The following is a 288,358-nucleotide window of genomic DNA, read 5'->3' on the forward strand; positions in this document are numbered from 1 at the left end:
CTTTATTTTTTTTTTAGCTGAAATTATAAAAATGCTGATATTGCGCCAAAATAGCAAAATTTTGCCGATAAGCGCGTTTTCTTACAATGCAATATCAAAGCAAAATTTTTTGCAAGAATATATAAAAAAGTGCTAAAACCATTTGACAAAATTAAAAGCTAACCAAATTCAAACAATTGTTGAATTATTTTCAATTGTTAGAAATTTTTCTCAAAGCTAAAAAGGGCATTTCAAGGCCATTGAAAGCTGGCATGGTAATAGGCGACCATACAAAATAGCAAATGTCGCTAAAAATATGCAAACATTTTTCCTAACTTCCATACCCACCTTCGCTTCATCTTCAAGCACAAAAGTCAAACCAGAGACAAAATCTTAAAATTTGATTTTGTGTCGATTCTTATTACCAACACATTCAAACATTTCGTCCGGCCTCGTACATATAGTCCAAAACTAACACAACCTTAGATTTTGGCGAGGAAATCATCAACAAAATCACAAACATAAGAAGAAGAACAAAAAATCGAAGTCAGACAATATTTTTATGATTTTTTAACAATCGGGGATTGCCCATATTGCTTTTTTAAATGTATGAAAACATTTATTTGAAGCAATTTTTTTTTAATTTTATAATTTATTTAATAATTTGGGAAAAATTTAAACAACGTGACATCAGGACGGACAAGGCGACAGCTGTTTCGATTATACCTTGTAAATCTCTTCAAAGCCTTTTCTCCCGGGAGTGGGAGTCGAACTCGCACCCCTACGATAGTTGAAATGGTTGTAAACGCATTCAGCTACGTCATGCCTGTTGTGAAGTCTTTCCCAATTGCCTTCTTTATGCATATTTTAATCTTTTACACATTGCATACTTCGTATGCAATTATGTGTTAAAGCTATGCTTGGTACGGCGGTTTTCAAAGAAACTTTGGTTTTTGTTGCTGTTTTCGTTCTATTTATAGAACTACAACGAATTAACCAATTTTGTCTGTTTGTATGATTTTTTAACAATCGGGGATTGCCCATATTGCTTTTTTAAATGTATGAAAACATTTATTTGAAGCAATTTTTTTTTTTTAATTTTATAATTTATTTAATAATTTGGGAAAAATTTAAACAACGTGACATCAGGACGGACAAGGCGACAGCTGTTTCGATTATACCTTGTAAATCTCTTCAAAGCCTTTTCTCCCGGGAGTGGGAGTCGAACTCGCACCCCTACGATAGTTGAAATGGTTGTAAACGCATTCAGCTACGTCATGCCTGTTGTGAAGTCTTTCCCAATTGCCTTCTTTATGCATATTTTAATATTTTACACATTGCATACTTCGTATGCAATTATGTGTTAAAGCTATGCTTGGTACGGCGGTTTTCAAAGAAACTTTGGTTTTTGTTGCTGTTTTCGTTCTATTTATAGAACTACAACGAATTAACCAATTTTGTCTGTTTGTATGATTTTTTAACAATCGGGGATTGCCCATATTGCTTTTTTAAATGTATGAAAACATTTATTTGAAGCAATTTTTTTTTAATTTTATAATTTATTTAATAATTTGGGAAAAATTTAAACAACGTGACATCAGGACGGACAAGGCGACAGCTGTTTCGATTATACCTTGTAAATCTCTTCAAAGCCTTTTCTCCCGGGAGTGGGAGTCGAACTCGCACCCCTACGATAGTTGAAATGGTTGTAAACGCATTCAGCTACGTCATGCCTGTTGTGAAGTCTTTCCCAATTGCCTTCTTTATGCATATTTTAATCTTTTACACATTGCATACTTCGTATGCAATTATGTGTTAAAGCTATGCTTGGTACGGCGGTTTTCAAAGAAACTTTGGTTTTTGTTGCTGTTTTCGTTCTATTTATAGAACTACAACGAATTAACCAATTTTGTCTGTTTGTATGATTTTTTAACAATCGGGGATTGCCCATATTGCTTTTTTAAATGTATGAAAACATTTATTTGAAGCAATTTTTTTTTTTAATTTTATAATTTATTTAATAATTTGGGAAAAATTTAAACAACGTGACATCAGGACGGACAAGGCGACAGCTGTTTCGATTATACCTTGTAAATCTCTTCAAAGCCTTTTCTCCCGGGAGTGGGAGTCGAACTCGCACCCCTACGATAGTTGAAATGGTTGTAAACGCATTCAGCTACGTCATGCCTGTTGTGAAGTCTTTCCCAATTGCCTTCTTTATGCATATTTTAATCTTTTACACATTGCATACTTCGTATGCAATTATGTGTTAAAGCTATGCTTGGTACGGCGGTTTTCAAAGAAACTTTGGTTTTTGTTGCTGTTTTCGTTCTATTTATAGAACTACAACGAATTAACCAATTTTGTCTGTTTGTATGATTTTTTAAAAATCGGGGATTGCCCATATTGCTTTTTTAAATGTATGAAAACATTTATTTGAAGCAATTTTTTTTTTTTTAATTTTATAATTTATTTAATAATTTGGGAAAAATTTAAACAACGTGACATCAGGACGGACAAGGCGACAGCTGTTTCGATTATACCTTGTAAATCTCTTCAAAGCCTTTTCTCCCGGGAGTGGGAGTCGAACTCGCACCCCTACGATAGTTGAAATGGTTGTAAACGCATTCAGCTACGTCATGCCTGTTGTGAAGTCTTTCCCAATTGCCTTCTTTATGCATATTTTAATCTTTTACACATTGCATACTTCGTATGCAATTATGTGTTAAAGCTATGCTTGGTACGGCGGTTTTCAAAGAAACTTTGGTTTTTGTTGCTGTTTTCGTTCTATTTATAGAACTACAACGAATTAACCAATTTTGTCTGTTTGTATGATTTTTTAACAATCGGGGATTGCCCATATTGCTTTTTTAAATGTATGAAAACATTTATTTGAAGCAATTTTTTTTTTTAATTTTATAATTTATTTAATAATTTGGGAAAAATTTAAACAACGTGACATCAGGACGGACAAGGCGACAGCTGTTTCGATTATACCTTGTAAATCTCTTCAAAGCCTTTTCTCCCGGGAGTGGGAGTCGAACTCGCACCCCTACGATAGTTGAAATGGTTGTAAACGCATTCAGCTACGTCATGCCTGTTGTGAAGTCTTTCCCAATTGCCTTCTTTATGCATATTTTAATCTTTTACACATTGCATACTTCGTATGCAATTATGTGTTAAAGCTATGCTTGGTACGGCGGTTTTCAAAGAAACTTTGGTTTTTGTTGCTGTTTTCGTTCTATTTATAGAACTACAACGAATTAACCAATTTTGTCTGTTTGTATGATTTTTTAACAATCGGGGATTGCCCATATTGCTTTTTTAAATGTATGAAAACATTTATTTGAAGCAATTTTTTTTTTTAATTTTATAATTTATTTAATAATTTGGGAAAAATTTAAACAACGTGACATCAGGACGGACAAGGCGACAGCTGTTTCGATTATACCTTGTAAATCTCTTCAAAGCCTTTTCTCCCGGGAGTGGGAGTCGAACTCGCACCCCTACGATAGTTGAAATGGTTGTAAACGCATTCAGCTACGTCATGCCTGTTGTGAAGTCTTTCCCAATTGCCTTCTTTATGCATATTTTAATCTTTTACACATTGCATACTTCGTATGCAATTATGTGTTAAAGCTATGCTTGGTACGGCGGTTTTCAAAGAAACTTTGGTTTTTGTTGCTGTTTTCGTTCTATTTATAGAACTACAACGAATTAACCAATTTTGTCTGTTTGTATGATTTTTTAAAAATCGGGGATTGCCCATATTGCTTTTTTAAATGTATGAAAACATTTATTTGAAGCAATTTTTTTTTTTTTAATTTTATAATTTATTTAATAATTTGGGAAAAATTTAAACAACGTGACATCAGGACGGACAAGGCGACAGCTGTTTCGATTATACCTTGTAAATCTCTTCAAAGCCTTTTCTCCCGGGAGTGGGAGTCGAACTCGCACCCCTACGATAGTTGAAATGGTTGTAAACGCATTCAGCTACGTCATGCCTGTTGTGAAGTCTTTCCCAATTGCCTTCTTTATGCATATTTTAATCTTTTACACATTGCATACTTCGTATGCAATTATGTGTTAAAGCTATGCTTGGTACGGCGGTTTTCAAAGAAACTTTGGTTTTTGTTGCTGTTTTCGTTCTATTTATAGAACTACAACGAATTAACCAATTTTGTCTGTTTGTATGATTTTTTAACAATCGGGGATTGCCCATATTGCTTTTTTAAATGTATGAAAACATTTATTTGAAGCAATTTTTTTTTTTATTTAATTTTATAATTTATTTAATAATTTGGGAAAAATTTAAACAACGTGACATCAGGACGGACAAGGCGACAGCTGTTTCGATTATACCTTGTAAATCTCTTCAAAGCCTTTTCTCCCGGGAGTGGGAGTCGAACTCGCACCCCTACGATAGTTGAAATGGTTGTAAACGCATTCAGCTACGTCATGCCTGTTGTGAAGTCTTTCCCAATTGCCTTCTTTATGCATATTTTAATCTTTTACACATTGCATACTTCGTATGCAATTATGTGTTAAAGCTATGCTTGGTACGGTGGTTTTCAAAGAAACTTTGGTTTTTGTTGCTGTTTTCGTTCTATTTATAGAACTACAACGAATTAACCAATTTTGTCTGTTTGTATGATTTTTTAACAATCGGGGATTGCCCATATTGCTTTTTTAAATGTATGAAAACATTTATTTGAAGCAATTTTTTTTTTTAATTTTATAATTTATTTAATAATTTGGGAAAAATTTAAACAACGTGACATCAGGACGGACAAGGCGACAGCTGTTTCGATTATACCTTGTAAATCTCTTCAAAGCCTTTTCTCCCGGGAGTGGGAGTCGAACTCGCACCCCTACGATAGTTGAAATGGTTGTAAACGCATTCAGCTACGTCATGCCTGTTGTGAAGTCTTTCCCAATTGCCTTCTTTATGCATATTTTAATCTTTTACACATTGCATACTTCGTATGCAATTATGTGTTAAAGCTATGCTTGGTACGGCGGTTTTCAAAGAAACTTTGGTTTTTGTTGCTGTTTTCGTTCTATTTATAGAACTACAACGAATTAACCAATTTTGTCTGTTTGTATGATTTTTTAAAAATCGGGGATTGCCCATATTGCTTTTTTAAATGTATGAAAACATTTATTTGAAGCAATTTTTTTTTTTTTAATTTTATAATTTATTTAATAATTTGGGAAAAATTTAAACAACGTGACATCAGGACGGACAAGGCGACAGCTGTTTCGATTATACCTTGTAAATCTCTTCAACCGCCGTACCAAGCATAGCTTTAACACATAATTGCATACTTCGTATGCAATGTGTAAAAGATTAAAATATGCATAAAGAAGGCAATTGGGAAAGACTTCACAACAGGCATGACGTAGCTGAATGCGTTTACAACCATTTCAACTATCGTAGGGGTGCGAGTTCGACTCCCACTCCCGGGAGAAAAGGCTTTGAAGAGATTTACAAGGTATAATCGAAACAGCTGTCGCCTTGTCCGTCCTGATGTCACGTTGTTTAAATTTTTCCCAAATTATTAAATAAATTATAAAATTAAAAAAAAAAATTGCTTCAAATAAATGTTTTCATACATTTAAAAAAGCAATATGGGCAATCCCCGATTGTTAAAAAATCATACAAACAGACAAAATTGGTTAATTCGTTGTAGTTCTATAAATAGAACGAAAACAGCAACAAAAACCAAAGTTTCTTTGAAAACCGCCGTACCAAGCATAGCTTTAACACATAATTGCATACGAAGTATGCAATGTGTAAAAGATTAAAATATGCATAAAGAAGGCAATTGGGAAAGACTTCACAACAGGCATGACGTAGCTGAATGCGTTTACAACCATTTCAACTATCGTAGGGGTGCGAGTTCGACTCCCACTCCCGGGAGAAAAGGCTTTGAAGAGATTTACAAGGTATAATCGAAACAGCTGTCGCCTTGTCCGTCCTGATGTCACGTTGTTTAAATTTTTCCCAAATTATTAAATAAATTATAAAATTAAAAAAAAAAAAATTGCTTCAAATAAATGTTTTCATACATTTAAAAAAGCAATATGGGCAATCCCCGATTTTTAAAAAATCATACAAACAGACAAAATTGGTTAATTCGTTGTAGTTCTATAAATAGAACGAAAACAGCAACAAAAACCAAAGTTTCTTTGAAAACCGCCGTACCAAGCATAGCTTTAACACATAATTGCATACGAAGTATGCAATGTGTAAAAGATTAAAATATGCATAAAGAAGGCAATTGGGAAAGACTTCACAACAGGCATGACGTAGCTGAATGCGTTTACAACCATTTCAACTATCGTAGGGGTGCGAGTTCGACTCCCACTCCCGGGAGAAAAGGCTTTGAAGAGATTTACAAGGTATAATCGAAACAGCTGTCGCCTTGTCCGTCCTGATGTCACGTTGTTTAAATTTTTCCCAAATTATTAAATAAATTATAAAATTAAAAAAAAAAATTGCTTCAAATAAATGTTTTCATACATTTAAAAAAGCAATATGGGCAATCCCCGATTGTTAAAAAATCATACAAACAGACAAAATTGGTTAATTCGTTGTAGTTCTATAAATAGAACGAAAACAGCAACAAAAACCAAAGTTTCTTTGAAAACCGCCGTACCAAGCATAGCTTTAACACATAATTGCATACGAAGTATGCAATGTGTAAAAGATTAAAATATGCATAAAGAAGGCAATTGGGAAAGACTTCACAACAGGCATGACGTAGCTGAATGCGTTTACAACCATTTCAACTATCGTAGGGGTGCGAGTTCGACTCCCACTCCCGGGAGAAAAGGCTTTGAAGAGATTTACAAGGTATAATCGAAACAGCTGTCGCCTTGTCCGTCCTGATGTCACGTTGTTTAAATTTTTCCCAAATTATTAAATAAATTATAAAATTAAAAAAAAAATTGCTTCAAATAAATGTTTTCATACATTTAAAAAAGCAATATGGGCAATCCCCGATTGTTAAAAAATCATACAAACAGACAAAATTGGTTAATTCGTTGTAGTTCTATAAATAGAACGAAAACAGCAACAAAAACCAAAGTTTCTTTGAAAACCGCCGTACCAAGCATAGCTTTAACACATAATTGCATACGAAGTATGCAATGTGTAAAAGATTAAAATATGCATAAAGAAGGCAATTGGGAAAGACTTCACAACAGGCATGACGTAGCTGAATGCGTTTACAACCATTTCAACTATCGTAGGGGTGCGAGTTCGACTCCCACTCCCGGGAGAAAAGGCTTTGAAGAGATTTACAAGGTATAATCGAAACAGCTGTCGCCTTGTCCGTCCTGATGTCACGTTGTTTAAATTTTTCCCAAATTATTAAAGACAATATTTTTATTTCGACTTGATTCCGCTTACTAACACATTCAAAGTTTCTGTCTGGCCTCGTACATATAGGCCAAAACTACTACAACCCAAGACGAAAACTTCCATTCCCGCCTACTACACCTTGTCCAAAAGCAAACTTATAGAATTTATTTTTTCAAAGACATTGTGAAAAAATCCAATCTTCCTTCCTTGTCTTCAAAGTGTAAATCATTGGGCAAGAAACATTTTTATATTACCAGGCACTCATAAAAATTGGCGCGTGTGTGAAATGTATGAAAATAGTATTTTGGCTTTCGTACGCACATATGCCATTCCCTTTACGCATGAGGCTATACCATACAAAACTTCATATTTCCATTTCTTTTCTGATATTTCGAAGTTTCGAATGAGGAGAAAAAAATCTTTTTCCTCGCCGCCTTCACCTTTCCAATAAACAAAATAGCAAAAGCGAAATATTTTTGAGGTCGTTCGCACTTGCAAGCGCAATGTATAGAGTTGGGTCGTTTCGTTCTTTCTGAACTTGTTCAATTGACCGGGTCTCTCAGCTGAACAAGTGAACTAGATCTTCGATTTCGGTTCTATTTGTTCTTTTAGTTCGTTTTACCTAATGTTATTCTTTCTCTCTTCTCGTTCACGAACATTGTAAATTCATACATACATACGTAAAAATTCACAGTGAGCACGAATGTCGATGATGCCACTTATGCGATATGTGTGTATATATTTATGAAAAACATCTTTTGTAAGAAACTAATTATTACATTTATGTTCATATTTACAATTTGTGCCTGTACTCTTTCAACTTCCTCGATCTTCCGAAATTTGTAACTTTTTTTGAAGTTAATTATACATATGTATATATATTAACTTATTTATTCATAACACATTTAAATATACCTACACAAAGCATTGCTGCATACACACCCCCCTCTATACTTGTTGACTTTTTTCGTGGGTCTGAGCGGCAGTGAACAAATTTGCTTGAAAAAAAAGGAACAGATGAACAAAAAGAACCAAAGAACCGAATCTCTGAAATGACCGAAAAAGCGCACCTCTAGCAATGTATATATGGTCAGTTGATAAGGTCAGAATAAAGAAATCAAAGATTTGAAACGCAAAATAGTCAAAAACGGAAAAAATTGCCAAAAATCGGAGGAATTTTCTATGAACTTGACATTTGCACTTTGTTAGGGTAGAATTAAAAGGGCTATAAAACTGTATACTTGAAATATTATTTCAAATTACAGAAAAAATTATATAATTAACAAATATAATAAGCAAAATGACATCGACTTTTCGGCTTTTGCCTACCGAAAATTCATAATTCGATATTTTAATGGGATTTTCCATCAAAAAAAAAAAAAAAAACAAAAGAAGCTTTATTTAGGCTCGAACCTGAAGTACTTGCAGCCTTAAACGAGTGCCTAACAGGTGCCCCAAACCTACTATAATTTTCGTGTTGTCTTATATGCTACTTAGACCGTATATACGAATTTGCAACGCCACAAGGCAAATTTCAACCCTCCATTTACCATTGAAATTAAGCTTTTTTTTAACTTTTTTATTATTTCTAAATTATATTAATTAAATTCAAATTCATATTGAATCATAAAACATGCAAATATATTGCTACAAATAATAAAATTTAAATATAATTAATCCTACTAAATACCTATATTCCCACAAAGAAATCATCTTAAGAGAAAAACCAGAGAATTTATACACCAGCTGAAATTGTTCACAGAGAATTTTCTGCTGTTAACTGGTTAACATTGAAATTGGATTGTGTGTGGTGAAGTGCAAGACGTGTTCACATGCAAAAAAGTTGGAATCTAGCAAAAACTCCTTCTCATTGTGTATAAATTCTCTGGTACAAATCACTGTTTGGCATCGGCTTAGAGATGGCAATACCCCTTAGTGTTGCTAATATTCGTAACACTGCTCTCCACCTAACTCTGATCGTCCCGATCAGACAACTCTCCCGATCTAAACGCCGCTAGCATCTCCAAATGTACCACTCTTCTACTCCGTGGTTTCCCAATGGTTTGTATGCGGTAGATGGTGTCACTGATCTTCTTCACAACTTTGTACGGGCCTTCCCAACTGCACCAACATTTGGATGCAACACCTTCCCGCCGGTGAGGGTTGTATAACAGTACCAAATCTCCCTCCCGGAAACCTTCCGAGTTATTGTTCTTTTCGTACCTGTATTTCATCTTACTACTCATTACCCTGGGCCGTTCCCTCACACTCTGTTGTTTGGCCAATGAACTACTTCGTAGAGCTTGCGATTGAAGGATTAAAAAAATAAATGTAAGGCGCGATAACCTCCGAAGAGATCTAAGGCCGAGCTTCTCTCTTCCAATTTGCGTCGTGCTCTTGATTTTCCCTACAAATTGGCCGGACGGCACCTACATGATTTTATGCCGACTCCGAACGGCATCTGCAAGGCAGATGAGTTTTCACTGAGAGCTTTTCATGGCAGAAATACACCCGGAGCGCTTGCCAAACACTGCCGAGGGGCGACCCCGCTTAGAAAAATTTTCTTCTAATTGAAATCCTTATTTCTAAAATTTTTGATGTTGCTTTGCCCGGGGTTTGAACCCAGGGCATCCGATGTGGTAGGCGGAGCACGCTACCATCACACCACGGTGGCCGCCGACGGATCGGCTTCGCATAATCAGTATCGTTCCTTCAGTAGTGGGCTTCACAACAGTAGTGCGCCCCGGCTTGAAACTACCCTCGCATTCTTTCTGGGAAATTCGTTCCTTCGTTTTTGTACGTCCATTAGGGTTTGTCAATGCCAGTGTTTCCCTCGCAGGTTCTTTTGATTTCGCTTTATTTGGCCCATTCGATCCATCAACCTTTACCTTTGACTTTCGTGGTCTTTGTCGAGTCTTCTCTACCAGTACCCGATTACTGCTGAACCCTTTATCCAAACTAAAGTTAAGTGGTATATCCTGGTTCTTAAAGCGCATAATCTTTCTCCGCATATCGATCCTGATGTCATGGTCAACTAAGAAGTCCACTCCCAATATGACTTCATCAACAATCTCCGCCACAATGAATTTGTGTAGAATCATGACCTTTCCAATTACTACCTCACATACCACTTCTCCTTGGACTTTGTTATACTCGCCTGTGACCGTACGCAACCTTGCTCCAGGTAATGGCTTTACTCTCCTGTTGACCAAATCAGATCGGATCAAGGAATGAGATGCGCCCGTATCGACAGTCAGTACACGTTCTTTGCCATCCACATTTCCTCTGACGTTAAGACTACTCGATTTTCTTCCAATTTGCGAGACAGATATCACAGGACATTCAACAGCTGGAGCTAGCTCTCAATTTTTACATCTGGCACGCTGTTGCTCATCTCCTCCCGTTCTGCGTTTACGACCACGCACATTGTTGGAACTGTTAGGGTTGGTGTTGCCATAACGCGCAATATGCCCTGGATTTTCTCACTTAAAGCATTTGACTGCATCATTATTCTTCTGCTGCGTACCCTTCAATGCTTCCAAAATTGCGTCTACCCAGTCTGGCCTTTCCACTTCCACGCGATGAGCTTTGTACGCTGGCTTACTCAAAAGTGAGGCTGTTTCCTGAGTCAGTGCATGCGATACCGTTTCAGCAAATGTTAGTTTTGGATTCGCATATGTAGCCCGCTTCGTTTCCACATCTCGTATGCCATTTATGAAGCTCTGGATTTTTACCCTTTCAGTGTATTCCACGGGTGCGTCCGTATTCGCAAGATGAGCCAATCTTTCAATATCTGAAGCAAACTCCTGCAATGTCTCATTTGCTTTTTGGTAGCAGTTTTGCAACTCTATTTGGTGTATCTGCTTCCTGTGTTCGTTTCCGTACCGCCTCTATAGAGCGCTCATCAATGTTTCGTAGTTGTTCCGCTCTCCCTCAGGAACAGTCTGTAGGATTTCAGCAGCAGATCCTTTCAATGCCACGAATAGTGCAGCAACTTTATCTTCAGCACTCCAGTTGTTCACTGCTGCGGTCTTCTCAAACTGAAACTTAAACACCTGGAAAGGAATAGAACCGTCAAAGGATGGTGTTTTTACCTTTGGATTACTCGCTGAAACAGCTGGGCGATTTAGTTGTAACTGCTCCATACGACCCTTCAAATCATCGACTTCTGCCTGAAATTGAGCGATTTTTGCATCCTGCGCTTCCAGCTTTGATGTTACCCTTGCTTCCTGTGCTTCTAACTGCGAAGACATTTGTGCCATCTGCAATGATAAGCGCTCCTCTTGTTCTTCCATCTTGGATGTTATGCGTGTCTCCTGCGATTCCAGTTGGGATGCCATATATGTCTTCTGCTCTTCCAGTTGTGATGACATATTTGTGGATATTTGTGACGCCATTTCTGAAATGCGCGTTTCTTGTATCTCTAATTGTGATGCCATATATGTATGTTTTCTGTTCTTCCAGTTGGGATGCAATTTTCGAAGACATTGATGCTACTGTCGATGTTTGACCGGGTCTCTCAGCTGAACAAGTGAACTAGATCTTCGATTTCGGTTCTATTTGTTCTTTTAGTTCGTTTTACCTAATGTTATTCTTTCTCTCTTCTCGTTCACGAACATTGTAAATTCATACATACATACGTAAAAATTCACAGTGAGCACGAATGTCGATGATGCCACTTATGCGATATGTGTATATATTTATGAAAAACATCTTTTGTAAGAAACTAATTATTACATTTATGTTCATATTTACAATTTGTGCCTGTACTCTTTCAACTTCCTCGATCTTCCGAAATTTGTAACTTTTTTTGAAGTTAATTATACATATGTATATATATTAACTTATTTATTCATAACACATTTAAATATACCTACACAAAGCATTGCTGCATACACGCCCCCCTCTATACTTGTTGACTTTTTTCGTGGGTCTGAGCGGCAGTGAACAAATTTGCTTGAAAAAAAAGGAACAGATGAACAAAAAGAACCAAAGAACCGAATCTCTGAAATGACCGAAAAAGCGCACCTCTAGCAATGTATATATGGTCAGTTGATAAGGTCAGAATAAAGTAATCAAAGATTTGAAACGCAAAATAGTCAAAAACGGAAAAAATTGCCAAAAATCGGAGGAATTTTCTATGAACTTGACATTTGCACTTTGTTAGGGTATAATTAAAAGGGCTATAAAACTGTATACTTGAAATATTATTTCAAATTACAGAAAAAATTATATAATTAACAAATATAATAAGCAAAATGACATCGACTTTTCGGCTTTTGCCTACCGAAAATTCATAATTCGATATTTTAATGGGATTTTCCATCAAAAAAAACAAAAGAAGCTTTATTTAGGCTCGAACCTGAAGTACTTGCAGCCTTAAACGAGTGCCTATTAGGTGCGCCAAACCTACTATAATTTTCGTGTTGTCTTATATGCTACTTAGACCGTATATACGAATTTGCAACGCCACAAGGCAATTTTCAACCCTCCATTTACCATTGAAATTAAGCTTTTTTTAACTTTTTTATAATTTCTAAATTATATTAATTAAATTCAAATTCATATTGAATCATAAAACATGCAAATATATTGCTACAAATAATAAAATTTAAATATAATTAATCCTACTAAATACCTATATTCCCACAAAGAAATCATCTTAAGAGAAAAACCAGAGAATTTATGCACCAGCTGAAATTGTTCACAGAGAATTTTCTGCTGTTAACTGGTTAACATTGAAATTGGATTGTGTGTGGTGAAGTGCAAGACGTGTTCACATGCAAAAAAGTTGGTATCTAGCAAAAACTCCTTCTCATTGTGTATAAATTCTCTGGTACAAATCACTGTTTAGCATCGGCTTAGAGATGGCAATACCCCTTAGTGTTGCTAATATTCGTAACACTGCTCTCCACCTAACTCTGATCGTCCCGATCAGACAAATCTCCCGACCTAAACGCCGCTAGCATCTCCAAATGTACCACTCTTCTACTCCGTGGTTTCCCAATGGTTTGTATGCGGTAGATGGTATCACTGATCTTCTTCACAACTTTGTACGGGCCTTCCCAACTGCACCAACATTTGGATGCAACACCTTCCCGCCGGTGAGGGTTGTATAACAGTACCAAATCTCCCTCCCGGAAACCTTCCGAGTTATTGTTCTTTTCGTACCTGTATTTCATCTTACTACTCATTACCCTGGGCCGTTCCCTCACACTCTGTTGTTTGGCCAATGAACTACTTCGTAGAGCTTGCGATTGACGGATTAAAAAAATAAATGTAAGGCGCGATAACCTCCGAAGAGATCTAAGGCCGAGCTTCTCTCTTCCAATTTGCGTCGTGCTCTTGATTTTCCCTACAAATTGGCCGGACGGGACCTACATGATTTTATGCCGACTCCGAACGGCATCTGCAAGGCAGATGAGTTTTCACTGAGAGCTTTTCATGGCAGAAATACACCCGGAGCGCTTGCCAAACACTGCCGAGGGGCGACCCCGCTTAGAAAAATTTTCTTCTAATTGAAATCCTTATTTCCAAAATTTTTGATGTTGCTTTGCCCGGGGTTTGAACCCAGGGCATCCGGTGTGGTAGGCGGAGCACGCTACCATCACACCACGGTGGCCGCCGACGGATCGGCTTCGCATAATCAGTATCGTTCCTTCAGTAATGCGCTTCACAACAGTAGTGCGCCCCGGCTTGAAACTACCCTCGCATTCTTTCTGGAAAATTCGTTCCTTCGTTTTTGTGCGTCCATTAGGGTTTGTCAATGCCAGTGTTTCCCTCGCAGGTTCTTTTGATTTCGCTTTATTTGGCCCATTCGATCCATCAACCTTTACCTTTGACTTTCGTGGTCTTTGTCGAGTCTTCTCCACCAGTACCCGATTACTGCTGAACCCTTTATCCAAACTAAAGTTAAGTGGTATATCCTGGTTCTTAAAGCGCATAATCTTTCTCCGCATATCGATCCTGATGTCATGGTCAACTAAGAAGTCCACTCCCAATATGACTTCATCAACAATCTCCGCCACAATGAATTTGTGTAGAACCATGACCTTTCCAATTACTACCTCACATACCACTTCTCCTTGGACTTTGTTATACTCGCCTGTGACCGTACGAAACCTTGCTCCAGGTAATGGCTTTACTCTCCTGTTGACCAAATCAGATCGGATCAAGGAATGAGATGCGCCCGTATCGACAGTCAGTACACGTTCTTTGCCATCCGCATTTCCTCTGACGTTAAGACTACTCGATTTTCTTCCAATTTGCGAGACAGATATCACAGGACATTCAACAGCTGGAGCTAGCTCTCAATTTTTACATCTGGCACGCTGTTGCTCATCTCCTCCCGTTCTGCGTTTACGACCACGCACATTGTTGGAACTGTTAGGGTTGGTGTTGCCATAACGCGCAATATGCCCTGGATTTTCTCACTTAAAGCATTTGACTGCATCATTATTCTTCTGCTGCCTACCCTTCAATGCTTCCAAAATTGCGTCTACCCAGTCTGGCCTTTCCACTTCCACGCGATGAGCTTTGTACGCTGGCTTACTCAAAAGTGAGGCTGTTTCCTGAGTCAGTGCATGCGATACCGTTTCAGCAAATGTTAGTTTTGGATTCGCATATGTAGCCCGCTTCGTTTCCACATCTCGTATGCCATTTATGAAGCTCTGGATTTTTACCCTTTCAGTGTATTCCACGGGTGCGTCCGTATTCGCAAGATGAGCCAATCTTTCAATATCTGAAGCAAACTCCTGCAATGTCTCATTTGCTTTTTGGTAGCAGTTTTGCAACTCTATTTGGTGTATCTGCTTCCTGTGTTCGCTTCCGTACCGCCTCTATAGAGCGCTCATCAATGTTTCGTAGTTGGTCCGCTCTCCCTCAGGAACAGTCTGTAGGATTTCAGCAGCAGATCCTTTCAATGCCACGAATAGTGCAGCAACTTTATCTTCAGCACTCCAGTTGTTCACTGCTGCGGTCTTCTCAAACTGAATCTTAAACACCTGGAAAGGAACAGAACCGTCAAAGGATGGTGTTTTTTCCTTTGGATTACTCGCTGAAACAGCTGGGCGATTTAGTTGTAACTGCTCCATACGACCCTTCAAATCATCGACTTCTGCCTGAAATTGAGCGATTTTTGCATCCTGCGCTTCCAGCTTTGATGTTACCCTTGCTTCCTGTGCTTCTAACTGCGAAGACATTTGTGCCATCTGCAATGATAAGCGCTCCTCTTGTTCTTCCATCTTGGATGTTATGCGTGTCTTCTGCTCTTCCAGTTGTGATGTCATATTTGTGGATATTTGTGACGCCATTTCTGAAATGCGCGTTTCTTGTATCTCCAATTGTGATGCCATATATGTATGTTTTCTGTTCTTCCAGTTGGGATGCAATTTTCGACGACATTGATGTTACTGTCGATGTTTGTGCAGATATTGCAGCCAATATCATGTTGAAGTCTGTGCTGGTAACTGTCTGCGATGTTTCTTGTTTCCTCGCCATCAAGATGAAAGTCATACTCTTCCACGTCAATTCCTTCTGTTGTTGTTGTTGTTGTTGTAGCAATGCTCGTCCCACCTAATAGCCGCGACCGATCACAAATTGTCATCAATATCCTCTAACGGGAGTCCAAGGAAACTTGCCGTTTCAACAGGGGTGGACCATAAGGAAAGGGGTGTTAGAGGCGTTGGTTCCACATTACAATTAAAGAGATGGTTGGTGTCATGTGGGGACACATTGCAAGCGGGGCATACATTTTGTATGTCGGGGTTGATTCTGAATAGGTAAGAGTTTAACCTGTTACAGTATCCAGAACGAAGTTGAGCAAGAGTGACACGCGTTTCCCTGGGGAGTATGCGTTCCTCTTCCGCGAGTTCTGGATATTTTTCTTCAAGTACTGGATTCACCGGGCAATTCCCGACATAAAGGTCCGACGGCTGTCTATGGAGTTCACCAAGGACCTGCTTGTGTTTTTTCGCTTCATACGGCTGGGTTCTCAGGTGCCGTATTTCCTCAAAATGCTTACGGAGATGACTCCTTAGGCCCCTAGGCGGTTCTGGTTCGTCAATCAGATGTCTGTTGGGATGCCCAGGTTTCTGGGTATTCAACAGAAACTTTTTGGTCAGCATCTCATTTCTCTCCCTGATGGGGAGTATTCTCGCCTCATTATGCAGATGGTGTTCTGGGGACATAAGAAGACAGCCCGTGGCGATTCTGAGAGCAGTATTTTGGCAGGCCTGTAGTTTCTTCCAGTGGGTAGTTTTTAGGCTTGGCGACCATATGGGTGACGCGTAGCACGTAATCGGCTGGTTAATTGCTTTGTATGTGGTCATGAGCGTTTCTTTATCTTTTCCCCAGGTACTGCCAGCAAGGGATTTGAGGATTTTATTACGGCTCTGAATTCTCGGAACAATTGCGGTTGCGTGCGCACCAAAATGTAGATCCTGATCAAACGTCACACCCAAGATCTTGGGGTGTAGGACAGTCGGTAGCGTAGTGCCATCGACGTGGATGTTCAATATGGTCGACATTTGGGGCGTCCATGTTGTAAATAAGGTCGCGGAAGATTTAGTCGGTGACAATGCCAGGTTTCGCGAGGCGAAAAAACTGGAGAGATCAGGGAGATAGCCGTTTATTTTATTGCATAGCTCATCGATCTCTGGGCCTGGGCCTGTGGCCATTATTGTGCAGTCATCGGCGTAGGAAACGATTGTGACTCCTTCCGGTGGTGAAGGTAGCTTAGATATGTAGAAATTAAACAAAAGTGGGGATAGGACACCACCCTGTGGCACCCCTTGTTTAATTCTCCTTGGTTTTGATGTTTCGTTTCTGAATTGGACCGATGCCTGCCGACCACCCAGATAATTTGCGGTCCACCTTTTAAGACATGGGGGAAGGGTAGACCCTTCCAGGTCTTGCAGTAATGAGCCATGGTTGACCGTATCAAAGGCTTTTGATAGGTCTAGCGCTACGGGTACTGTTCTATGGTGGGGGTATTGATTCAAACCGCAATTTATCTGGGTGCTAATGACATTTAGCGCGGAGGTAGTGCTATAAAGTTTTCTGAAGCCATGCTGATGAGGGGCTAGCTGCAAATGTGCTTGGAAATAAGGGAGCAAAATGGCTTCAAGCGTCTTTGCCAATGGCGATAGGAGAGATATCGGACGATATGACTCACCTACGTTAGCTGGTTTCCCAGGCTTTAGTAGCGGGACCACCTTGGCCATTTTCCATTTCTCGGGTATGGCAAAGGTGGAGAGAGACAGGTTGAAGACATGCGCTAAATATTTGAAACCCTCTTTCCCTAGGTTTTTAAGCATCGGCATGGCTATGCCGTCTGGGCCCACTGCTTTGGATGGTTTAGCGCGACCAATGGCGTCCTCAACCTCTCTAGCGGTGATGGTGATTGGTGACGCGCTGAATTTGTGTTTATGTGCGTGTCTATTGGCTCTCCGTCTATCTTTGTCGACCGTAGGATGCATTAGATATTGTCGGCAGAAAGCGCTCGCGCATTTTTCCGCATCTGACAGCACCTTATCGCCAAAGGCGATGGAAACTTTGTCTTTGTGCTTAGTCGGATTCGATAGGGACTTTACGGTGGACCAAAGTTTACCTACACCGGTAGAGAGGTTACAACCTCTTAGGTGCTCTTCCCATTTCGCCCGCTTGTATTCGTCCACAAGCAATCTGATGCGTTGGTTTATATCCCTTATTTGGGGGTCGCCTAGATCAAGCTGTCTTATAAGGTCGCGTTCCCTCGCTAAGCTCGCGGCCTCCGCCGGGAAGTGGGGCCGGATTTCGGGAATTCTCCCGGCGGGAATGAAATGTGCCGAGGCGGATTCCTCTAATTCCTTCTAATTCCATTGCCTGTCGTAGTCGTTCCTGAAGTTCTAGTTTAATGCCGGTTGTATTCAATCTACGGCTCTCCAACTCCTTCAGTTGCTGGATCTTCAATTCACTTAACTTTGGCATATCCAAGTTGTATTCGAAGTCTTCGGAATTTATTCAACAATTCCTCTTCTGAAACCAATTGTAACGAATTTACTGCAATTCCCCTTATTTGCAATCTTCTGCTAACGTTCGTATCGCTAAACTGTTGAATAAATAACTCCAATATTGAATAATGGAAAAATGGCCTTTATTAAAGTACTTCACAATAACACTTATACTTTGCAACTAGCTTGCTTAATAACCAAACTGACTGATAGCTTAAATGAAACTGATATATTGCCCGACAGATAGCGTGCTTAACTGAAACTGCTTACTGCGCCTCTACCGTTGGTGCTTTTATACTCTGTGATTTCCTCGTTGCATTTTCTAGGCGCTTCCAGAATTTACTTAGCTACTGCCATATAATTATAAATACAGATGCACGTGTATAGCTTCTCAGATGCGCGTGTATTTAGGAGCGACACTTCCACAATTACAATTGCATACTTTTGGGAGCATCTCAGATAAGATATCTGCATGTGTTTGTGCATCTCTTCTCCGCTGCGTGTACGTACATATGTGTGGCTTAGAGATGGCAATACCCCTTAGTGTTGCTAATATTCGTAACAATATTAATGTTAGAACGCAAAAATATATGGTAATTCTATTCGACAGCATGACAGCGGTAATACGCGTCCAAGAGAGAGGTGTCAAAAGACTCGTATTGACCTCGACAACAATAATCCGCAGGCGGAAAATAAAAATTTTAGATCGTTCAAAAGATATTAACGAAATACCGAAAAATGACCCCGGAGTGCTCTGAAACCGAGGGTGGAATCCATAGTATTTTTGCGCAGCACACCTTGCATTGGCGGCCTTTGGCCGCGCTTATAAAAAATTACATTGGGTTGTTGCAACACCGGTTTGGAGATCAAAACTATATAGCGAAAAACACTTATGTTCACAATTTTTTTTGTGGGTACCACAAAGTCATCACAATTACAAAAACCACGTGAAAAATTTTCAAAATTTCTTTTGCAAATATCTCTTGACAGATCCAATATTTTTTACCTCCGCTTTCGGATTCGCGATCCTGGATCTCTCTTGATATTTTTGGACGTGTATTAAGAGTGTCATGCTGTCGTATAGGATTGCCAAATATATTACAGTTTGTTATATTTTTGTTATGAAAACAACACCAAAATAAGAAAATAAAAATGTGAGAGCAGTGAGAATTTAGACATTTTTTTAAATATCATTTCGGTTCTGACCGGTTTTACGTTGTCATATTTATACCCATGATACAAAAAATGGAGGTAGTTCCATTTAGTGTGACGTTAGCCACTTGACTTTTGCGGGGACAATGACACCAAAAACAAGCTACCAGATTGAAAAATGTTACGAATTTTTCTTATTTTGATGGATCTCATATTAACGAATACGACAAATTACTTTCATAGTTATTTTAAATAAAAAAGAAAAAAATGTGCCCCATGTCTTGGAAATATTGTAATACGAAATATAGGCCTAGAAAAGGAGGTTTTTAATAAGTTTTTCGAGCTCTCGAAAATTGTTTTGGTGGAAGAAACATGGATCGAAGTATGCAAATCAAGGGAAGAAGTAGCCTTGTTGTTGTTGTTGTAGCGATTAGGTTACTCCCCGAAGGCTTTGGGGAGTATTATCGATGTGATGGTCCTTTGTCGGATACAGATCCGATACGCTCCGGTAACAGCACCATTAAGGTGCTGGTCCGACCATCTCGGGAACGATTTATATGGCCAAATTGAACCTTCAGGCCATCTCTCCCTCCCCACCCCCAAGTTCCATGAGGAGCTTGGGGTCGCCAGAGCCTCGTCTGTTAATGAAACGGGATTCGCCGCTCGAAGGTGAGGTCGACAATTGGGTTGGAGAAGCTATATATTGCGCTACACAACCCCTTGAATCCCGAAGAAGTAGCCTTCTTAAGTGTCCGTACGTTTGTTTAGAACATTTTGACAAAACATACACGTTCGTCAATTGCTTGCTCAAAGGAAGTCCTTATAAACCGACCCTGCAATTTCTTGATAAATTGGCTACAAGTCCACATTTTTTATTTTTTTATTTATTGTATAATTCAATCGTTGCACTTTAGGAGGGAATTGTTAAATAATTTTTTAGGGAGAACATTACCCTGTAGCTCTGCAGGTTAGCCACTAGTTATTGCTCGTTGTACCAGGGGTCACCTTGGGGTAGCCCCGCCTATCTATACACATTATGTGCCCTTTTAGCATTGACATAGATGTGCAGACTTTGGAGGTACACTTTTTCTGAACATGCCTTGAGAAATATCTACTGTAGGGGCATGATAATAGGGCCATGCTAGAACAACAGGATTTTTCGTGTATTTTATTTTCTGTCTAGGGGTCAAGCTGCCATAAAGATATTAGTCATTAACCAATGTATGAGTCATTATCCACTATTTTTCAATGAAATTGCATGTTTTACTGTATTCTCAATCGATATATATGCACATAAATTGTGCTAAAGCATATTATTATTGTCTCAGATGACCATTGCGTTTTCATCCTAAAGGAAATTTCCATCTCGAAAAATCACAATTTCGCCACGCTTCTGGCAAAACAACAAACGTTATGAAACTTCAAAAATCCCCAAATACGTCAAAAAATTTTGAGTGGAACTTAAGTATGTACCTTCTTTTTTGTATCATGATTTATACCATGCTTGAGCTTATACTGAAGTTTGGAAACAAAAACACAGATCCATTTTTCGGAACAAACATATAGTGCAGCTCGTATAGTTTATTTTTGATTTGCATTTAAATGCCTTTCGACACAGGGTGTCCCTCGATCATGTGTGAAAAGTTTAGTTTTGGTTCGAAAGGAATATTGGCCCTTATAAAATAACAATGAATTGAAAAACTACTTTTTAAAGAGAAACAACCGTTGTTTAATTTTTTTGCCAGCTATATTGATGAAATACTTGATGTACCTATATTGCAACGAAATGATATCACATCATGCACCATATTTAATCATAACTTATTACGCTGTTTTACGGCGGGGGGCCTGAAGGTTTAATGTGGCCATATAAATCGTTCCCGAGATGGTCGGGCCAACACCTTAATGGTGCTGTGTTACCGGAGCGTATCGGATCTGTATCCGACAAAGGACCATCACATCGATAACACTCCCCAAAGCCTTCGGGGAGTAACTAATCGCTACAACAACAACAACAACAACACGGCGTGTTGCTCCATATCATTCCTATTTCATCATATATTATACTAGCAGACCCGGCAGACATTGTTCTGCCCTAAATTGGTTTATCTGCATACATTTTAATACGCTTTTTCCATCTAACTCTGCCCTCCCCCTCTTCACTTTTTCTTAATCCTTTTATTCACTCTTCCCTCCGTCTTTTTCGCTTCATCTATCTCTATCTTCCTCTCACTCTATCTCTTCCTCAGTCTCCTCCTCCTTCCCTCTTTTCTCTTATCTCAAATTCTTCTCATTCTTCTTCATCATTTATTGCCAGTCCAAGAGGGTGGTATCTATTTTGTTTCAGTCCCATTCCGAGTCCCAGCCCCACTCCGAGTTTCAGTCCCAGTCCGTCTCTAGTCTACTTCCCGGAAAAAAGGATCGTAAGTACTAATATAGGCAAATTTATATACCAAATTTCAGGCAAATCGAATAGTACGTATGTAAATAGGTATGTGGGTATTATTATTAAGTCATGTCTTTATTTCGGCTTCGCATGCATATTTATCAGTATTGCCAGGTTGATGCGACTAAATCGAATATCACAATGAAAATTACTTTAAAGCTCTCAGCAACAGCTTTCATTTGATATCCAAATTACACACACATTCTAGGGGTATCCGGGTCCACGTTTTGGCATATATATCGAGACAATAATCACCAGTAGGTATGAAAACTACCCTGTACTAAAGCACACATCAACAGCTTCAATTTGATACCCATAATGTAAAAACACATCCTAGTGTTACCCTGATCCAAGTTTTGGCATATATCTCGAGACCCTAGTAACAAATAGGTATGAAACTTACCCTGTACTAAAGCACTCATCAACAGCTTTCATTTGTTATCCATATTGTATAAACTCTGTCTAGGGGTACACGGGCCCACGTTTTGGCCTATATCTGGAGACCCCAGTAACCCAGGGGTATGCAAATTACCCTCTACTAAAACACACATCAACAGCTTCAATTTGATACCCATAATGTAAAAACACATCCTAGTGTTACCCTGATCCAAGTTTTGGCATATATCTCGAGACCCTAGTAACAAATAGGTATGAAACTTACCCTGTACTAAAGCACTCATCAACAGCTTTCATTTGTTATACATATTGTATAAACACATTCTAGGGGTACCCGGGTTCACGTTTTGGCATATATTTCGAGACCATAGTAACAATTAGGTATTAAACTTACCCTGTACTAAAGCACTCATCAACAGCTTTCATTTGATATCCATATCAGGGGTACACGGGCCCACGTTTTGGCCAATATCTCGAGACCCTAGTAACAAATAGGTATGAAACTTACCCTGTACTAAAGCACTCATCAACAGCTTTCATTTGTTATCCATATTGTATAAACACATTCTAGGGATACCCGGGTTCACGTTTTGGCCTATATCTCGAGACCCTAGTCACCAATATGTATGAAAACTACCCTTTACTAAAGCACTCATCAACAGCTTTCATTTGATATCCATATTGTATAAACTCTGTCTAGGGGTACACGGGCCCACGTTTTGGCCTATATCTGGAGACCCCAGTAACCCAGGGGTATGCAAATTACCCTCTACTAAAACACTCATCAACAGCTTTCATTTGTTATCCATATTGTATAAACTCATTCTAGGGGTACCAGCGTCCACGTTTTCGCTTATATCTCGAGACCCTAGTCACCCGCGGGTACGAAAAATACCCCGTATCAAAGTACTCATAAACAGCTTCCATTTGATACCCATATTGTACAAACATATCCCAGGATTACCCACGTCCACGTTTTGATCTCAAGACCCTATCCAGAACGGGATAAAAATTAGCCTATGCCTGTCTCCTGGTTCTAAGCTACCCCTCCACCAATTTTCAGCCAAATATGTTCATCCGTTACTTCCTCTTCAATCACTCTTTATCTATTAAAAAAAAGCGCATCAAAATCCGTTGCGTATTTTTAAAGGTTTACGCATTCAAAGGGACATAGGGACAGAAAAAGCGACTTTGTTTTATACTATATAGTTATGTACATCCATACATACCTATAAACCTACGCCCGAAGTTAAATAACGCAGCGAATGCTATATATGTACGTATGTATGTGTCGCATCAAGCCTCACTCAAAAGCAATTAGCGCGGACAGTTCACAGCGAACAAACACACATACGCATTTTTTGATAAAAATGTTACCTTTGTTTAAACAATTTGGCTGATATAAGAAAGGAATCAAGTATTTTTTTTATGCAGATCGAAGGTAAATATTTCAAAGTTTTAATGAAAAGTAGAATTTTTGAAATCCATCCATCCGTTTATGAGTTATAGCTGTGTAAACACAAATTTTATGATTTTTTGCTACATTTTGGCAATTTTCCACGCCGCTATAATATATATCTTCAAATTATATTAACTGTACCATCTCACGTAGCTAAGCTTTCAAATGCAAAAAACCGTTTTAAAATCGGAGTATTCTGTGTGAAGTTATGTGCATACATGGCATTTAGCGACTTTATTTTATAAGATTTAGATATAGATGGCAATATGAATTAAGACATGCCTTATGCCCTTCCATATTATTCCATATTATATCGTACCATGGCATATGATATCTAATCATATCCCACCCTAAACCAAAAAGAATCAACTTACGGTCCAACTAGCCTTATCTTTAATGCTAATTTATAGCATAAAAATAACTATATTTTTACAAAAACAGGCATGCCGATAGTTTTTTTATTGACGGTGATAATCATCGAGAAGAAAATTTTTGGAAATTGATTTTTGGATTATACAGTTTTTGTTTCTATGTGTGCCATATCAAAAGAAATCGTGCCCTAAGTCATACTGTAACAGCAAATCATACTATCATCATATCATATCGACTGCTGACTGGAATATCACCCTGTTTCGACTGTCGTTTCGAAAACGCCTTATCTCAGAGAAAGTTTAAATAACACACTATTTTAGAGCTTTTTTCAAAAGCACTCTAATTGTTTTAAAAACGCCCAGTCTGAGTTTGAACTCAATACAATTTGACATTAGCTGGGACGTTGATGAAAAAATTACTGAGATAAGGCGTTTTCAACCGAATTGCGTTTTCGAACTGGCAGCCGAAACAGGGTGATATTCCACTCAGCCGTCGATATTTTGTAAGTTAAGCTATTCTACTGTATGGCTTTGGTGTGAAAGAGTTTTCTTTGAGATTTTTGATGAGTTTGAAAATGTAGAATGAAAATTTTTGAAATTTGCCTGCAGTATAAAATTGTTATTGAACAAGAAAAGATCGTTTTCTAAAGTTTTATATAAAATTATTATTTGGCGCCCAACGTGGGGATGTCTTAAAGTTTGCTTTTCAAAGGATTATAAAACCCTAGATGTGAAGCCCCGTTGATTCCGCTTTGTGAAAAATAAAATAGTGACCAATAAAAGGATCATACAATCTTAAATATTTCTATTGAAACTCTTTAAAAAGTGAAATAAAATAACTCCATTAATTTTGAACGTGCAAAAGGATCATAAGATCCTATACGCCGCATCATTCATAATCCCTAAACAACAAGCAATTCTTAACGGAGATAAAAGTAAGGCAGCGCTCGAATCCTGAAAAACATTTGCCGATTCTTACAGGGAAAGGAAAATATATTCCAGACAGGTTAGTCTTTAACGGTAGGAAAAGAAAATAATACAATCAACTTACATCATCAATTTATATCCTTCAATCCAATAATCTTTTAATCGATCAAGTACCTATATTTAAAAATAAAATATAAACTGCAAGTAGATATCAAAATTGATGTGGCTAATTGGTTTAAATATTTGAATTTATTACGAGGGCATAAAAAGTCCTATCGTTGAAAAGAAGATACTATCCTTTTATTTATATACGATTTTGAATGATTTTTTTTTGTTAAAACCATTCTAGAGTACTGCGCACATATTAAAATTGTTTTTATAGTTTTTTTTTTAAAGGATTACGTAGCTCTAGGTATACTTAGAAATAAAATTATTGGTTGCGCCAACATGACGTTGTCATCTTTCAATACTGTTTTAAATTTTGAAGCGATCATTGAAAGGCTGGATCAGACGTACGCAGTTAAAAGACCGACATATGTTCTAGAAAATGAAAGGAGTATCCTTAGGCAGGGTAGTCTATCTATAGCAGAGTATTATGATAATGTTGCGGAGCATTTAATTCTGATAATTAACAAGCATATAATGACTTACAGTGACAATAAAGAAGTAATAGATGCGCTAAATGAAAAAGCCAGAGAAAACGCGCTACGTGTTTTCATCTGTGGGCTCCGTCGTCCTTTATGTGATATCCTTTTTTCATCAAGGCCAAAGGACCTCCCTACTGCATTAGCCATTGCTAAGGAATTAGAATCGAATCATAAACGGTACGACTTGGCAAACACTTTTTCTATAGGTAATATTATGATAAAAACTAACAATTTCCGTCCATCTGTAACTCCGAGTAAACGTAGTCCGTTATCAGGTTCAAATTTTAAAAATAAACCGCAGCAAATGGAAGTGGGTCCAGGGTCATCATTTTATAAGCAAAGGACATCAGGAAATGGTTTTATGACTCCAAGTCGGAATATTAATTTTGCTCATCCTGAGCAATTGCCGAATCGATTAGTACAATTTAAACGCCCTAGGGAACTATCTGGCTCTTTTGAGGCCTTTGGAAAAAACTAAACGTTTAAATTATATCCCTGACAAAACTGATCAGTTTTTTTTTTTGAAATTTGCCTGCAGAATAAAATTTTTATTGAAAAAGAAAAGATCGTTTTCTAAAGTTTTATATAAAATTATAATTTTGTACAAAGAAAACACTTATAAAATAATAAGTTATTCATAATCCGTAGCATTCTTTTGCTAATGCACACATTTCGAACGCTAAAATCCCAAAGTTTGTCTTAATTTGAACGCAATTTAACATTAATATAATTCATTATTTTGAAAAATATTAAAATTTTAAAAAATTATGACGCCCGGTTTTGTATTTGTATTTGTATTTATTTGAAAATTTGTTCCTAGCACAACAATTTGACAAATTATTTAACAGTGCTAGTCATGAATAGTGATGAAAAACGATTTGTTTAAACGCAGTGAATGAATTTTATTGACTGAAAAAATCTTATTAATTTTGTACAAAAGTCATTCAGGAAAAACATTGCTTACTAAGATGTAATTATAGTATTGTAATTCAAGTACGAAAGTACAAAGTATATATGTAGGTACATTTTTTAACACCCTTCCTCAAAACAATAATTATTTTAAATTTAATAATTGTACAAATTGTAAATGTTTTCCTTTTGACAAATTTTTTGTGAAAATATCTGCTAACATAGAATGAGTCGAAAGATAGTTCAAACAAACATCGCCTTTCTTTATGATTTCTCTAATGAAATGATATCTGATATTTATGTGCTTGCTACGTGCGTGATGTACTGGATTCTTTGCTAGTTGCTGAGCGCTAAGATTATCATTCAAAATTGTTGTTGGTGTACTTTCTTCGCCACATCCGATTTCTATGATTAATCTCCTCAAATGAATCGCTTCTTTGACTGCTGATGATAGCGCCATATACTCCGCTTCCGTGCTACTAAGAGCTACACTGTGCTGCTTTTCTGACTTCCATGAAATTGGGCCATTTGCTAAACAAAAAACGTAACCCGTATATGACTTGCGATCAGACTGATCACCACCCCAGTCAGCATCCACATAACCTATCAAAGCCTTTCCAGTAGCTTCATAGGTTAACTTTTTGTCGATTGTTGTGGCCAAATATCTCAAAACATGTTTCACTCCTGCCATATGCTCAATATGTGGATTTGTACAACGCTGTGCAAGCTTCGCAACTGAATGCAAAATATCAGGTCTTGTTGTAAGTCCTAGCCACATCAACGCACCCACCGAAGATTGATAAGTCTTTAAATATACCTTCTTACATGTATCGTTATTGCACACAACTTGATATCCAGCGTCAAGCGGTGTCGCTGCAGATCTACAGCTCTCAATACCATGCTCTTTTAACAGTTCCTTTATATATGTCTGGCTTACCGCTATATTACCACGCTCACCTTCACGTTGAATGTCCATTCCCAAAAACGAATTTAGAGGACCACCGTCTACGCTTTTGAATCTCTCGGTAATATTTTTTTTAATATGTAACAAGTCTTTTTTCGTTTGACTTGCGATGATAATGTCATCTACATAAACCAAAATTAGATTCAAATTTTGATTTCCGTGTTGTCGATATAAACACGGCTCATTGTTGCAAGGAATAAAGCCGATCTCACGCAGAGTGGTGTCCAGTTTCAACACATTACGAGGATTATCGCCGCAAACAAAACCTTCCGGTTGTTTGATAAAAACAGTATCTCGTAAGTCGCTATTAAAATACGCCGTGGTCACATCAATTTGATGCATATATAATTTTAGCTCTACAGCGATAGCAAAAATCAATCGAATGGTTTCAAATCTACATACACGCGCAAATGTTTCATTATAATTTACACCCCATATTTGAGAACATCCTTTGGCTACCAATCGCGCCTTATATCTTACAATATTGCCGTCCTTATCTCGGTTAATGGTGTAAACCCATTTAGAACCAATTACTGACTCACCTGGTGGCAATTCAACTTGTGTCCATGTTCCATTTTTTTCAAGTGCCGTTAATTCAACTTGCATTGCTTGCTTCCATTCTTCACATTTTGTGCTCGAAATAGCCTCTGCGTAGGTCTGTGGAATATCTTCATTTACTGCACTACTCAGAATATTATACTGTTTCTATTACCACGAATAAGTCTTGGTCTACCTGGACCAATTTTTGGAGTACCACTACCTTCCTCACTTTCTTCGTCTTCTTCCTCTGTGTCAAAATTTTCTTCTTGGACATTTTCACACTCACTTTCAACACCATCAGAAATACCTTCACCTTGGCTCTCTTCTTTTTGATTCGGACTTTGAAATTCGGCGGTCTCAATATAAAATTGGAAACTGTCATTAGCTGCCTCTTTTTGCATATTCTCATTAAATAGAACATCTCGACTCTCAATTACCTTCTGCGTTTTAGCATTATACAGTCGATACGCTTTAGATACCATGGAAAAACCCACCATTAACAAATTCTCACCTTTAGCATCAAATTTTCCCTTATGGACTTTGTTCAAAGCAACAGCCTTTGAGCCAAATATGCGCAAATGACCAACATAAGGTTTTCTTGCGTTCCAAATTTCATACGGGGTTTTGTTACCAATAGCTTTTGATGGACACCTGTTTCTAATGCATGCTGCAGTCGCAACTGCTTCCACCTACAACTTCGAGCTGAGGCCAGCATGAAACAGCATTGAACGCGCTATTTCAAACAAAGTGCGATTTGCACGTTCGGCGACACCATTTTGTTGCGGTGTATATGGAACCGACAACTCCCGACGAATACCGTGTTGCTGCAAATAATCTGTAAACTCTCCATTCACATATTCGCGGCCATTATCACTGCGTAACACCTTAATGTTACGTCCAGTTTGTCGTTCCACCTGTTGCTTGAAAACCTTGAACTTGTCAAAAACTTCTGACTTAGCCTTCAAAAAATATACAAATATCTGCCTTGAATTATCATCGATAAAAGTAAGGAAATATCTGGAGCCACCTAGTGAGCTTACATTGATAGGGCCGCATACGTCGCTATGAATCAGATCCAATAACTCTGTAGCACGACTCTCAGAACTTGAGAATGGCAAAGTATGTATTTTGCTTACCATGCATGTTCGCTGCTTTTAATTGATGGCATTCCACGAACCATATCATGCTGAACTAACTGACTTAAACTTTGATAGTTTAAATGACCGTATCTGTTATGCCATATTTCTCGCTCACCCGTAATGGTGAACAAACGCTCTGTTTCACTTGAGATCACAAACAAATTTTCTTGTCTCATAGCTTTGAGTATAACCGCATTTGCTGCATTCTTCAGGACTACATGATCGGACGAAAAAATTACTATCAAACCATGCTGAACCGCTTTACTCACCGATGTGAAATTCGCCTTGAGCTTTGGTGAATAAAGAACATTTTTCAAAACTATCTCTCTTTGCTTGTAAAACAATTTTACTTCGCCTTTGTCCTGAGTCTCTATGTACGCATCCCCTGCTAGCATTATTTTCTCCTTATGATCTGTTAACTTAGAAAATAAGGTTTTGTTATTGCACATATGAGATGTGGCACCACTATCAAGATACCATGATGTCTTATCAAGAGCTTTTGTTTCTGCAACACCAACCATAGAAAATGAGGATTGTTCCCCTTTCTTACCTTTCTCACATTTGTTCGCATAGTGGCCTTTTTTTCCACACTTACCAGTAAAATGGGACTTTTCTTTCGCCGATTTCTGATGTTTCTTTGCTGCATTGCTAGTACCAAAGCCCTGCTGACTATTTTCAACTTGAATATCAGCATGTTGACCTCTTCTTTCCGCTTCTTCCAAAAGTTTAACCTTAAGCACGTTATACTTAGGAAGTTCATCGCGCGTTTCGATGGCAATTGCAAAATTTTCAAACTCCCTTGGTAGACTAGCTAGCAAAATGATCGTTTGAAGCTCTTCTTGTTAGTCAATACCAGTTTCGGACAATTTCCCTGTAACCTCCGCAAACGAATTCAAATAACTTGACATACCTTCGCCTTCCCGCATACGTAGGTTCAGCAACTGCTTATATAATGCCACCTTTTGTACTGGCCCTCTAGGTTTATACACATTATGAAGCTGTTCCCACGCCTGCGCCGATGTCTTCGCTTCTTTTAAATGTAGCAACTGATTAGATTTCACGCTTAAAACAATTGTTGCCAATGCTTTCTCGTCCAGCAACTCCCACGCCGTTTTCTCATCAGCCGTCATTGAATCTTCTAATTTGGTCTGTCCATTGACCACTCTCCAAAAACCGCCATGTACCAAAACGCTGCGCATTTGAACGCACCAGGAGTCATAATTCGAGTCATCCAATTTGTCGATCGAATAAAGTGACGAAGCCATTATAAAAATGCGCGATTTTATTTGCAACTGGAACTGGAACTGGTCTGGGCCCATAACCTGATGAAAAACGATTTGTTTAAACGCAGTGAATGAATTTTATTGACTGAAAAATCTTATTAATTTTGTACAAAAGTCATTCAGGAAAAACATTGCTTACTAAGATGTAATTATAGTATTGTAATTCAAGTACGAAAGTACAAAGTATATAGGTACATTTTTTAACAAATAGCATGAGCTATAAAAATTTAACATTAAGAATAATAAATTAAATTAAATATAACAAATAATAAGTAAATATGTATGTAATTGTATAACAAGTAAGGAAGGCTAAGTTCGAGTGTAACGGAACATTACATACTCAGCTGAGAGCTTTGGAGACAAAATAAGGGAAAATCACCATTTAGCAAAATGAACCTAGGGAAACCCTGGAACGTGTTTCTATGACATAGGTTTCAAATGGAAGGTACTAAAGAGTATTTTAAAAGGGCGTGCGCCATAGTTCTATAGGTGGACACAATTTCAGGATATCGCCATAAAGGTGGACCAGGGGTGACTGTAGAATGTGTGTTGTACGATATGAGTACCAAATGAAAGGTGTTAATGATTATTTAAAACGTAGTGGGCCTTAGTTCTATAGGTGGACGCCTTTTCGAGATATTGCAATAAGGGTGGACCAGGGGTGACTCTGGAATGTGTTTGTACGATATGGGCATCAAGTTAAAGGTATTAATGAGGGTTTTAAAAGGGAGTGGCCCTTAGTTGTATATGTGAAGACGTTTTCGAGATATCGACCAAAATGTTGACCAGGGTAACCTAGAACATCATCTCTCGGGTACCGCTAATTTATTTATATATGTCATACCACGAACAGTATTCCTGCCAAGATTCCAAGGGCTTTTGAATTCGCCCTGCATAACTTTTTCATTTTCTTCTAATTAATATGGTAGGTGTCACACCCATTTTACAAAGTTTTTTCTAAAGTTATATTTTGCGTCAATAAACCAATACAATTACCATGTTTCATCTCTTTTTTCATATTTGGTACAGAATTATGGCATTTTTTTCATTTTTCGTAATTTTCGATATCGAAAAAGTGGGCGAGGTCATGGTCGGATTTCGGCCATTTTTTATACCAAGATAAAGTGAGTTCAGATAAGTACGTGAACTAAGTTTAGTAAAGATATATCGATTTCTGTTCAAGTTATCGTGTTAACGGCCGAGCGGAAGGACAGACGGTCGACTGTGTATAAAAACTGGGCGTGGCTTCAACCGATTTCGCCCATTTTCACAGAAAACAGTTATCGTCATAGAATCTATGCACCTACCAAATTTCACAAGGATTGATAAATATTTGTTCGACCTATGGCCTTAAAAGTATTATAGACAAATTAAATGAAAAAGGGCGGAGCCACGCCCATTTTGAAATCTTCTTTTATTTTTGTATTTTTTTGCACCATATCATTACTGGAGTTGAATGTTGACATAATTTACTTGTATACTGTAAAGATATTAAATTTTTTGTTAAAATTTGACTTTAAAAAACTTTTTTTTTTTAAGTTGGCGTGTTCGTCATCCGATTTTGCACAGGAATAGTAATAGGAGTAATGTGCCTGCCAAATTTCATCATGATATCTACAACGACTGCGAAGTTACAGCTTGCGAAACTTTTAAATTACCTTCTTTTAAAAGTGGGCGGTGCCACGCCCATTGTCCAAAATTTTACTAATTGTCTATTTTGCGTCATAAGGTCAACGCACCTACCAAGTTTCATCGCTTTATCCGTCTTTGGTAATGAATTATCGCACTTTTTCAGTTGAGTATTATAAATAACAGTTAGAGATTATGCATATACTACATTGTTAAGTAAGTGACGTACAATTTTTATTATACCTTTCATGAAAATGAAATGGTATATTAATTTCGTCACGAAACCCAAAATTGTAAGTCCTTAAAGGAAAATAGATAGACCCACCATTAAGTATACCGAAATAATCAGGTTGAAGAGCTGAGTTGATTTAGCCATGTCCGTCGGTCCGTCTGTCCGTCTGTCTGTTTGTATGCAAACTAGTCCCTCAATTTTTGAGATATCTTGATAAAATTTGGTGAGCAGGTGTATTTGGGCGTCCGATTAGACATTTGTCGGAACCGGCCGGATCGGACCACTATAGCATATATCCTCCATACAACCGATTTTTCAGAAAAAGAGGATTTTTGTAATATCTTACTCAATTTAACAGATTGAAGCTTCAAACTTTACCATATACCTTCGTATATTGCACATACTGTTGCCTGAAAAAATTTATGAGATCGGTCATATATATAGTATATATCCCCCACAACCGATTGTTCAGATAAGAAACGTTTCGCAATTTCTACCCCATTTTAACAGCTATAAGCTTCAAATTTCACCGATTGCTTACGTATATAGTATATATTGTTGTGTCAAAAAATCATAGAGATCGGTGATATATATAATATATATATGATGGTATATATATTATATATATATAGTATATATATAAATTTTTTTTTGCGATTTTAGCCCATTTTAACAGCTAGAAGCTTCAAATTTCACCAAATGCTTACGTGTATAGCATATATTGATGTCTGAAAAAATCATTGAGATCGGTGGTATATATAGTATATATCTCATACAACCGATTGTTCAGATAAGAAACTTTGCGCAATTTCTGCCCCGTTTTAACAGCTAGAAGCTTCAAATTTCACCAAATGCTTACGTATATAGCATATATTGTTGTCTGAAAAAATCATAGAGATCGGTGGTATATATATTATATACTTCATATAAACTGTCATTTTTGCCCCTTTTTTACGGCTAGAAGCTTCAAAATTCATAACATTTCATCAAATAGTTACGTTTACGTCATATATTGTTGAAATACGTGATTCGTAGTCATAGTTTTTACACGCAGACCACAAAAAACCTGAAACTTTGCATCCTCACACAAAGTACCTACCTATTTTTTATTTTATATTTATCTTAAAAATCGTTTAGGTATGTAGATCTGTTCACTAGATATTTCTTATTTTATACATCCGATTATTCGGAGATTACGAACGGGATAAGATTATTGTTCAGCCCCATTCATGAAAGGTATGAAGTCTTCGGCATAGCCGAAGACAGTCCCGTCCTTACTTGTTTTTATTTGTTTTTGTTAAGATAGGATAGGACAGTTTTCTATATGGTAAAAAGTGAATCCGTTATATCAAATGAACTAGAATGAGTGTTAATATCATGAGACAAACACCGAAAAGGTTCATTTAATTCGAAATTAGTTCTTTACTGCCTCAAAAGAAGAGGTTTGTAATGTCTTGACACTCGAACGAAGTAAACGTTTAAGAGAATTGGGCTAGAAATCAATCCATTCAATAATTTAGCCATAAATATTACGCCTAGCATTTCTCCACGATTTGCAAGAGTTGGAAGATTGATAAGCTTCAACCGACTAGTGTAAGGGGGAAGATTGTACGCAGAGTCCCACTGAAAATCTGAAAATTTCTTAAAGGGAAAAGTAGAAATTGCTTTTGGACTGATTCAAGTCTATTTGCATGAACTCGATATTAAGGATTCCAGACTATTGATCCGTATTCTAGTATCGGTCTAACTAAAGTGGTGAAAAGTGTAATATGTATTTAATTAAAACTTTTCTTCTTTTTAGAAAAACAAACCGTTTGGAAGAATCGAAAAACATATTCGACACAATCGTTAACAATAATACGTTTAAGGGTATATCTATAATATTATTTCTAAATAAAACTGACTTGCTTGAACAAAAAGTACGCAATCCAGAGACTGATATCCGTTGGTATTACCCACAATTCAGCGGGAACCCACATTCATTGCTCGATGTGCAAAATTTCACTTTGCAATTATTTATGAGTGTGCACAAAAGTCCACAAAGCCGCATATATCACCATTTCACCACTGCCATAGACACTCGAAATATAAAAGTTGTGTTTCATTCAGTCAAAGACACCATACTACAAAGAAACTTGAATGCTTTGATGTTACAATGAAAAAGAACAAAACAGAATAAATATAGGCAGCTACCTGACGGACAATAGTTCTACCGATTCCTTGTACGTTATCGGCATCTTTATATGTGAGCCGGTCTATGAAAAGGTGGCTTATGACTCAAAAAAGAAATTGCGAGAAGCAGCTGTTCACAGCTGGTTTTTTTGAGTCATAAGCCACCTTTTCATAGACCGGGTCACATATATTTATAGTATTTACATCATAATTAGGGAAGTATTGTTATAGTGATGAAACAAAAAAAAAAAAGCAAATAGAACCCTATTGAAATATGTAAATGATTTTGTAATTAAAAGTGCATACACACATATGTACATACATTTTACGAAAAGTGTTTATTGTTATGTTAAACCTAATATAAATATATGTATGTAGTATGTATGTATGCATTTGTATATCAATATAAAGCTTTTAATGTATATAACATGTTCTGAATATTTATACGTTTATATACTTATCTCGTATATATGCATACATACATAAGAATCAAATTTATTCATACTCTTTTTATAAATATAATGTATTTATATATTATTTAAATTATAGTTTTACCTAATGTATAAAGAATATCATATTTGTTAACATTAAAGTGGACGTTAAATTTGAAGGCATTACAAAAATTACCAAATGTCAATATAAGAAATGTATGTGAGTAATCAACGATGAGTGTAAGCAATTAATATCGCAGTATAAACATGCATACATAAACATATACATTTATAAAAATATATACTTAATATATTTAACGTAATCGATTTTTACATTTTTGCTACTAACATTTACAAATGAAAAATAATATATACATACATATTTTTTTTTATAAATTTTTAACAGCAGATGTTCATTCTATATCCACTCCTCTCTAACAAAAGTAACTAATTACTATACCCACACATATGCAAGTTTTATTGTGATTTATATATTTATCGCTTTACGAATCGAACAAATTAATTGTCCCTTGAATATTTAAAAAGTAAATAAAATAAAAAATAAGGTATCACAAAATATATAGATGTGCATTTTTATTTTCTTTTCGAAATTTCTGTCGACATTTCAGATATATGTACGTGCCTCTTGCGCTTCCAGTTGAGATGACATATATCAGGTGTATGCATATCAAACCGGTATTGGCATCTAGCGGTCAGTAGGCGCAATTGTAGGAACAGTCAAAACTTACCATTGGCGCTAGTTGGCGTCTTATCATCTGTCAACAATATCCAATACATTGTTTATTATATAGTTTGGCAACTTAAATAGAGGTTATGTTGCGAATAGGGTCGAAGGCAGCGGACTAGGCAGTCGAATGTCATATAATGAAGGAATGGTGTTCGGAGTTTTTTCGAAGTTAAATAAAAAAATTATAAAAGCTTTAATATAAATAAAACTATTGTTTAATAACAACAAAAACGCCTTATATATTCTATATACATAAATTCGTAAGGATTATCTCACATTAAAATTTGAGTTAAATAATCTAAAGTTTTTTTTTGAAACGTGAGTCGAGAACTGTGCGTGTAAATGTGCGAATTTTCACCGATCAGCTGTTAGTTGCGCAACTTGGTAAAATTTACAATGATCCAATACCAAACATTTCAAGTTTCATACAACATCGTGTTTTTTTTCGCTCTTGAAAATGTCGAAATACGTGCCTTCAAACAATGATTTGCGGGGAGCATTAATTTTCTACTTCCATTTGGGTAAATCGGCGATAGACTCTCATCGAATGCTTTTCGAAGCTTACGGAGAGCACGCTCTTGGTCGTACGCAGTATAATGAGTGGTTCAACAAGTTGTTCGAGGACGTCGAATTACAGGCTTTGCTGGATGAAGACGATAGTCAAACGTAAAAACAGCTCACAGAACAACTAAATGTGTCCCAGACAACAATTTCCAGACGTTTTAAATCCATGGGAAAGATTATGAAAACCGGAAGATGGGTGCCACATGAGCTCAACAACAGACAGCAGGAAAACCGGAAAACAACATGTGAAATGCTGCTCCCCAGACAAAAAAGAAAGTCGTTTTTGCATCGGATCGTTACTGGCGATGAAAAGTGGATTTATTTCGTGAATCCCAAATGCAATAAATCGTATATGGACCCTGGCCAACCAGCACAATCGTCCCCAAGACCAAATCGCTTCGGAAAAAAGACAATGCTCTGTGTTTTCTGGGATCAGCGTGGTTTAATATGGTATGAGCTTCTAAAACCAGGTGAAACTGTTAATGGTCAACGCTACCAATAACAATTGGCCAACTTAAGCCGTGCCCTGCGCCAAAAACGCCCAGAATATGAAATTAGGCATGACAAAGTGATTTTTCTCAATGATTATGCACCATCACACCGAACAAAACAGACTCGGGAATTGGTTGAGTCGTACAGCTGGCAACTCCTACCCTACCCCGCTTACTCACCAGACTCGGCTCCATCCGACTTTCACTTATTTGCATCGATCACGCACTTAGCGAACAGCGCTTCACTTCTTACGAAAATATTGGAAAATGGCTCGATGACTGGTTTGCTTCAAAAACGAAGACTTTTTTCGGCGATGTATCCATAAATTGCATGAGAGGTGGTCAAAATGTGTAGCTAGCGAGGGCGCTTATTTTGAATAAAATATTCGTTACCATTCTCTTGAAATAAATGTGTTTTTTTTTTTTATAGAAAATACCGGTTTCATATGCATACACCTGATATGTCTTCTGTTCTTCCAATTGAGACGACATTTCTGAAATACGTGCCTCCTGTGACTCCATCTGAGATGTCATTGTCGATTTTTGTGCAGATATTGCAGCTACGGCTGGGACAATCCGCATATTCGAATATCCGGATATCCGTTGAGACGGATAAAATCCGGACGGCATGGATATCCGGTTAATAATCATTTGTGAAACCATCCGGATATCCGGATTTATTTTATTTATCGGCTGATATTCTGGCGCAGATTCAGAGAGAAAAGCTGCGTCCATACGATTCTCTTGAAGATGGAAAAACCGATAGTGGCTCCATAGACTTGATGTCGATCCTTTGTTTTGTAGCGTTCTTTACCAATATAAACAAATGGCACTGTTATTTTCACTTTTTTGGAAATTATCCCAAATCTTGCTGACCATTTTAGCACTCATTAATAGTTTAAATCGACGCTTTGTAAAATTGTTGATGTTTGTAAAATTGTAGCTGTTTAAGCGACTTAAACTATGAGTTTTTTCTTTCGTTTGTTTCATTAGCCATTGAGTGTGCTTGTAATTCTCAACTTATTAGTGAAATATTCTAAAGACAAATTTTAAATTTTTTATCCCAAAGCGGGGTTTTTCAAAGCAAAACAAGGTGGCTCATCCCGCAGCCAATACCTTGGAGCCCCCAGTGTTCGCCCCCAATGAATAAATACAAGGCGTAATAGGTGGTTTTTCAAAGCAAAACAAGGTGGCTCATCCCGCAGCCAATACCTTGGGGCCCCCAGTGCTCGCCCCCAATGAATAAATACAAGGTGTAATGGGGGTCTTTCAAAGCAAAACAAGGTGGCTCATCCCGCAGCCAATACCTTGGAGCCCCAGTGCTCGCTCCCAATGAATAAATACAAGGTGTAAAAAGGGTTTTTCAAAGCAAAACAAGGTGGCCCATCCCGCAGTCAATACCTTGGAGCCCCCAGTGCTCGCCCCCAATGAATAAATACAAGGTGTAACAGGTACATAGTGACCTCTCTCTAAGTAAAATAACATACAGTCCATTAAAATAATAATTTATAAAATAAAAAAAGATAATAAATTAAAAAAAAATGCTTGCTTGCAGTGGGCTTTGAACCCGCAACCCCAAACGTGTGAGTCGGGTACGTCATCCACTGTGCCACGACTCATACGCCTACAAGCGCATCAAATTACTCCCTTATAACTCATATTAAACTTCTCGCCCTCAACTGCCCCACGCTTAGCTAGTAGCTTTTTAATTTTTGACATTCATTTAATAATCTACAAACACATTTTGTGAATAATTTGTCGATGTTTGCTTCGCTCAATTCTGATGTACAGATATTCAACTTATATTCCAGTATTCGGACATACGGATATCCGGATTTTCCATTTACGAATCCGGATAGCGGGATTTTTTGCTTAGCTATCCGGTTTTTCGAATATCTGGTTTATCCGGATAGTTGAAAAATCCAAATGCAGTTCACAGCCCTAATTGCAGCCAATATCATGTTAAAGTCTGTGCTCGCCACTGTCTGCGGTGTTTCGTTTTTTTCTTCCATTTTTGTTGTTGTCTTGCCGCTACCAGAATGAACAGAATGACATACTCTTCAGCAGGGCCGTAGAGAGAAAACGGGACTAAACAATTTACAGGCCCCCTATAAAAAATCCACTAATACATTTCTTTAATTTGAATTAATGACGTGTCATTCATGAATCATTATTTTATGGATTACATAAACAAAATGTTTGCCACATCAACTAAATGATTTTTGGACTAAGAGCTGAAAATAAAATTGAGAAGCAGAATATTTACTATTTATACCATGGTATAAATATTACAAGGTAAAACCGGTGAAAGCCAAATGACGTTTAAAAACATTTTAAAATTCTCACTGCTCTCACATTTTTATTTTTTTATTTTGGTGTTGTTTTCATAACAAAAATATAACAAACTGTAATATATTTGGTACTTCTATACGACAGCATGACACTCTTAATACACGTCCAAAAATATCAATGTGGAAAGGTGTTCTACGCAAAAATACTATGGATCCTACCCTCGGTTTCGGAACACTCCGCGGTCATTTTTCGAGTTTTCGTTACTATCTTTTGAACGATCTAAAATTTTCATTTTCCGCATTCGGATTATTGTTGTCGAGGTCAATACGAGTCTTTTGACACCTCTCTCGGTATTTTTAGACACGTATTACCAGTTTCATGCTGTCGTATAGAATTACCATATATTTTTGCGTTCTAACGTTAATATTATGATATTTTATCCAAAACCGAATTTATTATTGGTGGAAATAACCAGAAAATAAGAAATCTCAACGGTCACCCACATCAGGCCACGATCCTCTTCTGAGGAATTTCCTTCAACAAATTGTTTAAAAATGTATCGGTCTTCGCGACGAGAAGAAAAACCCGACTTACCGCCAAGGTATACAGAAGAGATACATATCTACTAATAATAACAATTTGGTGTGATATATATCTGAGGAGATTAAGGTCTAGCTTTCCATCCAATTCGAAGGCTACGTATCGTGTATTCGTTTTTCTACGAACGGGCTCACCTAAATACATGTTTTGTGCCGACCCAAAAATTTATCTGCTAATTCGGGCGAACTTTTGGGTGCCAAGGTAATGCCGAGGGACAATCAATACCATTTATACAAATTTTCTTAAATAGTTTTGATGGCTAGGCCAACACACTAGCTCTACACCATGGCGACAGACTTTGACCGTTCAGCCGGTAAATTCAGCATCCACGAATTATCATACTCCAACTGGACGACGAAGCTATAAAGAGCTACAGCGTTTTTGCTGGCGTGGGCAAGTTATGGGAAGATCTCCACTGGGTTCGGAGAAGCAGGTGGGGAAGACATTGATCGCTCTTGGTGCCCCCTGTTGGCGTCAGTTATCGCGAAACAGAGTTAGCTGGAGTGACTTGTTACGCAACGACCAGCATCTCCTAAACTGTTAAGCGCCAATTAAAAAATTAATTGATCTTCCAACCGAGAGGAAAGGGACCAAAACAAACCAAAGAATACCTCAAAGATCATTTTTTCCACAGTAGCGAGGACACTTGAGACTGGCGTGAAGTTACAGCATATTTAAGGGTTAAAGACGTATCAACCACGTGAAGAAGGATGAATGAAAAATAAATAGGGGTGGTCTCCAACATTCGCTTCTTAATTAGACGAGGTTAAGAAGTAAGGCCTTTTCTTTTGTCCCTTTGGAAAAATAGCACGTGTTGAGGCATCCATTATACTGGTAACTAATTTTTTTGCCATATACATAAAAACCGATTTCAAAACTTTTCGAAATATTTTTTCACTGATGTCATAAGCCACGTTGGCAGCTTTTCTTTCTAATCCGCCATCTTGAACTCCCACTCTTAAAGTCAATTTGCCTCTTTGCTGAATTACTTTTTCATTCAGAAGAAAGATTGTAGAAAGAACCATGAAAATTAATTTTCCTGGAAAAGTATGCAACGGCATCACTTTTTTCTCCAACTCTATTTTGTGTTGACTTTTCTTTCATTCAAATTGGTGACAATTTTCATAAAAATAATTTTGTTTATTTAACAAAATTAGAGAAATTTTAATATTATCCACACAATGTGAAGGTAATTTCTTTAAAATAATAATCATAATGTACATCTAAATTCTTTTACCCTTTCCAGGTACTTTTTTCCTGGTTTTTGCCGCTCCGAGTGTGGTCCAAACGCATTTCTTCCGCCCGTCGCGACATGGTCGACGTGGTTGGGTCGAAAGACAGGATATGTAATGACTTTGCCAATGTTTCGGGAGTTGGGAAAATTGATTAGGCTCTATTAGGTGAGATAGCGTGCTAGGGGCTATATATTCATTGGGACCAGTTACACTCTTGTTAACCCTTGCCAAAGTTGCCAAGCATCACTTATATTATGGCAGAGGTGGCACTCGTATGTGCATTGCAATGCGATGTATTGAAATACCCTAGATTCGGCATCAAATCAAAGCTTTTCTAGAGTTAACCATATTTCTATCGCATCTCTTTGTGGCTGTTTTGTTTTCTTGTGTGCGTTGTTTTATATGGCAAGTGCCAATTCTAGCGCTTATCTCGGTCTGCAGGCAATAGTGTTTGATTACACATTGTAAAGCAGTTTTTCATCAGAAAACCTTCAACTACAAACAAATTAGGACCGAGTGATCCTTCCTGGTTTTAGCCTTAAACACATCACTATACTGATAGTCAGTGTACCCGTAGGCAATTCTATGGTGAATGACGTTTAGGAAGCTTCATACTTGTGTGCATTCTTTGTTACTTCATCCTTCTGTAATTTTTAGCCCTGCATATTATCTCACCTCTGCGGTGCTGACGAGTGAATCTCGGATCGGGTTGTAAAACGTGCGCCATAAAATGCGGCAGTCACACGATTCGATGTTCTCGCCAAAACAACAATACCTGACACGGCAAACTCTCACGTTGTTACTGGAGCCAGCTGCCGGAATAATGTGGTTAATGCCTGGAAACCGCATAATAGGATAGCCGGGTATTATCTGACCTTTGTTTGTACTCTGCAGTAATTCATGTCCCGATCATGAAAACGGCTTTAAGCAATTTTTCCACACCACATTGCTCACATATTTGGTGTGATCTTCGGGCATAGGGATTTTCGGATACTCGAGTAATATCAGGGTAACCGGATTCCCGCTACCTGAGTACCCGGGTATCTCATTACTCAGGTAAAATCACCAGCCCTACCTCTCATCAGGCTTTTAAAAAACTTTAAGGGCACACTGGAATTTCAATCATCAGGGCATGCTTATTCAACTGTGTTAAGTGGCTACCGATCCACACTTCCATCGAACCTTTTTCCTCCCCCTGCATATACATATAAAACGAGCTCTCGTGCTCTTAAAAAACGCCCGAGGTAGCGAAAGTAATTTCAGCAGGGTAGCTGCTTTTTCTACACCTGGCTAATTATATCAAATATAATAACAGATATTATCACTTATTACCTCATAGGCTGCAGCCTTGGGGAGATAGTGTGGCCCCTTAATTCAGAATTCCAGATCCTCATTCAGAATCCGTATCTCAAGGTATCTGCTAAGGCTGATAAGTTTTGAAGTTTTTCTACATTATCCCGTTGATTGGTTTCCCTGGACTTGATTAAGCACTCTCGATATAAAAGGCCAACACCACTACTCTATACCTGCTTTTCTCTGTCTTGACTTGCGTATATTAACATGAGTAATATTTTTTTAAACAATTTAACTCAACACCCAATTTCGTCACCAAAATAGTATTTTATTTAATACTATTTTACAAAACGGCCTCTTCTATTCCTCCCCTTTTTCTCATCATTCGTATTGTATGGGAGTTTTCAAAATTAGCTGTCACTACATAGACCACCTTGTCGTTATTACATCATGGTCATAAGCATTTTATTTTTTTGGCATAAAACAAAAATAAAAATGTCAAACCAGCAATTTGTTTGTGTTTACTTTGGTTTGGCATTTCCACAAAGTTTAAGAGAGTGATTTTAAAATTTTTTTAAAAATCAAAAAACCATTATGGCCGCCAAGAAGAGTAAATGGTTTTACCTGGTAATATTTATACCATGATTTATACTGTTTTATTGTAACGTAGAAATAAAATTCTCTTTTAACAGCCACATGTTGTTTCAAATAATCTTTTCTAGTTATTTGTTAACATTTTAATACATTTCTGATAAATTTAATGATGATTATAAATTTTAATTATTCAATATAGAATGTTCGGATATCCAAGAGCGGCTTTTCTTGCTTTTTTCGCAGCAAAGTTTTTTATAATAATATCAAAATTTAACTGTCTTGCCAAAACGGATTCAACACAAAGAATGACAAGTCCTAAAACTCGCTCTTAAGATGAACAGGATCTATGAAAGCTTTTTATTCTTGAAAGGACGCTGAAGGAACGTTCAGCACTAGCTACAGTGACAGGTATAGTGCAAAAGATACGTAAACCAACACAAATGTTGGGGAAATCGTATACAGATTTTGAACAAATGTAGATGGCATTTAGCAATTCCAATGGTGACAGACCTTTATCAAAAATTGGTTCGTAAATGTGTTTCAAGCAGGGTTGTGCCTGTAAACTCTGTACATTGTTTACAGCAATTGCTTACATGTAAACAATGTAATTGTTTATGTAAACAATTCAGTTTTGTAAATAATTGTAAACAATTCATTTTTTTGCTTTTTTTTATGAGTCAGAAACAATCTACTACTAATTAAGCATACTCACCATATATGTAATACTCCTATATTGCTAATAGAAAATGCTCGCGATGTGTTTTGAAGTCGAAATCAAAACAAAACAGCCTATAAAATTTTTGTGATTGTAGCAATATAAGTGTGACAAGAAAAAAATTTAATTTAGGTACATTCGATTATTGAATACAAAAACAAAAATGTTTAAACAGCTTTTGTAGCATATATGATTTTCACTATTTGTATTACATATATGATTTTCACTATTTTTCAAACAGTTTTCCAAGTTTGTAAAAAAAAAAATAATAAAAAACACGCTTTAATATTTAGTATTTTAATATTTTTTATTCATTTTCACTGTCCGATTCTTCATTGTTTTGGTAAATTTTCATTTTATAATAAATAAAAAAGTAACTTTTTGGACCTTTCAAATCGATCTGTTTGACTTGACAGTTTGCAATATGAGTTGAAAGGACATATGCTGGTAAATGTTTACAATGAAAGTGTCTCGCTCAAATTTCTCATAGCTGCAAATCGTTCAGTAATGCCAGTGAATACCGAATCAACGATCACAAAGAATGTATTGTTTCTAAAATCAGACTCTGAATCATCTCATTTAAATTATCTTCAGAACGTCTTTTCGGTTTTCTCTTTCGAATGTCCGGAAACTTTGACGCGATGTTCAATTGAATAGCAACTATTTTTTGTTTCCCATTGGTTCCTGATCAACTTCAAATCAGCTAATAAGGCATCTATATGTCGGACCTCAACATCTATGGTGGCGTCTCTAGCTTGGAGGACCACGTTTCTTTCATTAATGGTAGTCAGTATTTTGTACCAAATTGAGGACAACAAGATACATTCGAACTTGTTGATGTACTTGAGAATTCCGGTTTTTTTTTTTTGAGGATGTCCCATCGTTGTGGACTGCTGCTGAAAATAGTAAAACATGTTTGTACAACTCCGAAGAAAGTAATTGCAGCCGTACAGCATTCTGCAGCATCAACACCACATAAATTGAGACTGTGGGTTGCACAAGACGAGTAATCAGCATTCAAGTTTTTGTCGAGAATGTAAGCTTCTTTCATATTGGCGCAGTTATCGTACGTATTGTGCACGACAATCTTCAATCAAGTATGGCAAATTAAATCAGCGATTTCCTGACCAGTTTTTTGGTTACAATCCACGAAAGCCAAAAACCGTTCTTGAATTGTAAAATTTGTTGCTTTCGAATTGAAATGGAGTTAGCGCTAGTCACGTTGACTACGTTCATTTTGCCAAAAAACTGGTCAGAAAATCGCTGATCTAATTTGCCATACTCTTCGTAAACATGAAATCCCATTAAAATATTGTCGTGCACAAGGGTACGATAACGGCGCCAATATGAAAGGAGCTTACAACGGAGCACTACGTCATATTTTCGACAAAAACTCGAATGCTGATTACTCGCCTTGTACAACCCACAGTCTCAATTTATGTGGTGTTGATGCTGCAGAATGGTGTACGGCTGCAATTACTTTCTTCGGAGTTGTACAAAAATGTTTTACTATTTTCAACAGCAGTCCACAACGATGGGATATCCTCAAAAAAAATGTACCGAGCTCTCTCATAGTCTTTCATACAAAAGCCAAATTTGACTGCGCAAGCATACGGAGATGTTACCGGCATTCTCAAGTACATCAACAAGTGCGAATGTATCTTGCTGTCCTCAATTTGGTTAAAATACTGACTACCATTAATGAAAGAAACGTGGTCCTGCAAGCTAGAGACGCCACCATAGATGTTGAGGTCCGACATCTTGATGCCTTATTAGCTGATTTGAAGTTGATCAGGAACCAATGGGAAACAATTTTAAACGAATGCAAAGCAGTTTCTATTCAATTGAACATCTCGCCAAAGTTTCCGGACATTCGAAAGAGAAAACCCAAAAGACGTTCTGAAGATAATTTAAATGAGATGATTACAGATGATTCATAGTCTGATTTTATAAAAAATACATTCCTGGTGATCGTTGATTCGGAAATTACAGGCATTACTGAACGATTTGCAGCTATGAGAAATTTGAGCGAGACGTTTTCCTTGTTGTGGCAATTTGAAGACGTGGATGAAACTACGGTTCGGGCGGCGCAGCAAAATTTGTCGAAAAATACAAGTCGAACATTTCTCAAAGCTTAGAATGTGAAATAATTCACTTGAAACACATTTACGAAGCAAATTTTGATAAAGGTCTGTCACCATTGGAATTGCTAAATGCCGTCTATGTTTAAAATGTGTATACAATTTTCCACAACATTTGGGTTGCTTTACGTATCTTTTGCACTATACCTGTCACTGTAGCTAGTGCAGAAAGTTCTTTTTTTTAGTTTTAGGACTTGCCACGCTTTGTGTTGAATCCGTTTTGGCAAGACAGTTAAATTTTGATATTATCAGGCATGCTTAACCAACGAACCGATATCATTTCGTTACGATAATTAACGTTAATAAACGAAACAAAGTCATTTCGTTTCGTTTATTAACGTTAAAAACGTCAAATTAGCGAAATGATTTCGTTTCGTTTTCTGCCATATCAAAACGAAATCAAATCGTTTATGTTGATTATTAATTTAAAACTATGCTGGCAAAGCTGATTGATGGCGGAGTCATTAAAGGTGAAAGCATTCGCCAAGCTGATTGCAACTTTTCTCATGAATTTTGACAGTACGAACATTTCTCAGAGTATTTTTGACATTACCACCAACGAATTACACAAACAAATTACATGGAGTTTGTGTGTGTATGTGCCCTCGTTGTTACCACCTTACGGCTTCACCATGGCTATAGCATTGCCAGCACAATTCAAACATAAAGTATAACGTTTTTGTTAACGTTTTTAACGTAAACGAAAGCTTTTCGTTTCGGTTAAAAACGAGATACAATTTATCTTGATAATTTCTTTATCGATAATATTTCGAAGTGTTTCAACGGAAACGGTGGAAATTTTTTGATAAACGATTAGCTTAACGTTAAGGTGCATCCCTGGATATTATTATATAAAATTTTGCAGCGAAAAAAGCAAGAAAGGCCACTCTTTGATATCCGAACCACCTATATTGAATAATTAAAATTTATAATCATCATTAAGTTTATCAGAAATGTATTAAAATGTTATTTTCAGCTCTTAGTCCAAAAATCATTTAGTTGATGTGGCAAAAATTTTTTTTGATATAATCCATCAATACCCACTCAGCATTTAGATGATTAAATTTTCAATTTCCCTACATATAAATACAATTTGATTACTCTTTCTGACTAAATAATGAGTTATCATACAATTGAACAAAATAAATAATCAAATATGAATACTTTTGATGATGAAAAACTAAAAAGCATTTTTCGATCACTTTTTGGAATCATTTTTGAAGTCCTTTAATGACTAAATTTTAATATTTCATAAAAACCAACAAAAAGAATAATCAAATATGCTTACCTTTGATGATCAAAAACTGAATATAGTTTTTCAATCACATTTTGGAATCATATTTGAATCAAATGTGTTTACTTTAGATGATCAAAAATTTATAATCATTTTTCATTCAGCTTTCTGAATCTTTTATGAATATATTTGTCGACTGAATAATGGATTTTATACTTGTTGAAATTTTTCTTTTAATTAAAAATCTTATTTTTTTCACATACACATATTTTTTCAATCATGAAGCTAAGAAAAAATATATAAAAATTTTATAATTTATGCAAAAGATATTCTTCAAGACAAAAATAATGTAATGCTGCTCGTGCCCGAAGATTTCCCCAACCATTTCTCCACCTTCGGCTTCCCAGAAAATACGTAATAGGTGGACAATACAAACTTTGTGAGCTATTTGACCAGGTAAGTGAAACTCTCTTGACATATGTACCTGGATATGTCTTCAACATCCCGTGCCGTATCGTATTTTAAGATATTGACGATCATATCTGATGCTGGATGTTGTAGTCGCAGGTGTATATACGTCAAGTTTGTTTGCGAGTGACCTGTGGTTCAAATAGCTCACTTCCGCATGATTTCTTCCCCTGACGAAATAAGATTATTATGTAGTATCTATTTGGAATGAGATATGAAGAATAAATGCATCATAATCGCATTCAAAAATGATTCAAAAATCTCAACCAAAACGATTGAAATATGTTCACGAATATGATCAGAAAATTACTCTGAAAAGTAGTCAAATATTACTCTAAAACAATTAAAGCTCAATTTTACAATGATATCAAATATGAATAAAAAGCGTTTCGAAATATGAATCACAAATGATTATTCAAGAATAATCACATTTATGGTACATTTTTCTCCCGACGATACGTTAATTTTCGAACAGAAAATGCTTTTAAATTTGAACGTTTTTAATCATCTTGGGGTATGGTATTTGAATATTTTTTGATCAAAATTTTCAAAAAATGCTGGCTGGGTAATGATTCATGAATGAGACGTCATTAATTCAAATTAATCAAATGTATTAGTGGATTTTTTATAGGGAGCCCGTAAATTCTTTAGTCCCGGGCCCGGATTTTCTCTCTACGGCCCTGGCTGGCAGTTTATCGTATAGCTTCTTCCACACCTGCAATTTCGAATATCCGCCAGGACAACAAATTTTAGGTCGATTTAAAGTATTGGTGCTTTACATACGACATAGTAGGCAATAAAAAGCATTGCTACTGGCACTCCACACTAACCAGTAACGCTCCACTTTCTCTCCATTTTGCAAGATTCTGTTTAACAACGAGGTAGGATATGCCTCGTCATGACAATCACGTGGAAAAATAACAGGACAATTGATGACCTCGAATAATTATTTCCAATCTCCAATCCCACCCCCTCTTGACGGGCCTGCTCTCAGCATTGATTCCTTCAAATACCATAGCTACCCTTAGTCGTGTTTGTAGCTCGGATTTATTGCCAGTAGTATCCAATCCATGGGCTTCCAACTCCTTCTTCAGTTGTTGGATCTGCAATTCTCTTAACTTTGCCATGTCCAAGTTGTATTCAAAATCTTCAGAATTTATTCAACAATTTCTCTTCTGACACCAATTGTAACGAAATTTGGGAAATTCCGCTTATTCCAAACCTTCTGCTAACGTTCGAATCGCTAAACTGTTGAATAAATCACTCCAATATTCAGTATTGCAATATGGTCTTTATTTAGTCTACTTGGAAATAGTACAATTATACTTCAATATCACGTACTTCACAACAGCGTGTTTAAATCAAACTGATCACTGAATGTTCAGCTTGCGCTGCTTTTATACTCTCCGTTGCTTCGCTCGCATATTTCTCCAAAGGTCTAGACGTTTCACCTGATAGAACTCTTGTATCTCCTGCTTGGTATTTAGTTATATGAGTACATGCATATTTGTATATTATTGCCAAATGCGCGTGTATGTGTGAGTAACTACTTTGGCTGGTGACCACATCTGTGTGTGTGTGAGATAGCTCTTCGTCGCCTTCTTCATAACTGTTGCTAGCTTTAATGTGTACATGTACATAATAGTGGCTGCTTCATGTTTTTGTTGTTGTGTGATTATTTACTAACGGCTTAGTGGTGCTTATATTCGTCACAATATTTTATGGTGCGATTTTCTTTTGAGAAACTTTTCTTCCCGGGAAATACGACCCGTGGCCGACCTATTCTACGAAATTGTAATTATAATGCGATTTGCTAGAAATCTAACATAGGGATACCTCCTTGACTGGCATGTTCCTAAAAAACTTTTCTTGTGGGCCAAGTAGTGTTTGCGATTTGCTTGAAATTTGATACAGGGGTACCTCGGTCACTAACATTTGATTTGCTGAAGATAACCTGGTGGTTAAGAGGAAGAGCGAAAGATAGGGTTATACAAAAGGCCGTTGACAGAAATAAAGAAGAAGGTAAATAAGAGATAGGTGTGGGAATGGGAGACGGAGAGAAAGAGAAGGGGGAGAGGAGGAGAAATAGCGAGAGGTTGAGGGAGAGGAAAAAAAGTTGGATTAGAAAACGACGAAACTGCGAGGGGAAAACACGAAAGAGAAGAGAAGGAGATGAGAAAAGGAGGGAGAGGAATATACTGATCAAACAGGCAAAAATTTAGAAAATAATTTTTTTTTTGCAGAAGCTACAGTATGATAAATGCCTCTGTTTGCCCAGAAAGTGAATACATCACAGAGAGGAAATCGGCCGGTGAGGTGAGGCAGATATTCCATATTTGGTATAGAGATTCCATATATAGAGAAATTTTGGTGAAAGATGTAGAAGGAGTGGGACTGGAACTAGCAGTGAAAGTGATAGTAGGAGTGAGTGTGTTAGTAGGATTGGGAGTGGAAGTAAGAAAGGAAGTGGGATTGGGAGCGGTAGTTGGAGTGGAAAGGGGTTTGGGAGGAATATGCATGTAGTAAAGTAGTAAGGTATGGACAAGAATTAGAAGAAAGATGATAAAAAGACAAAGTAGAAGATAATGGGATAGAGAGTTAAGAGAGGTAGCAAGGCTCAGTTTTTCGAGTAAAACAAAGTATACCGAGTGCTCTAGCCCCCTTTTATATAAGAGTTGCAGAGAACTTAAATTGTAAATTGCGTCCTACTACTTACTCTGGCTCACAGGCAGCAAAAATAACTATAAGTGCCCCATTTATTTAAAAGAAAAGGTGATCGATCATTTGAAGCAGGCGTTGGTAACGGTGTTAAGCTCCAATTAAGGAAGGAAGGTTGGTATTAGCTGTGTTTTTTTATACTCAGCTGAGCAGAGCTCACAGAGTATATTAACTTTGTTCGCATAACGGTAATCTGTAACGGCATAAACTAATCGAGAAAGATATAGACTTCTATATATCAAAATGATCTGGGTGAGAAAAGAAATTCATTTAGCCATGTCCGTCCGTCTGTAAACACGATAACATGAGTAAATTTTGAGGTATCTTGATGAAATTTGGTATGTAGGTTTCTGGGCGCTCATCTCAGATCTCTATTTAAAATGAACGAAATCGGACTACAACCACGCCCACTTTTTCGATATCGAAAATTTCGAAAAACCGAAAAAGTGCGATAATTCATTACCAAAGGCAGATAAAGCGATGAAACTTGGTAGGTGCGTTGACCTTATGACGCAAAATAGAAAATTAGAAAAATTTTGGACAATGGGCGTGGCACCGCCCACTTTTAAAAGGAGGTAATTTAAAAGTTTTGCAATCTGTAATTTGGCAGTCGTTGAAGATATCATGATGAAATTTGGTAGGCACGTTACTCCTATTACTATATGTGTGCTAAATAAAAATTAGCGAAATCGAACACGCCCACTTTTAAAAAAATTTTTTTTTAAAGTCAAATTTTAACAAAAAATGTAATATCTTTACAGTATAAAAGTAAATTATGTCAACATTCGACTCCAGTAATGATATGGTGCAACAAAATACAAAGATAAAAGAAAATTTCAAAATGGGCGTAACTCCGCCCTTTTTCATTTAATTCGTCTATAATACTTTTAATGCCATAAGTCGAACAAAAATTTACCAATCCTTGTGAAATTTGGTAGGGACGTAGATTCTATAACGATAACTGTTTTCCGTGAAAATGGGCGAAATCGGTTGAAGCCACCCCAGTTTTTATACGCAGTCGACCGTCTATCCTTCCGCTCGGCCGTTAACACGATAACTTGCGCAAAAAACGATATACATATCTTAACTAAACTTAGTTCACGTACTTATCTGAAGTCACTTTATCTTGGTATAAAATGTGGCCGAAATCAGACTATGACCACGCCCATTTTTCCGATATCGAAAATTACGAAAAATGAAAAAAATCCATAATTCTGTACCAAATATGAAAAAAGAGATGAAACATGGTAATTGGATTGGTTTATTGACGCAAAATATAACTTTAGAAAAAACTTTGTAAAATGGGTGTGACACCTACCATATTAAGTAGAAGAAAATGAAAAAGTTCTGCAGGGCGAAATCAAAAGCCCTTGAAATCTTGGCAGGAATACTGTTCGTGGTATGACATATATAAATAAATTAGCGGTACCCGACAGAAGATGTTTTGGGTCACCCTGGTCCACATTTTGGTCGATATCTCTAAAACGCCTTCACATATACAACTAAGGGCTACTCCCTTTTAAAACCCTCATTAATACCTTTAATTTGATACCCATATCGTACAAACACATTCTAGAGTCACCCCTGGTCCACCCTTATTGCGATATCTCGAAAAGGCGTCCACCTATAGAACTAAGGCCCACTACGTTTTAAATAATCATTAACACCTTTCATTTGATACACATGTCATACAAACACATTCCAGGGTTACCCTAGGTTCATTTTGCTAAATGGTGATTTTTCCTTATTTTGTCTCCAAAGCTCTCAGCTGAGTATGTAATGTTCGGTAACACCCGAACTTAGCCTTCCTTATTTGTTCACTTCTATATACGTTTACGCTTAAACTTTATATGGACTGCTAAGCGACACACTTTAAATACACCTCTGAAATTGCTGCGCATAAAATTTGCCCTACTAAATTTATATATGTTATACCCTATGGCGATCAGAGGGTTGTGTCTCCGCTTTCGGTACACCCTGTGCTGTAGCTGTAGTTATTTAACCATTGCCGCTAGATGGGTCTCCTAAGCATTATCTAAGCGAGGATAGGGGTTTTTTTCACACGCAAACGTAAACGTATATGCGTGTGAAAAAAAACACGGCTATTATTGTATAAAGAATATATCTGCTAAAGTTTTTGTTCGATTGGTCAATTATTATCGGACTTAGAGCTTCCAAATTGTGGTGGAAAACTGAGTATTGAAAGTATGAAAGAAAGCAATATTGGTTTTAAAGGTAGTATGTACTTTTATTTCGTTATTCATAATTTTTGAGTACATCTATATTTAATTGATATTTTTGTAAGGATTGTTCCGAAAAGAAAGTGCAGCTTATTTTCCTTGTAAGTCGACAAGTTTGCATTTTTATACTCAGCGTACTTTGCAGACAGAGTATTGTAACGAATTTGCTTGCAAATCCTCTTATTTGCAATCCTCTGCTAAGTTCGAATCACTAAACTGTTGAATAAATAACTCCAATATTGAATAATGGAAAAATGGCCTTTATTAAAGTACTTCACAATACACTTATACTTTGCTACTCGCTGGCTTAATAACCAAACTGATTGATAACTCAAATTAAACTCTACTATTGGCCGCCAGATCGCGTGCTTAATCAATAACTCATTGATTGCTCAACTCAAACTGAACTACTTCTTACTCGCCTGCCACGCTTTTATAGTTTACGCTGCATACTTCTAGGCTCTTCCATTTCCAGAACTTACCAACTATATTCGTGTGTGTATAGTTCTCATATAGTTTCTACTTGTTTACAATTGTCTACTTTTTAGCGCTTCTCAGATGTACATATGTGAGTTTGTAGTTTACAGTCTCCCGCACACACATAAGCGTATGTAAATTCATCTGTGTGTGACATCTCATCTCTCGCTGCCTTGTATGTAAATGTTGCTCGTCGGAATGTGTACATATGTGTAGACGCAATTATTGATTCGTTTATGTAGATACATAATGATTGAATTATTGATGTGAATTCACGTCACTGCTTAGCATCGGCCTGGAGATGGCAGCACTCCTCAGTTTTGCTAATATTCGTAACACTGCCCTCCACCTAAGTCTGATCGTCCCGATCAGACAAATCTCCCAATCTAAACGCCGCTAGCATCTCCAAATGTACCACCCTTCTAATCCGTGGTTTCCCAGTGGTTTGTATGCGGTAGATGGTATCACTGATCTTTTTCACAACTTTGTACGGGCCTTCCCAACTGCACCGAAATTTGGCTGGAAAACCTTTCCGCCGGTGAGGGTTGTTTAACAGTACCAAATCTCCCTCCAAGGACCCTTCCGAATTATTGTTCTCATTGTACCTGCGTTTGATCTTACTACTCATTATCCTTAGTCGTTCCCTCGCACTCTGTTGTTTGACCAATGGACTACTTCGCAGAGCTTGCGCTTGACGGAATTGGCTTGACAGTATCGTTCCGCCGTTTCCCAACAGAAGTGCGCGATGGCTTGAAACCACCCTTGCATGCTTCCTGCAAAATTCTTGCAGTCGTTTTAGTGCGTCCATTTGGGTTTGTCAATGCCGGTGTTTTTGTCGCAGGTACTTTTGATTTCGCTTTGTTTGGCCCATTCGTTTCATCAACCTTTACCTTTGACTTTCGTGGCCTTTGTCGACTTTTCTCCACCAGTACTCGATTACTGCTGAAACCTTTTTCCAAACTGAAGTTAATTGGCACATCCTGGTTCTTATAATGCATCACCCTTTTCTGCATATCGATCTTGATGTCATGGTCAACCAAGAAGTCCACTCCCAATATGACTTCATCAACGATCTCCGCCACAACGAATTTGTGTAAAACCATGACCTTCCCAATCAGTACTTCACATATCACTTCTCCCTGGACTTGGTTATACTCGCCTGTGACCGTACGCAACCTTGCTCCAGGTAACGGTTTAACTCTCCTGTTGACTAATTCAGATCGAATCAAGGAATGAGATGCGCCCGTATCTACAGTCAGTACACGCTCCTTGCCATCGACATTGCCTCTGACGGTAAGACTGCTCGATTTTCTACCAATTTGCAACACAGATATCACAGGGCATTCAATAGCTGGATCTAGCTCTCGATCTCTACCTCTTACTCGCTTTTGCTCATCTCCTCCAGCTTTGCGTTTACGCCCACCCACATTGTTGGAACTATTAAGGCCAAGATCGCAATGACGTGCAATGTGACCGGTCTTCCCGCATTTGAAGCATTTGATAACTTTTTCACTCCGCTTTTGCGATCCTTTCAGCGCCTCCAATATTGCGTCTACCCACTCCGGCCTTTCTACTTCCACACGGCGTGCTTTGAAAACTGGCTTACACAGAAGCGACGCTGTTTCCTGAATCAGAGCTTGTGACACCGTTTCTGCGAATGTTGGCTTTGGGTTTGCGTATGTAGCCCGCTTCGTTTCCACATCTCGTATGCCATTTATGAAGCTCTGGATTTTCACCCTTTCAGTGTATTCCACGGGTGCGTCCGCATTCGCTAAATGTGCTAGCCTTTCAATATCCGACGCAAACTCTTGCAATGTTTCACCAGGCCTCTGGAAGCGGTTCAGCAACTCCATTTGGTATATCTGTCTCCTATGCTCATTTCCGTATCGTCTCTCTAGAGCGCCCATCAATGCTTCATAACAGTTCCGTTCGCCCTCTGGAATGGTTTGTAAAATCTCAGCTGCAGGCCCTTTCAACGCCATGAACAGTGCAGCAACTTTATCTTCAGCATTCCAATTGTTCACTGTTGCGGTCTTCTCAAATTGTAGCTTAAAGACCTGGAAAGGAACAGAACCGTCAAAGGATGGTGTTTTTACCTTTGGATTACTCGTTGAAACTGCTGGGCGATTTAGTTGCAACTGCTCGATACGTCCTCTCAAAGCATCCACCTCGGCCTCGAATTTTTCTTCAAACTGCATTATTTTTTCGTCCATGCGCGCTTCGAGTTTTGATGATATACGCGCCTCTTGTGCTTCTAGTTGTACTGTTATGCGTGTCTCTTGTTCTTTCAGTTGGGTTGCCATATATGTCTTTTGTTCTTCCAGCTGTGATGACATATTTGTGGATATTTGTGATGACATTTCTGTTATACGTGTTTCTTGTGCTTCAATCTTCGATGTTATTTCTGACGACATTTCTGCAATATGTGTCTTCTGTTCTTCCAATTGTGATGACATGTTGGTAGATATTTGTGATGACATTTCGGACATTTGTGCCGATATTGCAGCCAATATCATGTTCAGGTCTGTGTTCGCCATTGTCTGCGGTGTTTCATTTTTCTCTTCAATTTTTGTTGTCTCCTCGCCATCAAGATGAAAGACATGCTCTTCCACATCAATTCCTTCTGCTTCCATTGCTTCTCGTAGCCGTGCCTGAAGTTCGAGTTTAACGCCGCTTGTATTCAATCCACGGCTCTCCAACTACTTCTTCAGTTGCGGGATCTTCAATTCACTTAACTTTGCCATGTTCCTCTAGAATTTATTCAACAATTCCTCTTCTGACACCAATTGTAACGAATTTGCTTGCAAATCCTCTTATTTGCAATCCTCTGCTAAGCTCGAATCACTAAACTGTTGAATAAATAACTCCAATATTGAATAATGGAAAAATGGCCTTTATTAAAGTACTTCACAATACACTTATACTTTGCTACTCGCTGGCTTAATAACCAAACTGATTGATAACTCAAATTAAACTCTACTATTGGCCGCCAGATCGCGTGCTTAATCAATAACTCATTGATTGCTCAACTCAAACTGAACTACTTCTTACTCGCCTGCCACGCTTTTATAGTTTACGCTGCATACTTCTAGGCTCTTCCATTTCCAGAACTTACCAACTATATTCGTGTGTGTATAGTTCTCATATAGTTTCTAATTGTTTACAATTGTCTACTTTTTAGCGCTTCTCAGATGTACATATGTGAGTTTGTAGTTTACAGTCTCCCGCACACACATAAGCGTATGTAAATTCATCTGTGTGTGACATCTCATCTCTCGCTGCCTTGTATGTAAATGTTGCTCGTCGGAATGTGTACATATGTGTAGACGCAATTATTGATTCGTTTATGTAGATACATAATGATTGAATTATTGATGTGAATTCACGTCACTGCTTAGCATCGGCCTGGAGATGGCAGCACTCCTCAGTTTTGCTAATATTCGTAACAGTATATTAACTTTGATTGGATAACGGTTGGCTGTACAGGTATAAAGGAATCGAGATAGATATAGACTTCCATATATCAAAATCATCAGTATCGAAAAAAAATTTGATTGAGCCATGTCCGTCCGTCTGTCCGTCCGCCCGTTAGCACGATAACTTCAGTAAATATTGAGATATATTCACGAAATTTGGTACACTAGCTTATCTGGACCCAGAATAGATTGGTATTGAAAATGAGCGGATGATAACCACGCCCACTTTTTATATATATAAAATTTTGGAAAACACAAAAAACCTGATAATGTAGTAAATAATACACCTAGAATGTTGAAATTTGACATGTGGACTGATATTGAGACTCTTGATAAATTTTTTTTTAAATGGGCGGGGCACCGCCCACTTGTGATAAAATCAATTTTACAAATATTATTAATCATAAATCAAAAATCGTTAAACCTATCGTAACACAATTCGGCAGAGAGGTTACCTTTACTATAAGGAATGCTTTGAAGAAAAATTAACGAAATCGGTTAAGGACCACGCCCACTTTTATATAAAAGATAAGGGTCGTGGACGAATAAAATAAGCTATATCTTTGCAAAAAAGAGCTTTATATCAATGGTATTTCATTTCCCAAGTGGATTTATAACAATAAATACGAAAAACTTCAAATTTAAAAAAAAATGGGCGGTGCCCTTTTATGACTAGGCAATTTTCTATGTTTCGGGAGCCATAACTCGAAGAAAAATTAACGGATCGTAATAAAATTGGGTACACAAAGTTTCCCTATAGCAGGAAATATTTCTAGGAAAAAATGGACGAGATCGGTTAAAGACCACGCCCACTTTTATATAAAAGATTTTTAAAAGGGTCGTAGATGGAAATAATATGCTATATCGTAGCGAAAAAGAGCTTTGTGTCAATAGAATTTTACTTCTAAATTGAATTATAACATTAAATTGGAAAATACAAAAATTTTTGAAAATGGGTGTGGCACCGCCCCTTTTATGTCTAAGCAATTTTCAATGTTTCGGGAGCCATAACTGGAAGAAAAATTTACATATCGTAATGAAATTGTGTACACATATTTTCTTTATAGCAGAAAATATTTCTAGTAATTGACGGGGATCGGTTAAAGACCACGGCAACTTAGATATAAAACAAGTTTAAAAGGGTCGTAGACTAGAAAAATAAGCTATAACTTAGCAAAAAATTGTTTTGAATCAATGATATTTCACTTATCAAGTTTTATTGTAACGCGCGGTGCCGCCTGTTATGTAGAAAAGTAATTTATCTGAAATGAAATGTACAATTGAAGCTCACGCTGAGTATATAATGTTCGGTTACAGCTGAACTTATACACCTTTACTTCTTTTCTCATAATTTTTTTTCTAATAGAAACTAGCACATTTATGGCCGGTTTCTTATTTGAACTTAAAAATTTATCAGCGCTATAAACACAAATCGTGTTCACAAAATGTTATAGTTCATTTGAGAAATCGGCATTTGAGAAACGGCTTTTAAGCTAATTGATCATTAAAAGAAGGAAGCAAAAAATTGTTCTCAATTTTCGCAGTTTTGGTTTTACCAGTTTTGATTAACTCCTGTGCACTTTGTTCGAGAAAAGTAAAGTTCGATTTTCATGTCTTGTGACGGCATGGACTAGTCAAGCATTTTGTGCATGTCATTAACCCAATACCGTTCAACTGCAGCAATTCTGGGATATGTGTGGATTCTCCTCTTTTTAATTAACTGTTCAAGCTTTTTTATATACAAATCTGAAAACCATTTCCATCATCAGGCAATTTCGTAATGTTATCAAAGCTTTCATCGAGATTCGAACCGCGAATCACACGGTGAAATTGCAGTTGCCTTAACCACTAGGCTATCCTGCTTGTATTTGTTTCCTTGCTTAATGCAGTTTATCTCATTTCCACACTAACAACATAATTGAGACATTATATGCCGCTTTTGTTGCAAAACTGGAAATAGAAAACATTTTTACATCCATTTTAGCTAGCTTTAACTTTCCGTTCTTATTAAATATTTTTTTTTTTTTTAAGAATTTTAAGTGATGTTATTGATAACCTTATTATCATTGTGCCAGTGATTCTCAATATTTCGCTTCACGTTTCTTTCAGTTTCTTTGGAAATCTTACGTTCACAGGTCATTCGCCGCTTCTGCAAACACTTTGTGCAATTGTGCAATTTAGCGGCTTTTAAACAAAAATATTTATTTTTACTAAAGTAACTGTACACATTTTTTTTTGCTGTTGTTTTTTAACTCCCGGTGCAGCGAAAACTATGAAAACCCTACCGGCGAATAATTAGTTAGTAACTTCAGAATAGACCACACTTTTTAACAGCGCTTTACACGTAATCCTCGGACACATAAACTTCGAGAACAATAAATTAAAACTGTGCACGGTAACCTTTGCCGATTTGTATGTATACTGTTGTAAAAACGTTGGCGATACAGTTTAAAAAAAAATTTTTGGGTTTTGGCGAGTGTTTTGGTCGAAAAATTTACCCTTTCGCCATTTTGTTATTGTTTTTATCGGCCTATTGATAAATGATTCAAGGCTCGATTCGAGCTCAAGGGCAGAACAATATTTTTTTTTTTTCTTTCAAATGATAATTATTGTTATTTTTTAATTTTTCTAAATTTGAAAAATTGTATTTTGTTTTTGGAATAGTAAGTAATAGAAAAAATACAAATCCAGCATTATCAGTGATTTGCAACAGATGGCGCAACACTGAATAAATATAGTTGGTAAGAAGGAATAGAAATAGCAATTTGTCAGTCAAACAAACCACCGCTGTATAGCTGAATGGTTAGCGCAGCGCGCCTAAAGCGTACTGATGATGAAGGCTTAGCACCCTTCGAAATAGATCTATCTGCGCAGCTATGGCAGGTTGTCTGAAAAATTTTCTACTTACTATTCCAAAAACAATATACAATTTTTCAAATTTAGAAAAATTAAAAGATATCAATAATTATCATTTGAAAAAAAAAAAAAAAATTATTGTTTTGGCCGAATCGAACCTTGAATCTTGCGCCATTTTTTATTTTTTTTTTTGCAGGCTCGAAAATTATATTTTTGGGTATGCGTAGTGGAACTTTTTTTCCTGAGCCCAAATCCTATCGAAAAATCGATGGTGCGATATCGGTTAATAAATCGACCCACGTTCTTTTCGGAACACTCCTTAGTACGAGATTTTTTTGTAATCTATTATATAATAATTGCAGATTATTTTATATATATTTTTTTTTTAAATGTAAATTTACATACGAGTTTGTTGATAAAACATACATAAGACCTCTAATTTAAAATGTTTTAGTACGTAAGTGCTCAAAATAAATATATAATAAAATAAAAAAATAAATAAAATAAAATAAAATTTAATTACAAATAGATACTGTTTTACTAAAACTATTATAAAGTGGCAATATATATTATTAAACTATGAACACATTTAAGTGAAAGCAAAATGTTGTTTCCAAATCTTTCGGCTAGCAAAAATTTTAGTTTTGGTCATGTCGAATTCGCACTCTAAAGGGTTGTACCCGATTTTATGTTACTATGGTGTGAATATCACCATGTTTGTAACACAAATAGGGTCTTTCAAACGATTTCTGGACAGTTTGAAACATTATTACTTTAATTTTAAGGTCACCAGACACCCCACCCTATCTACTAACATAGGGTTTTAAATAATATATTACAGCTAATTTACCCAAACGAAAGATTTTAAAAACTTAATTATGTATATGTCGTGTACTCATATTTTTTAGACAGCTGCTTAAGAATAGCGTATGCATATATTATTGATTTTATTAATTCTTAAGCAGGTCGAGAAATTTTTTTTTGTAATCTAGACGTATTTTAATTCAAATAACGAAATTAATTACTAAACCCAAATGTTTTGCAGCTATATTCAAAAATGTTGTATTTGTTAACCAAACTCTGAAATATGACGTTTTAAACTGCTGCTTCAGATATATCGGTTTCGAACTAACAGCCAATTTAAGGATACCTTAACCGTCGACGTGAATATGTTGTATCATTCACTTAAGAACAGATTTGAATGTGCTGAACTGATGTCTGAAGGACGGACACTTGTATTACACTTTCAGTGTAAATTTAAATATACAATTCAAATTAGGTATAAAATAGTGTTGATTATCTTAATACGTAATTAAAATCTGTAAAAATGAGATGCATTTATTTTAAAATAATATTCATCTTTGTGCGTTTGTACCTACATACTTCGATACATACATATGTAAATACATATTTGAATGACAGCTTCAGTAAAGTAGTGGGAGTTAAGGGGGTGAAAAAAACATTAAGATGATACGGACAAAAACTTCAACTTGCTATTATTTAACTAGACGTTTTTCGAAATATCAAACAATTGGTTGAAAATGAGACTAGCTAAATCAAAATAGTTGCGTATGGATGAAATCATCATCTCACCTCTTCTATAAATAAATGTGCTTCTAGCAATAAACTAAGCAACCTATTATCGGATTTCCGAATTTACCGAACTAGCCACATCAATATTCTGTGTGCACTTACATATGTATATGTATATACCTGCGTATATTCATACAAACATATATTTTTATACGTGTTTATATGATTTAAATCTTAATCTCGTAAAATGTGTTAAATATATAATTACTGCTCCATTTTATATAATCGCCAAAGCCACTCGCATCTAAGTATTATTCCTACTAACACTATTTTCGCTTGTTGTTTGTTGACAAGAAGTACTACTAAAGCTACTACAACAGCTATTTTGTGTTCCCTTGGCGCCAAAATTGCCAAGACCAATTGAGTCCACTGTAGTTTTACTCAAGTTTGTGCCATCCTTACTTCGCGCCTGATCAATAAGTTCAGCTGCTATTTCATAAAATAAACGTTCAACATTCTCTGCTTCTTTAGCTGAAGTTTCTAAAAAATACATATCATGCTGTTTTGCAAATTCTTCACCAATTTGTGTTGGTATTTCACGATCATCACGATCGGTTTTATTGCCAACAAGAATTTTTAAAACTTTAGAATTCGCATACTCCTGTATCTCACGTAACCAGTCTGGTAAACAATCGAATGTTGGCTGACAACTTATATCATAGACAAGTATAAGCGCATGTGCAGATCGGTAATAACTTTGTGTAATCGAACGAAATCGCTCTTGACCTGCTGTGTCCCATATTTGAAGCTGAGTCAAAAAGAAGAAAATATGTAAATCAATAATACTTATGTTATATATACTTGGACATAATACCTTGATCTTTTCACCTTCAACTTCCACTGTTTTGATCATAAAATCTACTCCTATGGTTGCTCCTTGGCCGGGAGGAAATAATCCCTGTGTGAAACGGCGTACCAGACATGTTTTGCCGACACCTGCATTCCCAACAAGTACAATTTTGAATAGAAATTTGTAGTCCTCCATCAGTTTATAGCTGTCTAAAAAATGTGGACTTTATTGAATGCGCTGAAGAAAAATTTATTAATCATAATAACCCTTATCTCATCTTTATACCTCGTTGGTACGTCCTATTCTTGAGTATTAGTGTTTAGTCTCCGAGTTAGTAAAATCATATTTATTCTTTATTTATTTATATACATATAAATCGGATTGAGTGTGTTCAGAACCAATGTTTAATTTTTGCATTGCAAGATCTCAACTTGGAATAGTCTTTATCTCCCACCTTATAGGAATAAGAAAAAGGGAAAGTTTGAGTAAAGGTAGGATTACGAGGCTAACAAGCAGAGTAAGAGGAAATGGGGCATATTGACGCAAAAATGTAATTGATAGGAAAATTTAGAAGGTCAAATGCTGTAGACCACAACACTTTCAATGGTTGCCAGACCAAGTTAAAGCTTTTCCAACCCATTTGTCAACTTCATCTAGCCGTGGCGAATCCTGTTTATTTATCAAGCAACGCTCTGTCGACCACAAGCTCCTAATATAAAGGGGGGGTAGGATAACCTAGAAGGTTGAACGTAGTCATATCAAATCATAATGATGCTCTTTTCAGGGTCTGTATAAAAGCGGATCCCCTAGGATTCCACAACCAGTTTTTATTCATATTTTTTGCTTATGCATGTAAATGTGTGCATATGTGTTTGTACGTTTGTATAATATATTAATCTTTTTATTAGCCCAGTAAATTCAGTTACTATACACAACTAACCGATATCATACTTTCTGACATCATACCTTGTTTAAAATTTGCATGCACAGATATACATACCTCGCGAAATTTCAGTAGGATTAAATGATCAATATTAAGTAAGACCCAGTGGGTCCCACCCGTGCGATGATATGTATTATAGTAATATATGTAGCTGAAACCATGAAAATTTCGGCAACTTCTTTTGCGTCACTCACCTGCCTCTATGTAAATGTTGAAGGTGGTGACTCAACTATTTTTTGCTTCACTCCCAGATCTTTGCTTAATTCCAATACTTTTAACTAAATTTTTAACTTTTTCTAATAATGTACTCAATAATAATGCATAGTATTAAGCTAAATTTTCACAAAATTAGTTAACACGAAAAAACACCTTTTCAAGTTCGTAGATGTAAACAAACACAATGAGGCCTGCGTAAATAAACAGTTCCACTACGTATATGTAAGCGTACTCGAATATACATTTATATGTACGTGTGCTACATAGAGCTATTTACAAGAAAAGTTTAGCAACAATGTAGTGTTTTAGTTAAAGCATGATTGATTTTAATAGTATTTAGTATTGCAAATCAATCAATTGCACCTTTGGGTTTCGGTAACAAAATAGTAATACGTATAGTGGTGTGCGAAATTATTTCAGATTGTTCATTAAAACACCCACGGTTCCATTTGTGCTCACGGTTATATATATATTCCGTTCCTCAAGAAACGGTCAGGAATAATTGGGATGTATATCCCGTACTCGGTGATCGGAAAGATAATACACAGCATTAAGGTTCATGCACATTATACGACGCGACATGTAGCGACACTTTCCGAGAAAATATTCGCGGCATTTTTGCCAATTGGAACTTGGTCGTGTCGTGTCGTACGACTGTCGCTAAATATGCATGACTCCGTAAGAATACATTCAAAGAATATTTTGTCGCTACATGTCGCGTCGTATAATGTGAATGCACCTTTAGATGCATTTACTAACAAAATGTATTAAAGCGATGTGAAACTATTTTTCAATAAAACAAATAAAGATGTTTATGTACGGGTGTAACCGGACATTATATACTAAGCGTGAGCTTCAATTGAACATTTCATTTCAGATAAATTACTTTTCTACATAACACGAGAAGGAATGTCGAAAACACAATAGGTAAGAGCGAGAAAGCGAGTCACACGTACACTATTTTGAGAGAGCGCATGCTTTACCTTTTTCACGACAGCAATGTAAAAGTCTTTAAGACGATAATTGGTGACCAAGTTATTGGTAACGATTAAGTAATCGATTAGGTAACGGGTACCTGTCTTGTAGGGACGTGGCACCGCCCGTTTAAAAAAAAATTTCTCCCCATTTCCTCTTACAATAAAACTTGATAAGTGAAATATCATTGGTTCAAAACTATTTTTTGCTATGTTATAGATTATTATTCTAGTCTACGACCCTTTTAAACTTGCTTTATATCTAAGTTGCCGTGGTCTTTCACCGATCCCATTTTTACTAGAAATATTTCCTGATATAGGGAAACTTTGTGTACCAAATTTTATTACGATCCGTTAATTTTTCTTCGAGTTATGACTCCCAAAACATAGAAAATTGCTTAGTCATAAAAGGGGCGGTGCCACGCCCATTTTTTTAAATTTGAAGTTTTTCCTATTTATTCTTATAAATCCACTTGGGAAATGAAATACCATTGATATAAAGCTCTTATTTGCAAAGATATCCGCGACCCTTTTAAAAATCTTTTATATAAAAGTGGGCATGGTCCTTAACCGATTAACGATAGGTTTACCGATTTTTGATTTATGATTAATTATATTTGTAAAATTGACTTTATCACAAGTGGACGGTGCTACGCCCATTTAAAAAAATGTTTGTTAATTTTTGATCAAGAGTCCAAGAGTTGATCAGTCCACACGTCAAATTTCAACATTCTACGTGTATTATTTACTAAATAATCAGGTTTTTTGTGTTTTCGAAAATCTTATATATATAAAAAGTGGTTATCATTCGATTTCGCTCATTTTCAATACCAATCTATTCTGGGTCCCGATACGCTCGTGTACCAAATTTGGTGAAGATATCTCAATATTTACTCAAGTTATCGTGTAACTGACAGACGGACGGACGTACGGACATGGCCCAGTCAAATTTTTTTCGATACTGATGATTTTCATATATAGAAGTCTATATCTATCTCGATTCTTTTATACCTGTACAGCCAACCGTTACCCAACCAAAATTAATATACCCTGTGTACGAAGCACTCTGAGTATAAAAATTGATCACCACGACGGTAAATAATTGTCAATTCACATAAAAAATTTCGCGAAGCATGTTGTAAACATTCTAACTATACAAGAAATAAACAAATGCAATATTTAGTTGAGAAAAATGTTAGAAAAGTACCAACAAGTGGAAAAAATAATTACACTGATACACTGATAAAGTCTGAAAGCACTGCTAGCCAAAAAACAATGACAAATTCGTCTTATGATTTTCTTGAAACAAAAGTTGGAAGTTGGCTACTTTCGCATGTCAGATGGCGCTGGTGATCAGCTGTTTGTCCCTCCCCATTTAAATATATGCAGTCAACCCATCTGCAAGCGCATGATGCTGCAAGAAAAGTGTTATGTGTCGCGCCTATTACAATAGATGTGTCCACATTTTCAACTGAAGGTAAAAGTCTACTTGAGCGGTCGACTGCTAATACGCTACAAAAAATATCGAGAGAGGTGTCAAACGACGCGTCTTGACCTCGACAACAATCCGGAGATATTTGCATTTGAAGCTGGCGAATTTCATTTGGTTGTTGTAATGTTGAAGTACCCACAAAAAAAATGTGAACATAAGTGTTTTGCGCGGATATAGTCTCCAAGTTGGACCCACCGAGGGTAATTTTTTATAAGCGCGGTCGAAGCCCGCCAATGCAGAAAGGTGTTCTGCGAAAAAAATACTATGGATTCCACCCCCCGTTTCGGAGGGACCCGCGGGTCATTTTTCGGGTTTTCGTTAATATTTTTTGAACGAGTTAAAAGTTTTATTTTCCGCCTTCAGATTAATACTGATGTCAAGACGCGTCGTTTGACACTTCTCGCGTATTAGCAGTCGACCCCTCAACTAGACTTTTACCTAACTGAATATAGTACGGTATGGACAGCATGCTATGCGGTAACACATTTTATTACCAAAATTGTTGAACACATCATACGAGCTATCGAGTATCGTATCGATTTCGCTCGTGTGTTCTTCGTTCAAATTCTTCATTTGCTGAGCAAAATATAATTTTCTTTTACGCTATTCGGTTTTGTAATTGAGATTTTGCAATTTTTCAACTTTTAAAAGGTTATAAAAGTATATATATGCGTGAACCTAAAATAAATATTAACAAGCTAAAGACATAATCACCGTTTCTTACGAATTAGGAGGAAGAAAATAATCAACTTGACGAGTTAAAAAGAGCGATCAAAAACATGGCCGACGATTTTGACGTAGAAGCAATGCTGGAAGCGCCATACATGAAAAATGTAAGTTTTTAGGAAAAAAATATAGCTTTTGGAACTTACCTCAGATCAGCAATGAGCGCATGATTAATAAGGGAACACAACGGTTTACTGTGAAAATATTGCCTAATATACATATTTATATATATATACCTAAATATGTAATTTTTTAAGACGTGCACAGATCCCAGTAATGGTAAGGGTTAAATGGCAAATGGTAAATTTTGTGGGGATTTCGAGCAAAATATAATAATCTCCGCAAAGAAAGCATGCTCTCAATATTTGTGATGCTTTCTCTCATTTCCACCTTAAGATTGAGGAAAGAAGGTCTTAAATACAAGGCGCAATATCCTCCGAAGAGATTTTAGGCTCCTCTTCCAATTTGCGTCCGTGCTACTTTTTAATTTTTCCTACAAAAATGGCGTGAGGGGACATACATGTTCTACGCCGATTCTGAACGGCATCTGCAAGGCAGACGTGTTTTCACTGAGAAACTTTTCATGGCAGAAATACACTGAAGAGTGTTTGCCAAATCACTGCCAAGGGCGATTCCAGGAAAAAAATGTTTTCTTTTTTTTAATCCCCTGGAGAAAAGTGCATGACAGCAAAATATTGTAACCTTTGTTCGTACGCAGAGGGGTGCTAGTTTTATCGTACATCGTTTTTGTGGTTTCTCAGAAAATTAATACTTAGGCTCTGAAACCGAAGATGCCGGCTTTTCCCCCCACCCCCTCAGCGCGTTGTGGCTTATAATGTGCCCGCGGTGACTAAAATACCAAATTGATTCAAGGGGTTGTGTAGCGTTACCCGTTAGGGAGTTGACAGCTCAATTTATAGCTTCTCCAATCAAATTGCTAACCTCACCTACCGTGGAGACTCTTGTTTCTTTAGCAACCCACACTCCTCGTGGAGGTGGGAGAGCGGTATGGCCTAGATGGTTTCATGTGGTAAATCGTTCCTGAGATGGTCGGGCTAGTACCTTAATGGTGCTTGTTACCAGAGCGTAACGGATCTTTATCCGGCAAAGGACCATCAACATCGATAATACTCCCCAAAACTTTCGGGGAGCGTCCTTATCGCTACAACAACAACACTATACGCATCACCCCTGGTCTGCAGACATATAAAACACGTTATCGAAGCTATGTTTTGTGTCGATATCTTTCTTTTGGTACAGAACACTACATCCAACTCATCATCAAAGGGTCATCAAAGTCTTCTAACGGAAGTCCAAGGAAACTGGCAGTTTCAACAGGGGCGGACCATAGGGAGATTGATGTTAGAGGCGTAGGTTCCATATTACAATTGTTTGGTGTTATGTGGGACACACCGCATGCAGGACAAACATTACGTATGTATGTCGGTATTGATACTGAACAAATAAGAGAGTTTAACCTATTATAGTGTCCAGGACAAAATTGGGCCAGGTTGATTAATGTCTCCTTTGGTATAGTTCTTCTGCAAGGGTAGGATATTAGGTCCCCAGCGGGTTGGGGGGTCAGAATATACCCGCGGTAGGTATGCCTGTCGTAAGAGGCGACTAAAATACCAGATTCAAGGGGTTGTGTAGCGCAACCCTTTCAGGTTGCCAGCGCAATATATAGCTTCTCCAAACCCAATTGTCAACCTCGACTATCCGCGGCGAATCCTGTTTCATTAACAGCCTAGGCTCTGGCGACCCCGAACTTCTCATGGATGCAGGGGGTGGGAGGGCGGGATGGCCAAGAAGGTCGGAAATAAATAAATAAAAATAAAAAATCAACATCGATAACACGCCCCAAGGCCTTCGGGGAGTGTCATCACTACAACAACAACAACAACAAGTAGGATTATGTATATTGATAACAGGGTTCACCGGGCGCGTCCTGGCAACGGCGTTTACCGATTCTGTTTGGATTTTGCCTAGGGAATCCTTATGGATCAAACATCTGTGTTGGTAGGTGTCGGATCTCTTGGAGGCGGAGGCCAGATCAAGTAGTTGTTTGCTAGGGTGTCCCTGTTTGTGACAATTGAACAGAAACTGCTTGTTCAGCATTTCGTTGTGATCTTTAATGTTGAGCTTTTTGGCCTCACAATGTAGATGATGTTCAGAGATCATAAGGAGACATCCCGTCATATTTCTGATTGCAGAATTTTGACAGGTCTGCAGCCGTAACAATTTCATGTTTTGTAACCATCCGTAGAATGTTTATAGTTTGCAGCTAACTAAATTTTTTAGCTGCGCTTGCTGCTACCGAAACACTACTCGTGCACAGGCAGAGAGTAGTTTCGGTAGACTCTGTTTAAGTCGCCACTAATATCCTTTAATCATGCAATGAATTATACATTGATAATTGGAAAAAAGTATATTGTATGGTTACGTTATCGTTGTTGTTGTTGGGCGTGAACAGCAAGGAGCCACAAAAGATTTATAAAAGTTACGTGGACGTCGGGTTTTGGGATCAAGCCCAGAACAACCTGTCCGATGCAACCATCCCTTACACGAGACACACTGAACAGAGTATGACCGTCCTAAAAAGATTCTTTTCCGGCAGATGCAGCAAAACCATTTCTCAGGACCGAGGTCAGGAGACGGACCCGGATTGGATTCGATACCTTCCCGGAGCAAGAGAATATGGAGCAGTCCTGCTGCAAGGAGCTGCTGGGAGGATGACAATTTGTGGGAGGGACGAAACAAATTAAATGGGGTTACACTGAAATGACAGTCCTTGGTCGGGAAAAATCCCGAGTCGCTCCGGTACATAGAACCGACTGCCTTGGGAAGCGGTTACGTTATCGTATTTATCTTTTCTTTTTAAGATTTTATACACGGTTGACATTTGATTATGATGAAGAGGTCATTTAGATGGTGTGAAAAGAACATTTCATAATGTATTTTGTATTTTATTTTCTTTCATTTGATTCATTTAATGATAACATTTTTAGTGCGACATTTTATTAACTTATTTGAACTTTCACTAAAATATTGTCACATATGCCCCTATTACCGTTTACAACTCAACTCTGGTTGAGTTGAAATTTCGCAATTTGGTATTACAGATTACAACTCAACCTGTCAAAAAAATTTCGGTTGAGTTGTCTAGTCTTACAACTTTTTGTGGCATTGCCGTTTACAACCTTGTGTTGGTGTAGTTGTCAAAGACGTCAAAATCTTACAACTGCTTACTAGCAGTTGTCTCATGCAATTTTGCAGTTATTTTGAAAAAATGTTACGTTTTAGAAGACGGTTCACCGCCTAATTTTTAACAAAGATGTTCAAAGTTGATATCAAAAGACACGTTTCGACCTCCGATTTAAGAATCCGAAAACAAAAATTGTAATTCTTTGCGACAGCATGGCACTGCTAATACGCGTCCAAAAATATCGAGACGCGTATTAATCTCGAGAACAATAATCCGAAGGCGGAAAAGAAACATTGTATCTCTTGTCCGGAGATATTTGTAGTTGAAGTTGGCGATTTTATTTATTTATTTATTTATTTGTTAGTCTACAAATTTTACAATCAATCAGACTAAATATGAATTAATGAATGAACATAAATGCGGATTACAGTGTAAAATTAACAAGTATACATAGTGAGCAAAATTATATTATAAAATATGTATATACATATATTATTGAATCAGTTGTCGGGATGGACTGTGATGCCGAGCAACGGAATTGATTATCAGTGCTGTCGGAATGGACGTGATTTCGAGCAGCTGATGTATATTAACACACAATGAGTAGGGCAGTGATGTGTGGGAGGTTGGAAAGGACGTGATTCCAAGCCACCCGCCCAAAGTAACTATTGATTATTAGTGCTGTCGGAATGGACGTGATTTCCAGCAGCTGATGTATATTAACACACAATGAGTAGGGCAGTGATGTGTGGGAGGTTGGAAAGGACGTGAATCCAAGCCACCCGCCCAAAGTAACTATTGATTATTAGTGCTGTCGGAATGGACGGATTTCGAGCAGCTGATGTATATTTAACACACAATGAGTAGGGCTGCGATGTGTGGGAAGTTGGAAAGGACGTGATTCCAAGCCACCCGCCCAAAGTAACTGGAGCAGGTAACCGATTTAGTTTAACATGTGATTTTGAAACAGTTATGAGTTCAAGGCAGTGAGTATATATTTTTTTATACTGTAAAGTGTGTCGCAAGTATCAATACTATTGCAGTGATTATTGAAATCTTGACACAGACAACGAAGAGGTTCATGCATTTGAAAATTCGATCTACATGTATTTAAATATAGCGGTTGGAAATACCGAGAGGGCCTAAAAGGGACATTAAACATCACCTCGCCAAGCAGAAATGGACTGTTTATCATCCCCCTTAATAGTTTTACCATAAATAAAACGCCAAGCATCTCCCTACGGCTCTGTAGTGAAGGCAGCTGTAAAAGTTTTAACCGGCTGCAATAGGGCGGTATGTTCCTTGATGGATCCCAGGGCAAATGATTTAAAGCAAAGAGCAAAAACTGCTTCTGGGCCGATTCCAATTTGTCGCTATGAACCTGATAACGAAGGTTCCAGATAATGGAAGCATATTCCAATATAGGTCTTACTAACGATAAAAAAAGAGTTTTAGTGACATAGGGGTCATTGAATTCCTTTGACCACCTTTTTACGAAAGCCAAAGTGCCTCTAGCCCTATTCACACACGATTCGATATGTAATTTGAAGTCCAGTTTAGGGTCCATTATAACGCCAAGATCAGTAAAGTTTGTGACTTGTTTAATGATATAATCGCCTATCATGTACTGATAGGTTTTAAAAGATTTCCTCGTAAAACACATAAACTTGCACTTCGGTAAATTTAGTGACATGACGTTCACGTCACACCACTCAACCAGATTATTCAGATCCAATTGAAGAAGTGCCCTATCTTCAGGTGAGCGAATGGGCATAACCAGTTTGACGTCGTCAGCGTACATCAGCGGTATGCAGCGCTTCAAAACATTTGGGAGGTCATTAATGAAGAGCAGAAACAACACTGGACCAAGGTGACTGCCCTGTGGAACTCCAGAAGATACATTGATGAATTCAGACAAACAATTGTTAAACACAACGGTTTGCTTTCTACCTACCAAGTACGAAGAGACCCAATAATATATAATAATAATTTATTTATTTACGGTCTTTAAGACCTAGTTCAAGGTAAAAAAAAAAATATATATATATATAAATAAATTGTATACATTACATGCTTAATGACTTACAGTATAAAAATAATTTTGCTTTAAACTTATTAATATTTTCACAGTCTTTTATCGCATTTGGTAATTCATTGTACATTTTATAACCTATATATTCTAAAGTCTTCTTCGCGAACTCCGTTCTTACTCTAGGCAGTCTTATATTTCCGCTGCTTCTAGTTCCATAGTTATGTATTTCATGATTAAAATGTATTCTCCCGTTGAGATAATTCGGTGTTATTCCTAATTTCATATGATGTATAAATTTCAATGTGAAATAATATATCGACTGTTTTACAATGAGCCAGTTTAACATATTTAGCATTGTTGTTTTTGGTGTTCTAAGCGAACATTTTAAAATTAATCGCATTGCCTTGTTTTGTTGTATCTGCAGTTTTTTTATTTGTGTGTCATTTGCTAATAGCAGGATTGTTGGACAATAGATAAAGTACGGTTCAATAATTGATCGATACACTAATAATTTGTGTCGTTGACTAATATATTTACAAGTTCTGTACATAAAACCAATTTTTTTTGCAATTTTGTTTTCTAAATAACTTATGTGTTCTCCAAATCTAAGGTTTTTGTCGATCCAGACTCCTAGGTATTTGATCTTGTCTACTTGCTGAATTTCAACATTTCTTATCTTCAGAGTAATATTGCTAAGGTTATTGGCACCCATAATGCTTTGATTTTTGCAAAATATCATACTTTTGGTTTTATCCACGTTCACTTTCAACTTTCTATGGCATAGCCATTTGTAGAGGGAGTCTAAGTCTTCTTGCATTTTCGATACCGCAAAGCCCGCACTTCTTTCACTAATGGTTATCAATGCATCATCCGCAAATAGTCGAATATTGCAATATTTCAAGCATTCTTTAATATCGTTAATATATATTGTAAACAATAGCGGTGCCAATACTGAACCTTGCGGTAGCCCAATATGTACATCAGCAACCGGTGAAACTGCACTTCCAATTATCGTCTTCTCTTTTCTATTACTCAAATAGCTTCTGAACCATTCCAAGGATTTTCCTCTTATCCTATTATTAAACATAACATTCAGCAGTTCCTCTCTATCCACAGTTTCAAAAGCACGTTTTAAGTCTAAAAAGACTGAGATCACAACTTTCTTATCAGTTATATCCTCTTTCCATTCCGCAATAACCATATTCAGTGCGGTTTCGCAAGAATGGCTTTTCCTAAACCCAGATTGTTCAGGTATAATAATTTGGTATTTATCTAGATATGCCACTAATTGATTTTTAACCACCGTTTCCATAATTTTTTCATCTGCGGGTAGCGTATTAATTGGGCGCAGTTCCTCTGGCCTTACTGTATTTTTGACTTTTTCCGCAGGTACTATAGTTGATACTTTCCAGCAATTTGGAACAATGCTACTGTTTATTGATTCATTTATTATATCTTTGTAGAAGTGAGCAATGTAAATCATGGCATCTTTAAATACCCCCTCCGACAAAAGCTTTTTTCCACCATATTTGTTTCTAAAAGATTTAGTAATGTTCATTATATCATCTAACTCTACGTCGGTGAATTGAAAAGTTTCAATTGCATTATTTACACTTGTTTCTGCCGCAATTGGAATTATTTCAATGCTATCATTAATTTCAGCTATGCTCTGTACAAAAAATGTATTTAGGGCATTGGCTATATCGTATTCCTTCTCGAGGCATTCACCGTTAATTACTATTTTGCTAACGACCTTTCTGTCATCGGTGAGCTCAGCAAGATGTTTTAAAGACTTCCACATCCGCTTCATGTCTCCTGCACTATCGAGCACTTTATCTTCCATATATTTCTTCTTTTTATACATAACAGTTTTTTTTATATATTTTTTTTATGCCATTATAATCCACCCAGTTGCCAGTATTTCTAGCAGTATTATAGAATTCAAATTTTCTTTTGTGCAGTTCCTTTAGCTCACGGTCATACCACTTATTCCTCAGTTGTATTTGGATCCTCTTCTCATACGTCAATGCTTGCATAGCTTCAGTTAAAATATTGTTCAGGATCTCAGTTCTACGTTCTATGCCTACATGAGACACAGAGCTAAAGTCGCACGTTCGCAGCAGATTTAAAAGATTTTCTGCGCTATAGTACTCCCAGTTGGTGACAGTAGCAACTTTTCTCATTTTGCAATATTTAGCTGTTGGTACTTTGAAATGAATTGTTTCATGATCGGAAATTTTATATCCACTTACATGTTCAGTTTTAACTTGCTCATTATTGCTGAAGAGTAAGTCTATTTTCGTAGAGGAGTGCTCAGTTATTCTTGTGTTGAAATTTATTCTTTGTACCATAGCCATTTGTGCAAATAAACTTATAAGCTGGTTTGAGTATGTTGATGATATATTCATATTAATGTTAAAATCTCCAACTATTATAATGTTGTCAGATTCCCTGAGGTGTTCATTGATGACATTGTTTAAGTATGTCATGAAGTCAGCATCACTGCTATTTGGTGAGTGATAGAGTACACCAATTTGCCATTTTAACGCATATTTTTTAAGTTTTATGACAATGCACCACACATTCCTGTCAATAGCTTTATTACACACTATGCTATATTGTAAATTTTCATGTACATACATTAGAACACCACCTGTATGTCTACTGTGAGAATCGCAGCGGATGAATTTATATGTGGAAATGCATAGCTCAGAATCCATGATTTTATCTGTTGTACATGTTTCCGCGCATAAAACAATGCTGGGTTTTTTTATTTCTATAAGATGTTCCAGCTCTAGCTTATTTGCTGTAATACTATTAATATTAAGATATATACAGTCCAAGTTGAGCTCTTTGTTACGCAGGTTTGTTTTAGTTTTTGACTTGTGCTTTGTGGTTACAGATTCCCTCGTTGGTTGCTAATAGCCAATCTTCCCCTTCCTTGCTATGAGCTTTTGTTGATACACAGGACACATTCTGTCCATGGAATCGTGATTTTCGTCCAGTCCCAAATTTAATTCTTTATTTGCCCTGATGCAGTTGATGCATTTATTTATTGCTTCTTTATTGCATACCACATATTTATGCTCACCCAAGCATTTTGTGCATACTTCTTTTTCTTTGCAGTCACTGGCTTTGTGATTGAAGCCTTTGCATTTGAAACAACATAGTACTTGCACTTCATCATATACTCTGCACCGCTCCCAGCCTACATTGAGCCTTTCTCCGGCTAGTATATTCATAAAAGCTTCAACCTCCACTTCAATTACGGCATTATAGTAAATTTTCTCATTTTTTTTAACTTCATACTGCTTGACAATTTTTATATCTGTTTCGGATAGACAATTATTCTGACGTTTAATTCTCTGGGTAAGCTCATCATTATCATACTTGAAATTTATACCAGTTACAATAACGGTTGGTTTCACTTTTATAGGAATCTTCACATTGTAGTTATTTCCGAGGCTGTTCTCAATAGCATTTTTTATTTTCTCACGATCATGGTCATTTGCACTCTCTACAATCACTACACCGCTTTGTCTTGCTACTATATTTGTAATTTGTAGCTCCTTTGGATCGACATTCAAGTTTAGATCATTTTTGTTTTTTTCAGCACCTTGCTTTGTATTTGGTTTAACTATTAAGGGAACAACTTTTCTAATCTCTGGCAACGCTTTTGTTACAGCTGCATACGATGCCTTGGCTTCAACATTGCCGTTTCTCTTTATTTCTGTGCATATTTTTTTATTTTCATTACTAATTGTTTCAATCATTTTCTTATTGTCATTTTTATTGCTTTTTAACTCTTCGCATACTTGCTCACTGCTTCGCTTGAACCCTTCTGCTATTTCACGGATTTTGTTTACTTCTTTCACACTTCTTTCGCAAGACTCTTGAGCTTTTTGCATTGCTTTGATTCTTTCACTAAATGCAACTTCCACTGCTTTAAGTACTTGTTTAATCTCTCGCTCATTTTTCTTTAGTGAATTATCAAACTCACTTCTATACTCTGCTAATTGTTGTCCATTCTGCTTTACCACCATTTGCATATCTTTAAGGATGTCATCAACGTTATGTACATACTGCACACAGTCAGTACACATAAACCTAAGCATCTCACATTCTTCAAGTTTGGTGACGCTGTATTGATCCAAGCCTGAGCATTTTGTTGTTAGGTGGTAATATTTACCACACACCCCTTCACACCGAATTTTTGACGCTTTTCCTCGTATATTACTTTTGCATTTGTCACATTTTTTCTCCATTCTTCTTTACACATATACAAAATTTATTATAAAAGTAGTTTACAATGTTTTTGCATCAAATAACTGCAGAACATTTATGTCCGCTAATTGTAGTTGAATTTTAGAGTTTTTATGTATATTTTTCACAAATATTTAGTGCGTATAACTAATTTAAAAAGATTTTAGAATAGGCGCATATTTTTCACCGCTTTCTTTCACCGCTTTCTTTTAGAGAGAAGCCGTGATGGAAAACCCAATCGATCGAGTTTTAGTAGGAGTAAGGAATGGGAAACTTTGTCAAACGCCTTACTGAAATCAGTGTAAATGACATCAACTTCGCAGTTCGTCCTTAAGTTATTGGATACGAGGGTTGTGAACTCCAGCAAGTTAGACACAATGGACTTACCCCTGCAAAAGCCATGTTGAGACAGGTCCACTGCCGAAGATACTGCAAAAGCCAGTTGATTTGTGACAACTGATTCAAATAGTTTTGGAATAGCACAAAGTTTGGCTATTCCTCTATAGTTTGTGACACAAGATCTACTCCCACTTTTATAAAGTGGTATTATAAACGACTCCTTCCACTTCTTAGGGAATATCCCTTGCCTCAAAGAGGCATTAAATAAGCAGGTAAGGGGTTGACAAAGAAATTGAGCGCAAATTCTGAGCACAACAGTTGGTATTTCATCAGGTCCACTGGAGTAGGAAATTTTCAGACTTTCCAGATGCCTTAGTACCTCATCTGTATGAATATATGGGATACCTACTGAGTTAAGCGAAGGTAACATGTATTGATAATCCACCGGAGGGGAGTCAGGGATAGTCGAGTAATTAGATTTAAAAAAGTCAGCAAACATATTTGCAATCTCAGAATCAATACTGGAAATCCGATCGTTATACTTCATTACAGAAGGAAACCCTTTAATTTTTCTTTTGGAGTTGACGAAGGAATAAAATGTTTTTGGATTGGAAGAGATCCGATGCTTAATCTTCATCAGATAATTCTTATAGCATCTTATCTGTAGCCTGTTGTACTTAAGGCGCAAGATGGAGTATGCAGCATAGTCACTATTAGAGCCAGATAATTTGAAACGCTTGAAGAAGCGTGTTTTTTTGTTTTTTAGATAATTAAGTTCTCTAGAGCTCCAAGCAGTAGCTGGAGATGCTGAGGAGGTTTTGGAAAAAGGCACACATTTGAGGAATATCGCATGTAAAACGTTGGTGAAATGGACGGAGCTCGCTTCAATATCTCCGTCGTACACAGGCCACTTTATTTTAGAGACTTCGTCGATTAGTAAAGACCAATTGGCCTTTCTAAACAGAAACCGGCGGGAAGACGCATTCGGATCGGTAGTATACCGCACGGGTAAGCTAAGACAATCCAGGTAAATTAAAAGTGCTGGATGGTAAACATCCTCAGGCAATACCACTGGATCACATCTAGTAACAGAACAATTCGATGTGTCGTCTGAAAAAATCAAATCAAGATATTTGCCAAATTTATTATGAAATCTGTTAAGTTGATAAAGACCAATGTCTGCAAGGTCATTTAGAAACTCGTAGAATACAACATTACAAGCAGTGGGAACTAGCATTCCGTCAATAAAATTCCAAGACACAAAGGGCAGATTAAAGTCGCCAGCCACTAAGACAGAATCAACAGACCTTGACATAGCAAATATAAATTTCAATAGGGAAGAATGTTTTAAGTATATAGAAATATCTGACTGGGGCGGAATATAAGACGCAACAAAATATTTATAAGTAGATAAAAGTTTAACTCGCACGCAGAGGATTTCAACATCAGAAGAATCATCGAAGTACACTTCCTCGGCAGAGAACCTGGTGTGTACGGCGATTAACACGCCTCCACCAACTCTGTTTCGTCGGTCATTCCTAAAGATCTCATAAGAATCAGCCAATATCTCAGAGTTAAACACAGTTGGTTTCAACCATGTCTCAGTAAAAACCAAAACGTCATAACAGAGTTCATGACTACGGAGAAAAAGATCAACTAGTTTAGTATTTAGACCCCTAACATTCTGATAATAGACGTTGAGGCCATTATGAAAGGTGTCAGACAAATCTATGACTCCGCGGGAATTTCTACATCTTTTCGAAAAAAACGGAAGGGCTTAATGTAAACATTACTGGGCTAAAGAGAAGCATTGAAAAGTTTGCTATATTCACTTTCAATCACTCGAACTTTAAAAGCGACTCTCACTAAAGTGTTAATGTGGACATCTCTCTTTACTAACTTAACACAAGCGACATTAGAAGCAGCAATGCCAAAGTGATCAGAGATGTATTTAGCAATACTCTCCTCAGTGACCGATGGCTTAAATGAGGACAAATGAATCCATTTATACCGCACAAATACATCCAACTCAGCATTGTCATTGCTACCACTAACAACACGCGATTTTTGCGTAATTTCTTTTGATGCACTCTTTCGTTGTCTGTCAGAAACATCAACAGATGGCACATTTGCATTAACTGCGCTAGCTGCAGCATCTGCATACGATACAGTGTCAGCAGAGCGCGACACGGCACTAGTATTTGTCACATTGTTGACAACCATTTGAGCATCAGACTTATTGGAATTATCAGAAGGCACATTTGAATTATTTTTATGATTGTTAGCTTTAGTTGATTTAGATGTGGATGCAGTAGATTTATTTTTAGATGTAGAATTGGAACTAATTGATGTTGATGTATTTCCAGATGTAGATGTAGTTTTAGACGAAATAGAGACTTTAGAAGATGAGGCGTTTTTAGATGTAGTTGTAGATGTAGATGCAGGCGAAGTAGAAGTTGTCTTTGTAGTAGCACTAGTAGAGAGAATATTCGATGTTTGCGGCTGAGTAATAATAGCAGCAGGTATAGATGTAAGAGTAGTAGTAGGTGCAGGTGATGAAGCATTAGCTCTCAGATTATCGATAGGGGAATTAGAGAACTCCGTGCCAAGCGGGGTAGCGGGAAAATCCATTAGATTGCTTTGCATTAAGTTGTTGTTATTGGATGCCATGGGGAGAGCAGAAATAAATAGCGCACTATTTCTGACATTCGGACAACCATATGACTCAGCAACATTTAAATTGTTGTTGGATGACTTCAAAGAGTCCATTATATGATTTTTTAAATCATCGAATTTTTTAGACACAGCATTAGAAATTATATCGAAACCTTGTTTTTGAGCCACAAGAATAGCGTTCAAAATATTAGATAGCTTGTCCGGCATGTTCACACACTTTTCACACAAGTAAAGCAAATGAGGGTTAGCATAGTCCGATATACCCTCACTACAGGCTCTGTGGAAAATCCTCTTGCAGAACCCATTACACGGCACTAGACTATTGTCACCAGTTCTAGAAAATTGTTTATTACACTTTCCACAAAATTCATCCATTTTGGCAATTTAAAGTAAAGGAAAATATAAGAATACGTGAAAATATGAGAGCGAATAAAAACACGACCGTACGCAGCGAGAGAATGAACATGTGCATTGTTGTATTGTTGTTGTCTTTTTTCGGTTTTTGTTTAATATCTTTTGAAGGAATTAAAATTTTTATTTTCCGCCTTCGGATTATTAATACTGATGCCAAGACGCATCGTTTAATACCTCTCTCGATATTTTTGGACACGTATTAGCAGTGTCATGCTGTCGTAAAGAATTACCACAAAAATTAAAAATTTTATTTCTAATAAAATCTAATTTCATGTGGTTGTATTTTGCCAGATTTTTTGTACACAGCTATGCAGAAAGGTGTTGGACCCAACCAGAGTTATTTTTACGAATCGCGGCCAAAGGCCGTCAACGCAGAACGATGTTCTGTGCAAAAAAAACTGTGGAACGGGCCTCATATTTCGTACCCTCTCGGGCCATTTTGTGGGTCTTTGTAAATATCTTTCAAAAGAAATAAAATTTGTAATTTCCGCTCTCGAATCCTAAAAACGGAGATGGAAACCCGTCTTTTGATACCACCTTTGATAAGAGTTAGATGGTGCACGGGCTTATAAAACGTTACCAAAAAAAAAGCAAAACATTTAAAGCCGGTAGTTAAACCTTTTTTAATCAAACAATAATCAACAATTTTGTACACATTTCTAGAAAAAACAACGTTTAAACGAATTACATTGAATAACTTTTTGACTTTAGTTGGACGAGGCTGGCCGCAGTTCGGATGCAGCCGAAATAGGTGAAATAATTATGCGAGTCCCATTGATACTTATCACTACTCCTGGGAATCCTATTTGAGTAAAATACAGTTTTTTCTTCGCACAAATATTCTCCTCAATAATATCTAAAACCAGTCCAACACCAAAATCATTTCCACATCATATTTGATAGCTGCCGTCAGCAAGGAATCGGAGTATGGCGCATAATTTTAAAATACGAACGCGTATGCGGAAATGGTCCTTAATTTTGTTTAGTACTGAGTAAAATGCTTCCTTTCAAATCTGCAAAATAACTTCATATGAAACTCATTATTTGTTTGTCACTTAAACATTTTCTTACTTGGTGCTTGGTAGTTCTAAGGGATTGGAATGATCACGCGAATGTTTTCCGTATTCGCGAAATGTCAATCACCAACATTTTTGTCATTATAAAATAGATTTCATATAATAATAAAAAAAAAACACATTTGAAAATGCTTAAATTTCTGCCACAAATTGATCAGCTGTTTATTTATCTGTCAAATCATCACTTTGTGAAGTTGGCAACTCAATTCAATTTCAACTGAAATAAGTTGTAATTCGTAATACCAAACAGGAGTTGAGTTGTCTTAAAGTTGAGTTGTTTTAATTACAACCCAACTAAGTTGAGTTGTAAACGGTAATAGGGGCATTAGATGTTACTAGTTCGGTTTCAAGGAATTTCAACGTTATATCAAAGCTGCATAATAATGATATTTGCATCAAAAAACAAAAAAAAATTTTTGTTTTTGTTCCGTTATATTCCGTTATATTTTCAAACGAACAAATTTCGTTTTGTTGATATTAATGAACAATTTCAAAAAATTTTCGTTTTCGAGTTTGAGGGCGCAATTAATTGACTATATATTGATAAGTTGACTGCTTTTCTGTGAACTTTCCAATCCAAGTAATGTGCGCTCCACTTTTATATTTTCATTTCTCATAAATATTTTTACCATGATTTTTACAATTTCTATGTCAAAATTTTAAATTCAAAGTCCAGCAATAATATGTCTACATTTGTCATTTTATATAAAGAAAATGTTTAACATTTTTTTTTTATATTTGCCCCTATTACCGTTTACAACTCAACTTAGTTGGGTTGTAATTAAAACAACTCAACTCCTGTTTGGTATTACGAATTACAACTTATTTCAGTTAAAATTGAATTGAGTTGCCAACTTCAGAAAGTGATGATTTGACAGATAAATAAACAGCTGATCAATTTGTTGCAGAAATTTAAGCATTTTCAAATGTGTTTTTTTTTATTAATATTATATGAAATCTATTTTATAATGACAAAAATGTTGGTGATTGACATTTCGCGAATACGGAAAACATTCGCGTGATCATTCCAATCCCTTGGAACTACCAAGCACCAAGTAAGAAAAGTGATAAATAATGAGTTTCATATGAAGTTATTTTGCAGATTTGAAAGGAAGCATTTTACTCAGTACTAAACAAAATTAAGGACCATTTCCGCATACGCGTTCGTATTTTAAAATTATGCGCCATACTCCGATTCCTTGCTGACGGCAGCTATCAAATATGATGTGGAAATGATTTTGGTGTTGGACTGGTTTTAGATATTATTGAGGAGAATATTTGTGCGAAGTAGATTAAAACCCAAACAGAAAAAACTGTATTTTACTCAAATAGGATTCCCAGGAGTAGTGATAAGTATCAAGGGGACTCGCATAATTATTTCACCTATTTTGGCTGCATCCGAACTGCGGCCAGCCTCGTCCAACTAAAGTCAAAAAGTTGTTCAATGTAATTCGTTTAAATGTTGTTTTTTCTAGAAATGTGTACAAAATTGTTGATTATCGTTTGATTAAAAAAGGTTTAACTACCGGCTTTAAATGTTTTGCTTTTTTTTTTTTTGGTAACGTTTTATAAGCCCGTGCACCATCTAACTCTTATCAAAGGTGGTATCAAAAGACGGGTTTCCATCTCCGTTTTTAGGATTCGAGAGCGGAAACTAAAAATTTTATTTCTTTTGAAAGATATTTACAAAGACCCACAAAATGGCCCGAGAGGGTACGAAATATGAGGCCCGTTCCACAGTTTTTTTTGCACAGAACATCGTTCTGCGTTGACTGCCTTTGGCCGCGATTCGTAAAAATAACTCTGGTTGGGTCCAACACCTTTCTGCATAGCTGTGTACAAAAAATCTGGCAAAATACAAGAACCACATGAAATTAGATTTTATTAGAAATAAAATTTTTAATTTTTGTGGTAATTCTTTACGACAGCATGACACTGCAAATACGTGTCCAAAAATATCGAGAGAGGTATTAAACGATGCGTCTTGGCATCAGTATTAATAATCCGAAGGCGGAAAATAAAAATTTTAACTCCTTGAAAAGATATTAAACAAAAACCGAAAAAAGACAACAACATTACAACAACCACATGAAAATCGCCAACTTCAACTACAAATATCTCCGGACAAGAGATAAAATGTTTCTTTTCCGCCTTCGGATTATTGTTCTCGAGATTAATACGCGTCTCGATATTTTTGGACGCGTATTAGCAGTGCCATGCTGTCGCAAAGAATTACAATTTTTGTTTTCCGATTCTTAAATCGGAGGTCGAAACGTGTCTTTTGATATCAACTTTGAACATCTTTGTTAAAAATTAGGCGGTGAACCGTCTTCTAAAACGTAACATTTTTTCAAAATAACTGCAAAATTGCATGAGACAACTGCTAGTAAGCAGTTGTAAGATTTTGACGTCTTTGACAACTACACCAACACAAGGTTGTAAACGGCAATGCCACAAAAAGTTGTAAGACTAGACAACTCAACCGAAATTTTTTTTGACAGGTTGAGTTGTAATCTGTAATACCAAATTGCGAAATTTCAACTCAACCATAGTTGAGTTGTAAACGGTAATAGGGGCAATTATTTTAAATAATTTTGTGAGAATTTGTTTCCATTTAATGTGCTTCATTTCCTGAACTTTAATAAGAACGTTGTTGCTGTGCATGGTTCAAACATATATTTCGTTGCAAATATTAAAAAATTTGAGTAAAACCAGCATTTTTCTGTACTCTATAATTTCGCAAACACATTCTTTCGCACTCTTATTTGTGGGACACGAATTCATTCGGATCTTTGTGGAACTCGACTTCCCAGTGGCGCTTCCTGTTGACCCAGTTTTGGCAAGGCACTGGCGACTGTTATTCTCTCTGCCTCAGAAACAGCTGATTTATTTACTTCTTTTTGTTTTCGTTGTGGTTTTTTGTTATTTATGTATGTTTATTGAAATATTATTACTGTAGTTTCTGTATGGGTTGATCTTGTTTTAAATAGTTAAATAAGTTCCGGACGAATACAAAAAACTATTCATACGAGGGTTCCAGATGAATATTCACCACGTTTCTAAAAACTTGTTTCAATTTTCTTTCTAGGAGCTCTTTCGAATGCTTGTATGAACGGTCAGTGGTAAAAAGGGAATTTGTATCAGAGTGAATAAAAGCGAAACTTATAAACATACACGTAAAAGATAAAAGGCGCAGTAAAAACGGGGCTTATCGTTTTTTCCCATTCAGTTCAATACAATAAAGTAGGGACTCATGGTTTTTTTTTTAAGGAAAACTTCAAAATCATTTTGAGACAATTTTGGGATAATTTTGGATCACTTGAGATTATTTTAGGTATCATTGCGGCAAAACTCCTGAATCATTTCGAGACTTTCAAAATTATTTTAGGATCATAATCATGACTTTCGAAACGGTTGCCTGAGATTCTGAAATTTGTCGGGCAGTAATTTCGAAATTATTCCGAAAATAATCCAGAACCAAACCCCCAAAATTTCTACGAAATTTCACGGAAATACTTCGAAATTATCACGAAACAGTCCTTAAGTAACCGAGTTGGTCAAAAGTCCTTCAATCCGTTACATATGGACAAAAGTCGCACACAGATGATATGCACACACATCCTTCCACTCCTTTACGGAAAATAATAGTGTCCATCTTTACTGGTATGCCTTCTTGTGGAACAAAACGATGAGTCCCTGTTTTCATGTATGAATCGATGTGCCCTATTTTCTGTGGAAAAAAACGACAAGTTCCGTTTTACTGCCCTTTTTTCCTTTATCGCACTTTTACTCTGGGGTTTGAAACACTGATTTTTCTTAAGAACCTTTTAAACGATTCAATGGTCGATTTTTTACGCATGAAACCCCAATGGGTGGTTGAATGTAAAAAATCGACTTTTTAATTCGTTTTCAAGTTATATATTTTTCAGAAAACTTTCATTTTAGGCTTTGGAATCTTAATGATTACACAGTATACAGACTTTATCATCGGTATATGGCTCACGTTTCACTATCCGCATGGAATGCTAGCACAGTTCGTTGTTTGGGTGGAATACTACCACAGTTAATTATATCCGTTGAAAACATATTTCGCCGGTTTGCGACAAAAACGCCGATCTTACATGCAAACGAATTAATTTCAGCATAAATTATGAGCTCTGCTAGTCTTCCAAGAAAGTAACGAACTTTGACGTAAAAAATGAATATTTTTCTTTCAATGTCAAAGAATAGAAACAATTTCTAATAAATATTGCTTAACTCACAAATTTATATTCAAATCTCAAGTAGTTAGAGCAAATCTTTCCATTTGATTTTTTTATTTGAATTGCATTTCCCTGGGGATTGTAAACTCTTTCGGCTTGAAGCTTTGCCTTCGTTCAAAATTACACATTAAGGAGTCGGCATCTTATCATGACATCCCCATATTACCTCATTGGTGATAGTTTGAAAGCTAGATTTCGAAAAAGCGTTTTGTAATTGTCCTTTATTTGTTATTGTGGGTTACTATTCGAAGAAGTTGGGGTAAAATCGCCCGCTGTTTCTTTATAAATAGACACTAGGTTAAGAGGGTTTGGGAAACATTTTTTTTTTTAATTAACAATTTTTGTTGTTATATCGGCCTACTGATTTGTAAGATCGCGGGTTCGAATCGAGCTCAAGGACTAACAATAGCAAATGATAGCTGAATGATTATACCAGCGGCGCTTAAACGTTGCCGATGAAGGAACTTAGTAGTTCCCGAAATGGATCGGACGAGCTTTGGCAGTTGTCTAACTTTTTTCTTTGTTGTTGTTGTTGTTGTTGTAGCGATAAGGTTGCTCCCCGAAGGCTTTGGGGAGTGTTATCGATGTGATGGTCCTTTGCCGGATACAAATCCGGTACGCTCCGGTACCACAGCACCATTAAGGTGCTAGCCCGACCATCTCGGGAACGATTTATGTGGCCACATTAAACCTTCAGGCCATTCCCTCCCTCCCTACCCCCAATTTCCATGAGGAACTTGGGGTCGCCAGAGCCTCGTCTGTTAGTGAAACAGGATTCGCCGCGGATAGGTGAGGTTGACAATTGGGTTTGGAGAAGCTATATATTGCGCTGGCAACCTAAAAGGTTGCGCTACACAGCCCTTTGAATCTGGTATTTTAGTCGCCTCTTACGACAGGCATACCTACCGCGGGTATATTCTGATCCCCTAACCCGCTGGGGTAACTTTTTTCTTTCTTCTATTCTAATTTAAAATTTTTTTAATTAAGAAAAAATTTGTCGTAATAATAATGAAAAAATAATTATTGTTAGGACTTGAACTCGATTCGAACCCCCGATTTTTTAAAATTTATTTTTGATCCTTCGAAACACATCCGAAACTGTTTTTTTTTTTTATTATAACTCGGTTTTTTGACATTCGATTTTTTAAATTGATACGTAATTTTTTTGGTCTTGCAAATCTGCATATTTGCTTTTCATGCCCTTTCGAGCTATAAAGTATTTTTCATGATAACGTCACCTAATTAAGTTCTAAAATTTTCCGAAACCCTCTCAACATAATAATAAAACCCAATTGATTATTACCCTCCAAAGCCCGCCCAACCGACACGAGGGCCGCATCCCCATGACGCACGGGTTTTGTTTTTGCCGAGACATAAGCATCAAATCTAGGAGCGGACTTTTACAACTTATTTTTGTCACCCGATCTAATAGCCACTTCGTACAAAAATCGGGAGAGAAGAACAAAAACGAGAACATGGAAGAAAAAGTTTGAGAAAAAAAATTTTGAGAAATACCTCTTCCGTTGGGTGTTTCAAATTTTCTTCCATAAGCGCGGTATCAACATCATAATGCTCAAGGAAAATTTCGTATATATTTCTTGTGTGAAAAATAGCAACACCCAAGTGGTTTTGACATTTCCTTTATCTCTCTGTTCTCTATGAAGCAACGTCAATTCCATGCAATACACGAACGTTAGATTCAGCAGTGCAAAATGCAAATTCTGGAAGTTCTAAATAAAAAAATCGACATTTTCATGCAAAGTTTTGAAACTTCTCAAATTTTCTAATTTTTTTTATAAACATTTTTGAAATTGGTTTGCATAGCTTTAGTTATAAAACACAGCGGCAACATCTGCCTATCACAACGACCTCTGCAGAGCATTCCCGTGAGAATTGAGCATAATACGGAGCTAGAAAACTCAAAACTCACTGGATGTTGGCTAATGTGACAACACTTTTGCGTAAAAGATATTAAAAGTAATGTTTAGAAATGTGGAAAGGAAAGGGATGTCATGAACTTCTTTAACATGTATGTTTTTGTTTTCTGTCTATTTTGAGCAGGGCTACATCTACTGGGTTTGTTAAAAAATTATCATAACAAAGTTTTTTCGCTGAAAACTTCTAACCGACCAATTACGATTTTACAAAAGCCACATACATAAAATAAGAGTATATGATTTTCGGTTTCACTTCAAAACCCTAACTTTTTTTATCGCTAGTTCGTTCAAAACTAATATGGTTGCTTGTGTCTACTCTATGTACCGTCATCAGCCACTCAAGATTATCCCCTTTTTTATAGACACCAAACTAAAAAAGACTCATTCCTAACTCAAAAAAAAAAACATGAAATAATTCTCAAGGGTGAAATGTCTTTGCAGAAAACCTAAAAGCTCAATTTGTTGCTAGTGATTGTTTTGGTCATTCTAACGATTAAAGCCGGATACCATTTGGTAAGTTTGAATGCGCCAGAGAAAAAATTAATTCGTCTTAAAAAAATTTAAAGTATAACATTATACTAAGAAATTTTGTATCCATGCATTTGTATGTCAAGCAAAGAAAAAAAAAACATATCTTATCTTGAAAAGTTTTAAATTATCAAATGAACTGAACGTGAACTAAATTTCAGATAAACTCGTACAAATTTGCGTCTGTGTGGCAGCACTTGTCTTAAACAAACAGGATTTTGAAGGGCAAAAACCAATTCACATATCCACCACCTACTTACTTCACCCAAAAAAAAAAAAAAAAAATTAAATGAAATAAAACAAAACGAAAATAACAGATAAAATAACCACTCAACTTGAACGAATGCTTGAGCATGAGAATATTCGCTGACGAGCGAAGGTTCCACTGAATATTCTAAAGCATGAGTGTCTATAACAGCAATAAAACTGAAGTGAATGAACTATCCAAATTAAAAGAAATAATAATATAACAGGACATGAAAGTTAAAATGTAAAAATACTGAGAAACAATGGACGATTGAATGGTGGAAAACTATGTAGCCATCAAATAAGTCTATTGCTGAATAAATAAACAAATAATGATTTCTTGTTTTCACAGCACAAAGAACTAACTAATTCCTTTGATTTGCTTTCTCTCATTCGCCCAACTTCGATACTAAAAAATCGTACCAATTTCGATTGACGGCAAACCGCAAATTGCACGTCAATTGCGTGTCCCACCACACACTTCCTTCTTCTATAAATATCTGTAAAATAGAATGCCAGTAAAAGTGATCACGATCAGCACCATCATGATAGCAGCAGTAGCCGTAATAAATCACCAGATGGCAAAGATCATGAGGATGGTGGCAAAGGCGGCAGCAGATCATTATCATCCGCACATTTGAATGGACGTAAACACTATTCAAGGTGAGTTACAACATTACTTGCTAAGTACACTTTTTATGAGAATTGAGATTTGAATGCAGTTAGGCAGAAAAACTAAAAAACAAATCATTTTAGAAAACGAATTTTCTATAATGCCATTTTTACATATTAATATGCAGTGTAATGCAATGCGGACTTAACACGTTTGCGCAAGAAGCCATCGATATGTAATACTTCTTTATTGCTACTACAGAATGGGTACAGTCGCAAACATCAGAGTGCCGATATATTGCTGTTAGGGGGTTACTGCACAACTCGATACAGGGCTGTTCCCCCCAGCGGGTTAGGGGATCAGAATATACCCGCGGTAGGTATGCCTGTCGAATCCTGTTTCACTAACAGACAAGGCTCTGGCGACCCCAAGCTCCTCATGGAAATTGGGGGTAGGGAGGGAGGGAATGGCATGATGGTTTAATGTGGCCACATAAATCGTTCCCGAGATGGTCGGGCTAGCACCTTAATGGTGCTATGGTACCGGAGCGTGCCGGATTTGTATCCGGCAAAGGACCATCACATCGATGACACTCTCCAAAGCCTTCGGGGAGCAACCTTATCGCTACAACAACAACAAAAACATACAGGGCATTAATAGCCATCTCGAAAGATAACCTAAAAATCCTAACAGCTATTCTTACAGGACACTGTAGACAACAGCCACATGCAAAAGCTGGGTATAATATCGAACAACACATGCCGATTTTGTGATCGATCAGCGAAGACGGCGGACCATATAATATCGAACAACACATGTCGATTGTGATCGATCAGCGGAGACGGCGAACCATATGCTCCTGGATTGTGATGCAATCTCAAGACGTACGGCTAAGTTTATGGGTTCACCATAGCCAGAGCATTCTCACATCAAATCCCTTAAGCCAGGTGAACTGCTGGGGTTTATCAGAGATGTCGGCATGGATGAGTGTTGTGAAGCAGTTGAGGCACAATAGACCAATGGTCGCAGTGCGATTCTCAATCAATTATCTATCTATCTATCTATTGCTATTTAAATGTTGTTTTTGTCTTCAACAACCGTGTGAACTTAAATTTTATTTTTTTTTGCTACAATCAAAAAAAATTGGCTGTTTTTCGAATTCAAAACTCATTGCGAGCATATTGTATTAGCATTGGATATATCTTTATATCCATTTATTTCACACCTATATATATTTTAAAAACTACATGGTAAGCCAAAGTCAGGGCCGGAACACATAAAATTTTCGATGCAGACTAGTGCGTTGACAGAAGAGTTACAACATGCAAACATGCATTGGGAGTGACAAAGAGGTTATTTGGCGCTCCCCATACAAACACAAGCAATGCCTAAGATTGCGTTAAACACATCTATATGAAAAGCTGCTTATGTGACGGGACTTTTGGTATTTCAGCTTTTCTAAAGACTAACATTCTATAGAGAGCAGACCTGTAAAAAGTAAATACAAGTCTCAGTACCTCTTACTTACTTACTCACTCAGCGACGTACCAGTCACTTTTTTGCTGTTGGCGCCAATTTGTAACACCAAGGAAATCCAAATCGTTTTCCACTTGGTCTTTCCGCCTCATTTGATGTTACCATGGCCCATGCTTCTGCTTCATATATCAGGACGAGTACGATTAGTGACTTGTAGAGTATGATTTTGGTTTGCCGAGAGATAACTTTACAATTCAATTGCCTACCTAGTATAAAGTAGCATTTATTGGCAAGAGTGATTCTACGCTGGATTTCAAAGCTGATGTTTTGTTTGTGTTAGTGCTGGTTTCCAAATAAATGAAGTTTTACTATCTCGAAAGTATCAGTACCTCAAGTATATTCATCTGTAACACGATTCGAAGAGAACTTTTTAGGACAGAAATGTGAATCGAAAGCTGTCGCATAAATAGTTTATCAAATCTGAAAGAAACTTCTTTCGAATCAAGTTACATTATAAGGCCTCGTTACAACAAAAGGAAATATGTACAAGTATAACCTTCGCATTACATTTACTGAAAGTAGGTACAAGTTAGAGCTGGGATAACGATATCATTTTGATAACTTACGTTGAATTGTCAAGGAAAGCGTTCCATTTGGAATAATCATTGCTTTGATTTTATTTCATTTCATTGTAATAGTTTTTGTTATTCCCGAATAATGAATTCAAATTGTTAAGTCATTATTTTGAAAAAGGAATAATTACTAATTTATTTTTTTATTCACTGGATCGCACTCTTTGGATTGAAACACTGAAAGGAAAGCATTCCGCAATCTTTTGCATCCTTTTTATGATTAAAACTACACTAATCTGTCCCACTTTACTACAACTTCTGCACATTCGGTATTTTTAGTTCACCGTAAATTCACCGTATCACGAACATTTTATAAGATTTCTTTATATGTAAGCCTTGATCCTTTCAATAACAATACAACAAAAATTTGATAATTAATTTAATTTAGAATGTTCATATTGGGTTAAATGGCCAAGTGGGAGGGTAAAGCTAAGTTCACTCTGACTGTAGCTAAAGGCCGAGTATAGCTCGTTGCCCAGGCAAGCAAATTACCATCTTTGCTGTAGAGTCATAGCTCGGCCCCAATAACAGTAACCTATTGTATCCATAACACTATATTCCGCTTGAGACCCCATTTTTTACCAAGCATCGATTGTTAAATACTTGGAATTATGTAAATATATGACAAGCTGTTCTCCGTTTAGTCTTAGCCAATTCCCTCATGAAATCTTGAAAATTCGAGCAGTATAGCGATACGACCTATTTCGATTTGTGCCAACTCTTGCCAAATGTTTGCCTGTCTTCCAAAATTACTCAGAATAAAATCTTATAATAATGCCTTATAATATCTTATATTACTTTCTCTTATTGTTTTAAATTTCAATAGGAGCCGTTCTAGATCACCGCATGCTTCAGATGACCGAAAAAATCGCAAATCAAAGGATCGCTATCGTAGTGGTAGAGATGAAAGTCGTCGCTCAAAGGATAGAGACCGTACACGTGATAAGGATCGCACCCGAGACCGTGATCGTGATAATGGTGATCGGCGACGACGTTATGGATCACTTGATCGTGATCGTGACCGTGACCGCAATCGTGATCGCGATGCAGACAAACGTCGTAGCCGTTCTAAGGATAAACGACGTAGCAGTCGTTCGCGTGAACGTGATCGTCGTTCGAGAGAAAGGCGTGCAAGTCGACTTTCAGAACGGCGACATAGCCGCTCACCTGTGCGCGATTGGCGTTCCAAAGATAGGAAGTTAAGTCCCGTAAGGGAATTCAAACCACGTCCAGGCTTTGCATCAAGGGAAAGGAGGTAAGAATTGTTGAAATTATATGCAAAGAATAAATAGTCATATTTAATAAAAATTGTAAGGCATAAAAGTAGTGTAGTAAAAATTACCATCAAAGCACGCTTTAAATCCGTTTGAACACGAAAAGAGGCCTTATTTCTAGTTTTGATCGTGGATGATTTCATTTGAAGTTTTTGTCTAGGGTTTCGAAGTCAGCCATTATAAAATGGTAAAATACTTGCTTCTTAATTATATGAAGGGGAGTTTTTGGCCCCATGTCTATATTTTGAGCATCTATTCCAAATGATACAGATGTTATCTGTTTCATTAGGTCTTCAATATACAAACATATCGTTAGCTTAATTCTTAAAGGTTTAAATTTTTGCAGGAAAGCAAAACTATTTTTTCACATTAATTACGTACAGAAATTACTTTTTTAGATTGGTTTAAGTAGTGAAAGTGTATTTTAATATAACATACCAAAATTTGTGCTGTTTCCAAAATTTGGTTTGGGCCTTTGTGAATGAAGCTAACGGGTATGCATATGAAGGTCGCAAAAACTATGTTAATTTCCTTGTCTAGCCATCTGTTCCGGGTTTTTCTAGTAACCGTATTGAAAATATTCAATTCGTTCATGGCTACTTGAATTGAAGCCGGAAGTTTTATTAATCGGATAAAATCAGAGCAGCTGTTATGATCGAATTTGAGAAATTTTTCCGAAACCTGGCATGGCTTAACGTGTTTGTAATTTCTGTTAATGCTACTAATGACTTTCAATTTATATAAAATTTGTTTCAGCAGCAGGCGTCGTAGTAATTCGCCCCGACCCTTCCGTCGCGGCAGAACACCACCCAATGGTCTCGGTGATCGATCTCCTCGCGCTGATCTTAGCCCAGAGGAACGCGATGCGCGTACTGTATTTTGTATGCAATTGTCACAACGCATACGAGCGCGTGATCTGGAAGAATTCTTTTCAAGTGTTGGAAAAGTACGAGATGTTCGCTTGATAACATGCAATAAAACTAAACGATTCAAGGGTATAGCATATATTGAATTCAAGGATCCAGAATCAGTTGCACTAGCCCTTGGATTGTCGGGTCAGAGATTATTAGGTATTCCGATATCTGTACAACATACACAGGCCGAGAAAAATCGCATTGCAAATGCTGCACCCGTATTTACTCCACCCAAAAATCACACAGGCCCTATGCGCCTCTATGTAGGATCACTGCATTTTAATATTACCGAGGATATGCTTCGTGGAATATTCGAACCGTTCGGAAAAATTGACACCATACAACTCATTATGGATACAGAGACTGGTCGCTCAAAAGGTTATGGATTTATAACGGTAAGTAACTTTCTCATGTGCCAGCATTAACATATCAATGTACTCTTCATGACAAAGAATGGTATACCTTATGCCCGCTGGCAAACGTGAAGAATATGCAGAGATAGATCCGGCAAAACCCCACATTGATTGATTGTTTGGTTTATTTCTGTAATAATGATATTACTGTAAATTACAAATATTTATGTAGGCTAAATTGAGTCTCGTAAATACTGAATGCATTCCTTTTTAAGTAACCACATTTGCATTGAAAATTAGCGAAATCGGACGATAACCATGCCCACCTGTTCTATATCGAAAATGTATAAAAATGGAAATGCTAATGAAATGAAAGTAGTGATGTGGTTGAACTAAGAACAAAAACAAATTTTGAAAATGGGCGTGACCTGCCCTTTTTTGTTACTCTTTCCAAAATACTTTCAATGCCATTATTCGAACAAAAATCTCCCAATCCGAACGAAATTTGGCATAAACATTTAATGCCATCCAATAGGTATAACCGATCACAAATTGTCATCAATATCCTCTAACGAGAGTCCAAGGAAACTTGCTGTTTCAACAGGGGTGGACCATAATGAGAGTGGTGTTAGAGGCATTAGTTCCACAATACAGTTAAAGAGATGGTTGGTGTCATGTGGGGACACATTACACGCAGGACATCTGTTTTGATAAGCGCTTCCCAAGGCAGCCGGTTCTATGTACCGGAGTTACTCATAATTTTTCCCGACCAAGGGCTGTCATTTCAGTGTAACCCCATTAGTAGTAGCCTCTGTATCTATTTTGCTTCTTTTGAACGAAAATCAGTTTGGAATGGTCCCAGCCTTATACAACTATTAACCACACGAAGCAAACAACAACAGCATTTCAAGTGCACAGCTGGACAGCTGGGTATGTAATGTTAAGTTTCACCCGAACTTAGACGTTCTTACTTGTTATATTATATATTTTACCCGCCAGCAGCATATTAAGAACAAGAACATTTATTTGTTTTAATATTTTCCTAGCACAACAACTTGGTAAATTATTTTACAGTGCTAGTCAGGAATTGTAAATAGTTAAATTTAAAATGAATTAATATGACAATAGAATTAACAACAAGTAATAAACAATACAACAATAATATTAGTAAAGATAAAAATAATACTTATACAAATATGATTATTAGACAATAGAGAAAAAGAAAAAAGGAAACAAGATGACGAGATAATACAATTTCATTAGCAAAAATACAAAAATAGTTTCGGCATACAAATCATTGTAAAAAGTGGTTAGCTCATTTTTGAAGTGCCGATCATTTCCTATTTGTCGTAAGTCTTGCGGGAAGAGCGTTCCAAAGGCGTATGGAAGTAACAAAGAACTACCGTCCAGAGGTTAGAAAACGGTATCTTATTTGCGTGAGAAGAAGCACAGGTCTTGATGAATTGAGAAACGTAAGCCTCCGATATAAATAATCAGTTCCTTTGTATATATAATTTTGTGAAGGATAGGCAGTGTTTTAACTTTGAAAAGATTGTGAAAAGAAATATTTAGCAACCTTTCAGCGTGATGTGAAACGTGGTCAAGTCTTTTCAACCCAAAAACATATCTAGCAATGTTATTGTAAGCAACAATTAAGTTTATTCATACACACATAGTCACAATTTAAGTAAATCTCACATCCATAAAGGAGTGTAGGTATTAGATACGTTCTCGCTAGAAGTAGTCTAATATGTAGGGGAGTGAAGTATTGAGTTAGCCACAGTGTACGAAGCATTCCATACACTTTTCCTACCGTAATAAAAATGTGGTCTTTCCATGTTAAGGTCTTATTAAAAACTACTCCTAGGTTTTTTGCAGCGTCAACGTATTCGATGACAGAATTGTCAATAACTATGTTGTCCAAAGCATGAGTAGAGAATGACTTTCTATTAATAACAATGCATTTCGACTTTTTGGGGTTAAGACATAGGCCGTTCTTAGAATCCCACACACCAATTTGATTCAAATCATAATTCAAATTGTTTACTCACAAAGCGGTACCATCACGGGGACAACATGTGTACAATTGCACATCATCAGCATAAATATGGACGTTACTAAACTTAAGCACATTTGGCAAGTCATTGATGTACAGAACAAATAGCAGAGGGCCCACAATAAAGCCTTGTGGGACGCCTCTGAAAACATGTAGGAAGTCAGACTTACTACTGTCTAAAATCGCCTGAGTCCTGTCGCCAAGATACGATCTAATAAGTGAAGTTGCATAACTCGAAAAATTAAATAAACTTTTCAGCTTCTTACAGAGTAGGGTGTGGTCGACAGAGTCAAAGGCTTTAGAGTGGTCAAGAAGGGTCAGAAAAATAATATGATTATCATCAACTCGCTCTCGAATGTCTTCTATCACAGATAGAAGTGCCGATGTACAGCTTCTCTTTGACTGGAAACCGGACTGGCAGTCAGTAATGAGCTTATTGTCATGAACATACCTCGTAATCTGCCCATGCAAAATTCGTTCAACGACCTTTGAAAGAAAAGGGAGTATGGCTATAGGCCGATACTCTTTATTTTGCTTACTTACTTAATTGGCGCTTAACCGCCTAAACGGTTATTGCCGTCCAACAAGGCGCGCCAGTCGCTCCTTCGCTCCGCCAAAGGGCGCCAATTAGTCACACCAAGGGAGTTTAAATCGTTTTCCACCTGGTCCTTCCAACGGAGTGGGGGCTGCCCTCTACCTCTGCTTCCATAGGCGGGTTCCGATAGAAACACTTTCTTGGCCGGAGCATCATCTTTCATTCGCATAACATTGCCTAGCCAATACAGCCGCTGCGTTTTAATTCGCTGGACTATGTTGATGTCTGCGTATAGCTCGGTACAGCTCATCATTAAATCTTCTTCGGTACTCGCCATCGGCAACGCGTGGAGGTCCATAAATCTTTCGAAGAACTTTTCTCCTGAACACTCCCAAAGCCGATTCATCTGGTGATGTCATTGTCCATGCTTCTGCCCCATATAGCAGGACGGGTACGATAAGTGACTTGTAGAGTATGATTTTCGTTCGCCGAGAGAGGACTTTACTTTTCAATTGCCTACCTAGTCCAAAGTAGCATTTATTGGCAAGATTGATTCTTCGCTGGATTTCAATGCTGATGTGTTGCTAGTGTTGATGCTGGTTCCCAAATTTTGCTTGCGAATTGGGATAACCTTAGCAGCTTTCCAGAATTTAGGAAAAATACCAGTGGTCAAGATAGAGTTGGCCAAATACGTTAAATGGGGAAGGATTATGGGAAGAATGATCTGTAAGAATTTTGGATTTATACCATCAAACCCCATGACATTCGACTTCAGAGAAAGTAGAGCTTGCAGTACATCACAGTCATCGACACACATAAACGCAAAGGGACTGGAATCTATATTAGCACACTCAGGGTAGCTATCTGTACAGATATTAGCGGCTGAAGTTGGTAATCTAACGAAGCTAGCATTAAGTTCGTTAATGTTAACGTCAGCAAGATCAAAAAGTTCTCCTTTGGACTTAACGATCCCGATTTTCTTGATGTGGCTCCATGTTTCTCTGGTACTCAAGGCAGCACTGAACTTATACGTATAATAATTTGCCTTAGCCGACCTTATAGCTTTGTTGACAGTAAGGCGAGTTGTTTTGAAGAAGGTAAGCGTTTCTGCAGTTCTGTACCTTTTCCAGCGAGAGTAGGCATGGTTTCGTTAGTTTATTAGATGTTTTAGGGTGGCATTAAACCAGGGTCTACTTTTATGTTTGCATACTTTCAGTTTTACTGGAACATGGTCATCAAATAGCCTTTTTATGTTGTCTTGGAGGAACTCTGTCTGATCATCAACCGATGTCAAGGTACGAATCGTGTCCCACTCGACCGACTGAATTGATTCGACAAGGGAACAATAATCAATGTTTCTAAAACCCCGATAAGTAAACGAACATGGTTTGCTTGACGTTTGAAAGTCGTATATTAAGAATATTAAGTCGTGTTTAGAAAAGCTAGAGGCGGATAGTTGGGTGTAGTGAAGCACTCTCTGAAGATCATTCACGAAGAATAAATCTAAGAGCGAGAGTTCCTCGAGCTTGTAAAATGCGTTGGTAGAGTACAGTTGGTGGGAAAGAGTCCCGGAGACTCCATACTCAGTTTCAAACTGGCATCCACTAGCAAATTACTATTAAAATCACCAGCAATGATAATATTTTTATAATTCATTAGTAACAGTTGAAGAAAATCAGGGAACGGAAAAGTTTACTTGGCGATTTGGTCTGCATACGCAGCCGATAAGAACCTTGTTGTTATTCTTGGAAGATGATTTACTTTTTTCTATCTGGGTTTGAGAAAAGTTCTAATGTGTTTCAAAAAAGATGTACATTGTGGCTAGACCGCTAAAATATCATTAATGCGTAGGCGCCATTGCCTCCGAAAAGATTTAGGCTTAGCTTATCAAATATGCGTGCACTTTGAATAGGATGATGATAAATGAATTTCACAGAGGGCAAAACAATCATGCACCATCTCATAATATACTGAAAGCATTTTTCTGAAGTACATTTACTCTTTTCTGAAATATATTTGCACTATCTGATTTTGATTTGTATTTGTATTTTTGTATTTTTTTTTGATTTGCACTTTCTTTAAATACATCAAGCCTCTCTAAATTTCATTCGTGGGTAAACTATACATACCTGTTTAATAATGATTAATAATTGTAATTATTACTGGTTTGATTATTTTCTTGAGAAGGCATTTACCGAGACCCACTGAAAGAAGCGTGGGAGATGTATGTCTTTTCAAATAACAGAGCAATAAGAATTTAAGTTTGCTGAGATATTTACCTATTAAACATTCAATAAGATCATAGTTATATTACATTCATGAAAGGTATAAGTCCTTCGGTAAGCCGGAGATGGTCGTGTCTTTACTTGTTGGATTATTTTCAGATTTTTCGTTTTTTACTAATTATACTTGTTTATTTCAGTATCACAATGCGGAAGATGCTAAGAAAGCGCTAGAACAATTAAATGGATTCGAGTTGGCCGGTCGACCAATGAAGGTCGGAAATGTGACTGAACGTTTAGATATGAATACATCATCTTTAGACACTGATGAAATGGATCGCAGTGGCATAGATTTAGGTGCTACTGGTAGGTTGCAACTGATGTTCAAGTTAGCTGAGGGCGCTGGTTTAGCCGTACCACAAGCTGCTGCTAATGCATTACTAGCTACTGCTCCACAACCTGCACCAATTCAAATACAGGCACAAACTCCCGCCATTGCTACGCAATGTTTTATGTTATCGAATATGTTTGATCCGCGTACTGAAACAAATCCCTCATGGGATAGCGAAATACGTGATGATGTAATTGATGAATGCTCAAAACATGGTGGCGTTCTGCACATATTTGTTGATAAAGCATCACCAACAGGAAATGTTTATGTTAAGTGTCCGAGCATAACTACAGCGGTTTTGGCGGTGAATGCTCTTCATGGACGTTGGTTTGCTGGTCGCGTTATTACTGCTGCATATGTACCGCTATTGAATTACCACTCACTATTTCCGGACGCGATAACAGCGGTAAACTTATTAACATCTACACGAAAGTCAGGCGAATGATCAGATATGATTGATATATAAACCAACATGTCATGATGCTACATAAAACTAGCTTTCACATTTTATAAAAATACATATACATACACTAAAACCGATTGGTCATTTCGCTATTAGGTCATGTTCTAAGTTTACCATGCATTCCTGCTCCTTTCGGGCCTACAAAACTTACATATGAGATCCACTTTTAAATTGCTTCATTTTGATATAAATATACACCTACATGTATACATATATGGAGATTCAATAAAATAAAAAAAAAAAGATTCAATACCCTTTTGCAAATTTGATCGCATGGGATTTTATTAAATGTATCCACGTAATTATAATCTACTCGTTCTATTGATCTGCTTTTCTTTACATTTTAGTATAAACTTCAAATATGTATTAATGAAAACATATTTGTAAAAATAACATCATTTATGTATTTGAACAAATTGAAACGAATAAAAATATATAAAATTTTTATTGGTATAACATGTAAAACGATATTTTGTTCCCAGTTTAATAGTGCAAGTAAGGCAGTGCGTGTCCAAGCTGCAGCTAAGTTGACCTTAGTTTAGTCCTAGCACTTTGGCCGTACTGAATTGTAAATATAATGGCACTGGAAATTAAGGTCTATTTTTTCTCAAGATTTATAGGAAACTGTCACATTTGCTTCCACTTTATCTCAAAATAGTGTTTCAAAAACCGAAAACATATTCCGGATGAGTTTTTTCTTTCATATTACGAATTTATAGACTTTGCATTCGACACATTATCTTTGAATCGAGTAAAATGAGCATGATATCATCTTAGATTTTTTTTTTTTTTGGAGATCCATCAATCCACGATATACAGAATACATTTACATATCGGCAGCTGAATGGAATATCACCCCCAGCGTGTTAGGGGGTCAGAATATACCCGCGGTAGGTATGCCTGTCCTAAGACTTAAATACCAGATTCAAAGGGCTTTTTATCGCAACCCTTCAGGTTGCCAGCGCAATATACAGCTTCTCCAAACCCAATTGTCAACCTCACCTATCCGCGGCGAATCCTGTTTCTCTAACAGACGGGGCTCTGGCGACCCCATGCTCCGCATGGAACTTGGGAGTGGGGAGATAGGGATGGCCTGAAGGTTTAATGTGGCCATATAAATCGGTCCCGAAATGGTCAGGCTAGCACCTTAATGGTGCTGTGTTACCGGAGCGTACCGGATCTGTATCCGGCAAAGGACCATCACATCGATAACACTCCCCAAAGCCTTCGTGGAGCAACCTTATCGCTACAACAACAAGAGTGTAATATCACCCAATTTCGGCTGCCAGTTTTCAAATTGTGAGAGGAATTTTTTGAATAACAGTCTGAAGTAGGCGTTCTTCAAACAAAATCTGAAATAGGTTGTTTTTCAGAATTTTTGAGAAAAGGACACAGGGTCGTTCGCAAGGGGGGTTCAACCTCCTCCCCCATGGGCTTAAAACGACTGAATTTTTCTCATAAGAAGTGGTAGATGGAAGAGTGCATTTGTTGACTGATAGCCAATAAATATGGTAAATGTTTTTTTTACTCCCGTTTCTATTAATATTTATTGCAAAACTAGTCTTGACAACGGATGCTTACTATGAGCTTCCATATGTTCAAAACCCCCATAGACAATTCCTGCGGACGCTCCTGATAGGACATATGAAGCTAACACACTTTAACAAGCACTAACAGTTTTGAGTTTAATGGGAAGGTTCAAAACCTGTAGATCTCACAAGGTTTCATTTGACCTGAAAAAAGTTGCATTTGACCTGAAAATGCTGTATATGACCGTTGTAAAGTGGGCAAACTACAAAATACATTTGGTAATCATTTTTGTTAATATTCAGTAAAGTATATATCAATAGTTAGTAGAAGCTTTTTGACAGATAACTTGTAGAAAATTATGTCAAAAACATGCAACTAGCTTTAAACCCCATTTTAGTTTGACTGATCCTACGCCCATGAGTTAAAATCTAACGGTTAATAATGCCATTGGACATTAAACATATGCTAGTTCGAAAAACAGCCTATCCAAGGTTTGTTTTAAAAACGGCTTAGAAGGCGGTTGAAGAATGCCCCATCTCAGCAGGTAATGTATTGAATTTATGTTGAAATAACCCGTTCGTGGAAAAAAGTTTCGGGTCAGAGCATTCTTAAATAGTAGCTGAGTAAGAAGATAAAGGGAGTGAAATTATCTTATTCGGAACTGTGTCTTGATGGTAGGCGAATTGAATGGAGGCAAAACAAAAAAAATGCAAGTCTTGTGTGTTTTGAGAAAAATAATGTGCTAAATTAGATCATTCACGAAGAGAACGACTTAAAGCGTTACGAAACTACTAGAGCTGGGACTATCCGCATATTCGAATATCCGGATATCCATACGGATATCCGTTGACACGGATAAAATTCGGACGGTACGGATATCCGGTTAAAATTCGCTTGTGAAACTATCCGGATTTATGAAGATCTGGTTAATAACCGTACTTTTGGATATCGCGTGAAAGCAACAAATTTATGTACCATATATGTTTATTTAACATTAATAACAATTAATTCGTGGGGCATTTAAATCAATTAACAGTGAATACAAAAAATGTTCGTATTGAGAAATATGTAATGTGATGTTAAACTATTTTTTAATAATAATTTAATAATCTACAAACATATTTTGTGCATAATTTTTCGATGCATGCTTCGTTCAATTCTGATATGCAGATATTCAACTTTCATATTCCAGTATCCGGATATCCGGATTTTCCATTTACGAATCCGAATATCCGGGTAGCCGGATTTTTTTCTTAGCTATCCCGTTGGTCGAATATCCGGTTTATCCAGATAGTTGAAAAATCCGGCCGCAGTTCACAGCCCTAGAAACTACCTTTTTTCCACCGCAGGCAGTAAATAAATGTCAATGTGTTGGTTTCATTTTGCGTTTATTTCCTTTTGCAATGATCCTCTCGTCCCAGAAAACTAGATCTGTAAAATTTTTCTATTTTACTTTGCCGCCGCCGTGGTGTGGTGGTAGCGTGCTCCGCCTACCACTCCAAGGCTCATGGGTTCAACTCCCGAGCAAAGTAACATCAAAAAGTTGAAAAAAAATTATTATATTATTTATTTTTTAAATATATATAGTGATAACAAAATAGTAGACCAAGCAAGAAAAATTAAGAATTAGTAAAAATCCGTTTTGTGATATATATATATAGTATATATAGTTCATTACAGTCAATATTTACTCTGTACATGTTGAAAAAAATAAAATCATAAAACAAGACGATGTTGTCCTATTTCCGGAAAACTTTATTTATTTAGCTTCTAGCCTCAATTTCAAACTACAATGAAATTCTGCACACTTTTGGATAAATTAATATTTTAAGAGAAATTAAAATATTTTTTAATTCGAAATATCTCATAATTTTTCACAGTCGAAAATAATGAAAATACGTGCTACAAAGCTCTAGGGGGACCGGCGGGGGAATTTCCTCCAGTTCAACCGCGTCCTGGAACCGCGCATGCTATAACCATAACCAGATTAAACAGCTGATCGAACCTACCTTATGGAGATCAATGTAATCGATTAATGGTGTCATACCATAATGCCATAACCATACCATAGCCAACCAATTGATATTTGGTTTCTCGCCATATCCACAACCTAAAAATTTTTGAGTTGATGAATTAATACCTTTTCGTACATTTTATTCATTGTTTTGGATACGTTATGACTAAGAGACTTATTTTTTGTGGAATATGTTTGTAATTTTTTGCGTTTTCTTTATTTTTATGAAATTTCACGTTTTTTAGGTTAAGGCACTATTAATCGATCACATTGGAGATGGTTATGGATATGGGTATGGTTACGACTATCGAGTTAGGGTTAAGAAAGTCTAATTAGTCCTTAATATGTCTTTGGAGGTTATCGCGCCCCTGCAAAAACGCTCGCGTCAATCCACGTCATTTGACTAGTCATTTTACAGTCAAGGGTTATATTCAGAGTCACATTTGCATGGGCGTGGGTAAGTTTTGTGACCAAATTTTTTGTAGGGGCCTTGCAGTTATTTATTTTATTTCGTGTTCCATCTAGGGACGACACATTAGAGATGGTTTGACGAACGGAGAGAGGGACTAGAAATGAGAAGCTGCATATACGTTTACGTTTGCGCGTAAAAACGCTTATCCTCGCTTAGATAATGCTTAGGAGACCCATCTAGCAGCAGTGGTTAAATGACTAGCTACAGAACAGGGTGTACCTAAAATTGGAGACACAGCCCTCTGGTGGCCATAATGTATAACATATAGCTGAATCAGCTGCGATGAATAGTGGACACGCATAGAATACATAGAATTAGGACAGAGGGTGAAACATATACACATATTTCAGTTACATCTGAGTATAATGCGTATTGAAATTTAGTAGTACAAATTTTATGCGCAGCAATTTCAGATTTGTATTAAAAGTTTGACGCTTAGCAGTCCATATAAAGTTTAAGGCTAAAGCTGGAGACATTGATGCTTTTTCGGTAACCTTATAACAGCTGATTCGACCAACCTTATGGGAATCAATGCAATCGATTATTGGTGCCGCTAAGGTCGTAACGGTTCCGTAGCCAACCAATTGGTTTTTGGTTACCGTCTTAACGATAAACAGCTGATTACGTTAGGGATACGACTACAGCGATACGACAAACGGATGTAAAAAAAAACACGCCTTATTTAAAAGCGGTTTTTGGAACACAACAGGAGAATTGGTTGCTAAAATGATTTATATTTCAAAACGTTTGCATCACTGCAGCTGCAGGCCAAATAAACACACCCAACCAATAACAAATGTCAAAACCAGTCACAAATCGCTAACAAGATTGCGCATTGCTGCAGAAACAAAACATCAGCTGTTTTTTATAGGCAATTTTTACGTAATTTTCCTTTAGCTCTTGTTTATTTCTTTCATACGCTCAAGCAGTCAACTGTGACGTATTGCACAGAACGAATCAATTTTGAACTCGTGAATGTGTAATCTAGTATTAATTTGTGAAAACCAGTTAATTTTTTTAACAAGTAACATCTCTACTGTATATTAAACAAAGCTATGTCGTATTTTCTTGTCCAGTGTCATTTTCGGGCATTCCTTTTTTAGTTTCGCACAATTAAATCATCAAATATCTAAGAAAAGAAAATATATATAACATGGTTTAACTCGGTGCGAATAGATAGCAATTAGACAATATATTTTATTTTAAGAAAGTTGACTTCTTTATGCAGTAATTTGTGCGATAGCGAAATGTAGTTGGAGAAAATGTAGAAATACAAAAAATGCGTGCGTAATCGTATTCAATGTGTGCTTTGGGAAAAAACGCGAAACTCTAATACATATAAAAGTGAATAAAGTAATTGCAATAATAATAAAAAGACGGACGCACATCCAGTGTGAAAAATGAAGATTTCGATTTTTCTAATGCAACTAAAATAGCACAACAACAATAAATTTATAATTGTGGCACTCAAAAACAAAAAAAAAACCACCGCTGCAGGACGAGGGTTCTTATTATCTGAATCAACCAAACAGACAATGGTAATAAAATTAGTTTATATTTTGTAAAGCTATTATTTATTTTCGATTTAGTTAAATGTTGTGAATTTATAATCGTTAGATGATACACGCCTACACTCAAATACTCTTTTTGTGTGGTTTGATGTATGGATGTCCATATATGTTATAAAAAAACCGTTTAAAAAAGGAATGATTTACTTTCGCTTATATAATAATCGTGTATCCTATATTTGCAGAAAGTTTAAAAATTCTAAATAATCAGTTATTGTCAACATTTGCTTTGTACTTTACTTGACATTATTTACTAAAACAATTTGTTAAGCTGCTAAACATAGCCCATTATTAGTAAGAATGTATTTATGTAGTCTATACATACGATAACAATGAGGCATTAGTTTTTACGTGATTGCAAAGTGTATGTACATATATATATACATCACAGAAAATTATTGAATTTTTGGCTAAAACTTGATTTTAATGAGGATTTGGCGTATATATGCAAGTGCATATATAAATATATACATGTTTGTAAAATAATCTCCTAAACATATACCGGTAATTTGTAAACTCGAAAAAGTTGCTGGGTTATGCAATGGGTATGACAATCCAATGAATTACTAAAATATGGGAAAAGGCATAGGTTTATATTGAGATATGAACATGCATATATCTCTGTTGTTGTTTTTGTTGTAGCGATATGGACACTTCCCGAAGATCTTGGACAGTGCTATCGATGTCGATCGTACGTTCCGGTAACAAGCACCATCAAGGTACTGTCCCGACCATATCGGCAGCGATTTAGTAAACCACATGAAACCTTCAAGGCCATCAAGCGCTCCAAACCCCTATATCCATGAGGAACTTGGGATCGCCAGAGCCTCGGCTGTTTAAGAAACAGGATTCGCCACGGATAGGTGAGGTTGACAATTGGGTTGGAGAAGCTATATATTGCATTGACAACCCCTTGAAAGGGTTGCGCTACACGACCCCTTGAATCAATTTGGAACAACTCCATATTCTCCTGCTCCGGGAAGGTGTTGAACCCAATCCGAGTCCAGAAACTAATCCCGGTCTGAGAAATGTTTTTGCTGCGTGTGCCAGAAACGAAGCTTTTTAGGAGGGTCACATTCGTGGCATCGCACAGGGTGCTCTGGGCTATATCCCAATACTCGTTGTTGTTGTTTTAGCAGTGCTTCGCCCCACCTAATAGTTGCGCCCGATCATAAATTGTCGTTAATATCCTCAAACGGGAGTCCCAGGAAACTTGCTGTTTCAACAGGGGTGGACCATAATGAAAGGGGTGTTAGAGGCGTTGGTTCCATATTACAATTAAAGAGATGGTTGGTGTCATGTGGGGATACATTGCAAGCGGGGCATACATTTTGCATGTCGGGGTTGATTCTAGATAGGTAAGAGTTTAACCTGTTACAGTATCCAGAACGAAGTTGCGCTAGAGTGACTCGCGTTTCCCTGGGGAGTATGCGTTCCTCTAACCGCAAGTTTTGGGTACTGTTGTTTGAGTACTGGATTCACCGGGTAATTCCTGGCATAAAGGTCCGACGCCTGTTTGTTCACCAAGGAACTGCTTGTGTTTTTTGCTTCATACGGCTGAGTTTTCAGGTGCTGTATTTCCTCAAAATGCTTACGGAGATGTCTCCTTATACGCCTAGGCGGCGTTGGCTATCATTCAGATGTCTGTTGGGATGCCCAGGTTTCTGGTATTCAACAGGAACTATTTGGTTAGCATCTCATTTCTCTCCCTGATGGGGAGTATTCTCGCCTCTGGGGACATAAGAAGACAGCCCGTGGCGATTCTGAGAGCAGTATTTTGGCAGGCCTGTAGCTTCTTCCAGTGGGTAGTTTTTAGGCTTGGCGACCATATAGGGGACGCGTAGCATGCAATCGGCTGGCCATTGCTTTGTATGTGGTAATGAGCGTTTATTTGACTTTTCCCAAGTACTGCTAGCAAGGGATTTGAGGATTTTCTTACGGCTCTGGATTTTCGGTACAATTGCGGCTGCGTGCTCACCAAAATGTAGATCATGATCAAACGTCAGCCTGGGGCGGGGTAGTTCAAACAGCTACAGGACCAAGATACCTTCTCCCTATTCTACAGTCCTAACAAGAAATATTATCTGACCGCAAATTATATGGGTGGTCGGCAGACATCGGTGCAATTTAGAAATGAAACATGAAAACCAAGATGAATTAAACAAGGGATGCCACAGGGTGGTGTCCTATCCCCACTTTTAATTTCTACATATCTAAGCTACCTTCACCACCGGAAGGAGTCACAATCGTTTCCTACGCCGATGACTGCACACTGCTATGCAATAAAATAAACGGCTACCTCCCTGATCTCTCCAGTTTTTCCGCCTCGCGAAACCTGGCATTATCACCGACTAAATCTTCCGCGACCTTATTTACAACATGGACGTCCCAAATGTCGACCATTTTGAACATCCACGTCGATGGCACTACGCTACCGACTGTCCTACACCCCAAAATCTTGGGTGTGACGTTTGATCAGGATCTACATTTTGGTGAGCACGCAGCCGCAATTGTTCCGAGAATTCAGAGCCGTAACAAAATCCTCAAATCCCTCGCTGGCAGTACCTGGGGAAAAGATAAAGAAACGCTCATGACTACATACAAAGCAATTAGCCAGCCGATTACGCGCTACGCGTCACCCATATGGTCGCCAAGCCTAAAAATTATCCACTGGAAGAAGCTACAGGCCTGCAAAAATACTGCTCTCAGAATTGCCACGGGCTGTCTTCTTATGTCCCCAGAACACCATCTGCATAATGAGGCGAGAATACTCCCCATCAGGGAGAGAAATGAGATGCTGACCAAACAGTTCCTGTTGAATACCCAGAAACCTGAGCATCCCAACAGACATCTGATTGATGAACCAGCACCGCCTAGGGGCTTAAGGAGTCATCTCCGTAAGCATTTTGAGGAAATACGGCACCTGAGAACCCAGCCGTATGAAGCGAAAAAACATAAACTCCATAAACAGGCGTCGGACCTTTATGCCGGGAATTGCCCGGTGAATCCAGTACTTAAAGAAAAGTATCCAAAATTCGCGGAGGAGGAACGCATACTCCCCAGGGAAACGCGTGTCACTCTTGCTCAACTTCGTTCTGGATACTGTAACAGGTTAAACTCTTACCTATCCAGAATCAACCCCGACATACAAAATGCATGCCCCGCTTGCAATGTGTCCCCACATGAAATCAAACATCTCTTTAATTGTAATGTGGAACCAACGCCTCTAACACCCCTTTCCTTATGGTCCACCCTTGTTGAAACGGCAAGTTTCCTTGGACTCCCGTTAGAGGATATTGATGACAATTTGTGATCTGTCGCTGCTGTTAGGTGGGGCGAAGCATTGCTACAACAACAACAACAACAATTTGCGGTCCACCTTTTAAGACATGGGGGAAGGGTAGACCCTTCCAGATCTTGCAGGAACGTGCCATGGTTGACCGTATCAAAGGATTTTGATAGGTCTAGCGCAACGAGTAGTGTTCTATCGTGGTGGTTTTGATTTAAACCGCAATTTATCTGGGTGCTGATGGCATTTAGCGCGGTGGTGGTGCTATGGAGTTTTCTGAAGCCATGTTGATGACAGGCGAACATCTTGGAAATTGGCATCGTCCATGCAGGAGCTCGGGAAAATCCCGAGACGCTCCAGTACATAGAACCGACGGCCGCTGCTGCTCGCGCCCCACGGCGCAAGGTGGGCTGGATTTGACTATCAGTGGACTTAGGGAAATGAAAAAAATGTTAGTTAATAACACAAAAACTTTGATGGGGATAGATTTTAAGTCTCATTACATGACGTTTTTATATATGAGTATTTTTTTATAAAGTCTTAAACAAAAAAGTTATAGCAAATAAAAAAAATTTATGTATGGGAAAAATCACATTTTTACCGTTAACTAATTTTCCTCACATTTCCTCAAAACTTCATTAATGTATTTATATAGTTATATACTATGCAATGTACTCGGTTTTTTTTTATTTTAGTATTGCGAATCACTTTTAAATTTTGGGTAGAATTTAAAAACAAAAATATTTTTTTTTTGTTTTTTTTTTCGTTTTTTTTTAATGTTAGTATTGCGAATCACTTTTTAATTCTGGGTAATATTTAAAAACAAAAATATTTGATAATTCATATTATTTTATTTTTTTATTTATTACGGTCTTTAAGACCTAGTTGATGCATTTAATTTTTTTATATTGAATTTGCATTTAACAATCCAAAAAAGGTTCAAATCAAAAATTTAGCTTTTCCAGCTTGTTCGTTAATTTTATTTTTTTTTAATGATGTTTACTATTCCAGCTTCTTCGTTAGTACCAAAAGACTAATTAAAAGCAAAAATTATTCGATCGATTCCATGAAATCTTCAAATATACATATAGGTATATGACAAAAAAAAAAAAAAAAAAAAAAACCCCAGCGGGTTAGGGGATCAGAATATACCCGCGGTAGGTATGCCTGTCGTAAGAGGCGACTAAAATACCAGATTCAAAGGGCTGTGTAGCGCAACCTTTTAGGTTGCCAGCGCAATATATAGCTTCTCCAAACCCAATTGTCAACCTCACCTGTCCGCGGCGAATCCTGTTTCACTAACAAACGAGGCTCTGGCGACCCCAAGCTCCTCATGGAACTTGGGGGTAGGGAGGGAGGGAATGGCCTGAAGGTTTAATGTGGCCACATAAATCGTTCCCGAGATGGTCGGGCTAGCACCTTAATGGTGCTGTGGTACCGGAGCGTACCGGATTTGTATCCGGCAAAGGACCATCACATCGATAACACTCCCCAAAGCCTTCGGGGAGCAACCTTATCGCTACAACAACAACAACAACAACAAAAAAAAAAAAAATAAAAAAAAAACATTTTTATTATTTTAAGTAAATGTTGCGTTTCATATGTAGTATGTATATTCGTACCCAATTAAAATTGAGAAACTAAAATATTTAGTTTTCTGAATCATAGTCGAGGTTTTGCGGTAGGAGTAGTAGAAATTTCACTTCTTCGAATATTTTCTCATGCTTACTAGGTAATTTCGATCTCCTCGATGAAATAAATGGGTCAGAACTAACTAACAAATTATTTAAATTGTCCTCATTTGTGGCTTTGCGGCTAATTTTTCTTGTATGGTCTCGACGATGTGCTTTAAAATCTTTATTTCTGGATTCAGCTGCTTTTTCGGACAACTTTCCGATAGGAATGGAACCAAAATCCTCTATTATTGAAGCTCCGTGTACTAAAATTGTATGTACATATAGTTCGTATAGTTCGACGTAAACTCGAATGGTTTCTCTGGCGTACATGTTGAACTTTTGTACATTTATTGGACATCCACATGAAAGTGCCCCTAATATTATAGAGAATCTTTGAATGAGATTTTCACTAACACCAGTTATGGAGGCGGTAATTTTAATATCAGCGAAAAATCGTCTAGCGGTATTTCCATCATTCGTTGTACCATGCCCTTGCTTTACCACGTCTACCAATAAACCAGTCTGAATAGGGTAGGATTGAGAACACGTCCTTCCAACCTCCCAATGATATGACTCCAAGACTCGCCCGTTGGGACCACCAGTTCCCGGGATCTCATGCATTTCGACACCCCAAACGCTAGAAATCCTATTATTATTAAAATGTATTTATAATTTGTAATAATCTAAGTTTTAGGCTTAAAACGCCGTAATAATAAATAAATAATAATAATAATAATAGTGAAAATTATTTTAGTGAAGCCAAAAATGCTGGATGTCGATATGAAACCCGGTTTCTAAAAGTGTCATAACTTTTTTAAATTAGGTTTTACGAAAAAATGTTATATAACAAAAAATAATGGAAAAAGGTCACAGAATACGAAAATGTACATTTTAAGTCCTAAGTCCCAAATTTTCAATTTCGTTCCACTGTGCGGCGCCAACAACTCATGCGGATGCTCCCACTCATACCTACAATCTCCGTAGTAGAGTCGGAAGCAATGCCTGCCCCCGTTTCTTCTTGCATTGACCATCCTCACTCTCCCATACTCGATGCAAGAACCGGATATCAATTCTAAACTGTTCCACTGTGCCCTACATGACTTCGAAATGGGACTCTCTGATGACATCTCCTCTCTATTTGGTCTTTCGTTTCGTTCGAGCCCTTGCATAGCATGTGACAGATCAGTATCTTCTAGCTGACACTTCCCTAGTTGTTCCTTGTCCCATTCATCCGTACATGTTATAGTCATTAGCCGGACAGCTATAATGTCTTCTTTACTCAAGGCCTTTGAACAGTGCTTGCATTCCAAACTACATGGTCTTAGTGACATTGCATCAGCATATCCATTGGTACTACCTTTTCGATGCTCAATGGAAAAGTCATAGCTTTGTAGTCGCTCGATCCACCGTGCCAATTGTCCTTCCGGATTACGAAACTGCAGAAGCCATTTCAACGCTGCGTGATCTGTCCTGACGCGGAATCGCTGGCCGTAGAGGTATTTGTGAAAATGTTCAATGCACTGTACCAATACCAACCGCTCTCTCCGTGTAACGCAGTAGTTCCTCTCTGGTTTTCCTATTGAACGGCTGTAATATGAAACTACCTTCTCCTGTCTATCGACCAGTTGTTATAAAACGCCTCCTATATCATATCCACTCGCATCTGTATCTAGAATGAATGTTGCTCCTGGAATCGGATATGCCAACATTGGGGCAGTGCACAAACGCTCCTTCAATGTTTGGAAAGCCACCTCTTGCTCCTTCTTCCATTCAAAAGCTTTATTTTTTCTTGTAAGCTCATGGAGCCTATGGACTACGCTGGAAAAGTTTGGTACAAATCGGCGGTAATATGTGCATAGCCCAAGAAAACTTCTCAATTCATGCAGGTTCAGTGGTCTTGGTCCTTTACTGCCTCTATCTTTTCATTCGCAATACATATGCCTTCTGTCGTTACCTTGTGACCCAAATAATTTATTTCTTTTTAAACAGCGAATACTTTTTGGGACTTATTTTCAGACCAGCGCCAGCTATTCTCTGGAAAACTTCCTCTAAGTTTTTAAGATGTTCATCAAAGTTCTTGCCAAAAACGATGATGACGTCCAGGTACATCAAGCATGTTTTCCAATGTAGTCCTTTCAATACCTGATCCATGAGTCTCTCGAAAGTAGCTGATGCATTACATAGTCCAAAGGGCATTACTCTAAATTGCCAAAGACCATCACCGACACTGAAGGCTGTTTTCTCTTTGTCTTCCTCCTTTACTTCCACTTACCAGTAGCCGCTTTTTAAGTCCAGTGTGGAAGACCATTTCGTACCAGATAGCGAGTCCAGTGTGTCGTCAATTCTTGGCAATGGGTAGCTATCCTTTTTAGTAACGTCGTTCAACTTTCGATAGTCCACGCAAAACCTCACTTTTCCATCTTTCTTCTCCACAAGTAGCGAAGGTGAGCTCCATGGACTAGCTGATGGTTCGATGACGCCGCTGTCGCTTATTTCTTGTACGATTTGACTCACAACTTCCTGCTTCGCCAGTGGAACACTACGAGGAGCTTGACGGATCGGCCTCGTATCTCCAGTGTCAATTTGATGTTATACAACGTTGGTGCGGCCTGGTTTAGAGCCATCTTGGTCAAATATGTTCGCGTACTTGAGGAGCAGTAGTTTTGCCTTACTCTGATAGGCTTCCTCTAGTCCCTCTGTCCATGCCGTGATGCCATTTGAAAGATCAGTATTACTAGATGAAACGCTGTTCACAGTTAATAACTACTTCAGCCTCTTGGCATCTTAGTTATCATGATTTCTCAACAGCTTACCATCATGAAATTGTTGGTTCTGTTGAAAGAAATCATAGAGTCCTTAACGAATATTTACGTATGTACATATCTAAATTTCAGATTGGGATACATATTTGAAATATTTCACGTTTCTACATAATACTGCAAGTAGTTCGGTTTTTGACAATAAATTTACGCCTTTCGAATTAATATTTGGCAGAAAATCTACAATGCCACAAGAGTTACAAAAGGAACAAATTGATCCGATTTATAACGTTGACAATTATGCAAAAGATCTAAAATATAGAATGCAAAAGTCTCATAAGGTGGCAAGAAATTTGATTAATAAACATAAAATTAGAAATAAAGAATTATACGATAAAATGGCTAGGCCATTAGAAATTAATGTTAATGATAGAGTTTTAGTAGAAACAGAATCTAGAAATAAACATAGAAATATATATGAACGTCTCTACATTGTAAAGAATATTGACAGACCAAATGTAACGATTTTCGATGAAATTAATGAAATTGATAAAATTGTACACAAAAATCGTATCCAAAAAATTAATTAAATCCATAGGTGAAAATAATCTATACTGTAACGAATTTACTTGCAAATCCTCTTATTTGCAATCCTCTGCTGAGTTCGTATCACTAAACTGTTGAATAAATAACTCCAATATTGAATAATGGAAAAATGACCTTTATTAAATTACTTCACAATAACACTTATACTTTGCTACTCGCTGGCTTAATAACCAAACTGATTGATAACTCAAATGAAACTCTACTATTGGCCGCCAGATCGCGTGCTTAATCAATAACTGATTGATTGCTCAACTCAAACTGAATTACAGCGCCTCTACATCTGTTGCCTTTTATACTCTTTGGTTTCCTCGTTCGCATTTTTCTAGAATCTACTAGCAATGTCCATGAGCTCTCAGCTATAACTAAAATTGCACAATTTTATACATCTTTTAGGCGCTTCCAGTATCTACTAGTCCAGTAGCTCTCAAACTTCTCAGATATATGCATGTGTTAGTGCATTGACTCTCCGCTGCTCGTATTCGTACATGGTACATATGTGTAGACGCAATTATTTGTTCGTTTATTTAGATACATAATGATTGAATTATTGATGTGAATGTTTGTAGTTTACAGTCTCTCGCGCACACATAGGCGTATAAGTAAATGCATCTGTGTGTGACATCTCTCGGCTGCCCTATATATGTGTATACATGATTTGATTATTGACGTAAATATCGCTTAGCATGCCTTAGCATCGCTTTAGTGATGGTATAGCTTAGTGATGCTAATATCCGTGACAATACTATAATAAATCTCTAGAAAATCGATAATCTCGGAAACTAACGAATAGATTTTTATGAGACTTTCACAGATGGATAGCCTGTAATCCAGAATGAATCTAGAACTTATTTCATTAAAATCGCGTAAGAAACAAAAAAGATATAGTTGTTTAAGCTATAATTAAGCTACTTTTAAGGATTTTTTTTTTGAAAAACGAAGGAAAATGCACTTAGTTTCCAAACAAATATCAAAGAATGCCTTTGCAAAGTTTTTGTTCAATTTCATATAAATTAAGAATCAAATTCATGAATAGATACAGTGGCGTACCAAAAAAAAATTATTTCACGCTGCCATATTACGATAATCGGTTAAAATGAGGTTACCTAAAACCTCTAAATATGCGTACAATATGGGCATCAAACAATAGAGGAAGATCACAGGTTTCATTTGAATTTTGTGATATTTAGATAAATTAATCGATAACTGAGTTATCGGTCAAAATGTATTTGCTCCAAAATCTATAAATTTACCAACAATCTATCTATCTATCTTCTATCTATCTATCTATCTATACTATAATAAATCTCTAGAAAATCGTGTCTGTACATCCAAGATTTCTAAAAAAAAATTAGTGCACTTGACGTTTGGAATGTCGTAGAATCCATCGGCACCACTCTTTTCTGTTTGTCTGTTTGTCTGTATGATATCGATAATCTCGGAAACTAACGAATGGATTTTTATGAGACTTTCACAGATGCATAGCTTGTAATCCAGAAGGGAATCTAGAACTTATTTCATTAAAATCGCGTGAGAAACAAAAAAGATATAGTTGTTTAAGCTATAATTAAGCTACTTTTAAGGATTTTTTTTTTGAAAAACGAAGGAAAATGCACTTCGTTTCCAAACAAATATCAAAGAATGAATTGCAAAGTTTTTTTTCAATTTCATATAAATTAAAAATCAAATTCATGAATAGATACAGTGGCGTACCAAAAAAAATTATTTCACGCTGCCATATTACGATAATCGGTTAAAATGAGGTTACCTAAAACCTCTAACTATGCGTACAATATAGCATCATACAATAGAGGAAGGTCACAGGTTTCATTTGAATTTTGTGATATTGCGATAAATTAATCGATAACTGAGTTATCGGTCAAAAAATCTATGAATTTACCTACAAAAACGCGTTAATCAGGGACTCAAAGCTTTTGGTGCAATTCGATTTATCTATTCGCTGACAGGTGGCGCAAAGTTTTCGTGTTTGGTAGGTGTGCGATTGGTTGTCGTACACATACACTAAATAAAATTTTCGTAAATGCTGTAATGCCAAATGTCGGAAAGGTTATTTATTATGTTCCCATTTAGTTTTCATTGCATTATTTTTAGAAACACTATGCCCAAAAAGCGTTCAAATTTATCTAAACGCACTAAATCTGCTAAGAGGTTAAGACTAATGCGATCACAAGAATCAAGTGAAAATTATGAAACGAGGCTTTCGGAAAATAGAGAACGTATAGCATTTATCAGGTCTATGGAAACTCCTTCCGAAGATGATGCGCGCCGACATATTGATAGGGAACGCCATGCTTTGTCGCGCGAATTGGAAGCACCCCACGAAAGAGAAATTCGTCTTAGTTTGCAGCAAGTTAGGACTAATTTAAATCGATTTTTTGAAAGCAGTGAAGGTCGACATACACGACTCAGCATTGACCGAGAGCACCATGTATTGTCTCGAAGTTCTGAACCTGTTGTCGAGAGAGAGTCCCGGCTAAATGATCAGCGTATCCGCTCCGCAAACTTAAGGTCACAGGAAACAAGTTACCAAAGGGGCAATAGGCAGATGGCTGATCGTGAAAGTCACGCGCTGTCTCGCGAATTAGAAACCTCCCCTGAGAGAGAAATTCGTTTAAGTACGCAGAAAGTTAGGACAAATTTAAATCGCTTCTTTGAAAATGACGAGGAACAACTTATACGACTCAGCAATGACCGAGAGCGCCACATATTGTCTCGAGGTTCTGAACCTGTTGTCGAAAGAGAATGCGGTTTAAATGATCAACGCATCCGCTCAGCAAACTTAAGGTCGCAGGAAACAAGTGACCAAAGGGCCAATAGGCAGATGGCTGATCGTGAACGTAATGCGCTGTCGCGCGAATTAGAAACCTCCCCCGAGAGAGAAATTCGTTTAAGTACGCAGCAAATTAGGACAAATTTAAATCGCTTCTTTGAAAATGAAGAAGAACAACATATACGAATCAGCAATGACCGAGAGCGCCACATATTGTCTCGAGGTTCTGAACCTGTTGTCGAAAGGAAGTCCCGGTTAAATGAGCAGCACATCCGCTCAGCATGTCCAAGGTTATGCCAAACAAGTAATGAAAGGGTCGATATGTTGAACGCCGATTGTGAGCATAGGACATTCGAAACGTTTTCGCATCGTGAGGAACGTTTGATAAATGATCGACATCGCCATAACATTACTAGAATGCTGGAAAGTAGCAACCAACAACGCAGCAGTATAGTTATGACTGCAGAAAATTACGAACGCCTACGTGAAGATCAAGAAACATACAGGGCCAACGAGAGGGAAAGAATACGTGGAATACGGCAGTTGGAGGCAGAGGAAAATCGCCAAGTTTGACTGCATATTGACCGCGTGCGACATACACTAAATAGGGAACAAAATGACTCTGAAGAGCTTCCCCCAAGTATTGATGTAAGTAACGGCTTACTCTCCTGGATTACTAAGACAAAAAGTGCTTTTGCATATAACCCTTTAGTAGATTATGCTAAATACTCATTAATTGGCGAAATGAGTTTGAAATGCAGATTTTGTGAAGCCCTTAAACTCCAAAAAGAAGCGGTTGGAATGTGTTGTTCCAATGGAAAGGTCAGTTACGAAATTTTCCTAACTCCGCCTGAAGTTTTGAAAGCTCTGCTCAACGGTGATCACTCGCAGTCAAAGCACTTTTTAGAAAACATTCATACAGTGCATTTCAAATGACATCTTTTGGAGCAAAACAAGTGACGGAAGGACCTTTTATGCCCACCTTCAAAGTCCAAGGGCAGGTTTATCACCTTATTGGTTCATTGTTACCCGAGAATGAGCCAAAGTTCCTGCAAATATATTTCGTAGCGAATTATGAAGATCAAGCGGCTATTAGAAACGAAAACTTTCCACAACTTAATCGAAGTCTGATATCTATTCTGCAAAATATGCTACATGATGTAAATCCATACGTTCGCGATTTTAAAAATGCCCTTGATTTCATTCCCGAAGATCAAAATAATAATTATAAATTTGTAATATGTGCTGATAAAAGGCCCGCAACAGAACATCCAAGAAGGTAGAATCCTCCTACTACAAATGAAGTTGCAGTTGTTTTAGTCGACCAAGAGTGTGAAAGGCGCGATATTGTTTTGCGCACTCATGACGATCGTCTTCATCGTATATACGAGACACATCGATCATACGATGCGCTTCAATACCCATTAATTTTTTGTCACGGGGAAGATGGATATAACTTTGAATTACATCAAATAAACCCTACTACTAGATTGCCAAACCCACATAAAAAGTTGTCATCACAACAATTTTATGCATACATGCTACAGATAAGAGCAAACATTTTTGTATACTTGCAAAGATTGCACGTGAGGAGTATGTGCACTTACGCGATGCTATGCAACAAGATGGAGGTACAGAAAATTTGAGCAAATTAGTAATACTTCCGTCCAGTTTTACGGGAGGTCCACGATACATGCACGAACATACACAGGATGCTTTTTGCTACGTTAGAAAATATGGAAAGCCTGATCTCTTTATAACGATGACAACAAATCCGAAGTGGGCTGAAATTACACAGCAACTTCGCAGCATACGATCGGCACGACATAATAGCTAGAGTGTTCCACTTAAAACTTAAAGCTCTAATACGCCTAATTACAAAGGAGAATCTGTTTGGGTCAGCTTTGTGCTTTATATACAGCGTTGAGTGGCAAAAACGAGGTCTACTACATGCACATGTACTTCTCTGGTTGGAAGACAAAATACGCCCTAACGATATTGATAATGTGATAAGTGCCGAATTTCCAGACAGCAACACAGATGCCACACTATTTGACATAGTAAGAACACACATGGTCCATGGTCCTTGCGGGATATTAAATAGCAATTCTCCATGCATACAGGACGGCCGATGCTCGAAAGATTATCCGCGGGCACTTATAGAACGGGAGAGGATGGATATCCCTCTTGTCGGCGACGGTCCTCAGAAAAAGGTGGGTTTACTGCCACTTTAAGATTACGTGGTGAAGATATAATTTTGGACAATAGATTGGTCGTACCATATTCATCTGTATTCTCCAAAACGTTTCAGGCCCACATTAACGTGGAAGTGTGCACTAGTTTATCATCCATTAAATATATATGCAAGTATATAAATAAGGGCAGTGATCAGGCAACGTTTGCGTTAAGGAATGAGAATGACGAAATAACTAGATTTCAATCAGGGCGTTATATAAGCTCTTCAGAGGCCGTTTGGAGAATATTAAGCTTTCCCATTCATGAGCGATATCCCCCTGTAGTGCATTTGGAGGTTCATCTAGAAGGAGGGCAAAGGATATACTTCAATTGCGGAAACGTGACAGATCGAGTAAAAAACCCGAGGCAAACCAATTTACTGGCATACTTTCGGCTTTGCGAAAGAGACAGGTTTGCGAGGACATTAATATATGAGGAGGTTCCCTCTTATTACACGTATGATAAGCAAAGAGGTGTTTTTAACCGCAGGAAACGGGGCAGATCTGTAGATGGGGAGCCCGGAATTTTTAAAGAACATGTCATTGGACGTGTATATATGGTTCAACCGAACATTGCCGAGTGTTTTTACTTGCGGTTGTTGTTGAATACAGTACGAGGACCTACTTCCTTTTCGGACCTTCGCACTTTTTTGAGAGTTGAATATCCCACTTTCCGCGATGCTTGCCGAGAACGCCACTTGCTTGACGATGACAAGCATTGGGATTATGCTATATCCGAAGCAAGCATTAGTGACAGTCCAAGCCGGTTGCGACATTTGGTTTGCGTTTTAGTGGTATTTTGTTCTCTATCGAATCATATGGCTCTGTGGGTAAAACACAAGGATAAGCTGTCAGAAGACTATCTCAGAAGCATGCGACGCCATACTGAAGGGGAAACTAACAACGTAATGCGGGACAGAGCTGTTAATCAATGCTTAATCGAACTTCAGAATACAGTTTTGTCAATGGGGGGGAACTTACTATCCAAATACGGCTTACCCGAACCATCTATAGACGGTGAACGCGTGAACAGGGAATACGCAAGCGAAATTTCGTATAATCCTACTATACTTCAAGGTATAACAGATGAGCAAAGAGGAGTATTCGAACGCGTTTGTTATAGTGTCGATAATGAAGTAGGTGAGGTTTTGTTTTTAGATGCCCCTGGTGGGATAGGAAAAACTTTCCTAACTAAAATTGTTTTGGCAAAGGTGCGAGCTCAAGGCAAAATAGCTCTGGCAGTGGCTTCATCTGGTATAGCTGCAACTTTATTACCTGGTGGTAAAACTGCCCATTCCATGTTCAAAATCCCCATACACTTAGATATCAATGAATATCCAATGTGCAACATAGCAAGAAATTGCGAAAAAGCCAGCGTTATTCGTGACTGTGTGTTGGTAATATGGGATGAATGCACCATGGCGAACCGGACAGCCGTAGAAGCTGTGGACAGAACGCTGAGGGATATTTAATGTATGCAACAATTAAAAATTAGAAAGTCGTAAAAAGCTATCAAAATGAGTTCTTTTAAAATTATTCACTCAACAAAAAAGTATTATTTTTTCCAACCTAATTTGTAAAAACTAACAATTTTAAAAATGTGTACGTAGTTTTTTTTGTCTAACTCAACGATTTTGCAAGCGAAATAAGCATGTATGTACCCATATATAAAAAAAACTTTCTTTTATTCTCTGGTATATCAACAGCATCTGTAAGTATTTTCTGTTTTATATTTTGAATGTGTATGTATATCCATATATGTATGTAAGTTACGGCTTATAACTTTTCACCGATTGAAGCAATATTTACTGATTTTATTGCATGCTTTAGCGGTAAGCTTAGACAAAAGAACTGAAAATAAGATATGGTAATAGAAATGTGGGGGAAGAGTGAAGAAAATACCGAAAAGAGGTGAGCGCGAGATAAGAAGAATGTGATCGCCAGAAAAAGGCACAGAGTAAAGTAAGTGGGATGGACCAAGCAATAAAAGGGGAGGAGGGATAATGTGGGAAAATAAATATTGTTTTATATAAACGGAGCCTGCACATTGTTTTGTGATTTAGGTTAGCAGAAATGTTTTAAAATTTGTTAAGTTAAAGACCCAAGATATCGATATTAAAAAAAATAAGGGCCACTTTAATATAAATACGCATCCCGAACAACGTCGGGTACCCTGCTAGTCTTTAAATATAAATATATTTTAAGAGCACAGAAATGAAGTAAAAAAAATGTAGTGTTAATTTTTGATATAACAAAAAAAAAATATATATATGTTACCAGAAATGCTTAATAGATTAAATTTACTTACGTTAAGCGTATACATATAAGTAAATTACAATAAGCATACTTAAAACAAAAAAAAAATATTTTTTTTAAAACGGCTCACTTCAAACAGACTCATCAAGATCTGAAAAAACTAACTTTTCAAACATTTCACTCATTTCAAACAAAAATCATATAAATTACTAGCACACCCGGCAGACGTTGCTCTGCCCTAAATTTGGTCTATCTGCATACATTTTATAAGCTTTTTCCGTCTAACTCTGCCCTCGCCCCTCTACACTTTTTCCTAATCTTTGTATTCACTCCTCCCTTCGTATTTTTCGCTTCATCTATCTCCATCTTCGTCTCATTCTATCTCTTTCTCAGTCTCTTTCTCTCTTTTCTCTTCTCTCAAGTTCTTCTCATTCTTCTTCATATCTTAATGCCAGTCCCAGAGGGTGGTATGTATTTTGTTCCAGTCCCATTCCGAGTCTCAGTCTCAGTCCCAGTCCTAGTCCTAATCCCAGTCCCAGTCCGTGTCTGGTCTACTTCCCGGAAAGAAGAATCGTAAATACTAATATAGGCAAATTTATATACCAAATTTCAGGCAAATCAAATAGAACGTATGTAAATAGGTATGCCATTGTACCGTTATGCGAAAAAGTGCTGACATGGTTTTTGGCATGGTATAAATATTACCAGGTAAAACCATTTACTCTTCATGGAGGCCATAATGGTTTTTTGATTTTTAAAAAAATTTTCAAATCACTCTCTTAAACTTTGTGTAAGAGGTAGGGAGGATGGGATAAAGCGCGATGAGGTGAAGCGAGGCTCATTTATTAAATTTATTACGGTAGTAAATGATTAATAAATATAACTTAAAAAAGTCTATATTTGTATGTACAAACATATGCATGTATATTTAAATTCTCCCCATTTTCTTACTTTATTTAACAGGATCCTGGTATTTATTTGCTTTCAACACCATTACGGTCGTCTGCACCCCTCAGTCCGTCAGCACAAGCTACACTAAACAAACATTTACCCAAATTATCAACGAAGCGCCTTACACAACATCAAAATGTTAAGCCAACAGTGCAAATGGTCGATGCTAGTTGTATTACAGGTATGTATATATGTAGGTACAGTGGCGAGGAAAAAAAGCGCCTACGTTTAAAAAGACAGGCCGACAAAATTTAACCACCATTCAGACCCTGAAACCAGACTATATATTTTCGAAGGTTTATGATGCACTGAATCCAAATCAGAATTGCTCTATCGGCTATGGTTTTTAAGATATCCTAACCTAAAAGTCAAAAAAACACCGTTTTTGCCCATATTTGAGGTTATGTAACCGTGCAGATGTTTTCTTTCACCAAAACTAAAGGATGGCGTCTTTAAATATACGTCTTCTTCTTTCAAATGGCGTTGAGTTTGCTCAAAATCATTTTTTTTTGCTGAGATATCGCATTTTGAAATTTTCATGTTTCTAAATTTTCCTACACCTGAAAATCGATTCAGATAACATAGACATGATACAGTCGATTATTAATTTTCTTGAATTGAGTCTTATTTTTATTAAAATTTTGTCTCACCATAAGTGTGCTAAGTCACCACACCCGTACACTATCTAACCCTCGGGTACCAAGACACACACACAGCCCTAATCCCCAGAAACCACCCCTATCATACCCCAAGCAAGTTAACCCACTTAAACCTGGGGACAGCATTTACTCGCATATTTTTCTTAAAATAAGTCTTATTTATCTAGATAGCGCACACCACAAGTGGGCTAACCAACTTCACTGTTCACCTATCAACTCCCGTATCCCCTAACCCCTAGAAACCACCCCTACATCCCCTACATGAAAATTTCAAAATGCGATATCTGCGAAAAAAATTATATTTGAGCAAACTCAACGCCATTTGAAAGAAGACTTGTATTTAAAGACAACATCCTTTAGTTTAGTCAAAATGAACAAAAACGGTGTTTTTTGCACTTTTAGGTTAGAATATCTCGAAAACAGAGCTGATAGAGCAATTTTGAGGCCAGATTTCGATTCATCGCATCAAAATCCTTCGAAAATATATAGTCCGGTTTCTGGGTCTGAGATGCTGACGGCCTGTGTTATGATTGTTTATTTATTTTTAACACGCGTTTATTAGCTTTACTTGTATGTGTGAATTTAATTTTTTTTTGCAGAATTGTGCAGTAGTGAAAATTTACCAGAGGTTGAGATATTTTCCCTTCTGGAGGAACAAATACCAAAATATAAAGTGCGTTCGGATTTTTTAACAGATTTTTCTGGATATTCTAATCAAGATTGGTATGTTCCGACACCAGCATTAGCAATACCGACGGAAGGTCTAGGATTATCTAAAGAGCAAACACGCGAAACTCTTAACTATTTTCGTAAGTGTTTTTTATAATTCTTATTTTTAATATGTATAACTTATTAGCAAAGTAAATAATAGCTGTTTTTGTTTTTACATGTATATACATATGCACTTAAACTTTGTATGGACTGCTAAGTGCTTAACTTTATTTACACTTGTGAAATTGTTGCGTTTAAAATAAGTATTAAAAAGTGAGTGTCTCCACATTCAATTTTGATATGCGTTATGCGTCACAATGATAGGAAAGGTTTGTGTGTCCACTATTTTTCCATACATTACTACTATGTGTATCTGTCGATGAGCTGGTTTTTCTTTGTAGTCGCAAATGTAGATGATTATACATGTAAAAAAACACGGCTAATATAATTTAAAGATGTATGTTAGGTTGGGTTGATTAATTAACCGATATCGCGCCATCGATAGGATTTGGGCTCAGGAAAAAAAGTTCCACTACGCATAGCCAAAACAATAATTTTCGGACCTGCGAAATTAAATTTTGTTGAATTTTTTGGACTTTGATTTTGGGGTTTTTTCATGACCTACTAAAAAAATTTTCATTTACATCGAAAAACAATCAAAAAATAAAATTTCGCAGGTTCGAAAATTATTTTTTTTTTGGTATGCGTAGTGGAATTTTTTTCCTGAGCCCAAATCGTATCGAAAAATCGATGGCGCGATATCGGTTAACTTTCGTCCATACAAATCGTTCCAGCCTACTATGTATATTGCCATAGTTATAGAACGTAAAAAACATTACAGCGTATCACCATAGTACATTAGAAAAAAATAACTTAAAATACCCCCTTGTTTGAATATACTTACGTTAAGAAATGATGGAAAAAACTTTTGGGTTTTTGTAATATTACGTTATATCATATATATTATTTCTAATTGGCGAGCTTTGGGCAATTTTGGTCGTAGTGCTTTTGTTTAGCTTTATTTTATTAAAATAATTTGTTAAAAATAAACGATTGTGAGCACACAAAGAAATCTATCTGTACTATGGCACTATTGTGAATATTTTCACTGCATTACCGGCAGTTGCTACCATACCCCAGATGGCAGCGCAAGCAAGCAATATTTCTGCTGTACGTGTATTTGTGACTGAACTTCTCCTAACGTGTGTTTGTGTTCAAGTGGTTTGGGGATGCTTTAGATTCGCAATTAGCTCCGGGAAGTTAACCAGCGACCGACATATTCCAAAAAATCTAATTTATGGTGCGATTCATTTGAAATTCGGTACAGTTTACCCCTTTGACCAAGATAATATTTGAGAAACTTTCCTTCCGGGAGGCGGACCAGTGGCCGGCTTATTCGAAAAAACTATATTTATGGTGCGATTTTCTTGAAATTTGATTCCTCTTCGACAAGCTTAATATTTGGGATCTTTTCTCTTTGCAAGAAGACCAATGGCCTGCCTTGGTAAAAAACGTATTTATGGTGCGATTTGCTTGACGGTGACTACCTTTTTATTTGAGAAACATACCTTTCCGAAAAGTTGAAAGGGCAGCCCTCCAAATAGGCTAATCGGATAACCCCATTTAAAAAATTGTAGCTGTGGTGGGTGTGGAAGAGGGTGAGGGAATGGGTTTGGGTGTGGAAAGGAGATAAATGGGAGACAAAGGCTGGAGAAAAATAGAATTAAAGTAGAAGAGAATGGCATAGAGAGTGATGAGAGGAAGCTAACTAACTTTTTAAAAGTAGGCAAACCAATTCACAGACAGAACAAAGCTGCCGGGGACTCTAGTTTCTCTATAATATTTTCAATTTTCATCTTTGCACTTGTCATTTATTATTATTAACCCAGATACACATCAAAATCAATTCTAAGTTCATTCTTATTTTTTTAAAGGCTTGGATAAAGGGTGTCGGCGGATAAAGGCTGAACGGCCAGATAGGTAAATAACTCCGAACGAAATGCACCCTGACTGAATACCTTTACAATAACTCATTTAAATCTAGGATTAAATATATAAGTTATAGGGGAAAAACCAACAGGGTGTCGAAAATTTTTATGGCCATTTTTTAAATCTTTACAACTCTATCGTGTTTATTGAAGCTATTTAATGATGATTCAATTACTAGAGGTTTTTTTCCTATGATGGCAGAGCTTTAACACTCCCAAATTTAAAAACCTGGACGGGTTGCTATTATGACGTAAGGAAATCGGGAGGAAATAAGCTTCTGCGAAAATTGTAGTAGAAAGGTACCTTTAGTAGTATGTTAGTAGTGATAATAAATTTGTAAATGCCAACAGGTTTGGGGGGAAATAATTTATTTTCTACTAAATATTTCGTGAATTGATAAAGTTATGTTGGTTTGGTTATTCTTTCTTAGAATTTTATTCAAAAATACACTATCTCAGAATTTGTTTCAAGAACACACCATCTGAGCATAAGTTCAATGCATTTTGACATAAGAGGGAGTTAATGAAAAGCATTCTGAGGCGTTCTTCAATCTAATTCTAATATATGACGTTTTTGTGACAAATCTTGAAATGGAAAGTTTTTGGTTTTTTTTTTTTGAAATAGAACGATTTTGTAAAGGCAGCCGACATGAACTGACAAAAAATAAATAAAAGAAAATGGCTTATTGTCTTAGAACTTTATATTTCGGTCTTGACTTTGACAGAAGAGTTTAGATTTTATGCGGTCCTGACGCAGGGAGCATTCACCTTTTTATTTTGAAATTTCGGAAAGCTCTTTTCCGTTAAGTATTCATGGAAGTGTGTCGGATAAACGATTAATTTAAAATATTCGGAACACGTTCATTTGATACTTCCTCACGAGGTATAATATAATATTCCAAAATTAATCCGATTCCACAAATTCTTAAATAGAGATGAATGTTCCGTACATACGGAATGAATAAGGTGACATGCTCCAAGAGTAGATTTCGTTATGACATCTTCATTACTTACTGATGACATTTTGACGTGAATTTTTATTTGGTGTAGGTTATTCATAGGTTTACGAAAGTGCACGATTTCTTGATGTCCGTACTTTTCATAAAAATACCTATCTTCAGCAACTCTAATAGATCATTAAGGCATAGTTACCAAATTCATCATAAAATAAAAAAAAATTTTCTAAGGAATTATGCAGTTCAGTACTTATCGGGTATTTTTGATTTTTTTTTTTGTAATGGCTTCCTATTTCTATCACAAATATTTTTCGAAAAATCGCAAAGAAACGGCACAGTTAACGGATGTCAATTCGATTTGGGAGCAAAATGGCTGTCAAAAAATTTGTCAGCCGAGCAAACCTCTTGTGAAATGAATATTCAGGTGTTCTCATCCCGTTGACGTTTTCCCTTATTCTGACGAGTTCGGCATGCATAATTTAGAGGGTTGTCTATTATACAGAACTGCCTTTGAGTTCTACTACGATCGTAGTAGATTTTACTATACTTTAGAAATATTATAACTATATAAGCCGTTACTAGTATTGTTTAGCCAAAAAGATTTACGTTACTTACGTAGTCCCTAACAGAATATAGACAAAATTTTGCTGAAAACTAATTTATTTGAAGATTCTGTACGAAAAATTTAGCAATCCAAATTTATTACTTTTGAAATACACGTAAATACTGACATTTAGAGCTGCCGAAAAAAGTGAGGTTATTATGTTGACATCACCTTTATTATTACATCATGGTGATTGAAACATGCTATCTAATATAATTTCGATAGAACTGTGACGTGAGCAGGGATCGCGTGATACTAGAAAAATTCCGTATCTTAATCGACAAGGCGACGTTGCAACAGAAAAATGCTGGTCTAATTATTTCTTGCAAAAACGGAAAATTCAATTCATAGAGTGACAGGGAAACGCGTGTCACTCTAGCTCAACTTCGATCTGGATACTGTACCAGGTTAAACTCTTACCTATCCAGAATCAACCACGACATACAAAACATATGTCCTGCTTGTAGCGTGTCCCCACATGACACCAACCATCTCTTCAACTGTATTGTGGAACCAGCGCCTCTAACACCCCTGTTTCCTTGGACTCCCGTTAGAGGATATTGATGACAATTTGTGATCGGTCTCACCTATTGGATGGGGCGAAGCACTGCTGCAACAACAACAACAGCAATGTCTAGTAAGATATGTATACTATATGTATATGTGACCTACCATCTGGTAAAAATTCAAAGCCTCTAGCTATTTAAATCAGGAGGAAATTACGAAAAACCTCTAGTTAATCGGACGCCCAAACATACCTGCTCACCAAATTTCCAGAAAAAAAAATCGAGAGACTGATTGCGTTCAAACAGACTGGCTAAATCAAGTCAGCCCGTAATTCTGATCATTTCGGTGTACTTATTGGTGGGTAAATCTCATTACAATTTAATTTTCATGAAGGGCATAAAAACAGTTGTCCGGTTCAGAAACGGCGCACGTCTCTGGTTAACATGCATGTAGTGTAATACTGTATTATAAAACACTTTGAAATATTGTATAAAAGTTTTGGAATTTAGACACAGAAAGCTTGGTATATCTTGGGGGTTTCTTTTCAATTTGTTTGGAAAAAAGCTAGACGTTTTTAATAAAGAATAAAAATATATAATTGGATCTGATTGTCATCTTTACAATTCAGAAGTTGGATTTGATACATTTTCACGCCCTTTACCATAATTTGTAATTGTCTTTATTTGATTAACGCGAAATAAAAATGCCTTTACGATCGGAGACACGCCATGAAATGGTGAAGGAGTTGCTGAATGCCGGCGTTGAGCCTCCGGAGAGTGCTTCTATATCTCAGATACGTACATTGTATGAGAACACGTTTGGCCAAACGGGACAGTCGAACGAAGAACCAGTTGAAAATTCTTCGGAGACCTCGTCATACAACGTATATTACAAAAATATTTCTGCCACCGCTGATGTAAACGAAAGCGTTAATTCAACATGTGCTGATGTGCCGGCTGTTAACAACAACGTTATTTTGATGATAATGTTACAATCATGACCGCTCCAGCACCTAGTAAGCCTGATGCTATTACCACTGCTGTTGCTTCCAACACTACTGTTCATAAATTACTCAACTTCTGTTATGCCCGCTGCTAACACTAGTTGTTTAACCGCTGCTGAAAACACTGCTGCTACTTTTGTCTATAACCCCACTGCTGTCAATTCTTCATCAGGTACTTCTAATGTAAGTTGCCTGACAATGGAAGCTATGTTAGCGGAAAGCGATCGTTTAAAAATGCAACGAGAGCTGCTTTTATTGAGAAAAGAGGTGAAGTCACTTCAGACCGACAGGGAGTTCTGCCTATTGACGCTATGGCGGTCAAATATACCGGAGATGAGGGTTTTGATGTTTATAAGTGGTTTAGTGATTTAGAGGAAGTTAGTTTGCACACGACGTTTATTGGATGGCACTGTTAAACTTTTTGCGCGTACCATCACCGCCACCACGTATGTAGTTTTGAAGAGGGCATTATGTGATGAATTCGGGCAAAAACATACTCTATTTGAAGTTTACGAGCAGTTGAGGAACCGGAAACGTAAACCAAATGAGAGTGCTCAGGGATATTTTATTGAAATGAGGGTAATCGCTAGTAAGGCAAACATACCGGAACGCGATTTGGTGGATGCTATCATATCTGGATTGAATGAAAGAAATTCTTTAATATCTATTTTATATCAAACAACTACTGCGGATCAATTGAAAATACAATTTGAACGTTATGACAAACTTAGAGACAAATCGCAGCCGAACATAGTCAAACCGCAGACGGCGATTCGTCGAGAAAAATAATTCTTCTGATGAAGTTATACAGTGCTTTAATGTACAAAACCTCTACGTAAGCCAGGTTCGTGTTTTAAGTGTGGTGAACTTGGTCATTTTCACCAAACTTGTTCTAAGAAGAAAGTGGTAGTTGCTGAGGCGGTTGATGCAATGCAAATGGTAAGTGTCACTTTGCTAGGAAAACAAAGCGAACGCATTGTTCATATTCTTTCTCTTCTTGATTCTGGTAGTCCGAGGAGTTTTATTAAACGTTCAATCGTACCTTTCAACATGGGCAACAAATTAAAGCCAACTGAGTATCGAGGTGTTGGTGATAGGCAACTTTATACGTACGGAGAAGTTTTATGCAAACTTAAGTTAAAGGGACAGGAAATAGCCATAAAAAATGAAATAAAATTTAACCATACATATTGTTCAAAGAAGAGTGCGCTTGATTTGTTTTGCCTCAGGAGAAATTGTATTGCATGCTTGGTGTATCCGATTGAGGGTTTGGTGTCTTCCACGGACGATTCGATTCAACCAAGTCATCTAATAGATTTGAAAAGAGGAAGTATTTTAACGGAATACACAATGCAGATTTGTGGAGTGGAAGTAAACAAAAAAAAACGTTTTGTTTGCGAAATTTTTAGAGATTTATTACAGTCCGGAAAAATAGTAATTTTTATGGATGATATTCTCGTTGCTACATCTGATTTTGAAACTCATGTAAAAATTTTAAGTTGTGTGTTAAGTCGGTTATATATGAGAGGTCTTGAGTTGAATATGAAAAAATGTAAATTTGGCTATTCAGAAGTAAATTTATTAGGATATCATGTGAGCAGTGAAGGTATCCGTCCGAATGAAACACATATTGAGAAAATAAAGAATTTTCCAAAGCCACGAAATTTTAAAACACTTCAGCAATGTCTGGGTTTTTTTTTCTTATTTTATAAAATTTGTTCCTTCTTTTTCATCAATTGCAAAGCCTTTAACCAATTTACTTAAAAAGAATGTTTCTTTTAATTTTTGTGAGCAGTGTGATAGAGCTTTTGAATCTCTTAAGAGTTGTTTGATGTCAGCCCCGGTACTTGCTATTTATAATCACAGTAAAGAAACAGAGTTGCACACCGGTGCTAGTAAGATAGGGTTCGGGGCTGTGCTTATGCAAAAGCAAGATGATGTAAAATTTCATCCCGTGTCTTACTTTTCCAAAACAGCGTCCGAGTCTGAATCAAAATTGCATAGTTTTGAGCTAGAAACGTTAGCCATTGTTTACTCGCTCGAAAGATTTAAGACCGAATTGAAGGGTATTGCTTTTGTCATAGTCACTGATTGTAGTGCTCTTGCTCAGGCAATGGACAAAAAACAAATAAATCAGCGCATAGCGAGATGGGTGTTCAATTTTGAAAAATTTAATTTTAAAATAAGGCACCGTAGCGGTTGTTCTATGGGCCATGTTGATGCTTTAAGCCGTTGTCATTTAATAAGCTCTGAGGAGATCAATAGTATAGATTTAAATATTCAAATAACTCAAAATAGAGATATTGGTATAAAAACTTTAAGAGGAAAATTTGAGGAGGGCCCTGTACAGCATTACGAGCTTAAAGATGGTCTTGTTTTCAAATCCGATCCAAAGTCATCTCACCTTCAGTTGTATGTGCCTATGGAAATGGAAACTAATATCATCAGGATAATGCATGAAAAAATTGGACATATGAGTGTCGACAAAACAATAGATCAGATAAAAAAGAATTATTGGTTTCCAAAACTTAGAAAGAAGGTTGAACATTATATCAGAAACTGTATTAAATGTATAGTATACTCACCTGCTGCACGTTCAAATGAACATAATTTATATAACATTCCTAGGACACCAGTCCCTTTTGATACCGTACACATAGACCACGTCGGTCCACTTCCTTCAATTCGCACGATTAGAAAACACATTTTAGTGGTTATAGACAGTTTCACGAAGTTTACTAAGTTGTATGCAGTAAAAACCACTAGCACCAAAGAGGTATGTGCATCTCTGCAAAAATACTTTGACAGTTATAGTCGACCCTGTCGTATTATAAGTGATCGGGGACCATGCTTCACTTCAAATGACTTCTTGGAATTCCTTAAAAGTAACAATGTCCAGCAAGTAAAGATTGCCCTCGCTTCTCCGCAGGCAAACGGACAGGTAGAAAGGGTGAACAGAGTTTTAAAGGTTATGCTAGCAAAGCTTACAGAACCAATCGGTCATTCAGATTGGTTGGGCAAACTTATCCAAATAGAGTACGCAATAAATAACTGTTCACGCCTCGACTCAGGAATCACCGAGTAAATTATTGTTTGGAGTGGAACAGAAAGGGCGAATCGTCGATGAGTTGACTGAATATTTACAAGAAAAGGCGGGTGTAGTTGAATTACCGAATTTAGAGAAAATTCGAACAAAAGCATTGAATTATATCGAACTGTGTCAGGAATATAATAAGAAGTATTTTTTAAAACATAGTGTTCCAGCAAAGGTTTTTAATGAAGGGGATTATGTAGTGATGAAAAATGTTGACACTACTGTTGGGACTAATAAAAAATTTATCGCTAAGTACAAAGGCTCTTATGAGATTTCCAAAAAATTGCCAAATGATCGGTATGTTTTGAAGGACATCGAAAATTTTCAGGTAACGCAAATACCATATAATGGTGTAGTTGAATCGAATCGATTACGTATGTGGATAACACCAGATATTGCATCGGATCCTTTGGCTGCGAACAAGCACAGTGACACGAAGAATGTGACGGAAGTTGTCCCGATCGAGTCGATCTCGTCAGGAAGGCCGAGTTGTAATACTGTATTGTAAAACACTTTGAAATATTGTATACAAGTTTTGGAATTTAGACACAGAAAGCTTGGTATATCTTGGGGGTTTCTTTTCAATTTGTTTGGAAAACAGCTAGACGTTTTTAATAAAGAATAAAAATATATAATTGGATCTGATTGTCATCTTTACAATTGAAAGTTTTCTTTCATAATGTCACGGATATTAGCATCACTAAGTTATCCCATCACTAAGGCGATGTTAAGGCCATGCCAAGCAGTATTTACGTTAATAATCAAATCAAGTATGCACATATATAAGGCAGCCCAGAGAGATGTCACACACAGATGCATTTACTTATACGCCTATGTGCGCGCGAGAGACTGTAAACTACAAACATTCACATCAATAATTCAATCTTTATGTATCTACATAAACGAATAAATAATTGCGTCTACACATATGTACCATGTACGAATACGAGCAGCGGAGAGTCAATGCGCAAACACATGCATATATCTGAGAAGTTTGAGAGCTACTGGACTAGTAGATTCTGGAAGCGCCTAAATGATGTAAAAAATGGTGCAATTTTAGTTATAGCTGAGAAGTTTGAGAGCTCATGGACAATGCTAGTACATTCTGGAAAAATGCGAACGAGGAAACCAAAGGGTATACAAGGCAACAGATGAAGAAGCGCTGTAATTCAGTTTGAATTGATCTATCAATCAGGTTTGATTAAGCACGCGATCTGGCGGCCAATAGTAGAGTTTCATTTGAGTTATCAGTCAGTTTGGTTATTAAGCCAGCGAGTAGCAAAGTATAAGTGTTTTTGTGAAGTACTTTAATAAAGGCCATTTTTCCATTATTCAATATTGGAGTTATTTATTCAACAGTTTAGTGATTCGAACTTTGCAGAGGATTGCAAATAAGGGGATTTGCAAGAAAATTCGTTACAATTGGTATCAGAAGAGGAATTGTTGAATAAATTCCAGAGGACTACAAGGACATGGCAAAGTTCAGTGAATTGAAGATCCAGCAACTGAAGAAGGAGTTGGAGAGCCGTGGATTGAATACAACCGGCAATAAGATCGAACTTCAAGCACGGCTACGAGAGGTAATGGAGTTGGAAGGAATTGATGTGGACGAGTATGTCTTTTATCCCGATGTGGAAGAGCCAGCGACTAAATTGGAAGAGAAGATAGAGACTCCGAATCCATTGGCGAGTGTAGACACTAACGCGATACTAGCAGTGCTGAAGCAAATGTCGTCACAAATATCAACCGATGTGTCAACACAGCTCGAAGTGCAAAAGACAGATATAACATCTCAACTGAAATCACAGGAGAACCGTATAACATCGAAGATTGAGGCACAAGAAACGCGTATGTCAGAAATGTCGACACAGATAAAATCTAAGATGGAAACACAATTGGAAGAACAGAAGACATATTTGGCATCTCAACTGGAAGCGCAAGAGGCACGTATATATGAAATGTCGGCACAAATTTCGGAACAGGTATCATCGCAGCTCTTTGTGAAACTGGAAGAGCAGGATGCAAAAATTTTACAACTCGAGGACAAAATTGATGCCGAAATAGAAGCGTTAAAAGGTCGTATGGAGCAGTTACAACTAAACCGCCCAGCTGTTTCAGCGAGTAGTCCAAAGGTAAAGACACCATCCTTTGACCGTTCTGTTCCTTTTCAGGTCTTTAAGCTACAGTTTGAGAAGACCGCAGCAGTGAACCAATGGAATGCTGAAGATAAAGTTGCAGCTCTGTTCGTGGCACTGAAGGGGCCTCCCGCGGAAATCTTACAGACCATCCCAGAGTACGAGCGGAACCACTACGAAACATTGATGAGCGCTTTAGACGTTACGGAAGCGAGCATAGGAAACAGATATTCCAAATTGAGTTGCAAAACCGCTACCAAAAAGCAAATGAGACATTGCAGGAGTTTGCTTCAGATATTGAAAGATTGGCTCATCTTGCAAATGCAGACGCACCCGTGGAATACACTGAAAGGGTAAAAATCCAGAGCTTCATAAATGGCATACGAGATGTGCAAACGAAGCGAGCTACATATGCGAATCCAAAACTAACGTTTGCTGAAACGGTACCGCATGCACTGACTCAGGAAACAGCCTCACTTTTGAGTAAGCCAGCGTACAAAGCTCATCGCGTGGAAGTGGAAAAGCCAGACTGGGTAGACGCAATTTTGGAAGCATTGAAGGGTACGCAGCAGAAGAATAATGATGCAGTCAAATGCTTTAAGTGTGGAAAGCCAGGGCATATTGCGCGTTATTGCAACACCAACCCTAACAGTTCCAACAATGTGGGTGGTCGTAAACGCATGGCAGAAGGAGATGAGCAAATCTCCAAGACAAATCAATCGTTAAACTAAAGCGAGTCAGCAGCAAGGGGCGACAGCTGACTCCCTCAATTGAATGCCCCATAATCTCTATCTCACAAATTGAGAGAAGGTCGAGCAATCTTACTGTCGGAGGACATGTGGATGGAAAAGAACGTTTACTGACTGTAGATACGGGTGCATCTCATTCCATCATTCGAGCGGATTTAGTCAACAAGAAGATAAGACCATTGCATGGAGCAATATTGCGTACAGCCACTGGAGAAGACACCCAGGTAGTTGGAGAAGTAGAATGTGAAGTAGCAATTGGGAACGTCACGGTACTACACAATTTTATAGTGGCAGGTATTGTTGATGAAATCATAATTGGAGTGGACTTCTTAATCAACCAAGGCATCAAAATCGATATGCAAAGCAAGACGATGCGATATAAGAACATGGATGTGCCACTTAATTTCGGCTACGAGAGAGGCTACAGTAGTAAACGAGTGCTGGTGGAAGAGAGTCAGCAAATACCACCAAAATCAGAAGCAGTCATCTGGGCAAAGTTTGATGGAGATGGTGGGACAAACAAATTGTGGGTTGTCGAAGCAGCAAATAAATCAGCACTGAACATACTTGTAGGAAAAACCCTGGCTATGACAAAACAAGATGGACGTATTCCGGTAAGAGTACTAAATGAGTTCAAGTCACCATTCAATTTGACCAAAGGAGCTATTTTGGGAAGATGCCAAGAGGCCGAAGTAGTTATTAACTGTGAACAGCTCCAGGAACACGTTTCATCTAGTAATACTGATCTTTCAAATGATATCACGGCATGGACGCATGGGCTAGAGGAAGCCTATCAGAGTAAGGCAAAACAACTGCTCATAAAATACGCGAACATATTTGACCAGGATGGTTCCAAACCAGGCCGCACCAATGTTGTGAAACATCAAATTGACACTGGAGATGCGAGGCCGATCCGTCAAGCTCCACGTAGTGTTCCACTAGCGAAGCGGGAAGTTGTGAGTCAAATCATACAAGAAAGTGACAGCGGCGTCATCGAACCATCAGCTAGTCCATGGAGCTCACCGGTAGTACTTGTAAAGAAGAAGGATGGAAAAATGAGGTTTTGCGTGGACTACCGGAAGTTGAATGACGTTACGAAAAAGGATAGCTACCCGTTGCCAAGAATTGACGACACTCTGGACTCGCTATCTGGTACGAAATGGTTTTCCACACTGGACTTGAAAAGCGGCTACTGGCAAGTTGAGGTAAAGGAGGAAGATAAAGAGAAAACAGCCTTCAGTGTCGGTGATGGTCTTTGGCAATTTACAGTGATGCCTTTTGGACTTTGTAATGCACCAGCTACTTTTGAGACCAGGTACTGAAAGGACTACATTGGAAAACATCCTTGGTGTACCTGGACGACATCGTCGTATTGGGCAAGACTTTTGATGAACATCTTAAGAACTTGGGGAAGTTTTCCAGAGAATAGCTGGCGCTGGTCTGAAGTTAAGTCCCAAAAAGTGTACGCTGTTTAAAAAGGAAGTAAATTATTTGGGCCACAAGGTAACTACAGAAGGTGTCTGTACAGCGAATGAAAAGATAGAGGCAGTAAAGGATTGGCCAAGACCACAGAACCTACATGAATTGAGAAGTTTTCTTGGGCTGTGCACATATTACCGCCGATTTGTACCAAATTTTTCCAGCGTAGCCCATAGCCTCCATGTGCTTACAAGAAAAAACAAAGCTTTTGAATGGAAGAAGGAGCAAGAAGTGGCTTTCCAAACATCGAAGGAGCGTTTATGCACTGCCCCAATGTTAGCATATCCGATTCCAGGAGCAACATTTATTCTAGATACAGATGCGAGTGGATATGCTATAGGAGGCGTTTTATCACAACTGGTCGATGGACAGGAGAAGGTAGTTGCATATTACAGCCGTTCGATTGGAAAACCAGAGAGGAACTACTGTGTTACGCGGAGAGAGCTGTTGGCATTGGTAGAGTGCATTAAACATTTTCACAAATACCTCTACGGCCAGCGATTCCGTGTCAGGACAGATCACGCAGCGTTGAAATGGCTTCTGCAGTTCCGTAATCCGGAAGGACAATTGGCACGGTGGATCGAGCGACTACAAAGCTACGACTTTTCCATTGAGCATAGAAAAGGTAGTACCCATGGAAATGCTGATGCAATGTCACGAAGACCATGTAGTTTGGAATGCAAGCACTGTTCAAAAGCCGAGGCTAAAGAAGACTATAGATGTCCGGCTAATGAATATAACATGTACAGATGAATGGGACAAGGAACAGCTAAGAAAGTGCCAGCTAGAAGATGCAGATCTGTCACGCGTTATGCAAGGGCTCGAACGAAATGAAAGACCAAACAGAGAAGAGATGTCAGCAGAGAGTCACATTGCGAAGTCATATTGGGCACAGTGGAACAGTTTAGAATTGATATCCGGTTGCCTTCATCGAGTATGGGAGAGTGAGGATGGTAAATACAAGAATAAACTGATAGTTGTTCCCAGAAAGAGGATTCCTGACGTGCTCAGCGAGCTGCATAATGGTCCAAGCGGAGGTCATCTTGGAATCACGAAGACGCTCGAGAAGATTAAACAGAGATTCTATTGGGTTGGTTGCCGTCAGTCGGTCACTGAGTGGATTGCGAACTGCGAGGTTTGCAGCAGAGCGAAAGGGCCCAGAACACGAAGTCATGGCCAGATGAAGCAATATAACTCAGGAGCGCCATTTGAAAGGATCGCCATGGATGTCGCAGGTCCATTTCCTACTAGCAACCGCGGAAACAAATAAGTACTGGTGGTTATGGATTATTTCAGTAAATGGCCAGAGGTATACCCAATCCCAAACCAAGAAGCAGAAACAGTAGCAGAAGTGGTTAAAAACGAATGGGTTTCAAGGTATGGTGTACCAATGGAGTTACATTCTGACCAAGGCAGGAATTTCGAATCAGCTGTGTTCCAGGAAATGTGTAAGTCATTGGGCATTCGAAAAACACGGACAACTGCATTGCATCCTCAATCCGATGGTATGGTAGAACGATTCAATAGAACATTGGAGGAGCACTTAAGGAAAGTAGTAGACAAGTACCATAAAGAATGGAATACCTGCATACCATTATTCTTGATGGCTTACCGATCAGCAGTGCATGAGACAACGGGCCAAACCCCTGCAAAAGTAATTTTTGGCAATGACCTTAGACTGCCAGCTGATTTGAAGTTTGGGATAGATGCCAATGCGGAGAGAAATGTCAGGAAATCCACTAGTGATTTGGAAGAAGAGCTAAGAGAAATACATGATCTGATAAGGCAACGAACAAAGATTATGAGTGACAAGATGAAAGCCAGATATGATAAAGCAATTAATTCAGAAGGTTTTCAGGAAGGAGATTTGGTGCTGTTATACAACCCACAACGTAAAAAAGGTTTGTCCCCGAAATTGCAGTGTAATTGGGAAGGCCCATACAAAGTTGTAAAACGGATCAACGATGTAGTGTACCGCATACAAACCATCGGTAAACCACGAACCAAAATGAAAGTGGTCCATTTGGAAAGGCTGGCAACGTTTAGATCGAGAGATTTGTCTGATCGGGACGATCAGACTTAGGTGGAGGGCAGTGTCACGGATATTAGCATCACTAATGCTATGTTCAAACAGAAAAATAAATTGAGGCAATATCAATTCAAATTGAGTGGTGTTCATACAACTCAATTTAGCTTACACAATAGTAATTTGATGGCCGGTTGGCTCATCTCTACAGCAACAACATACCTGTGTTCAGAATGTCAAAATGTGCGTGTTGGAATTAGGTGAATGGAATGGAATGAAAACATAAAACTTTAAAATTTTTGTGTGTTGTAAGATAATGTGTTCAACGTTTTGGTTTCATTTTGAGTTTGCCATCCTCTTTTGACAATTCCTACTCCAGTGAAATGAAAAAAATAATATCAGCTGATGAGATGAGCCAACCATATAGTTGAGCCATGCGCAGCTGACGTTTAAATCTACTCAATAAACACACTTTACAAGGTTGTATTTACAGTTTGAAACAATTTATTACGCAATTTTTTTTAAATTGGCAATTTGTTATTACAATTTATTATATGATAAATTGCGTAATAAATTGCCCAAATGGTATAAATTGCCAATATGGCGTGTGTTTGTACCTAGTATAAGTTATCCCATCACTAAGGCGATGCTAAGGCCATGCCAAGCAGTATTTACGTTAATAATCAAATCAAGTATACACATATATAAGGCAGCCCAGAGAGATGTCGCACACAGATGCATTTACTTATACGCCTATGTGCGCGCGAGAGACTGTAAACTACAAACATTCACATCAATAATTCAATCTTTATGTATCTACACAAACGAATAAATAATTGCGTCTACACATATGTACCATGTACGAATACGAGCAGCGGAGAGTCAATGCGCAAACACATGCATATATCTGAGAAGTTTGAGAGCTACTGGACTAGTAGATTCTGGAAGCGCCTAAAAGATGTATAAAATTGTGCAATTTTAGTTATAGCTGAGAAGTTTTTGAGCTCATGGACAATGCTAGTACATTCTGGAAAAATGCGAACGAGGAAACCAAAGGGTATAAAAGGCAACAGATGAAGAGGCGCTGTAATTCAGTTTGAGTTGAGCTACCAATCAGTTTGATTAAGCACGCGATCTGGCGGCCAATAGTAGAGTTTCATTTGAGTTATCAGTCAGTTTGGTTATTACGCCAGCGAGTAGCAAAGTATAAGTGTTTTTGTGAAGTACTTTAATAAAGGCCATTTTTCCATTATTCAATATTGGAGTTATTTATTCAACAGTTTAGTGATTCGAACTTAGCAGAGGATTGCAAATAAGAGGATTTGCAAGAAAATTCGTTACAATAATTTGTAAACAGTAAACAAGATGTTTAGCATTTGTTGATTGGAAGTCCAACTCAGATGAGGTCTCCTCTCTCCTCTGCTTCCAAATACGGTGGTCGATTTTAATACTTTTTTGCCGAAGCGTGATTTTTGTTCGTCGAGGGAGGACTTTATTTCTCTATTGCCTACTTAATACATAGTAGCACTTGTTGCCAAGAGTTATTGTGCGTTTGATTTCTAGGATGATCACTAATTTTGGTTGTTGGGCAGTTCCCTAACATTTCGAAATTGTTTTATGAATTGAATTTTCCGTTTTTGCAAGAAATAATTAGACCAGCATTTTCCTGTTGCAACGTCGCCTTGTCGATTAAGATACGGAATTTTTCTAGTATCAGGCGATCCCTGCTCACGTCACAGTTCTATCGAAATTATATTGGATAGCATGATTCAATCATCATGATGTAATAATAAAGGTGATGTCAACAACATAATCTCATTTTTTTCGGCAGCTCTAAATGTCAGTATTTACGTGTATTTCAAAAGTAATAAATTTTGATTGTTTAATTTTTCGTACAGAATCTTCAAATAAATTAGTTTTCAGCATGGTACAATAACCAGGTAAAAGCATCAGAGTTGCATATTACATGTTTTTTCATTCGAAAGTGGTCATAAAATGTCAAACTTAGTTTATGTTTACATTTTCTGTTTATTTACTTTTGATGTGAAAATTTATTAGGTAATTCTTTACTTTAGCTCACAACTACTAAAACTCGGCCAAAAATATCGGGAGAGGTGTCAAAAGACGCGCTTTGGACCCAGGACCACGAATCCGAAAACTGAAATTGAAAATTTTATTTCTTTCCAGATATATTTACAAAGTTGAAAATTTTCATGTGGCTATTATAATTTTGATGGTGTTGTGTACCCACAAAAAAAACTGTGGGTAAAAGTGTTTTGCGTGGATATAGATTAGGTCTCCCATGGTAATTTTTCATAAACGCGGTCGAAGGCCGCCAACGCAGAAAGGTGTTCTGCGTAAAATTACTATAAATCCCACCCCCCGCTTTCGGAGGTACCCGCGGGTCTTTTTTTGGTTTTTCGTTAATATCTTTTGAACGAATATTTTCCGCCTTCGGATTATTAATACTGATGTCAAGACGCGTCGTTTGACACCTCTCTCGATATTTTTGGTAGCGTATTAGCAGTCTACCCCTCAACTAGACTATTACCTGCGAAAAAATACTATGGATTCCACCCCCGGGTTCGGAGCGCTCCGGTGCCATTTTTCAGTTTTTTGGGAATATTTTTTGACAGAAATGAAATTTTTAATTTTCGCTTTCGGATTCGTCGTCCTGAGTCTAAAACGCATTTTTTTGACACCTCCCGATATTTTTGCACGAGTTTTTGCAGTTGTGAGCTAAAGTAAAGAATTACCCCGCAAGATCAAGGAGAAGGAAAAATTGGGAAAAAGCTTGTGGCGTTAGCTTCCCTAAAATGGCTAAACTTTTTCGCTCCATTTTCGGGCCTGTGACCTTATTGTGGGAGCTCAGAGAGTAAATTTGATGCCGAACTCCACCCCATCGCTATATTTACCGTCTTTGATGTAAATATTGTTTCCCGAATGTTGTAAGATAAAAAATATAATATAATTTTATGTGACTTAGCAGTGTTAATCAAGAGTCATCGTCCCCAACGGTCATTCCTACAGTTATCCACCAAAATATCGGACAATACTTTCGCCACTACAACGTGAAGGAAGGACGAAGTATAAATAATAAAGTCCCTTCTACATGTTGGCTTTTTTTTAAGTGACACCGTTGGAGCCAAATGTCAATACTTCGCACGGAACAGCTGCAGCACACAAACGGATATGCATGATGTACCACGAATAAGCCGTTAAACCCAGACGCAGTAACCTCCCCTAGTTTCAGGGTCACCATTAGTTTGGAAAGAGCGAAAATATGCTATACAAGTATACGCAAAACTGCTGTTATCAGGGCCACCACTAGTCAACAAAGAGAAAAAAATGCTAAACAAATATACCTACGAAAAGCTGCCCTTATCAGGGCCACAAACAGTTTGCGAAGAGAAAATATTGCTAGACAATTATGTTTTACATGCTATAGATTTACTTTTGGATTATTTATATCATCCATATGACAAGAAAAAAACTGGAGTATAACCGATACTGGAGTTGAAAAGGGAAATCTTCCAAGCCGAACTTTTACCGTAGCAGGTACCGATACCAGAGGCCCTATTCAGTAACTATGAGTTTTGAAATGTACATTTTTCTTTCATACAAATTATATGAAGAAAAAGTGTACATTTTAAAACTCACAGTTACTGAATAGGGCCCCAGATCCAACCTAAAGCCGAAATTGCTACACAAGCCTCCTGGCTAGAGCCAGAAGGAAAACCCGGAACCGTAATTGAAGTCAGTACTACAACCGAACTAGTATTCAACACAACCGTGCTTTTTTTAATTAAAAAAGAGTACATATTCTTCAAAGAAATCTGCACCTCAAATACCGACACGACGAGTTTCCAACATTAAACGTTATTATGTATATATGTATCTTCGATATTTATTAGGTTACTAAATTACTTAATTTTTACTTTACAAAATACATGAAATTATAAAATAAATCAGTACTTATTCATGAACATACTATTAACTCAGCATTTTATATACAATCTCATCCCAAATTTTCAACATCTCTTGGAGACAGTAACGTTAGCACTCATACATACATGTATTGAAAATAAGGTCCACTACAAAAACCATTTAGCAATAGCATTTCCCAATATAATTCTAATACTACAAAATAACGACCTTAGGCAGATAAAGTAGGAACAATATAATTCCAAAAAAGTTGTATCTCACTTTACATTAAACTGCTTTGGAATATAAATACATACACTAAAAGATGCATACCATACAAATGGTCCCTTATTTATATATCATAAACAAAATTAATGTTGCGACCATTGGATATTTTTCAAATCAATTGGTTCTAGCACAATCTCCCATAATGGAGACATTTCACGTAAACGTTCGACATGTTTGATGCAGGTATCGGTAATATAATCAACCTCTTCAATGGTGGTAAAACAACCAATACCAAATCTATAAAAATTTAACAATAAATTACTTTCAAATTAACTAAACAATTCAGTACGGTAAACTCGTATACCTTATTGAACTATGTGCCAAATCCTTATCAGTTCCAATCGCACGTAGGTTCCAGTGATGCAGAAGTACATGCTGAGGCACTAGACAACGCCACATCTTTTAAGGCCATAAGTAATGATAAATTTAATAAACCACTATACCTTTGCTCTGGATCACCATTACATATACCATGTGATAATCTTGAAGTGATGCGATCATATAAACGTTTCGACAGAAAATCTATAAATTTCTTATCATATTCCATTTCTTTGAGTGCAAGATAACATGCAGCACCAAATCCAATAACAATAATCCGAAGGCGGAAAAGAAAAATTTTAGCTCGTTCAAAAGATATTCCCAAAAAACCGAAAAATGACACCGGAGTGCTTCGAGACCGGGGTGAGATCCATAGTATTTTTGCGCTGGCGGCCTTCGGCCGCGCTTATAAAAAGTTAATCTGGGTGGGTCCAACACCGGTTTGGAGACCAAAACTATATCTGCGCAAAACACTTATGTCCACAATTTTTTTTGTGGGTACAAATATCATCAACATTACAACGCGCACATGAAAATTTTCAATTGAAAATTTTCAACTTCTTTTGCAAATATCTCTTGTCCAACACAAAATATTTTACCTCCGCCTTCTGATTATTGTTGTCGAGGTCAATGCGCGTCTTTTAACACCTCTCTCGATATTTATGGACGCATATTATCAGTGTCATGCTGTCATATAGAATTACCAAGAGTTGATGCGCTGGAAACGTTGAAGAAGTGATTCAGCTGCTATATGTAAATAAATAATAACAATAAATTAAATAAATATCATTTAAAAAACAGCTAATTACCTTTATTTTCTATTTAAAATGCCTTTTTCCTCCAGCTTCATCAGCAAACCAACTTTTTTATTTTTTTTGTTTTGGCTTTGTTGACGAAAATCACATGTGACGTTTTCTTCTTCCATCACTTTTGACAGAAGAAACTGAAAGAACGATTGACAGTGTATGTACAATCGGCAACAACAAAATACACGGGAGGGTTGCATTTTCGCTAATGCTTCTACCTGGTAATTGTACCATGGTTTTCAGCAAAATTTTGTCTATATTCTGTTAGGGAATACAAAGTTACGTTAATCTTTTTGGCTAAACAATACTAGTAACGGCTTATATAGTTATAATATTTCTAAACGTATAGTAAAATCTACTACGATCATAGTAGAACTCAAAGGCAGTTCTGTATAATAGACTACCCTCTAAATTATGCATGCCGAACTCGTCAGAATAAGGGAAACGTCAACGGGATGAGAACACCTAAATATTCATTTCACAAGAGGTTTGCTCGGCTGACAAGTTTTGGGTATTGTTCTTTGAGTAAAGGATTCACCGGGCAATTCCTGACATAGAGGTCCGATGCCTGTTTATGGAGTTCACCAAGGACCTGCTTATGTTTTTTAGCTTCATAGAGCTGTGTTCTCAGGTGCCTTATTTCCTCATAATGTTTACGGAGATGACTCATTAAGCCCCTGGGCGGTGTTGGCTCATCAATCAGATGTCTGTTGGGATGCCCAGGTTTCTGGGTATTAAACAGGAACTGTGTGGTTAGCATTTCATTTCTCTCCCTAATGGGGAGTATTCTCGCCTCATTAAGTAGATGGTGTTCTGGGGACATAAGAAGACAACCCATGGCTGTTCTGAGGGCAGTATTTTGGCAGGCCTGTAGCTTCTTCCAGTGAGTAGTCTTTAGGATTGGCGACCATATCGGGGACGCATAGCATGCAATCGGCTGGCCAATTGCTTTGCAAGTAGTAATGAGCTTTTCTTTATCTTTACCCCAAGTACTACCAGCAAGGATTTGAGGATTTTATTGTGGCTCTAGATTTTCGGTACGATTGCGGAGAGATTGCTCTGTCCTATGTTTGGTATTAAAAGTTATGCAGCTAAAGTTGTTTGGTCTATCTGCATAACTTTTAAGAATTATTTTACCTCTTACTCTCCCTCCCTCTTTTCTTTATCCTTTTATTCACTCCCCTCTCTGAGATGCATCTCCATCTCCGTCTTTTTCGTCCCTTCTTTTCTCCCTAGCTCAATCCTCCCTTCCCCACCATCTATCTCAATCTTCATCTAATTCTATCTCTTTCTCAGTCTCACCTTCCCTCGAAAATTCTGTTCAAAGATCCAAAAAACCGCTGTAACGAACCAATCCAAAGTTCAAAAACGGTCCGCACCGCTGAACCAAACTGATCACATGTTTCATCCGTCCCTGATATTAATTATACATATAACTACGCGATTTTACTTTTAGATCTCGATCTTTTTTATTCATACATTTCTAATTTACTTGTATACAATTGTCCGTATGTATATATAGCAGGTATAAAGATAAAGTACTTTTGGCACAAGTGCAGATCACAAACTCACCATCTCTAAAAGAATAAAAAATTGCTTACCTCTGATTTCAAGGGCATAAACTTTTTTTTGGAAGTACTTTAGTGGGGATTTACATACATCATGTACGGGTCCCTTTTTCGCTCTTATTTGGAATCCAAATCTATAAATCGTTTATTTATAATTTCCAAATATTTGGAGATATCTCAAACGACGCATATTGACCTCCACACCTCCACAACAATCATATGAAAGCGGTAAGGAAAAATTTTAACACTGTCCGGAGATATTTGCTGCTGAAGTTGACAATTTTCACATGACTTGCAATTTTCTTGTAGACAGTAAAATATTTTGTGTACAAAGGGACTTTGCACGGATTTTTCACACCATTGGTGTACCGGCCAGGAAAATTTTTTATAAGTCCTGCCGAAGGCAACCAATACAGAAAGGTGTTCCCAAAAATACTAAGTATCCCGCCCCCGGTTTCGGAGGGGCCCGGGGTCATTTTTCGGCTTTTCGTTAATATATTTTGAACGACTCGAACATTTTTTAAATAGTGAGGTCTATACGCGTCATTTGACACCTCCAGATATTTTTGGACGTGTACTAGCAATTGTTATTGTTGAAGCGATAAAGACACTCCTCCAAGGTTTAAGGGAGTGTTATCGATGTTGGTGGTCCTTTGTCGGACAAAGATCCGGTACGTTCTGGAAACAAGAACCATTAGGGTACAAGCCCGTTGTTGTTGTTGTAACAATGCTTCGCCCCACCTAACAGCCGCGACCGATCACAAATTGTTATCAATATCCTCTAACGGGAGTCCAAGGAAACTTGCCGTTTCAACAGGGGTTGACCATAAGGAAAGGGGTGTTAGAGGCGTTGGTTCCACATTACAATTAAAGAGATGGTTGGTGTCATGTGGAGACACATTGCAAGCGGGGTATACATTTTGTATGTCGGGGTTGATTCTGGATAGGTAAGAGTTTAACCTGTTACAGTATCCAGAACGAAGTTGAGCAAGAGTGACACGCGTTTCCCTGGGGAGTATGCGTTCCTCTTCCGCGAGTTTTGGATATTTTTCTTTAAGTACTGAATTCACCGGGCAATTCCCGGCATAAAAGTCCGACGCCTGTTTATGGAGATCACCGATCACCAAGGACCTGCTTGTGTTTTTTCGCTTCATACGGCTGGGTTCTCAGGTGCCGTATTTCCTCAAAATGCTTACGGAGATGACTCCTTAAGCCCCTAGGCGGTGCTGGTTCATCAATCAGATGTCTGTTGGGATGCTCAGGTTTCTGGGTATTCAACAGGAACTGTTTGGTCAGCATCTCATTTCTCTCCCTGATGGGGAGTATTCTCGCCTCATTATGCAGATGGTGTTCTGGGGACATAAGAAGACAGCCCGTCCCTGGCAGGCCTGTAGTTTCTTCCAGTGGGTAATTTTTAGGCTTGGCGACCATATGGGTGACGCGTAACACGTAATCGGCTGGCTTATTGCTTTGTATGTAGTGGTACAAGTCCGTCCACCTTGGAAACGATTTTATATGATCACATTAATCCTTCTAGGCCATTCCGCTCCCCACCCCCTAGTTCCATGGAGCTTGGGGTCGTCAGAGCCTCGGCTGCTAAAGAAAAAGGATTCGCCACGGGTAGGTGAGGTTAAAAATTAGGTGTTTCAGTCGCCTCTTACCACAGGCATACCTGCCGCGGGTATATTCTAAGCCCCCTAACCCGCTGGGGGGACGTATAAGAAGTCGACTCCTGTTGTAAATTATTACCCAGCCAACTCTGCTGTCAGTTTCCTCGTTTCCGCAAGTAAGTGATGTTCTGTTGGAAATAAAAATGCAAGCTTTCGAAGCAATCTTATGCTTGGTGAGCATGCACGTGCACGTATTTTTACGTGCGAACGGCAGATCGAGCCACACTAGTGCCATCTGACGTACAAAAGTTGGCAATCTTCAACTTTTGCTACATATAAAGCAAAGAATTCGACATTTGCTTTGGCTGTGGTACTTTCACGCTTTGCAAGCGAAATTATTTGTCCCACTCTCTGGTACTTTTCCAATGTTTTTCCAATTAAAAAATGCATTTTAACAAAAGAATAGGAGACAAAATATGTTACCAAGTATTTTTGTTGTTTAGTGCGAATGTTTATTCGCGAAATTTTCTATGTGAATGGAAAAATAGAATGTGGCGATGTTTGCCATAGATGAATGGATTTGCAACTCTTTGTTTCGAGAGAGCGCTGTCAAAATGCACATTTTTTATAACATTTATCAATGATGCCACTCCAAACAAAAATGAGTAGATCTGAAAATGGGGATTTTTGACTTACATTTCGGCGATTATAGTTTCAATCATTTAATAAATGATAGTCGTAAAATATTTATTTCCTTAAAGTTATTTTACAATAATACGACTATTTAGAGTTAAATATAAACAAATGTAAGTAAAATTTACATTTCGATTAAATTAATTAGTCAAATATTGTAACGCATTTAACTCGCAGTGAAAACCATATATTCTTTTGAAATTTCAGTAAATCGGACCTATGATATAATAGTAAACATTATTTAATGGATAGGGCTTATCCTACATGTCTGGCGTTCCAGGTTCTGTGATCAAAATGGACTGGTTGCACCGGAGTTCATATTTACAAAACCTATTTTTAGTGATAACTTTTGAATGGGAAATAATTTTTACCCTCCGCCTTCGAACTAATAATACTTACACTAAAACAAGCATTTTTATCCTTTTCCCATAATTTTTGAACGCTATTCTACAGTTGTAGGTCAAACTAAAGTTTACCAAAATTGTTGGCACGTTTTTCGTTTTGGCTGGCACATTTTTTTTTCTGGCACCCGCTTCAGCTGGCGCGAGGGATTTATCTGTGATTGTTGCCAGCAACAACTAGAAGATAAATCCCTCGTGAGAGCGAAAATATGAGAGCGTAAGCAAAAGATTCCTATCAATCTATGATGTTTGCTTTGAACACACATATGTATATGAAAAAGTTCATTGTGGGCGGCCATCAGTTACACTTTAAAACAACCCTGCTCTATATTCATTCGGGTTTGACATTTCTCCGTTTGTTTCACTTTTGTTAAAAAATTTATTACGCAAATTTTTTTCATTCCACTGTTCATGTTCATTTCGGAACGTAGATTACTTATTCGGTATATTTTTTTTTGTTTAAATAATTTGAATGTGGTGCGGCTCTTGTGATTGTAAATGAAATTATAATAAAAAGTGAATGACAAAAGTATTGGTGTAAAACCAAGGGATATACGGGGTGTGATGGAATATTGTGTTAATCAAACTTGGAGTTAAATTATAAAAAGTTTTCCAAGTCGTGTGACTGACCATTACAAAAAAAGACTCAAGTTCATGGGAAGGGTGGTGGGCTGAACGGATAGTGCTTGCAGAACTCTAGTAGGCGATGAAAATCGTTGAATAAAAAATTTCACCCATTGACTGCTGCCGCGTGTTGGCTATTTTAGGCGGTATTGCTTTAACGAAAGATACTTATTAATATACTACATGATATTTTTAAATTTTCGTTCTTTAGTGTTACATAAAAGCATGCCAACGCAAAAATATCCATAATTGTATTTATATACGTATCGTCTTGTAATGTGCGTGACTTTGATGTGCGCATACGTAATTATATTAATAAAATAAATAAATGTAAGGCGCGATAACCGCCGAAGAGCGTTTAGCCAGAGCTTCTCCAATTTGTGTCGTGCTCCTTTTAATTTTTCCTACAAATTGGCGGGGCGGGACCTACATGTTTTAGGCCAATTCCGAACGGCATGTGTTTTAATTGAGAAGCTTTTCATGGCCGAAATAAACTCGTAAGTGCTTGCCAAATAACTGCCGAAGGGCGACCGGGTTCTTTTATCGAAAATAATTGGTTATAAAACTTTGATTTTGCTTTGCCCTGGGCCTGAACGCAGGATATTCGGTGTTACAGGCGGAGCACGCTACCACCACACCACGACGGCCGTTTTATAATTTCGATCAGTCTCAGATAGCAACTATACTGATGAAAACAATAACAACATTTAAAACCCATGATTTTTCAATCCAAAATATGTAAAGTGTGTTTAACCAAATAAAGCTTGTTTGGGAGACTGCTTTCAACTGATAATTTACTTTCTATGAAAACATAACATTTTACTGCTCATCTTACTTGAAGTATCTTATGAAGCGCCGTTAGAGCGTAGTTTTATCCATCGTTTTTCTGTACAAGTTCAACTCAGTTTGTCAGTTAAACTACGTCTAAACTTATTCTGCAGTTTTTCAGTCTACTTTAACTGAAGTTTAAGCTGAGCTTAAGTGGTCGATCTGACTGGATTAAATTCTAGTTAACCTATCAGTTATTTGCGTTCGTACGAAATGGCGTCGAATATACCCAACAAGCACTTGGGCTTGAGTACCATTAGAGCTCAAGTTGATAACTAGGCATACTTCTAAAATCTCAAGAGTTGTTTCAAAACAGTGGTTCAGCTCAAGAATCATAGCGTACTCAGCAAAAGAGGGAATATTTTATAAAGCAAAATATGCTATAACTTAAGTTGAAAGAATGTAATTAACAACTTGGTTATCTAACTGCACTCAAATGTAAGATTGCATGGTGTTGATGTTGGATCTTCGGTGGCGTAGGCGGAGAACGCTACCATCACACCAAGGCGGCCGCTTAAATAATTTATTTTTGATTAATTACGCTTCATAACTGCTATCAACCAGATGTTTATTTCTCACAATAAACTGCTGTTGGTTTTGGAGATTTTTTTTCAACTCCACCTCAACTCGATATATAATGTAAGATATCAACTGGAGAAATGGTTTGAATATTCATTTGAGAACTGTACATTTCTCAAAATCTCTTGAAATTTGAATAATGATTGGAAAATATAAATGACGTTGGAGATCAACTGGAAAACTTTTAGTTTTACAAAATTTCTCAAAAGTTGGATAGTGACTGGAGAATGAAGTTGGATATCCACTCGATAACTATCTGGTTTAAGAATAATTATATAATGATATTGGATATCACTTGTGGAACTAGTTATATATTTCGCCGGAGAATTTTTTTCGCATGTTTGTTGGGTAAACAAAAGCCATAATCCGGTGACAAAGATCTTGAGCCAGATAAATAATTTTGCATGTAAATGCAACAACGATTTGAGCCAGATAAATCCAGATAAAAGTCTGGTTCTATGTGGGAGCCAGATAATTTGTTAATTACTTGTCTTTAGTTTGGCAACGCTGCCTTTAATAAATATACTTTTTCAAAAATAGATGTCGCTGTTTAGCCTTTCTCACATTTCACGTGTGCGAAAATATCACGACCTCTGCTTCTCAAGTCTGAATGATCCAGAGCATTCCCGTGAGAATTGAGCGTGATCCGGAGCTGTAAAACTCACTGGATGACGGCAAAAATCCAGCTGTTGCCGTATCTACAAATTATATAGATAATAAAAAAACCAATGCTGCCGCACAAAACAACATACCCCGAAGGCGTCCTTAAACTGTATCTGAAAAACTGCTCAGTAGTTTAACTGGAGTTTAAATTTGACTAGAGTTTAAGCAAACTTAATTTAAGCTTAGCTTAACCAACTTCTGATAAACCGGTCCTTATACTGCTTATTCAACCAACCTTAGACCACGTTTACACCACTGATGATCAGTGGTTTACACTCCACAATTTTTAATCAAATAAATCCAAATGGATGTTTGGTTCAGTTTGTGAGCCAGATAATTTGTTTAGTTGCTGAAGTCTCTCAATTATCCAGAGCATTCCCGTGAGAATTAAGCGTGATAGGCAGCTACAAACCACACCGAATGATGACTATTTCGTGCTTCCATTTATAGATGACACCCTAGAGATGGTTCTAGGACTAGGAAAAAAATCGCTATCTCCAAATTTTGTTCATAATTGCTGATTATCGAAGGGAAACATTTATATGGGAAATTTAGTTATTTAATCATATAGGTAAACTAGGTCTCATGGAACTCAGTGGGCCCTTTCGGTGAGCACATTTTTTTCAGATACGTTGTAAACATGGTTTCGTCAGTTGAGCGATAGGAAATGTGGTCCAAAAATACTCAAATGCGCATTAGCGCTTAATGATTGATCAATGATCAATTGTACATATCATAGCCAACGATCCGCTGTTCGGCTATCCGGATACGTAAACGGAAAATCCGGATATTCGTATGTCCGGATACTGGAATATAAAAGTTGAATATCTGCATATCAGAATTTAACAAAGCAAACATCGAAAAATTATTCACGAAATATGTTTGTAGATTATTAAATTAACGTCAAATATTAAAACGCTACAATTTTACAAACAAGTGAAATTAAGACCAGTGCCATTTGTTTATTATTGTAAAAAAACGCTGTTAATTGAATTTATTGTTATTAATGTTAGATAAACATACATATATGGTACATCAATTTATTGCTTTCACTGGATATCCAGAAATACGGTTATTAACCGGATCTTCATAAATCCGGATATCCGGATAGTTTCACAAAGGACTATTAACCGGATATCCGTGCCGTCCAGATTTTATCTGTGTCAACGGATATCCGTATGGATATTCGAATATGCGGATAGTCCCAGCCCTAGTATTAATAAATAAATATACTTAAGTTACTTACAATACGCACTATAAAGCGTTTTAATTGTTTGCGTGTAATTTCTTGTGATTTAACAATCCGTGCACCATTTACAAGACTAAGCCACTCCCCTTATTAAACGCCAACAGATGCAGATTTGTTAAAATTTTGCACTTGTTGTCCACATTCGTCAAACACATTTCATACACAATTGCGTCAAAAATATCTTTTGAGCCTAGAGTCATATCCCGTAAGTGAATCTATGTAAATCTGCCTTTAGGTGTATTCTTTCTACATTTCCTTTGGAACCGAACTACTGAATAAGGCATATAGCCATCTCGAATTCGAAACGAGTTTACTACACTCCATCAATCACCATAACGTTCAGTCCAATTCAAATGAACAATAATTGACATTTAGATTATTTAGATCCATCCAAATTTATTTCTAAATTGTGCCAAAATAATAAATTTATACAACGATGAAAAACTTTCTAATCATACCAAGCTACAAATTAATATGAACAAAAAACAAAAAAAAAAAAACAATGAACATGTCTAATCAAAGAGAACCTTATGTGCCACAAAGCAATATAATTGCACCAAGAGAATTCAAATACGGCGATGCGGACATTTGTTCAAAACGTCGGAAGAATGATGTTAGCAACATTGATGTTGCCAGGGATCATGGAAGTTGTGCGGATTTTTCTAAAATTTCTGATCAATCAAATGAGCCTTTGTTGGATTTGTCTTTAGATGATATTAGCGCAGATTTTAAAGGTGGTTTACTTGATTCAACTGGTGTTTCCTGTACGCCGTCAAAATCGTCATTGCTTTCCATACCATCGTCGTCATCACTCTCTACGAAACTTGAAACGAGCTTCGAAAATCCACTTTTTATAACTACAAAACCATCACAAACAAGTAAAGGTTTTGAAAATACATTCAAATTACTAAAAACTCAAGTAGAGTGTAATGCTAAAAAAGCCGTAACTGTTATGCAATCTCTCAATATGGATAGCATATCATCATTAAGTAGTGGTTGCAGTTCATTTGTTTCAATATCGGAGTCTAGAGAGCAGCCAACACGTTTCGAACTCGAGATAGAGGCATTGCAACGGGTTCGAATTTTGGCAACACATAATAAGATATGTCAGGATACATCACCACGTTTTGTTTCACTTTTATGTGATTTCGTTTCGAAAGGTCAGTGCAAAGGAGCATTGAATGACGAAAATGATATACGACGCAATGGGGCACAAATGAGTCATACAGATCTGCTGTATCATGCAGCAAGAAATTCTGATGGGGAAAATTGTTTAAAAGTTGTAAGGACGTTATATACAAAAGAAGGTATGTATGTGATTTATAAATTTGAGAATAGGGAAGGAATTTAGATTCAGATGGATGGAATTAGTATATTCGATGTTGGAATTTGGCAAAATATGCTCTTGGGCCTTTATATTGGCTTTATTCGCTTTTGCGTTTAACCTTCCCTGCAAGACTGAACTACGAGGACACCAACCCATCGCAAGCAAATGCACTGAAGTAATTGATTAAACAATAGTACGATAAAAAAATACAAAGCAATTTATGGTAGAATTGTCAGTTTGACTTTAAAAACTTGTGTAACATGCCAACCTAATAAAAACGCACTGCGGTTTTTCAACGAACGCACTTAAACGGCTTTTTTTGCCCTAACCGAAATAAGCATGCGTTGCGACAATATAAAATATGTATGCAAACATCAAACCGAAATGTCACGCAGATCAAAAATTGGAAATCGAGTTAGCTTTTTACGCAGTAAATTCAATTTCGGTCGCTCTCATACAATTTATATGTGCATGAGACATTTTTAACAGAAAACTGCCGCAGTGCGTTTTTAAAAATTATAAATACAAGAATGTAGTAACGACAAAGTCTGGCAACGAAATTTGTGTTTTACAACACTACGTCATTGATAAAAATTTTGACATTGATGATTCGTTCCACAATTCATTTACTAATAATAAAAGCAGTGAACGTATTTGCGAAGTGGTCGGAATTTGTGTTTGGGAAAAATAATTAGCTATCAAAAGTTTTAGGCTGGGCTTGAAAGTGTAATTGTCTATTTTAAATTAAAATAAAGGGTCTTGTGAAAAATTGTTTAAACGTAGACCATCATATTTTATTAGAATTTTTCTTTTTGAAGCAATAGCAAATTTGTGGTTAATTTTTCTAAGGCTGTATTTTGTTATGAGAGAAAACTGCCTCACGAGATTGGGTCTTCATCAAATTTATGATTACTGGACCGAATGTGGTTTCGTGTTTTCCGTGTACCTGGTGTACGTAACGGAATATAATTGTGAAAATTAGTATAACAAAAGGTTAAGAACATTAATGCATTATTAAATACTGAAATTTCTACTTATTTGAAGTGAGTATAATAAAGAGTTTAAAACAGTATTGATACAGCTGTATATATGTAAATGGTTGATAAGATGAAAATGCATTAATATATATTTATGTCTCTCTAATATACAAAATTTGCACCCCTAAGGGTGACGAAAATATATATGGGTTGCTAATCACAGGCGTAGCCAGTGTTTTACCGATGGTGGGACAGATATTTATAAGAACATGAATGTTTTTGATAAGATTTAAGGGCCCATTACTCATACTTAGCATAGATTTGACTTGACTTGAGAACTGTCACTTACGGTTCTGTTAAATGAACATTGCATGTTACTGATTACTCAAAACTTGGCAACACTTGACTTAGAAGTCTGTTGAATTTTGATTTTCTATGTAAGTTCTAAGTGACGTTTACATTTTGAGATGCCATTTGTTTGTTTCCATTTCATTTTCACATTTTGTCATACAAATTGACATTAATTAAAAAGTAAATTTCAAAGCTGATTATGATGCCAGATTGTATGCGCTAAGTGGAGTATAATCGTGGCTAAGTTGACAAGTTTACGCCCAGTCAACTCAAGTCTATGCTAAGTATCAGTAAAGGGCCCTTTAGTATCGTTTTCTTTAACATAAAAAACACTACCCGAACTTCCCTTGTGTATTATCGATAAAGACACTGCAAATTAAACGCCCTACATATCATAGTGAATGAAACTAAGTGTGATATCTTATCTGTCAACCTCCTGACAGGATGTTCAACATGGCTACTTTTTAGCTTTTTGACAGGGTGCTCAATATGGCGGCACCTATCTTCATCGGGTGATAGAAAGAGATACAGAATGAGAGAGCGATAGTCAATTACAAATCAGGTGATCCAATCACTTTGGAATTTTGACGTCTATGCAGAAGATATCACACTTAGTTTCATTCACAATGCTACATATTTTTCACTAACGACATAGTAGACTGAATAAATTATTTTTGAATTGTGTTTCAAGCATGGCGGAACGATACAAGGTGGCAGCATGGGACAGCTGACTATAATTTTTTTTTTTGATTTGATACATCAACTTCCGAAGGCGGAAAAGAAAAATTTTAAGCCGTTCAAACGATATTAACGAAAAAAGAATTAATCTTGTTCTTTAATTGACTCACCTCTCCTTCTTCAACTGACTCTCTTTACTGATCTTCTATCCGTTTTTCTTGCCACCTCCTATTTCCTCAAAGGATAGAACCTAATATTATTACTGTACTACCTACCCTTGCAATGTCCCCTTTATTCTTATTTCTGTTCTGTGTCCCTAGGCTAAGCTCTTTAAAATTTATTGTAACCATTAAGTCTTATTTTACAAATTATCTATTGTTTATTCTAAGTTATTGAAACATTTTTTGAATTTTCGCCTTTGTTCTGTCACTGTTCTGACTAGCACTATAAAATAATTTTGTCAAATTGTTGTGTTAGGAAAAAAATTAATAAAATACAAAATACAAATACAAATGTCCCGTGGGTCCCTCCGAGAACGGGGGTGGGAGCCATATTATTTTTCCACGGAACACCTTTCTGCGTTGGCGGCCTTCGGCCGCGCTTAAAAAAATTACCCTGGGTGGGTCCAACACCGGTTTGGAGACCAAAACTATATCCGCACAAAACACTTATGTTCACAATTTTTTTTGTGGGTACGACAACTTTACAACAACCACATGAATATAGACTTCAACTGCAAATATTTCCGGTAATTCTTTACTTTAGCTCACAACTACTAAAACTTGTCCAAAAATATCGAGAGAAGTGTCAAAAGACGCGTTTTGATCCCAGAACCACAAATCCGAAAGCGGAAATTGGAAATTTCATTTCTTTTCGGAGATATTTGCAAACTAATTCGAAAATTTGCAAGTGGTTGTTGTAATTTTGATGATTTTGTAGTACCCACAAGAAATTGCAGGTAAAAGTGTTTTGCGCGGATATAGCTTTGGTCTCCAAACCGGCTTTGCACCCACCCAGGGTAATTTTTTATAAGCGCGGCCGAAGGCCGCCAATGCAGAAAGGTGTTCTGCGCAAAAATACTATGGATCCCACCCCCGGTTCCGGGGCCCTCCGGGGCCATTTTTCGGTTTTTTGGAAATATCTTTTCACAGAAATAAAATTTTTAATTTCCGCTTTCGGATTCGTGGATCAAAACGCGTCGTTGACAGCTCTCCCGATATCGTTGGACGAGTTTTAGCAGTTGTGAGCTAAAGTAAAATATTTCCGGACAGAGATAAAATTTTTATTTTCCGCTTTCGGATTATTGTTCTCGAGATTAATACGCGTCTTTTGACACCTCTCGATATTTTTGGTAGTGTATTAGCAGTCGACCCCTCAACTAGACTTTTACCATTAATACTAACGAAGAGTTACGTAAATGTAAAATTTGGAAGTTCGATCCCAACGTTATTTACCAAATGTTCGGAAAATTCAAAGGATCGTCTTAGGTTAGAAAGCATTTCTCTTGCACGTAAGCTCTATGAAACCAGACTGGTAAACAAACAATTTTATTGGCTTATGGACGACAAAAAGAACTTGAAAATTTACCTAAGAACGTTGCCAGGTATCCAGCTGTACTGCTTGCAGTTTGGAGAGGATTTTCCAAATTCTGGAAAAACCATGTATAATTAAAAATTTGGCGAAAAAGTTATTAGTGTATTCGGGCATGAGTCGCCGCGCAGATTTTTACGATGGGAACCATCAAAAGAGAAATTTTTGTGAACGAGTGTCTTCATAAACGTCACTTGCCATTCCTACGTCGTTATAAAGATTCAACTATATTTTTCCCCGACTTGGAAAAACGCTTGTCACATCCAAATTGGTTCGAAGATAACAATGTACCTGCAATGTGTTTGCAAAACTTTTAATCGACCCAAAGGGCCTAAGTTGCGGCTAAATGAGCTAAATTGGGCTCCGATGAAGCAAAACTTTAGAAATAGAGTAACACAACAAAAACCATTGCTGAAGTAAAAAAAGGGGCGATCAGTATAGCTCAAAGTGGACAAAACCGTTGTGCAAAACTTGATGACCTGTCACTCATATAAATATGTATTTCCGTACGAATAAAAACAAAATAACTCACCAATTTATGTGCATTTTTTAATTTGCAGAATTTTTTGTACCAGTCCTAATTATTGCGCTTAAGCAAACAATATTCCACATCGTCTACTGGGTCGAAGTTTTTGGGTGCAACATTTCACAGAATGTTCTATTTAACGAATTCTTGTTGTGGTTGTAGCGATAAGGTTACTCCCCGAAGGCTTTGGGGAGTGTTATCGATGTGATGGTCCTTTGCCCGATACAGATCCGGTACGCTCCGGATCTTACGACAGGCATATCTACCGCTGCTATATTGTAACCCCCTAACCCGCTGGAGAAATTCGTTGGTGGCAGTGGCGTAGTCCTAGATATAATAGAATATTAATATTTTAAAAATAAATATAAAACAGTAAACATACACAGTAGTAGTAGGTACAGCATTATCGTCCTGTTTATTTAGCAAAGTCCTCACGGAAGGAGGGGGTAGGATGATCAACAAATTGAATCGTAGTCATATCAATCGTTCGCTCGATGGTTGGGCTAAAACCTTAATGGTGCTTTCTGTCACATTACATCGTTCCCGAGATGGTCGGATCTATATCCTGCAAGGAACGATCAACATCGATGACACTCCGCGAAACTTTCGGGGGTATCTTTACGCTACAACAATAACCTGAGTTGTATCAAAGGATGCATAGGTGCCAATTGTAGTAAGTGGCGGGAGACTCATCGCACCATGCACACACCGTACTTATAGTGAGGTTGCAGGCTCACTTGTCATCCCCTGCACCGTATACGCCCATGTCCTCAGCGCAGGCGCAAAGGCAAATATTTTCTCTTTCTATTTTCCGGCAGTAAGTTCCATTTTGCACACCCTCTTATGTGTTTGAAAAACTTTAATTTGCGCAATAGAATGTGTCATATTTTAAAAAGTCGTAACTTATTTCACAATTTGCTTAAATAGACATTTAAAAAAATGGTTGCGACAAACAATAAACATTTAAGTATTAGCTAGCCACGAAGTTACTATACAAAGTGCACTTACTTAAACTAAAATTGTCAACGTTAATATTTAATTATGCTATCAGCGCATAGTAAATAAAAGAAAATCATCACGCAACATTGTTCTTATATAACAATTTTTCTGTGCGTTATCAAGAGTAAATTCTAAAGCTACCTAACGCCAATATTTGTGTGCAAGCCTTAATTCTTTACATACATATGATGGAGTACAACTAAACAATGGAAAATGTTGCTACCAGTGCCAATGTTGACAATACTTATGCTGGCGATGGCCGCCATTTACAAGCATTTTCTTCAAAAAATCAATATACCAGTTCAATGAGCGGCGATATTATAGAAAGTAGCTTAGTCGCTGTTAATACAAATATTCAAGTTATTGCCACAAATTGCGATGGTATTGGCGACGTCAATGAGACTTCTGATGATTATTTGAAATGGTTTGAAAGTTTCAATGATGACGATGAATACCTTGAAGATGATGATGCTGCACAATTGGAGTATGAAGATGAAATATTAAATTTATCGTCTACTTTTACGACAAGCAACATATTAAGCGCATATTCAAATCATGTAGAAAATACTATTGATTTTCCTGAAATACAATCTACAAATAATCCAACATTAATTGAAAATGAACAATTACTTTTTGAAGGTAGTTAATTGCTATTCGTTTGCATAATGTGAAAGTAAAGTTTTGTATTTTTTGGGAATTCTAAAATTAATTCATTTATTACTTCTATATTTGGCATTGAGGGGTTAACAAGGGAGTGGGTTGTATTGTGGAATGTCTGGTTTCTAGAATGATGAAAGGATGGGCATTCGAGGAAGATATGTTTTATTATTAGTGGGGTGTTGTTTTTACAGTAAGTACATGTGTTCGGAATGTTGTTTTTGAGTAATTTTTGATGTAAGATCTTTGTGTGCCTGCGTGGTTGTTGTAGGTTTTAGGCAGTGCTTTCCATGTTGCTGGTCCTTTGCGGGATATAGATCCGGTACGTTGCGGTAACAAGACACTATTAAGGTACTAGCCCGACCATCTTGGGAACAATAAATATGGCCACATTAAACCTGCTAGGCTATACCGCCCCCTCACCCCCTAGTTCCATGAGGAAATTTGGATCGCCAGAGCCTTGTCTGCTAAATATGTGTATGAATCTATAAAGCTTTGTAATGCGCTAACCAACCTCTAGAATCCCCTATATGTCCGAGTTGTTGTTCTTGTAGCAGTGCTTCGCCCCACCTAATAGCTGCGACCGATCACAAATTGTCATCAATATCCTCTAACGGGAGTCCAAGGAAACTTGCTGTTTCAACAGGGGTGGACCATAATGAAAGGGGTGTTAGAGGCGTTGGTTCCACACTCCAATTAAAGAGATGGTTGGTGTCATGTGGGGACACATTGCAAGACCTCTCTGAACTTGGCAAGACAACTTTTACGTGGAAAAAAATTACCTATTGGGAAAATTGCCGTGAATTTGCCGTAATTTATCCGTGAAGTAAAAAAATTTGCCGTGGCCATATTTTAGAAAATACAGGGTGGCACGCCAACTTCACGTGAAGTTGGCGGTGCACCATAAAAAAAATTTGAATTTTTTTTTTTCGAATTTATAAAATATGCCACTTATCTACGGCAAATTTATGGCAAATTCGTGTGCAAGAATTGTTTTCCTAGCTCCTCTAAGGTGGTTTTCTGAGGGTGGCACGCTAACTTCACGTGAAGTTGGCGGTGCACCACCTTAGAGGCCTGCTAGGAAAATAATTCTTGCACACGAATTTGCCGTAGATAAGTGACATATTTTATAAATTCGAAAAAAAAAAAAAAATTTTCAATTTTTTTTATGGTGCACCGCCAACTTCACGTGAAGTTAGCGTGCCACCCTCAGAAAACCACCTTAGAGGCCAGCTAGGAAAACAATTCTTGCACACGAATTTGCCGCAAATTTGCCGTAGATAAGTGGCATATTTTATAAATTCGAAAAAAAAATTTCAAATTTTTTTTATGGTGCACCCCCAACTTCACGTGAAGTTAGCGTGCCACCCTCAGAAAACCACCTTAGTGGCCAGCTAGGAAAATAATTCTTGCACACGAATTTGCCGTAAATTTGCCGTAGATAACTGGCATATTTTATAAATTCGAAAAAAAAATTTCAAATTTTTTTTATGGTGCACCGCCAACTTCACGTGCGGCGTGACGGATGCAGCAGCTTAACGGCGGTAGGACGGTGAACGACCAACGGTCGTCGTAGCAGCGCCGGGACGGATGCAGCGGCTTTACGGCGGTAGGATGGCAGACGGCCAACGGTCGTCGTAGCAGCGGCGTGACGGATTCAGCGGCTTAACGGCGGTAGGATGGCAAACGGCCAACGGTCGTCGTAGCAGCGGCGTGAGGGATGCAGCAGCTTAACGGCGGTAGGACGGCGAACGACCAACGGTCGTCATAGCAGCGGCGGGACGGATGCAGCGGCTTAACGGCGGTAGGATGGCAGACGGCCAACGGTCGTCGTAGCAGCGGCGTGACGGTTGCAGCGGCTTAACGGCGGTAGGACGGCGAACGACCTACGGTCGTCGTAGCAGCGGCGTAACGTATGCAGCAGCTTAACGGCGGTAGGACAGCGAACGACCAACGGTCGTCGTAGCAGCGGCTTAACGGCGGTAGGATGGCAAACGGCCAACGGTCGGCGTAGCAGCGGCGACGGCAGCGGCGGTGGGCTACGGAGCGTGTACCAGGGCCGTGGTGAGAGGGGAAGTAGGCTGGCGATGGGGTTTACCTGGACAGCGGCGGCTCGTTCCAGGCGGGGTCGGTTGACGGTATCGGCAGTCTTCGGCAGAATCGATAGTAGGCCGGTCGGTCACCTGGGGAAGAGACTGTGAAGACTCGTTAGTGCTGGTTTCACCGCTGGACACCCCCGCCTCCCTACTTGCACACTAGTAGAAGGTGCGTAAGGGGGGCGGAGTTGTACCAGCCAGGGCACCGTGGATCGACCCGTGGGCGGAGGGGAAGTGCACCTTAACGGCACAGCGGTAGCCCCTGTGCGCACGCATCGGCTCACGGCTGAAACCAGAGCTATGGAGAGGGGTCGTGCGGTCGTTCGGGCAGCGGGTCATTCCTTACCGGACCAGGGCGACGGAGGGAAAAGTAGCCCGAAGACACCACTCGCGTCGTCCAGCCCTGGTGAAGGGTGCCCCGCGCCATGACGGCGCCCCTGCCGCGCAGCCCGAGCTGAGGGGGGAAGGGGGTATGTGGTCATTGAGGCAGCGGGCCGCTCAAGCACCAAGGTGGGCGACGGAGGGAAAAGTAGTCCGAAGACACCACTCGCGTCGTCCAGCCCTGGTGGAGGGTGACCCGCGCCATGACAGCGCCCCTTCCACTCAGCTCGCTAGCCGAAGTGGTTATTTTGTCTTTAAAAAGACAACCACTCCCGCTGGCTCACCTGTGAGGACTGAATTGCAAAAATGCAAATTTGATGTTTATGTGGGTGGTGCCGCAAACTGGTTGGGAAGTCAACACACCATTATTGTGATTTTCATTGATTTGCTATCAGTGGATGTTGACATGCTATAAAAGAATAAGTACAAGTGTTTGTTGGTTATGCTATATAAAAATAAGTACAGGGAGGTTCAGTTTGGCAAGAAAACATCCCTTCTATTATATACTGAGACAATAGTTTAATAATTTTATGTTACTTAGATTTTTCAAAAAATTATGAATCCTTCTAAAACAGAAAGTTTTAAAAGATGATTTCAGACATCTTGTGGTTTACACACAAAATTTTCATATCTCGAGATTTTATGATACCTAAATAAACGGCTGATGAGATTATGAGAACGTATAAAGTATACTTAAAGAGACAAAAATGATCGCCATCGCTGTCGCCAGGCTTATTTTTATAATAAAACTATGGGAAAATAAAACTTCGTTTGCGTTTTCCCACAAAATTAAAGCTTTGGACTACTTCTGTTCTGAACAAGCAGAGTAGCAACATCGGATGAGGCTATTATTTGCGCATTTGCGAAAAAGTATTTTGCAAACAAACGCTCATGCGCAGAATGTTTTCATGGTTTAATGTTAACAATTTATTTTGTTTAAATAATAAAGTAGTATTTGTATGGCATATTTACGAATTAATTTTTGTGTGTTAACAAACATTCGTGCATATGTTCTACCTCATTGATTTTTCATCAACAACTAAACCACTACCAATAAGATGATTTTAGTTTTACTCACACAGCCACAGTTTTCATTTTGGTGACCACTGTACTAATACAACCACAAACATTTCAACAACATAACCCAGGCGGCGCGCCGCGGCGTCGGCGTCTGTTTTTATGGTCTTAATACTTGCATCAAAGGCTGTTCAGCTCTTATCAACTGCGTGGGAATTACCACACATTCCAAGGACTCTGTACGAAGCATATGCATATACATAACATAACAGACAGACGTTTGTAGAATTAGATGGGGTCACACTGAAATGATAGTCCTTGGTCGTCCCAAATGTCGACCATTTTGAACATCCACGTCGATGGCACTACGCTACCGACTGTCCTACACCCCAAAATCCTGGGTGTGACGTTTGATCAGGATCTACATTTTGGTGAGCACGCAGCCGCAATTGTTCCGAGAATTCAGAGCCGTAACAAAATCCTCAAATCCCTCGCTGGCAGTACTTGGGGAAAAGATAAAGAAACGCTCATGACTACATACAAAGCAATTAGCCAGCCGATTACGTGCTATGCGTCACCCATATGGTCGCCAAGCCTAAAAATCACCCACTGGAACAAACTACAGGCCTGCCAAAATACTGCTCTCAGAATCGCCACGGGCTGTATTCTTATGTCCCCAGAACACCATCTGCATAATGAGGCGAGAATGCTCCCCATCAGGGAGAGAAATGAGATGCTGACCAAACAGTTTCTGTTGAATACCCAGAAACCTGGGCATCCCAACAGACAGGCGTCGGACCTTTATGCCGGGAATTGCCCGGTGAATCCAGTACTTAACGAAAATTATCCAAAACTCGCGGAAGAGGAACGCATACCCCCCAGGGAAACGCGTGTCACTCTTGCTCAACTTCGTTCTGGATTTTGTAACAGGTTAAACTCTTACCTATCCAGAATCAACCCCGACATACAAAATGTATGCCCCGCTTGCAATGTGTCCCCACATGACACCAACCATCTCTTCATTTGTAATGTGGAACCAACGCCTCTAACACCCCTTTCCTTATGGTACACCCCTGTTGAAACGGCAAGTTTCTTTGGACTCCCGTTAGAGGATATTGATGACAATTTGTGATCGGTAGCGGCTATTAGGTGGGGCGAGCATTGCTACGACAACAACAACAACGTTTGTAGAATACAGACAGACGGCGCCATAATGGCTATTCCACTATGTTCGCTACCGCAGGCGTTTTTTGTGTCTGTTTAATATTTGTACAAATGTACAATACTAGACATTGGCATCAGCGTTTTTTACCCTTAACTGTTGCATCAAAAGATGAGAAGGATCGCTACTGTTTTTTTATCTATTTATCTTTGCGTATGGGTGTTTCCCGCGTTACGGATGCTCCAGCCTGACACACTCTTTTCAGCATAGAAACCATAGCAGGCATAATGCAGAAAATTTGCATAGCTTTCTACCTAACTCAAATACAAAAATCTTTCGTAAGTGATGCACAGGTCATCATAAAGTTGCTGCTCAGATGTACATATGTAACTCATATTTTAAGCGGCATTATTGGAATGGTTTATGAAGGAACATGCAAAGACTATGGCGCATAGTCATAGTCAAAATAAAATAGATTTTATATTTTGCTGCAGATTTTTTGACAGATAGCTCATAGAAAATTATATCAAAAAGCTGTAACTAAATTTAAAACCTATTTTATTTTGACTATGCGCCTATATATTTTTATAAAATACTAGAAGACCCGGCAGACGTTGTGCTGCCCTAAATTTGGCCAATCTGCATACATTTTAATAAGCTTTTTCCGTCTGACCACATTTTGGCCTATATCCCGAGACCATAGTCACCCAGGGGTATGAAAATTACCCTCTAATAAAGCACTCATCAACAGCTTACATTTGATATCCACATTTTATAAACACATTTTAGGGGTACCCGGGTCCTCGTTTTCGCCTATATCTCGAGACCCTAGTCACCCAGGGGTATGAAAATTACCCTCTACTAAAGCTCTCATCAACAGCTTTCATTTGATATCAATATTCTATAAACACATTCTAGGTGTACCCGGGTCCACTTTTTGGCATATAGCTCGAGACCCTAGTCACCCAAGGGTATGAAAATTACCCTCTACTAAAGCACTCATCAACAGCTTTAATCTGATATCAATATTCTATAAATAGATTCTAGGGGTACCCGGGTCCACTTTTTGGCCTATATCTCGAGACCCTAGTCACCCAGGGATATGAAAATTACCCTCTAATAAAGCACTCATCAACAGCTTTCATTTGATATCCACATTCTATAAACACATTCTAGGGGTACCGGGGTCCACGTTTTGGCCTATATCTCGAGACCCTAGTTACCCAGGGGTACGAGAATTACCCTCTACTAAAGCACTCATCAACAGCTTTAATCTGATATCAATATTCTATAAACAGATTCTAGGGGTACCTGGGTCCACTTTTTGGCCTATAGCTCGAGACCCTAGTCACCCAGGGGTATGAAAATTACCCCCTACTAAAGCACTCGTCAACAGCTTTCATCTGATAGCCACCAACAGCTTTTATTTGATATCCATATTCTATAAACACACCCTAGGGGTACCCGGGTCCACGCTTTGGCCTATATCTCGAGACCCTAGTCACCCAGGGGTATGAAAATTACCCTCTACTAAAGCACTCATCAACAGCTTTCATATGATATCCATATTCTATAAACACACTCTAGGGGTACCCGGGTCCACGTTTTGGCCTATATCTCGAGACCCTAGTCACCCAGGGGTATGAAAATTACCCTCTACTAAAGCACTCATCAACAGCTTTCATATGATATCCATATTCTATAAACACACTCTAGGGGTACCCGGGTCCACGTTTTGGCCTATATCTCGAGACCCTAGTCACCCAGGGGTATGAAAATTACCCTCTACTAAAGCACTCATCAACAGCTTTCATATGATATCCATATTCTATAAACACACTCTAGGGGTACCCGGGTCCACGTTTGGGCCTATATCTCGAGGAAATATGCTGTTTTGAGTATTTTCCCGGCAAGTATTAGAATTTTTCTCACCTTTTAGACCTTGCCTAGACCTCCACGAATAATTCAAGACCAAGATAAGATAAATCCGTTCAGCCATTCTCGAGTTTTAGCGAGACTAACGAACAGCAATTCATTTTTATATATATATATGCCACTTACCATACGGTGCACCATAAAAAAATTGGAAAATTTTTTTTTTCGAATTTATAAAATATGCCACTTATCTACGGCAAATTCTTGTGCAAGAATTATTTTCCTAGCAGGCCTCTAAGGTGGTTTTCTGAGGGTGGCACGCTAACTTCACGTGAAGGGTGGCACGCTAACTGCCACTGTATTTTCTAAAATATGGCCACGGCAAATTTTTTTGTTTCACGGATAAATTACGGCAAATTCACGGCAATTTTCCCAATAGGTAATTTTTTTCCACGTAAAAGTTGTCTTGCCAACTTCAGAGAGGTCATTGCAAGCGGGGAATACATTTTGTTTGTCGGGGTTGATTCTGGATAGGTAAGAGTTTAACCTGTTACAGTATCCAGAACGAAGTTGAGCTAGAGTGACTCGCGTTTCCCTGGGGAGTATGCGTTCCTCTTCCGCAAGTTTTGGTTACTGTTCTTTGAGTACTGGATTCACCGGGCAATTCCTGGCATAAAGGTCCGACGCCTGTTTGTGGAGTTCACCAAGGACCTGCTTGTGTTTTTTTGCTTCATACGGCTGAGTTCTCAGGTGCCGTATTTCCTCAAAATGCTTACGTAGATGACTTCTTAAGCTGGGTATTCAACAGAAACTGTTTGGTTAGGGAAAAATCCTGAGTCGCTCCTGTACATAGAACCGACTACCTTGGGAAGCGTGTAACCCTATATATGTCCGAGTAGTAGTCTTGTGTATTTGGTGAGGTCTATTCGGGATAGGTTTTCATGGTTATTTGTGTTTGGGAACTATGTTACATTAATTCTGTTTATATTATTCAATTTATGCCATGTTGATGTTCGGTACCAGATTTGTTGTTCTTTTGGTTAAAGTAATTTTCTTGGAATTTATTCACTTCGTTTTGGTTAAGGTTTTTTTATTGTATGTACTGCTGAAGTTGTAGCTAGTTAGGCGACTTCGCCTGCATGTTCGTTACCAGGTATATTTGTGTGTCCAGGGACCCAAATTACAACTATTTATGAGTGTACTTATAATCAGTTTGAGGTAGGATTCGTTGTTGTTTTGTGAGGGGGAGTCTGAGAATATGGCGTATTCCCCTCTTGTTTTTGGTGTAATTCGTGGCTGATAAAATTGCAAGTATTTCCGCAATGTATACTGTTGCGTATGCTGCACAGTGAGCTTTTATTATTGTGGAGCTTTCTGCGTTGACAATTAGCCCTATGTTATTCTGCGACTGAGACGCGTTGGTATATATAATGTTATCTATTAATTCGCTTTTTAGTTGTAGGAAGGCTTTTCTGAATATTTCTCTTGTCGTAGTTGTCTTGTTATGTTTGGATAAGGTGTTTATCATTCCCGTTTGGATATTCCAAGGTGGGAATTTAGTTTTTAAATGTTTTACCGATTTAAACGGTAGGTCTTTAGGTCGGTAGGTTTTTTATATCTTATAATAGCCGTGTTTTTTACACGTATATACGTCTACGTTTGCGCGTAAGAAAAACGCTTATCGACACTAAGATAATGCTTACGAGACCCATCTAGTGGCAACTAGCTACAGAACATGTTGTACCGAAAAGCACCGACACAAACCTCTGGTGTCCATAGTGTATAACATATAGCTGAATGGGTTGCGATGAATAGTGGACACACTATTTTTAATAGAATTAGTGTAGAGGTGAAACAGAGACACATATTTCAGTTGCATCTGAGTATAATGCGTATTGAAATTTAGTAGTACAAATTTTATGCGCAGCAATTTCGGAAGAGTAGATAAAGTTTGAAGCTTAGCAGTCCATATAAAGTTTAAGCGTAAACGTCTATAGATGTAAAAAAAAGACACAGCTAATATCAAAGAGTATATATTTGTTAAGAGGCGTCACTCGATACTTTTGTTGTTGCCAAAGCAACGAATTCATGCCGAATGTTTTCTGAAGGAAGTTTTGTTTAGTTTTCTTTAACTGCATCCTATCAGCCCAATTCTAAACGAAAATTCCGTGCGAGTTTTTTCCCTTCTCCCATTCCTCGTATTCTAAATAAAAATTCCTTGTGAGTTTTTTCACTTCTTCCTTTCCTCCTATTCTGAACAATGTTCGAAAAAGCGGAAACCTGTTATGGGAGAAAAGTAGGTATTATGAATGTGAGGGAGAGGGAGATTTCTCTGCCATTTCATAGGAGTTTTTTCACTAGTTAAATTAAAGGGAATGTATCAAAATAGTTAAAGGAAAATGGTTATTTTAAGAAAGAACACTTATTTGTACAAATTTGTGCTAAAATATGTAATTACATTCTACCACAATATTCTTACTGTTAATACAACAACAACAATATTCTTTATTTTAAGTCGAAAAATATATCATAAGCAACGGAAGAGCTCTTCGCATATTTGATGCAGCCAACCAGAAATTGCGCAAGGATTTTTTAAGAAGGCTTAAATAGATTTAGGCATATGGCGAAAGGCGAACTCAACTCGACTTGGCCGCCAGAAAATTGCTTTGCAGAATGAATGCAGGCAACCCCGGCGGATTTGTGTTATCCCACCGGTCTTCTACTTATGCTCCTCTGTTGATGTTGCTGTGGCACCAATTCATTACTCATTTCAGTGAATACCACATTAAATGCAATAATGTGCATTGTTTATACCTTATTTCTTAATTTCAAACAAATTGGCAACAATATTTAAACTTTACAATTTTTTAAACAAAATAAGAAATGCGCAACGAAATTTCAATTGACAAAACAGCTGACTTCGAAAATTCGAAATTCCTATTCCCCAATTATTCTTCTCCCTAGGGGAAAAGAATTGGAGGAATTTTTCCGCGGGAATAAAAAATCCGCGAGAACAAAATTCCGCGAGAATATTTAGATTTGGTCTGTATATCTTTATGCGGTGAAGTGACTTTGCATATTTACAATTTTTGGAAAGAGAATTAATTAATGAATTTAATGCAATTATTTAATTAAACACAAATACCCCATGAAAATGTATAGAAGGCGTTTTTATAAATACATCTGACAAAAAAAAAACCAACGACTACCTTGAGAAAACATCTAGTAATTTGCCAAAGTATGCGTTCTGACGTCGCTTATTAATATTGTAACAAATATTAGCAACACCAAGGGATACTATCATCTCTAAGCCACTACTAAGCATTGACTTGTATGCACATCAATAAATCAATCAATATGTCTATACATATGTCCATACAAGCAGCGGAGAGCAACTCACAAACACATGGATATATCTGAGATACTCCCAAAAGTAGGCAAAATTTGTGCAAGTATCACTCACATATACACGCGCATATGAGAAGCTATAAACGTAGTTATATTCTAGAAATAGATGCGCCTAGAAATGTGCAACGAGGAAACCAAACAGTATAAAAGCAGCAACAGTTGAGGCACGAAAAGTCAGTTTGATTTAAGCACGCTATCTGTCGAGAAGTAGTAGTGTTATTGTGAAGACTTGAATAAAGGCAATTTTGCATTATTGAATAGTGGAGTTATTTATTCAACAGTTTAGTGATTCGAACGTTAGTAGAAGGTTGCAAATAAGAGGAATTGCACTAAATTCGTTACAATATATACTCTTTGCTAATATTTGAAATAGTTAAGTTTTTGTGTTTTTTTAGCCTTATAGTTTTTTACGGTTTTGTGTAGGAGTGAGTTGTAACTATTAATTGGATTTTTTGTTAGTTAATTTGTTATTAGTATTTTTCTTTTACCAATTGAGAATATGCCTGCCCCGTATGCTCCAAGGGCAGTATTGTGCATACTTCTTTAGACTTTGATATAAAATGTTCATTATAATTGAATTTAAATTATGTGAAACTTTTTAGTAGTGTTACCATCGAATTCAGGTATTTGCATTCTTATCCACATCTGGAGCTGTATTTAGTAAGTGTGAGTTTTGAAATGTAAATTTTTTTCATACAAATTATATGTAGAAAAAGTTAACATTTAAAAACTCACAGTTACTTAGTCTACCACTTGTAGTGGAGATAACTTGATCTCATCAAAGGCGAGAATGCCTTTAAAACGTTGTTTTTGTAACCGAGAAAAACACTACCTTAGGAAATGCTACTGATATGGCAGTCCTTTCGGATGGTACTAGTCCGACTGTTTCGAGGATCGAGCGTATTTTGTTATTTATTGTCTAAAAAAACGCCAATTGTAACAAAGTCAATGGTTTAATTTATCAAATAACCAAGATTAAAAAAACTAAAATATATTTTATTATTTAACCCTCCGATTAGCGGTGAATAAATTCAACACATCTTAGCGTTGTCGTCTGGCCAGACGAAATTTTACACTTTGAACTTTATCCACAAATATTTTAATTTTTATTTAAATTTTGAAGAAAACTCGTCGCACATTGTGATAAATTTGAATTTTTATTGATAAATTTTGAAATGAATTCGATATATGACGTTTTATAGGCTTAAAAATATGTTCGTCTAGCCAGACGACAACGCTAAAAACTGACATAATCAACTTTGGTACAAAAAAAAACAGATAAAATAAAAAGAAAAAAATATTGATTTCGGAACTATTATAAAGACCGCCTCTAAACTTAAAAAGTCACTAAATGTGTTCATGATCGGGTGGGTAGCAGTAAAGTTATTCACGAAAATAAAGCGTTCTCGTCTGGCCAGACGCCACAATCTATCGGAGGTTAAGAATTTCATGAGCTTAACACCGGCTTAAAAATAATTGAATATTCAATTTTTATGTTTTCTAGGAGAAACTGAAAAGAATGAACCAACACACCATTAAACAAACAAACAGACATAAAATATATTTTGTCAACCAGGTCGTTGTTCGAGGTCGGATAGAGCTTCTTACATATGTACGCCTATACGTTTGCCAAAATTATATTTAATTGTGCTATTAAAAATTATAGTATTACTTATAATAATTTAATAATGATTTTATCAGCATTTATCAACGCTGTTTTTTCATTCAACTTTTTGTCATTATTTCAGTTTTATGTGGAAATCGTGTAAGCCAAATGACTCGTGCATATGATGACATAGAAGCTGTGACTCGCTTGCTGGAGGAGAAAGAGAAAGACTTGGAATTAACAGTACAAATCGGCAAGGAGCTCTTGACACAAAACAACACACTTGAAAATAGAATAACTGAGTTAGAAGCAGATTTAAAATCATCGAACGAAGATCGTGCACAATTAGTGCATGAATTACATAAGAAAAATGAACTGATCGCAGTACTAACAAATGATTCTGATGAAGGGAGTGAAACTGGTAAGAAAATGCTTAGCATACATATCAGGGAGTAAACCGGATTTGATACGATTGAATACTTTTTTTTATACTCAGAGTGCTTTGCACACAGAGGAGTATATTAACTTTGATTGGGTAACGGTTGGTTGTACAGGCATAAAGGAATCAAGATAGATATTTACTTCCATATATCAAAATCATCAGTATCGAAAAAAATTTGATTGACCCATGTCCGTCCGTCCGTCCGTCTATCCGTTGACACTATATCTTAGTAAATATTGAGATATCTTCACCAAATTTAGTACACGAGCTTATCTGGATCTAGAATAGATTGGTATTGAAAATGAACCAAATTGGATGATAACCACGCCCACTTTTTATATATATAACATTTTGGAAAACACAAAAAACCTGATTACTTAGTGAATAATACACCTAGAATGTTGAAATTTGACGTGTGCACTGATATTGAGACTCTGGATAAAAATTAGAAAAAAAATTTTTTTAAATGGGCGTGGCACCGCCCACTTGTGGTAAAATCAATTTTACAAATATTATTAAACATAAATCAAAAAACGGTAAACCTATCGTAACAAAATTCGGCAGAGAGGTTGCCTTACTATAAGGAAAGAAAAATTAACGAAATCGGTTAAAGACCACGCCCACTTTTATATAGAAGATTTTTAAAAGGGTCGTGGACGAATAAAATAAGCTATATCTTTGCAAAAAAAGAGCTTTATATCAATGGTATTTCATTTCCGAAGTGTATTTATAACAATAAATAGGAACAACTTCAAATTTTAAAAAATGGGCGTGGCACCGCTCCTTCTATGACTAAGCAATTTTCTATGTTTCGGGAGCCATAACTTGAAGAAAAATTAACGGATCGTGATAAAATTTGGTACACGAATTTTCCCTATAGCAGAAAATATTTCTAGTAAAAATGGACGAGATCGGTTAAAGACCACGCCCACTTTTATATAAAAGATTTTTAAAAGGGTCGTAGACGAAAATAATAAGCTATATCTTAGCGAAAAAAAGCTTTGTATCAATAGAATTTTACTTTCTAAATTGAATTATAACATTGAATTGGAAAATACTAAAAATTTTGAAAATGGGCGTGGCACCGCCCCTTTTATGACTAAGCAATTTTATATGTTTCGGGAGCTATAACTCGAAGAAAAATTAACGGATCGTAATAAAATTTGTTACAATTGAAGGTCACGCTGAGTATATAATGTTCGGTAACACACGAACTTAGACACCTTTACTTGTTTAAATATCGGTGTTTGTTTATACACTATTCGAATATTCGAATCTGTGACTAATCGAATTCAAGTAACTAGTCGATTATGATAGTCGATTTTTTTAATAAACAACTATCTAAACGACTAATCGATTATTCGAATAGTAGATTATCAAGAGCTCTAATACCAGGGCATATACATATTAAGAAATAAATGAAAGGCGCGATAACCTCCGAAGAGCTTTTAAGCCGCAGTGCTTGCCGCTTTTAAAAACTTTGAGACGGCTGATCATTCTGACATATTAGAAACTGAACATTTTCGGGCCTGAAACCATTGTTAACACGATCTATTGCACCCGTATTCAAATGGTCAAACTAAATGTTTAGTTAAAGCCACTTAATTTTATAAACACGTGTATATTTGTTGTACTATAAAAGATCATAGATCTTACTGTACTAATGTTGTTGTCAATAAATGAAATGAAATGTGATCGAATTACATGTCACCCAAATCTATCATTCCTTTTGGATTATGACCATTTCCTGCGCATTTGACACTTCTCCACTAGGAAATACATGAAAAAGTACCAAGTGCTTTAGTAAATTAGTATGTTAGTAAGCAATTTTTATTGTTTTTTACTTCATATGAGACTCATCACAAAATTTGACATTTAAAAACAACTTCGCTAATTCATATTTTCTGTGCTTAAGTTTATCACTTTTCCCAATGAGTCATGCTTGATTACATTACAACGTTAAAATAAACTGATATTTATATTGACATTCATATATACATCATATATTTTAAGTAATAAATACTAGTTACTAATATGTGCTGTCGAATTGGAATGGGACGCTATCTAACGCTTAAGTGGCTGGGTAGATTAAGGATTACTTCGAAAAGGAAATAGTAATTAATGATGCGAGCTTAACTACAGTGCGGTCGAGGGTGACTGCATTTGGTTTTGGGATCAAAATAAATTGAGTCTGAACTGCTGCACTCATATCGGATGTGTATATTTGCAGGCGCTTCTGAATAGGTGCGCCTCTAGCTGGTTAAGTTAGCGTTGGGTTGACATCACCTCTTACAATGCCTCGAGCTCCCTCCCAGCACTAAGCCGAACTTTTAAGCCTTAGTAAGGTGATATGCGTGCTAATAGGGGTAAACACCTCGGTATATAAGTCGGATACATACAGTGTCGACGTCTGCTTTATCCTGTGTGATCTTTATGTATCACAACTTAACACAATTGCTAGGAAGTATGGTGACCCCTTAATGTAACGAACATATTCTCTGAAAAAGTAACAAAAAGAGATAGCGACGGGAAATATAAACCACAATTTAAATCGTCTTCTTCTGGGCCAGTAGACTAAGAGATAGAAAGTGCTGACATTTTTCCAGAAACCTTGAGCTGAGTGAGCAAATTAGTGATGTGAAGGGAAATGCTTCTGAGGGTATTCCTCGCCAAGATGTTTTAAGTTCAGTTAGCTTGTTATATTTATTCATTACGATCTAAGAGAGTATTTAAAGACCAAGAGAATATTACATATATCAAATTAAGTATAAATGTTTTAAGTTAAATAATATTTTTAATTCTCTAGTACTATTTAAGGCCCGGTATCTTGAGACTACCAGGTTTCAGCAATAAGACTTTCCTACTACATATACTCCTTAAATGAGAATGTAACCTGATCTGAGGATGGCCGGCTCTGGAATTTTTTTTCTTTATTGACAACGAACTTTGTTTGATATTGTATATTTATTTAGTTGATCCAATAAGCATATACCTTAGACCTTCATTTCAAAATAACCATTATTTTTGCTCTTTTAATTTTAGATACACCCACATTTTCTAAATCAATAACATTGGATTTATTACAAAAGAAAATAGCTTCTCTGCAAGATGAAAATAAATCGCTGAAAATCGAAGCGGCTCAACTTGCCTCTCAAACAGACGACGTAGAGGCTCAAGAACGCCAACTAATGGAGGACATCACTTCGCAATTAAACGAAGCCAATGGCCGATATGATAACATCAATCTAGAACTGGAGCGCCAACGTGAAGAAAATCGTTTACAGCATGAACAAATCATCAGTTTAACAGCCAGGCTATCGGAGGCCGAAATGAGGTTGCATCAGTTGACGCACGACAATGACGAACACATTACACTTTTGAATATAACTAAAGAGAACCAAAATTCGTTAGCAATGGAATTGTTAGAATTTAAACAACGGTATCAAGAAGTTTTAGCTTTGTTAGAAGAGGCACAAGAACAATTGCGTAATCAGCGAAAGAAAACAATGCCTCAAGCACGCAGCTCTTTCCTATCGACCTCTGGTCTGCTACAGCCAGAATCTTTGCAATGCGAATTAATGGAATATTCAATGTATTCAGAAAACAGCCTTGATTCTGGTATTTCCGGTGATACGCAACGTGGCGCCGAACGCATGGGTCGTTTATTGTCACAGTTGCCTGGTATATATGGTGGTGGTGTTAGTACAGCGGGTACAGCTTACGGTATGCCGGGTATTGGTGCTATTCCACCATATAAACGTGTCTTCGAAACAGTACGTTGTGCAAGCAAAGCTGGTAATTACATGGATAGTGGTAATTCTTCGATGACTCAATTGGGTGCTATGGCTATGAGTGGTTCGGTTGGTCCGCGGATGTCGGCTATACCGTATCGTGCTGCCGCCTTCGACGATAATGCTATGGGTCTAAAAACATTATCGTGCGAAAGTTTGGCATCACAATCGGATGACGGTTATCCAGCGGCACCAGCTGGTGTACCTGGTGCGCCAGGTGCTAAAGACTTAGAAGCGGCATTAAAACGACTAACACCGGCTGAGGTGTTGGCACGACGTGCTATGCTGTCGTATGCACCAGTGGGCACGTATAACTATGATGAGCAACCAACGACCACGAATTCACTTCCCCATGGCATACGAACGCCAGATAGTATTATGTCGACAGGCTCCTCGGGTATTTCGTGTACGAATATGTCGGCATCAATGCAACAATGGCGTTTACCCGAAAAACTACAAATTGTGAAACCAATTGAAGGTTCTCAAACTCTACATCATTGGTCACGATTGGCAACACCTACACTTAGTGGATTACTAGAGGAGCGGCCAGGTGTAACTATTCGTGGTGGGCGTGGCTTAGACGATTTGGGTATGCAAGTATATACACTATCCGATGTTGAAGAGGATGTGAGTGAGGAACTACCTGTCAAACAATTTGAAATCGCTGGCTGTACATATACATATACAACGAGCATGGTAATGCATCCGGATGACGGTCTCAATGATTTATCATTCTTGTCGCAATCGCAATTGTCATCGCGTATGGCTTCGGCGTCAACATCACGACAGCCCAGTTGCCCACCCACACCGCATGGTGGGCTGTCGCGTAAAAATTCATGCTCGACGTTTTCGGTTAATTTGGGATTGGCTTCAATGTTGAATGAGCGCGGTATCAAAGCCGTGACGCCAAGTGCTTTGAATACACCTGCTGGACCAAACTTTTCACCAACTGTTACACCTTGCAATAGTCCCGGTAAGTGGAATTTTAATACATACACTTTTTTGTTTTCAAATATTATATTTAGTTCTATAGATAGGAAGAAATTTTCCACGCGAATATGAAAAAAGTGGTTCATCTGAAATTTTCATGATTTACTTTGTATTTAAAGATATTATATTTTCTTGAGCTCAAAGAGTTGAAATGTTTTTATTTCAACTTTATTAATTTCGATATTTCGACTTCAGTCTGAAGTCATCTTCAAGACTGAAAAAAAATACATAAAGCAAAACAATAAGTAAACCAAAAACACATCATCAACAAAAATATTCACATCATCAACAAAAATACTCACATCCTAAATTTTTTTTTTTAAAACAACCCAACAAGCAAAGTAAACGTAATGTAAGGTTTTAATAAGTTTTCTCAAAAAAACATTAAGCTTACAAAACCTTGATTTTTATACTCAGCGTGCTTTGCACACAGTATATTAACTTTGATTGGATAACGGTTGGTTGTACAGGTATAAAGGAATCGAGATAGATATAGACTTCCATATATCAAAATCATCAGTATCGAAAAAAAATTTGATTGAGCCATGTCCGTCCGTCCGTCCGTTAACACGATAACTATCGAGATATCTTCACCAAATTTGGTACACGAGCTTATCTGTACCCAGAATAGATTGGTATTGAAAATGAGCGAAATCGGATGATAACCACGCCCACTTTTTATATATATAAAATTTTGGAAAACACAAAAAACCTGATTATTTAGTAAATAATACACCTAGAACGTTAAAATGTGACATGTGGGCTGATATTGAGACTCTTGATAAAAATTAAACTTTTTTTTTTTAAATGGACGTGGGCACCGCCCACTTGTGATAAAATCAATTTTACAAATATTATTAATAATAAATCAAAAATCGTTCAACCTATCGTAACAAAATTCTGTAGAGAGAAAAATTAACGAAGTCGGTTAAGGACCAGGCCCACTTTTATATAAAAGATTTTTAAAAGGGTCGTGGACGAATAAAATAAGCGATATATTTGCAAAAACGAGCTTTATATCAATGGTATATCTTTTACCAAGTGGATTTATAACAAAAATAGAAAAAACTTCAAATTTAAAAAAATGGGTGTGGCACCGCCCCTTTTATGACTAAGCAACTTTCTATATTTCGGGAGCCATAACTCGAAGAAAAATTAACGGATCGTAATAAAATTGGGTACACAAATTTTCCTTATAGCAGATAATATTTCTAGTAAAAATGGACGGGATCGGTTAAAGACCACGGCAACTTAGAGATAAAACAAGTTTAAAAGAGTCGTAGACTAGAGTAATAAGCTATAACTTTGAATCAATGATATTTCACTTATCAAGTTTTATTCTAAGAGCAAATGTGGAGACATTTTTTTTTAACGGGCGGTGCCACGTGTTATGTAGAAAAGTAATTTAACTGAAATGAAATGTACAATTGAAGCTCACGCTGAGTATATAATGTTCGGTTACACCCGAACTTAGACAGCTTTACTTGTTCTGATTTATAATTGCATACGGTGTTGTCACCTAGGTCAAACCTACCTTTTTACATCATTCATTATATCAAAATTAGCCGAATTTTGTGCTAAAATTTTTGAGTGGTGTGCTATTAGATGCAATTCTTCTAAAAGTACTTCATCCACACCATTCGTATTATATGGTATACAATTTTTATTTTGATGTTCATCAAATATAGATGTTATCGATTTATCCAGCAAATTTTCGATAACACCAGTCAATTCTTCGTCCAATATATTCATAGTGGGTAAAATGCGAATTAAATTTTTCTCAGAAAGATGCATTTTTAATTCGGCATATACTTTGGTAATACGTCTTAAAACTTCAGCATACAATTGCGAAGCATTTTCTTGAAGTTTTGCATATTGTCCACCAGTTTGTATCCAAATACAACGTTTAGCATGCTCTTGACTTATAAGTATTGTATTATTCATTTTTTGTTCAACTACCGTTGTTAAATATGAGTCTTTTAAGTCATCGGAAAATAGACGAAGTAATACTTCTAATAAATTTTCAATTGACCATCAACTTCTGTTGAATATGTATCGATTTGTTGTGTATACAAACGATGACACATTGGTTGATATGAATTATCGATTGTATACCATTTTTCCAGTAAAATCTTTTCCTCTTCACTAGCCACATTTAAAACTGATTGATATCTTGACTTTCTATAGTCAACGGCAACATGGGAGTACCGAGGGAAGAGCCCATAAATAATACCGGTATAATGTAAGCGGTGGATGTGTGTCTAGATATTTCCGATAAGCAATTAGCAGTGCGTCCAGCGCTTGACCTCAAGTAATTTACTAAAGTCTTTTTTTGTTCCAACATCATTTTCATGCACATCCGAGATTAAGAAATCAAATCCTCTACTTTGACATTTACCAATAAACTGTTTGTAGAGACCGTGCACCACACGTTTGTGTTTTTTATATTCTGCACTATTATTTGCTAGAATGTAAATAACGATTTTTTTTATGCCTTTCGATTTTGCGCCCGGGCGGAGGTTTGCCCTGAAGTATGGATAAGTTATTGAGTGTAGATTTTTGATTTGAAATTTCACACGGTGCGTTGAGAGTCTGCGGTGTAGTTGTTTCTGATTCTGGAAAAAATTAAATTAATATTTATTAACGTGTTGTTTACCGGAAATTACACAGAACTACAGCACATGTGTTTTTTATAAATCAAATAAACGAATGTCTCTAGTCTAACCACTTCATATGATAGTACCAGGGTAAAAAAATATCTCAATTATATATTAGTCTCGGTTAGAGGCGGTGTAAGGATGTCGCACAGCGGTCAAACTTACGACTTTACTGTGGAGATAAGGAACTTAAACTATTTTTTCATATATAAAACCCAAAGCCGATAATTATATAGTAGATGATGTCATACATAAGTTTTAGACCGCGGCCATCAAATTACCCTATCACCCTAATATACATACATACTGTGACGAATATTACCATCTCTAAGATGTTACTCAGTAAATGCACAACGACAAAAACATTAAAGCAAGCTACATACACGCATTAATAATTTACCCAAATACATACAAGGCAACGAAGAGATAACTCACACACAGATGTAGTCATCAGTCGAAGTAGTACTCACATATACACACGCGAATGGCTATGCGAGAGACTATAAACTGAAAATACACACGCATATAGCTGATAACCAAGTAGAAGATTCTAGAGGGAGACACGTCTGGACATTTGGGACAGAAAGTATAAAAGCAGCACAAGCTGAGTAGTCACTAATTAGTTTGATTTAAGCACGCTATTGGTTGTGAAATTAAGTGCTATTATGAAGCACTTTCACAGTAGTCTAATAAAGACCATTTTTGCATTATTGAATATTGGAGTTATTTGTTCAACGTTTAGTGATTCGAACGTTAGCAGAAGATTTGGAATAAGCGGAATTTCGCTAAATTCGTTACAATATGCACATCTCAACGCCTCTAAATAATACCAGATAAACAAATTTAGGTGGCTCGAGTATTCGAGAAGTCAAACAAATCGCTCTCGTAGAAACCGGGTTCGTACCGGATTATTTTTAAACTAACACGTACCATCGCTTAAATGCTGTTAAAATCTAGAACGGATGAGACAATCCAATAAAAATTAGAAGAAAAAATATCCTTCAAGAAATGCAGGAACGTTAGTTGATTGTAAATTTACAGACCCTTTCCTGAAAAACTCACTGTAAACCCGCTGAAGCAACTCCCTTAGGTTGATAATCTTGGATTGTAAAAAACCACTCCCTATCGAAACTATCGACCATCGACAGAAAAAAATCGATGGTTTTTCAAAAACTGAAATACCGTTAGTGCCATCGATAATTTTGCAGCTGTAGAAGAGGGATGAAGAAATGCACATCAAAATGGTGTCAGAAGAGAAATTGGAGACTACGCGTGCCTATGAAAGTGGAGAACCTCAATGAGGGTGAGTACGTTTTAAATTTTGATGTGGAAGAGGGTATTTAACTTTTCCGACATATTTATTTTCCCAAAGTGGTTCTCAAATTTAAGAAAATGCAGTAATTAACATAAGTTTGGAGACTTAAAAATTTCACTAAATATATGAAAATAAGAGGAATATGGCGACCCCGTGAGTTGAAAAGGGAAGCGATACGCCTTTACAGGAAGAAAAATGCAGACAGAAAGGCGTGAGTGAGAGGAGCTTGAGCTTCTAACCACCAGGAATAACGCTCGCAAATTTTACCAAACTCCTTTAAGAACGAAAACGGCGACCTTGTAACCGATGTCCAAAAAATTACCAGAATATGGAGGGAACAATTCGCTGCTCCCCTAAATGGAGACAGCGATGTACCCGACAGGGATGATGAACCCGATCCTGCAATCGATGATGATGGAATTAATGTGCCTCCACCCGATTATGACGAAGTCAGAATACCAATAACCAGATTAAAAACAGCAAGGCCGCGGGTGCTGATGGATTGCCTGCGGGGCTATTCAAATACGACGGCGAAGAGTTGTTAAGGCGCATGCATCAACTTCTTTGCAAAATATGGTCGGACGGGTGCATGCCCGACGGTTGGAATCTAAGTGTTCTTTGCCCAGTTCACAAGAAAGGGGATTCTGCAAACTGCGCCAACTGTCGCGGAATCAGCCTTCTTAATATCGCATCAAGTGTATTGAGCTAAATATTGAAGCCCACTGTAAATCGGCTGATTATGGGAGTAGATGGAAATGAAAAGGAAGATGAGCCAGCTAAGGGGATGCAAAGTGTTGAAGATAACGCGCAGTTCTTACAACCTTAGACTTACAAAGTTATTCTTATCATTGAAAAGAGAGGCTCATGAAGAGTATTCTGACTAGACACTCCCTTTCTGCCGTCACATGCTTTTAAATTAGGTATTGTCAGTGATAGCAGATGTAGGAAGTGTGGGTTGGAGGAGTAAACGACCGAGAACGTTTTGCTGTCGTGCTCTTGTGAGCGCAGCTAAAGGCTAAAACTCCAGTTATAAGGAGTGACCCATCTATCATATCTATAAGCAGCATGTGAGGTCCTCATAGACCAGCCAGTTCAACTTAACCTAACCTTTGCTAAATCGCGCCCGGTTTACTCCGTTATCAATTTACACTATCCAACCGTTGCATAAGAAAGCAGAAAAGAGACACGAGGCACCCTGGCTCACCTTCGTTCTGAATGTTGAAACAGGTTAAACTCTTACATGTCCAGAACCAACCCCGTGTCCACACAAGGCACCGACCATCTTTTCAACTGAAATGTGAAACCTCTTACACCAACATTCAATGGTCCACCCTGTTTAAACTGTAGCTTTTCTTTGACTCCCGTTAGAGGACTTTGATGGCAATTTGTGAGTGGTCGCACCTATTGAATGGGGCGAAGCACTGTTAACACAACAACAACAACATCTTTCTTCTTCCTTGTTACCTATGGAATCCATCCTTTCCTTTTTTTATAATTTTGTTTTTCCCATTTTTTTCTACATTCCTTTTACCTTTTCCCTTCCCCATTTCATTTCCTTTCGTTTTCCTCAAATAAACTGGAGGCAAGCGCTAGCCAGAGATGATGGCTAGTTTCCCTGCAAGTATACTTACACACTAACAACTTATACATAGGTACATACATATACACACATGCAAGTAAGTTAATTTTAGCATACCCTTCTCCACGCCTTGATTTCCCTTGAGTGCATCTTTATTGGCTTCATTGGGTGTTTGTTGTGCTTCACTCTGTGCGGTTGTTGTTAACGACACATCTGGTGGCACTGGTTCTGGATCGGCCAATGGTGCAAGCTTTTCACTATTATTCCCAACTGATGTTAATGGAATTTCTTTTTTATTGGCTTCTTGATACGGCGAGGAGCTGTAAAATGATTGATGTTATGTTATTTTGTATTCTCAATGAATAACTGTAACGTCGCTAAATTGCAACAAGCCTATCATAATCAACAATCAAACAGGATACGACCAAGGGTGGGATTGAAGATTGTATCATGCCTATAGCAGCCGAAATTAGGTACAGCAATGAATCTGGTTCTACGCAACTAATCGCCGTACTTATACTAGAATTTAATGGATTGTAGTTCAGAGTAAGCAGCTAATGCTGTTCGACCACGTCTAGTCCAGACTGTTGTGCTATCATTCGCTCATACTCGGCCACGCGGTAACTAAATAATACGAAGCAATGACTCTCGTCAGAACGAGAGCAGCTTTAGCGCTTCACAGTGACTTTTTTGGTTAAGAGCCTTACCGAAACAGACAGGAGTTGCTGTTACCAGCTCTCGCCTGCCTTACGACAAGTCCTGTTATATTTGTGAGTAAAGGTTTGGCACTGGGACCATTCTTCTGACGCCCCGGCAAGCGTACGGAGGACGTGTGCCTCTGGATTGGTGGAACCATTAATTATGAAGCTGCCATGCTCGGCTTGTTGATGTCTTCGTGATGTCTACAAAGCATGGAGGATACTTTGTGCAAATTTTTTTCGGATAAAGATTTGGTACGCACATGTATCATAGAAGCCATCGGAAGGGGGCGAAGCACCGTTAACACAACAACTACATTACCAGCTTCACTTCAGGCTGACTGTGGAGTAAACTATTTATTTGCGCTCTCTAAGCTTAGGAGTCCTATCATATTGCTTATCTTTTATCCATAATATATTTGGAGCAAACAGAAAAAAAGTTATCAATAGTGCCAGGTTACATGATAAAAAACTTTCAAACTACCTGATCAGCTTCTAGTTAAAAAACGCGAAGCCAAGAAAACATTCAACGACACAAAATCCTCAGCGATTTACATTGACGAACATCTTGGCAAGATATGCACACGTTGACGTGCAGGGAGAAAGGATAGGATCGTAAGGAAAGATCCTCGACCTACAAATGTAGCCACGCACGGAGAGCATTTTTTTCTTGCTCTACGTACATTACGCTGAGGACAACAAAGCTTTCTAGAGCTCTCGGTAGATAAGAGCTTGGTGAGCTCGATGGTTTTAGCAACTCGAAGGCATCCGGCCAGAAGGATCTCGCCTCCCTTTAAGAGGTAATGTTTACCCATCCTTTGCTTAGCTCACTCGAAGCCCATATCTGCATAGAAGCATGCCATATGTGGCCAGGCTGACTCCAAGTTTCCTGCAGGCATTTATACCCGGTTCAGTTATATCTATGCAAACTAAGAGATATGTGTAGCAGTTGCCCGGGACCTAGAATAGTCCGCACTATTTGAGATATAAATAAAGAAATAACCAGCTCCACAGACACCAAATGTAGTGCTGCCTCGGAAGCAAAGTACTTTGCTCATAGAGCAATGTACCTCACGGTTACAATGCGTAATGACGTAAGGTAAACCATAGACGGATGCAAACGTCCTTTGAAAAAAAGTAATATACCGAAAGTATACACGCTTACATACAGCAAAACATAATTGTTTATATTGTAATTGGTCAGTAACTGTTTGCAACCAAAAGAACTGTTCTTTTACTAAGCCAAGGTAGCCCGCGGTTGCCCTAAACATTTATTTTGGCATAGAAAAGGACACAAAAACGGATTTTTTTTCGACAGCGGGTAACCTGGGATTGACAAAAATTAAATGTATTTCTACTTACTCATCTGATTTCTCTGATATGCTGTCTTTCTTTCGTTAATCTCCAGAGCTGCACACGTTGCCCATTTTTATTATTATTATGTTTGTTTTTATTCAATTTTTATTATTACTATGTTTGTTTTTATTCAATTAAGTCTTCTACACTGCTTTAGTTTTTCTAAAGCTACAAATTAATCAAAATTTTAATACTATGAATATTAGACCGTTTCAGAAATAATATTTCCAGTTTCCAGGCGAACTCATGAATATAATACTAAGGGTGTCTGCGCGTACAGTTCTTGTCAGCGGACTGCTGGCTTCCAACATCTCAGTGTTTCACACATATTCTGTTGTCGTTCTCGTAAGCACTAGAGCTGCAAAAATGTCGATATTCGGCTTACTCGATATTTTCGATATTTAAGAGGGAGGGTATCGATATATCATGATATATATCGAATTTTTTTTATAGTCAAACGCGCTTACTCAATTTAAATGCAATATGAGGTATATATCAGACATTTATGTAAATACAATATATACATGTATATATATATATTGTAACGAATTTACTGCAAATCCTCTTATTTGCAACCTTCTGCTAAGTTCGAATCACTAAACTGTTGAATAAATAACTCCAATATTTAATAATGCAAAATGGCCTTTATTCCAGGTACTTTCAAAATAACACTTCTATTGCTCGACAGATAGCGTGCTTAATCAAAACTGATTCTCGCGCCTCTACTGTTTTCGCCTTTTATACTGTTTGGTTTACTCGTTGACATTTCTAGGCGGTTCTGTTTTAGAATCTAATAGTTGGTTATCTGCTATAAGTTTCTCAGCTATAACTACAGATGCACAATTTTTATAGCTTCTCTTACAGCTCATTTGCGTGTGTTTGTGAGCGACACTTCCACAATTATAATTGCATATCTCAGATAAGATATCTGCATAACAATATGTAATATTGTCTTCATAACTTCGAAACGATTATAAAACACATTCTGCAAAGTTGCCCGCGATGGTAGCTTATACAGCGAAACGAGGGTATATACAAAGTTACCACACCCTTTGTAATCCACTATTGGAAAAGGTCGAACGTCTGCGGTGACTAAACCCTAGTAGGGTGCTGTCAAAAGCATTTTTACGTGATGATGGATCTTCATATGTTTTTTTTATATAAAAATCAATCTTATTTGGCGAGCTATGTGAATCTAAATTTGCAGTTGTATGCGATCGTTCTAGATGGGTAAACAAATTGGACGTACTACCACTAGTTTTATAACATTTTTTCCAGTAGTGGCATATTGCAAAAGTATTACTGATTTTGTCAAAATGGATCCAAATGCATGAAATTCGTATTTGTCGTCCTTGGATTGCGACTCAGTCCTCCTCTTTACATCGTCTTATTACAATCAGGTAATGAGTCGTTCATCTTGGTCGTACGACCACCTGCCCGACAAGGCGGGCTCAACGGTCCAGTATTATATACGGGGAAAGAACCGTACGCCACAGCAACGCCCCTTACTGTGGTAAGGCCATAAATACTTCCCGATGTGGCCCGGGTATCGGGAAGGCTCCGTTCGAATACAGCCGAATTTATCCCCTGGCTGCAAATCGTCCAATAGGCACGGTCCGCATAACACCCTGGATTAGGTGTTGGCAGTTCTTGGTCACCGACATCCCGCCGCCCTCCTATGAGGCAAAACGGCGTAGATGTCAGTCCTAAACAGCTCCGCCTCATAGTCGGGCGCTATGGAGTTCACCTAAGCCCTCATACCAACGACAAGGTGCCTACCCTAGTAAGGGTCATCATTAACTCAAACAACATTGTTAGCAAATAAAACAATACCCAAATTTGATCATTTAAAGGTTTTAAAATTAATTCATTAAATAATTCATTAATAACATTTTCCAATTAAAATTTACCTAAGATTGCTTTTATGAATCTTTTTCCCATCAATTAACACTGTTGTGCCAAGATCCCTTTCAACAACCTTCTCAAGAAAAATTGTATCAAACTTATTCCCAAGTCGCTTGTTTCTTTTAACAAAACAATATCTCCAGGTGTATAGCTTTTCATCTTCCTATTGCAATTAACCCTTTTTAAGTTTATTTCCTGAGCCTTTAACAACCGTTCTCGAACCGTACTCAGTTCTTCGTCTAAGCTGTTATGAAGTATTTGAATTGGTTTAGCATTTACTGTAGAATGAATACTATTGTTGTATTTATTAGTCGCAAGCAATATGATATCAACAGTATCAGTCAATTTTTGTTGTTCCTTGACACATCGCGATATTTCCATTAGTGTTGAATGAAATCTCTCAACTTCACCGTTAGATTCACTATGCAAAGTAGGAATAAAAAATTGATCTACTGAAAAATTATCTCTCAATAAATTTTTAATTACATTCGACTGAAATGACTTTTCATTGTTCGAAACAATTGTTTTTGTACCGTCAAATACCAATAACATTTTTAACAAAGCATTTTTTACATCCAATATAGATCGGGATGCAATCGGTTTAACCAGGGCAAACTTTGAAAATTTATCTATACATGTTAGAAAATACTGCCTATTTGTCATGAAAATATCAAGATGTAAAAAATTTTTATATTTTTAACACCATAAAGGTAATGACGAAGCGTAGCTAAGTGCCCAGACAATCGCTAACATTTCACGCTCATTCGTTGCATAATTTTGTTCCGTAGACGAAAGTGTTCGAGATATCATTGTTATAGGTCGATTATTTTATAACAAAACAGCTTCCAGAGCGTTCGATGATGCGTCAGTTGTCAGCTCAAATGGTTTGCTGAAATTTGGATACTGTAGAAGAACGTCCTCGGATGCCATTTTTTTTTTATTTTTTCAAAGGCAGACGTAGCTTCAAAATCCAATTTCAATTTAATATTCTTGGATCTTAGGCATCAACATGTCCATTTTCTCCCGTCAAAAATTTCGTTAATGGCTTAACAATTTCAGCATAGTCTCTAACAAATCTATTAAAACCCGCTAAGCCGAGAAACGAACGCAAGCCACGTAATGTTTCTGGAACTTTATAATTTAGATTATCGCGCACTTTATCTGGGCAGGTCTGAATACCATGTTGTGAAACTAAAAACCCTAAGAACTCAACATTTGTTTAAAGAAAACAGGATTTTTCTATCGAGATTCTCATGACACTATTTCCAAACATTTTAAGTATTTTCTCAATATCTTTTATATGGGAATCTTCATCTTTTGAACAAACTATTATATCGTCAATGTAAACGTGACAAGTTTTTCCTATCTCCTCCCGCAAAACATCATCCATAGCACGCCCAAAAATACTTGGAGAATTTTTTAAGCCAAAAGGCACCGACAAAATTCGTAATTTCCATTATTGACACTAAAAGCCTTTTTTTCTCTATCCTTTTCTCGCAAAATTATTTGATGAAAGCCGGATTTTAAATCAAGTGTTCTAAAGAAGCGTGATTTTCCCAAATTAGCTAAAATTACCGAAATATCAGGTATCGGATATCTATCAGCTATTGTTTTCTCATTTAGTTTTCGAAAATCAATAACCATCCTAAGCTTCTGCTTCCCTTCTTCATCGACACCTTTTTTTTGTCACAACATGAATTGGTGAATTACATGGAGAGCACGATTTCTTTATAATGCCATCCTTTAAAAGATCACTTATTTCCTGATTAATAAATCTTGCAGCTGAAATTGGGTAAGGATAACTTCGACTAAATTAGGTTCATCAGTAGAACTATGTATTGTAGCTTCCACACTCGTATTGTAAGGCACGGCCCGATTTGGATGTGCAAAAGCATTTAAATTATTATTTAAAATTTCACGAAATTGACTACATAAATTAAAAGGCAGGGATGTAAATGGATTTTTTCATTTTGTACCAAACGAGGAAAAAAATGTACCAAATCATCCAAAAATGTACCAAATCATCCAAAAATGTACCAAAAGTCTTCTAATGTGGATTTTAACCAAACTAGAGTTATGTTCTGCTTCTTTATCGAAAAACTGGTTTTAGTCAGGATATAAACTGTGTGAGAACTATTTATTTATTAAAATAGCCGAACCTAAGGTTTGTAGTCTGACAACATGTAAAATGATTTTTCTCCAATTTCCTTTATTGACTACAAAATAAGTTTGTCAAATAAAAAACACACTGATACACTAACAACATATATTTTTTATTTGGCACAACAAATGCATTTCGGACAGACCTGCTGTCCATCATCAGCGACGCGCTACTAAAACAAAGGAGTCAAGAATATAAACAAAATAGAAAATATTAGCAATATTATAGCAATTACAAAACAACGTACATATGTATGTATTAAAAATAAAATAAATGTAAGGCGCGATAACCTCCGAAGAGATCTAAGGCCGAGCTTCTCTTCCAATTTGCGTCGTGCTCCTCTTGATTTTCCCTACAAATTGGCCGGACGGGACCTACATGTTTTATGCCGACTCCGAACGGCATCTGCAAGGCAGATGAGTTTTCACTGAGAGCTTTTCATGGCAGAAATACACCCGGAGCGCTTGCCAAACACTGCCGAGGGGCGACCCCGCTTAGAAAAATTTTCTTCTAATTGAAAAACCTTATTTCTAAAATTTTGATGTTGCTTTGCCCGGGAGTTGAACCCGAGGCATACGGTGTGATAGGCGGAGCACGCTACCATCACACCACGGTCGGCCTGTATGTATTAAACTAAAGAAAAAAGAGGGGAATTTATGTTCCCGTTGTCAGCATTCATGGCAATCTTGGTTTTTGTGATGTAGAGAGATTCGTAAGCGTCTAACTTTCTGTTGTTGTGCACCGCTTTTATTAAATGAAGACTCTCTTCTACAGTGCCGATGCTGTGCTTTGTTGAGCTGTCGTCATTTGTCGTGTGAATGTGCGCTGCTAACTACTTTCTAACACAAATAAAAAATGGTATAACAAGGAAATATTATTTATGAAGAAATATTTTCCAGTAAAAATATTAAAACAAGTTTATCGATTAAATCGTACAAGTATGTACATATATAAATACATTTCTTTATTGAGTACCACTAAGGAACCTAAAATTAATATTTAAACAAGTAAGGAAGGCTAAGTTCGGGTGTAACCGAACATTACATCCTCAGTTGAGAGCTATGGAGACAAAATAAGGGTAAATCACCATGTAGGAAATGAACCTAGGGTAACCCTGGAATGTGTTTGTATGACATGTGTGTCAAATGGACGGTATAAAAGAGTATTTTAAGAGGGAGTTGGCCATAGTTCTATGGTGGACGCCATTTAGGGATATCGCCATAAAGGTGGACCAGGGGTGACTCTAGAATTTGTTTGTACGATATGGGTATCAAATGAAAGGTGTTAATGAGTATTTTAAAAGGGAGTGGGCCTTAGTTCTATTTATTTATATATGTAATACCCCGTTCAGTATTCCTGCCAAGATTCCAAAGGCTTTTGATTTCGCCCTGCAGAACTTTTTCATTTTCTTCTACTTAACATGGTAGGTGTCACGCCCATTTTACAAAGTTTTTTTCTAAAGTTATATTTTGCGTCAATAAACCAATCCAATTACCATGTTTCATTCCTTTTTTCGTATTTGATAACCAATACAAAGAGAGTTCAGATTAGTACGTGAACTAAGTTTAATAAAGATATATCGATTTTTGCTCAAGCTATCGTGTTAACAGCCGAGCGGAAGGACAGACGGTCGACTGTGTATAAAAACTGGGCGTGGCTTCAACCGATTTCCCCCATTTTCACAGAAAACAGTTATCGTCCTATAATCTAAGCCCCTACCAAATTTGACAAGGATGGGTAAATTTTTGTTCGATTTATGGCATTAAAAGTATCTTAGAGAAATTAAATGAAAAAGGGCGGAGCCACGCCCATTTTTAAATTTTCTTTTATTTTTGTATTTTATTGCACCATATCATTACTGGAGTTGAATGTTGACATAATTTACTTAAATACTGTAAAGATATTAACTTTTCTTTTAAAATTTGACTTAAAAAAAAAATTTTTTTTAAGTGGGTGTGTTCGTTCTCCGATTTTGCTAATTTTTATTAAGCATACATATAGTAATAGGAGTAACGTTTCTGCCAAATTTCATCATGATATCTTCAACGACTGCCAAATTACAGCTTGCAAAACTTCTAAATTCATCATCATCATCATCATCCTCCTCAACTCCTATTGGAGCATAGGGCCTCGACCACCGACTTAAATCTTATTCTGTTAGGTGCAGTTCTTGTGATGTCATTCCACGTATATCCTGCGTCTTCGAGTTCTTTATCCACAGTTCTGCGCCAAGTTTTCGCAGGTGCACCAGGTCGTCGGCTTCCTTGTGGATTCCATCGCAATACTTGTCTGGCTATATTTACTGGAGGTCTTCTGAGAGTGTGACCAATCCACGACCATTTACGCTTGGTTATTTCTGTGGTAGCCTTAGGTTGATTTGTTCTAGACCATAAGTCGTCATTTGAAATTCTTTCCGGCCATCGAATTTTCAGGATTCGGCGCAGACATTTATTAATAAAAACTTGTAGACGTTTCTGAATTGAAGTTGAGCTTTTCCACGTCTCGCAAGCATAAAACAGTACTGATTTAACATTCGAATTAAACAGTCGAAGCTTCGTTTTTAAAGATATTTGGCTGGACCTCCACACGTTTGCCAGTTGCCCAAAAACCATTCTTGCTTTGTTTATGCGAGACTGAACGTCCTCATCTGCACCGCTCTTATTTGAGACAATACTACCAAGATAAACAACGGACTCTACACCTTCGATTTCATTTTCGTCAACCGTAAGCGTCAATGGCCGTGATGAAATACTATAGCCGCATCTTATGACTTTGGTTTTCGCTGTATTGATGCTTAGTCCGGCCTCCTTTGCATGTGTGTTGACAGCTTCTAAATTGTGTTGAAGGTCAGTACTTCTGTGGCTTAGCAGACAGACATCGTCTGCATATTCTAAATCCCCTAGCTGAGTGAAAGGCGTCCACTGTACACCGTGTCCACCATTTTCTGCGTTCCTCATAATCTCGTCTAATGCCAAGATAAACAAGAGCGGCGAGAGTATGCATCCCTGTCGCACCCCGCTTTTAATTTCGAAGGGTTCTGAGAGGCGCCCATCGTGACTGACCCGGCACTTAAATTCGGCATACATTGCCTTTATAATGTTGATTATTTTATTGGGCATCCCTCGTTTTCGTAGTATTTCCCAAATATATTTCCTGTCGAGACTATCAAAAGCCTTTTTAAAGTCGATAAAAAGTAAATAAGCTGATGTTCTGTATTCACAGCATTGTTCAACAATGATTCGGACGGTATTTATTAGATCAGCACAGGATCGGTTTTGTCTAAAGCCAAACTGATTTTCTCTTAGAGTTCCATACACCGCATCTTGAATTCGGGACAGTGGGCGGTGCCACGCCCATTGTCCAAAATTTTACTAATTTTCTATTCTGCGTCATGAGTTCAACTCACCTACCAAGTTTCATCGCTTTATCCGTCTTTGGTAATGAATTATCGCACTTTTTCGAAATTTTCGATATCGAAAAAGTGCCCAGAAACCCACATACCAAATTTCATCAAGATACCTCAAAATTTACTCTAGTTATGGTGTTAACGGACGGACGGACGGACGGACATGGCTCAATCAAATTTTTTTTCGATACTGATGATTTTGATATATGGAAGTCTATATCTATCTCGATTCCTTTATACCTGTACAACCAACCGTTATCCAATCAAAGTTAATATACTCTGTGAGCTCTGCTCAACTGAGTATAAAAAAATATAACAACTGCATTCAATGCAAAAACATTTCATAAAAACATTTTAGGTACAAAAGGTTTAGATTCAGATATAAAGGTTGACGAATCGTCGCCTATATCTATACTAATAACTGTGTTTTAGTTACTACGTTAACAGCTTCTCTTCTTTAAATTCTTTTAACACCTCAGTTGACATAAAGCTCTTTTTCGTATCTATATTATGACAATTACTGTAAGTTTATTTCATCAAGTCTTTAATTTTTATTAAATTCGAAACTGTGTTTATTTTAAGTCTATTTCTACACTACATTTTAATTAAATTTTGTATAGAAAATATCCTTTTTACGTTTGCGGATGAATGTGGAATCGACAATATGCCTTGAACTATTCTATAAATCTTGGAAAACAATAGCGCATTAATAAATTTTTAACTGATCTTATTTCTTCTCAAAAGTTGCCTATATTTAAATTCTTGAATTTTTTAAGACTTATGCTCTGCTAAAGCTCTAAATTCAGAATCAAATTTCTTTATTTTATTAAATTTAGAATAACTATCATTTCTGTACCGAAAAATTTGTCTGGCAAATTGTGCTCGGCAATAAAACAACTTTACCTCAAAGCCCTTTGTGGCTTGGCTTACTGAATTGCTTGATTTATTGTCAACGTACTCCACAATTTTCGGTGTAGTTTTGGCTAAATTTCAGCTCGAATATGGGCTTCAGAGCACGCATTTCGTTTGATATGAGCAAGTCCGCCTAGAAATGAAGAATTGCACAAAATACATTTTTTCCCCTGAGTAGATTTTTCCTCTTCCAACCATGGATACATTTCATTCCACTGCTGCCTCAGCGAAATTTTATACTTTCCGCAACTTCTTTCATCCACACTATGTACACGTACAAAAGCAATTGCGTTTTCTTAATTGGTTACATACTGGTTTGCATATTTATACACTTACGCTGCTGTCTCCATCTTCTTGTTGGTGAGAATTTTTTGATTTAAGTGATCTGTATGTACATAAATTCGTTTACATACAAATGTGTAAGCGTATGTACGTATTTCACGGCTTGCTATTTCGCTAAAGTACATTTTATAATATAAATAGCACGAATTTAAGAAAGTTTTGTGAGGTAAAAGAGACGGATATATTTTTTTAGAAAAATTTAAAAATTTTTTGTACACTCAATATGCTTTGCAAAGGACTTGAAGTGTAGTGCTGTATTTTACAAAAATGTACCAAATATGTCAATGTAGTACCAACGTACTTTCGGGAAGCGAAATGTACCAAAAAAAGTACAAATGTACCATGATTATCATCACTGTTAAAGGGAACAGATTCATCCGCAAGAGAAATAAGATTAACTTGATGGCAATGTAGATGCTGAAGCTCTATTTTACCACTTCTGTAGTATAAATATCCAGGTTCTATATCGACTCTTGCATCTATTTCTTTTAAAAAATCATAACCAATAATACCATCAAACGTGGTTAGACTTCCAAGCAAATAAAATATCGAAGTATGGTTTAGAACATTAATTAAACATTTCTTATTTATTAAATTACATCCATTAATTGATTTTAATTTAAAAGGCTTTTCCAAAACTTGAATTCCTTTAAGGTAAGGAAGGTCTTTTACATAATTTTTTGATGTACCAGTATCAATTAAAAAACGTAGCTCCTGACCATTTACCTTTTTTTTGTAATAAATGGCAGGAGCGACTTCAGTTTAAAAATGTATTTATATTTATTTCCTCATTAAATTTCCCTTCTTCATTATCATCATAAAATCCATCTTCAGTTTCATAATCGTCACAACTTGACTCCTCATAAACGTTATCATTTTCTACTGGCATACAATTAATTCTTTGATTTTTAGGTTGTGGTCTATGAAATGAGCTAGATGAATCTCTATGTCGCTTAGTAGCTTCCGGTGGATAAGACAACTGTGGGCTTGTTAGACTCATTTTTATTAAAATGATTACTATTGTTTTGTTTGGGTCTAGAACTGCTAAATGAAGTCTGACGACGGTAAATTGATGATCCAGGATCAACTTCCATTGGAATGGGTTTACTAATAACATTGGACTTTAACGATTTGTTTAGAAAATTTTTATATGGAGCTTCCACTATCCGAGATCTATTTGTTTTAACCATGGCAAAAGTATGAGCAAAATCATAATGCTTATACTTTATCTCTAGTTCTTGTGCAACAGCTAATGCTGTTGGAAGGTCCTTTGGTCGCGAAGAAAAAAGAATGTCAGAAAGTGGTCGCCTAAGCCCAGAAATGAAAACACGTAAAGCGTTTTCCCTAGCACGCTCATTTAACGTATCTATAACTTCATCACCACTATATGTCATAATTTGCTTATTAATTATGAGTGTCAAATGCTTCTCAACTTTATCATAATAATCTTTAATTTGTAAATCACTTTGCCTAAGTATACTCAACTCATTTTCTAACACGTAAGTTTAACGTTTATCAGCATAAGTCTGCCCAAGCCTGGCAATAATTGCTTTAAAATTTAAAACAGTGTTAAAGGAAGAAAGGGTCGAATTTGCAGAGCCTGTAATTTTGTTTCTTATAATACCCATGGCAACGTAATATTTTTCAGAACCCTCATTGTAGTATTTTATAGCAAAATTTGAAGAAGAGCGCCATGCTGGATCTTGATAAGAGGAAGGATCACCATTAAACTCTGGCAAGAACTTTATTAAATCCATACTACAACTTCCAGAGTCTATTAAAGGGTCTATTGCAACGGGTAAAAAAGATTCAAAATTTGAAAGTTCTAAACGACCTAAAGCAGACGTTAAACTATTTACTTGAATTTCAAATTCTCTTCTAGCTTGATCGCTTGCTTCTAATTGTGCAGCGAACTCCTGCCTATTTCTCTCATAAATTGATTGGATAATTTCCAAAACCTGTTCTCTCGAGACCCTCATTTTATCAACTGTTAAACAAACCACTTGAGACAAAATTAATAAAATTTGTTATAAATATAATCCGACAAAAGATTATTAAAATGGACCACAGACAAATACTTCCCACTCAGCATTTAGGTGATTCAATTTTGAATTTCCCTACATATCAATTCAATTTGATTACTCTTTCTGACTAAATAATGAGTTATCATACAATTGAACAAAAGAAATAATCAAATATGAATACTTTTGATGATGAAAAACTAAAAAGCATTTTTCGATCACTTTTTGGAATCATTTTTGAAGTCCTTTAATAACTAAATTTTAATATTTCATAAAAACCAACAAAAAGAATAATCAAATATGCTTACCTTTGATGATCAAAAACTGAATATAGTTTTTCAATCACATTTTGGAATCATATTTGAATCAAATGTGTTTACTTTAGATGATCAAAAATTTATAATCATTTTTCATTCAGCTTTCTGAATCTTTTATGAATATATTTGTCGACTGAATAATGGATTTTATACTTGTTGAAATTTTTCTTTTAATTAAAAATCTTATTTTTTTCACATACACATATTTTTTTCAATCATGAAGCTAAGAAAAAATATATAAAAATTTTATTATTTATGCAAAAGATATTCTTCAAGACAAAAATAATGTAATGCTGCTCGTGAACGAAGATTTCCCCAACCATTTCTCCCCTTCAGCTTCCCAGAAAATACATAATGATTGGACAATACATAGGTTGTGAGCTATTTGAACCCCAGGTAAGTGAAACTATCTTGACATACCTGGATACGGCTTCAACATCCCGTATCGTATCCGTATTTTAAGATGCAGACGATAATGCTGATGTTGGATGTTGTAGTCGCAGGTGTATATCGGTCAAGTTTGTTTGCGAGTTAGCTGTGGTTCGAATAGCTCACTTTCGCATGCTTTCTTCCCCTGATGAAATAAGATTATTATGTAGTATCCTATTTTGAATGAGATATGAAGAATAAATGCATTATAATGGCATTCAAAAATCTCAACCAAAACGATTGAAATATATTCACGAATATGATCAGAAAATGACTGTGAAAGCAGTCAAATATTACTCTAAAATTATTAAAGCTCAATTTTACAATGATATCAAATATGAATAAAAAGCGTTTCGAAATAGGAATCATAAATGATTATTCAAGAATAATCAAATTTATGGTACATTTTTCTCCCGACGATACGTTAATTTTCGAACAGAAAATGCTTTTAAATTTGAACGTTTTTAATCATCTTGGGGTATGATATTTAAATATTTTTGGCTGGGTTCCAAAAATTAACGCAATAAATTCACTTGCAATATTTCGCAGTTGTATAATAAACTTAAAAAAAATCAATCAATTTTGATTACTTGCAGTTTACTGGTTTTTTACTAACTAATAAAATTGGATGTAATTGGAAAGCATGATTCTTAACGATCTTCAAAATATTTCGACCAATGGAACATATTTATGATGTTGAATTTTTTGACCCTCTATATCAAAATTTTTTGATTATTAACGACAAACGTTCATTGGTGAATGTTAAAATTTTTGACCCCCTTTGTTAGTGATTTGATTGCAGAAGAAATGATTCGTGAAATATTGATAAATGAAAATTAGAATGTAGAAAATTTTTGTCTTCTTTATTAATGGTTAGACTGATTGTTGAAAAAACAAAAAAAGAAATAAAATTTTTGAAACCAGATGATGTAAATTGATGTTAATAAATTTCTTTTTTTTAATAAATTTTAATTTTTGAACGATGAAGACAAATAACGTTTGGATTGATGTTTTTTTTTTTTGATTGTTGAAAAATTTAATATTTTCGATGATCTGATCTGATGATTTCAAAATTTTTAATTTATGTTGAAAAAATTTCTTCTCCTTATGGGAATCCTTTATTGAGCTGATTTGTTTTAGTTGATAAGTTAAAAATTTCTTTTCCTTATGGGAATCGTTGATTGAAGAATTCAGCTTTAGTTGGTAATTTTAAAGTTCCTTCTCCTTAGGGGAATCGTTTATTGAGGTGTTTAGCTGCCAGCTTGCCAATCATCTATGATACTTTTATATTGGCTTAAATTTATGGCAGCCCCACGTTGGGCGCCAAATAAAAAAAATTTAATTAAAAAAAAAACTTATTTTTTTTAACGATCTTGCACGATCGAGCTTAAGTTTTCAACTTCTCAAAATTCAATTCAAGTTTTTCAAAACATACAATACAAAAATTCATTGCATATTGATTTACAATTTAATGAGTAAGAACAGTTACAGTAGGTGCCTATTTCTTTAATATAGCCAAGAAGCCAACAATGATCATTAACTAGCATGTGTTAAACTCATCTATATGAAAAACTGCTTATGTATCGGGGCTTTTAAGGTATATGCATTGTGAATTCATTCAAGTTAAAAAACGAGTTAATTTAAAGTTCATTGATCTTTATAATCTTGATTCATTTTATAATCTTTTGTTATAACATTTCTATTTAAGGATACAATTTTCCACTTTTAATTTTTCCCTTATTCTTTTTCAGAGGGTTCACCTCCACGCTCTTCATCGCCTGAGCCCCTGTTCGGTATACTTTCGACCGGTGCAGATTTAATTAGACGCAAATTAATTGGAGATGACATCGAAAGACCTAATCGAAATCAAGCTCAAAGACAACAAAAAATTATGCTATCGCGTTTGGAACGCAGAGCCTTGCGTTCATTGAAATTGATGGAGAAAGTCGAAAGTATTGGTTTAGAGAATATTATTGTCGCACACCCAAACACTATGTCACAATTAGCTAGTGGCATAGCAAGCCGCAGTTCAAGTCCAATGTCACAATTGATTAGTCTTAAGAATCTGCACACGTGCGCCAATAGCGTTGTCGATGATATACACTTTGATCGTGATCAAATAAAAACCGTTTTGCATAAGGGACTAAATACACCCAAGAGTGGGCGAAGTGAAGAGTGTTTGTTTGAAAATAAATCAACAACCGAAACAGAAAGAAGCACAATAAGTACAGAAAGAACACTCAAAGAGCAGTCGCATCCGATAAGAGAAACCCAAAAGGAGACTAGTATAACGACTTCAACAACTGCTGCGACGTCGTCCACAAGCACAACAGAGTCACGCATAAAGCAATTACAACGACAAAAATCCCGTCGTAATATGAAGAATGGCATTGCTGGTCAACGACCAGACTTGGGTACTATTGGCGGAGGTAGTGGTGGCAGTGGCAGCGGGCGTGTGCGTCCCGATCTTGGAAAAGTGTCTTCAGCACCATCAGCAGCGGTATCGGCGACGTCTGCAAACAAACGTACAAACTCGTCAGCGGCGCCAACAACAACGCAAGTGGCGGGAGCAGCTCATGCAAAGAAAAGCGGCTCACAGAAACTGCGCGAAACGCGTGAGCAACAAACTTTAACACAAACGGTTGTAGGTACAGTGAGCTCTCTACTTTTCGGGCGCAAAGGTGGGTGGCTGTAAAGAACCAAAATCCTATATTTTACTATATAAATATGGTTAAAGTTAGGTATGAAGATAATGTAATTACTAAAATAATTAAGTTAACTAGTATTTGAACAAAGCAGAAAACACATCACATTCATGAACGCATAAATAATAGGAATCTTCGTGGCTGTAAAAAGAAATGAAACAGAATATGCAAAAGCATACACACTAACCTAATTGTTATTTACATATATACATATGTACATCCTGTAGAGCATATATGGCATTTGTACGACATACTTAAAGCCACCCGCTAGAGAAGAAAGAAGAAGCGAATACACAGGAACTATGAATAGAATGATCACGGTGATAATAAATAATGAATGGTCAATATATGTATATTTATTAAAATCAAAAACAGCGGATTGCAACCTTAGTGAAGATGTGAAGGGGGATTCTAGGTCTAGCGCTTATTTAAATTATTTCATGGTGCACGTAATTACATATGCATTTTATAGAGTTATTATGCAAATACCTACAGACATAAATATTTACAATTAACAAAAAACGGCGATTATTTTCCGCAATTTGCTTATACCTTCACAAGGCGTGGCTACCATTTATATAATGCATTATAGAATAATATATATATATATATATATTTACATATATAAACATGTACGATAAAAAAAAATAAATGTGCTATTTATTTCAAGTATTTAAAATTTAAGAAAATTTTGAGCCGCGCATACTTATGTTATATGTATTACATTTTATTTTTTTAATAGACAACGAAGTTAATTAATTTGGATTTTTTTGATTATAACAATTAGTGGCATTAAATTTAGTTTATTATATTGCTATGATGTAATATGTTTTTGTTTTACAGCAATGTATGGGTCGTTCCATTTTAAATCGAATTTATTTTTATTATTATTTTGGAGCACATGCTAACTTAGAATTGGGTTTGCTGAGATAGAACGTTTTAGAAGCCATAAGCGTAAACAGATCCATTCCATTACTTTTCCGAAAAAATTTCTTTGTAGAATCAATAAATTTTTCATTGAAGTTGAATCTCTATGCCAGGAATGTTCATAAAAACATTTAGCGAGTCTTGTCAGCCACCCTCTTCTTAATACTACCCAGAGTTGCATAGTACTCATAAGAGTTGATGCCATCGTCATGGCTTAAGTGCCATCAGAGATCTGCTTTCAGTACTAATAAAATGAGTGCACTTAGTCATGAACCAAAAAATTGTGTCTAAATGTGTACTTAGTCAAGTACAGACAAATACTTGAGTGATTACCACATAAAATAGAAAATACATACGGGTGCCCCGTAACACATATGTCTCATACATATGTATATGACATTGTTGAGTATAAACTGATGTCATAGTCGCTTTAACTCAGTAGCACGTTGATTTCGTGTGTAATACAGTGTATACTTCCCTTATCATCGGTTTAACTTTGGCGCTGTATTCAGTTTAGTTTCGTGTACATCGTTGTGTTGCTAGCGTCAGAAGACTGATATGACTTTATTCATTTTATTGCGCTATTAATCTTACTTATTCCAATTAGTGTTTTCGTATAACACAGTTGACTTTCTGCTTCGTGGCTTATGGGCGGTTATTCATTTTACGAAGCATGACTATGTAAATGGGTGTTAGTGGATATAAGTGCTTGATATTCTTTGTTTGCATACCCACTAATACTCATTTTTGGTTAGTCCACTAATAACCTTAAAAGATGAATAATTGCAGCTCACTGGTCGACATCTTCAGGCTCCCACGGCGGGTTAGGGGGTCAGAATATACCCGCGGTAGGTATGCCTGTCGTAAGAGGCGACTAAAATACCAGATTCAAGGGGCTGTGTAGCGCAAACCTTCAGGTTGCCAGCGCAATATATAGCTTCTCGAAACCCAATCGTCAACCTCACCTATCCACGGCGAATCCTGTTTCACTAACAGACGAGGCTCTGGCGACCCCAAGCTCCTCATGGAACTTGGGGGTGGGGAGGGAGGAATTGCCTGAAGGTTTAATGTGGCCATGTGTTCATTCAGAACCGAGGGTGGTTTTTACTGTTCGATTTGTGTGGCTGACTGGGGCAGGTAAAAATCCGTAATTTTATTTGTTTGTCCTTTGTGGGTCTGTTGTTTTGGTGTGATAATTGTTTTGTGTTTATTTGTTGATGTGTGTTTGTCTGTTCTACCTGTGTGATTACTTTGTTTCTTGTAAACAAGTTTTAAAGGCTCGAATATTGTGTCAGAAATTGTGTTTATCTGTTCGTTTATTATTCTATCGTCGAATGGTTTCTGTTTGTAGATTTCCATGTTTTCGAGTACGTTGAGACGTCGACCTTTTGCTTGTATGTGAAGAACCCTAACTGTTTTATTGATGTTTGCTAGGGAACATTCAAAAAACAAAATAAGTGAAATAATAAAGTTCTACCAGCTATAGCTTTATATGTATATACTTTTTACAGAATTCTTATATAGTAAGACAATTTTTTTTTTGTGGTTTGGTTGAATGGCACCGACGTTAGCGTCCATAACGTCAGGTTGTATCAGATGGTTCTTTCTTCAGATTCAGATATGCTGCTCCCTTAGTTATACATATTCGAGATGAAACGACCCAAACATAGCAAAAAAAATTGTCCATTATTTTAAAACAAACATTCTAAAACACTGAACATGCTTTGTAATCTAGTACTGCCTGTAACGATTTTTAAGTTTCAAGCCAAGTGCGCTTGCAATTAAGTTTCTTGCTTCTAGTGCTTGCTTATTGAGTTCATAAACAAATGAAAACTGAAGTTAAGTTTAGTCAATATTGCCTTTATTTCTCTTACGAGTGCAGTTATGGCCAGTATTTCAAATATATGCAGTAATTCATATAATGGAATTCCTAGTTTTTCTTATGGTTTTTATTACAACAAAGATACTTTTTGCAGCTGATTTTCGACCTCTTATTTTTTCCAGAATAACAATTGTACATTTATAACTTTCAAATCTTCCCAGTTGGGATTTTATGCAGAGATTTTTTTGATTTAGATTGATGTATTTATTTCACAACCGCGTTTTTAATTTCCCCCTTTTTTCGGTTTTTCGCGTGAAAGTCGAGCTTTTTTTGGATCACGTTTTTCACATCAAATATTTTCATAGCACAACTTAAGTTTTCCCAGTGCTTTTGCGGTAAATATCGAATTTAGGATGTTTTTTAAGTACGCCCTGATCTTTAACTTTTTATTTTGCCTATATTTTCAAAAGGAGCTTATTTTCAAATTGATATAATTTCTTCATTGTCATTATATACTATTCAATTTCCCTCTATGTTCTACTTTTAGGATACAATTATAGTTTTTTTGATTGGATATAAAAAGTAAAATTGTGCGTACTTCGGATATTAAACATCCCTCAAAAAAATTTACAAAAACCAGAATTTTCAGATACTTATAATTTACACTTAGTTAGACTAAAGTCGATTGCTTACTCAAAAAAAATTCTGAAAATTTCAAATAAAAAACTCGAAATTTTTATGTCGATTTTTAAACCCTTCTCGAATTTTTGAAAACGTTTTTGGGAGTGGGTGGCATGTGTTCAGACATTTTAGGTAAAAAAGAAAAACAAAATCTGGGAAGTGTTTTAAAGATGCTGAAAACTTGCACAACTCGCCTTGATTTTGGCATTGAAAAGTGGTATTAAAACCCACAATAAATCGCGTTTGGGCGTCTTTAGATATTCGTGTGTCCAAATTGCAGTCGCTGCAGCAGTTACTTTTAATGACAGAGCATCACGTTCTCTTGAGCAGCTGTGGCAAGGACGCGCGTTCCTTGATTGAAATGTTGACAACATATTGTGACGAATATTAGCAACACTAAGGGATACTATCATCTCTAAGCCGATACTAAGCAGTCACTTGTATCTACATAAACAAATAAATCATTATGTCTACACATATGTACATACAGCAGCGGAGAGATACTCACAAAAGTATGCAATCATCGGTGGAAGTATTACTCACATATACACGCGAATATGGCTATGCGAGAGTCTATAAACGTGCATCTGTAGTTTATAGCTGGTAAACAAGTGGTAAATTCTAAAAGAAGAAACGCCTAGAAGTATGCGAACGACACAGCAGAGAGTATAAAAGGAAGTTGAAGTATTTTCAAAGTAGTCTAATAAAGACCATTTTGCATTATTGAATATTGGAGTTATTTATTCAATAGTTTAGCGATACGAACGTTAGTAGAAGGTTGAAAATAAGCGGAATTTCCCTAAATTCGTTACAATATTGATAATCATTAGCAAATCAAAAGCAACATAAACATTTCACTGCGCTGTTGCAGCACATTGACAACTTGTGTACGAGCAGCATTCCATCAATAAAGTAACACTTTAGCCGTCCATAACAAAAAGGCAGTAAAGTATAAAAAGTGAAATCAAAGAAATATGAAATTCCAGTTTCACGTTTTGTTTAATTAAATGAATATTTTTATTTTGTACACAACAAACAATGAATATGTCCTATTAAATGAAATTTACTGCTTTTTTATTTTTTATTTCATAGAAGAGTTTGACTTACACTGCTCTTATACTTTGAAATTATTCTTGCAGCGAAATTTTATTATAATGTTATTTTAATGTTAAGTTACAAAATTTTTATGTATATATCCAATTTTCAGAGAGTAAAACAGTAATAATTAAATTATACTGATTTCTTGTCTTGGAAATTTAAATGTTCGATATATAAAACAAATTTAAAATATTGTTTTATTCTAACTTTTATTGATACACATTTAGGTTGATGAGCAAATTGGTGGCAGATAAATATAATGGCATCCAAATTTTTAAAAGGCAGTGAGTGAACTTTACTGCCTTTTTGCTATGGACGGCAGTACTGCCGTTATTATTTGGCTACTTTAACATACCCGAATTTTGACTCGAAGATTTTCATGGCAGAAATACACTCGGAGTGTTTGCCAAACCACTGCCGAGGGATGACCCCGCTTAGGAATTTTTTTATTTGAAAACAATTTTTTTCAAAATTTTTTATTTTGCTTTACCCATAACCTGAAGAAACCCGGTATTTCGTCCCTTGAGGAAAATAGCGATCGGTCATAGAAGCGACTGTTACTTTCAAAATTTACTATTAATTATTAGCACTATAATATTTTGACGAATATTTTCTTAAAAGCTTATCTCAGAAATTGGTTGCGGGATATCCTATCTCAGAATTTATTTAAAAACGTCCTATATCGAAATTCCGATCTCAGAACTTTTTCATAAAATCCCTATCTCAACTGAAAATGTATTGAATTTATGTTGAGATGTGGCGTTTTTGAAACAGATTCTAATATGCGGAGTTTTTTCAAAATTTTGTTTTCGAAACGGTGCCCGTTGTTTCATTCAGAAATCAAATTCTCATCGCCCGCCTAATAGAAATATACTTTTTCTCATTAGTTTGCCAAATTTAGAGAATAGAAGAACATTACTCGGGGTAACGTTCCTTCATAAACTGATTATCGGTGAGTTGCTGCTATCCGTAAGGAAATACTCTCACGTCTGGCATGATATTTTTCAATGATTTTTAATAAGATGCCAATTTTTATTTCAATAATAATTCTGATTTAGATATTGATTAAAATTAAAATTTAATTTAATTTTATTGTTTACAATTTTGTTTTTATTTTAAATTTTGTTTTTACACTTATGTTTTTTTTTTATTTGTACTGTATCTTGTATCCAGTAGTCGACCGTTTTGTGTCTGTGTTGACTTTAATAGAGTAAATAAATAAATATACTCAATTTTTATTTTGCTGTTAACTATCATCTCACTTAAAAAGTTCCCAACATTATTATCAAGTGTAAATATTATATAGACTTAGTGAATGGTGTTTCAATGATTTGTATCTAGTCTGTCATCACTTCCTTAAGGTTCATTCACACTTCGCTATTTGTTGTTGCAGAAAATGATGAATAAAAAGTAAATGTATAAACATAATTTTTAGATTTATAAAACATTGTGATGTACATGCATGCATAAATATATAAAATTGTATACTCTCCAGTCTATACTTAGTATAGTTTGGTTGATGAATGCGCAAAGAAAAGTGCAGACAAAGTGAGCATGTGCTTTTTTTTTTTTAAATAAATAACTATATACAGTAATCACATTAAACTAGAGTTATTAAACTGCAATTAATGTAAAGAAGCTGATATAAAACGAATCGCTGCGAATATGTAAAAAAAAAACTTTACAGGAAATAAAATAGATTGGGCTATTCTCTCAGTTTAGTATCTGTAGAAAGTGTAGAATTTAAACTTAACACACAGAGAAAGCAATTAAACAAGCACCTTGCTTTCGATTTAAAAATGTAATTAGCGGCGAAGATGATATGTAAAATACATATTATCTGCAATGAAAAATTTTTCGAAGCTGTCGCGCACAAAAAAAATTTTTTTTTTCAGTTTTCAACAAATTTGTCAAAATTACAAATTTACTATTCAAATATACATGGGGTTTCATGGCAAGGCGAATTCAGGGGTGGCTTTCCGTAATTCGATATCGAACAAAAACTAGTTTCAAATAATCGTTTTTGCGTTCCGTAACACAAAATCTTATCGCGTCGTATCGAACGTTCGATACAATCTGTTCGATAGCACCTTAGGTGTCAAATTGCTTTTCGTAAGCTAGAGTTTTTAATGCTATTGCGATTATTTGAGTAATAATTTTAAGCTAAGGAGTCAGCAAACAAACGCATTTCCCTATTGAAATTATTTTGATGATTTCAATATACTTTCGAAACACTTTTTGATACACGAGGAAAATGTACTCGAAATTGAAATATGTAAACCAAAACTGTGTCGTTGAGCGTTCGATATCGAATTAAAGTATCGAGCTAACGAGTGTCGACTATCGAATTATGGAAAGCCACCCCAGTACTTCTTCTTGATTATTTTCCATACAACGCTTTGTACAACAAGCAGCTCGTTTTGCTGCTGCTTGACTGCTTTCAAGGCGAATCTATACCAGGTGGTGGCAAAGCGAATTCAATCAAGATTTGATATAATGGCTGGAACGTTGGATTCCACTGCCAGGTAATTCTTCAAACTTGACAAATAATTCAAAAATATTATTGTAGAATTAGTCCTTGACAAAAATTCCAAGCTTGATATTCTTCTTGAAAATCTTCCTTATTTTTATATCCAGTGCAAGTTGGCCATTTAATTTTTTATATATATATATTTAATTATTTAAACAAAAAAAAAAAATAATCGGATAAATGAAAAGAAACAGGTGCATACGACAAAGGAAAAAATAATCAATTTTATAATGCAAAATTTTTTTTTGAATACAAAATGTTGAATTTTAAATAAGTAAAACTGAAATTTCAAAAAAATTGTTATTTATAGCCGAATTACAGAACAGAAAAGAATTTAGAGCAAGACAATTAACGACCTTACTTCACCTGGTTACTCCACCATGGGGGTTTAGTATAGAAAATTGTTCACAAATGTATTTTGTTCTTGCGTGTAGAAAACTTTTGACAGTAAAATGGAAAATATTGTACGTTTTCTAGGGGAGAAAACACCCCCAACGAAAAAAAAACTGTAAAGCAGTGGTTTTCAAACTTTTTGAAGTCAACAAAAAATGATTCCAAACAACTAAGGAGGCTAGGTTCGGGGTGTAACCGAACATTACATACTCAGCTTAGAGCTTTGGAAAAAAAATAAAAATAAGGGAAAATCACCATTTAGGAAAATGAACCTAGGGTAACCCTGGAATGTGTTTGTATGACATGTGTATCAAATGGAAGGTATTAATGAGGGTTTTATAAGGAAGTGGCCCTTAGTTGTATATGTGAAGGCGTTTTCGAGATGTCGACCAAAATGTGGACCAGGGTGACCCAGAACATTATCTGTCGGATACCGCTAATTTATTTATATATGTAATACCCCGTTCAGTATTCCTGCCAAGATTTCAAGGGCTTTTGATTTTGCCCTGCAGAGCTTTTTCATTCTCTTCCACTTAATATGGTAGGTGTCACACCTATTTTACAAAGTTTTTTCTAAAGTTATATTTTGCGTCAATTAACCAATCCTATTACCATGTTTCATCCCTTTTTTCGTATTTGGTATAGAATTATGGAATTTTGTTTCATTTTTCGTAATTTTCGATATCGAAAAAGTGGGTGTGGTCATAGTCGGATTTCGGCCATTTTTTATACCAATACAAAGTGAGTTCAGATAAGTACGTGAACTGAGTTTAGTAAAGATATATCGATTTTTGCTCAAGTTATCATGTTAACGGCCGAGCGGAAGGACAGGCGGTCGACTGTGTATAAAAACTGGGCGTGGCTTCAACCGATTTTGCCCTTTTTCACAGAAATAAGTTATCGTCCTAGAATCTATGCCCCTACCAAATTTCTCAAGGATTGGTAAATTTTTGTTCGACTTATGGCATTAAAAGTATTCTAGACGAATTAAATGAAAAATGGTGGAGCCACGCCCATTTTGAAATTTTCTTTTATTTTTGTATTTTGTTGCACCATATCATTACTGGAGTTGAATGTTGACATAATTTACTTATATACTGTAAAGATATTGAATTTTTTTTTAAATTTGACTTAAACAAATTTGTTTGCTAATTTTCATTTAGCACACATATAGTAATAGGAGTAACGTGCCTGCCAAATTTCATCATGACATCTTCAACGACTGCCAAATTACAGCTTGCAAAACTTTTAAATTACCATATGTATTTAATTAGCGAGCTTTGCTCATATTGCTTTATACAATGGTTTTTGTAATTAATATTAGAGAAAAATTGTAAGTTTTACAAACGGCGATGGTTACTAGGACATGTTTCTGAATTTCACTTCTTCATCAGCTAGCTTTTCGGGAGCTGAGCGTTGAACTCGAATCTGCAACATTCATATCAGTGCAAAGGTAGATGCCTTTAGCTGCTAAGCCATATGGCACTGATATGAATGTTGCAGATTCGAGTTCAACGCTCAGCTCCCGAAAAGCTAGCTGATGAAGAAGTGAAATTCAGAAACATGTCCTAGTAACCATCGCCGTTTGTAAAACTTACAATTTTTCTCTAATATCTTTTAAATTACCTTCTTTTAACTAATTTTCTATTTTGGGTCATAAGGTCAAACCACCTACTAAGTTTCATCGCTTTATCCGTCTTTGCTAATGAATTATCGCCCTTCTCGGTTTTTCGAAATTTTCGATATCGAAAAGTAGGCGTGGTTATAGTCCGATTTCGTTCATTTTAAAAAGCCATCTGAGATGAGTGCCCAGGAACCTACATTCCAAACTTCATCAAGATACCTCAAAATTTACTCAAGTTATCGTGTTCAGACGTGTTGGAGCTTAACCGAAAATGATATGTATTTTGGGTCATAAGGTCAAACCACCTACCAAGTTTCATCGCTTTATCCGTCTTTGGTAATGAATTATCGAACTTTTCGGTTTTTCGAAATTTTCGATATCGAAAAAGTAGGCGTGGTTATTTATAGTCCGATTTCGTTCATTTTAAAAAGCAATCTGAGATAAGTGCCCAGGAACCTACATTCCTAATTTCATCAAGATACCTCAAAATTTACTCAAGTTATCGTGTTTACGGACGGACATGGCTAAATGAATTTCTTTTTTCGCCCAGATCATTTTGATATATAGAAATCTATATCTATCTCGATTAGTTTATGCCGTTACGGATTACCGTTATGCGAAAAAAGTTAATATACTCTGTGAGCTCTACTCAGCTGAGTATAATAACTCAGACGTGTTGGAGTTTAAGCGAAAATGATATGTACGACGGCCGCCGTGGTGTGGTGGTAGCGTGTTCCGCCTACAACACCGCAGCCCATAGGTTCACGTCCGGTCAAAGCAACATCAAAAATTTATAAAAAAAATTTTCTAAGCGCGAGTGTATTTCTGCCATGAAAAGCTTCTAAGTGAGAACTCATCTGTCTTACAGATGCCGTTCGAAGTTGGCATAAAACGGTTAGGTCCGTCCCGCCAATTTGTAGGCAAAATTAAGCACAACGCAAATTGGAAAAACCATGGCTCCTTTGTATATATTGCGCCCGAACAACTCAAAAAGCTACTACTGAAATTATTTGAACGATTCGCGAGACTTTGAGGCAACAACTCCGGATCTTTCCGAAATGACCAAAAGATTGATTTCCTTTCCTAATAATTATTATTTTTTTAATAGAAAAAGAACACTCGCCCCCAATGCCGCTAAAGTGAAACTCAAGTTGCAACAATCCCCTTATCCCGATTATTATATTGCACTTCAGCAAGGGAAGTACGTACCATTATAATGTCTACTTTTCCACAGCTCTGTGGTTTTTTAAATCCTTTATGGAAGGCGACCCTGCCTATCTCCTAAGCATCTTGGCGAACTATTTCACAGCGGTATCAGAAATATCTATCTGTATTTGCCAAAATTACTCCACACCGAACAGAAAAAACCTCATCAATCATCCATCATATGTGTGGGCGGCTAATTTTTTTCCATTCGCGTTTTTAGAATCTACATTGATCACATTGATGAATTAACAGGCTCGCAGAACTATGAAAGCAGACAATTTTCACTAATACGTGTGGGTGTGTGTGTGTACAATTTTGTTGCTTCCTCTAACTCAAAACAATCATTGCATACTTTTAGGCCGATGTTATATGTACCAAGTGCAACGACTCAGATGACTACTGTATATTTGTGTATATCTGTTGATCCAAGCAAAATGGCAAAGTTTTTGTTTTTGTGGACTAATCTAGAGGTAGGTATCTACATATTGTAAAAACAAACACTTTGTCATTTGGCTTGGTTCAAGAGATATACACAAATATACAGTAGTCATCTGAGTCGTTGTACTTGGTACATATAACATCGGCCTAAAAGTATGCAATGGTTGTTTTGAGTTAGATGCAACAAAATTTTACGCACACACCCACATGTATTAGTGAAAATTGTCTGCTTTCATATTTCTGCGAGCCTGGTAATTCATCAATGTGATCAATGTAGATTCGAAAAACGCGAATGGAAAAAAATTAGCCGCCCACACATATGATGGATGATTGATGACGTTTTTTTCTGTTCGGTGTGGAGTAATTTTGGCAAATACAGATAGATATTTCTGATACCGCTGTGAAATAGTTCGCAAAGATGCTTAGGAAAGATTCCAAGCTCAGTAGGGAGGGTCGCCTTCCATAAAGGTCCTATCGTTTTTTCTATAACTACTGTCCATTTGTATATAATCTTGAACCAAAGCCAATGGCAACGTTCTTGTTTCTGCAATATAAATGTACTCACCTGTAGATCAACGTACAAATTGACTTAACATTCTAACATTAACCTTTCAGAGCAAAATGGGAGCTTATCGGTACACAAATTACCCAGGGCCTAAATTGTCCTATATCTCTTGAACCAAGCAAGTTTTTTAAGCTTTTTTTTGTATTATGTAGCTATCTCTTTTAGATTGATCCGCAGTTTGATAAAAACTTCCACCATTAACCTTTCAAGGTAAAAATCGTTATGCGTAACAGAAATAACAAAATTTCATTTTGGTTTATGTTTATCCCCCCATTACCTCTGTAGTCTCCAATTAACGAACACTTTTTGTGTGTGCACGCTGCTCCGTAGACTTGACCGGTGATAATGTCAAGTTTCGCGAGGTAAAAAAAAAAACTATAAATTCTAGAGAGTCGTTGATTTTAAAGCGCAACCCATCCATGGAAGGGCCAGGGCATGTTCTCATTATCGTGCAAGTATCGGCGAAGAAAACAATGGTAAACTCTGCTGAGAAAGAAATCTACGAGAGATAGAAATTAAATAGATGTGGCGATATGAAGTATTCTAAAGACTTGGCTTAAATTATTAACCGAAAACGGAGACTTTTCATGGCAAAATGCGGTGGCCATCTCAGAGCAACTAGTGCACATCACCAATTAATAGATGTGGTGATATTTCTGTAGAGCTTGTGATTTTGATTTTGATCAAATACATATATGCCACAATATACACAAGGTGTAACAGGTGCTCCGCACTACGCGTTCTATTATTTACACAATTTAATAACCAAGAAGGGCGATATGTTCAGGAGCTTTCAATCATACAATGCGGTGTACACTTAGATCGAGGGGGTTGGTATCACATTGGCAAGATTATTTCTCTCTGTGAACTACGTAATTGCAAAGAGAAAACGGTTTACGTCCTTTGTAGCTCCACTTCGCCATATAGTATGTTTAGCGTTTGTGCCTGCGACAATAACGATGTAAATTTTATGGCTTCTCCAAAGTCTTGGGACGCTTAAATTAAAAAAATCCCTTGACTTGAATCGGCTCCTCTTTTATTTCATACTTGTTTTATGCTATTATTTATTACTTTCATATCTTGTTGCCTGTTACCAGAGAAGTATTTTAGGCACGCTTTTGTTTGAGAGTAAACTGTTTATTATTTTTTATCTGTTAAGTGGCTGATTTACGGTGGAGAGGACTTAAATACAGGGAAAACGTTAAGGTCTTCCGGTTCCGTTTTAGGAGTTTTTGTAATGGCAGCTAACGCTACCGCATGTTGGCAAGCGATTTCTTTCAGTGTCTTTACATCGGCAGAAATTGTGTCGATTTTATCCTCCAGCCTTTTTAAAATTGCAGCAATGTCATTTTCAGCTGAAAAAGCGGAACAAAAAGTTTCAATAAGAATTCAAAATGGTAAAAACTAAACTACTTATTCTATTCTACTATATAACAGACTGAACCCAGTGTGCTGCGCTGTGTACAAGGTACATAAAAAAGTCATCATTGTGCCAAAGAACAACATCTACAAAAATAATCCGGACCTACTACTACAACAACAACAACAACCAGGGGATTACTATTTCATATGAACAGTGATCATATAGGATACAAACATTTAAATATGTTTATATCAAATTTTTAGGTATGATGCTTACATTTAATCATAAGAAATACTCAAATTTTTTTGAATATATACACATTACCACCTATTTTAAGTCACCTAGTGACCATTAATGGGTTTGTACCTACAACTGATTTGTGTATGTTTTTGTGCTATAGGAGTCGAATGAAAGATGATGGTCCGCCCAAGAAAGTGTTTCTATCGCAACCAGCCTATGGGGGCGGCCCCAACTCCGTTGAAAGGACCAGGTGGAAAACGATTTAAACTCCCTTGGTGTGACCAATTGGCGCCGGTTGGCGGAGCGACTGACGCGCTTTGTTGGACGGCCATAACCGTTTAGACGGTTAAGCGCCAATTAAGTAAGTAAGTAAGGTTATCCAATATTTGGTGTATATTCCATATATCTTGAGTAAGAGTGGAATTGGAGACAGGAATCGGTGAGAGTGAAATAAAAATTTCAATTTCCTATATCTCCATATTTACATGAAATGGTATCCAATATTTGGTTATAGTTCCCACATATGAGGTTATTTAGGTGGAGGGGTAAAGTTAGAGGGAGCGGAAGCGGCAGTGGCACAAAACTCACTTGAATAAGGAGAAATGGACGAAAAGATAGTAAACTAGTAATATAATGATATAGAGAAAGATAGGGGGAAAGAGGAGGGGGAGGGGGGGGTTCACTTTTCAAATTAACACAAACCAATTTTCGGGCAGGACATCGTCTGCGGGCATGAAAATCTAACTTATGGTGCAATGTGCTTGAAATTCGGAACAGCGAAGCTGACCAGGAACCGACTTATTCAAAAAAAATCTCATTTATGGTGCTATTCTCCTAACTAGCTTATTTGAGAAATATTTCATACCGAAAAGTGGACAAGGATCCGAGCCTTAGCCTTTCGAAAAGGTTAGGTTAGTGGGACTAGGAGTGGAGGTGGAAGTGAGAATGGAAATGAGTGTGTTAGTCGGAGTAGAAGTGGTGTGGGGTAGAAATGGGAGCGGGAATGGGAAAGGGAGTGGAATTAGAAGTGGCATTGTGAGTGGGAATGGGAGTGAGACAAATGGAATAAGGGATGGATAATATAAAAAAATGAAAATAAAGTAGAAGAGATTGGGTAGAGATTGAAGAGGGCGAGGCTGACTTTTTAATGTAGGCAAATCAATTTTCGAACATATATTAGTTACACCATATTTTAAGACATCTCACACAAAACAAAAAGGGTCACTAATTTCAGCACAACTACTTATTAGAAATAGACATATGTGTACCCAATACTGACCTTGTCCATATTCAAAACTATTGTCTGAAGACACTTCTTTGATTTCGACATCTGGAGTATAATGACAAAAATCGGGTGTTGCAGGTGATGGAATTCTTTGATCTTGCGTTATGTATTCATCAGGTTCGTATTTTGATATTAGTGTGAAACGTTCTGTATTTGATGGTATCAGATCTGTTGGATTATGTTGACTTGCTTCACATGAGTTGGATTCATTGCCTAAGAGTTTATCATTTTTTACCAACCCGCGCTGACGTTGTTGCCGATAAGACCTCATATATGCTGCGCGAACGATACGTTTTTGTTCAATATATTTTGGATCTACCGAATCAGATTCCTGTTCAATGCCGCGCCGCCGACGTTTTTGTCGATAAAATCTCATGTATGCCGCTTTGCGTGCCTTGCGTTGTTCTTCAGTAGATAAATATTTCGTATCTTCTTCATTGACATCTTTTAACTTAGAATTCATCACTGAATCTTCTTTACATCCATATTCGGTAACAGAATCCGCTACCGAATCACCGCGCTGCCGTTGTTGCGAATCAGCTTTCATGAGCACTTCGCTATCCGTACGTTTCGGTTCAATATATTTTGGATCCTTGGTAACAGAGTCTGCTGCCGAATCAGAGTCTTTTTCAATGCCGCGCCGACGTTTTTGCCGATAAAATCGCATGTACGCTGCTTTGCGTGCCTTGCGTTGTTCTTCAATAGATAAATATGTCGTATCTTCTTTGTTGATATCTTTAAATTCAGATCTGATAACAGAATCTTCTGCCGAATCAGATTCCTCGTAGTAATTCATCCTTCTTTAAAATGCTGAATTAAGATGGATCTTCAAAAATCGATTTCCTAGACGTTTTCAATTAGCCTGAAGCTGCGATCGTATTAAACGGCATCATTCCGTTTTACATGCAAATAGTTACGCAGGGTGAGTCGCTTACTATATTTGTATTCCAATTAATGAAGCAAACAACGGTTATTTCTGAAATGAAAATAAGAATCATGTGCTTTTGAAAAAATAAATGAATTTTTAAATAAACTACTACGCTAGGCTAGGTTAAGAAGAGAGGGTAAGTTACTGAAGGACTCATATTGACTGAATGTGTCCCTAGTGATTCAAGAGTTTGGTTGACGACCATGTGGAAACCCGAATTAAAAACAAGCTACACACATGTTGTACAAATTCTCTTCCCCCTCTTCAAATACTAAAATCATTTTTGGAATCATCAAACTAGCTGCTGGGATAAGACCCAAGACCACCATTGCAAATCATGTCATAACTTTCCTTTTCTACCAAATGAACCTCTATATCGTTAATACAATAATACAACACTAGAACCTTTTGTCACTAGCCCGATTACCTTGAACAAATCCAGCATGCGTGTCTTTGGGTTTTAACCACTCTTACGAAAGACAAGCTTAACATAGAAATGTTGTGAGCCAGTTTAACTGAATTTGCCTTGCAAAGCATCGTTGCGTCCAACAAAAGTTATAGATATTCGGCTGTCAGGGAATGATTTTTTTGTGAGCCATATCTTCTTTTAATTTCAACCACCTTGCGCCCTCCTTGGCTCCCTTTCCCGGGATGGCGCTATACCAAAGTCAAACATCCGACATTCAAGCTGCTTCGAGGTCTTGATGTTTTTGTTGTAGATATAAATATACTCCCCCAAGGTTTTAAAGAGTTTTAATACGTGGCGCATCCTGTTTATTTAGCAGGCGAAGCTCTGGTGACCCCGAATTCCTCACTCAAGGAGAGGGTTGGATGACCTAGAATGTTCAACGTGGACATTTCAAATCGTTTCCAACATTGTCATCATAGCATTTGACTGTTGCTATTTTCCAGAACGTAACAGATCTACATCCCGCAAAGGACCAACATCGTTAGAAATCCCCAATACCTGCGGAGTCTCCTAATAAGGCGGCATAACGTGTATATATTTTCGATTGCAATGTTGTACCACTGTTTCTATATGCAGTGCGCGGACCCCCTGGAAAGTTCAAAACAATATTTAGGATAATTTTAGTAGGTATACCAACGCTTTATTCTGAAAAACAGGAGTCGTGGAATAACAGTTGCTGTTTTATATATGGAATCACTTCTTACCACTTTGTAACTTGCTCTACAATGCTCCAAGTTTGAAGCCAACTAATTAGGATATATAGTGCACAGTGTATTGCTATTTATTTGTAACAGTGAAAAACAACAACGGAAGCAACCCATATCTTGCAAAGATTAGAAATGTTTTATTGATTCAATAATGCAATTTTATGATATACTCACCTCAGTTATATTTGCTGTCAAACGAATATTTTTTTTGTTTTACTTAGGGATGGGTACTACATTAACTGCACGCACTGCTATGTCGATAAACAATGAATCAAATCTCGCGTTCCAATGAAGCGTGATCGAGATACGAATAGAGATTTAACATTCAAATGCAACAACAACGTGATCCCTATGGTTCACAAATCACACACAGAAGATTGCTCATTCACGAGTTCAAAATTGCTTCGTTCTGCTCATCTACGCCACACTTGCCTGCTTGAGCGAATGAAAGAAAGAGAGAAAAAACAAGAGCTATGGGAAAAAGACAGCTAAAGGAAAACCCCCGAGCGGGTTAGGGGATGAGAATATACCAGCGGTAGGTATGCCTGTCGTAAGAGGCGACTAAAATACCAGATTCAAGGGGCTGTGTAGCGCAACCCTTCAGGTTGCCAGCGCAATATATAGCTTCTCCAAACCCAATTGTCAACCTCACCTATCCGCGGCGAACCCTGTTTCACTAACAGACGAGGCTCTGGTGACCCCAATTCCTCCTGAAACTTGGGGGTGGGGAGGAAGGGAATGGCCTGAAGGTTTAATGTGGCCACATAAATCGTTCTCGAGATGGTCGGGCTAGCACCTTAATGGTACTATGGTACCGAAGCGTACCGGACCTGTATCCGGCAAAAGGACCATCACATCGATAACACTCCCCAAAGCCTACAACTCCCCAAGCGCTACAACAACAACAACAGCTAAAGGAAAATGACGTAAAAATTGCGCATACAAGTCAGCTGATCTTTTGTTTACATGCACAATCTTGTATTGGTGATTTGTGCCTATGGTTCATTGTTGTTGCATTTGCATGTTAAATTTTTATCGGTATCTGGTTCACTGTTCATTGGAACGCAAGGAAAATCATTCATTTATATGCCAACCTAATAAAGCCGCACTGCGTTTCTTTAGCGCACGCAAACAACCGGCGTTTTCATCCCGAACCGAAATAAGTATGCGCTGCGATAATGTAAAATATGTATGCAAGGCGAATTCAGTACCAGGTTATCCCAACAGCTGATGTTTTTCTTGATTATTTCCATACAACGCCTTGTACTACAATATGTCAGTTAATCGAAATCAATGAAAATTTTCTTTTGACTTGACATTCATCTGCACGGCGAATTGATTGAATTCGCTTTGCCACCACCTGGTATAGATTCGCCTTGATGTCAGTTAATCGAAATCAATGAAAATTTTCTTTTGACTTGACATTCTTCTGCACGGTGAATTGGTTGAATTCGTTTTGCCATCACCTTGTATGGATTCGCCTTGCATGTATGCAAACGCCAAATCTAAATGTCACGCAGAACAAAAATTGGATATCGAGTTAGGTTTTCACGCAGCAAATTCAATTTCGGTCATTGTAAATTTTACCAAGTAGCGCAACTAACAGCTGATCGGTGAAATACGCACATTCACACGCACAGTTTTCGACTCAATTTCAAAAAAAACTTTAGATTATTTAGCTTAAATTTTAAAGTGAGATAAACCTTACAAATTGATGTATAAATAGAATATATAAGGCGTATTTGTTGTTATTAAAAGAAGCTTTTTATTTAAAGTTTTTAACATTTTTTTTCAACTTTAATTTAACAATTTCGTGCGGTTTTAAAGCATTTTCGTGCATTGAAATACAATCATGTGCATATACGTTTTGACATTATATTTCATACTCGTTCGTGTTTGCCATTCTCCTCATTGTAAATTTTACCAAGCAGCGCAACTAACAGCTGATCGGTGAAAATTCGCACATTCACACGCACAGTTCTCGACTCAGTTTCAAAAAAAAACTTTAGATTATTTAATTCAAAGTGAGATAATCCTTACATATTTATGTATACAGAATATATATGGCGTTTTTGTTGTTATTAAAACAATAGTTTTATTTATATTAAAGCTTTTATCATTTTTTTTTAACTTTGAAAAATTTCCGAACACCATTCCTTCATTACATGACATTCGACTGCCTTCCACTCTATTGGCAACATAACCTCTACTTATGCTGCCAAACTATATAGTAAACAATGATTCTCACTGTTTCGAAATTCGTAAACAAAGACTGCAGTTATTCGGTGTGATTTTTCGAAAAAATTTATTATTTTTGTGAAATTTTACACTTAATCTGTGGTATTGTGGTGGTCAAAAAGGTGTTATGCAAAAATACTTTGGCTTACAACGCGAAAATGTATTTCGTAATGTCGAAGTACTTATATGTGTATTTATTTGATGTGGAAGCTTGCATTTGAGAACACGGTTGCCACCTCAGTCCATTTGGACAAAAAATGGCCCTTTTCAACCCGATATGTCATTAATTTTTGATGAAACAACGGACTTATCAGAAAAAATACTTGTTTTAGTGGTTAGATATTTCGATCGGTATTCAGTTATTACACAGTTGAAACTTTTAAGACGCTTCATTTTTAGTCTGAGTTCCAACTCACACATACTGAATCTAGGCTCTGGTATGAAGTTTAAACTGTTAGGGAAAAAGTAAACATCTATAAAAATAGCATTAACACCACTGCTTAGTTTTATTTACGATTTGCTGAGTTTGCCACAACGCAAATTTTTTAACCGTTCTTTAATAAAACCTAACTGCGCTATGCACTTTATTCCATTCCAACCAAGCAAAACTATGTTCACAACGTGTGGTTGGTGGAAGACATAGACTAATCCTAGAAAGGTGAACATATAATACATAAAGGTGCACTTTATTTTTGTTTGTGCGGTTTGAATTAAAACCAAGTTTCTACTTTATTAAAATTTTATATATTAAACCATTTAAACATCCCAATTGTTTGTATACCAATAAAAAACCTGAAATTTGGTCCTTTTTTTGAGATCTGGTCTTTTTTCGATGCATTTTGATCCTAAATGAGAACATGGTATGGCAACCGTGTTTGAGAACGCATGTGACAAGGTTGCATTTTTCAGAACTAATTTTTTTTTTTTAAATAATGAAATAGTAGTATGGAAGCAACAGCCATAGTAGTAGAAATGTATGTGAATATTAACAAAGTTTAAAAAACAAAGCATTTTTTCTTTGAAAATAATCTAAGAGAAGATGCACACGAGGCGTATCTTCATAGACGCATATTAGGTACAGCATAAGAAATCTTGAGGCGTAGAAAATCGTAGCTGCATTCAATATTTTGTACGCTATGTCTCGTGTGTATCTTGCCTAAGTTTAGTTTCTTACGAGATCCAACATTTTTAATTAATAATGATAAATAACACGTGAAGCAACTTAGCTTAAGGTGACTTCTGAGTCGTTTTGGCACTTGCGTTGCGTCTACATCTGACTTTGAACACACGCGCTTTAATTGCTTCAATCTATAAGTAACGCACCGCCAACGTCAGAGCAAAACACAAATAATTAAAAACTTAGTGTTCTTCTTGAAGTTTCCTGGATTTCTGGAAAAATATAAGAATTTCTATCGCCGTTCAACTAAATAAAAAACATAATTCTGTATTCATGTCGATTTCGTGATCGATCAGGAGAGACGGTGGAACATATCCTCCTGGAATGCGACGCAATCTGATGAGGGCACAATAGATCAACGGTCGCAGTGCAATCCCCAATAAATTTTCTATCTATCTTCATGTTATAAAAATAGTTGTTTAATTTTTCCTCATGTGGCAAGTTATGCATAAGCAAAATTTAGTCAGCACAAAACGAATGGTTAGAGAAAATTTAAAATATAATGCCATATATGTAATACTCCTATATTGCCAATAGAAAATGCTCGCAATGTGTTTTGAATTCGAAATCAAAACAAGACAGCCTATAAAAATTTTGTGATTTTAGCAGCATAAGTGTGACAAGAAAAATTTTAAATTTAGGTACATTCGATTATTAAATACAAAAACAAAATCGTTTAAACAGCAATATATCGGCACTCTAGTGTTTGGGAATGTATCTAGCAGAGAACTGCAAAAATCAATTTTCTTGATTTAATCAAACACTAAAACTTGCATTCACATTTAATCATGCGAATAAACTCATATTGAATAAAATCATAATTGAATAAACTCGTAATTGAATATACTCAGCATCTGTCATCTTACAAGACTCTGTTAAGCGCCAAATACACGACACGAACATTTCCGCGAACATTCCGCAATCTTGTTCGCAGCTTTGGCCATACACCATACGAACTTTTGGCCGAACATTAGTTCTCTTTCAGACAGCGATGAATACGGACAACAATTGTGCTGCAGCAATATTGCTCGCTGTGGCAATTAAGCGTAAAAAAAATATCTTATATATATATATATATATAACCTTTGCTTTTTACTTGCCACAATGATGGCAAAGATTTATGCATTTCAGAAATTTTTTATTGTTCATTTTACTTTTCCGCGCACGTCTGTTCCGTTCAGAAATTACTACGATTATGAGCTATTTCGCCATACACGCACCAACAGTTCGCGCAAATGTTCGCCAAAAATTAAAATATTTTGATTTTTGGCGAACATTTGCGCGAACTGGCAAACACCACCATACACGACAAAAAAAGGTCGCAGAAACATGACATAACGGGAATGTTCGCGGAAATGTTCGTGTCGTGTATTTGGCGCTTTAGCATGATTGCGATCGAATGACCGAACAGGCTTTGCGTACGATTGTATTGATCAAACGAAGGCAAGCAGAGAATAAAACAAGTAAGGAAGGTTAAGTTCGGGTGTAACCGAACATTACATACTCAGTTGAGAGCTATGGTGACAACATAAGGGAAAATAACCATGTAGGAAAATGAACCGAGGGAAACCCTGGAATGTGTTTGTATGACATGTGTATCAAATGAAAGGCATTAAAGAGTATTTTATGAGGGAGTGGGCCATAGTTCTATAGGTTGACGCCATTTAGGGATATAGCCATAAAGGTGGATCAGGGTTGACTCTATAATGCGTTTGTACGATATGGGTATCAAATGAAAGGTGTTAATGAGTATTTTAAAAGGGAGTAATCCTTAGTTCCATAGGTGGACGCCGTTTCGAGATATCACCATAAAGGTGGGCCAGGGGTGACCCTAGAATATGTTTGTACAATATGGGCATCAAACGAAAGGTGTTAATGAGTATTTTAAAAGGGAGTGGGCCTTAGTTCTATAGGTGGACGCCGTTTCGAAATATCGCCATAAAGGTGGACCAGGGGTGACTCTAGAATGTGTTTGTATGATATGGGTATCAAATTAAAGGTATTAATGAGGGTTTTAAAAGGGAGTGGTGATTGTTGTATAGGTGGTCGCATTTTCGAGATATCGCCATAAAGGTGGAGCAGGGGTGACCCTAGAATTTGCTTGTACAATATGGGTATCAAAAGAAAGGTGTTAATGAGTATTTTAAAAGGGAGTGATGCTTAGTTCCACAGGTGGACGCCGTTTTGAGATATCGCCATAAACGTGGACCAGGTGTGACCCCAGAATTTGTTTGTACGATATTGATATCAAATTAAAGGTATTAATGAAGGTTTTAAAAGGGAGTTGTGGTAGTTGTATAGGTGGTCGCCTTTTCGAGATATCGCCATAAAGGTGGACCAGGGGTGACTCTAGAATGCGTTTGTACGATATGGGTGTCAAATGAAAGATGTTAATGAGTATTTCAAAAGGGAGTAATCCTTAGTTCCATAGGTGGACGCAGTTTCGAGATATCGCCACAAAGGTGGACCAGGGGTGACCCTAGAATTTTTTTGTACAATATGGGCATCAAACGAACGGTGTTAATGAGTATTTTAAAATGGAGTGGGCCTTAGTTCTATAGGTGGACGCCGTTTCGAAATATCGCCATAAAGGTGGACCAGGGGTGACTCTAGAATGTGTTTGTACAATATGGGCATCAAACGAAAGGTGTTAATGAGTATTTTAAAAGGGAGTGGGCCTTAGTTCTATAGGTGGACGCCGTTTCGAAATATCGCCATAAAGGTGGACCAGAGGTGACTCTAGAATGTGTTTGTATGATATGGGTATCAAATTAAAGGTATTAGTTAGGGTTATAAAAAGGAGTGGTGGTTGTTGTATAGGTGGTCGCATTTTCGAGATATCGCCATAAAGGTGGACCAGGGGTTACCCTAGAATTTGTTTGTACAATATGGGTATCAAAAGAAAGGTGTTAATGAGTATTTTAAAAGCGAGTAATCCTTAGTTCCATAGGTGGACGCCGTTTCGAGATATCGCCATAAAGGTGGAGCAGGGGTGACCCTAGAATTTGTTTGTACAATATGGGTATCAAAAGAAATGTGTTAATACCATAAAGGTGGACCAGGGGTGACTCTAGAATTCGTTTGTGCAATATGGGTATCAAAAGAAAGGTGTTAATGAGTATTTTAAAAGGGAGTAATCCTTAGTTCCATAGGTGGACGCCGTTTCGAGATACCGCCATAAAGGTGGACCAGGGGTGGCTCCAGAATTCGTTTATGCAATATGGGTATCAAACGAAAGGTGTAAATGAGCATTTTAAAAGGGAGGGGGGCCTTAGATCTATAGGTGAACGCCTTTTCGAGGTATCGCAATAAAGGTGGGCCAGGGGTGACTCTAGAATGGGCATCAAATTAAAGGTATTAATGAGAGTCTTAAAAGGGAGTGGTGGTAGTTGTATATGTGAAGGCGTTTTCCAGATATCGACCAAAATGTGGACCAGGGTGACCCAGAACTTCATCTGTTGGATACCGCTAATTTATTTATATATGTAATACCTGCCAAGATTTTAAGGGTTTTTTATTTCGCCCTGCAGAGCTTTTTCATTTTCTTCTACTTAATATGACAATGAATTGCAACACCTACAACCATTTTATAAAGTTTTTTCTAAAGTTATATTTTGCGTCAATAAACCAATCCAATTACCTCACCATGTTTCATCCCTTTTTTCGTATTTGGTATAGAATTATGGCATTTTTTTCATTTTTCGTAATTTTCGACATCGAAAAAGTGAGCGTGGTCATTGTCGGATTTCATTCATTTTTCATACCAAGATAAAGTGAGTTCAAGTAAGTACGTGAACTAAGTTTGTTAAAGATATGTCGATTTTTGCTCAAGTTATCGTGTTAACGGCCATGCGGAAGGACAGACGAACGACTGTGTATAAAAACTGGGCGTGGCATCAACCGATTTCGCCCGTTTTCACAGAAAACAGCATCATAAAATCTATACACCTACCAAATTTCAAAAGGACTCGTTAATTTTTGTTTGACTTATGGCGTTAAAAGTATCCTAATCAAATTAAATGAAAAAGGGCGGAGCCACGCCCATTTTGAAATTTTCTTTTATTTTTGTATTTTGTTGCACCATATCATTACTGGAGTTGAATGTTGACATAATTTACTTATATACTGTAAAGATAGTAAATTTTTGGTTAAAATTTTACTTTAAAAAATTTTTTTTTTAAAAGTGGGCGTGGTCCTTCTCCGATTTTGCTAATTTTTATTAGGCGTACAGATAGTAATAGGAGTAACGTCCCTGCCAAATTTCATCATGATATCTTCAACGACTGACAAATTACAGCTTGCAAAAGTTTTAAATTACCTTCTTTTAAAAGTGTGCGGTGCCACGCCCATTGTCCAAAATTTTACTAATTTTCTATTCTGCGTCATAAATTCAACGCATCTACCAAGTTTCGTCTTCGTTTATCTGTCTTTGGTAATGAATTATCGCACTTTTTCGGTTTTTCGAAATTTTCGATATCGAAAAAGTGGGCGTGGTTATAGTCCGATATCGTTAATTTTAAATAGCGATCTGAGATGAGTGCTCAGGAACCTACATACCAAATTTCATCAAGATACCTCAAAATTTATTCAAGTTATCGTGTTAACGGACGGACGGACATGGCCCAATAAAATTTTTTTTCGATCATGAATTTTTTGATATATGGAAGTCTATATCTATATATATGTACAACCAACCGTTATCCAATCAAACTTAATATACTCTGTGAGCTCTGCTCAACTGAGTATAATCAAAGCACGAGAATTAGTATCGTTTAGTTCGGCAAACAAACACAATCGTAAGCAATGTTTATATGTATATTTATATGTAGCTTTTCGCCGTGACGTAAAGGCAGAAGAATTATGCTAATATTCAGACGCATGGAGTTTTCATATTTGCCTTTTCATTCCGATGAATGTAATCGCCGTTGAGACATACGAGCAAACGCCTGAATTTATTATATTCACGCAAAAATTTTTGAATATAAAGATATTGCATGCGCTAACTTCGGTGGAAAGCAGCGGAGCGTAACAAAATTCTAGTAGGTCACTTTCACCACACCAAAAACTTTAACACAATTTTTAACATAAGTTAAGCACAGAAATACACTGATTGGAGTTTTAGTGAGTAAAAGTTAAAATTTTGAACACATTAGCTGAATAAAAAGTGTACAAATAATTATTAAATAACAAATACAGACAGTGGTAGTTTAACAAAATCTGCTGTGGTAAGTGGTGAATGTGACCTACTAAAATTTTGTGAAGCTTGCCTCACACGAGTATTACATATATGTATAATGTATATGTATAAAATGCATGCAATTTATGAAATCATTTTTATTATATAAAATTAGTTTGACATGTCAGATTTGTCAATATTATTTTAGTCCTGCTACTTTTAACACATTTATAATATTTAAGAACATTTAAGAAGTAAGAAACATGATTAATGCTTACATTAATACGTGTTTCATTTATTTTCATTGAGGAATAAGTTCGTAAAAATAAAAAGCACGTTTTTATAAAGTGCATGTGAAGCTCCATAGATAAAATGAGTAATAGAAGGAACACTGGTTTATATATTGCATTTTTAAAATGAAAATCTCGTGCTAAAAAAGTAATAGAATGAACATTGGTTTGTATATTATATTTTTAAAATGAAAATCTCCTGCTAAAAAAGGAGCAACGCTTAACTACGTTTTTTCATTTTCGTACTTAAGTACACTCCCTTTTGTGATTCAGGATTTCGGGCAAATTTTGAAAAAACTCCGAACATCAATTCCTTCATTATATGACATTCGACTTCCTAGTCCACTGCCTTCCACTCTATTCGCAACATTCTATTTAAGCTGCCAAACTATATAGTAAACAATGATTTCGGTTGCTCTCATACAAGTTGTATCTGCACATTGTAAATTTTACCAAGTACCGCAACTAACAGCTGATCGGTGAAAATTCGCACATTCACACGCACAGTTCTCGACACAGTTTCAAAAAAAAACTTTAGATTATTTAATTCAAATTTTAAAGTGAGATAATCCTTATAAATTTATGTATACAGAATATATATGGCGTTTTTGTTGTTATTAAACCAATAGTTTTATTTATATTAAAGCTTTTATCATTTTTTTTTTAACTTTGAAAAAACTCCGAACACCATTCCTTCATTATATGAAATTCGACTGCCTAGTCCACTGCCTTCCACTCTATTCGCAACATAACCTCTGCTTAAAGCCGTGGTTACTCACGAACGTACGTAGAAAAAACGTGTCAGCTGACTCGACCTATCTTATGAGTGTGCAATGTAAACGAAAACTCACCGACGTGCAACGCCCGTACGTACGTAGCCCGGAACGTAGAAATCAAAACAATTTTGATTTTTTCCGTAAGAACGTGTCAGCTGATCGCTCTCTCACTAGACAGAGTTGCCTAGTGAACTTTTGTGCGCTAATTTTTGACCGTTTGCAATTTTATGCAAAAAAGCCTAATTAAAGTTTGAAAAATTGTGAAAATAATTCGAAATAATTATGTAAAAGTGCTGATTATAAATATTTAATCTATTTATACTTATTTAATAGTATTCCGGCCTTTTACAATATCAAAAATTAAATTGGAAAAAGTTGATGTTTCCATAAGCATACATGCAAAATGGTCAATGGCAACAGTGCTTATCTGTAAACAATACACACACAAATATCTTATGTACATGTACACAGACGCACACATTGATTCCTACGGGCTTGAGAGTTCGGTCAAACGTGCTTCGTACGACAAACGGCCGTACGTACGGCACACGTCGGTGGGTAATTGCCGCATAAGCTGCCAAACTATATAGTAAACAATGTATCTGCATGTGACATTTTTGACAGCAAATGACTTGCGTGCATTTTTATTAACTTGGCATGTTAAGGATGTTTTGCCCTTCCCAAATTCACAAGTTCACAAACGGGGAGTGCAACGCCATCCATAAAGCCTGTATTTTGTATACAGCTTGACCAAACCAAGGTGCGTCATCTCTCATCATATCAACGTTATTGTTATTGAAATTACATATGAGCCGTTTATTTTGAAAGTGGCATAAGTCATTTTCAACTCATGGTCTTAAATGCATTGTTATTTTTGAACGAATGCATATATAGATGGTTCTACAATTATAAAATAATAATAAGAATTGCATCTTTTGGATATTGGACTCTAAAAAACTGGAGGCGAGGAGAGATACAAACAAGTTACCACTGAACCTAAACGACATGAAATGACTTATGCCACTTTCAAAATAAACGGCTCATATGTAAAACAAATTCCTATTCATATCAATGCAGGGATAGCGCTTCTTATGAAACATACGTACGGATGTAAACATGTTTTTCTAGTGCTTTATGCATTCGGCATTAATGCAACCATATACATACAGAAGCAGTACAAAGGGTGTAATAAAGTATGCATGCTCCCTGAGAAAATACAGTGGCTAAAAAGAAATAAGCGTTCATTTTTACTGGCATACATACATAGCTCCAATCATACCTCAAATATCGATGTTTCATGCATACATTTACAAGTGAGATGTTAAACGATCATGTATCGCAAAGCAATTTCAAACGATAAATATTAATCTGCCAAAAGAATCGTAAAAATGATAATACGTTATGGATCTCATTGGTCATGGTACCCACCATTTCACATATTTCCCTAAACGGATTTAAAAAATTGATTTCGATCACGGATGATATAACACTATACGAGCTTTGGTAGGTGTTTTTGATAATGTTAAGTAGGCTATTTTGCACCTTCACCGCCGATATACACATTAACTATTTTGAGATACGTTTTCTAAAAGAATGTTTTATATTTAATAAATATAAGTGATAGTACTGACATAAAAGAATTTTAAAATATTTCAATAAATGGTATTTGAATTATTAAGGTGAGTGCGTTCTTAATATTTGTCAACAGTTTAAAATTGTTTTTCTAAAAACAAATTGTATGTGAATGGCAATATGTGTTTGCGGAACACGCAATTTACGATTAGCGTCTTATTTTAATTTTAATATCATTAAAAGGTATGGCATGATTCTCAGCAAATGCAAGAAAATTAATTCCATACACTTTCATTAAGTTCATTAAAGTTTCAACATCCGCTTCCGCATAATGCACTTCTTTTGGTTGCTTTTTAAAATGCCTTTCATACAAATTTCCCAACTTATAAACACCTTTTGGTGGATATTTTCTCGTTAGTTTACCAGTAAATAGGGCGCGCTTAGATTTGAAAACATCATTACCGCTGAGAAAGTTGTTTTTTGGTAATGGTTTATTTAATGCAGATCGTTTGTAACCGGCTACAGTTGGCCGCTTCGGTGTTTTTTCATTTACTTCCTGCCAATTAACTTTTTCATCAATATCGAGCTGAACTTCAAGTGCTTCTTTAGAATCAAGTATATGTGCTTTATCTGGGACATCAAGGTCTAGCATTGGCAAGGTATCTGTTTCGTGGTCGGGTGGACAATCATTAGATGTAGATGCACCTGCAGATGATACGTCTAATAGCAATTGTTCATCTATACCCCAAAATGCGCGTAAGGAGTCCAGACATAAAATGCCCTCAGGCATTTCCTATAATCAAGGAAATATTAGATATTATTATATTCATTTAAATAAATATTGAATTACTAAAAACAGATATTAATTTAATAATAGCAATCATCACCCCTAGTACGATTCGAAACTATTCCAAAACGAATGTCACAGCATGTCTTTAGACTTACTAGGAATCCGACAACAATGATTTTTAAGGACATTCTAAGAATCATGATAATGGTGACTGATTGATTTATTTTGCATACCATATTTAATTTCTGTAACGTTTGCTTAATCACGGGAAAATCAAATGAGTCACCATTATGCGCAACCAAACACACAGGTTGTTGCATATGCTTAATGAAATTAAGAACTGTTATGCCTGCATTTTCATCAAAATGTGATTCTTTTTCAAGACTAAAATTACTCAGACCTGCAATTGGAAATGCACATGTTTTGCAAATAAAATAATCAAGTTGATCTACATACCAGTTATACCTTCGGCCGACGGATGAATGAGTCTTCGCGGATTAAATAAAAGGGCTAGCTTGTGTAAAATACGCGGTCGTTTTGGTAAAGGTGAACCATTCTCGTCGCTCAGTAAACTTAGTGTTTCAGCTTCCAATTCACTGGCAGCAAAGCCGTACATGCACAATTCCGTAATAGCAACTTTGGAAAATATGTGTGGCAAATCATTCGTTTCCAAATCAAGTACCACAAACGAAGCAATGTGCCGATTGCTAGAATTTGATTGGTTGCAATCCTCCACATCAGGGGTCGTCGTAGTTTCTTGTTTCATTTTTGAGGATTTTGTGTTAACTTAATTACACTGCAATTACGCCCATTTATTGCACTTTAGTCCATTGTTTACTATATAGTTTGACAGCTTAAGTAGAGGTTATGTTGCGAATAGGGTGGAAGGCAGTGGACTAGGCAGTCGAATGTCATATAATGAAGGAATGGTGTTCGGAGATTTTTCAAAGTTAAAAAAAAAAAATGATAAAAGCTTTAATATAAATAAAACTATTATTTTAATAACAACAAAAACGCCATATATATTCTGTATACATAAATTTGTAAGGATTATCTCACTTTAAAATTTGATTTAAATAATCTAAAGTTTTTTTTTGAAACTGAGTCGAGAACTGTGCGTGTGAATGTGCGAATTTTCACCGATCAGCTGTTAGTTGCACTACTTGGTAAAATTTACAATGCTTTAGTCCGTGGTTGTGTGTTTTGTATCATAGCGGAACGATACAAGGTGGCAGCATGGTGCCATACTTACAAACATAAATAAATATTTCATGTACTTTGTTTTTGTAAATTCGATGGACAAATGTGAAAATCATACTGCGCCGTAATTTGATGTATCAAATCAAATAAAAAAAGCTTAAAATCAGCTGTCCCATGCTGCCACCTTGTATCGTTGCGCCATGTTTTGCATTGTAAATTTTACCAAGTAGCGCAACTAACAGCTGATCGGTGAAAATTCGCACATTCACACGCACAGTTCTCGACTCAGTTTCAAAACAAAACTTTAGATTATTTAATTCAAATTTTAAAGTGAGATAATCCTTACAAATTTATGTATACAGAATATATATGGCGTTTTTGTTGTTATTAAAACAATAGTTTTATTTATATTAAAGCTTTTATCATTTTTTTTTTTAACTTCGAAAAATCTCCGAACACCATTCCTTCATTATATGACATTCGACTGCCTAGTCCACTGCCTTCCACTCTATTCGCAACATAACCTCTACTTAAGCTGCCAAACTATATAGTAAACAATGATGTTTTGTATACAATGCTTTTATATATAGTGGTGGCCAATGCAAAAATCGTTTCAAGCGATGTCACTAGTGCAATCGATGTTTAAGTCGACATAAGTCGAGCCTTGGTGGAACCTTGCAAAAACGGATCTATCACGAGTGACCTTCATTTGACTAATAGCTCTGTCACATAAGCCGTTTTACTTATAGATGAGTTAACACAAGTTTATGCATTATGAGTAAATTGCATTGATTTGATTAACTGACATTAAAGCACAAACAAAGAGGATAAATATAATAAGAGCCACCAGTCTGCTACGAGTGGCTAGTAACTCGCTGGAAATAAAAAAAAATTGATGCCTAATATTTTCTATGAGAGGCATTTTTAATTGTCTCGCAAATGTGATTTTTGGAAAGAGAATTAATTAATTAATTCAATACAGTCGGAAAAATAAATACAAATACCCCACGAAAACGTATAAAGACATTTATGCACATCTCACCCAAAAAAAACTTGGTTAATTGTTTACTTTAGGGTACAACTGCTAAAACTCGTCCAAAAATATCGGGAGAGGTGTCACAAGACGCGTCTTGATCCCAGGACCACGAATCCAAAAGCGGACATTAGAAATTATTTCTTTTCGGAGATATTTGCAAATAAAAACGAAATATTTCATGTGGTTGTTGCAATTTTGATGATTTTGTTGTACCCACATGAAAAACTGTGAGTAAGTGTTTTGCGCGGATATAGTTTTGGTCTCCAAAACGGTGTTGGACCCACCCAGGGAAATTTTTTATAAGCGGGGCTGAAGGCCGCCAATGCAGAAAAGTGTTCTGCGCAAAAATACTATGGATCCCACCCCCGGTTTCGGAACGCTCCGGGCCATTTTTCGGTTTTTTGGAAATATCTTTTCACAGAAATAAAATTCTTAATTTCCGCTTTCGGATTCGTGATCCTGGGTCCAAAGCGCATATTTTGACACCTCACCCGATAATTTTGGACAAGTCTTAGCAGTTGTACCCCAAAGTAAACCATTACCAAAACCTGCGATTACCCTAACCAAAAACATTATGCAAAGTAACGAGTGACGCCTCTTATTATATTTATCCTCTTTGATACAAGAGCCACCAGTCTGCGACGAGTGGCGAGTAACTCGCTGGAAATGAAAAAAATTGATGCCTAATGTTTTCTATGAGGGACATTTTTAATTGTCTCGCATTTATCCATGCCATGTAGGCACCTTATGCGAATGTGATTTTTGGAAAGAGAATTAATTAATTAATTATATAATGTCGGACAAATGAACACAAATACCCCACGAAATGTATAGAAGACATTTATGCACATCTCTCCCCAAAAAAAAAACCTGCGATTACCCCTAAACAAAAACATTATACAAAGCAGTGTTGCCATTTTGGTGCTTTTGGAGCCAGATCTAGCCCTTTTCTGCGTTTAGCTCCGCCAAATGGCAAAACAAAAGTTAAAAAATAAAACGTATTTTTGTTGTTAAAAAATATAAAGTGAACTATAAAAACAGTATTATTTATGTACCTCTCTTGTACCTTATTTTTTTTTTTTTGGAGTTTACTGTACCTTTTTTATAACTTTGTTTAAGTCTGATTAGAAATACATAAATGTGAACACTTACATTGAAAAATATACATATACTTTTAGCTCTGTTTGCAACGCCGAGCTGAAGGATGTCAAGTCAAAAGAAAATTTTCATTGATTTCGATTAACTGACATGTTGTAGTACATATATTATGATGGGATGGGATAACACCACCTGTAAAGAATTCCCCTTGCCATAACGCTAACTCGATTTCATTGATTTCCATTAGGTAGGTGTGATCAGCTGTTTTATCTGGTTATGGCTTTATGGTTATAAGTCACCATTAATTCGCCCTTTATTATATTTATCATTGTTTACTATATAGTGTGGCAGCTTAAATTTAGGTTATGTTACGAATAGAGTGGAATACACTCCAATTCAGTGAAAGAAGGCACTCGAGTGAAGTGGAATTAAGAACAGTAGGAAGAGCAGAGTTTCATTGGATTAATATACCTTCAATCATTGTATCAATATTAAAGATAAATTTAGAAAAAATAATTAAATTCTTGAGGATAAGCAATCGTTTTCTTTGAATTCCTGCAATTAAGGTGGCCTAGACGCTATATATTCCAAAATTATAACATTTTATGTCTGTTTAAAAATTTAACTTCAATTTCCCTAAAGATTTCCGAAATATGGCCATTAGTGATGTTTGTGTGTGTGTGCTAATTTTGAGCGATTAGCTGTTAGTTGCGCTACTTGCATTGTTCAATTATATGGTTGGCTCATCTGTACAATAACAAAATAGCCTTGTTTTTTAACACGCGTATATCCGTTTACACTTAAACTTTATATGGACTGCTAAGCGACAAACTTTAAATACACCTCTGAAATTGCTGCGCATAACTTTTGTCCTACTAAATTCCAATACGCATTATACTCAGATGTAACTGAAATATGTATCTTTGTTTCACCCTCTACATTAGCTCTATGTGTTCTATGTGTGTCCACAATTCATCGCAACTGATTCAGCTATATCACTGCAAAAATTGTTGGATTACGAGTTCCATTTTCTTCATGTTGGAGTACTCTAACAATACTCCTTTGCATGCGTTTGCGGACCACCATCAGCCGATCATTGCTCGTTTTTTAACGACAGTGATCACGACACGATGACGATGGAACAGAGTTGCCAAAAGTAAAATATTGCATACAAATAACTGATAATAAAATTTTATTATGGCAACTCTGATAAAATGCAACCGCGCACTGGTTTTATGTATACATACTAAAGTATGTATAGAGAAATATTAGTTTCTTTATTCACGCAAATGCTAAATAACATAAGAATATTCGTAGTAAAAAATTTAAAAGTTGTATTGCCCCTCTTCATTTACTTTCATTTTAAATTAAATTCACTCCGATAATTCTTTCCGACACAATTCCTCTTTAGTACTTTGGCATATGATCCTCTGTGGGTGCTCCATGGAGTACAACAGTGAAATTACTTTGGAAAGTACTCTCACGTATGTACTCTATGGAATACTCACAAACAAAGCGAGAGTGGGATCACCTACTCCTCTCCTAGGACATCGCAATGTTAATTGGAGCACGTTTTTTTATTATTTATTTATTACGGCCAAAAAAGCCGAATTCATTGTATAGTACAATTTACAAAATTCATAATTCTTTCTTAAAACTATTTCATTAAAAAGAAATGAGTAAATTTATTGTTTAACTAGTATTAAATATTTAAATTTTTACAATATAGAAATAGGTTTTCTTTAAACTTAACAACGTTTTCACAGTCTTTTATCTCTGCTGGTAGTTCATTATACATTTTATAGCCTACGTATTCTAAGGTATTTTTTGCGAACTCGGTTCTTACTTTGGGCAGTCTTAAATTTCTGCTACTCCTAGTTCCATAGTTATGGATCTCATGATTGTACTGTATCCTATCACTCAGATAATTTGGTAACATTCCCTGTGTTATGTAATGTATAAACTTCAAAGAGTAATAACAGATTAATTGTTTAATACTAAGCCAATTTAACATATGAAGCATAATACTTTTTGATGCTCTATAAGAGCATTTTTAGTATCAAACGCATTGCTTTGTTTTGCTGTATTTGGAGCTTATTAATTAACGTATCATTTGTTACTAGTAGTATTGATGGGCAGTAAATAAAATGTGGTTCTACAATTGATCTATATACTAATATTTTGTGATGTTGGCTAATATGCTTACATGTTCGATACATAAATCCTATTTTCTGTGCAATTTTCTTCTCTAAATGATTCATGTGTTCTGTGAAACTTAGTTTCTCATCAATTATTACACCTAGGTACTTCATTTGATCTACTCTTTCAATTGCATTGGTTTTTATTTTCAGACTAGATTGGATTAAGTTATTATGGTTCTTGTTAAATATCATATACTTAGTTTTATCAATATTAAGTTTTAGCTTTCTACTGCATAGCCACTTAAATAAATTATTTAAGTCTTCTTGTATTTTCATGACAGCGCAATCTACATTTTTGTCACTAATGCTAACTAATGCATCATCCGCAAAAATACTTATTTTACAATTTCTCAAGCAAGTTTTTATATCATTGATGTAAATTATAAACAATATCGGAGCAAGTAATGAGCCTTGTGGCAGCCCAATGTTAACATCAACAACCAATGAAACTGCGTCTCCAATTACCGTCCTCTGCTTTCTGTTACTCAGGTAACTACAAAACCATTCCAAAGCTTTTCCCTTGATCCCAATTTTATCCATTAACTTCAGCAATTCATTTCGATCGATTGTTTCAAACGCCCTCTTTAAGTCTAAGAAGCAAGATACTACTACCTTTTTATCAGCAACATCCTCTTTCCACTCTGCAATTACCATATTCAATGCTGTTTCGCAGGAGTGGCCTTTCCTGAAGCCTGATTGCTCTGGTATGATTATATTATGATCGTCTAGGTATGCTACTAGTTGCTTTTTCACCACTGTTTCCATAATTTTTTCATCAATAGGTAGGGTATTAATCGGACACAGCTCGTCAGGTTTCATTGTATTTTTTACTTTTGCCACTGGTATTATTGTGGATATCTTCCAGCAGCTGGGAACAATGACACTATCAAACGATTCGTTTATAATGTCCTTATATAAGTGTGCAATGTACACCATAGAGTCCTTGATAACACCCTCTGACAATAGGTTTTTTTGTATGAATACAGATTAGTTTTGGAACACTCCTATACTCCCAAAGGAGTATTCCTTACATTATTTATGGAGTACTCGCGTTTTTTGAAGGGATGTTATACCCTATGGCCATCAGAGCGCTGTGTCTCCGCTTTTCGGTACACCCTGTTGCTGTAGCTAGTTGTTTAACCACAGCCGCTAGATGGGTCTCCTAAGCATTATCTAAGCGATAGGCGTTTTTTTAACGCAGAAACGAAACGTATACGCGTGTAAAAAAACATGGCTAATATGTCTTGGGTTGGCTCATCTGTACAATAACAAAATATGTCTTTTCAAATTGTCAAAACTGTGTATTGGTGTTGGTGCGAATGGTATTCAATGGAAACATAAAATTAACAGTTTTTGTATGCATAAGAAAATGCTGCCAATAGCCGTGTTTTTTAACACGCGTATATCCGTTTACGCTTAAACTTTATATTGACTGCTAAGAGACAAACTATAAATACACCTCTGAAATTGCTGCGCATAAATTTTGTCCTACTAAATTTCAATACGCATTATACTCAGATGTAACTGAAATATGTGTCTTTGTTTCACCCTGTACACTAATTCTATGTATTATATGTGTGTCCACAATTCATCGCAACTGATTCAGCTATATGTTATACCCTATGGCCATCAGAGCGTTGCGTCTCCGCTTTCGGTACACCCTGTTGCTGTAGCTAGTTGTTTTACCACAGCCGCTAGATGGGTCTCCTAAGCATTATCTAAGCGAAGATAGGCGTTTTTTAACACGCGCAAACGAAACGTATACGCGCGTGTTAAAAAACACGGCTAATGTGTTGGTTTCATTTTGAGTTTGCCATCTCCTTTTGACAATCCCATCGGCCATGCAATGAAATAAATAAAATCAGCTGATGAGATGAGCCAACCATATAATTGAATGGCTACTTGGTAAAGTTTACAATATTTATCCTCTTTGCTTTGATTGTATGGAAAATAACCAAAAAGAAGCAATCAGCTGTTGGGATAACTGAATTCGCCTTGGGTTAAAAGAAAGTTGGCTTGACAACCAAGGCGAATCCATACTACTACTGAATTCGCCTTGCCTGACAGCTTTTTAAAATAGATTTCACCGCAAAGTGCAACAAATAAACCAAATACAACAAAGTATTAACAAAACTTCTGTCAATAAAATTTAAAATTTTCATACGTTCAAATGCTGAGTTGCACTAATTGCACTTAAATACATTGTGAGCTAAATATACCAATGTTAATATCATAAAAAAGCAGAAACCGGAATAATGCCTAGTGAAATAATTACATTACAATTGGGCCAGTGTGGCAATCAAAGTGAGTACATACGTAAATTAAAATTTGTGCAAAGGACTGCTAAGGATAACCAATTTATTACTGCCTATATCAATTTTAGTTGGCTTTGAATTTTGGAAACGCTTATGCCTTGAACATGGCATATCACCAAGTGGTGTGTTAGAGGATTTCGCCACAGATGGTGTAGATCGCAAAGATGTCTTCTTTTATCAAGCGGACGATGATCATTATATACCACGAGCTGTGTTGTTAGATTTGGAACCACGCGTTATACACTCTATCATGAGCTCGCCATATGCAAAGGTATGTTTTTTTTGTATATTGAATCACAAATTTAGCTTCGGTCATTACACAAAATTAGTTTTGCTCTCGCAGCTTTATAATCCAGAGAATGTTTACTTGTCCAAACATGGTGGTGGTGCTGGCAATAATTGGGCATCCGGCTATAGTCAAGGTGAAAAATTGCAAGAAGAAATTTTTGATATAATCGATCGTGAAGCAGATGGTAGTGATTCACTGGAAGGTTTTGTTCTATGTCACTCCATTGCTGGCGGTACTGGTTCCGGCATGGGTTCATATATAATGGAGCGTTTATCAGATCGTTTTCCAAAAAAGCTAATACAAACTTATAGTGTCTTTCCAAATCAGGATGAAATTAGTGACGTTGTCGTCCAGCCATATAATTCAATGTTAACATTACGCCGACTGACTAGTTGTGCTGATTGTGTGGTGGTATTAGACAATACTGCACTTAATCGTATAGCAACTGATCGCTTACATATACAAAATCCAAGTTTTACACAAATTAATACATTGGTTTCAACCATAATGTCTGTTAGTACAACGACCTTGCGTTATCCTTCTTATATGAATAATAATCTAATTGGATTAACAGCACCTTTAATACCAACACCACAATTACATTTCCTGATGACTGGTTATACGCCACTAACCACCGATAATGATGTAAGATTAAATTATAAGATATTGTTTTGAGACAAATTGAATATTATTTTTTAATTTTTTATGTAGCAAACTGTTAATGTTCGCAAAACAACAGTATTAGATGTAATGCGTCGCCTGTTACAACCCAAAAATATGATGGTCTCAACTGGGCCGGATAAAACCAACCACCATTGTTATATTTCCATTTTGAATATAATACAAGTAAGCTTGAATTTGATGCAGACAAATGTATATTTATAAATAAATATAGGCTAGGTTAGGGGCAAAATCTGGGTAGGTAAGAGATTAACCTGTTGAGCCAAATTAACGCTGTTGTTGTTGTTGTAGCGATAAGGTTTCTCCCCGAAGACTTTGGGGAGTGTTATCGATGTGACGGTCCTTTGCCGGATACAGATCCGGTACGCTCCGGTAACACAGCACTATTAAGGTGCTAGCCCGACCATCTCGGGAACGATTTATATGGCCACATTAAACCTTCAGGCCATACCTCTCTCCCCACCCCCAAGTTCCATGCGGATAGGTGAGGTTGACAATTGGGTTTGGAGAAGCTATATATTGCGCTGGCAACCTGAAAGGGTTGCGCTCCACAGCCCCTTGAATCTGGTATTTTAGTCGCCTCTTACGACAGGCATACCTACCGCGGGTATATTCTCACCCCGTAACCTGCTGGGGGTCCAAATTAACGCATCACTCCGTTTTTTAAAAAAGGAACGCTTTCTACCTTACTGCTACATTAGATTTCATTCACTCAAAATGAATCAACAAAAACACTACCACGGCCACCAAATTAGTGTCCCTTGATTAAACGAAACAGTACAATAATCTGACAAACTACGCTACAAAAATTAGAAATTCGTTTTGAGGTGATATTGGACTCTGAACTACATAGTTCAATGCCGACTATCGTATCTGGGATATTGCTGCAGTAGGGACAAATCGGTGCTGGCTACGAGCGCAAGCCGAACAGCTGGCCCCAGTGGGTTAGGCCTGTCGTAATAGACGACAGGCCCAAAGATTCGAGGGACAAGACAAATAGTTCTCGAGGCTATCGCGCTAATACCAACAGGTAGTAGTAGGGGAGTCTTAGTCGGAGAAAACTGCATACATCCGCAACACTTCTCTAATACTTGCAGAGTGTTTTTACGGCTACACGACTACAACAGCAAGAGTTTGGGTGTTATCGATGCTGATGCACCACGCATCAGGCACATAACTTTTGCATAGGTGCTTTGCACGCTAACAGTATAAATTGATCAATTGATTTCCTCTTTACTATAAAGAGAATAGCCGTAACTTTTAATTATTTTATTATTTCAGGGTGAAGTAGATCCCACTCAAGTACACAAATCTCTACAACGTATTCGAGAACGTAAATTGGCACAATTCATTCCATGGGGTCCCGCTAGCATACAGGTTGCATTATCACGATCCTCACCCTACGTACAGAGTAGTCACCGTGTTTCAGGCCTTATGCTTGCCAATCATACAAGTATTTGCTCACTATTTGAACGTGCTCTTGGTCAATATGATAAACTTAAAAAGAGGGGCGCTTTCTTGGATCAATTCAGACGTGAAGATATATTCAAAGATGATTTGTCTGAACTGGATGATTCACGTGATGTGGTCGATTGTTTGGTGCAGGAATATGAAGCAGCGACACAACCAAACTATTTACAATGGTCAGCGAAGAAAGGTCAAGAGGTGGCGAATTAATTAAAACCCAAACCAATGTTATGTGTTAGATCTTATTGTTGCCATAACAACTTCTAATACTCGAATTCAGCAACTATTGTTAGTTTCAATGTTTAGGGACTTCCATGTAAGCTTTAAGACTTATCCGTCCGGTAAAAATATTTGTTGGGAACAAAATTTGTGTTTATAAGGCAGATCATTTTTAAAGCTTATATGAAAAAAACAGCCCTTATTTTATGAGCTAAACTGTTATGCTCATCTTTTCATATTTATGTAATGTATAAAATATATATGCGAAAAAAACTAAATTTTGCGACCTTTGACCTCGAATATATATATATATATATATATATATATATATATATATATATATATATATATATATATATATATATATATATATATATATATAATCTATAGCTGTTCATTTCACCACGACTTCATATTATTCCTCAAAACAAATCCAGTTGTATTGTTTATGATATATTTCAAATAAAAAAGAAAACTGAAAAGGTCAATATTAGTATGCTTCAGAAAAATCTCAGCTTTCGAGTGTGGACTCGTTTCATTTCATGATTTCAAATGATCTACCAATGACATCCGCCAGATCATAAAAAATAACATAAAAGTAAAAGGAAGGTTGGTGACTGATTCGGTCTTCGAATTTCTGGTTGGCTTGAACAGTACGTTTTTATCTTCTAAATTTGCACATGAATCCAGAAATCCCACGTGATCCATGTATTTACGTATGCAATAATTGCGTAATGCGAAAATGAAAATAAAAAACACCACTACACAATTTGGTTTTGCAATTCGTTGATTCGATCAAACCAACTTCTTTTGAAAAAATTTTGAGTGTCAATATCGATCGTTTGGGCCTTGATTATGTAATTCAAATTATATAAATCATAAAAGCTTAACTTCACTGAGCATGAAAATAAAAAAAATATAAAAATAAATGTAAGGCGCGATAACCTCCGAAGAGATCTAAGGCCGAGCTTCTCTTCCAATTTGCGTCGTGCTCCTCTTGCTTTTCCCTACAAATTGGCCGGACGGGACCTACATGTTTTATGCCGACTCCGAACGGCATCTGCAAGGCAGATGAGTTTTCACTGAGAGCTTTTCATGGCAGAAATACACCCGGAGCGCTTGCCAAACACTGCCGAGGGGCGACCCCGTTAGAAAAATTTTCTTCTAATTGAAAAACCTTATTTCTAAAATTTTGATGTTGCTTTGCCCGGGGTGTGAACCCAGGGCATACGGTGTGGTAGGCGGAGCACGCTACCATCACACCACGATGGCCGCCATGAGCATGAAAATAACATATGTATATTTTATGAAAAATAAAAATTTACATACTACTTTAAATAAATACTAAAAAAACTATCGGCACCAACTCAGCTTACATGTTTCATAGCTTTTCCGACAACACCAACCTTCCACCCCAAGTTTATACAGACGAAAAATGCACGTGGATTTTTCCTTCGTGTATTCAGTACAGTGCAAATAAGATCATATGCAAAAAAATTCTCATATAAATTAAAAATACATACATATAATGTAACAATAAAATTAAAGAAACTTATATATCGTACACGGGTTGTCTTGGGAAACGCGTGTCCTATTCATTGTTGACTTTCAATTTCGGCGATGGCAAATAACTTTGCCATTTCTACTTTAATGTTAACCTGCTGACGTAAAGGCAATGTGCGAAACGTTTGCGCATAACTACTAAACAAGTGATCAATGGCATCAACTCCAGCTGCACCTTCCCCAACACCTCCTCCGACAGCTACAACATTTGGATATTTTTTCTTGTCCTCCAAGTAGTGTACAAAATAGTTGGCATCATTTGGCTTCGTTTGGTTTGTATGCACATTGTAATCTCTAGAAGCAGCCCCCACAACAGAATTAGCAATACCATTCGTGGTAGATACTTCAAGATGGGACGTTTCAGAACTTGACGCATTACGGCCAAACACATCCGATAATGTATTATCGCCAGTTTGTTGAATTTCCTTTTTATAGGTTTTTTCTGCACGCCTATTTGGTGAAGTGTTCGAGTGTAGAGATCGGCGTTGTTTACTCTGACTTTTCCTTTTCGCCCTAACACTTGAATTGAGTTGAACTTGTTTTGCTGCTGCTTTTGCTATTTTATCATATGGTAAACTTTTCGCATACTTTAATGTAGGTTTTATTGCTTTGTGTTCTGTTTTGAAAGGTACGTGTACTGAGGAGGGTTGTGAACGTCTTGCAAGAATCTCATCTAAGAATGATAAATTTGTGCGTCCATTCCATTTCACAAAACGATTATTGACCGCTTCTTGACTTGCCGCATCTTTGACTTTATTGAGTTGATTTTTATACTTCACATAAGAGTCACGCAAGTTCTTCCATCGTGCTTTGGCTTTTAAAGCTATAAATTAAATAAGCTGAACATATTTTGCATTTTGTTGGTAGTATCTTTTGACTTTCAACTTCGTTGATCGCAAAAATAGGTACTTACGCGACAATTTCAATTCATCTCCAATATTCTTCCATGCTTGCTCTTTAGCGTTTAAACTTTTATACTCTGTATGTTGATCGTCATAAACGCAAGGGTGATTTTGTACTTTATTTATTAATAATTCACTTATTTCGTCCATATTTTGTATAATTGAAAAACAGTCAATAAACAACAGGACGCTAAAAACCAAGGCGAATTCAGTACAGTATAGATTCGTCTTGCCTTATAGCTCCGACACATAAGCAGTTTTTCATATAGATGAGTTTACAAGCTTATGCATTACGAGTAGATTGCACGTATTTTCATGGAGAACGGTAGAATGAGCGACACTGGCGCCATCTGATATTGAAAAGTAGCCAACTTCCAAATTTTGTTCCAAGGAAATCATAAAGCTTATATGACACTACTTTATTTTTGCTTGGATTCCAAGCTAAACAAACTGACGAAACTTTATCGGAAATTCAAAACACAAAAACCATTTCTATCATGAAAATGCGAGACCACTATTCCCCCAAAATTAGTGAGTTGGACATGTTTTTGTTTATGTTTTACATCTTACATCAAATAACACGCGAAAATTATTTCGGTCTCTAATGGTTCACTTTTTCACAAGACAGTTTATTTTAATTGTTTTTATGCACCAAATTTTCAAACTAAAAACAAAATTTTCATTTGTCAGAAAAAATAAAGAAAAACCGGCCGAATTGTATTGAAAATAAAGATAAAATACAAGAAAATAAAGTAGTGTCATATATAGATATAAGAAGAAGAATTTGACATTTGCTTTGGCTAAGGCTGTTGGCACACTTTGCAAGTGAAATTATTTTTCCCACTGGTTGGTAAAATTTCTAACATTTTTCGAAATTGAAAATTGCAATATAACAATCGAATACGACGCAAAATATCAAAAGCTTTTGATACGGTCAACCATGGCACGTTACTGCAAGACCTGGAAGGGTATACCCTTCCCCCATGTCTTAAAAGGTGGACCGCAAATTATCTGGGTGGTCGGCAGGCATCGGTGCAATTTAGAAACGAAACATCAAAACCAAGAAGAATTAAACAAGGGGTGCAACAGGGTGGTGTCCTAACCCCACTTTTGTTTAATTTCTACATATCTAAGCTACCTTCACCACCAGAAGGAGTCACTATCGTTTCATACGCCGATGACTGCACAATAATGGCCACAGGCCCAGGCCCACATATCGATGAGCTCTGCAACAGAATAAACGGCTACCTCCCTGATCTCTCCTGTTTTTTCGCCTCGTCAAACCTGGCATTATCACTGACTAAATCTTCCGCGACCTTATTTACAACATGGACGTCCCAAATGTCGACCATTTTGAACATCCAATTACCAAAAATCTTGGGTGTGACGTTTGATCAGGATCTACATTTTGGTGAGCACGCAGCCGCAATTGTTCCGAGAATCCAGAGCCGTAATAAAATCCTCAAATCCCTTGCTGGCAGTACCTGGGGAAAAGATAAAGAAACGCTCATTACTACATACAAAGCAATTGGCCAGCCGTTTACGTGCTACGCGTCACCTATATGGTCGCCAAGCCTAAAAATTACCCACTGGAAGAAGCTACAGGCCTGCCAAAATACTGCTCTCAGAATCGCCACGGGCTGCCTTCTTATGTCCCCAGAACACCATCTACATAATGAGGCGAGAATACTCCCTATCAGGGAGAGAAACAAACAGTTCCAGTTCAATACCCAGAAACCTGGGCATCCAATCTGATTGATGAGCCAACACCGCCTAGAATCAACCCCGACATAAAAAATGTATGCCCCGCTTGCAATGTGTCCCCACATGACACCAACCATCTCTTTAATTGTAATGTGGAACCAACGCGTCTAACACCCCTTTCATTATGGTCCACCCCTGTTGAAACAGCAAGCTTCCTTGGACTCCCGTTAGAGGATATTGATGACAATTTGTGAACGGTCGCGGCTGTTAGGTGGGGCGAAGCACTGCTACAACAACAACAACAACAACAACACAAAATATGTTAGCAAGTATTTCTGTTGTATAGGGAGAATGTGCTTCGCGAAATTTTGTATGTGAATGGGCAAGGCGTAATAAACTTCAATTACCAAGTCTGAAGTTCATATTTACAAACGTAGCATCTTGATTGATTGTGGCGATGTTATTAGCTGTGTTTTTTTTTTAGTTCTATATACGTTTACGCTTAAACTTTATATGGACTGCTAAGCGACAAACTTTAAATATACCTCTGAAATTGCTGCGCATAAAATTTGTCCTACTAAATTTCAATACGCATTATACTCAGATGTAACTGAAATAAGTGTCTTTGTTTCACCCTCTACACTAATTCTATGTATTCTATGTGTGTCCACATCGCAACTGATTCAGCTATATGTTATACCTTATGACCATCAGAGGGTTGTGTCTCCGCTTTTCGGTACACCCTGTGCTGTAGCTGTAGTTATTTAACCACAGTCAATAGATGGGTCTCCTAAGCATTATCTAAGCGAGGATAGGCGTTTTTTTCACGCGCAAACGTAAACGTATACGCGTGTGAAAAAAAACACGGCTATTGGAATGTAAAGCTTGTGTTAAACGCATCTATCTGAAAATGTTATTGTACCGCGGCCTTTAGACTCGCTGTTCAACAGTATTACCGAGAGCTTAGAAAAAATGTATCAATTTGCAAGCAAAAAATGTATCAAATGCAACAATTGCAAATTAATCAATTTATTTATTTGTTAAAAACCAACAACCATACCAGAACACTGGCTATCATTTGAGACAACATTTGATAGTCAGTACTGTCAACTTAACGATCTGCGCTCCGAACAAATTTTGTAGCACAAACTTAAGGGGACTAACCAAAGATGACGGCAAAGAGTATAAATTATAATAACGGCTGAATTCTGTAATTCAGTCTCATCTCAAGTCTCTAAATTTGAGATTTTCCTTTATTTTTATTTTTTTTAAAATATAATTTCTGTGGTAGGGCTTCTTAAGATCCTCATAAAACCAGTTTATATTCCAACAGTATTTTCAATTCAATAGATTTTTACATGGCCCCACGCCAGTCACAAACGTAAAGTTTTTAATATTTATTTTTCCACAACTAGTACACAATGGTAATACCATAGAGGCCAGAACCACGTGTAGTAGCTATGAATTATAAATTTTTGTAATTGTTCGTAATTTCAATTGAGATTGGTATCTCAATGGCACAACGCCAGGTTATATTCAATTTGTCAAATTTATTTATCGAAGTTCACAAAAAGTGAAATTTAATTTTTGCAATCAAAAATGCAGTTTGATGTAGGTATGCATTGAGTATTGCATAGTTTGTAACACGAGCTGCTTATTCAGCATAAAGTATATATGCAATCAATTGTCTTTTATAAGCCGTAATTTGTTCCATTAGTTGCGTTATAATTCCGAGAGTTTTCTTAATTTCCAATAATGGCCTGTTGCCATGTGCTAATCACTGTCCCGTTATGATCCGTTATATGTAAAGCAAGTTGGTTTTATGTGGCCCACGCCAGGTTTTAAATTTCAATATTTCAATATGCGATCAATTATAAATTCACTGATTCTTGTTAGGACTGCACAACCGCCATCTGACTCCAGGTCAGTGAAGCACTGCATCTCCCAACCCCGCCGAAAAGCCAGAAGGAAGCACAAAGCCAACCGTGAGGCCTATTTAAATTTTCGGCTCAACTAAAAAAGCCAGACAAATTGCAGTTGAGCCGAGGATGGCCCGCACGACCACTCCGACGAAACGACTAGGATCTGCAGATTTCACGATTTGCACGAACAATACAAAAAAAAAAAAAAAAGCAGATGCGCCATATATGTTTTTTAAGTATTTTCTGTTTTTTTTTTTTAATTTTTTCTATGCTGGGCAAGGCGGAATAAAAAAACATATTTAAAGCGTTTTTCGCAAATAATTTTCATACTTTTGCTGGAATTTTAATGTCTGTGATCTGCATCGGCCCAGCTCACAAATTAGTGATTGCTTTTGTGAGGCTGGAGACGCGAGACAGCTTACAGAATGGCAAATTGTCTCAAAAGTGATTTTCACCCCAAATAGTCTCTACACAGCCAGCATTTTTTGAAAATTTTGATCAAAAAATATTCAAATATCATACCCCAAGGTGATTAAAAACGTTCAAATTTAAAAGCATTTTCTGTTCGAAAATTAACGTATCGTCGGGAGAAAAATGTACCATAAATGTGATTATTCTTGAATAATCATTTGTGATTCATGTTTCGAAACGCTTTTTATTCATATTTGATATCATTGTAAAATTGAGCTTTAATTGTTTTAGAGTAATATTTGACTACTTTTCAGAGTCATTTTCTGATCATATTCGTGAACATATTTCAATCGTTTTGGTTGAGATTTTTAAATCATTTTTGAATGCGATTATGATGCATTTATTCTTCATATCTCATTCCAAATAGATACTACATAATAATCTTATTTCGTCAGGGGAAGAAATCATGCGGAAGTGAGCTATTTGAACCACAGGTCACTCGCAAAAAAACTTGACCTATATACACCTGCGACTACAACATCCAGCATCAGGTATGATCGTCAATATTTTAAAATACGATACGGCACGGGATGTTGAAGACATATCCAGGTACATATGTCAAGAGAGTTTCACTTACCTGGTCAAATAGCTCCCAACTTTTGTATTGTCCAGCTATTATGTATTTTCTGGGAAGCCGAAGGTGGAGAAATGGTTGGGGAAATCTTCGGGCACGAGCAGCATTTGCATTACATTGTTTTGAAAAATGTCTTAATAATAAAAATTTTATATACATATTTTTTCTGAACTTCATGATTGAAAAAATGTGTGTATGTGAAAAAAAATAAGATTTTCAATGAAAAGTAAAGTACAAAACTCATTATTCAGTCAGCAAATATAGTCAGAAAATATTCAGAAAGCTGATTGAAAAATTATTATAAATTTTTGATCACCTGAAGTAAACACATTTGATTCAAATATGATTCCCAAATGTGATTGAAAAACTATATTCAGTTTTTGATCATCAAAGGTAAGCATATTTGATTATTTTTTTGGTGGTTTTTATGAAATATTAAAATTTAATCATAAAACGAGTTCAAAAATGATTCCAAAAAGTGATCGAAAAATGCTTTTCAGTTTTTGATCATCAAAAGTATGCATATTTGATTATTTATTTTGTTCAATTGTATGATAACTCATTATTTAGTCAGAAAGAGTAATCAAATTGTATTTATATGTAGGGAAATTCAAAATTTAATCATCTAAATGCTGAGTGGGTAATAGCGACTAGAGACAGCTTACTGAATTCAGCTGTTAAAACCACCAGTTTGCTACGAGCACGCCTGACGAGAGGGAGGTGGGTGGGGGATTTCCCCGGGCCCGGAGTTTCTCAGGGGGCCCGCGATTTGGAGGTACGAAGAAATTTTTTTTAGTTCAGGAAAGTTTTTAGTTGTTCCATGTGCAAATTTTAAGCCGAATTTCGAAAGCAACGGATATTGATAATGATTTTTTGCCTGAGGAGACAATAAAAACATCAAACAAAAATGTGTTTCTCAGGGTGCCCGCGATTTAGAGGTAGTAAGATATTTTTTTTTATTCAAGAGAGTCTTTAGTTGTTCCATGTGCAAATTTTAACGAATATTTATAATGATTTTTTGCCTGAGCCTGAGGAGACAATAAAAACATCAAACAAAAATGTATGTTTACATGAATCCGAAATCATAAAGTTTTCGTGGTGACACTGATGAAGGTTCATCTTCAAAAGGTCTTCCAACAATACCACGAACTCTGTATCAAAGTCCAGATTATTTAAACGACTTCGATATCGATACCGTGAATAATGAGTTTTTGCGATCTGAAGAAGTCAACGAAATAATTCGTCGAGGTCATCAAAAGTGTCCTGTTATTTTTCCACATGATTGTCATGACGAGGCATTTCCTACCTCGTTGTTAAACAGAATCTTGCCAAATGGAGAGAACGTGGAGCGTGACTGGTCAGTGTGGAGTGCCAGTAGCAATGTTTTTTATTGCCTACCATGTCGTCTGTTAAGCACCAATACTTTAAATCGACATAAAATTTGTTCTGCGGATATTCGAATTCCTGGTATGGAAGAAGCTATACGATAAACTGCCAGCACACGAAAGTACTCAAGATCACATTAAATATTATATTCAATGGCGATCTCTACAAAATCGAATTCAAAAGGAGGCTACAATTGATACACTTATGAATGACCAGCTAATCACTGAAACTCAAAAGTGGAAAGAAATTTTATATGGAATTTTGGACACTATTTTATTTTTGGGTGAAAGAGGCGTGGCTTTCAAAGGCGAAAGTATATATTTTGGTGAACGAAACGATGGACATTTTTGGGCATCTAAGATCTCATAAGCCAATATGACCTGATACTTAGAGATCATTTGGAGAAGGTTAGGATTTCACAACAGCAGCACAAACGTTTACAAGTTCACTATCTTTCCCCAGACATTCATAACGAGTTTATAGAAATTTGTGCAAAGCACGTGAGGGAAACTATATTAGATCAAGGCAAGAAAGCCAAGTATTTTGCTATTATCGTTGATGCTTTGTCTGATGCTAGTAACGTTGACTACGTTCATTTTGCGCTAAATCCATTTCAATTCGAAAGAAAAAAATTTTACAATTCAAGAACTGTTTTTGGCTTTCGTGAATTGTAACCAAAAAACTGGTCAGAGAATCGCTGATCTAATTTGCCATATTTGATTGAAGATTGTCGTGTACAAGGGCACGATAAAGGCCCCAATATGAAAGGAGCTTACAACGGAGCACTACGTCACATTCTCGACAAAAACTCGAATGCTGATTACTCGCCTTGTGCAACCCACAGTCTCAATTTATGTGGTGTTGATGCTGCAGAATGTTGTATGGCTGCAATTACTGTCTTCGGAGTTGTGCACGAATGTTTTACTATTTTCAGCAGCACTCCACAACGATGGGACATCCTGAAAAAAAATGTACCGAGCTCTCTTTATAGTCTTTCAGTCAAAAGCCAAATTTGACTGCGCAAGCAACTTGTTGTGTACCGGCATTATCAAGTACATCAACAAGCTCGAATGTATCTTGCTGTCCTCAATTTCGTTCAAATACTGACTACCGTTAATGAAAGAAACGTGGTCCTCCAAGCTAGAGCCGCCACCATAGATGTTGAGGTCCGACATATAGATGCCTTATTAGCTGATTTGAAGTTGATCAGCAACCAATGGGAAACAATTTTAAACGAATGCAAAACAGTTGCTATTCAATTGAACATCTCGCTAAAGTTTCCGGATATTCGAAAGAGAAAGCCCAAAACACGTTCTGAAGATAATTTAAATTAGATGATTACGGATGATTCAGAGTCTGATTTAAAAAAAAATACATTCCTGGCGATCGTTGATTCGGTAATCACTGGCATTACTGATCGATTTGTGGCTATGAGAAATTTGAGCGAGACGTTTTCCTTTTTGTGGAAATTTGAAGATATGGATGAAACTACGGTTCGGGCGAGCGCAGCAAACTTTGCCGAAAAATACAAGTCGCACGTTTCTCAAAGCTTAGAATGCAAAACAATTCACTTGAAACACATTTACGAAGTAAATTTTGATAAAGGCCTGTCACCATTGGAATTGCTAAATGCCATCTATGTTCAAAATCTGTATACGATTTTCCCCAACATTTGTGTTGCTTTACGTATCTTTTGCATTATACCTGTCACTGTAGCTAGTGCAGAACGTTCTTTCAGCGTCCTTGCAAGAATCAAAAACTTTCATAGATCGTGTTCATCTCAAGAGCGAGTTTCAGGACTTGCCATGCTTTGTGTTGAATCTGTTTTGGCAAGACAGTTAAATTTTGATATTATTATAAAAAATTTTGCAGCGAAAAAAGCAAGAAAAGCCACTCTTTGATATCCGAACCTTCTATATTCAATAACTAAAATTTATAGTCATCATTATATTTATCAGAAATGCACTAAAATGTTACCAAATAACTAGAAAAGATTATTTGAAGCAATATGTGGCTGTTAAAAGAGAATTTTATATCTACGTTACAATAAAACAGTATAAATAGTAAATATTCTGTGCTAATTTTATTTTCGGCTCTTAGTCCAAAAATCATTTAGTTGATGTGGCAAAAATTTATTTTGTTTGATGTAATCCAAATTAATCAAATGTATTGGTGGATTTTTTATAGGGGGCCGGTAAATTGTTTAGTCCCGGGCCCGGATTTTCTCTCTACGGCCCTGGCTACGAGTGGCGAGTAACTCGCTGGAAATCAAAAAATTGTTGCCGAATGTTTTCTATGAGGGACATTTTTGAATTGTCTCCCATTTACCTATCTATGCGGTCTAGGCACCTTGTGCAACTGCGATTTTTGGAAAGAGAATTAATTAATTAATTAAATACAGTCAGAAAAATTAACAAAAATACCCAACGAAAATGTTCATGAATATCTTTTGCTCCGCCTCTGGATTATTGTTAGACTACCGGATACTCGACCGGTAGTAGCTTCGGCTACGAAAGTCCGTTCAAGACTAAAAATGGAACCACGAGGAGCAGATAGTCCGCGGAGCTTGCTCCGTTTCTGTTCATTTACGGTAGGCCCTTCGCGAGTATCGTGGTGACTCTGGCTGATATTCGAATGCAGTAAGAGTTGGCTAGTTCGAATGTGGAGCATTGCAACCGGGTGCCATGACCCTTAGGTTTGAAGAGGTGCTAAAAAGACCTCTAACCACACCATGGTGAGGATGTGTCCACTCACATCATCAATTGGGACCACGGTGAGCCCTGGTCGGTGGCCAAATGACTTGACATGTGAACCTGGATGCACCGTGAGGTTGTGCCAACAATAACTGGTACTCACGTAAAATTACTTTGGTGGAAAGCCACACAAAAAACAACATACCCCAAAAAATTAGAGGGGGTATGTAGACTATATCGATGCTTAGCATTACGGGAGCTCTGAAAACAGCCCCGACGGCTGCACTGTATGCCATTCTGCACATCCAACCCGTAGACCTGGTAGCAAAGAACAAAGCGTTAACGACCGCAACCAGGCTCGGTACTTCGGGGCAGCTTGAGCGCCGACCATATGGCCGTAGTAGTATAGCGTCATCAATCACAAGACGAACATACTACATAAATCCCTATCTGCGCTTCGAGGGAGATCTTAAGGTCACAATAGAGGTAGACGGTTGGCGCAAGGGTGCGCAAATGGCGGACGAGGCGATACATGTGTACACCGATGGTTCCAAAGTAGTGGAAGGAGTAGAGTCTGCGGTATACTGCGCTGATCCGGAAATAAGCAGATCCTACAAGCTGCCGGATTACTGTAGCGTTTTCCAAGCGGAAATATTAGCCGTAACCAAAGCAGTAGAAACCCTGGAAGAGAAAAGCTTAAGCTGCAACCGTGTTAACTTTTATATTGACAGTCAAGCAGCAATTAAGGCAATAATCTCGCATAGCACAGCATCTAAATGCGTGTTAGAGTGTAAGCAGTGTCTGGAGAGAATCGGGACAGGGAGAAGCATACATCTATATTGGGTCCCAGAGCATATGGGAATAGTTGGGAATGAAAAAGCGGACGAACTAGCTAAAAAGGGCGTATCCCTTGAAGCTTGCTCCGTAGATGTCCCAATCAGATTGGGCGAGATTAAGCGAAGGCGAGAGGTGCACATGATCGACCAAGCGGGAAGGCGTGGATTCAAGGGCGGATGTAGGAAGTGTGGGTTGGAGGAGGAAACGATCGAGCACGTTCTGTGCTCGTACCCTGCAGTTGCCAGGCTAAGACTCCAGCTATTAGGAGTGATACAGCTGTCAGATCTAGAAGCAGTAAGTGGCTTAAGTCCTAGGAAGCTTCTAGCATTTGTCAAGAGGACGGAGTTATTTTATAACATAGGTCCTGGTTTTTGATAGGGTTTCTCAGTTTGGTCGTTAAAACAAACTTCTGGTTACACTACGGACTCAATCAGTCTATGTGAGGTCCTCATGGACCGGCCAGTTCAAACTACCTACCTACGTAAAATTACGAACTTAATGTGGATTATTGATACTGCGTTCAAAACTCGTCTTTTGATATCTATATTTTAGGACGCGTATTCCAAGTCTACCGCTGTTATAGATTTTTTCCAGACGGCGTGGTAGACGAACACGCTACCTCTCTTCGCCTACAATACAATGCTTTATAGAGTTGAAATATCGTTATAGAATGACCGAAGTATCGTTATGGTATTAAAATTCGTGCCCTTACTTACCAAGTCTTATAGTAAATTAGATTTGTACTAATAAATTAAACAAAATTTATTGGGTATTATTTTTTCCAAAAAAGAAAATTTTTAATTTTATTCCTCTTTTTTTTAAATATTTTTTCCAGTTTTTTTTTGTATGTGTTTTGATCACTTTCATAAATTAATATTATGCTATTAAATTAGTTAAATTATTTAAATTTTTCAAATTTATTAATTATCGTCAATGTGACGAAACATCTTTTTTGTCTGTCAATAACGATCGATCGACAACAGACTTTGTATGCATTACAACTTATTTTAAATTTTAATTACTTATATTTAAAATTAACATTTAATTAATTGTCAGCTTTAATTTATACATGCAATTTAGTAATTGTAATTACATATGTTTTTTTTTTATGTTTATTAGTACACATTTTTGTTTAAAACGTAATAACAATTTAAGTTATGCATTGATTATTTTACTGTCAAAGTAATAATAAATTTTTGTTTGATTGGGTGTAAATGTAGTGGTGAAACGTTGAAAATGTTGAAGTAATTAAAGAATAAATACAACAATTATTGTGAAGTTCGATGGGTATTAGTTTCCGACCGAGCTCGAATTTTCGACGTTCAGGTGAAACCAACCGAACATTAACTTTCTACAGTCTAAATTACTTAGCTCAAAAAATGAAGTTCAGCAGGTAAAATTGCCAAAGAGGATAAATAAATAAGAGCCACCAGTCCGCTATGAGTGGCTAGTAACTCGCTGGAAATCAAAAAAAATGATGTCCAATGTTTTCTGTGACGGACATTTTTAATTGTCTCGCATTTATCTATGCCGTGTAGGCACCTTATGCAAATGTGATTTTTGGGAAGAGAATTAATTAATTAATTAAATACAGTCAGGAAAAATAAACATAAATTCCCCACGAAATATATAGACGACATATACGCACATCTTGCCCAAAAAAAACCTGCGACGTGCACATATGAATGTCCCATCCCTAGGAACTAAATTATTGGCTGTAAAATTTTCACGTTTTTCTTTTATTTCGTCATTGTGAATTCGTACCTGTCAAATAATAGTTGACAGGGAGAATGGCTGTCGCGAATGGCCAGAGAATAGACGATAGGTTTGTTTTTTGCTCGCGGTTATTAAATTGAAGTCTATGAATTGCCCATTTGTGTCTCAAATCGGCTTTTCTTTTAAATGTGTATACTGAAAATGAGACTACATGTTTATATTCATTTCTAAAATCTAGTTAACAGATAAAATCTGAGCAGCCAATTAAGCAAACATTTTAAAATATGTAAATAATGCAATAAACCAGTCGTCTACAAAAATTTTTGGAAAAACTATTGAGCAAATAATTTAAGTAATCGAACAGCGATTGAACAGGTGATCGAGGCTGTTTACTATTGTGAACGTTTTATCAAACATTCGCCACTTGTATGAATTCACAATGATTTCGTGCTTCAATTTAGGGAAGACACCTCAGAGGTGGTTCTTTGTCTATCAAATGGAGGAGTTTACATATACACCCTTATTCTAAGTATTCTGATTGCGAATAACAACGTTACCAGAAAAATAGGTGGTAACGTCTCGTTACTACGCAAAATTGCTAAATATTTGTATGAACAAAATAAACAAACAAAAACGTGTATCCATGTTAAAGTACACGAAGTTTTTAATAATAATAATACTTTTTAACACAAAATTTAGTTCACATTTTTATTTTATTCTCAATACTGCTACTTTGTTTTTTGACAGTTTAACCGTTCAGGCCAGAATCGCGGTTACACGAAATGGTAACGATTTTTGGTTACATAATACTTCGATAACAAATTTAATATTATTTTTAAGTTTTTCTTTGCTCATTTTGTTTTGTATTGACAGTTGCTGATTTGCTATTCAGTGTTGAAAAATAAATTATAACTTTTGATGCTGCGTATTTGCAATGGTGTAGCAAATGCATAGCGCATTGTGAAATATACATATACATACTATAAAAGTTTGCGACTCCATGACGCTAGAACATTTGCACACATTCCTGAACTACCATTATGTTTTTAAATTTCATTTCTAATTTCGGTATTAAACAATCTTATCGAATCAGAGTCCAAAAACTCGGTCGGACTTAACACGTAAAGCTTATTTTGGTGATAAGTAAGAACATTGGAATTAATGCAGGATGAAAATATTTATTTAATCAGTACACTGCATTGTAAATTTTACCAAGTATCGCAACTAACAGCTGATCGGTGAAAATTCGCAAATTCACACGCACAGTTCTCGACTCAGTTCCAAGAAAAACTTTAGATTATTAAACGCAAATTTTAAAGTGAGATAATCCTTACAAATTTATGTATATAGAATATATAAGGCGTTTTTGTTGTTATTAAAACAATAGTTTTATTTATATTAAAGCTTTTATCATTTTTTTTTTTTTAACTTTGAAAAAACTCCGAACCCATTCCTTCATTATATGACATTCGACTGCCTAGTCCACTGCCTTCCACTCTATTCGCAACAAAACCTCTATTTAAGCTGCCAAACTATATAGTAAACAATGGTACACTGGTTAGTGTAAGAACATACTACTAATTCCATATTGAAGTACTGTTATTTGTATTGCCAATTTTAAGAGCTAACTGAATTGTCTAAGACCTAGTTTACATATAAGGAGATTATCTTCATTTTCGTACTTAACTCCTAATCGTTAATTATATAACTGGATCTTATATATAAATTTTTCCCTTCGATAAGCGGTACTTATGATAAAATTTTAGAGACGCGGATTATTTTTTATAGAAAAAGTTCCACCTCTAGAGTGTAATCTCTAATTGGAAGCACAAAGTAAAAGAGAATCGTGAAAACTTGACAGAAAATAATCTATGTAGTTCCTAGGGATGGAACATATGTGAACGCTTATATTATCTATTAACGATTTATTGTAGATTAAGGCATGTATAAACGTGGTCTAATGTGTTTTTTTACTCAGCATGACGTTTATATCCAATTCATTAAACAGACTTTAAACTGAAAACAAACAAAATATTTCTGGTTTACATATAACTTAATAAAGATTCTTGTAGAATTGGCTTTATTTACTAACTTTTTAAGTTTACAATTTTATTCTGTTGTAATTATAAATTAATAATTATTCCAATTTTTAAAGGCAGGGATGCACCTTAACGTTAAGCTAATCGTTTATCAAAAAATTTCCACCGTTTCCGTTGAAACACTTCGAAATATTATCGATAAAGAAATTATCAAAATAAATTGTATCTCGTTTTTAACTGAAACGAAAAGCTTTCGTTAACGTTAAAAACGCTAACAAAAACGTGATACTTTATGTTTGAATTGTGCTGGCAATGCTATAGCAATGGTGTAGCCGTAAGGTGGCAACAACGAGCGCACATACACACACAAACTCTATGTAATTTGTTTGTGTAATTCGTTGGTGGTAATGTCAAAAATACTTTGAGAAATGTTCGTACTGTCAAAATTCATGAGAAAAGTTGCAATCAGCTTGGCTAATGCTTTCACCTTTAATGACTCCGCCATCAATCAGCTTTGCCAGCATAGTTTGAAATTAATAATCAACATAAACGATTTGATTTCGTTTTGATATGGCAGAAAACGAAACGAAATCATTTCGTTAATTTGACGATCTTAACGTTAATAAACGAAACGAAATGACTTCGTTTCGTTTATTAACGTTGATTATCGTAACGAAATGATATCGTTTCGTTGGTTAAGCATGCCTGTTTAAAGGTATGCCATTTATGGCCAAGTTTTCACTAAACCACAGTAAACCCAGTTTAACGATGTCACTGCGGTCAATGAAATAGAAACGGTCTAGAAAAGGTGAAACAGGAATCATTTTTAAACGTAGTTTAAACTAGAAATACAAAACAGGCCTTATAAAGTTGGACAGAGTGTCATTGTGAAATGTTTCAAACCTAATAGTTTTAACTCAAGTGTTTGAAGTGGGACACACCTTTTTTATTGAATATGTTCTAAAGTGAAGCGGACGCCGTGGTGTGGTGGTAGCGTGCTCCGCCTACCACACCGAAAATCTTGGGTTCAAGCCCTGGACAAAGTAACATCGAAAAAAAGCGGGGTCGGCCCTCGGCAGTGATTTGGCAAACACTCCGAGTGTATTTCCCGTCCCGTGAATTGGAAGATAAGCTCGGCCTAAAATTTACATTTTTTGCAATTTTTATGTTTTAAATTTTTATATATAAATTTGGCATCGAGATTACTGTAAAAATCCTAGTGAATCTGCATTAAACTTCTCACAAAAAATATAGATTCCCAAATGAGGTTATCAAAAATTTTAGAAACGTTGAAAAGCTTTCACATAGGTGTTTAGCACTAAACTAAAATTATTTGAAAAAGAACTAACATTTTATAAGAGTATTTTTGACACCCCCTAGTGGTCTGATCAGTTAAACCAATGCTTGGTTTTCATTCGTTCGAAATGACTGACGCCAAAAACTTCTTTCAGCCGACTCGTAGTCTGTTGGGGTTAGAAGCGTTTCCAATATGTTACTGGCTCGAAGTCAAGAAACCAATATATGGTCAAAACACACGCTAAAGTTTTGTGTTCATTATTTATTGATGAGACGCCAATTGACAAACGAATATAAACTTCTAACATGTTGGCAAATTAAATTTGAGTATTGGTAACTTTAATTGTCACTTTGTAGTTAAAATGGACAGCAAACGCATTTGACGTTGTATGACATGCCGTTTTCATGAGTATTGGCATGTTTGTGGTCAAATTTGACTTAATGAAAACAAAACATTAAAAATACGGCTTGTACATTAAATTATGTCAAACTTATGCATTGCTTGGTTTTCACTAGGACAAATTTGAGCACAAACTTCGCCCTATGAATGAAAAGGGCTTGTCGTACGACGTCAAATACGTTAACCGTCCGTTTTGACTACAAAGTGACAGTTAAAAACGCCTTTGACCCTCGTAACCAAACAAACACGGAGAGGGGGAGAACTAGGAGTGCAGCTATCCTGTGTAGGTTCATTCATATGTGACGTGTACTTCTCAATGACACCCTGCGCTTGTTAATCAAATATAATAGTAATAAGTGTATCTGGGTAGAAGCTGCGTTTTTTTTGAATTAATTAATAATTATTATTTATAAAATACTAATTCTTACATAACACTAGCATTAAAACTATACCCATTATTTGCTACATTTGCTTTTAACTAATCTTCATTGTCGTAATATTTCATATTTTTTACCAAACTAACAACAACAATCAAATATAAAAACTTACTTTAGTTTCTATAATTTTAATTTGGTTTTATATACTCACATACACGCGCCGAATTTCATATTCAATTTACAAATATATTTAGCAAGTGTTTAGATATAAACATAATTGAGCATCGATGCTTGTTTGAACTAGAAATAGGTAAAACGCGCATCGCGTTTTGTGATACATATTGCCAATTTAGCTAGGGCGAATTCCCGTGAAAATAGTAAATTTCACTGAAATAAAATAAACTGAGGCGTATTATAAGCAAGAGTTAGGAATCTACTTAAAGTTAGTTACAGATAGCTTGTAGGAGAAATCATGCCAAGCAGCTGCATAAGTAGCCACTTAATTTTGTCTAAGAATACGACCTTTGGCTGCATTTTACTTAAAAGATTTTCCTAGTATAGCTTTTTTATATTTTACATTTTTAAACGGTTTTTAGCATTTCCATGTTGTTATTTAAATTCGTCTTAGATCCTTTAACGGCTGTGATTTGTAGTGGAGGGTGCATGGGAATGATTTTAGTTCAAACTTATATATTCTAAATAGTAATTTTCATTCTTTTAATAGTGTCTAGATTTAAGTTAAGTTCAAAGTAGTTCTAATATTTTTTTGTTTGAATGCTTAACATGTAGACAGTTTCATAGAAAAGTGTATTGCTAATTTGCTAAAAGTTTTCTAGGCGTTTTTTTATAAAAGGAAAACACACAAATACGTACATATATATGTATATAATAAGTATATTTTTATAAAAAATTTATAGAAGAAATTTTCGTGTTGTGATGTCACTATAAAGTACATATAAGTATTAGTACGCGCATTCAAGAAAAATTAATCTATGTGTAAGAGATATTTGTGTATTTAATAGTTACTACCTTTTACTAAACATATCAGCCCTAAGTATTGTATATTAATGTAAATTTGTGACATTGGCAAAACACAGAGCGCTATTATGATTGATCCTTTTTTGTATCAACTTTAAATCGTCTTTGTTGTAAATGAGCTCGGAATCTACACGTAGTTATATAAATGTATTGTATATACTTAGTATGCATCGAAACGTAGTATAATATAGGTGATTTATAAAGTATTTACTAGAGGTATTTAAAAATAAAAGTGTTCAATTATATATCGTCGATGCCTTTGCAAAACCGTCTTTCTAACAGCGTTTGAGTTTTATAAGAGAGCAGCAAAACTTATTTTAAACCCTTTTTTCTTTAGGAATTTTTTCTATCATAGATTAAAGTATTATTTTTTTTTTTATATAATAAAATGTTTAGTTTTTATATACTTAAAAACGCCCTTATTTTTCCTTCGTTAGGCGCTTCATATAAGAAAAGGAGCTTAAATGCAATTTTGCAGTCCAAATTTAATTAAACCGTTATTTTACAATATTGATATTCAAATATTTAAGTTGTGATTTTATTTTGGCTGGAGCGGAATGCACTGAGATCAGCTCCGCCCCCGAATTTCAACCATCGCTAAGGTTAAAGCTCCATCGCCAAAAATATCTAAAACAGTTTCAAGTGCGCAGAAAAGTATGCAACATTTAGTACCGTCTGGTCACAAGGAATAACAACCTAACTGCCATACTTTTACATATCACTTAGGAGGTTATTCTTTATGACGACATGGTATTAAATTTTTTTTTTTTTTTTATAATAATACCCAACGGACACAATAATAATACCCACATGACGCGCGGATTTGGTTTTGCCCAGTTGTTGATAGGCGGAGGTTTGTTAAGCGTTGAGATCTAACACTTCTCAGCTACAGAATAAAAATCATCAGCTGAGTATTATAAATAACAGTTAGAGATTATGCATATTCTACATTGTTAAGTGAACTTTTTAGTACGTACAATTTTTACTTTTATTTGTTTTTGTTAGGATAGGATAGACTTTTTTCTATATGGTAAAAAGTGAATCCGTTATATCAAATGAACTAGAATGAGTGTTAATATCATGAGACAAACACAGAAAAGGTTCATTTAATTCGAAATTGGTTCTACACTGCCTCAAAAGAAGAGGTTTGTAATGCCTTGACTTCGTTCAAGAGAATTGGGATAGAAATCAATCCATTCAGTAGTTTAGCCATAAATATTACGCCTAGCATTTCTCCACGGCTTGCAAGAGTTCGAAAATTGATAAGCTTCAACCGACTAGTATAAGGCGGAAGACTGTACGCAGAGTCCCACTGAAAATTTCTTAAAGAGAAAAGTAGAAATTGCCTTTGTACTGATTCAAATCTATCTGCATGAACTCGTTATTTTAGATTCCATACTATTGATCCGTATTCTAGTATCGGTCTAACTAAAGTGCCGAAAAGTGCTTTAGTTACATAAAGGTCACTAAATTCTTTGAACCAACGTTACACGAATGAAATAACACCTTCAGCCTTATTAACAGTACCATTAATATGAAGGTTGGAACTAAGTTTAGTATATATCGTTACTCCCAAGTCCACATACTAGTTTACTGATAGAAGACAAGAATTATTAATTACGTAAGAGGTTACTGGCAAAGATCTTCGAGAGAGGCACATGCATTTACATTTATTGAGGTTCAGCGGCATTGAATTCACGTTGTACCAAGTAAAATCCGGTTGATGCAAGGGACGTTCTTCGATAGACTCATAAAACCTAAAAAGTTATACATCATCGGCATACATTAAGATTTTGGAATATTTTGAGTGGTACAGATATCATTAATAAATATCAAGAACAGAATTGAACCAAGATGACTGCCCTGTGGGACGCCAGAATGAACATCGATGACATTTTTAAAAATAACTTTCTGCGTTCTATCGCAGAGATAGGACGATATCCACTGTGTGAGACCAGGTTGGAAGCCAAGCTGATCCAGCTTGTAGATAAGTAAGAAGTGAGGTACCTTGTCAAATGCTTTACTGAAATCGGTATAGATAACATCGGTGTGCTGCGCTACTCTTTAAGATATTTTTGGCCGATGGAGTTTTAGCGTTAGCGAAGATAGGAATTTGGCGGGAGGGCTAAGAAATCTGAAGTTTGCCACATGATGGTATTTGAGGGGTTTAAAATTTATCGATAGATGGTTTTGCAAAAGCATCGACGGTATGTAATTGTGAAGGGTGGGTATATCATAAACAACTTCAATTTTTGCGCATTAAGTTCTTTTGAAATTTTGATTGCAAAATTGATTTATAACTATTATAACTATTAAAGTACACAAGTATCAGTTGAGTTAAATTTATTTTCTTGTGGAGGGATTTAATTACGACAGCAAATAATAGGGTAATATTTTTTTTTGTTTTGGTAAAAAAGTGATTTATACTTAATAAATTCGATTGCTATATTTGCATACGCATTTGTATTTGTATTTTATTTAAGAATTTGTTTCTAGCAAAACAATTTGACAAATTATTTTACAGTGCTAGTCAGCTAGCTATATAAAATTAAGATGAATAATAATAAATTAAATCAATTAAACCAAATATAATAAGTAATAAATAAATAAGTAAGTATATCTAAATCTTAAAACTAAAGAAAAGTAATTAATAAAACACAGCAGTAGTGATGATAAACACAGACAAGTAGATAGTATTTGTTAGCAAAGAAAACATAGAGAAAGGAAAAGGGAGTTAGAAATGAACATTTTAACATTTTAATTTGATTAATTAAGTACATTTCCATTAGTAAAAATGCAGCAAGAGCAACAAGTTGAGATCCAGTTTAAGAGTCATTAAAAAATGACCTTAGCTCTTTTTTGGGCGGCCACCGTGGTGTGATGGTAGCGTGCTCCGCCTACCACATCGGATGCCCTGGGTTCAAACCCCGGGCAAAGCAACATCAAAAATTTTAGAAATAAGGTTTTTCAATTAGAAGAAATTTTTTCTAAGCGGGGTCGCCCCTCGGCAGTGTTTGGCAAGCGCTCCGGGTGTATTTCTGCCATGAAAAGCTCTCAGTGAAAACTCATCTGCCTTGCAGATGCCATTCGGAGTCGGCATAAAATCATGTAGGTCCCGTCCGGCCAATTTTTTATTTTTTTAGGTCTTTTTTGAAGAGCAGAGCATTACTTAGGAGTCTGAGACTTGTAGGTAGGAAGTTCCAAAGGCGTATTACAGTAAAGCAGAATTGGCGTTATCTAATATGCGTAAGAAGAAGCACTGATCTTGATGATTGCAGAAAAATAAGCTTACGATATAGATAATCATGCTCCCTCGTATTTATCAATTTGTGGAGGAAGAACAGTGTTTTGACTTTTAAAAGATTTTCGAAAGAAATTTTTGTTGCTTTATCCAAAAAAATTTTCATGAATTTAAAATTCCTGGGGAGAAATATGTGCCTCATTTTATAATCATAATTTTGGTATAGGGCACTCACATATGTATCAGTGGCGTATACAGGATTTTGGGAACATCTTAAATTTCGAGCACATCTTTTATCCACAGTTCCTCGAAACTACTTAGTTTTTTAAATAGGACCAGGAGTGGCCGTTTGTCCTTGTTTTTAAATAATATATTTGCTGGTATGGGGAATGTCAAGATGAAGGTATCATGAACGTAAATTGTTTCTAAAATAACTGAATGTAACGCATTTAATAAACAAAACTCATAAACAATACCAGTTACTGGCAGTTTTCAAAGCGTTGTTTTTCTAATTTCCACTGTTGCTGTTTGAAACAGACAAAACCATAATAATTGCTTTAGCTTCCAAAATCTCATTTCATATAATGAAATTCATTAACTCAATTGTTTTTGCTTTTGAGTCGAGAATTGAATTTGAAAAATCAAGACCTGGGAGAAACTACAAAATTGGCAGATGATGATTTGAATGAATTCAAGGAAAAACGGCAAAACGCTGAGAAGGTTGTTGAAACGTGTTACAAGTACGACATTGAAATCAAAAAGCCGCGTTTATGCAATCGTCAAAAAAACTGCTCCAATATTGGACCACAAGCATTTGAGTATTGCTATAGAATCATATTTTACATATGTGCCATGCCTCGGCATTTACATTTGTCACCTTCAAAGTCGCTTTAGAACTCTACAACTTTAATGAAGAATTACTGTATTGTTCCGAAAGTGATTTGGTTTATAAAGACAAGATGTGGAGGCAACAAATTTGCGATCCAAGTGTTCAAAATGCGCTGTAAGTTTTTTTTTGTTTTGATTTTCTAAAAATAAAAATTTCCAAGACCCTGTAATTTTGCTTTTCGGACCCGAACATTACTTAAAACAAAAGATAAGTTTATATCAATATTTTTTACTAAATAAAATATGGGCATTTTTACTAAAAAAATATTGAACAAGAGTTTTCAAGGTTATCTGCAAAAATTACAAAGCAGGACTCGAATCGTGTGGTAGTACGTGATCATTGTATAGGTTTACAAGTAAGATTCAAATACAAATTTGGTGTGAAAATGTATAGTGTACTATATTGGATCTATTGAAAAAAAGAAAGTTTTTCTAATCGGGGTAGCCCTTCGGAAGTGATTTGGCAAACACTCCAAGTGCATTCCTGCCTTTCGGTGCCCATTCTGACTACATGATTTTATCTAGTCCATTTCTGCTTCTCCAGATGTCACTATTACGGTACTGGCGACATGTTAGAGACGTAAAATTTGAATCGAGTGTGTCGTCAAAGACTTCAATATAGCTACGAATTCTCATAGTTCTCATGCTACATATATCACAATCCACATTTTCAGCAATGTTACTCTAATCGAGTTGTTGGGTCACTAGATAGATCTGCATCATCATTAATTAGATTAGATCAGGCCAGATCGGCTTTCTCGCAATCTATTGGTAAGACTGTTAACAAGCCACTGCTTAATAGGCAGATACGGATAAACCTCAGGAAAAGCGCAAAAGTTATCTGCTCAAAATTGTGTGAAGGTGAAAATTTATCAGCCAGATAAGAAAGACCCCAGGAAAAGCGCAAAAGTTATCTGCTGAAAATTGAGTGAAGGTGAAAATTTATCAGCCCAGTCCGTTTAACCTAACCTACATAAGCACCAACCTAACTTTTACTATAAAAATGGCCTTAAGAGTTAAATACATGTTATAGCATCGTACAAGTAAACGGTTTGAGGTATACGATTTAGGGGCAATCAATTAGAAGAGCTGACATTACCACCAATAGGAGTGCATTTAGTATCTTTCAATTACCAGAAATTTTCATAATAAAATCTGCCTAAAATTACAGTGTCTATTCATGTGAAAATTTTCTTTTCCATAACGCTTAGAAAAATTTGAAATTTGTATCCTTCTATTATATAAAAAAGTTTTTTCTTCCGGGAATATTTTATTTCAGTGGTAGGATCTTTCTTTATTATGTACTGTTTTTTTTTAATTTATAGAAAGAAGTGGGTAAAGGAAAGGAAAGGAAAGGGCCCCACTGGAGATAGCAAAGCTATCGGAAGATGGGGTGGGGGATGGCGAGCGTAGCGAGCAGGCGGCAAAGCCTTCTAGTCTAAACTAAAAATGTTAAATTTTTACTATACCATTATTTTCCTAAACATTCCTCTGCTTTCATACTTTATTACTAATTACGTGCACTTTGCAATTTTTTTTGTTCAGTTTGGCTTTTCTTTTTTTAATAACTTTGCTTAAATAATTATAATAGTGTTCTTTATAATATTTTTCTTTTTTTATTCGTACATTATAGTTGTCGCACCTGCAATAATTATTGTTCCTCTCCCACTTAATGTTAAAAGTTAATGCGCTCCATTTCCAATTTCCACATTTTTATTGGTCTATTGCTAAACTTTTATTATTTTCTATATTTTATTATCTATTAACATGTCACACCATTTGTTTTTCTAATATTAATTTCTTTACAATACATAAATGCGCATAAAAAATATTTCATCTCTTTTTTTCTCATTTAATTTGTTCTACCTCTCACTACATTCTCTTAAGCAATGTACTTTTTGAACTTATTTTTGTAATTTCTTTTTGAAACAAAGGCAGAAGAGCTCAAATTCAAGAAGAATTTTCTATTTAGGCGAAACGATTACAAGCCTGACCCCTCTAGCGGTGTTAGTTTCCGAGATGTGATATTTGAATGAAAGTCACTCATACGCAGACTTTGGCGAATATCTTTAGGTCAACGAGCAAACCGCAGAAAGTACATGAATAGAATAGCTTCATAAACATAAGTTCCGATATAGATTTCTCTGACAGTCTTGTTGCGATAACACCTTGTACTCGATCGAGGAAAGTAATCGATATCAAAGTAGGTAGTGAGTGAAAGTACTCGATACTTACTCGTATTTTACTCCTTCAAAAGCTCAGTAAAACTTATAAAAAATTTTCCGTTACTTGTAAAGCAACGTTTTCAAGCTAGGAATTGCCTTATAGAAACCTCGTAAATGAAACGATTTTTCATATAAACTTTGCGAGCTTTACACGGCTAATGTGCTTTGCGAGCATTCATGGGACAAGGGATATAACTGTTTATTTTGAAGCACATCTCATCTACAAAAAAGGTCAGGTATGTTGCTTTTATTGTGAAGCCGTCTGCTGAGGCGGCTATTGTGACCCGCTGAAAAGGGTGTGTGGATATGAAGATATTAAACTCCATCACTTGTGGGAACACTATGACAGCCCCTGTTTACTCTTCCCTCATTTGGAGGTTTTGCTTTCTGCTTACTGTGCTATAATAGAGCGAGACATTTTCTTTCGCATAACTAAATCATAAATCAATATAAAAAGTTTTAACTTTGGATATCCTCTTTCATGAGTGTAGAGTAGATTGTGAAAACAACTTTATGAAAGTTCTCCTGAGTTTTTGAAACGATAAGTATTTCTTGAAATAAATACTAATCGGAGCAAGATTGTATTTTCATGATCTTCTGTACTATGGTCGAAAGTTCTGAGTTTCAGTGGCAGCCCTCTATATATGTTATACTTGTTAGGTTACTATGATGCAACAATTTCCTCTCAATTGAGCATAATTGTAATAAAATGACAAAAACACAATCTCTTTCCCAAAATTACATAATTGGGTGACTTTTCTTATTTAAACAAACAATAAATTACGCGAATAATAATAGCACACAAATATTACTAATTGCTGTCCATAACTGTAGGTTTTAACGGTTAATTGTAACTGTTTAATCGTTTTTCTTGATACACAAGGCTGTTAGAATCCAATTGGATTCTTTGTATAAACTTCCTAGTTTTTTTTTTTCTAAAAAGGAAACATTTCGGGCATCTTCGGGTATCTACGGTATACTCTGTGCTAATGAAAGAACACACTAAACTTAAAATTCAATGTATGTTCCTTTTTGCTTAACTAAGTGTGCATAAATCGCGCATAAAACGTGATATGTACCACTAGGGCGTCACTATTTTAGCGCACATCACTGTATGTATGCGACAGCGGTAGATATGCGTTACCGCCACGGTTGCCACTTTTGCTCCATTTGGACCAAAAATGGTCCTTTCCAACCCTATTTGGTCCGTTGGTCCCTTTTTTCCAATTTTGGTCCTTTTTAGGCTGTAATCAAGATTGTTTGTTTTCAATGAGGAAAAAATGTTCAACACTGCCCACAAAATTTACCCTTACATAATTTATAATTTACCTCAATAGATTTCTGACAAAAGAATTGATTTCAACAAAATGTAGCAAAACAATGGCACTTCACCTAGCAGATAGTTCAGAAAAGTGTTGGATCTTGAAGCAAACCAATTTACGTTAATTGTTGGTGAAACAAGCGGTCAATCAGAAAATCTTGTTTTGGTGGCTAGATATTTCGATCGTTTATAAAAAACTTTTTGTGATAGACTTTTATCGCTGTTTGAGCTTAAAAAAAGTTGCTGCAAATGCCCGTACATCTCAAAGTAATTTGACGGAGTTGTACACTAATGAAGACATTCTTGAATTGAAAACTAAATAAATTAATGAGACTAATTTGTTTTATATTAAGTGCACTTACCACTGTTTTATGTTCAAGTTATGCGATACGCTTCGATAGGTAATGAGAATTTTTAAATTTTTATCGCACAGCACAAAACAAATTGATGGGTTTTAGGAATTCCAAGGCTATTATGTTCTTCACACTGCGATGCGGCTATATTTTATATTTTTCTGTCTGGAAGTTAATAGCATATCTGCTAAATAACCGTCAAATTCAATATCAGTTACATAATTAAAAGTTTCTATATATTTCCGACCTGCGCTAAAAAGTTCAATCAGAAAAATTTAGTCTACTGATATTATTATGCCATCAATATGAGTAATTTTAGGTGCAATGATTATATCAAAATATTGGATATTTAAAAAATGTCAGTGTACATAATTTAGAATACTAAGTATCTTAACCCAAAGAATATTTTTATTGGAAGTAAGGTAGGAATATTTTTTGAAAGCGATAGCTTAACAAATGCTCAACGCAGATCTGATATAAACGCTTTGTGCCAAATTATTCCCGTTAGAGAGCACAACCCCCGGAAAATTTAATAATAACTAATTTCTCGTACCTAGTCAAATGGAAATTCCACCATTACTACACAGTTCACACTTTTAAGACTTTTCAGTAGTAAATCTGAGGACTGTGGATAGATTCAATTAATGTGAGTTTTGAAATGCACATTTTGCTCTAACACAAATTACATGTAAATAATGTACATTTCAAACCCCGCACTTACTGAATCTAGGCCATAGATGGGATAATTGAAGCGTGAGGGTGCACTGGTAAACGAAAGAAAAAATAATTATATTTAAAAAAAGTGGAGCACCCAGCTATTGGAAACAATTTTTTTTTAACTTTTTGTCTTATTTTATAATAAAATTGATACAACCGAGCACTGGAGAAATTTAGTTTAAAAAAAAGATTTTTATGTAAATAAAACAGAACTAGTTTCGCTTGCGGCTCTAGTGTTTTTCGTTAAAACAATTATTTATATAAGCTTTTTGTTAGAATGAAGTGTGTGTGACTTTGTACTTTACCACAACCTGAAATTAAAGATTTTACAAAGAATTCGACACATTCGTGAATTGCCGAATTGTTTGTAAGCCAATGAAAACTATAAAAATTTGGTCCATACCTTTGGGATTTGGTCCTTTTTTTCGACAAATTTTGGTCTCAAATGAAAACAAGGTGTGGCAACCGTGGTTACCGCGTTCAGAAGGTTTGTTGATTAGATCTCTGCATATTGGCTTTGAACACCATGCAAGTGCGGTAGAGTCTCGAAAAAGTTAACCGAAATGTACCAAGGGCATTGAACTTTGCCCAAATATTAACTTTTCCAAGTGGTCATCAAAATTGAAAAAATACAGCAATAAAAAATAAAATTGGTTGATAAAAATCTTATAACTGGAAATGTGATTTTAAAAAGCTCTTTAAATCTTTCGTACTTTTTATTATCAAGTATGTTTGCTACTGCTCCCAAAATTTCATATTTTCTCTTTATTTTTGAGGTGGCTGATTTATGTAGATGCGCCAATCGATTTTCGTTAAAACCATTTTTACACATTTTTCTTATGTTCTTTCCCAGCATCTCCGGTTAAAGTAATCTAGCACTTTATCTGACGTATCACCGAACGATTTCTGTTAAACAAAGTACCAGCTAACGTGAACCGAAGGGCCTCTTAAAATTTGTTGCCATTTTTCCAACACATAAATTATACGAAACTCGCTGGTGTTTGATGTCTCACTATATTTGTGCTAGCCTTAGAAAAACTTTGCTATGCCGAAAATAAGTTTTTCACAGCGAAATTCGCAAAGTACTCACATACATGGAAATTCACGAAATTCACAAATATATTGGAAATACCAACTCTTGTTTTTGTTGCCAAAAAGAAAAAGAGGCTTAAAGAATGTATAAGCTCAGAAAAGTGTACTTTATGTAGCGGTATGCGAACGCACAAATTCGTTTATGTCAGCCGAAACGTTCAACTTTATCTAAGAGTTAACTTTTGCGCGATTCTAATGTATTTCTAACGTAAGCAAGTGTTTTTGTTTTTGAAATTTTGTATTCGCATTTATAATGCAAAACTAACGAGTTATTAAACTAGATATTTGCTGTTATAACAATTCTTTTTTATCTTAATTTTATTATACCTAAATATAAATTAATAAATTAAACATTTATGCGCTCAACTCAGCAGTTTCAACTGTGTTAGTTTTTACTTTTGTGTGTTTTTTTTTTTTTTTGTTTGTGTTTCATAGGAACAATCACTGTTGTGGTTTTTAATATTACACTATGCTAAATAAAAAAATAATTACCTTACAACTATATACTTATCTACATTTAGTAGAACTTCTTAATTTATATACTTTTCAAATATTTTTTCCATGATTTTCAACATTTATATGAGTTTATAAAAAAAAAAACTTCGTCCATAGTTTCCATTTTAATATAACACACGCATGCTTTGATAATATTTTGTAATTCCTATAATTTGTTTTTTGTTTTCTTTTTTAATTTACATATTATTTTCAGTGTATTCAATTAAATTTGTATTCTATTACGAACTTTTCCTAAATATACTAGTTAATATGTATGTATGTCTACATTTCTTTAAAGTTTACAGTTTGTATAGCTTAAAATGTACTTTTTTCGAATTTTTCAACATATTTGTTTACGGCAGTTTGTTTTGAAATTTCCTTTTTTTCATTTCATAAAAGTATTTAAATGTATTCCTTCTTTATTTAAGTAACCATTTTGTTGCCAGTTTATTTACATGCTAATTTTGTATATACACATATTTTGTGTGTGTGTGTTTTTAATTTTTAAATTTAATTTATTTGTAACTAGTTTCGAGTTTTCTTAAAAATTTAATTAACAATTTTTGTGTATAGTTTTCTTAAATTTTTTTCTTAGTTTTTATTTGCCTACATTAATAATTATTGAATAGTTTCCTAAATATTAACTAAAAACTTTTTTCTTTTTACTTAACGTAAGTTTTTTGTTTTTGTTTATTTTGTTGGTAACTAAATGTTCTTCCTTCTAAAATATATACATATATGTATAGGTATGTATTTTTTAAAGTATATAATTCGGTCATGTCTAAACGAGGCTTCAATTTAAACCTGATTTGCAATTGGGCTTATTGCACGATTATATGTGGAGCCGACAGTAGCACGGTCACCGTTGCGATAATTGTAAAGAGCGTAAAAACAATTAGACAAAACCTGTAAAGAGATTTTTGTAATATAACATGGATAATTAAATATGAATAAAATAATAATTGTTCAGGTGATTTGAATTTTGGAAGTGTGGTTGGGAATGGGAGTGGGAGGAAGATAAATGGAATATAAAGTAGAAGAGAATGCGAAAGAGAGTGAAGAGGGGAAGCGAGGTTCAGTTCTTCACTCTCTTTCGCATTCTCTTCTTCTTTATCTTCCGTTTTTTCATATTCTCCCCCATTCCTTATTTCATTTATTTTCCTCCCACTCCCACTTCCATTCCCACCCACACTTCCACTCGCATTCTAACTATCACACACACTCCCAATACCCACACCTATCTCTTATTTTAATTTTTATCTTTTTTAGCCTATGGCTTTTTGTAAAACTCTCCATTTCGAAATCGCCCTCCTTCTCAACCACCACCCCTTGTAAAAACCGTCATTAACACATTCTGTTGTGAAACCACATTGTGGTATCATCTAGTCCACACATTGGTCTTTATATCCGAAGTGGGCCCACACATATGAAGCTAAAACCCATTAACAAACAGTCTACAAAACTTTACGAAACCAACAGCTATAATTTTTAAAATTGGTTCATCCGATCTTGAGTTATAAAGTTACCAACAGATCTGAATTCGCTTTTATATAAGATTAACTTATGCGAAGGCTGCCTATATAATAAATTTCAAACAAATCGAACCATCCAACAAGGGCACCCAAATTCGAAACTTGTCGAGGAGGTACCCCTGCACCAAATTTCAAGCACTTTGCACCATGAATTGAATTTTTTCCAAAAGGTTGGTCCCAGGTAAATTTCCTAGAAAGAAAAGTTTCTTAAATATTAAGCTTGACCAAAGGCGTCCCTGTACCGAATCTCAGGCAGCTCGCATTTTAAATAAGAATTTTTGAAACAGATCGGTCCCTGGTCCACTTCCCGGAAACAAAAGTTTCCCAAATATTGAAGAGAGGAAGTATACCACATTTCAAGCAAATCGCACCATAAACTATTTTTATTTAGAATAGGTCTGCCTAGGTCCACTTCACGGAGTGAAAAGTATCTCAAAGACTAAGATACCTCTATTCCGCATTTGAAGCGAATCGCACCATAAATTGAATTTGTTCCTACAGGTCGGTCTATGGTAAGCTTTTTAGACAGAAAAGTTTCTCAAATATTAAGCTTGACAAAAAGGTGCTCTGTACCAAATACCAGGTAAATCGTATTTTAAAAATATGTAGATCGATCTCAGGTCCACTTCCCAGAAAGGAAAGTTTCTCATATATTGAAGAACGGAAGTAAAACGGTATGGGGGTACTATGTCACATTTAAAGAAAATCGCACTATATACTATTTTGATTTAGAATAGGTAGACCCTGGTCCACTAATGACAAATTTCTCAAGTACTATCTTGGTCCCTGTTCCGAATTTGAAGCGAATCGTACCATTAATAAGGTTTTTTGGAAAAGGTCGGTCCCTGCTCCACTTTCCGCAGCAAATTGTGAATATAAAGCATTCTTAAATCATGAAGTGCGCGGGCCAACCGAAAAGTAGGCGCTTGACCGTTTATTCCGCTCCAGAAAGGTCGCACCAGCTAAATATATAAAAGGACGCGTTGCAGTCTCATCCGTGCCAAATGAGTACCAATAGCCCTGTTACATCAGCCCGCTATCTTTTCCTAGCATGTTACTTACCTAGCTCGGTGTTTTTCGCTACATCGCTTGTATTCTCTTGCAGGGATAATCGAAGAGGAGTTTAAAAAAGTTTTCATGAACTTAAACACATTCGCGTAACCGTTGCATCAATTAGGTTTTTGAGTGTAGTTGTAAAAATTTTTACTTTGAAAGGAGCACCCTAATATTCAAATATACACATTTCTTATACATATGTATATATACATAGGCATATTGGGAATTATGAGAATATTTAAATTCAATGCTCAATTATGCACAAATTACATGCAATATTATTTGTCGCTTAATTAATAGATGTCAACGGTCATAAATAAACCAACTAACGGCAAATTGAGATTTTGAAGTTATTTAATATGATAATTGCCTTCAATTTGAGAACATCAATTAAATTAAGATATTAAATTTGAACATCTATCTTTGTGTAAATAAGTTAAGTCTCATTGTAAGAGCTACCAACCGATGGACTTACGGAGAGACGATTTATCACGAAACTAGTTCCGTTGTCAAGCAGAGTGAAAAATTATCCGAGTGGATACGTACCACTGTACACATTGACACAAACTTTGGAGCCTCGCGTAAAGATGTCGTCCCATTCACGTCTAATCGAAAGCATGTTGCCAAGAGAGATGGTCGAAGTACTGTAATATGCAAGCAATTCTAAATCAGCTGCCACTCCAGGGCAGAAGTGTATTCTGTGTAATGTTAAGTTAGTTTAGGTGGTAGCTGCCCTGGTAGGAAGCTCACTTGGACAGCATGAAGTTCCGTTGTGATACCACATAAAACAACTACTTAGAGAATCGTTGCTTAGCAACGATATATGTAGTTTCTAATGAGACCGATCTCAATCTTGGATAAAATCTGCGGAGATCTAATCTGGGCAATCAAGCATTAAACGACTCGATGATTCCACCTGATCATCCTCCATACAGTTGCAGCAAGATGGGGTTTCCAGTATATTGAGACATACCGCATGGATTCCCATTGGACAGTGCCCTATCAAAACCCCATTGACCATTAATAGATGAGCCTTAGTGAACCCAATCATTTCGGCAGGCCTTGATTGTCGCTTAGCTATCAGAGTAGATGTTAAACTCCCTAACCGTAGTGACACTGGATAGCATTTCATCCACCGCATCCTTAATCGCAGCAACCTCCGTTTGGAAGACGCTGCAGTGATCAGATAACTTAAACTTGCTGCTTACGATTAGCTCTTGACAAAAGATCCCCCACCAACCTTTTCGTGCAGCTTCAACCCATCTGTGAACTGGTCCCCTGCCCCGTAATGACTGCGCAGCTTGCACAGAGAGAATAGTCCGCCCTGTCAGTGATTAATTCAAACGTGGTAAGAAAGCTAGAGAGCGTGAAGTCAGAAAGCCCATTTCCAATATAACAAAGCCTGGCCAACGACCGGGCCGCGACCACCTTTCCCGCAATAACCACGGAGTGCCGCTAATACTACTCTTAGCGAGAGCCCCATAATTTACCGATATCCCCCTTGCAGCAGTACAAGGCAACCTCCACATTCGGTCCTCAGGACAGTTTCTTGTCCAAAATAATCTCTAAATATTTTATTCTATCAGGAAATACCAATGGTAACCCCCCATCCTAATTTTAAGCTTTTGTTATTGCTGTTACTCACCTATCCACAACCATTGCAGCGAATTTCCAATCGCTAATCAATTCCGCTTCATCATCGGACTTACGCATTCGCGCCGTTATGAACTGCAATTCTTTAAGAATCAAATGTAAATCTTTATGATTGCAACCTATTGTATTGTGATGCTCCTCCACCGTAGTAGGTCGACCGAAGCTTCTGTAATAATAAAAAATCAAAACGATATTAAAATAACTTATTTTTCTTACATCCAAACACGGACGCGAATAGTTGATAGAGGGCATGAAGATTGGGACGTGAGTGTGCTCTACCCAATCTATAAAAAAGGTGATACCTAAAACCGCGACGATTTCAGCGTAACAAGGCTGCTTCATATCGCGTACTAGGTTTTATTTAGCGTATTATGCGAAAGACGACGAATTGATTGGACCTTATCAGTACGGCTCCAGATCTGGTAAATTTTCTTCACTTAATATCAAATCCTGCACAGAGCTTTGCTAAATGAAGCTAAGCAACTATCCCAGCTCCGTATGTATTGGGAAGGACATTTTCGAGCCATTCGATGCCAAGCGAGGCTTCGGGAAAGGTGACTCCTTATCTTGCGACTTCTTTTACCCGATGCTAGAGAAGAAAATTCTTGCAGCAAATCTAAACCGCTTAATCCATTATATTTAAGATGGTACAATTGTAGCGTATATTGATGATACTGATATTGATATCTCTGGATTGGATAGAGAGTACTGGTTTTTCTCGATGAAAAACAACCCGCTCTAAAAGTCGCTCACCCGTCCCGGTATACTATGTATTGAAATCATGGACGGTGCCGAAAAAAGTTAGGATGGGCCTTGGAGTATCAGAGAGCAAATCTATCGTAGATGTATTGTCTCTACTAATACCCAGGTATTTCACATCACTGGAAAGGTTAAGATCGACTGCATTTCGATGGAACTTAAAGTGAAGCATTTTGTATTGCCGCACGATCACTTTCCCTAAGTAATAGGTACTGTGTGCCTAGAAATGTTCGGCGCATTTTACAGGAAGTCGATTATACTTTGGAGACGCGTTGTTAAAGCTATACCATCTGCGAACGTAGCGACTCAGCAACTAGGTAAAAAACAAAGTCTCTACGATGTTTTAAAATGCAGAGGAGAAAGGGGCCCTTGAGGAGAGACCCTTTATGGGTATCTTCTTGTTGTAGTTTTTATTGGAAGCAACATATCTAGGGGAAGCCTAAAAAAGTTAACCACAAGGTGTTCTTGCGGAAGACGTATCAAAACTTTGATGTCTTCAAAGTGAGTCCCCTATGAGCTTACCCAAAAATGCGTGCACTTTTCACATTCGGCTAATCACCAAAAGGCGTTTAACAAAAGCTTTTACTAAAATGATACGACTACTTAAAGCTTACTGTTAGACTTTTTTCGTTTACTTACGCTGATGAACCGATCGCCGTTTGTGAACCAGAGATCGTATGCCGGAAATCATCATCGATATCCAGCACATTGGCTAGTAATGATTTGGAAGAACGTTCCTTTAATTCCAATTCCTTCATGCGATTGCTAAGTAATATTGTTTTTCGTGTGATTTTACGACCGGGACGACCCATTCGTAAAATCCATGGCAGCCATTGCAGGAAAACGGATTTGATCTAAGTAATTGGAGTGGTATTTCAAAACAATATACATTAGATTATTAATATTTAGTGGTATTTTTGAATAATTTGTATACAAATATTGAAAAATAAAGAGCTATTAAAAATAATAAAGTGAAATGTGGAAGATCTATGAAATAGATTGCTTAAAGCTTTTAACAAAGCTTTACACACTTCAGGTATTAAAATTTAGCTACTGACTTTAATAAAGTTTAGGATAGAAATGAAGTGAAATGGAAGAAAGGAGTATATATGATAAAGCTTTTACCAAAAGCTTTTGAACTTTTATGAAAACAATGATTGCTCAATTTCCAACAATATACAATATATTAAAGTTCTAAATATACTGGCTGGAAGAAACAGCACTAAAGTTTTCATCATAACTGAGCAAAGCTTACGCTCGTTCTAAAAAAGTTATACAAAAAGTGGCACAAAAATGGAAAACGAGAAAAATTGTCAAAATGTATGAAAAAGTCTACGTAGAAGGCAGCTTTGCTTAAAGTTATGATTAGCTATTTCTTGTAAAGCTTCGACACAACAGAGAAGCTTTTAAGTTCTTTTTTTAAATTTTTTTTAAATGGTTTACAAATTTACATACCAACAAACAAAGTCAAAAGCATTGAAATCAAAGCTTATTCTAAAATAGGAAACTGTTTTGACAAATTAAATAATATGAGAACAATTTATTGTATTAATAATAACTAAAAAGCTTAGCATAGATGTTTTAAGTTGATCGTGTCAATGTGTTTGACATCTTTTTTATTCTTTTTTTTATTATTATTTTTTTACATTAAAAATTTAATAAAACTAAGCCAATATAGAACTTAAAATGCTAAGTGAAGGCATTACATTAAGCTTCTACGCTTTTATATAAATATGAATGCAATCGTTTAGCTGAAGCTTCATAAAAAGCAGTTGGTTTTGGATGAAGTGAAAGTTACGCTCCTTGCTAACAAATTTATTGTTAAAATAGCTTAAATACTTATAAAAGTGAAAAAGGTAAACCGGTTAGCGAAGAGCTATAAAGCTTATCGATTCAATGTTTTTCTTTCATATAATCCAAAAACCAAGAGACCAATAAAAAGTTGATAAAAAAGTGCAAAATTGAACCTCTAAGCTATCATAAAATGAAATGCTTTCGCTCAACAACGCAAAGCTTTCGCTCGACATTTATTAAGGTTCCCTTTTACTCACCCATGGCGGCATTTCATGTATATCCGCCGTGCGGTGATGATAGTTCAACACAACAACCGTCAGCACCACCGATGATGCCACCATAAACATGATGCAGTTGAAATAGGTGCCTGGTATTTAGTTATGTTTGCGGTGGTTTCCAATATCGTTATGAATATTTTTTTTTTTTTTTTTGTATTTGTGTTAAAAATAATAACATTTTTTTAAGTATAAATTAAAAGGTGAAAAGAAAATATATATTAGTAATTGCATTTAAGTTTTTCGATTACATTAAAGTAATTTATTGTTAATTAACTTTATATAAAATACATACATTATTTATAATTATATTACAGGTGTAATTATTTTTATGTTTTAAATGTTTTAGTATAATAGTTTGATTATTTTTAAGTAATTAATATCTAATTTTTATACTAACTAGTAAATACTAATGATTACCGAGTGCAGTGGTTAGTAGGGTTTAAGTAGTGAAATGTAACGAATTAGCGTAAGTAGTGAAGTGATAGTTATGAAAAGATGAGTAGATTGTTGAAAGCATATATAAGCACAATGAATTCCAAAAACATATACTAACTGCGCATGAACATTTTTATATAACATATCTTAGCAATACTGAGTTAATTGTAACGAAATTTTGATAACTCAGTTCCATGCGATTAAAGTGATTTGAAAATAGTATTTTTTTTGGCAAGAAGGAAAGCTAATCAAACTCAGAATAGTTTTGAATAATGTCCCCTACAAAATTAAAATTCAGTTGTAATAGTATAATACCTCAGTATTTGTATATAAAACACCCTAACACAGGCACATATATACTGAGTTTGAAATAGATGCTTTTTGAAACACATTTTGAGATAGCGTGTTCTTCTACCTCACAGAAAGCCTCTGATTGCTATGTAATCCTCTATACAAATAATACAGTTATAATTGTCTAAAACCTGTACCGGACTCTGTTGAGCAATACCCTGTCAAAATCTAAACAGCTGCACGGTGTGCATGGAGTCAACAACTGGCCAGATTAATTAGACATCTGGCGAGAGATGTTGTCGGTCCAACGTTTGCTAACTGATTCTGCTGTGTAGCAGTCACGTTCCGTGTACACGTGTTCATTTTGACTAAGAATTCATTATGACAGTTGACAGTGATGCCGGCATGCTCTCAAATCCCGGTAAATTCCGATGCAATTATGAGTGAGGCAATCCCTTCAGTCCCACCTTACAAAAAAAAGAAAAACCCCTCTGAGCAAGCACTAAAATGTTTAACAGTTGAAACACTGGCGCTCTCCGCTGCAACAAAGATGCGACAGTGATAGCGTAGTCTAGATTTTACGGCTAACGGCGAGTTCCTTTCAGAATACTCCACTCCACACGCCTACCATGCATCAGTGATTTATTAGTAAACAAGTTCACCAGACTCTCACCCTATTTAGTTCCACACCTCCTTTCTTTTAGGAGGGAGTATGTGTGTTGAGGCTGGAGTGCTCATGACTCACCAGCTTCTATATCGCGTTTCGTGCTCCTCTTGCTTTTCCCTACAAATTGGCCGGACGGGACCTACATGTTTTATGCAGACTCCGAACGGCATCTGCAAAGCAGATGAGTTTTCACTGGGAACTTTTCATGGCAGAAATACACCCGGAGCGTTTGCCAAACTCTGCCGAGGGGCGACCCCGCTTAGACAAATTTTCTTCTAATTGAAAAACCTTATTTCTAAAATTTTGATGTTGCTTTGTCCGGGGTGTGAACTCAGGGCATACGGTGTGGTAGGCGGAGCACGCTACCACCACACCACGGTGGCCGCCAACATTATGACTTTATATATTCTCAATATAATCTTACAGTTTCTCATTATAAACTTGACAAGGTGTAGACTGAGAGAATTGCCCTATAGAATTTACATAAATTGAAAAAGCTTCAGAGCACATAATCAACTGATTAGTAAATAATCTTCATGATTAGCAGTACTCATAGACCTTTTGTCATGCCAATATGCATTGAACTGAATGCGGCGACAAACTAGGCTCTGAGTAACATTAGGTTTAAGTAACGAAACTCTAATACAGCTTAATAAAGTATGACACTATACTACTTAACGCGATTAACTCAAGTCAAATAACATGCTATGTGCTACAAATAAGTATTAAATATAGGTAAGCACTACATAAGGAGCTTTAATTGAAAAAAAAAGATTTAACAAAAAATGTTGAGTAAATAAATCTTATTGGAATCAAGACAAATAAATCTTATTAAATGAAAAGAGTATGATATTAATTTAAAAGGATAATTTTGTAAAAATAAGCTCCGCAAAATGAGTGAATAGAGTGCTTATAGGGTCTACACGGTGCGTCTGATTAGCGAGTCAGCTGTCTACGTGTTGACTCGCCGTCAAAATCAAATTCATTCTGATTTTAACGAGTCAGCGCCAGAGTCCAAAAATGTACTAAAATATTTTTACTAGCACATCAAAACTGATCCTCGACTCTGACTCACTGTGTGTGGACCCTATTACTATTTTCGTGAGTGAAACATTCAATATGAAATATTTTTATTTCTTTCATTTTGTGAGGTCACAAAAATTAACTTTTCGCATATGCCGCTGAATATTGCAGTTTTAACAAACATTACTACTTCTTCAACTTAACTAAAAATACAAAAAGTTTTATTACAAAAATACTGCTTCGTCTGAACTCAACTGGATAGTGAAGTAACGGCAGTAGTGAGAAATAAGCGTAAAACTACAGTAAAATTTTCATTACATTTTTATGCAAAACTCTAATAGTTAAAAATTTGTTTTCAAAACTTTTTATTTAAATATTTTTTTAAATTTAAAATACACTAAGTTTTTAATACACTTTTAAAAATACTAAATATTTTATTTATTTTTGGGTATTTATAATCGTTGTTCAGTATTTATTTTTACACAAAATTTTATTTTTTTTATTTTTATTTTACAAAAAGTCAAATTTGATACTTGGAAGTGAGGAGTTTCATACGTTCACATTTCTGAAATTGCGTCAAGCTGAACAAGTGAAGCGTGTACCTTGGTGAGCTTTTTGAGAGCTTTTTTTTTCTCAGGCGTTCTATGAAAGCAATGTACGAAAAAATGCATCTCTGATTGAAAGTATGTAATTATGAGCAGTGCATTTATTTTTTGCTACATGACTGTACTAACATTGAATTTCTGTAACATATATACCTCTGTTTCGTGTTTTTTTTTGCAATTAAAGATTCATTTATTTTGACGACTGCATTGATGATTTATGAATATTTAAGCATCTGAATTGCAAATTTGTTTACTTGTTAAATGTGGCGATTGTGATAATTGTTTTTGTTAAATTAATTATTCAATGTTTTTTTTCTTTTTTGAAATAAATATATATTTTTTGTTTGTATGGCAATTCAAAATAGTCAGGCATGAGAGTTGCAAGCGAAGCAAAAAAAAAAAAAACGCTTTAAATTTTTATTTTTTATTTTTTTACAAAAACTAAATGGCTTACTGCTAAAGAATTTCCCTATACAAGCAAACACATTTAAAAGTGTGTCCAAAATTAATTTGAAAACCTCGTGATAACCATGTGCAAAGGCTGTGTGACTCAAGCGCTATAGAGGTATCAAGCGTTTTTCGGCCGGTTGCATTGAAAGCTTATCAGCCCTTTATTTGCACGCAAATCACTCAATCCCTAGCATCCACCATAATGCTCAGGTCTGGATGTCGTGCTTAACAAGGGCTGATTTTTGCTCACTATGTTTCATCTAGATCATATTAGCCATCCGTAAAGACATTCTCGAGTACAAACTTAAATAAGAAAATGTTACCTTTCAAGAGTGACTTCCAGAGCCAGGAAGAAGTACGATGTAATTTCAAGAGGCAGGGTATCTTATCCATTAGGTTAAGTTAAAATATTAAATAAGCACCGATTCCGAGAATTCTGCAAACACAACTAGATCAACGAGCGTCTTAGGTCGGAAGAGATATACATAGATGCGAGAAGGGACCTGATAAGCGGTCGAAAAAGCAAAAAAAGGAATCAGACGGAAAGATAACACCGGAAGTTTGATCGTGAGCTGGGCTAGTAAGAAAAGGCTGGATTTTGGTCTTGGCGTTCTGTGGCCAGGAACTCAGTCCTTGCTCTAAGTTACTGCTTTGTTCAATGGTTTCAGTCTAGATGATGCCTCCAGCAATGCCAGCGGAATCTGGTTAAACTATGACAGTGCTATAAATATGAGCAACAGGGTCTAAAGGATTGGGCTGGGCTTCTTACTCTAGACTGATACTATACTTCTAAACACACTGGATTGACACACGAGCCACACATTTGTGTAGGAGCGTTATCCATGGTATTTTTCACGTTAATGTTGCTCTCGATGGGAATGGAGAGCAGGGGACTATTGAAGTTTTTAAGTCAGAGCCAATTACTGCTCGGGCTGCACGTACCGTGCTATCTAAGTTACTTCCCTTGGATTGCAACATAGCGCATCATTCTCAAAGATCTTGGGCATGAGCAGGCCTTATTTTTACTGCATCCATTGCAAAATTCTTTCGGATCGGGATTCAGTTTGACTTAAATAAGAAGAGTACCAGCCCAGCTTTATAAATTTGTTCCCAAAATGACAGCAGTCTGAACAGGGTGCAGTGATTAAAAGCCCAAAGATTTCGCTGGCTAAGCGAATCATACAAATTCTCCGTCCAAGAATTTATTTCGGTCGACAGTTTGGAAGCAGAGAAGGGGGGAGACCTCCACTGAGTTGGAAGAGGTAACTGGGGGAAGATTTGATCTCCCTTGATGCTCTCAACTAACGTCAGTTGTCGTGAAACAGGGATGCTGGCGGGACTTGTTACAAGACGGACGAAATCGCTAAGGCGGTTAAGCGCCAATTAATGATGATAATGATAAAGGTAACACTTTTAACTTAACACAGGCGTTTCTAGCCTGTCAAAGATAGAATCGACGTCTTGACCTAATTAACTGCCAAGTATAATTCATCGATCGTCTATTAATCGCTTTTGCAGTTAAAGCTTTAGTGAGAACTCTGCTTTCTGCAAAAATAGGGCTTCTTTAACTTTTTATAAACTCGAGGTTTTAATTTTCTGTTTTCACAGGGATATATTTTCATTCCACATTGATCTTCAGAAATACTGTTTCAGAATACTTTTGCCGCGAGCAATATTTTTTATAGTTGCTTTCTAAGACTAAGAATACGTTTAAGAACTGGTACAAAAAGTTCTGCAAATTAAAAAAAATCAAAAGTGTTAACAGCTACTTTGTTTGTACTTTTTTTTGTTAGCATGAAAACACATATTTATATCAATGACGGGACCGAACAGACCGAATTTTTCTGGGAAGACCCGACATCAAGTTTTGTACAACTGTTTTATACACTTTTCTAGCGACACAGCTTGCCACATTATTTTTACTTCTGTAACGGTTTTTGTAGATTTCCCTATTCTCAAAAGCTTTGCTTTCATCTGTGCCCAATATTCAGTATTAGTGGATTCAAGTCCGTCCAAAATACAGATTATACATTATGGCGACGCAGAAGAAGTGCTTGAAGACAATTTTTCACTTTAATTTCTACGTTAATAGCCCCGTTGTAGAGAATGGCGTGGATTTATGGCCACATTAACAAATCAATTGCCAAATCAGACCTTTCTGTCAAACTTTTCTATCAAGGTGTTTTTCATCTCTCGTTGACATAGATGATTTTTTTCTAATTAGGAAAATTCTTCAACTAGGCAACTAATGATCCCCTAGGGCGGTCACTTGTTAGGCTGTCCTTCAGTAAGTCTTACTTGCAGTGTAAAACCGTTCTAACATTGGGATTATTCGTCCAAATGTACAAATATTTTTTACGTAGCTCTTCCTTCTTACTCATTTTCCTCGCTGTTGAAGGATTGACTTCCAAACTTAATATATTTAAAAAAAAAAATCAGAAATTATTAATTCAAAGCCTATTATGTCATTACTATACAACTTATAGGGAGTTTTAAATTTGCAGAACTTTCTGCACCAGTTTTTACTTAGCGATTTTTAAAATAAATAATGCTTTAAAGAACTTAGGAGCACTATTTTTAAGATATGCGATTACTCCTAACTACTAAATATAATAAGATCAACAAATCATCTTTTAAGCGGTGAGCTCGTCTGTTGACTCGAAACCGGTCTATCTTAGGCACAGGCACATTGCCAGAAAACGTTTCAAACGCTAACGATCAACATACAGTCTATATTTCACATGTATTTCGAAAAAAACTATTCCAGCAGTTAATCGAATACAAGCGCAACATTTTTTGTAGTGGTATGTGTACTGAGAGAAATGAGAAAAATTTTAGCACACAATTTACAAGTCCAAGCGAAAACTGATTCACTGCTTGGTCTGTAGAATCTTAGTCGCTACGTTCACACGACATGTAGGTGGGCGCCGAACAAGTTCTCGTGTGGGTATCTCTGCTTTATTTCACTCTTCCAGAAGTTGGCTTCAAAACTTTCAAACCCAATAAAACTTGCATACATTGGCAGTTAAAAGAGTGTGATTTTGAATCATTCTTAAACATGACGGAACGATACAAGGTGGCAGCTCCCACAGCGGGTTAGGGGGGTCAGAATATACCCGCGGTAGGTATGCCTGTCGTAAGAGGCGACTAAAATACCAGATTCAAGGGGGTGTGTAGCGCAACCCTGCAGGTTGCCAGCGCAACATATAGCTTCTCCAAACCCAATTGTCAACCTCACCTATCCGCGGCGAATCCTGTTTCACTAACAGACGAGGCTCTGGCGACCCTAAGCTCCTTATGGAACTTGGGGTTGGGGAGGGAGGGGATGGCCTGAAGGTTTAATGTGGCCACATAAATCGTTCCCGAGATGGTCGGGCCAGCACCTTAATGGTGCTGTGGTACCGGAGCGTACCGGATCTGTATCCGGCAAAGGACCATCACATCGATAACACTCCCCAAAGCCTTCGGGGAGCAACCTTATCGCTACAACAACAACAACAACAACAAGGTGGCAGCATGGGATAGCTGATTATGAACTTTTTTTATTTGACTTGATACATCAACTTCCGGTGCAGTACGATGTTGACATTTGTCCATCGAATTTACAAACACAAAGTACATGGAACTTCTTTTTATGTTTGTGGGCATGTCACCATGCTGCCACCTTATATCGTTCCGCCATGTTCTTAAAACTCCTTAAATTGAGAACAAAACTTTATCAATTGAATTCTCAATTCTTGGGCGCCTCTTCAGCGTTTGCTACCAATTGAGCGTACTTGAAACGAATTCAGAGATAGAGTGGCCTTCTACTAAGGTTTCGATGGGTGTTATAATTGAAAAAGTATAAGCTCAGTTTAAAAAACTTACTATTTTAAACGGTTTTTGGAAAATAAAAGCAAATATATGTATATGTAAATGTAAGTGTAATGCTGTATGAAATGCGCTAATTTAAAAACATTTTCGTTTAAAAAGGGGTAAGGTACGATAGAGCATTTTCCAACTGTATCGAAAGAGCGTGGACAAAGAATGAACGTGAGACATGCGCGAAAAATTAAACAAAAATGCCAACTACAAAGGGTTTTTTAGAAGCATTAGCTGAATTGTATTCAACAGTTAAAAAGGGACTAAGTTTTTGGTTTCCATATCAGTCACAAATTAGAAGATATTGAAATGGAGAACTTATAGAAGTACTTATCAAACGCAAACTGCCAAAGAGTGTTAGGTTGCGCCAGCTAATAAAAGTAGTAGTCGAAAATAGTATGTTTAAATTTTGTTGTAATTATTTATTTTGTAGACAACTATATTCTTTTAAATCGGTTAACAAATATATTGTTAATTAAAAAAAATTACAAATTTTTGACTCTACCTAATAATGGTATGGCCTCACTCGTCTTTGTAATGACATTACCAACCAACAGGGAAAAAACTGTCTGAGAGAGCAGAATTGTAACACCTGAAAGAAAATCGTATAAAATAAAAATGAAATGGAAACGACAAAAAAAATAATTTGATATACGAACGTGATTGGCAATTCTTATATTAAACCAATTCACTTGAAGACCTTGCTAAGGGAGCGAGCGCAAAAAGAATAGATCAAAATAAGAGCCCCCAGTTTAGTATGAGTGGAGTGTAACTCGCTGGAGAACAAAAAATTCATACCGAATGTTTTCTATGAGGGAATTTTTTTAATTGCCTTCCGTTTATTCATGCGTTGTAGTGCCCTTGCGCAATTGTGATTTTTGGAAAAGCAATTAATTAATTAATTAAATACAATCGTTAAAACAAACGCAAATACACAAAATTCTACAGAAGGCGTTTTATGCATGTATCGCATGTATCGCAGAAAAAAAAAAAAAAAAAAAAAACAGCGACTACCTCATAGAAAATATCGAGCCATTGGCTACGGGTAGCAAATTGAGTTCTCTTATTTTACTCTATCCTCTTTGAAATGAGTAGAAACTGTCATTACGACTTAAGAATCAATGATTTCTAAACTTTTTTTTTACAAAACAATAACTTAGAAAACAAAAAACTACACCTTTTCCAGTTTAAGTTCAGAAATTTACAATTCAAGTTCAGAAAATTACAACTCAAGTTCAGAATTTTCATTTCAATTTCAGAAAGTACAATTCAAGTTGAGAAAATTTCAGTTCGAATTCAGAAATTTATAAGTAGGGTGTTAATTTTCAAAAGTTATTTTAATTCATTAATTTATACTTATATGTTACTTGCGGAAGTGTTGATGTTTCGTTGACCAAGTTGACAAAATGGTGGCTTGGGTATACATAGTGTACCGCAGGTTTTCTTTAAGGTGTGTACATCCCGAACCTTGAAATCAAATGGAAGATAATTCTTTCAAACAAGTGCACGATGACGCTACGGCCAGGAAAGTACTTCAGTCGAAACAGCAGTTTGGAAGCAGTGGAAGGGAGAGAACTCCACAGAGTTGCGAAGGTGGAGGAAGACTGGACCTCTCATGGTGCTCCTAATCGCCGTCAGTTACCGCGAAACAGGGAAAGCTGGCATGATTTGTTACTAAACTGCCAAAACCGCGATTAAGCGCCAATTCATGATGAATGATGATGTTAGCGGATAAGTTGAGATATTTTGACATATGGCGCCAAGATCTATGCAGACTGTACCTATACGTTACTTCCGGGAGTGTGGGCGCTCCGTTGACTGTTTAAGTGGTCATATCGTCGTCATCACTGCTGTCATACTCAGTGCAGATCAATGGTTGTGACGCTAAGAATATAGCTGGATGGTATTGCAATTGCTTCTTATGAGCGAGAGTTCTTTTCTTCGCTATCTCGCAAAATTGATTTAAACGAGTTAAGATGTCGAATGCTCCTTTAACACATAGATAACATCTTACATACATTTACTTCCATTGGTTAAAAAAAAATACCCGACAATTCTGAACTTGAATTGAAAATCCTGAACTTGAATTATAATTTTCTGAACTTGAATTGCAATTTTCTGCATTTAAATTGTAATTTTCTGAACTTGAATTGGAAACTTCTGAATTTACATTGGAATTTATGAACTTGAATTGTGATTTTCTGAATTTGAATTGTAAATTTCTGAATTTAAATTGGAGTTTCTGAACTTGAATTGTAAATTTCTGAACTTGAATTGTAAATTTCTGAATTTAAATTGGAAATTCTGAACTTGAAAAACTGAAAAAGGTGTAATGCTGAGGGTGCTCTTCTTCTCGCTGAAGCATGAACACAGAGAAATGCCTAGAAATACGAATCACCACTTGGGGAAGAGCTAAGTAAATCATAGTAAAAATCTTTCTCGGAAGAATATCCACAGTTCTCAGGCCTGGAAACAAAAAAAAAAAAAAAAATGGATTTTAATATTAGCGTAACTTTTAAAACCTTATTTAAACAAATTTTAAGTTTTGAGAGTTCTGTTTGTTAGGGTTTTGGTGAATGTAGATAACTCGTATTATATCGGGAAGATTAACGATGTAGAGGTTGTAAAAAGTTATTAAAAAGGTAATAATGAGTCAGTTATGCGTAACAGCGTGTGTGTAAAACGAAGAAAATAAAATAAAATTATTCCAACCGCAGAAAAAATATTTGATTTAAAATGATAAAGCTAGTTTCATGAATAATTCCTATCGGCCAAGATACTTAAGTCTATTCAAAGTACTGAAGTTTGAACAAAGTTAATTCCTGCAAAGCATGTTAAGCAATAGTTTATCGAGAACCCCGGCAACAGTGTCACAAAAGGGCACGAAACAGACAGATGCTCACTATTCTACCCGGCTCTCACACCTGCAAGACATGGCGATGTAGCCAAACAGTGGGTGTACATCTTATTAAGTACCGCCTCTGCTTACACCATGGGTTAAGAGCGGGCCCGTAAACAAAATAGTACGATGAGGAATGCCCTGCCGTTTCTGAAAACAAGGACGCTGCCTATAGGGCCACGTTCCGAACGAGGCTTCACATGCTGACGATGGGAATAATGAGCCCGAACATTCTACCAAAAACTTAGGCGGCTGACCGAATGTTTCAAGACGTATAGCGTATGCTTACCACAGGAATTGTAACATCCCTCTCAAATAGAATAACAGGCTGTTCCGTACCTGATACCTTGCTTCGTCGCTATCTCGCCTTGAGATCGGTAAAAAAAACCGATATCAACTTTTCATGTATTAACACGATAAATGTGGCCTAACTGTCGCACAGAAAAGGAAAGAAAAAAAGAATTTAGCTGAGCTAAAGATTTATTTATTTTTAGGGTAATGAGTTGCTCTGGGAGGGGATGACGCCTTGTGCAGAAGTCCACGCAAGTGGGGTTAACTTCTTATCGCCATTTACCTAAGAATGGTGAGACCTATAGTTTTGCATGCGGTTCAACTTGTGGAACATCCGTTCTGTGCTCGCTGGAATATCCATTTGGTAATGAGGTAATATGAAAAGACGACAACCTAGCTAGATGACTTTGCTAAAATCGCCTTTAGAGCTAGCTGTGGGACTCCGTCGGCAGCCCCGATGACCCCAATGAGGAGGGTCTGTCTTGAATTAAGTGCGCCACTTGCCAGCATTTTCCACGAAAGGGACTATGTGACATGTTTGGGTTCTGCCACATAAAACAACTTTGCAATAAAAATCACGAATAAGCATCGGATAATTGCAACTTCTTTTTCTTATGATTTGAGGGAATGCACCCGGAATTGTTCGGCTGGTTGATATCCTTGTAAAGGCAAGGCCGTCATCCGAGAAATACGACAGACGAAACAAAGATCACATAAACTCGTGAAATTGACAGAAATTTCAGTGTACGAATTTAAAATTACCAGTCTACGCCACAGATTGCGCCTTAGGTTGGGCGCTATTTTGCATTATGGTAACTGTCCAACATATCTACTATGAGTTGTTAGTTTTTTTAAGGTTAATTAACTGTGTGCGTGTAGCTGTTCCGGAACTGTCAATAACCGAAAATGGCGCCCAACGAAGGACCTAGCACTTGTAGCATATAACAACAGCCCTTAACAAAAAAATAAATATTGCAATGATATTTTCGATATGAACCTTTTTGTATATAACAACTCAATTTAAATTCCTTCGATATATGTATATATGGAATAATTAGTGAGAAGTAATCGCATATCTTTTCACTTAAGATTAGCAAAATTTGCAATATACTTTGTTTTTTTTTTTAGAAATTATAAATGTAACATTTTGCAAAATAAAAAATTTTATGTGTATAAAAATACCAAATAATTCGTCCTGTAATATCAAAATATTTTTTTTAATTAGTTGTAACTAGAAATAGCAACAAAAATAAAATAAAATTGCACTGTTTTGTTTGGTTGAAATTTTGCAAATTTACATTTAGTTAAATAGGTTATTAATATATGTTGATATATATTTAAAAAACTTTTATTAGACAAAAACATTTATTTTAATATAAAAAACATTAAAATGCAAATATAAATTATTTAGAACCAAAGAGTGCAAAAATTTATGATTTGAATATTTTCTAAGTAATGAAATGATATTTTTCATTTTAATTTAAGTTTAAAATACTATAAATCTTAATTAAAACTATTTATTTCTTCTTCTTTATTATTATTTTCAGGTAACTAAAATATTCGGAAGAAAGGTTCGTTATCAAAAAAATATCATTCCATTAATGGGTTAAGATTTAGCGAAAAAAAGAGAAAGTTAATATGATAATGCAGCTATGTGAGTTCGAATATGAAAAAATGCAAAAAAATTTATTTAATTTTCATTATTATAAAAAGTATTACAAATGGTAAATATGAACAAGATAAACATCCCGAATGATATAAATTAAAATGCGATACATTTGAATTATGTTAAACAAGGAAAAAAGGCGATCGACAAAGAGAGTAAGAAATTTAGATTATCGAGAGTTAGTGCTATGAAACTAATATGAAGCGTGCAGAAAAGAGATAAAACTTGAGACAAAATAAATGTTAAGGGGAAGGCAGATAAAGAGAGCTATATATATAGATAGACAGAAAGAGAGAGATCGAAAGATAGATAGAGAGATAGAAAGGCGGGAGAGTAAGAGAGAGTTAGCTGAGGAGTAAAACTTTCGTAAGTGCATATATGCAAGCAGAAAAGCGAAATAGTATATGTTGGAAAAGCCTAAAAATAAATAATTAGAATGGAAGCGAAAAGTATGCGAGTTTTGAAAGAGCTTATAAATCGCAATGAAAGTGACTAGTAAAAGGACCGACAATTGAAAGCTTCAACTAAGTATTTAGTTTATTTACATAAGTAAATACTTAACAAAAAAAAAAAAAAAGTTAATTAAGAGTTAGCGTTTTTTAATGTCACAAGTATATTCCCAAGACAACTTGCATTGAAATCTGTCTCATAAGTATCTTTTGTAATACGTATTGAAGTGGGCGAAGCTCGCAAATTTGGAAAAGAAAATCATTTAAATTTTAGAAGCTTTTTTTATACAAATTTTGCCGAGTGCAAAGTTGCGGATTAAGCGAAACTGCACGAAATTCATATTATTTGCGCGCTGAAATGTAGTTTACATGCTTTCTGGAGCTTCTAACAAACATAATTAGTAGAAGTATAGTAGTAAGCACTGGGAGTTGATTGGTATTTGAAGTACAGCTCACGTAGCTTTTCACATATACAAACCAAGCAAACGTTATGATCATATACGTTTTAGGTAAATAGCGAATAGCAAATCTTTTTTTTACTCAAAAATAGAAATTGTAGACGTTAGAGAGATTACTTGCGATTTGCTTTAACAACTTCAAGAAAAGAAATCGAAAGCTTTTAAAAGCTTTGTAGTAGCAAATTCCGGCACTAATCAAAAGTGCGAAAATTTTTTGTGCTTTTGCAATAGGATAATATTTTTTTGTTGGGTATAGCTGAGCTTTTACGATAGGCACACTTTTAAAATCTATTGGTGTGGCAATTGCTGATCAAAGAGAAAATTTAACGCACCCAATTCGTTATATTACATTTGGGGTAACGAGCTTTTGTAATCCTGATGACGATTGCACAAACAAATTTTATAAATATTTACAAACACTAGTTGAAAAATTTTGAAAGCTTTTTAAAGCTCTTGAAGCATTATTGTGCCATTTTTTATTTAGAACAACCTTTTTAATTTCACTAGCATGAATTTGATAACGAAAGCTTCTTGTGAAAACGTTATTGAAGTACTTAAAAGCACTCGTGAAGGAAGCTGTTTCCTATATCTTTAATTCCTTCTCGGTATATTGACTGCTAAGTGGTATAAAATCCATTTCGACTGTCATTTTGAAAACGCTCTACCCCAAAAAAAAATTAAATAACCAGTTATCTTAAGAATTGATCGAAGAACACCATCCTTCAGAATTCGGTTGAAGAAGGTCAAATCCCAGAATTGGTTTCAGAAATGCCCCATCTAAGCATAAACTCGATACATTTTGATGTGGGGGAATTTAAAAGGGAATTTATGAGATAGGACGATTTCGAATTGTCTACCAAGATAGGATGTTATTCCACTCAGTCAACATTATTTTGCCTTTATAACATAATTTTCGACAGCTGAAAGCTTCAAGCATTGTAAGCAGAATAATAATGAAGAAAAGACCAGAAAAACTTGAAAAAAGAGTTTAAGAGGAGTAACAGCTCTTCTAATTCAAAGCTTTGCTTTTTATATTCCACTTAAGACGATGTATTTGAACATATGTTCACAAAACCAGAATGCTAACCAATTGTTAACTAGTGAAAGCTCAAATCACACAACTTTGCTGTAAATTTGAAAGTAGGAAAGTTTTGAAAAATATGAATAAAATGCAGTAACTCTTTGTTTTCACTTTATTTTATTTCGCTTAGGGGTAAAACAGAAGGACATAGATAACGAAAGCAATTAAAATAGAAGTTGTTCTTAGGAAGTAAAGGCGTAAATAATATTAAAGATGAGAGTTAGGAAGGCTTATAAAGATATAATTTTTTGTATCAATAAAAATCGCATTTGTAGACGTGCAAAGGGATATTCATCATTTTGGAAGAACTTGAAGACTTGCTTATTAAAACGTTATGTGCTTTTATGTGGATGCCTTAACCATTTTTGGGGACTATTTCTGATATAAAGTGAAATTTTTTTGTGAACAGTGAAGGCCCATAAAGATTCTATATAAGGACTTGAAAGTTTTAGGAAGTTTTATTATTTAGATGAGGGAACAATTTTATATTTACAGGTAACAGGGGGGGGGGGGGGGGTGGTTATTTGAAATCACTATAAAAATGTATGACGTTCATACTAAGTGCAACACTATGGACTCATTCAGTCTTATGTTAGGTCCTCAGGGACCGGCCAGTTAAACCTGCTATGTGCAGAATACCTGAGTTTTGACCTAAAAAAAACTAATACAATAGGCCTGCCTTATTGACGTAGTAAACAGAAACTATCAATTAATTGGTGAAGTTCCTTGATAAGCGGTTAGCCAATTCCCTTAGTAAAATATTAAGTTCGGTTAGGTAGAGTTGTCTACCACAGACAATTAATTTTAAGCAAGCACTGAATAAACCAAGAAATTTCTTAGATCTCAAATTAAAAACGATAAATCGGGCGAACTTAAAAACTTTTGAAGACAGTGATTGATTGAATGCTGGACTTTTTAATAGCGGATAGGACTAGATTGATGTTTCAGGTTGAAAATGTATAAAACTGTTTATAGAGGCTGGTGGATGTGTACTATAAGCCCAACTTATTTAATTTGCACGTCTCCTTTCAGACCTAAATCACTTAGAGACAATCAGCGGGTTTAGAGGGTAAGAATTTTCCCGCAGTAGGCATTTAAGAAGCTGTACATATGATGACGTCCAGCGTTCACACAGTTAACAATGTCCATATTTACTCTTGTTATTGCTGTAAAAGTACTTTGCTCTCCTAAGTCCATAATCTAGTAATGGAAATGAAAATAAAACCCGAGTAATTCCGATACATAGACAGGTACAGCCAAGCGACAAGTAAAGCTCTGCGCTTAGCAACAGATTGATCTGCGAATAAAAGACTCGCATATTATGCAAAATTCAGCGATGTTGTTGTGTGCTACTCAGGAGGAGACATCACTCACGTCACTTCGTGCACGGGTGTTAAAATTCCCTAAGAATAAAACGAAAATACCACAGTCTAAATTCCCCCCGCGGGTTGGCGGTTAGAATATACCCGCGGTAAGTTGCCAGCGCAAAATCCGTGGCGAATCCTGTTTCATTAACAGCAGAGGCTCTAGCGACCCTGAACTCCTCATGGATCTAGGGGGCGGGAGGGCGGAATGGTCTAGAAGGTCGCACGTGGTCATAACAAATCGTTCCCGAGATGGTCGGGCTTGGTACCGGAACGTACTAGATCTGCATCCGGCAAAGGACCATCAATATCGATAACACTCCCAAGGCCTTCGGGGAGTGTCCTTATCGCTACAACAACAACAACAACCACCGTCTAAATGTCTTCGAAGCTATTAACTATTTCTTGTGGTCGATTGCCGTCTTAATATTCTGAGGTCGTGCATATGCATTGATGCAATGACGTCACAGGAAGAGGGGATTTTTTTTTTTTAATTTATCGTGAAAAGGCCGGGCAGTCTCGAAATTATTGTTGCTATTACATATGTTCGATTGAACAGGTGACTTATGCTGAAACATATTTTCAAGAACTATTTTCTTTTTGCCATAATAATATTCGTTATACGGGAGCTTTCAAGATTTCAGTGCGATTGCCTAAATGTGACAGCTGTGGCATTTGTGACAATAGCCGTTGCTAGAAGCTATTGATAGAGTAGTTGATTTTAAATCGGTGATCTCTCAAAGAAAGAAGAAAAAGTCCCCTGGTATTGTGCACTTGTAAAATTTGTTCGAAAACAGAAAATATGGCTCTATTTTAACAGATGGTGCAGGGATTCTTAACTACTGATTAAGTATTAAATTTTTATGAGGTATATAAATGTTTGCTATTAAAGGATAATCAAGGGCCAGGGTTTCCGTACATCTATTGAAATTTTAATGCTGCATATTTTATTTATGAAAAGTTTTATGAATTTGGGGGCATGGGGCAAATATGTTTTATGATTTTTTTTTTAAATATTAGCAGTGCTTTATTTGACACTCCTTGTTAGGTAGTTAGATATGAAATAAGCAAAGTCACTTTATAAGGGATAAGTTTGGGTCTCGCTGAAAGGCAAGTAAATGAAGCAAAAGAGACGAAATGAAGCACAAATGCTAAGCAAATGTATAAGACCCTTTTGAGCTACTCAGATCAGTAGGGAGTCAGTTTTTATTTTGGCTAAAAGCAAACGCAACCTAATAACTGTAACTAAAAGAAATTACGCAAAATAAACATTGCATTTTTTTTAATTAATTTAAATTTTCGCGCTTTTATTGTTAAAACTACACATTTAAGTCTTATAATAACGTTTTTTTTTTAATAAAAATTTTAGGTGAAAATAAGTAATTGCAATAATTTAGCAGTTAGTAGTAGTAACCAACAAAAAAAGTAGCAGCAATAGTAGTAGTAATAGTAGTAGTAGAGTGGTGGATATTAGCGATAGTATGAATACGAGTATATATTTTTTAGTGGTTAGACAGACAAAAAAACGAACGAACATTTAAATTTGAAATTTTTTGGCATAATTTTATATTTGTTTTTGTTGTTTGTTTTAATTGAATTGGAAATGTGCCATTTAGTTGATTTCATGTACTTTTGTTATTTTTTTGCATTAATAATAAAAGGCAACGACAACAACAACAACATGAATAACAACAAGATATAATTTTCGGTAATTGATATAAATATATTTAGAAGTTATTATATTTTGCTTAGATAATTTTTTAGTACTTTTTCTTTTACTCGTATAAGTAGGTAAATAATTTTAGTGTAATACGTATTTTTTTTTTTAAATTTTTTAAACTATTTGCTATAAAATTTGAAAAAATTTGCATTTTTAAATGCAATCGCTACCTAACAAGGGGATTGCATCAGATACTTGGGGCAATGTCTCAGCTACAAGGTTGAGAAACACTGTGAGCGATAGAAGAATTGTAACTCCTGTAACAAAAAAAAGAAACAAAGATATTGTAGAAATAAGGAAGGAGAAAAATATTTTTGGTTTTTTATTTTTTTTTCAAATAAAAAATTCATTACATATATGAATAAATAGTAAATAGTAGTATTTAAAGAGTTTAAAAAGTATTAAGAGTTTTGTTTAATGTTTTTTATATTTTTTTGGCGCAATGTATGTACCTGGGTCGATTTGTATGGACGAAAGTTAGCCGATATCGCGCCATCGATTTTTCGATAGGATTTGGGCTCAGGAAAGAAAGTTCCACTACGCATACCTAAACAATAATTTTAGAGCCTGCGAAGTTTAATTTTTTTGACTTTTTTCGACTTTGATTTTTAAGGTTTTTTCATGACCTACTAAAAAATTTTCATATGTAGATATGTATAAATATATTTTTTTTTCAAAAAACTGTTAGCGCCAACGTTTTTAGCGGACATTTTTGGGTCGGACAGGGTATACATGAAAAAACCTTAAAAATCAAAGTCGAAAAAAAGTAAAAATGAAATTTCACAGGCTCGAAAATTATTCTTGTGGGTATGCGTAGTGGAACTTTTTTTCCTGAGCCCAAATTCTATCGAAAAATCGATGGCGCGATATGG

At 36.5% G+C, this 288,358-nt stretch overlaps 9 protein-coding genes and 1 long non-coding RNA gene across 46 annotated transcripts in view; 4 read left to right on the plus strand and 6 right to left on the minus strand.

The window, feature by feature from the left end:
- Window positions 1-35,610, plus strand: part of cta (Guanine nucleotide-binding protein subunit alpha cta) — a 47,016-nt gene extending 11,406 nt beyond the window's left edge. Inside the window, exon 7 of the mRNA XM_067764300.1 lies at window positions 34,238-35,610. Within this exon, the coding sequence (XP_067620401.1) occupies window positions 34,238-34,595 (358 nt within the window). The 3' untranslated portion in view covers window positions 34,596-35,610. The remainder of the gene's footprint in view (window positions 1-34,237) is intronic.
- The window catches only part of Caper (RNA-binding protein 39-like protein Caper), a 103,031-nt gene extending 4,744 nt beyond the window's left edge, over window positions 1-98,287 (plus strand). The window contains exons 1-6 of one of the 4 annotated variants that reach the window (XM_067764297.1): window positions 65,706-65,840; window positions 65,921-66,022; window positions 87,405-87,556; window positions 90,441-90,869; window positions 91,645-92,197; window positions 97,169-98,287. In XM_067764297.1, coding sequence (XP_067620398.1) covers window positions 65,969-66,022; window positions 87,405-87,556; window positions 90,441-90,869; window positions 91,645-92,197; window positions 97,169-97,804 — 1,824 coding nt within the window. In that variant the 5' untranslated portion in view covers window positions 65,706-65,840; window positions 65,921-65,968 and the 3' untranslated portion in view covers window positions 97,805-98,287. Of the gene's footprint in view, window positions 1-65,705; window positions 66,023-87,404; window positions 87,557-90,440; window positions 90,870-91,644; window positions 92,198-97,168 lie in introns of those variants that run through there. The other 3 variants (XM_067764298.1, XM_067764296.1, XM_067764299.1) reach the window with 3 other exon arrangements.
- On the minus strand, window positions 60,837-63,156 carry Rab30 (RAS oncogene family member Rab30). 5 transcript variants are annotated; one of them, XM_067764292.1, is made up of 4 exons: window positions 62,702-63,156; window positions 61,850-62,018; window positions 61,589-61,773; window positions 60,837-61,522 (listed from the first exon to the last, which is right to left on the minus strand). In XM_067764292.1, exons 3-4 carry the CDS (start codon window positions 61,757-61,759, stop codon window positions 61,019-61,021), a joined length of 675 nt encoding a protein of 224 aa, XP_067620393.1. In that variant the 5' UTR covers window positions 61,760-61,773; window positions 61,850-62,018; window positions 62,702-63,156; the 3' UTR covers window positions 60,837-61,018. The 5 variants fall into 5 exon arrangements, with proteins under 5 accessions (XP_067620393.1, XP_067620394.1, XP_067620396.1 ...); XM_067764293.1 differs by having other exon boundaries at window positions 61,831-62,018; XM_067764295.1 differs by lacking the exon at window positions 61,850-62,018 and having other exon boundaries at window positions 61,589-61,769.
- A 4,601-nt stretch (window positions 98,288-102,888) lies between the features above and the next one.
- Window positions 102,889-201,226, plus strand: milt (trafficking kinesin-binding protein milt). Of its 12 annotated transcripts, XM_067764307.1 has the most exons (6): window positions 102,889-103,376; window positions 119,978-120,146; window positions 121,224-121,433; window positions 168,220-168,498; window positions 171,562-173,283; window positions 194,150-201,226. In XM_067764307.1, exons 1-6 carry the CDS (start codon window positions 103,374-103,376, stop codon window positions 195,091-195,093), a joined length of 3,327 nt encoding a protein of 1,108 aa, XP_067620408.1. In that variant the 5' UTR covers window positions 102,889-103,373; the 3' UTR covers window positions 195,094-201,226. The 12 variants fall into 12 exon arrangements, with proteins under 12 accessions (XP_067620408.1, XP_067620405.1, XP_067620402.1 ...); XM_067764304.1 differs by lacking the exons at window positions 102,889-103,376; window positions 119,978-120,146; window positions 121,224-121,433 and adding exons at window positions 145,883-145,978; window positions 149,803-150,734; XM_067764301.1 differs by lacking the exons at window positions 102,889-103,376; window positions 119,978-120,146; window positions 121,224-121,433 and adding exons at window positions 145,897-146,254; window positions 149,803-150,734.
- Window positions 139,884-141,316, minus strand: LOC137241960 (uncharacterized). Its single transcript, XR_010950037.1, has 4 exons — window positions 141,216-141,316; window positions 140,532-141,153; window positions 140,393-140,471; window positions 139,884-140,325 (listed from the first exon to the last, which is right to left on the minus strand). It is a non-coding gene; the product is annotated as an uncharacterized lncRNA (long non-coding RNA).
- Window positions 201,227-207,406: 6,180 nt separating the features above from the next.
- Window positions 207,407-211,637, minus strand: LOC137241961 (uncharacterized). 3 transcript variants are annotated; one of them, XM_067769331.1, is made up of 5 exons: window positions 211,554-211,610; window positions 211,377-211,495; window positions 210,631-211,260; window positions 209,270-210,251; window positions 207,407-207,742 (listed from the first exon to the last, which is right to left on the minus strand). In XM_067769331.1, exons 4-5 carry the CDS (start codon window positions 210,069-210,071, stop codon window positions 207,555-207,557), a joined length of 990 nt encoding a protein of 329 aa, XP_067625432.1. In that variant the 5' UTR covers window positions 210,072-210,251; window positions 210,631-211,260; window positions 211,377-211,495; window positions 211,554-211,610; the 3' UTR covers window positions 207,407-207,554. The 3 variants fall into 3 exon arrangements, with proteins under 3 accessions (XP_067625432.1, XP_067625430.1, XP_067625431.1); XM_067769329.1 differs by lacking the exon at window positions 210,631-211,260; XM_067769330.1 differs by lacking the exons at window positions 210,631-211,260; window positions 211,377-211,495 and having other exon boundaries at window positions 211,554-211,637.
- An 8,366-nt stretch (window positions 211,638-220,003) lies between these two features.
- Window positions 220,004-224,761, minus strand: LOC137239243 (three prime repair exonuclease 2). Of its 4 annotated transcripts, XR_010949309.1 has the most exons (7): window positions 224,458-224,760; window positions 223,855-224,294; window positions 223,632-223,798; window positions 223,032-223,401; window positions 222,465-222,621; window positions 222,316-222,404; window positions 220,007-222,259 (listed from the first exon to the last, which is right to left on the minus strand). XR_010949309.1 is itself a non-coding variant. In XM_067764316.1 (5 exons), the coding sequence occupies exons 2-5, from the start codon at window positions 224,162-224,164 to the stop codon at window positions 222,599-222,601; spliced, it is 870 nt and encodes a 289-aa protein (XP_067620417.1). In that variant the 5' UTR covers window positions 224,165-224,294; window positions 224,458-224,761; the 3' UTR covers window positions 220,004-222,598. The 4 variants fall into 4 exon arrangements, 3 of the variants coding, with proteins under 3 accessions (XP_067620417.1, XP_067620416.1, XP_067620415.1); XM_067764316.1 differs by having other exon boundaries at window positions 220,004-222,621; window positions 224,458-224,761; XM_067764315.1 differs by lacking the exons at window positions 220,007-222,259; window positions 222,316-222,404; window positions 222,465-222,621 and having other exon boundaries at window positions 222,628-223,401; window positions 223,864-224,294; window positions 224,458-224,759.
- A 5,915-nt stretch (window positions 224,762-230,676) lies between these two features.
- gammaTub23C (gamma-Tubulin at 23C) lies at window positions 230,677-234,228 on the plus strand. Its single transcript, XM_067769333.1, has 5 exons — window positions 230,677-231,237; window positions 231,317-231,519; window positions 231,592-232,182; window positions 232,249-232,383; window positions 233,500-234,228. The coding sequence occupies exons 1-5, from the start codon at window positions 231,189-231,191 to the stop codon at window positions 233,893-233,895; spliced, it is 1,374 nt and encodes a 457-aa protein (XP_067625434.1). The 5' UTR covers window positions 230,677-231,188; the 3' UTR covers window positions 233,896-234,228.
- A 1,112-nt stretch (window positions 234,229-235,340) lies between these two features.
- Window positions 235,341-236,589, minus strand: LOC137241963 (uncharacterized). Its single transcript, XM_067769334.1, has 2 exons — window positions 236,381-236,589; window positions 235,341-236,290 (listed from the first exon to the last, which is right to left on the minus strand). The coding sequence occupies exons 1-2, from the start codon at window positions 236,517-236,519 to the stop codon at window positions 235,500-235,502; spliced, it is 930 nt and encodes a 309-aa protein (XP_067625435.1). The 5' UTR covers window positions 236,520-236,589; the 3' UTR covers window positions 235,341-235,499.
- Window positions 236,590-258,544: 21,955 nt separating this feature from the next.
- nAChRalpha6 (nicotinic acetylcholine receptor alpha6) overlaps window positions 258,545-288,358 on the minus strand; it is a 694,673-nt gene continuing 664,859 nt past the window's right edge. For 11 of the 14 annotated variants that reach the window (XM_067764329.1, XM_067764328.1, XM_067764323.1 and 8 more), the window contains 4 exons: window positions 270,206-270,315; window positions 268,794-269,008; window positions 267,388-267,561; window positions 258,545-264,060 (listed from right to left, as the gene is read on the minus strand). In XM_067764329.1, coding sequence (XP_067620430.1) covers window positions 263,976-264,060; window positions 267,388-267,561; window positions 268,794-269,008; window positions 270,206-270,315 — 584 coding nt within the window. In that variant the 3' untranslated portion in view covers window positions 258,545-263,975. Of the gene's footprint in view, window positions 264,061-267,387; window positions 267,562-268,793; window positions 269,009-270,205; window positions 270,316-287,656; window positions 287,744-288,358 lie in introns of all 14 variants that reach the window. The other 3 variants (XM_067764330.1, XM_067764331.1, XM_067764333.1) reach the window with 1 other exon arrangement.

Source organism: Eurosta solidaginis, chromosome 2 (genome assembly GCF_040869045.1).
Source record: "Eurosta solidaginis isolate ZX-2024a chromosome 2, ASM4086904v1, whole genome shotgun sequence".
Taxonomy (NCBI): Eukaryota; Metazoa; Arthropoda; class Insecta; order Diptera; family Tephritidae; genus Eurosta; species Eurosta solidaginis.

Bases quoted from the DNA above. Each gene is read 5' to 3' on its own strand.
- milt (XM_067764304.1), top strand. From the start codon at position 149,930: ATGAACATGTCTAATCAAAGAGAACCTTATGTGCCACAAAGCAATATA. The intron at 168,499-171,561 runs GTAAGAAAATGC...TTTTAATTTTAG, and splicing joins TGATGAAGGGAGTGAAACTG to ATACACCCACATTTTCTAAA. The intron at 173,284-194,149 runs GTAAGTGGAATT...ATTCTTTTTCAG, and splicing joins TACACCTTGCAATAGTCCCG to AGGGTTCACCTCCACGCTCT.
- LOC137239243 (XM_067764314.1), bottom strand. From the start codon at position 224,164: ATGAAACAAGAAACTACGACGACCCCTGATGTGGAGGATTGCAACCAA. The intron at 223,799-223,854 runs GTATGTAGATCA...TTCCAATTGCAG, and splicing joins GTCGGCCGAAGGTATAACTG to GTCTGAGTAATTTTAGTCTT. The intron at 223,402-223,631 runs GTATGCAAAATA...CCTTGATTATAG, and splicing joins CGTTACAGAAATTAAATATG to GAAATGCCTGAGGGCATTTT.
- LOC137241961 (XM_067769330.1), bottom strand. From the start codon at position 210,071: ATGAATTACTACGAGGAATCTGATTCGGCAGAAGATTCTGTTATCAGA. The intron at 207,743-209,269 runs GTCAGTATTGGG...CCGCTTTTTCAG, and splicing joins TAGTTTTGAATATGGACAAG to CTGAAAATGACATTGCTGCA.
- LOC137241963 (XM_067769334.1), bottom strand. From the start codon at position 236,519: ATGGACGAAATAAGTGAATTATTAATAAATAAAGTACAAAATCACCCT. The intron at 236,291-236,380 runs GTAAGTACCTAT...TTTAATTTATAG, and splicing joins AGATGAATTGAAATTGTCGC to CTTTAAAAGCCAAAGCACGA.
- gammaTub23C (XM_067769333.1), top strand. From the start codon at position 231,189: ATGCCTAGTGAAATAATTACATTACAATTGGGCCAGTGTGGCAATCAA. The intron at 231,520-231,591 runs GTATGTTTTTTT...TTGCTCTCGCAG, and splicing joins TGAGCTCGCCATATGCAAAG to CTTTATAATCCAGAGAATGT. The intron at 232,183-232,248 runs GTAAGATTAAAT...TTTTTTATGTAG, and splicing joins CACTAACCACCGATAATGAT to CAAACTGTTAATGTTCGCAA.
- Rab30 (XM_067764295.1), bottom strand. From the start codon at position 61,759: ATGGAGGACTACAAATTTCTATTCAAAATTGTACTTGTTGGGAATGCA. The intron at 61,523-61,588 runs GTATTATGTCCA...TTTTTGACTCAG, and splicing joins TTGAAGGTGAAAAGATCAAG to CTTCAAATATGGGACACAGC.